Source organism: Cervus elaphus, chromosome 17 (assembly GCF_910594005.1).
Source record: "Cervus elaphus chromosome 17, mCerEla1.1, whole genome shotgun sequence".
Classification (NCBI taxonomy): Eukaryota; Metazoa; Chordata; class Mammalia; order Artiodactyla; family Cervidae; genus Cervus; species Cervus elaphus.
In genome coordinates this window covers 45,347,473-45,635,830 of record NC_057831.1, presented here as the reverse complement: position 1 = coordinate 45,635,830, position 288,358 = coordinate 45,347,473, and the positions used below count along the sequence as shown (strand labels likewise).

The 288,358-nt window shown below is 44.3% G+C and overlaps 1 protein-coding gene, 1 long non-coding RNA gene and 1 pseudogene across 3 annotated transcripts; 2 read left to right on the top strand and 1 right to left on the bottom strand.

Annotated features, from left to right (window-relative positions):
* Nucleotides 1-13,208: 13,208 nt before the first annotated feature.
* Nucleotides 13,209-13,285, top strand: LOC122673671 (annotated as a pseudogene).
* Nucleotides 13,286-95,300: 82,015 nt separating this feature from the next.
* LOC122673444 lies at nucleotides 95,301-107,939 on the bottom strand. Its single transcript, XR_006334681.1, has 3 exons — nucleotides 107,728-107,939; nucleotides 96,713-96,769; nucleotides 95,301-95,962 (listed from the first exon to the last, which is right to left on the bottom strand). It is a non-coding gene; the product is annotated as an uncharacterized LOC122673444 (long non-coding RNA).
* A 47,248-nt stretch (nucleotides 107,940-155,187) lies between these two features.
* On the top strand, nucleotides 155,188-263,805 carry SEL1L3 (SEL1L family member 3). 2 transcript variants are annotated; one of them, XM_043871296.1, is made up of 24 exons: nucleotides 155,188-155,516; nucleotides 172,303-172,873; nucleotides 187,155-187,281; nucleotides 189,183-189,304; nucleotides 189,660-189,775; nucleotides 192,186-192,244; nucleotides 200,068-200,200; nucleotides 202,073-202,205; nucleotides 203,921-204,061; nucleotides 215,818-216,029; nucleotides 217,609-217,788; nucleotides 226,289-226,408; nucleotides 228,284-228,424; nucleotides 232,333-232,395; nucleotides 235,435-235,611; nucleotides 238,306-238,433; nucleotides 239,558-239,641; nucleotides 247,616-247,706; nucleotides 247,839-247,923; nucleotides 249,015-249,124; nucleotides 253,363-253,490; nucleotides 254,327-254,429; nucleotides 254,513-254,585; nucleotides 262,679-263,805. In XM_043871296.1, the coding sequence occupies exons 1-24, from the start codon at nucleotides 155,352-155,354 to the stop codon at nucleotides 262,807-262,809; spliced, it is 3,393 nt and encodes a 1,130-aa protein (XP_043727231.1). In that variant the 5' UTR covers nucleotides 155,188-155,351; the 3' UTR covers nucleotides 262,810-263,805. The 2 variants fall into 2 exon arrangements, with proteins under 2 accessions (XP_043727231.1, XP_043727232.1); XM_043871297.1 differs by lacking the exon at nucleotides 262,679-263,805 and adding an exon at nucleotides 256,498-256,776.
* The last annotated feature ends 24,553 nt before the right edge of the window (nucleotides 263,806-288,358 follow it).

Genomic DNA, 288,358 nt, shown 5'->3' with positions numbered 1-288,358 from the left:
ATGTATTTATTTCCTCTATTAGTTTTGCCTTTTCCAGAATGCCATATAATGGGATTATACAGCATGGAGCCTTTGGAGTCTGCTTCTTCCACTTGGTCCGACCTTCACCTCATCACTGATGACCTTGGGGCCCCATCACTCTTTGTTGTGGGCCATCCTGTACACAGTAGGGTGTTTAGCAGCATTCCTGGCCTCCACCGATTAGACGCCAATAGCATCACACCCCCCCACCACAACTGTCATATCAAAAATGTCTTCAGATATTGCCAGATGTCCCCTGGTCGGGGGGAAGGTCAAAATCATCCCTGGTTGAGAACCACCAATCTAGAATAATGCATTTGAGAGCACATGTGTTGTTGCATACAAGGTTTACTATACCATGACAGGCTTCTCTGTCCATGGGATTTCCCAGGCAGGAATACTGAAGTGGGTTGCCATTTACTCCTCCAGGGGATCTTTTCGACCCAGGGATTGAACCCGTTTCCTGCGGCTCTTGCATTGGCAGGTGGATTCTCTACCACTGAGCTACCTGGGAAGCCCTTTTACTTAAAGAATTATAACTATTGATACTACCACATACTGTCCGTGCAAAATAGGACCATGCAGAAGGAAGTCAAAAGAATGAATGGACACAGACCCAAACTATGGTTGGACGAGACCTCTCTGAGAAGAGGAATGAGACTGTATGGAGACAGAAGTTTCTTTTCCTCTGAAAGCATTTCTTCCTCTAAACAGACACTTGAATTGTGGTAGTCCACTGGTCTCAATCCTAATGGGGCAGTGTTGGCCAAGATATCCACTGCTACTGAACTTCCCAGGACTCAGCCACAGTGAAGAATCAACAACAGGAAAGAGGGCAGGACGAGTGGCTGTGAGGGGCGCTGCCCCCACCCACAGGCAAGTTGAGCAAATCTGTCCATCTCTAGGTATCTCGCATATCAAACAAGGATTATGGCACCAGTAGGACGGTTAGCACTGCAATGAGGAAGTGCTGGGAGGTGAAGAAAGTCAGCAAGTTCCCTGTTCTGTGAGCGGCTGGGCTGCATGGACATCTCACCACACTGGTTTCCACTGTTTGCTTGTTGGCTGACTCGTGCATACTTCATGCTGTCTGTCCACTAATGGCCTGCACCCACTTAATTGCGTGTGACCACACATCTGTGCTGGTGAGCGGCTGTCAATGCACTTAAGGGGTAGGGGAGGGGTTTCGACAGGGAAATGTTCTCCAAAATCCTGGAGGGGGGACTGGGGAGGACAAAATGCCCTGGGCTTGGCCAGATACAGTGCCCTGGGGGTCTGTGCTGATTGGATAGGGGCACAGAGGTTTCTGTTTAGAAGAAAAACACTTCTAGGGAAAACAGGCATAGATTTGGCCTTTGCATTTTCTTCTGGAGAATGCTGTTTATAATAATAACCATCGCAGGATTGGGCAAAGCTGCATTTGTTGATTGAGTAAGTAAATAAGTGAATACATTTAGTAAACATCTGGCCCAAGGCGAAACTGGGAAATAGATAAAGCTGGTCGTGGGTGCTTCCAGATTCTATGTTCAACTCTTTACTTGCTTTTTAATAAATTCAACAAACATTGAATGAGTAACTCCTAGGCTCCAGGCCCTGTGCTGTGGGGTAAGAGGGCAGAAGTGTATATGTTTAAAGTCATCCTTGCAATTTTATCTGTCAATCATACCTTGGTGAAGCTGGAAGAAACCGAGTGCTGGAATGATAAAACACAGTCTTTACCCTCAAGCAGCTCACCACTGTGTCCTGTGACAGATGGAGACAGCTGGGGACAGCTGGATCTCTGTATGATGAGTGAACAATGGAGGCAGGGAGGCAGCCACCATCATGCTTGCTTTGTCGTGCCACATGGGCGAGACTTTTAGTTCTCAGGTGCTAGATCCCAGATGAATTCATTCAACATCTAGTATATGTAGGACACTGTTCTTTAACTGGATAGATAGCAATGGACTGAAAAAGAATAAAAATAAAATCTCTGTCCTCGGGGGTCTCGTGGGGTAAGGCCCACAATACAAAATTAATTAGGTAAATTATACAGTAGATCATATAGAGAAATATAAGGCAAGCAAGACAAACTGGGCACAGGGCTGCACTTTCATGGGGTAGTCAGGGAAGGCCTCTTATTTGAACAAATACCAGAAAGAGCTGAAAGGTCAGTTATCTCCAGAAGGAACATGCCAAGCAGAGGAATTGGCAACTTCAAAGGTCCTGGGGTAGAAGCGTAGCATTTGAGGGATCATGAACAGTAGGGCCAGGTTAAGTGTAGAGCAAGCTGAGAGGAAAGCAGGAGGCAAGGTCCAGTTGTGGGGCCAGATGTGGAGAACTTGGCAGGTTACGGTGAACACTTCGGTTTTTAATCTATGTGTGATGGTATATGCTATGGTCTGAATATCTGTGTCCACCCCTGCATCCTCCCATCCCCTGTCCCTGCCACCAAGCTATTCAGACCCATATTGACACTAAGATTCTGCAGGGTTGGCCAGCCTGGGTGGTGAGTCTCATGTTGGCATCACCCAAACTCTCAGCTAAAATGCATCTTTGTGTGCACATGGAAAATTCTTTTCCCAAGGCTGTGCCCAGCGCCAAAGTTTGTGTTCTCAACCACAATGCTAAATGACCTTCAGATCCCTGGTCTCTATCACCTCCAAGGTTAACCCTCCAGTACAGCCATCTTACAACAATAGTTAGCAGTCCTTGGGAAACAAGAGAGGAGCATACAATAGCACAGTGGGTATCATGATTTTCAGATACTCCAGAAACTCAGCCTTGGGACCATTCAGCATGAAATGGGACTCTTTGGCCCTCAAAGGTACTAGAAACCTTGGAAATAAATAACCACTTGTTCAAATCTCTTAGGGAAAATTAAAAATGGTGCCAAGACAAGAAATAAAGGGCCATTTATATATATGGAGAGGCAACATGGTAGGAGAAGGGCATGGGCTTTGGTGTCAGATAGACATGACTTACCATCCTGACCTTACTGCTTATTTTCTGTGAAAGCTGGGGCCAAAGACAAAAGCTCCACGCACCTCAATTTTCTCACTTGGAGATGAAATTAGGACCTGCTTGCAGGGTTGCCGCAGGAGAGATGTAATTAAGTACAGAGTATGTGACACATTAGAGGTGCTTAATGAAGAAAAATTTTACTATTCCTCAAGCACTCTTGTAGAAGCTGGGGTTATACAAAGTGAGCACATGGTTGTGCATGTGTGTGCATGTGTGCACATGTGTGTGTGCACGTATGGTCCCAGCTCAAACCTCTTCGGATTCATCCATGTTTGCCTGGCTGTGTCTGATAAAAGCATGGGTGAAGTTCCAGGAGCAGATCTGTGAAAAGATATTTGGATAGAAAGAGAATATGGGGATGGTTTGGTCAGATGTTCCTAGGTTGGGCCAGGGAGAGTCAGCCTCGGACAGTGTTGCCTGACCTGGTCCCAGAGATGTGAGTTTGAGGAGGGGCTGCAGGAAGATGACGGTTGAGTTACTTTTATGAGATTCTAAGGCCCCCTGATGTTGCTCACCCCCAGGGTGCATCATTGACACCTGTTCGGCTCTCTCCTCCTCCATCATGTGTATAACCAATTCCATTTGTTGTGGAAAATAAAGGTGGTGTGTCTGTTTTCCTGCTTGGACTCTGTAGTTACACTGCCATCTTTGCCAGAGGCAGGGATAGCCTAAGGAATCTCAGGTTGTATGTATTTGAATATATATATATAAATATGGAGGAAGAGGATGTAAGAAAATTTCATGAGATGCTAAAAATGACCCTCACTTGAGTTATTCGATTCTTACTAACAATCCAAGCATCTCCCTACACCAACATCCCCAGGAAATGGCAGACTTGTTCCCAAAACCCAGCAAGATCCTTCTCTGATCTTTCTTTCCTCAGCTTGAGCTCATCTGGACTCTGACTCGCATGGTTTGCATCCCACTGAGGTTAGGGTGTTCGATTCCATTTCAGATTTACTTCCTTCTTGTGGGTAGACAGTTACAGTAATGGCTCCCAGCAGAGCCAGGGCTCCCTCCCTCTATCCACACCCTGGGGCTGTCCCCTCCCACATGGACTCAGAGCTTGGCCACGAGACTTGCCTTTGCTAATGGGACAGCAAATGTAACACAAGCAGAGACTGGAAAATGGTTGTGAGTTGTCTTTCCCTCTCTCCGACTGCTTTTGGAACCATGTAAAGAGGCAGAGACTGGTTTCTGGAGACACACAGCCTGCCGACAACCAGCCTCCAGGCCTAGAAAAGTGAGTAAGGCCACCCAGCCCCATTTTGAGCTGCCAAACAACTGCAGTCAGATAACCCTAGGCGAAGTGAACAGAAGAACCACTCCGATGAGCCCAACCAAACTGCTGACCCCCAACCAGAACCATGAGTGCATAAAATGGTGGTTGTTTTCAGCCACTATGTTTGGGGGTGGAATGTTATGCAGCAGAGGCTAACACACACAGTTTTCTCTCTACCTTTTGTCCTTTTCTACCAGGTGGCTTAGATGGTAAAGAATCTGCCTGCAGTGTGGGAGACTTGGGTTCGATCCCTGGGTCTGGAAGACCCCCTGGAGGAGCGCATGCAACCCACTCCAGTATTCTTGCCTGGAGAATTCCATGGACAGAGGCTACAATCCACGGTCTTTCAAAGAGTTGGACACAACCGAGCAACTAACACTTTCACTTCTTTTACCAGCTTGCTATCACGTTCACCCCATTAACCACTCCTTCTGCAGGACACTGACCTCTGCCCCTCACAGGCACCTAAGCTGTTTCCTCACCAAAGGAAAACTTGTCCTGTGCCCAGAAGCGTGGGTTCCATCAACAAAGATCCAACGACTGTCCCTGTATGGCTTCCCCCGAAGAGTTAAGCCCTGACTTCATTGCATGCAAAGTTTCCTTTTTTTTTTTTTGGAAAAAAATGTGGTTTTGCTTCCAAATGATGTTCCAAATGTCTCTGGCTCACCAAGAAGTAATCCCTCAGCTGGAAAACGCAGCAACACTGCTATTTTAGTATGGCATCAGGCCTCTGGCTTCTTGATTCTGCCAGGGCTGCCGATGCTTCTGAGATGGAAAACTAAATCAACGGCCTAAGATACAGAGACTTGTCCCAAAGGGATATTTCAGAAAGGAGAGGCCCTCTGCTTTCTTTCCATTTCTGCTTCTTTCTATCCAACTCCTCACTCCTCCAGCTAAAGAGGGGTCTTCTTCCTCTGGGGCAACTGAACTTCTAACCTGCTTAAGTGGAGGCCCATCTGTTGTCCCTGACCCTTTGGCTTCTCCCCACACTCGTCCTAATTGTTCTCTGATGAAGGGTGAACGTAAGCCTATGTAACACTCCAAAAATGCACGGCTGGCTGACCAAACATTAACAAGAGAGACAGCTATGAGAAAACAATATGCCTGTTTGCTCAACCTCCCTTTCTGCAGGCAGACTACTTCTGGAAACTTTCCCATCTCCAAGGGAAGAGGTGCTTTGCTAATCCTGCCAAGTGTCAAATTGTATGGCGTTTGAACAGATTTCTCCGGCTAGCGCTGTTTATCAGAGTGTCCCTTGGTGGAAACTCCTGTGAATGCTGTGCAGAAAGTGTCTCCCCTGGACCCAGTAAAGGCGGCAGTTTAAGGAGGGGTCACGTCTTACGAAAATAGTTGCCTTTTCTAAAGCACTGCTCTTCCCTGAAAGAGATTAGCTGGGCAAAGATCACGGAGGAGAAGCAGTAGCTCAGAGGCCACCTCAGGTACTGAGGATGACTCACAGACCACAGAGAAAGGGACTGGGGCTTGGAGTAAAACCGACAGGATGGGGCCCAGCCTAGTGGTCTAAACGTCAGCTGTGACCACCTCTCGGGAAATGCACATGGGATCCAAGGTTCCTAGGCCTTACTAATCTGGGTCAGAGAAGGCTCACAGTGACAGTAATGGACCTGGCACTCCTTGCTTTTCTCTCTTTCCACTCAAAATTTCTAGGAGCACTCTCTTCTGTTTCGCATCCTTAGGGAAGACTTCCTCCCTCCCACCAAGATTATTCCTGGAACTTGCTTATCTATCTCTCCCTCCTTTGTGCCCTACTTTGTCCTGGAACTTTCCCATAGAGGACTTCTACACACTTGATTGTGTTTACTTGTTTGCAGGGTTCATGCCTTCTAATGGACTCAGGCCTCCTGCAGAAAGGGGACATGTTGTATTTACTCCGTATCCCCGGCTGCCAACCCAGTATGTGCGCTGAGTAGGCACGCAGTACTGGCTGGATTAGTGATCCTTCTCATTTCCCATTGAACATGGAGAAGGCGGCATGCCCAAGGTCACCCAGCGACTGAGTGCCTGAGTCTGGATGTGGACCCTGGTTTGTCCTAATCTAAATTTGTGATATGCCAATTCTGCACCTGGCCTCCCCAGTTGGTGACCCCTGCCCACCACACCCACCCACACACACATACATACCCAGACACACAGAGGTAACAGGAGAGCATGGGCAGATTTACAGGGTATCAGAGATGAAGCTGATTTAAGTCATCAAGGAAACCAACTCAATTATTTAAGAACTGAGGAAACTGAACTAAAGAAATCAAATTATTTGTGTGAGTTGATATGCTTTGACCTATTTTAGGTCAAATTAAAAATGAAATTAAAAGACACTTGCTCCTTGGAAAAAAAGTTATGACCAACCTAGACAACATATTAAAAAGCAGAGACATTACTTTGCTAACAAAGGTCCGTCTAGTCAAAGCTATGGTTTTTCCAGTGGTCATGTATGGATGTGAGAGTTGGACTATAAGGAAAGCTGAGTGCCGAAGAATTGATGATTTTGACTGTGGTGTTGGAGAAGATTCTTGAGAGTCCCTTGGACTGCAGGGAGATCCAACCAGTCAATCCTAAAGGAAATCAGTCCTGAATATTCATTGGAAGGACTGATGCTAAAGCTGAAACTCCAATACTTTGGCCACCTGATGTGAAGAGCTGACTCATTTGAAAAGACCCTGATGCTGGGAAAGATTGAAGGTGGGAGGAGAAGGGGACGACAGAGGAAGAGATGGTTGGATGGCATCACTGACTCAATGGACATGAGTTTGAGTAGACTCCGGGAGTTGGTGATGGACAGGGAGGCCTGGCGTGCTGCAGTCCATGGGGTCGCAAAGAGTCCTGCCTTCACAGAGATTTCAGTGAGGTTGGGAGGGAAATACAAACATAGTCATGAATATGGGGCAGGACATGACAGTTTTGAAGTGGTTCAGGCCCTCAAGCTGGGAGAACTCGCATTGGCTTGGTAGAGTCAGGAGAGGTTTCACACAGGAAATGGTATTGAGTTGGGCCCTGGAAAAGGGCTAGATGATGGACAGCTAAGGCAGGGGCCCAGCATGCTCAGTGGCACAGAGGAGGGAAAGTACATCCTGTGTATAGAGGATGAGATGGTTGGATGGCATCACGGACTCGACGGACATGAGTTTGAGCAAGCTCCAGGAGTTGGTGACGGACAGGGAAGCCTGGCGTGCTGCAGTCCATGGGGTCGCAAAGAGTCGGACGCAACTGAGCGACTGAATTGAAGAGCAAAAGGAAAGCTAAGTGATTGGGACCCAATGAAAATAGAGTTCTTTAGGCTACAAGAGAGGGGAAGAGGGATATCATTTTAAGGCACTAATATGCTTTTCTCTTCTGTTTCCCACTCTCCCAGATTCACCCTAGATATCCATCTGCCTGCAGGAGAAGGGATGACTATGTGGGGAGGGGGAGGAGCAGGAGGAGGGGCAGAGGAGGCAGGGGTGGGGAGGAAAGTCTGTGTGCAGATTCTTACTGATGACAGAAGGAATTCCAGAGAGAGACCCAGGTACTGTTCAGCTTTGGTCGTTCAATATAGGATTATGCAGAAATTCCAGTCCTAGGAGCCAGACCATTATCTCAAGAAGGGATTTTCCAGATTCTTTTCCCACCTCTCTTAGGACATCAAGAGAAAGTCTACTATATATAAGATAGATAACCAACAAGGACCTACTGTATAGCACAGGGAACTCTACCCAATATTCTGTGACAACTTACATGGGAAAATAATCTAAAAACGAATGAATATATGCATAATTGAAAAAAAAAAAGAGAGGAAGCCTGAAGCTTGGTGTTCTCTTATATACACAGTAAGATGCCAACGCCAGTCATTTAGGCCTCATGGGAGTCAGAAAGGAGGAAACAGAAGTATTGGAAAAGCCCACCCTTTTTCTCTACCTGAGTATCTTTAAAAAAGAGGAGGAAGTAATCAGACCAAGAATAGCCGGCCTGCCCTGCTATAACAGAACTGCCCTGCCCATCCCCACCTCTGGGTCTGCAGAAGGAGGGTGTTGGAGGCGTGAGGGTCACCCTGGGGACTCTGGGAGGAAGTCATTGCCTGTGCTGCCCTTTTAGAATGCAGGGCACAGTCACAGAAAAGGAACTCTGGTTGGAAAGCCTGGGCGAGGCCTGATATTCAGCTTCCCTGGGCTACCCTCAGGCTCATAGGGGTCAGATGCTGAGTTGGAAGCCAGTGGGCCCACTGAGGGGGCCTACGGTTTGGAGACAAAGGGACCTCCCAGCTAACAGAGTGGCAAGCCCATGGCGCTGCAGTTCAACTGAGACCAAGACACTAAATCCTCAGTGGGAGCATTTCCTCAGCTGGAAGAATGGGCCACGTTTTGAGTACTGGAGGCCTGGAGGTCAAATATGACCCAGGAAGGAAAAAAAGAATGCCTCCCCAAAGACCAATGGATGGCACACATCCATGGCCTTCATGAGACCCAAGAACTCCAACTGCCCCTGGTGCCATGGAAAGGGGAGAAAGCCCCTCACTCCATAAGCCTGGGCCTCTAGCTGTGGGCAGACAGGAGGAGCAGGGGCTCCTGGAGACAGAAGTGTTTTTCCTTAAGACCAAACATTATCCACAGGGCTTCAAGTATCAGTTCAAAGTCTAACTGGGTTGACATTTAGTTTATCCTTCCCAGCCCACTAACTAGTGGGTGTGGCTCAGAGGAAAAAGACCAGATTAGTTCTAAGCAAAGTAATGCTACTCTGTTTTCGCTTCACATTGGATATGTGGTGTGAGTTATATTTGTGCAACCGGCTACTCTTGAGTCTCAGGACATCAGGGCTAGGCTGGGCTCCCCAGCCTGGGGAGCAGACAGTCAGCCTGCAAGGCTGCCCCCAGGCTGCTCTTACATGCTGGGCTCCCCTGGGGCCTTCCTAACAGGACTGCAGGCCAACCAGGCCCCTCATACATAATGGGGGGTGGGGGAGGGAGTTGCCTTCTGGAGAGGGGCCCAAGCAAGTGGTGGGGTCTCTGCTCTGTAAGGTGAGAATCAGGAGTGGGGCTGGTCTGAGGTGAGGGGAGGAGGGAGTTATGCACTAGTGGGAGCGAATAAGGAGAAGAAAACAGAAAGAAAGAAAGATGCAGGAAAGAGCCTTAGAAAGATAAGTGCGGGCTTGAAAATGGTTATTGTTGTTCAGTTGCTCAGTTGTGTCTGACTCTTTGCGACCCCATGGACTGCAACACACCAGGCTTCCCTGTCCTTCACCATCTCCTGGAGCCTGCTCAAACTCATGTCCACTGAGTCAGTGATGCCATCCAACCATCTCATCTGACAACGGTGAGAGGACCCAAGGCTGGGCTGGGGTCTTTGCCACACGCCTCCACCGTGGGACTGGGAAGCCGGAGCGCCCTGAGAGCCCAGTGGGGATGGATGGCGGGGAGGCTAGGAGACGGTGTGGAGGCTCTCCAGTCTGAGCTTCCTGGGCAGAGAAGGGCAGGGAGGGAGACGGAGGAGAAGGTGTACACTAGTGACCCTAATTACTGAGCAGACTCAGGAGGACAGCTTCTGGAGGTTGCCCCCAGAGGGCAGAGGCCCAGGAGGGAATGCCCGGACCCGTGGTCGGGGTTGGGAGGCGCAGCAGTCGCAGCAGGCCAGCTAGGGGGTTGAGGGGGGCCCGGCCTGGTCCGTGGAGCCTCCCCCCGCCACCTGTGGGGGGCAGCCGCTCGCCTTCCCCGCCCGCAGGCCGCGGAGAGCGGCTTTCGCGGGGCGCTGCTGCCCCCTCCCGGCTCGCTCGCCGGCCCTGGGCGTCCTGGAGCTGCTTCCCCGCCGGGAACCTGGGGCCGGGGGATCGGGGAGGGATGGAGCGGGGACCGCGGGCTGCTTCCCTCCCGGGTGTCCGACTCCGCTGCTCGCTCTCCGCGCCTCTGCCTTCTGTCCGTCCTCCGTCTCGGGCCGCATCCACGCGTCTGCTCTGGCGGATCCAGTGTCTTGACCCTCACGCGGTGGAGCTTGGAGATGAGGGTGCCGCCGCGGGCTCAGCGGGGCGTACCAGGCCTGGCTGGCCGTTGAGTCTCTGGTGCTCCCTGAAGATGCTTGTCAAAGCGCCGGCGGCTCTGGTCCTCCCACAAGAGGAGTTCGGGTCACTAGTGTCCGCCTTCGCCTCCGTCCCCTCCCCGCTCTCTCTGCCCTCCTCTGACCGCTGCTCAGACTGGAGATTCTCTGCGCCATCTCCCAGCCTAGCCCTGCCGGGCACTCGGCTTCCCAGCACCACGGTGGGCCGTTTTCCACGATCGGGGGCGGGGGGTGGTGGGGGGCGTGCGGGAAAGACCCCGGCCCAGCCTTGGACCCTCTCAGTGACATCGAGCCCGCACCTCTCATCTTCCTAAGGCTCTTTCTAGCATCTCACTTTCCTTACATCTTCTCTTTATCAGTTCCCACTACTGACCACATAACTCTCTCCTCATCTTCACACAAACGGTCTCCTGATCCTTAATTCTCAGTTTACCGCTCCACTACCCACGCTCTGCCTGCCAGCCCAATCAGAACCCTGAGTTCTGACTCCACGATGGCCCTCAGTTAACCCAGTGATCACTTTGCTGCTCAACCCCAAGCCCGCTTCTCAGACTTTGTTTGATGTTTCTGCTGCCCATCTCAGGTGGCACTAGCGGTAAAGAACCCGCCTGTCAATGCAGGAGCTGTAAGAGATGCGGGTTCGACCCCTAGGTGGGGAAGAGTCCCTGGAGAAGGAAATGGCAACCCACTCCAGTATTCTAGCTTAGAGAATGCCATGGACTTGAGGAGCCTGGCAGACTATAGTCCACAGGGCTACACGGAGTCAGATACGACTGGAGCAACTTAGCACACGCAGCTGCCTTTAAGCCTATTGACACTTCTTTCTGCAAATATTCTCTCCCTTCAATTTTCTGGGCCACTCCCTCTGCTTTTCCTATGACCTTGAACCCGGTCCGCCTCAGTTTCCTTGATGACTCCTTGTCCACCAGCACTAGCCACAGGGCTCCCTCTTGACCTTCTCTTTCCATTCTACCCACTCACCTGCGGGCTGTGGTCTCATCCATCTCTGCCCCGTCTCCATCTGCACACCAGTCTGCCTCCAGCTCAGATCCTCACCTGGCTATATACCTGCCCATTCAGGGGAACACAGGTCATCTCCAGGTGGACGGCCAGAGCGACCACCAGCTCTGCAGATGTGAAACTGGAATCATTATCTTTCTCCCCAGATTGGTTCTTCCACAGAAGTCTGGGAGACATTTTAAATTCCTTTATCTTACTCACCTCTCCTACCATCCAACTGGTCTCAGCATTAGGTTGATTCCATCTTATTCTATGTTATTGCCTAGAATCCATCTTTCACTCCCATCGTCTCAGCAACAATTTACTGGTGCCAGGTACTGCTCTAAGCACTGTGCATGCATGTCCTCATTGAATTATCTGAACAATCTCATAGAAATAGGAGAGGACTGAGGCATTGAGAAGTCATTTGTTCACGGTCATATAGCTAATAAGTAGCAAAGCCCAGAGGGGACCCCAAGTCTTGCTGACAGGAGAGCTGTTTGTTTTTTTGAGCACTGATGTGCAGCCTTATTTCAGGATGCTACCATCCCTTGCAGAGATTCTCACATTGACTCTCTTACTAATTTTCCTGACTTCATCCTTTCGCCTCCTTTAAGTGTAGCTATCTAAAACTGAATTGCTTCCCAAAAGTAAAATTCAATACTGAGACTCTCCTCAAATTTGTTCAGTTGCACCTGCCACTCTTAAACTGAAATTTATACTCTGGAGCTTCCTCCTACCCTTCTACCCAATTCTTTCTTACTTATCCTTTGTAATCTGCAAAAAATTGTCCCTGGGATTTCCAAGAGTGTATCAGGTAATTTATTAGGATTGAATTCAGCTATATGTAACAAACAACCCAATTAATGGCTTAAATGAGATAGTTTTAATTCCTTCCTCTTAAAGAGCTTGGAGTTGACAGTTCAAGTTTGTTATGCTGGCTCTAGTTTATCGCCAACAACCCAGGATAGTTGTGTCTTTCTGTTCTACCATTCTTAACATTTGTTTCCAGCTTTAAGCAACCTCATGGCTGCAAGATGGCTGCTGCAGCTCTAGCTATCACAATGATATTACTAGCAGCAGGAAGGAAGAAGTATCAAAAATCAAAGTGTGGCCTCCCAGGTGGCTAGACTATTTTAATAAGCTTTCCCAGAAGTTCTAACCAATGACTTCTGCTTATCCATCTTCAGTGTCTCCAAAGAGAAATTGGAGAATCTAGTTTTTGAGTTGGGTACATTGGAAACCCTAAGGCCCAGTTAGTGAGAAAGAAGAGGAAAATGGGATAGATGGGATAGACAGCTAGATGGCTCTCCCAGATTTTCTTCCTCCACATTCCCCTGGCATTCCTGCTTGCATCTGCTATCACTCTTTCCACATTTCCATGTAGATATCTGCCTATTGATTTGCTTCTCATAACAGTCTGAAAACTCAGTTCAGAGGATGGCATCTTGCATACAGCAGATGCTCAGTATAGATTTGATGTTGATGACCCTTGATATTTAAAGAGATCATAGAACCCTAGAATACAGACCCAGTTGTGAAGTTCATCACTGTACCATAGTCATATAAGAGAATACCCTCATTCTTAGGAAATGCATGTTGGAGTATTTAAGGATGATGGTTGTGCTGTCTATAATATACTCTTAAATGACTCAGCAATAATAATATGTACTATATTTAGATATAGTATCATGTGTGTATATGCAATGTATTGACTAATAGATAGGTAGATAGTAGAGAAAACAAATTGGCAAAAGTTCAACAAATGGCAAATCCTACTAGAGACTTATGGGAGTTCTTTATTCTATTCTTGTAAATTTTCTATAGAATTCTTTTTATAAAAACGAGAAGTTGAAAGGGTCACAAAGACTATATTTTCAGGGATCATTTCTACAATTTATTACTAGAGAAGTTTCTCTTAACATGTGAAGCACCACCCAGTATCATCTTGCAAATTAAAAAAAAAAAAAGAAAAAAAGAGGAAAACAGAACTCCGAAATTTGAGACCATATAAAAAGAGGACCTTGTAAATTGTTTAGTCTGTTCTCCCAGAAAGGTGACAGTCCTTTTCTGAGTCACAGGCTCCCTGGGTCTTCCTCAGCCGTAATAAGAGTTAATTGACTTCTTACAGTCCCTTCCTGAAATCACTTCTCCATGAGCTTTGCACCTGCTATTCCCTCAGCCTGGAATGTTCCTTCTTCCCCTTGCTGCCTAATACCTTCTATTCATCCTTCAGGCCTCTGGTCAAGTACTACTTCCTCAGAGAAGCCTTCCCTGACTCTCCTGATTGTGTCAGATTCCCTTGTTACAGGTTTCCTGACAACATGTATTTCTCTGCATCTGCTCAGCAGAGGTATTGGTTTCTTCAATGCCTGTCTCCTCTGCCCAGGGACCATTTGTGACAGGTCACTATCACAGGTGCGTGCTCACTGTGCACCAGGCTACCTTCTAAACACTTATATAGAGTCAGTGTCCACTGCAAGTCCCAAATCCACATGGCCAGGTCGATCAGATCCCTCTCTGATGCTTGTGACTTATATTTCATGCTGCAAATTTGTGATATTTGCTCAGATGATACACAGGCATCTAAAACTTTGCACATTCAATGTTGAACTCATTTTCCTCACAGGGCCTCTCCTTCCCCTCCTCTTCTGTTTCTATTTCAAGAAACAGAAAGAAAAGAAAAACAAAAAAGAAAGAGCAGTACTATCCACCCAGCTGCTCCCAGTCCCTCCCAAAATACACACACACACACACACACACACACACACGCCCCTACTGGGCACATCTTAGATTCCCTTTCTCCTGCTCTCAAAGCTGTTCTATCACCAAGTTCTGTTCCTTCACCTCTAAAGCATCTTCTCTCCTCTGCTCTGATTCCTCTTATTCAGATTGCCATTTATCATCTCCGCAGTGGAATTCCATCAGAACTTTCTGTCTCTTTTATTTACCCCACAGCTAAACCCATCCTCCACACCTCAGCTAGAAGTACCTTCTAAGTCATCCTGTTCACCATGCCACTCTCTTGCTGAAAAATCAGCCTGTGACATGGTGAGCTAAACTAACTTGGAAACTCTCATATAAACACCTAGCAATTTAAATACATAACTGAGTTCATAGGAAAGAAAGATGAATGCCCTCCTATCAAAAACCAAAAGAGACAGTGAAACCCAGGGTGGCTTGCACATAAGTTGATGCCATGGCAGTCCTGGGAGTGATCATTAGACCTTGAACGGAACCAAGTGGTGAGGGGCTGTATTTTATCAAGAGATGCAACAGAGTGAAACTTTGACCTCCATATTTGGCTAATATCTGCTCCTCAACTCTGGCTTTAGCTTTGGCTTTTGGAAAGTCAAATGTTCAAATACCTGCCTCATCCTTGAACTTGTGCATCATCAGTAACCATGTAATTGTATCCATTTACTCACTGATTTCACCAGTTTTTCCACTTGTATCCTTTCTGTTTTCCAGGATCCAATCCAGGATACCATATTGCATTTAGATTTACTCTATTTTTAGTTACATATTCTTTAATCACCTCTTCTGTGATGATTTCATGATATCATTTTCCATAGATAGACTAGAAAGATAATACATTTTCCTCTCTAACATGATTAATCAAATTTGTTTTCTATTATTGCTAGTTTAAATTTTTTCTTTTAGCTTTACAACTCTTTTTGGTAGTGTCACATAAACATTTAGGATTGTGGTCAACTTTGGGGAAACCACTACAAAATTTCTTTCACATATAAGTTGTAAGTATATACTATGTAATTGTATACATTGTGTTCTCAAATATCTTTATAATGGAAAAAAACTTCTATGTTGATTAAATACTGAATAAGAATGAATCCTCCATTTATAGTTTTACATTTCTGATATTAGAAGAATTTGCTACAGGCTGGAACATTATATATATAACTATACATCTTAAACCTTGTTTCTCAACCACCACATATTTTTAGTGCCAGGCATTGTAGGGTTTTTTACATCTCCATCCAACCTCTGACACTATGTGCCAGGCAAGGCAGCATGTGGATGGTAGGAGTGTTTTTGGAAGCTATTCCAAAATCTGTACACCCTGCAATAACTAAATTACACATGGAAATGACTGCAAACCACCTAATATATCCATGAAACCCAAAATAAATGTAGGCCAACTCATCTTCTTCCTACCCAAACCCCAAAAGGCCCATGGTCATTCCAATGCCACCACCATGAGAAGAAGTTAGAAAAAATGATAGTTAATTAATAAAAACTGTTATTTTTCTGGATTTTATACTGTTTGTTTTAGGTGTCAGTTTTTAAGACTTTGTTGAGATTTCTTTTCTCATTGTCAATATTTACTTTCATTCTTAGTCTTATTTTTATAGCTGTGTTGTTTCTTTTAAAGAAGACTCCAAACTGCATAAGCTTCAGGCCCCAAGAAAACTGGATCTGCCCTTGACTGAGTGAGTTCACCAGTCACAATTGTCAGGGAAGAGCTACTAAAAGACAGTCTTCGAGAAGGGAATTGAACTCAGAAGGAAGAGGTAGGATTCAGAGGCAATGAAGCAATTAAGTACATGTTAGTTGAATAATAACAACAACAATAGTATTAAGCCGTTCCTCATCACTCCAGTATACTACATAAATGCTGTGAGGTGGCTGCCAAGGTCCCATAAGATGGAGTCTTGTTCTTTTTTTCAGGCATCATTCTCACTCACCACTGACTAGAGAACAGTCTCGATTCTGTTCTGCCCTGGGACCTCTAGGCATTCTCACATTCTGTTCCTTCTCCCTGGAATACTCTTCCCCTCCCTTCTTAAGAAAGGGTCACCTGAGCCTACCAGCCTCGATGAGGGGCCCCTCTGGCCTGCTGCCACTCTGCCCTACATTGACTCCTTACCTGACTGTGTCTCCTGCTAGACTGGGTCCCCCGAGGCAGAGCCAGAGCCTGGTTTGCCCTCTGCTGAACCCCAGCCTTAAGCACAGAGCCCCGTGGGCCAGCTGTAAATATCTGCTACGTAAATGGATAAACAGCGAACTGCGAGTGAAACCAAACTTTCTGCTTCTCAGCCCTTGTCCTTTCAGCTAGCGCTAACGGGCCTTCATGGTAGCCCACTTGCCTGCCTTAGTAAACACAGTTGAGTGAGAACAGTCCCGTCTCATTCTGATGACTGTCCTTCCTCGTGTCAGCTGAGGGCACAGCAGATGCTGTAAGCATGGCCAGCCCCGCTTCCGTATCCTCTCCGCCGACCCCGGAAGTGGCCTCCCAAGAGTTCCATGCTGGCCTGGGGTTCCATGTCTCTCTCTGCCTAAGGACATCCTCTAGCTGTGGGGGTGTTCGTGGAAGCGCCAGGGAAGGAGCATGCCAAGAACAGAACCAACCATCAAGGGCCACTTCCTGGCCCATCAGCGGGACAATCGGGGTCCTGTTCCGCATCGTCTCTCCCAGGGTGCCCTGCAGGACCGGCCTCCAGCTGCCGAGAGTCACCTCTCCTCTCCCTCACATGCTCACCTCCCTGCTGAACTGCTGCACACAGATGTCCTAAGACCCTTGTTCCAGCACCACCTGTTGTGGCCCAGCAGAGAAGCAGCAGCAGGTGCAGGAGATAGAGCAGAATATGGTTGGCTCCAGGATATAGCTCTAAAAATGTTTGAAAAGAAATTCCTGAAATGTGTGAATGTCAATAGAACACATGTTTCTCCAAAAGGCTTGGGGAGGTTTCAAACTTCAAACACTGAAGGAGGAGAGTCTTAGAAGCAGAAGAGTTTATAGACCCATTGACAGGGAGCGTGTACACTCAGTCACTCAGTCGTTCAGTCATGTCTGACTCTCTTGTGACCCCATGGACTGTAGCCTCCAGGCTCCTCTGTCCATGGAATTCTCCAGGCAAGAATACTGGAGTGGTTTGCCATTTCCTACTCCCGGGGATCTTCCCAACCCAGGGATCGAACTTGCATCTTCTGCGTCGGCAGGCAGATTCTCTACCACTGAGCCACCTGGGAAGCCCTATTCAGAGGGAGAGGAGCATTGAAAAAGCAAACCTTAGTTAAGAGACATTTCATTGCAGTGACTCAGGATAAAGTGCTTCTCTGGCCAGCACGTTGGCCGGTCTCCTCCATTTTAACATGGATAAGTCGAGCAGGGGAGACTCACTGTCGGAGTCTTAGGCTGGGACCCAGCTTCCAAGGAATTTAGGAAACCTGCTCCTGCCACCTTCATAAACTCTAAGTATTTGAAAACAACCAGGACCACTAGGGCTGTCTCTGTTGTCTGACTCATCCCACGGAGGCAGGGCTCCTGGAAAGAAGACTCAAGAAGGGACCCTAGAGTGGTCCTTGCCATTGCCTAGTTATATCTTGCTCCTCCAGGAGAGGAAAGGCTACTGCCTAGTGCTTCCCAAGTCTCTTCCCAATGCCCTGGGCTCCGGGTCAACTGGCCAGGAGTCAGCCAACTCTGGGAGTCACTCCCCTTAGACAGAAAAGCCCAACCAGGTGCTTGGCAGCTTCCCAGATTATAAATATCTTTGCATTTCACCGGAGGCAGCGGACTCCAACCTGCAACGATGAAAGCGGAAAGTCTTAAAAGCTGAATGGTTTTTAGACAGATACAGAGAGTGTGGAAGGAAAAGTCCATCTCTGGGCCTGGTTATCTGGAAAGAAGGAGGCAGACTCATGAAGAGGTTTCCAGAGAGGACTAAGTGTGCAGATGGTAAAACCATCAGTGGAGGCTGTGCCCGGGATCTGCACAATGGGTGCCCTGTATGCCGTTTGGGGACTTCTGTGTTTAAATGTTTGTGATCCCTGTCCCCCCTGCAACCTCAGGCTGGGGTCTGCTAAGAAAAACAACCTGGCTCGCAACGGCATTCTTCCAGCTCCACTTGAAAGTTTAAAAAACCCTTGGATAGGAAAATAACCTCAGGGAGCCAAGGCTTTCTGCACTTGGCGAAGCCCTGGACCCAAAATACACATAAGAACACTTCGCTTTGAAAGGCCTGCAGTATTCCTATCTGAGTCATCTGAAAACAAATAAAAAGAGACCTAAACAAACAAACCTAATTGTGCCCAGAAACACGGCCAGGTTTCCAGCCTGGCTCCCCCTCTGTTTTCATTAGTCAGAAGCCAATATATGCAGCTTTCCTGGTATCCAGAACAAGCAAAATATTAAAAACAAATTGCCGAGGTTTCTCCCCTTCCCTCATGGTGCAGTGCTCAGGCCAAGTTCCTGACTTCTCTCTGCCTTGGTTTTTGAACCTCTTTCCGTCAGTCTTGACGGACAGCTGCCTGCTTACCAGGCTGCCTGTTGTTGACCAGCAACCCTGATTGACGGTGACATTCATAAACGTCAGCCATTATTGGACATTCGGATGAAATTTAGAGAGACATCCAGGTCTTGAGACAATATCGTTTTTACTAAAAGTCAAAGCAACTTGTTTGAAAAGCAAGCCTGCCAACCCAGATTCACTTAGGACAGACTTATCCATTGCTCTTGCCTGCTCCCTACCCCTTGCCTTCCTTTTCCGCTCTTCTACTTATTTCACCACTGAGTGGGCATTCCATTGTAATGGATATCTCTTGGTTTTGCCCAGTCATTGTCCTTTCTGGTAATATCACCCATTTTTTCTTTGGAGAGTCAGTGCTCCCCCAAATTTGAGTCCCTGTAGTTTTGGTGGGGTGGGGGGCTTTCCTCACTGACCTTGCTTCAGGAGTTTGTGATCAGGGACTGGCCAATCAGTGTCATCAAAATTCATGCAGGGATGGACACATCCCTTTAGGCTGTTGAGACAGAAGGCTGGAACTTTTGCAAAGACTATTGGGACAGAAGCACACTTATTTCTCCAGCGTTTTTAAACTGGCAGAATTAAGTCTAAAGCTGCTGGTGGTCACAATGACACCATGTGGGAAGAACTGGTCCAACCAGAAAAGCAGAGCTGAGTGATCCAGAGGGAACAAAACTTGCACATCATTTGAGCACCTGGATCCAGCCATGACTGAAGACTAATCCACTATGGACTTTTCTGTTATATGAACAACCTCATTTTCAATTGGGCTGTTAAATCTTGCACCTGAAAGAAACCTCAAACACACACGTGCACACACACCCCTTTCAAATGCTGTGTGAAATTAAAATTTTGCATCTTCCAAGTGGACTGTTAACACTCATCTTTTTGTTTCAGGAGGCAACATTCTTAAGAGGAAGATTTGTTCCCCATGAATTTCAGTTTCAGCTAAATGTGGCAGAGAAGTCTAAGAGACAATTTACTTTAGCCCTGAGTCCTATGAGAAAAATTGCCTTCATCTCTCAGTGTAGTAAGAGATGAATGAATTCTTTCACCTAACTCATTTTTGACACAAAGAATCAAATAATGTAGCAATTACTAAGGAATTTCTTTGCAGTCCTTGGCTTGTTCTGATGACCAATTCCAGGCATCTTATTCTGTGAGGCCAGGGGGACATCTAAGTGCCAAGATTAGTCTAGATCCAAAGCATGTGAAAAACAACAATAAATCCCTGCCAAACAAAAACCAAGGTAAGCAATGGCACATAGACAATTTGCGGGTAGCAATTGAAAGTATAGGACCAATAAGCTTTTTCCATGTTTCTTATGACATGAAAAGGGGGAACTCGGGCCTCTTACCCCCTCTTGATAACTATCCAGAAAAGAAAGTCGTGTTAACTCCTTTAGTCTAAATCTCCAATTAAGAGTGAATGGGGTGGAGGATAGTATAAAGGGATATAACCTGGATCTGTGGAACTGGGCTAAGTGATCGGAAGAAAGAACACATTTTGCAATTATTAGTTTTGAAATTACTAGCTATCCCTCTTGAAGGAATTTCATCAGAGCTTGGTTCAGACGTCACGTCCTCAAGGAAGCCTTCCTTCTTGTTTTCATTAGAAACTATCACTCCTTCCTGTTGCTCTTGCACAAAATTCAGAATATTTGATATTAGAAATAGTTGTAGTAAGGTGGTGAAAATTTTTCCTCACAAAAGTGTCCTTGGTGAGAACATCAGAATAAATAATTTGGTAAGTTTTTTGGGATGAGGAAAAGGATAAGATCTCAAAGTGCATTGTTGAGAAGCCCAAGATGGTTCCTACCCAGACTTCTAAGCTGGGTGCGTCTAACTTGCAAACAGAAGAAGAGGAAATATTTTGATGTGGGGGAGTTGAAAGAGAGCTGGTAACTTTGCATTTCAAAGAGGTGGTAGAGAATCTGGGAATTGGGGATAGTTGCTAGTGAGGCTGGGGGCTGCTCTAAGAAAGGTTTTGGGCTGTGGGGGGATAAAACCCTCCTGGAGGTAAGCAACAGAAGAGGAGCTTTGATGAAAAGAAACATCCAGATGGAAGTTTAAGCTGATGACTGTAATGGGTACCAGATGTCCCTTTTCTTGCTTCCTCAGTGACTATGTGTGTGCTTCATCGCACAGTCGTGTCTGACTCTGCAGCCCCACGTGTTGCAGCCTGCTAGGCTCCTCTATTCGTGAGATTTTCCCAGCAAGAATGTTGGAGGGGTTGTCATTTCCTCCTCCAGGAGAGATCCCCAACCCAGGGATCAAACTCACATCTCCTGGGTCTCCTGCATTGACAAGCAGGTGGATTCTTTACCACTGAGCCACCCGGGAAGCCGTTTCCTAGGAAAGCCTCCAGTAAAATCTCCGCTGCTCACAAACACATTTGCCTGATGTGGAACTCTGAAGGAAAAGAATTTCTGTGTGCAGGTTGACACAGGCAAAAGCAGAGAAAACACATGCAGACAGACATAAATCTGAAGTTCAAGCTGACTTCTGGATTCCATTTACCTGCATGCCTCTCCCAGTGGATAATAAAGCTCTGGGGGAGGAAGGGGATTGGCATTTGCACCCATTTAAAAAATTTTCACCAAGATAAATTGATGACCTAACCTCTAAGGAGATATCTGCAACAAAATTTATGGCCTGTGTGTCAAAGAAATTGTTGTCATTGACTAAACTCCTGGGGCTCAAAATATATTGTGATCATTATCGTTCTGAGTACACTAGTATTAAGGAAAAGACCAAGGAGTTTCTGGTTCCTGGAGCCGGAGTGCCAACGGGGCTTTTATCTTATACCTTTTCTTCAAATTATACACAGGTATAGTAAGGTGAACTTTATTGGTATTTTCTCCCACACTGGTGCTGAACTGGCCTTGTCTAGCCTTGACCAACAGGACATTAGCAAACAGAGGCATGAGAAGTAAAGTGATGCTCTGTCTCCTGAAGCTCCAAGAATGCCGTGACTGTCACCATATGAGCCAGCCTGGGCTAGCTGCTGGATGATGAAGGATGCAGATCCCCAACAAGCCACCCCTACCACCCTGAATGACATCAAGTCAATGGCCAGACATCTGAGGAGGCCATCCTAGGCCATCCAGCCCCAGCAAAGCCAGTCCAGACCAGAAGAATGCCCAGCTATCCTGCATAGTTGCCAGAAAGCTTAAATGTTGTGCTTTCAACCACTAAGTTTTGGGGATCATTCATTACCTACTGGAAACTGACTAATAGGCCTTTATCCCATTTTACTGGTTAGGACATCAGGCTTAGGGTGACTGAGAAAATTGCTTCAAGTCAAACCTCTAGTTAAATAATGGAGCTGGGATTTGAACCTACATCAGTCTTATGTTAGCCTGTTCCATGTAGTTCTACAGCCTCTGTTTATCAGAAGGAGCTTAGTTTCAAGCCCAAGATAAGAGCCTCTTCTCCAGCACGGGGGGGACAGTGATTAGAAGGGGTCTGATGGCAGTACTGACTTGAGACTGAAGGGCTGAGTGTTAACCTATAGAATCCTACCTCGTGTGGTTTTCAAACTAGTCTGCATGTGAGAATCATTGAGAAGTTTTTAAAAATCCTGATGCTCAGATCAAATAAGTCAGACTCTCTGATGATTAGAGTCAGAATTTTTAACCCCCTATTAACTCTAAAGCAAAGCCAAGGTTGACAATCAGTGTCTTCAACTGCCCTGAAAAGAAAGAGTGGAGGTTGAAGAAAATTGGTGCTATTTAACATAGAAACGTCTCCAAGGAAGTAAGGTTGGGGCCTCCTGAGAAAGAGAGATCAGGAATAATGGCATAATTGATTCAACAAACATAAAATATGCACCAGACACTGTGTTACTATTCCCTACCTTCAAGGATCGCAGATGTGACAGTTACATAGATGCGTCATCACAGTCACATGACAATAAATATCATACTTAAATTAATATGATCTAGATCAGAGTAGTATCTTTAGAAGAGGTGCTTACTCTTTTCAGTTGGGTCTCAGAAAAGATGACCCTGGCGCTGAGACTGATGGAGGGGAGGAGATCTCTACTCATTAGTACTGCCACCAATGGACCGGGCAATCAGGTCCAGACTGGTTGGCCCTAAAAGCTGGGAAGATGCAAAGGGGAAATCAAACACTTAGAGGACAAGCCAGAGTATGTAAAATGAGAATCATACCCCCTAAGGCCCCATCCAAGCATTGATCTTATGTGTCTCTCAATGGATTGTGGTGACTAACTGGCCCCAGTAGAGAATCACCTGGTCATTACAATGGGGATAGTACTTGGACCCCTGTTCCTGGGAATTCCAAGTCCTGTGCACATATGCTAAGTCACTTCAGTCACGTCTGACTCTTTGTAACCCCATGGATTGTAGCCCACCAGACTCATCTGTCCATGGAATTCTCCAGGCAAGAATACTGGAGTGGGTTACCATTTCCTCCTTCTGGGGATCTTCCCGACCCAGGGATTGAACCTACATCTCCTGTGGCTCCTGCATTGCAGGCAGATTGTTTACCACTGAACCACCTAGTCCACCCCGCTCCTCTGTCCATAGAATTCTCCTGGCCAGAATACTGGAATGGGTTGCCATTCCCTTCTCCAAGGGCTCTTCTGGACCCAGGGATTGAGCCCAGGTCTCCCACAATGTAGGCAGATTCTTTACCATCTGAGCCACCAGGGAAGCCCTCCAAATCCTGACCCCATGGCAATAGATGCAGAGCGCTCTGGTTCTTCATCGTCAATGTGTGGTCACGTTGATGCAGCACTGGCATTACCCAGGGCTTCCTAGAACTGCAGAAACTTGGGATCCACCCAAGCTTACTGAAACAGAATCACGTTTTAACAGGAGCCCTGATTAATTCCAAGGCACACTAAAGTTTAAGGAGCACTGTTCCAGTGCCCTCTAGCACCCATGTATTGAATACATTCCCACTCAGCACACGATCCAAACCCAGGGCACCCCTTGCATATTGAGCTAAGCCAGCCCTGGTTTGGATGATAGCAACCAACAGGAGCTGTCAGCTAGGCTGTGGCAGGGACACGTTAGAGGACATAAACATATGCATGGAGCAAGACACAAGGTCAAGAGCAAGGAGCTAGCAGCAGGAACAAGTGTACTTTGAGGTTAAGAGTAGAGCTTCCGCCCTTCCTCCATCCCATCCCAACGATGTTTCCAAACCATAAATGTTGGCACAGTCAGCAAAACTGCAACTATGGACCTGCCTTCAGCCACCATTCCCTCCCACTATTGTCAGATTCAAGGATTTATGGGTTTAAAAACAAATGCGGGCTGCCAGAGCCTCGCTCTGCCGGGTCTCAGGTGTTCGAAGCGTCCTGGAAGGCCCATGGCCACCCATACAAGAGCTTCAGGAAGCTCTGCTTAAAGCCGGGCGAGGGCAGAGCCTTCACTTGCTAAGCAGACAGACCAAGGTCCATGGGCACATGTGGATGGTCCTGCCTGCTAAACACTTCTCTCTGCTCTTTGCTTCAGAATCCCCGGCAAGTTGCATTCCTGACCGGAGATGTCAGGGGGACCTCATATGAACTGCCAGTTGCCAACTCGCCTCTGAGGTTGGAGGAAATGGCTGGGAGGCTGCCTCCCCTTCCAGCCTGGAACCGGGCCGTGTGCTATCCCATTGCTCACTCATGGGCCATCCACTTGGCTCTAGTTCCGCTTTGGCAAATCTTGCTCCTGGCAGGCTGGATTCACAGGAACTCTGTCATTTCTGAGTGTGTGTCAGGCTGTATGGAGGGAGAATGGTTTTGCCAAAGGGGAAGTCAAGGCCAGGGGGATGGCCCTGCATGAGGAAGGGAAGGAGACCCAGTTCACAGCAGTTTTTAGGGGGCTTGGGGTCAAAATTTCTGTCCTTGAAATCATCCTCATGAGATACTGGGAGATGTCAGTTCTTGAGATGGATCTTGAGATGGACTGTGGGGTCAATGTGACCTCCAAAACCAATCATAAGTATTTTGCTCAGTCACATAAGCTTATTGACAATCCAACCCAGTACCACCTCTTCCAGGAAGGCCTCTTTGGTTCCCCCCATCAGCTTCTCTGCTGGTGGGCTATGGCTGAAACCCCTAGAGTTTAAGGGGACAATTTCTCTGCTAAATGTTTCCCACCACTAAATTCTTCCTGTAAAGTTTTGTTGAAGTTTAGGACAACAGAGTCACAAATCAGAGAGGGCTTTATGACTACTGCTTCATCTCGGCATCCCCCACCTACTTGGCAGCACTCCAGGTGACCTGGGACCATGGCACCACTGTTCCCGAAGTGGTGCCATGAACCTCCCCCAGAATGGCACTTCCTGGTGTCTTCTCCCATCACAGTACAGGTCTAACTGCGCTTTGGCCCCTAAGAGAAAAGGAAAGCTTCCCAGTGCCTACACTAAGACTCTCCTTTTCCTGACCCAGAATGACTGGTAATGGGAGTGTCTATTGCCAGTAGGAGAAAGCCCATTGGTCAACTGTCCCATTGATTCATTCATCCATTGACCAACCGACCTAGTGCTTGGACGAGAAATCCCATCCAACCCATTGGGCTGCAACCCTGTCCCCCTGTCTCACATAAGACACAGTCAGTACATTTTAACAGCCTGGACTTTTCTGTCTTAAGTGATACCCCCTGGGAGCCTGACGTCTTGGTCACAGTTTTTCCTCTGGCTTTAGGAGCAGAGAAGATCAGGGTTTCTGTCTTCTAGCCAGTTCTGCCCTCCCAGTCTCCTATGATCAAAGGTAGGACAAGGGGACACACAACTCCCAAAGACAAGGAGTACTTTTCAATTGTGCTCCTGCATAAAGACTGAGGAAGGAAATTTTCTCTTACTCAGCAAGGATACAAAGCTGGGAGCATAATATTATTATTGCAATTGTTATTGTTACAAAATAAATAGAACACAACTTCTCAGTCTGCTGAAAAGTTACTTCATGCTGTTGGGGTCCCCTGCACCCCCTCTAGTGGTGGGTAAGCACTGGCCTTAGGACTAAGGTTTCCCTTCAAGTGGGCCCTCCCTAAAGGAGCAGAGAATGTGCCCCACCAACAGTGTTTCCTCTATTTTACAACCACCTCCAGCCTGGCGCGGCTCCCAGCTGCAATACTTGTAATTGTTACAAATATGTAACAAATATTTACTCTGTGCCAGGCGTGGAGTTGAGTGCTTTTCATGTAAGACCTTGTTTCATTCTCATAGAAATCCTGGGAAGTGGCTCCTATTGTTATTTTCAATGAAAAGATAAGGAAACAGGCTCAGAGAAATTAGATATAGTGTCCAAAGTCCCATAATGAGTGGCTGAGGCAGATTCAAACCCTTGTCAGACTCCAAGCCCATTCTCACAGCCATCACACAATATAATCTCCAAAATGGAATGTCACCAGGAGAACCTCATGCCCTAGAATTTCCGGGCCCACATCCACGTCAAATATCCTATGCTTTGTTCTCATAAAAACACTTGAGTTTGTCAGATATGTCTTGATCTGGGTTTTGCAATATGCTCACTCTAACTGCTTCTGATCTAAACTTGCCTCAACAAAAGCCTCTACGGGGTGTTTTTGGAAAATACAGTTTCCAGCATCTTACCCCACACCTACTAAGTCAGAATCTCCAGGAGGCAAGTGAAGACATCTGTATTTCTAAAACAAATTCCCAAAGTGATACTTATGATCATGTAAGTGTAAGAAACTATCTCCAAACTGTACATTTAGTTCTGCCAGAAGCCGAGATGGAGGGAGGGGAATAAAAGATGGGTAAGTGACAGTCCTTGCCATCAGGGAGCGTGTAATCTCATTAGGAGGAAAGGCAGATGGATTCAGACCCACCATATGCACAATTAGACCATAACTGTGTGATTCTGATTATGGAACAACTATTATTCAGGAAAAAGGTACACTGTAGATTGGGAGACTCAAAGAATCAGGGAGGGCTGCATGGAGGTGGTGGAACATAAGGTGGGCTTTGTAGGATTGAAAGTGGGAAGAAGAAGAAAGGAGATATTGTAGACAGGGAGAGCATCAAGTACAGAAGCCTTGAGAGGAGATCGAGTTTGGCATTTTTTATAAGGAATGGAGTAGGTCAGCCAACCAGTCGGGGTGGGAGGAGGGTAGAGAAAGAAAGCTCAGGAAGAAAGCTAGCCTGAAGAGGGGCTGTCTCTATGGGTAGCTCTAGGGAACTATGGTGGGTTTTGGAGTGAATGTGTGTGTCCGTGCGCAGTCAGTTTTATCAGACTCTGCGATCCCATGGACTGCAGCCTGCCAGGCTTCTCTCTCCCTGGAATTTTCCAGGCAAGAATATTCAAGTGAGTTGCCATTTCCCACTGCAGGGGCTCTTCCCGACCCAGGGATGGAACCCACATCTCCTGTGTCTCCTGCATTGGCAGGCGGGTTCTTTACCACTGCGGCACCCGGGAAGCCCTCTGGAGAGAGTGCTTGCATGATAAAAGGGGTGATTAAGTAAGGTAGAGTCCCCTGTACCCCAGCTCCTTGAACTGTGACCGCAGATAAGAGGTAGCATCTCTGGCTCCAAAAAACACCCAGGGGTCCCTGACAGCTGGGCCCCTGGTGCCTCATGCAGAGCTTTGAGAGCAGGGCCCCTGAACCTCCAAGAGCTGTCTTCAAGAGAGGCGTCAGGCTGAGAGGCAGGCATTCAGGGAATGGGGCGGTGACGCTGTGTGTACCTACGGCCTGTGTGGAGAGGTGAGGAGGGAGACAGTGTTGACACGTGTGTATCAATACAGGGAAAAGGCTTCAGACAAAGCCTGTAAGTACTGGAAATTCTGCTTAAGCTACTCGAGCAATCTGATGTGCCTCTAAATTATTTTAGCATCAAAGCCTGATCGACCATATGGGAAGAAAAAATTGCCAAAAAAAGAGAGGCTTATTCTGAGAGAAACCAGGAGCCTGGTCTGATTGCCCTGACACAGAGCAGACATGAGCCAAGGCTTTCCAGAGAAAAAGTGGGATATTCAGAGGAACCAGCCTCACTGGTTGCCACGTTACATGCCGAACGAGCTGTCCTGGAAATTAGAGACTGAGTTGGTTGAGACTCTGGGTTTAAGTGACAGGAACCCAAGTTCAAAGGAGTTGAAGCAAAAGGGAAATGGACTGGCCCAAGTGCTGGAATCATGTAGTTATTTGGCTTCAGGCACGGCTGAATCCGGGGCACTCCTGTGATATAATCAGGGCTGTCTTTGGCAGCTCTAAGCTTTGTTTTCCTCTGTGAGGGCTCATTTTCTGGCACGGTTTTCCACGTCATAGAAAATACGTGGATAGATACCCATCTGCTCCAGCCAAGGTCCTTCAGAAGGAGGGAGACCATCTCTCTCCTAGAACCCATATTGATCCAATCTGATTGGTCAGCTTGAGTTTTGTGTCCACTCAGGTGGTGGGAGACTCCTGGCCCTTGACTGACAGCCCTTCAGAACCCCAAAGAGCTGAAAGGAGGGGAAGTCCCCCAGAGGAAGCTGTGTGGGGCAGGAGAAAAAGAGTCAGATATTCATGACAGAGCTTTAGGAGTTCATGGTCTAGGGAGGATGGTTCTGGAAGCTCCCAGGGTCACAGGCATGGAAGAAGACAGTGAGGTGTCAAGGCAGAGGGATGGCTGGGGCAGACACGTTAGAAGGCCCTGATCCAAAATCCTAAGTGTTCTCAACACAAGAAAAAAATTTTTTTCTATTTCTTTTATTTTGTATCTACATGAGATGACAGATGTTCACTGAACATATTGTGGAAATCATTTCATGATGTAAGGTAGTCAGGTCATTATGTTGTAACCATAAGTGTATGGGAGTCTTGCATGGCCATTATGTCTCAGTAACACTGGAAGAAAAAGAAGATTCCCACCAGTTTGACACATTCAAATACTTTTCTCCCCTTCTCTCCCTCCCTCCCTTCTTCTTTTTTTTTTTTTATATTTATATTATTTATTTTTTTTTAAAGTTCTATTTTATTTTATTTATTTATTTATTTTTTTATTATTATTTTTTTTTTCCAGTGGGTTTTGTCATACATTGATATGAATCAGCCATGGATTTACATGTATTCCCAATCCCGATCCCCCCTCCCACCTCCCTCTCCACCCGATTCCTCTGGGTCTTCCCAGTGCACCAGGCCGGAGCACTTGTCTCATGCATCCCACCTGGGCTGGTGATCTGTTTCACCATAGATAGTATACATGCTGTTCTTTTGGAATATCCCACCCTCACATTCTCCCACAAAGTTCAAAAGTCTGTTCTGTATTTCTGTGTCTCTTTTTCTGTTTTGCATATAGGGTTATCGTTATCACCTTTCTAAATTCCATATATATGTGTTAGTATGCTGTAATGGTCTTTATCTTTCTGGCTTACTTCACTCTGTATAATGGGCTCCAGCTTCATCCATCTCATTAGGACTGGTTCAAATGAATTCTTTTTAATGGCTGAGTAATATTCCATGGTGTATATGTACCACAGCTTCCTTATCCATTCATCTGCTGATGGGCATCTAGGTTGCTTCCATGTCCTGGCTATTATAAACAGTGCTGCGATGAACATTGGGGTGCACGTGTCTCTTTCAGATCTGGTTTCCTCAGTGTGTATGCCCAGAAGTGGGATTGCTGGGTCATATGGCAGTTCTATTTCCAGTTTTTTAAGAAATCTCCACACTGTTTTCCATAGTGGCTGTACTAGTTTGCATTCCCACCAACAGTGTAAGAGGGTTCCCTTTTCTCCACACCCTCTCCAGCATTTATTGCTTGTAGACTTTTGGATAGCAGCCATCCTGACTGGCGTGTAGTGGTACTTCATTGTGGTTTTGATTTGCATTTCTCTAATAATGAGTGATGTTGAGCATCTTTTCATGTGTTTGTTAGCCATCTGTATGTCTTCTTTAGAGAAATGTCTGTTTAGTTCTTTGGCCCATTTTTTGATTGGGTCATTTATTCTTCTGGAATTGAGCTGCAGGAGTTGCTTGTATATTTTTGAGATTAATCCTTTGTCCGTTTCTTCATTTGCTATTATTTTCTCCCAATCTGAGGGCTGTCTTTTCACCTTACTTATAGTTTCCTTTGTAGTGCAAAAGCTTTTAAGTTTCATTAGGTCCCATTTGTTTAGTTTTGCTTTTATTTCCAATATTCTGGGAGGTGGGTCATAGAGGATCTTGCTGTGATTTATGTCGGAGAGTGTTTTGCCTATGTTCTCCTCTAGGAGTTTTATAGTTTCTGGTCTTACATTTAGATCTTTAATCCATTTTGAGTTTATTTTTGTGTATGGTGTTAGAAAGTGTTCTAGTTTCATTCTTTTACAAGTGGTTGACCAGTTTTCCCAGCACCACTTGTTAAAGAGGTTGTCTTTTTTCCATTGTATATCCTTGCCTCCTTTGTCAAAGATAAGGTGTCCATAGGTTCGTGGATTTATCTCTGGGCTTTCTATTCTGTTCCATTGATCTATATTTCTGTCTTTGTGCCAGTACCATACTGTCTTGATGACTGTGGCTTTGTAGTAGAGTCTGAAGTCAGGCAGGTTGATTCCTCCAGTTCCATTCTTCTTTCTCAAGATTACTTTGGCTATTCGAGGTTTTTTGTATTTCCATACAAATTGTGAAATTCTTTGGTCTAGTTCTGTGAAAAATACCGTTGGTAGCTTGATAGGGATTGCATTGAATCTATAGACTGCTTTGGGTAGAATAGCCATTTTGACAATATTGATTCTTCCAATCCATGAACACGGTATGTTTCTCCATCTGTTTGTGTCCTCTTTGATTTCTTTCATCAGTGTTTTATAGTTTTCTATGTATAGGTCCTTTGTTTCTTTAGGTAGATATACTCCTAAGTATTTTATTCTTTTTGTTGCAATGGTGAATGGTATTGTTTCCTTAATTTCTCTTTCTGTTTTTTCATTGTTAGTATATAGGAATGCAAGGGATTTCTGTGTGTTACCTCCCTTCTTCTTCTCCCTTCCTTTATTGCGTTCTCTTTCCCTTTCTTCCTCCACCCCTCCCCCTCTCTTATTCTTTCTTTCCTTCCTTCCTTCTTTCTCCTGTGCCCGCCTAGTGCAAGCTGACCTACTGTATAGCACAATACTCTGTAAAAACCTAAATGGGAAAGGAATTTGGAAGAAAATAGTCACAGGTTTGTGTACACCTGAATCACTTTGCCACACACCTGAAACTAACACAATCTAGTTAATCAGCTATACTCCAATATAAAATAAACATTTAAGAAAATTAAAAAAAAATTTTTTTTAAAGTGTGGGACCGAGGGACACTTAAAAGGCTAGATCACTTATTCTCCCAGGCCACAAAATGAAAGAGAATCAGTTCCCCTTCTCTCCCTAATAAATTGCTGGGCACAATTGAAAGATGGTCCTGATTCCCCAAGAGCACAGGGCGCTACACTCCCAGAAGCCAGTAGCCTTGATGGAGGTGAGTGCATAGTAGGTCGCTTCAGTTGTGCCCAACTCTTTTGATACCCTATGGACTGTAGCCAAGCTCAATGGGAGCAGGCTTCTGAGCACTGTCCGCTCTGCCCCGTGCTTTGGATGGTGGTCACATTTATCTTCCAAAGGGGTCCCACTGATTAGAAATGTAGGTAATTGCTACTCCCCTCCTTTCTCATTCACTCTGGGGCTTCCCAAGTGGCACTAGTGGGTAAGGAACTCACCTGCCAATGCAGGAGACATAAGAGACGTGGGTTCAATCCCTGGGTCAGGAAGATCCCCTGGAGAAGGAAATGGCAACCCACTCCAGTATTCCTGCCTGGAGAATTCCATGGACAGAGGAGCCTGGTGGGCTACAGTCCATGGGGTTGCAGAGAGTTGGACATGACTAAGTGACTTTGCACACATGCGCTCCTCTCCCTTCTCATTCACTCTGGGGTCTAGTGGAGGACTTCTGTCTCAGACGGTGGAGTTCCAGGTGACACTGCGGAGTGGTGAGGATGCTCTGGGCTGGTTGGTCCTGGGTGGCACTCACGCATTCATGCATTGGTCATTTACAGAGCCCCTGGGACAGGTGAGAAACAGCACCAAGCTCAGAAGCTGCAGGGACAGTAAGACAAGTCCTTTGTCCTTGAAGAGCTGTTTGCTGGGGACACAGATGAGTGTGGTAGATTTAAAGGGCTTTTGCTACTGAAGCTCCCCATTCAGCTGCTTCTTCCTTGTCTCAGCCTGTAGACGGTTAATCACAGACCCCCATCTCTCCCTTCCACCATCGCTGACTCAGGCTCAGGCACATGAAGCAACCCTATATAAAATCCTTTATTGGCATTTTCCCAACTGGAGCCTACTAGCACCATATTCTTTTCTCTTTGTTTTTCATGGTGATGTGAGGGTGTGACCCTGGGTGGTATGAATGGGAATATTTTTTTCCAGTTAAAATTCTGAATTGATTATTGGTGTATATAAAAACAATCATTTTTTAAAATATTGACTACATGCAGCAGCCTTGTTAAACTCATTTATTCATTCTAATAATTTGACAGTGGATTTTCTTGGGGTTTTCCTTGGGATTTCTTTACAGATGATTGGTCTACTTGCAAATAAAGGCTTTTGTCTTTTTCCTCCCAATTTGTATACTGCTTATTTATCTTTCTAGTCATTGCCTTAGCAAGGAGCTCCAGTAAAATACTGAAGAGTTGGTTGGAAGTGAACATTCTTGTCTTGTTCCTGATTTTACTGGAATGTTTCTAAAGTTTCACAATAAATACCAAGCAGTCATTTTTTTTTAAAGGGAAATCTTCAATATATATTATCAGTTGAAACTTGTATATATGGCTTATAAATTTTCTATACCAACGCTAGCATACTAAACACATTGTTATGGCACCTTCCTAAGCCTATGTGTATGTGGTTGCATATGTCTTTGAATATCTATGGAAGGATCCAGAAGAGATTGGGAACATGAATGTCTTTCAGGGAAGAGAACTGAGTAACTGATGGGACATTAGTTTCAACTGTCACTTTATCTGTTAGCTCTAAGTATCGCTCATCTGTATTCTTAAGTTTTGATATGTAATACTTTTAATGTTTTTCCATTCAAACTATTTTCTGTTCCATGTTGGCTTCCTTTCTCTTATTTAGAGTGCATTGCTTAGCTTCTGGACTTTTGGAAGTTTGACATTCCATTTAATCACATTTTGGACAGAGGATGTGTACCATATTTTTAAATTTCTTCTAAAATACTGTGATCTAATATATGACTAGTTTCTAAGTATTCCACATATACTTGAAAATAATGTATTCTTTACTCCATGGGTACAGCATTTTATACAGATTTAAAAGCACAAAATTCTTTTTGTTTAAATTTAAATGTTTTTTGTTGGCTGTATGTAACAGTCTTTATGAGATCAGATAAAATTTTCCACTATGACCTATGATAATAGGCATTTCCAATATTTCTGGTAAATGTGACTAGTTTTGCTTTTTATATTTTGAGATTTTATTGGTAAGGCCATACAAGTTTATGACTTCCATATATTCTTAAAGGTTCATTTCTTTCAATATTATCTCACACACTTCTTTTGCACTACTAATGCTTTTTTCTTTAAATCCTATTTTGTCTGATGTAAGTATTATAATATTAGCTTTCTTCCTGCTAGTATTTGCATGGCATATCTTTATCCATCGTTATTGCACTCTTTCTACGTGACCTTGTCAGTATGCCCCAGAATTTTAAAAAATTCAATCTGATGATCCCTACCTCTTCATCAGTGAATTTATTCCATTTACCTTTACCAGAATTCCTGATGTATTTGAAGATATTTCTACCACTTTATTTTGTACTTTCTATGTGCCATTTTTTTTAATTGTTTCCCTTTATTCCTTCCATTCATTCTGCTGCATTGATTTAGTTTCCTATATTCCCTCTTTCCCCTTTCTGTTGGTGAAGAAGCTATAGGCTCTTTTATTATTACCTTTATAATTAAAAAGTCCAAAGTCATTCAGTATTTCTATTCTCCTTTATAAAGCATGAAAAGAAACAAGTTTAACTAGTTTTTTGTTACTTATCACAATAATTTTGCTGAAGTTTTATCTCTTCTTTAAAAGAGCAGTATTTTTATATAGCTAGTAGTACTCTATTGTTTATTTGAATGTTGCTAAGAGACCAGCTCTTAAAAGTTCTCATCACAAGAAAAACATTGGAACTATGTGTGGTGACAGATATTAACTAGACTCACGGTGGTGGTTCAGCCACTGGTGTGTCCGACTCTTGTAACCCCATGGACTGTGATCTTCCAGGCTCTTCTGTCCATGGGATTCTCCAGGCAAGAATACTGGAGTGGGTTGCCATTTCCTTCTCCAGGGGATCTTCCAGACCCAGGAATTGAACCGGGGTTTCCTGCATTGCAGGTAGATTCTTTACCAACTAAGCTACAAGGGAAGTCCAGCTAGACTCATAGTGGTGACCACTTGGAAGTATATACACATACTGAATCATGTTGTACACCTGAAACTAAATGATGTCTTATGTCAATTATATCTCATAAAGAAGAAGAAAGAAGAAAATTCAATATTTTTGCTTCTTATGGTTGTTTAGCAACATAGAAGGTCAATTCATTATTGTTTCTTGACTCTCATACCTTCCTTCCCCTTGAGTTATTTTTTGTCATTGAAAATATACATTAAAATTTTAATGACGGTCTATGAGTAATATATGTCTTTAAGCTTTGTGTGCTGAAACAATTCCTCAGGTAGCTGGGGTTAAAATTTGAGACTGTCATTTATTCATCCTCATTATCTTGAATATATTTCTCTGCAGGGAGAAGCAGTGTAGACCAATGGTGATGAGCATTTGGAACCAGATCCACTTAATTTGGGTACCAACTCCTCCTCTTACTGACTGTAATAACTTGGACAGGAGCGACAAAAACTTCCCTTTGGTCAGTTGCCTCAGCTATAAAAAAGAGGGTGATAGAGGCTTCCCTGGTGGCTCAGTGGTAAAGAATCCGCCTGCCATGCAGGCGACATGGGTCTGATCCCTGATCCAAGAAGATCCCACATACCGCGGAGCAACTAAGCCCATGTGCTACAACTACCGAGCCCATGATCTACGACCTGAGAGCCGCAACCCCTGAGCCCATGTGCCGCAACTACTGCAGCCTGCGTGTCCTAGAGCCTGTGCTCTGCAACAAGAGAAACCACCTCAACGATAAACAGCTGGAGAGCAGCCCCACTTGCTGCAACTAGAGAAAAATCCACACAGCAACAGAGGCCCAGCACAGCCAGGGAAAAGTGAATAAATAAAAATAATAAATTTAAAAAAAGAAGATGATGCTGAGAATCCTATCTCAGAGAATTCTTGTTAGGATTAAATTAGTTAACTAACAAAATATTCAGTGTGGTGCCTGGCATATAGTGTCATTCAAACGCTAAATATTATCATCATTAAACAACCTTCTCTTCCCTTTTCTGTTGTCAGTGAGACAGTAGCTGTCAGTCTAGTTGTGATTCCTTTCTAGGAAATCTAATTCACCTCTCTGAAAATCTCTTTAAGATTTTTGATCTTGGGTGTTCTGCAGCTTCACTTAGAACGCACTTTGAGTCTGGGAAGGGGGGCCAGTCTTTCTACCATTCTGAATCTTTATTTTCTTTATTGTTTTTTCTCTACTATCTCTCTCTGCAACTTCTATATGCTTTACGTGGTAGCCTCTCAAACTACCCTCCGTATTCCTTAACTGTTCTTACATACTTTCAAACTTTTGTCTCTTTGTGCCATGTTTTGGGTGAACTCCCTGGTATTTATGTTTCAGTTCTTTTCATGACTATATCAGGTTTAGCATATATCCAGTCTACTAGTTTTTTTTTTTTTTTTTAAATTTCAGGGCAGGGACTGCATTTTGTATTTCCAAGATTCCAAATTAATTCTTTTCCATATCCATCTTTTTTAAAAGTTCCTTTCTGCCTACTTGTATTTCACAATTAAAAAAAAATCTTATTTCTCTCATTTAAAAAAAAAATTGGCCCACAGCATGTGGGATCTCAGTTCCCTGACCAGGGGTGGAACCCACGCCCCCTGCACTGGGAGGATAGCATCTTGATCACTGGACTGCCAGGGAAGTCCTTGTGTTTTAATTCTTATATATTTCATACTATTCATTCATTTTCTTATCTAAAGGCCTTAAACATCTTGAGTTAATATCTCATTTTAGATTGTTTTGCTATCTTAGTTTCACCTGAAGTGAACAATTTATTAATATTGATTTGTCAGTTATTATCTGAAAAGATAGATTTCTCTATGTCTTTTGGATTTTTGGTTTGGTTGGGTCGTTTTAAGCATGAGCTTTTTCTCTCTTCTCCTTCTTCTTTTCTCTCGAACCCTCCATTCCCTTTCAAGTTTCACAGGTTCTTCTACCAGCCCTCTGCCTTCCTTAGCCTTATTTTGATGATGGAGCTCTTACTAGTGGGCAGTGTGTGGCTCACTCAGTGAACAGGTGGTTAAATTCAGGTCCTGGTTCCCGCGTTGTCCTGGTCACTGCTCACCTAGACATTCAACCTCACAAATGCTGTAACCTTGAGTCGTGTCCGACTCTGTGCGACCCCATAGACGGCAGCCCACCAGGCTCTGCTGTCCCTGGGATTCTCCAGGTAAGAACACTGGAGTGGGTTGCCATTTCCTTCTCCAATGCATGAAAGTGAAAAGTGAAAGTGAAGTCGCTCAGTTGTGTCCGATTTTTCATGACCCCAGGGACTGCAGCCTACCAGGCTCCTCTGTCCATGGGACTTTCCAGGCAAGAGTACTGGAGTGGGTTGCCAGCACTGGTTAGGAGAAGCTTTATCAGTCTCTCATCCTAAGCAGAGAAACCACCAGTCCTACCTCCAGCCTTAAGTCCAACCCTGGCCCCTGCCTCACCTGGAACAAGTTTGGTCCCTGTTTCCTGGGAGTCAGACCAGCTTCGTTACACACAGGAGCCAGAACCTGCCCGTCTCAGCCTGCTTCTGCCCCAGCCCAGGGCTCAGCATCCCTCACTGCTGTGGGAGTCTCTGCTCTTTCTGATCTACAAAGATGGTTGTCGAGGCTGTGAGCTCAGTTGTGCCTTTTTGTATCTTCAGGTTTTCTAAGTTTTATTTATAACTTCTATGCATTTATAGCAGAATGGGTGCCACAAATGGTTATTTACACAACACCATCTTGACCAAAAGTGTTTTCTAGTATATTTTTAACAATGAAAAATTGCTACTATATTATGATAGATACATAGGGGAAAGGCCACACCCACTGGCTTTCATAATATGGAAATCACTTTTGACCTTGGGCAATACCCTTTCCTCCTTATGGAGGCTGTGGGTTGAGGAAGGGTAAGAACTGGAGACACCACGAGTGGGCAACCTTTCCAAAGACATTTCTCTGGGAAAGAGGAGAAAGAAATAATGGGACATTTTTGTTTGGTTTAATCAGAGTGATTTCAATGTGTGCAGTCATAGAATAAAAATAGGAAGTCAGGAGTGCACTGGGGAGGTGGTGTAGCTTGGAGAGGAGGAGCATAATCTCCTGAGTTTGTCAGACATAGGCATGAGTCGGAGCTCTGCTCACTGTAGACTTAATGTACTCCTTCTGTAAAAGAGGATAACAATAGGCTCCACTTCATGACGCTATTGAGAGGTTTAAATAAGACATCGCATGTGATGACTTCAGTAAGTGGCCTCCCAGGTGCCTCAATGGGTAAAGAGTCTGTGATGCAGGAGACTCAGAAGACGCAGATTCCATCCCCAAGTTGGGAAGATCCCCTGGAGGAGGGCATGGCAACCCACTCTAGTACTTTTGCCTGGAGAATCCCACGGACAGAGGAACCTCGTGGGCTACAGTCCATGGGGTGGCAGAGTTGAACATGACGGACAGTACATTGAGTACACAGCAACTGTTGACCATGGTTATGACTGATGGTGTGATGGTTCATTTTCTGGGTGTCAACTTGGCCAGGCCATGGTACCCAGACATCTGGTTAAACAGTAGTCCAGATGGTACTGTGAAGACATTTTTCACAAGAGATGAATACTTGGGTCAGTGGACTTTGAGTAAAGATTGCTCCTTGTAACATATGTGGGCTTCATCCAATCAGCTGAAGGTTTTAAGGGGGAAAGACCCAGATTCCCCAACAAACAGATGTCTTCAGACTTGAGCTGCAACATCAACTCATCCCTGGGCCTCTATCCTACCTGTCCACTCTGCAGAATTCAGATTTGCAACCTTCATGATCATTGAGTCAATTCCTTAATATAAGCTTCTCTACAGATACCTAGATGCTTCCCAGGCGGCTCAGTGGTAAAGAATCCACCTGCCAATACAGGACACTTGGGTTTGATCCCTGGGTTAGGAAGATCCCCTGGGGAAGAAAATGGCAACCCACTCTAGTGTTCTTGCCTGGGAAATCCCATGGATAGAAGGGCCTGGCAGGCTACAGTCCTTGGCATTGCAAGGAGTCAGACACGACTTAGAGACTAAACAACAACAACAACAATACATATACAAATACAGATACACATACACATATAGGACAGATATAGATACAAGTATAGATACACACATACACAGCCTATTGGCAGTTCTCTTTCTCTGGAGAACTCTGACTGATACAGAAGATATAGGAGGGAGAAGAGAGAGAATCGTAAACAGTAGCTGACTTCCACATGTCTCAACTGGGGGAGGCCATGTGCCATAACTACTGCACCCACCTGCCACAACTAGAGAAGCCCCTGCACAGTGAGGAGGGCTCAGCGCAGCCAAAAAAGATAGTACTGGCTTTCCTGAGGAGCTAGAGCGTTCATACCCTAGACAGAAAGAGGAGGTGCTTAGGTGCAGCCCTGTGATGATGGAGGGGAAGCCAGGGGTTGGGGATCGAGGAGTAGGGGTGTCCCCTCTAAGGGCTATTCTCACTGGGAAGTAAGGAGTGAGATCCCAGCCAAGCCTACAAGCTATGGGGAGGTGGCAGGTAAAGAATGGTGGGAAACCAGGGGCGCTGGTGCCCACGTAACTCCCTGGAAGCAAGGAAGCCCGCCAAGGTCGCGGAACACCATCTGTGCTGTGCCACCCATGGAACCGGGGTGGGGGAGGCGGGCTTGGCGCGGGAGGAGACAGCAGCCGCTAAATCAGGGTTGGTCTCTAAATGGGGAGAGTGACACGTCTGTGAGCACATGGTGAGAGTGTGGGCAGGGAGCGGAGGCAGGGCGCTGTCTTCTGGTTGCCGGTTCCTCCAATGCCTGCCTATGCCTTCCTACAGAAGGGGAGCTGGAGAGAGGAGCCCCCCTCCCCCCAGGGATGACCCTGTGGTTATTCTTGGCTTATGCACCACATTTATCTTCCAGCTGTTTCCCTCACATGCAACCTGGGAAAGCTGTCAGTAGTTTTCTTTTAATAACACACGAGCTGAGGGGTGGAGAGCCAGTGCTTTCCAGAAGAGCCCCGGGTAGTGGTGAAATGTCTCGAGGAAGAAATCAGAGCTGCAAAACACAGGTGAGCCTGAGCTTGAACAGGATCATGGGGACCCCCTGGTCATAACCATGGGGAACTCCGGGTGGAGCCAGACCACTGTGCAGGTATCATATTCAGGGCATTCACATCACTAGATGTCACTTTTTATCCACAAACTTATGAGATCTTGGAACCCGAGGTGGTTGTATGACCCCTTACTGTGGACCATCTAAGTTTTTTTCGGAAGTTTTTGCCACAATAAATAATTCTGCAATCAGTCTTCTTGTCATTAGAGCTTCATACACATTCTGACTTATTGCCTTTTGTAAAAAATGAACATGAGAAAAGGCAGAATAAGCTGTGACAAGGGAAGCCTCTGGGTAATGAAACGAGTCTCAGCCAGAACTCTGGGTTGCAAGCAATAGAAACTCAAGTCAAGCCAATTTCAGCAGAAATTGGAACTCAAGGTGGTCTTACAGTTGAACTCCACAAACTGGGAGTTCCTGGAATGGAGTTGGTTTCAGGTATGATTGGTTAGAGACTCAGTAATATTCCCTCTCTGTGTGTCTCTGGGTCCATTTCTCGATCTGCTTATCTTGGGATATTGGGCTTGTACCTATTGCAGAAGATAAACTACATTCTTGTGACTTTGGAGGGTACTGAGGGGAGAGTACAATAACAGACAGGCTCAGGTTTCCATCATCCACTCTCAGTGAAAACTAACTCCCATCTCCCAATGCCAGACATAAAATCCCAGGAGTCTGATCCTACAAGAGTGGCATTTCCACTCCATGAGCCCATCACAACATATCCTTTCTCTGATAAGTGGGTCCTGTGATCAGTAGGTACAATGCCTACTATACAGTGAGTGCTAAATTAATTTTTTAAAAGTGGCTGTTGATGGAAGCAACTCAACTGTCTATTGCTAGATGACTAGATAAACAAAATGTGGTGTATACACACAGTGGAATACTACTCAGCCATAAAAAGGAAAGGAAATTTTATCCAGGCTACATGAATGAACTTTGAAGACATTATGCTAAGTGAAATAAGTCAGTCACAAAGGGCAAACATTGTATGATTGGTCTTACATGAGATGCCTAGAGTAGTCAAATTCATAGAGACAGAAAGCAGATGGTATTCGCCAGGGGCAGGGAGGGAGGGAGGAATGGGGAATTAGTGTTTATGGTACAGAATTTCAGTCAGAGAAGATGAGAAAGTTCTGGAAATGGATGGTGGTGACGGTTTCACAATGGGAATGTACTTCATGCCACTGAAGTGTACACTTAAAAATGGTTAAAATAGCAAATTTGTTATGTATATTTTACCACAACTCTTAAAAAAAAGCTGTTAAGTAATTTCATACTGTCTAGAACCATAGCCTCCAGCTGACTCCACCTTCCATTTCATGCCTCTTGGAGATGCTGGCACAGTGCAAATGACAGGCTATGATCATGAAAGAAAATGAATTTAACTGATCTGAAATCCTGGCCTGCACCCTCGGATCCACAAATGTTCATCAAGCACCAGCCCTGAGTTGGGCCTGGCTGAGGGCCATGGTTTGGGTGTAGAGGAGAAAGGAAGAAGCACAGAAGTCCAATCACAGGTGCCAGCCTCCAAGGCCCTTCTAATTCTCATCGAACTGGGGCAACATAAGGCAGCACACGGTAAGGGTCTCCCGATGGTAACGGGGAGTGGGCAGTGCCTCCAAGGCCGTGGTTCCTTCTTCAGTAACATCCCAAAGGGCTGTCAGGGAGACCGTGGCTTCACCTGCCCTGGCCTGCTTCCTTGCTCCCCCACTGCGCCACCTAGAGGCCTGGAGGCCCCACCCCGACTGAACGGACAGCAGAGGGGGAAAAGGAGATTCTCTGAGAATTTTAGCAAAGGACCTCAAGAGAGGACACGTTGGGGTGACTGGGTGAGACTCGGGCTGGGGTGAAGACACCCGCAAAGAGGAGCCCACGGAGAGCGTAGGTCTTCAGAAGCATCTGCAGAATGAAATCATGGCTCAAAGAAGAACTAAGATGAGAGGAGGTAGAGAGGGACATAGACAAACAGGCAGAGAGAGAGACGCTGTTCCCTTCCAGCCTCCACTCATCTTCATCCTTCAGGAGGCCCATGCCCTGCCTGCCCTGGACCTGCCGAGCTCTCTCCCCATGTCCTCGCACACCCTGCCCTTATCTCAGCCCAAGTGCACACAGGCCCAGGCTGGGCCCCGGGAAGCCGACTCTGTGAGAGAGCTAAGTGGATGCCATGCTCACAAGGACCACCCTGGAGCTGGACCCCATGGATGGGAAGGGAAGGAAGCAGGAGAGGACAGAGGAGGAGGCCAAGCTGGGACACAGGCCCACAGCCTCAGCCAACCCCCACGGGCTGGTGTGCTGGGCTGCCAGAACAGAACAGACTGGGTGGCTTAAACAACAGAAATTGCTTCTTCACAATTCTGCAGGCTAGAAGTCTGAGACCAATGTCAGCAGATTTGGTTTCTTCTGAGGCCTCTCTCCTTGGCTTGTAGATTGCTGACTTCCTCTAGGGTCGTCACAGTCTTCCTTCTGTGTGTGTCTATGTCCTAATCTCCTCATTTTATAAGGACATCTGCTATACTGGGTAAGGACCCGCCATGAAGTCTTCTTAAATGACCTGTCTGGACATTCTGATAGGTCCATTCTGGGGGTTAAGTCTTCAACATATGAATAGGAAGGGGGCACAATTTGGCCATAATACCATGGGAAGCTCTGGCGTTAGAAGGCCCCTGCAAAATTGTCCCAGTTGGGCCCATATATCCACATCTCTGTGGATCAGCACTGGCTGGGGCTCCCTGGGAAGGCCTGACTTAGGACGAGGCCACCTTGCAGCTGAGTCAGTCCCCAAGGGGTCTGACAGTTGAAGATGGCCTGCCAACCACGGATCCACAGCTGGGGCAGCAGGTCCTTCATTGAATGAGGCTCTGGGCAACGCATCACAGGGTCTGGTTCTCACGGCCACACAAACCTTAAGAGAAGGTTGTCACGAGGGTTAAGTAAGACAGTACTGTTTAGCTCCCGAGGGCAGGGACTGTGGGCTGACCACTGCGTGCCCCCACCCGTGAGGGACACCCATGTCGGTTGGTTAACCCAGCACTCACATGTAATTCTCTGCTGCCTCACCCACCTCCACCTCAGAGACAGGAAACGCCCACATCTCATATTCTCAGCCTTTCCTCCAGAGCAGATGTCTGCTGACCGGGTTCTGAGACAGCATGTGACGACAGGGCTGCATGTGGCTGGTGCTGCCACCCCCATGCAGATATGGCACAGGATCCGAGGTGGCCTCCTGCGCAGCAAGGGGACCGCAGAGAGGTAAGGATGTAGACCAGGACTGGCAGCTGCAGGCCTCTAGACTTCCTGTTGGGTGAAAAGAATGAAGTCTTTGCATTTAAAACATGATGCAGTGAGTTGAATGGTGTCCCCTCCAAAGAATCAGCCTTATCCTGGAGCCTGTGAATGTAACGTTATTTAGAAAACAGATCTTTGCATTTGTAATTACGTTCAAGGTCTTGAGATGAGATCATCCCGGATTCAGGTGAGCCCTAAATCCAACAGGGACAAGTGTCCCTGTTAAAAAGGAAATAAAAGGGGAGAAGACACAGAGGAGAAGGTGACATGAAGACGGAGGTGGAGACGAGTGATCCATCTATAGGCTGAAGAACTCCAGTGACCGCCAGCAGCTCCCAGAAGCCAGGAGAAGGGCATGAGAAGGATTCTCCCTCAGAGGCTCCAGAAGGCACCGACTCTGCTGACACGTTGACCTCAGACTTGTGGCCTCCAGAACTACGAGGGAATAAATTTCTATTGTTTTCATCCACCAAGTTTGTCCTGGCAGCCACAGGAAACTAATACACACTGTTTTTTATTTGCAGCCTGTCTTAGTCCATCTAGGCGACTATAACAAAACTACCAGAGACTGAGTGGCTTGCAAACAGCAAAAATCTATTTCTCAGTTTGGAGCCTGAAAGTGCCAAGATCAGGGTGCCAGCATTGTCAGGCTCTGGTGAAGGCTTTCTTGGTGGAGGCTGATAACTTCTTTTTGTAAACTTATATCTGGAAGACGCTAGGGAGCTCTGCAGGGTCCCGATCATGAGGGATCCACTCTCGTGACCTAAGCACTTCCTGAAGACCTCCCCTCCTCGTACCATCACACTGGGCCATATGAGTTCAACACGTGAACTTGGAGTGGCTGTGGAGGACACGAATACCATTCCACATGTGGCACTGGGCCTAGAGGTAATGGGACTTCACTGGTGGCTCAGTGGTAAAGAATCCAGCTGCAATGGAAGAGATGCAGGAGATACAGGTTCAATCCCTGGGTTGGGAAGATCCCCTGGAGGAGGGAATGGCAACCCACTCCAATATTCTTGCTGGGAAAATCCCATGGACAGAGGAGTCTGGTGGATTACAGTCCACCGTCATTGTGAAAAGAACTGGACGTGACCGAGTGACTGAGAAGCAGGTGGAGGTAACGGCTGTCACTGCAGGGTTTTAATCCAGCAGGAACATGAGAGAAATGGTGCTTTAGGAAAATGGATCTGTTGTTAATACTGACTCTAGACCTGCTGGAACTACAGGGCATAGCTAAACACTCCACATACATCTTCAGAAGGACAAGCAACTGTCCAAATGAACCACCCTCGACAGTGACTGAGCCATGATTAGTGCACATCTTCCAGCTGGAGAAGTCTCAGAGATTTCAGTTACAAAGGCAGTCATTTAACAGTGACACAGTGGGGTATTCCAGGAATCACTCAGTGAAATCATACAAAGCTGCCAATTACCTGTCCTCCCTCGACGACCTTGGTCCTTTGAGTCTACCTCTCCTAAACACCAGCCCAGAGACTCCCAGTTTCCCTTGGATGGTTCCAGAGTGACTTCTCACATGCTCTTGGCTCTGACTCCATCTCAAGGTCTGCCTGTGGCCCCTTGACAACAGATTCTGGCACTTCTCACTTGTTTCAAGCACATAGAATCAACCCAAGCTCCCAGCCATAAGTAAAAGTGACTTCTAGCTCCACGGGCCAGATTCCTTGCTACTGTCTTAAGAGGCAGAATTTGGAGGAACGACCAAGCCCAGGCTTGGCTTCAATCCTGCCTCTGCCATGGAAAGTTCTTTCATTCCTCTGAACCTCAGTTTCCTGAGCTGATGACAATGCCTGGCTCTCAGGGCAGCGGTGGGGGTCAGAGGAGAGGTTCAGTTAGTGACGTAAGGCATGGACTCCACCCTTACAGAGTTTACCATGTAACGGAAGAACAGACCCAACTTCCTTCTACTTCTGGAAAGTTAAAATTCAGTCAAGTGAATGTTGCCAAGTGCCTGTAGTCCACATTCCATTGACAAACACTTCAAAGTAACCCCACTTTCAGGCTGACCCTAAAGATGCCAGCCTGGGTTTCAATACATTCACACAGCAGTTACTCACAGCCATCTAACCTTGTTTCTGAATTCTATACATACCTGTGATTCCAGTCATCCAAATGCAAGTAGACAGAGGGCTGGAGCTGTCTTGTACTTCCTTGGATAAAATGTGGTGGACACACACCATGGGGATGTGTGCCGTATTTAGAAGCCACAAACTAGATGCACATACATGGAACATGCACAGATCTTAAGAAAAGAGAAAGATGAGATGGAATGCTTTCTCTGTGCCAGGCACCCTCTAAGTACTTAACATAGATGCACTCATTTAGTCCTCACAAATCCTGTTTTATATATGTATGTATATATATAGGGATTACTCCCTGTGTACAAAGGAAGAAACAAAGATACAGAGAAATTCAGTAACTTGCCCAGGTCATATAACAAGCAAAAGGAGACTCAGCTAAGATTTTACCCAGGCAGCCTACACACTTCACCTTAATATGTACTAGTGAAACACAGTAGGAAGGTCTTTCATCCTCATTCCCCATCTTTCATCCTCATTCCCCACATTCTGCTCAGAAACTGCCGGTGTGATCTCACTGCATCTCTGTCCTCCTGTCCTTCTCTGTACCACATGAAAGTCAAAGTATTAGTTGCTCAGTCATATCCGACTCTTGCGACCCCGAGGACTGTAACCCACCAGGCTCCTCCATCCACGGAATTCTCCAGGCAAGAATACTGGAGTGGGTAGCTGTTCCCTTCTCCCGGGATCTCCTCAACCCAGCCATCATAGCCAGGTCTCCCAAATTGCAGGCAGATGTTTTACCGTTTGAGCCACTAAAAAAACTACAAGTCCCAGGTTTCCTTGCTTCCGGCTTCCAAGTTGGTTGAGGCAACAGGAAGCTCTGGCAGAAGATTGGGAGATGGGAGGAAGGGAAAGCCGTAGTGTTTCTCCTGTTTCCTGCGGTATCTCCTACAGCCCCAGGACCTTTTCTGTGGCTCTGGTTCCTTCCAGATGGTTTTTCACCCAGTTGTTCACGTCCCACCAGGGAGTCCCCACTTTGGAGCCCCAGCCCCAAGCCCTAGCTCTGGAGGCCTCACTCGTCCCATTGTCCCACCAGGGTGGTGATGGTGGTTTCCCGCGGTGGGTGATCTCATCTTCATGTCTATCTCCTCCATGATCCCATCCCTTGTCTAACCGACCCCCTATATTAAATTCCCTCTGTTTGAAAGACCTAAGAGGTTTCTGATTTTCTTGCTAGATCCTAACTAATAAATCATTTATGCGAATTAAAAATATATGCATGTGGTGGTAGAAGGACTTGCCTGTGTGTTAAGATGACTGGGACAGAAGCCAGAAACTGCCAACCCAATGTGAAACCTTGAGCCCTTTGTCTATTCTCCTCCGGCTCTGGATTTATAACCCACAATGCTGGTGTCGGATTAGAGGTATGTGTGTAAGTACGTGTGTGTGTGTGCTAAGTCGCTTCAGTCATGTCCGACTCTGTGCAACCCTATGGACAGCAGCCTGCCACGCTCCTCTGTCCATGGGATTCTCCAGGCAAGAATACTGGAGTGGGTTGCCATGCCCTCCTTCAGGGAATCCTTCAGGATCGAACCTGCATCTCTTGCATCTCCTGCATTGGCAGGCGGGTTCTTTACCACTAGTATTGCCATCTGTACTAGTGTGTAAGTACAGTCTTACACAAATGCATATTATACATTTGTGTATACATGTCATACATGTCCAAGAATATATTCCCCCCCCCCCCCATGGATAATGTAACTGCAAAGGTGTCTATGAAACATACATGGCAGGTGCCCTTGGAATGGAAGAGGATGGAAAAGCCTAAAAAGAGAAACAGCAAGTTCTGGTACTTACCAAGAATGCTAATATGACATAACTACTACCCAAACATGAGGAATCGAACAACTAATTCTTTTTGCCCATGGAGACACCTCCCAAGTTTGGGAAAATAACGTTTGACCTCAGACACACCACCGGTGCTATGCACAAACTGGGAGGTGAGCCTTTCTTCGCCCTTCCCCATCCTGTGAGTGGTGACTCCCATGTGCCGTGTGACCTCTGCCTGCTCAGAGCCCTCTAATTAAGCGGGGGAAGAAGCAAAAACAAATATTAGGAGACAACAAGCAGGTTCTCCAAAAATAGAGGAGTAACATTTTTCAGGGTAGATCTCTGATAGCGGCTGAGAAGCTAAAGGCAAGATCAAAACGTTTCAGTGAGAGCAAGAAACGACTGGAAGGCAACGCACGACTTTCCAAAGTAATGGTTTTTAACCTTCCGACCAGCCCACGTGCTGCCTCGCAGGACTAGACACATCACCGATCACCTTACACATCCAGGTCCAGAAGCCGAGGCAGGCGGTTCTGGGCTTGCATTCCCGGTCAGACCTCCCGCTGTGGACCAGGCGCCTCTCTTTCCGACCCGACCGCGCCTGGGGGCCGCTGCTCAGCCCTGGAAGGCTGCTGGCGCCATCTAGTGCTCAAACGTAGAACCGGCTCAGCGCCTACTCCTGAGCCGACATCGCAAGCCACCGGAGCTCTGGGCTTTCCACCCCCCATCTGCCTTTTCAAAAACTTCACAGCTTGCCAATTTGCAAATATTGGGAAATCACTGTGCCTTGAAATCTTCAAGGAGTAAACCTCCTGAGCCGCTTGCCGGTAGAGCCCGTGAAGCCTGCCAGACAATTACCTAAGCCCCAAGGAGCTCCTGGCAAATTGGACCTTCTGGGCATTTAAAACCCACCATCCACATGGGCGGAATCATAGGAAACTTGGCATCCAGATTTTATCCTCAGCTTCTCTCAGGGGCTACCTGAGCTTTTCCTAAGAGAAAAATCTCTCCCCTGAGGTGTGAGGACATCTGCTTTTCAGAATTCCCCACCGCCACTATCTCCAAATAACAATTTCAAAACCAGTTGTTGGCTCACATTTAAAATTTCCAACCACATTTTCTTTTCTCCCCAGAGGGGAGGAGAGGGTAGCTGTTTCAGGGTTCATTAAGCCCGAATTTCTTCACCAGGATTTTGGGAGTAAACGGTTTAGCTGTTCTGCTCCCCCTTTGTATTAAGACACTGTGCAATCAGAACCCAATCTTGAAAAAGATGAATTTTCAGCTGCAACTGCTGGAAAGGGGCCTTGATTTATTCATAATTAGCTGATGTTACCATTCAACAGGAAAGAATGATAATAACACGAGAAATAAACTTGAGCCCTGAGTTAGGGGGGCCAGATTTGGGAGCCCACAGTTGGTTTTTTTGTTGCTGTTATTGTTGTTCTGAAATAGCCGAGGAAGAAACCACACTCCCCGTGGTGGCCTGGAATAAATTTATAAATATCAAAACACTTATTTTGACACTCTGCTTCCAGGGAAAGACATAGGATTTGGGAGGGTCTTTTTCATCAAAGACTATTGCTATTACGACCATCCAAAATTTGTCAGCAACGTCTTTCCCCAATAACCTGGCCAGGGTTTTCATTCTGAGCTGCAACACTCATGACTCTCCTCCCCCACCCCCCGCACCATCCCAGGCAAAGGGAGGTGCAGGTAAGATAGAAGTGGGGGAGACTTTCCTCCCCCCTTTTCCAGCGTCAGGCTCACACCGGAGGTGCTGGAAGGAGTTGCCTTTTGTCTTTCAGTGTAGGCTGGATTTTGACAGGCCCCTTTCCTTTCCTGTCAGCTTCGGAATTCAGGCAATTTCATGGCTTCTTTTCTGCCGCTGAGATGGGTTTGTGGCAGCAGGACTGTTAGATGCAGCCTGGGGCTGAGGAGCAGCTCAATGACTGAGCGGCCTGCCTTTGCCGGCAGCCCGGACCCGCTCTGGAGGTTGTGCCGGCAGCTCAGGGATGGCTGGGAGTTAACAAGTGATGGGAGCAGCCCAAAGGGGGACAGTGCACCCTGGTTAATTACCCAGCGCAGCTGGACGGCCGAGAGCTGTCTGCAGACTTACTTTCAATGAATCGGACGATAATAAAGTAGAGTTCATTCATCCATTTAGCAAGTATTTATTGAGAGCTGCATGAAGCTTGGCTGGAAGTAATTAGCCAATTAAACAGAACTGTGCTGAAGGGGAGGAGCCGTCCAGACAGAGAGCCAAGTCCGCTGTTGAGGCCGTTTGCTTGGCCTGTTTGGGGAAGAGCCAGATGGTGGGTAGAGGTGGAGGCAGCGAGGGAGGTACAGAGGAGTGGGTGACCAGGCTGCAGGCTGGAGCCTGGCTGGGAGGCCATGTCATAGAACGCTGTTGAGGCCATGGTGGGGACTTGGGATTTTAGTCTAGGTAGGATAGGAAGATCAGGACTTGCTTCAAGTCCCACAGGGGCCTTACAGTGCCTTAGCCTCTAGGTCAACAGCCACCTGTTGGGAAGAACCGACTCACTGGAAAAGACTCTGATGCTGGAAAAGATTGAAGGCAAAAGGAGACAGGAGAGGATGAGATGGTTAGATAGCATCCCAGACTAAATGGGCATGAATCTGAGCAAACTCAGGCAGATAGTGAAGGACAGAGGAGCCTGGCATGCTGCAGGTCATGAGGATGCAACGAGTCAGGCGTGACTTAGTGGCTGAACAGCAATGAGATCGAAAGCCCCCCCTTAGCATGGTGCCCAAGCATCCCTGCTCGGGGCTCTCCTCTTCCCCACCCACCCCATCTCCACCCACACCAGCCCTCGAGCTCCTGTGGCCACATCCCTGCCTCTTCCTGGCACATCCAGCATATCCTTCAAGACCCAGCATATCCACCACTGCCCCCACCAGTCTTCCTGGGCTTCCTCTGACTGTGACTCCTGGCTTTGCATCATGGACACACTCCTGTTATACAGGGTCAATGCTGTCCCTTTACGGGGGCTCCTGTCCTCCCAGCCTGGGGGCCTAGAGGGAGGAGTGGGCACTGGGTCTGGGTCAGAGCAAGCGGAGTAGGTAGATGGGTGAGCAAATGAATGAGTGAAGGAAGAGTTAGCTCATTAGCTCCCTACCTGCCACACAGTAACAAGGAGTGGACCAGAGCTGGGCTAGCTGCCAGCTACATGGGTTTACATCCAACCTGCACCAATTACTCCTTTGGGGACTCTGGGCCAATAGCTGTGCCTGCACTTTCTCAGGTATAAAACAGAGACAATAATGATGCCACCTCCTGCCCCGTAGAGTTGTTGAGAGGAGCAAATAAATTGATGATTAAAAATACTTAGGATGGTGCTTAGCACACAGTGATCACCTGAAAGGTGCTAGTATTATAGGGGCAGCTATTGTGGCAACTCTGGGAGTTGGTGATGGGAAAACCTGGCATGCTGCAGTCCATGGGTTTGCAAAGAGTTGGACGTGACTGAGCGACTGAACTGAATTATTCAGCAGTGGTGGGGCGCTTCAGGAGGCCAGGAGAAGGTGGTGAGCTCTTCTGCCTTCTTCCCAGCTTTGTGGGGGGCAGTTCTGAACCACAGGTACACTTCCTAAAAACTGTGTGTCAGAGGCACTAGAGGGAACCTTATGTTCATTAATCTCCCTATAACACCAAAGTCAAAATCGCTTTGCATTCCCAAATTCCTCCTTACCTTGCTGGGACCAAGTGCTATGCCCTTTTCCTAAAGCAGATTTAGGGAGGTAGGGGTAGGGTAGTATAAAGAAATTGGGCTTACACCTTGGGTTGGTTTTCCTCACTCTGCCACCTGTCAGCTAAATGCCAAGGGAAAGAGATTTCTCCTCTGAGCCCTAATTTCCTTGGCTTTAGAAAAAGCCTTCCCTGGTGGCTCAGTGCTAAATAATCTGTCTGCCATTGCAGGAGACACAGGTTCCATCCCTGATGCAGGAAGATCCCACATGCTGCAGAGCAACTAAGCCCATGTCCCACAGCTATTGAGCCTGGGAGCTGCAATTACTGTGCCCATGTGCTGAAACTACTGAAGCCTGTGTGCCCTAGAGCCTGCGCTCTGCAATCAGAGAAGCCTGTGCATTGCACCTAGAGAGTAGCCCCTGTTCTCTGCAAGTAGAGAAAAGCCCATACAGTGATGAAACCCGGCATAGCCCCAAATAATAAATAAATAGATAGATAAATTAAACAAAAAAAGAAAAAGGCTGATGTCCTGAGACCTACCTCTGTGGGCTGTGGTGCGGGCTGGCCAGTGGCTCCGTGTGAGCTTGCAGTCCGGCTCTGACGGCTCACATTCTGCTCAGTGTTAGCTCTGGACCTGGGTGAGTTGCCCAATTTCTGGGCCTCAGTTTCCTCAACTAAAAACTGGGATGATGATGATGGTTCTTACCCTGTCATGGAAGATCTCTCAAATCCATTTAAGTCCTAAGCCCCAGTACATCAGAATATGACTGGATTGGGAGACAGGGCCTTTAAAGAGGTAATTAAGGTAAAATGAGGTCACTGGGGGTCGGCACTTGTCCAACACGACTTGTGTCCTTATAGGAAGAGGAGATGAGTGACAGATGAATGGATAAGGAAGTTGTGGTACATGTACATAATGGAATATTACTCAGATATGAAAAGGAATGCATTTGAGTCCGTTCTAATGAGGAGGATGAACCTAGAGCCTATGATACAGAGTGAAGTAAGTCAGAAAGAGAAAGGTAAACCCTGTATATTAACGCATAGATATGGAATCTAAAAATATGGCACTGATGATCCCACGTGCAGGGCAGCAAGGGAGACACAGACGTAAAGAACAGACTTTTGGACGCAGTGGGAGAAGGAGAAGGTGGGATGATTTGAGAGAATAGTGTTGAAACATACATACTACCTTATGTAAAATAGATCGCCAGTGGGAGTTTGCTCTATGACTCCGGGAACCCAAAGCTGGTGCTCTGTGACAATCTAGAGGGATGGAGGGGGAGAAATGTGGGAGGGGCTACAAGAGGGAGGAGGAGGAGGCCATACTTGTGGCCGATTCATGTTGATGCATGGCAAAAGCCATCACCATCTTGTAAATATCCCACAATTGAAAATAAAACATAATTTAAAAAAAAAAAAAAAAGAAGAGGAGATGAGGACACAGACACACAGAGGGAAGGCCGTGTGAAGACATAAGGAGAAGCTGACTGCAAGCAAAGCCGAGAGGGCCCAGAGGAAACCCACCCTGATGGCACCTTGATGTTGGGCTTCCAGCCTCCTGAACCATGAGAAAACACACTTCTGTTGTTTACAGTGCGAGTCCGTGGTACTTTGTCATGGTGGCTGCAGCAGATTCAGATACCTCGGGAGGGACTGTGTGAGGATTAAATGAAATGACTGAGGCGCATCAAGTGTTTGAAGAGGGCCGGGCAGGCAGCAAGGGCTCCACACACGTGCTCCCTCTAGGATAGGTCCTGCGCATGCAGGGCTCAGAGAGAGGTGTCAAGTCAGAAGGGGGCCTCATCTCTTAGCTGTCTTCAGACCCCCTAGCCCTTTCAGGACTGCCTGCAGCCCACATGCTTCAGGCATCACCGGGTGTGGGTGAGATACTCAGCCAGAGGTGAAGCCGGTATCCTGTCTTCTGTCTTCTCGGGGAAGGCGGCCTTGCCGGCTGATCAGCAGTAAGAGAGAGAAGGGAACCATAGAAGAAATAAATCCTCATGACAAGGACCAGAGAGGAAAAAAGCAGCATGACAGAGACATGGGAGTCCAGAACGGGGCTGAATCACTTTGCTATACACCTGAAACTAACACAACATTGTAAATCAACTATATTTCAATTAAAAAAAATTTTTTTAAAATCTGTGGTGGGAAGAAGCTGGGGAGGTGGGGGGGAAAAAAGGCCAGCAGCAGGTAAGGAGTCAAGAACCGCCACCCCACCCCTCCCCCCTACTTCGTCCTTTTTTAAGGGCATGGACAGGGGCACAGAAGCCTGGGTTTGTTCTCCAAATGGGCCTCAACTTCCTTATCAATGAAATGGGGGTGGGGATGGTTAATTGTAGTGTCCTCCTGTGAGGATAAAAGAGTTTATATAGGAAGATTGCTTGGTGCAGCACCGAAGCGTAGAAAGAGCTACCTTGTATCATTGTTATTCTCCAGCAAGGATAACAAGCAGCATTTACTGCGCACGAACGATGTGCCAGGCATCTAAAAATTTTACTTGGAACATTTCATTTAGTCTTCAGAGCCACATTTGGAGGCTGGAATTGTCATAGTTTCCATTGTACAAGCGGGGACCTGAGGTCTGTGAACACTGTGTTCGAGGTCACATAGCTGAGGACGTGGCCAAGCCAGGACACTGCCCGGGACAGCTGGACCCGGGAGGGGCTCCGGGAGTGAGAGTGAGCCCAGGCTGATGGTGTCCTGGCCCACCTCCGTCCATGCCTTCATGCAGTGATCTCACAGCCCTCGCCAGACAATGCCACCCCCAGGTCCCCAGCCCGCTCGGCATCTGCCGGAGAATGCAGTCCTCGCCTTCAGATTCCCAGGAGGAAGCAAAGCTGAACTTTTTAATTTCTAGCAGGTTCCGAGGCTTTGTGTCTGCTTTGTTGGCCTCTGCTGAAGCGACAGACGTGTTTTCCTGTTGTACTGCCGAGCGGGCAAAGCCCGGAGAAGCAGAACAGAAGGTGTTTCCTCCTCATAGTCACTGGGAAGAGAACCCAGAGCTTCAGAGGTTTCCTTATTATAATCTGGTGTTGCGCCATTTCTGTCCATCTAGAGGAGGAGGGTGTCTGTGTGGAGCTGTCCTGTCTTTGCAGGCAGCTGAAAAGGATGCCATGGAACGGGTGGGCAGGCAGGCCTGGCAGAGGAACCTGGGGGCAAGTCAGGGCAACTGGTGGCTGGCAAGACTCGCTCAACATCTGTCTTCCTGACAGCTCCAACTGCCAGACTCTCCAGGGCCTTTCTGGTTGGTTCTAAGAATCAAGGCCCTCCCTGGCCACTTCTGCGTTAAAGGCCGACACTGTCTCTGAGGCTCCCTCTCCACTTTCTTTGTGCTGTATCAGTTAGGATTACTTCTGGTTGGAAGCAACAGAGATCTGGAAGAAAAACAAAAACCCCAGAAGCTTACATAAGACAGCTGTTTATTTCTTCCTTACATAAAAACTGGGAAGTCAGAAGTCTAGGGCTGGTGTGGTACTTGGTTATGCCTCCGGGGACTCAGTTCCTTCCAGTTCATTCCTCTAACTTCCCGGGGTCAGTATTGCCCTCCGGGTACAGGATTGCAACTAGAGCTCCAGACATCACACCTGTGTTCCTGGTAGGTGGGTGGAGGAAAGCATAGAGAAAAAGGTGCTCACATATCTTTTAAGGGAAGTTCCTAAAAGCCATATGACACTTTTGCTTAAATTGGCCAAAATTTAATCATATGGCTACATGAAGCTGCAAAGCAGACAAGGAAATGTAATCTTTATTTGGGATGATCAGGGCCCACCTAAAAATTGTGGGATCTATTATTATGGAAGAAGGGAAATGAATGTAATTTCATGGGGCTACCTACCAATCTCAACCACAACTCCCCACAGCTAAACTGTCCAGTGGAAGAGAAATTAGTTTTCTATAATGTGTGGAACATGACAGACTTCCCCATAAGCTAAGTCACTTGGTCATTGAGAGGCAGATAAATGTGTGGCTTCTAATCCTGACTTGGCCATGTGCCTTGGACAAGCAATTAAGCCTCCTTTTTCTAATAAACAAAAACAAAGGTTCTGATCCCTGGGCGATAGGCTTGTCATGAGGATTAAACAAGGAGGTCGGTAAATTTCCTGGCACACGATATGTGTCCCTGGCTTTGCCAAGCTGCTAAACCTCTCTGGGCCTTAGACACCTTGTCTATAAAATAAATCTGTTTTATATGGTTGTGACGAGGATTCAATGAGATAAGGAATTAAAGCATTTACAGCAATGCGTCACTCTTAAGAAAAAACAGCAGTTGGTGAATGGTATTATTTAGACCTCTAAAAATTCCTGCAAGATGTCAAAATATGATTTTTAAAAAGTTAAAAACACAGCTCTTTTTAAAAAAATGGCCCTCATAAAATATAAAATGAGTACAAGTCTTACTGAAGATTTATTAAATACTGAGGGAAACAGAAGGATGGAAAAGCTGATTAATGGACTATTTGATGTACTAACAGGCAAGAGGGGAAAGGCAAAAGAATGTTAGAATAAGATTCATAGGTTAGGCAGGAAACTGGTTAATATTCTACGTGGCAATAAAGTTATCTTTTCTAACAGGAAGAAAGCACCTCCATCTTTACAGGGCAAAATCAGCAAGTTAACATGTAACATTCAGTGCATGGGCTCTGACCAATAATAAACAATAAAGTCAACATGGGTAGGTTCTCCTAGAGAATTAAATAACCCTTGGTAAGCCTGACTGCGTCAGCATGCCGTTGAAAGGACATGCAGTCATTTTCTTGCTTTATTTCCACATTTTGGAAATGTTTTCTTAGAGGTAATTCTCAATTATTGAAAAGAGATTTGCTGATTCTTTATTGGGCACCTGGAGAAGGACAAGAAAATGACCCTGCCGTCTAGGTCCATCGTGTGTATGTGTGTGTGTGTGTGTGTGTGTGTGTGTATGTGTGTGTGTGTGGTGGGGTGGGAGCTGAGGAAGGCAGGAAGGAGAGTGAGCTTGACTCTACTGTGTGAATGCAGTGTTCACCGGCCATCCAATGCTGGGAAGAAGTCCAGGAAGGAGGAAAGATGAGGAGTCAGGTGGAAAAAGGGAAGAGGAACTTTCCAGGCCAAAGAAATGCCCAGAGTTGGGGTGGGAACTGACTGGCACGCGGAGGAAGCCGCAGGCAGCTCGATCTGGCCGCAGCAGAAAACTGGTGTTTTTACAGATGAGAGGTTAATGAACTTGTTCGAAGTCCCATGGGCAGTACGCGGAAGAACTGGGCTTGTACAGAGTTCCCTCTCTCTGACCACATCACCTCTCCTCTCATTGCTCTTTAAAATCTGCCCTTGAGGGACTGAGGTCTTCGCTCAGTCATTTGCACTTCTTTGTGCTTTGAAACCAGCCTGCTGCTTCTCCTGGGGCTGCCTGAATGTTAGGCCTTGTCCTTCTGAAGTGAAATGGGAGGCCTTGACCTGGGTTAAAGGAATTCCTGGCATCCAGATGCTGGAGGGGAGGGAACGCCCCCCTCCCTGGGCCTGCAGCACCCCCTGAGGGGCCGGCGAGGCTGCTCAGCAAAGAGTCATCACACAGGGAGACCACCTGTCTTATCACCCAGACGTCACTTTCTCTTATAAGCGATTTAGGTTTGATGGGAAAACTGCCTCTGGGCCCAAAGACGGAGACAACAGGATCCTCTGGCATATTCAGACTTAGAAAATCGGAGGTGGTTTAGCTGCCTGGGAAGCAGTTATTTCTAGACTCGCCCTGGCCTCTGTGGAAACTGAGGACATGGGTGGAACTGGGCAGGGCGGAGGGGAGCAGCCCGACGCCGCAACGCTCATCATTCCACCCTTTAAATAGTTTCTGCACGAGGTCCCTGATGCACAGCGCTTGGAGGAATACACGTTTCACATCACCTGGCGTTTGAGTAATTCATGAGCGGATACAACCACCCTGCCTCTCTCCCTTCCAGGCCAACCTTGTTCAAATGAGATCTCCTGACTTTGCAAAGGAGTCTTGCTATCACCACCCCACTGCTCACACAGCCCATTCCTTCTGCTCCTCTGAGCTAGAAGGTGCCTCTTCTTCCCCCCACCTTCGAAAATGCTTGAAGGTCCAGCTCTCTTCCAGTCACAGTCTTCCTTAGCATCTCACCTCTGAGAAGCCAGAATGGCGTGGTTTCTGTCTGTCCAGGAGCCTTTCCCCTATCCATTGACTTGACAGATATTGATCAAGGATCTTGTTTTCTGCCAGACGTTGTGACTCTAGTAATGAATCAGACGGCCATAGTTTTCTGCTTTCTTGGAGCTTAGATTCTAGTGGAAAAACTGTTCTTCTTCTATTCCAATCAGGTAAATAAGGAAAAACTGCCACTTCACATTAAGCTATTCATCTATTCAGGTAAGTATTATGGAGTCCTGTTATGTGCCAGGCACTATTGTAGGCACTAGGGTGGAGATGGGAAACAAAATAGACAAAGCCCTTGCCCTCTCTGAGTTTACAGTCTAAAGCAGGCAGGATAGACCATAAACAAATAAGTATGTGAGACCATCAGAAATTTAGGTAAAGAGATAAAAGGGGGTGGTAGGGTGGATGGCACCATTTAGATACAGTGGCTGGGGAAGCTTCAAGGGGCAGTGGCATTTGAGCAAAGACCTGAAGGAAGCAAGGGCCAAGGGAATGGGAATTCATAACATGACTATGGGGCTTCCAAGAGGTGAGCACAAGTCTTGGTATTGATCCTCTCAGCCATTCTCCAAGATGGGTCAGGCAGTTTCTCTGATCTTGTCTTACGGATGGAGAAAGAGGGTTTCAGGGAAATTATCTTACATGAAGGAGAGGAGCATGAAGCCAGGGTGTCCAGTTTGGGGCCACAGCTTCCCTTTGTAGAAGGCTTTGGTCTCAGTGGGTCCAAAGTTCTTAACACAATGGGACTTAGACTTCCTCTCCTGCCTCATTGTATGCTGAGGACAGTGCTGCTCAGGGTCAGGGTGAAATGCTGAGCTCTGCCCTCTCGTGTGGGCTCAGGACTGCTCTCAGGACCTGTGTGTGACTTCGGACAGGCTGTTTAACCTCTCTGGTCATCTGTATGGTGGAAATAGTCATGGAACCTGCTTCATAGAGTCCAGGTGGGGCTTACACAGTGAGCGAGTCAGCACACAGGACATGCTATCGAAGGGTCCCCCGCAGTATATTCACCAACTGAGCTTGGGGTGATGTTGTGGGTTGAATTGTCTCCTACCCAAAAGACATGCTGAAGTGCTCACTTCCAGAACCTGTAAACGGGATCTTACTTGGAAATAGGGTCTTTGCAGATATAATCAAGTGGAGGGTTGAACCTAATCCCTGATGACTGATGTCCACGTAAGGAGAGAAGACATGCAGACAGAGACAAACAGCAGCGACCCATGTGACCATGAGGCAGAGATTGGAGTGGTATGTTTATAAGCCAAGGGACACCCAGGATTGCTGACTGCCAGAAGCTAAGAGGAAGGCATGGACGAGAATCTCCGCTAGAGACTTCAGAGAGAGCAAGGCCTTGCTGACGCCTTGATTTTGGACTTTTGGCCTCTAGAACTGCCGCTGAGTAAGCTTCTGTTATTTTAAGCCACCAAGCTGGTGGTACTTGATTATAGTAGCCACAGAAAGCTAATGCAGTTTAGCACATAAAACTAAAACTGCTTTCAAAGATTTAAACATGTGTTCATTTGTCCAGTCCTTTAAGTTAGTTCAGGGGTCTGGTGTACATTGTCACTCGTGTGCATCCTTTATAAGTAGTTGTAGTTTTGTGTGCTTTACTGGATAAGACTGTACAGAGTACAGTATCTTTAGTGCAAGCCCAGGATGTCTGGAAGCAAGCATAAAAGCAGCAGTGATATAGCTGGTACTAATGTACTTTTCAAAGTACTGTACTTTAAGATTAAAATTTTTTTTTAACTTTTTGCATTTGTTTTCTATGTCTCATTGTGTGAAAAGTACTATAAACCTATTATAGTACAATACTATATAGCCGATTATCAACTATATTTGGGTAACTAGGCTTTGCTGGACTTAAGAACAAATTGGACTCAGGAATGCTCTCTCAGAACAGAACTCAATCGTATGTAGGGGGCCTACAGGGGCTGTCACAGACTTTTTTGGCTCAGAGAAAAAGTTCTCTAGCTTTTTTGGACAGTATGCCCACACTCATGAAGCTATCTGTTTAAATAAGGATGAAACATCGGAAGCACAGGCCTTCACTAGAGCTTACCGGAAACCCAGATTGTAAAATGTGAAGGAGAAAGAATTGAAACGCTCTGGCCAGGGTTCGGGCCAACATTCCAGAGGACTGATTCAAGGCAGGGAACAGATCCCTGGGCCTCCAGCAGGCTCCAAGCTCTCAGCAAAAATATCAACACAGGCTAAAATGAAATAGCATGGGTGGGTACAGAATCAGTTCCCAGTGGAGATTTAGAGTTAGAGCATCTTAGAGGTGAGAGGGACCTTAAAAGTCAGCCTGTTGGAAGCAAGGCCTTTGGAGGCAGGCAGTTTGGGTTCCAGTCGACTTCCCTGACCCTGGGGAGTGACAACTCCAAGCTCTGTGATCCTTGGACTTCTTTCCTTCTGCAAAACAGGGACCAGGCCCTAAAGATGCTTATTAAGTGCTTGGCGCAGCGCCTGACTCATCACAACTACTGAGAGAGTGGCAACTCTTGTTATTAGGATTGGTATTATTTAATCCAGCACCCCAGTGAGGCTGGGTTCCCCTTGACGAACGGCCCTCTTGCGTTTTTTCAAACATCTCCAGCCCCTGCCTCTCTGAATAACTCGGTCAGAACCTTCTTTCTACAGTAAGATAGTTCCTTGTATGGAAGATCTGTTTGGTTGAGCGGTGCTCCATATTTATAGACAGGCAGTGTTGTCAACTGGCTAGGGGTTTGGGCCCTGGGGCATATTTTTTATTTATTCATAGCTGCACTTCTTTTTATTTGTTTATTTATGGCTACGCTGGGTCTTCGTTGCTGCCCACGGGCTTTCTCTAGTTGCAGTGAATGAGGGCTACTCTCTAGTTGCAGTGTGCGGGCTTCTCATTGCGGTGGCTTTTGTTGCAGAACACAGGCCCTAGAGCACAGGCTCAACAGCTTTGATGCACGGGCTTAGTAGCTCCACAGCATGTGGGATCTTCCCGGACCAGGGATCAAACCCGTGTCTCCTGCGCTGGCAGGTGGATTGTTCACCATTGGATTCCAGGGAAGTCTCTGGGCCACATTCTAATCCCAGCTCTCCCATTTAAAAACTTTACGTCCTTGAGCAAATTACTCAACTCTCATGGTCACAATGGTTAAGGAACCATTTCCATTATGGTTACTTAATGGTTTTATCAATATATTCATTTCAGTGCCTGGGCTTTCTCATCTGGGAGATGATAGTGATGATGATGATAGCACCTCCCCTCTACAGCTGTCATAAGATTAAATTGGGTAACATACGGAAGGTGCTTAGTTAGAAGAGAGCCTGACATATATCAAGTGTTCAATAATTAACTGTTTTTGATGTAGGTTCCATCCCTCAGTTTAATCCTGTCACCCCCCAGTTTGTTTTTAATCTTAATAAACTGCAGCTCAATCAACCCAGTGACCCATCAAAACACCAGTCTCACTGGAATCATTGTGCAGGGCCCTACATTTGGTTTTATACTCGGCAGTCTTTGTGAAATTCTTTTTTTTTTTTTTTTTGAGTAAGGGGTCCCACAGTTTTATTTTGCACTGGGGGTCCCACAAATTACATAGCTTGTCCTGCCTGGAAAATTGGGCCTGCTGGTTTCTTGGCTTCATGCATAAGCAGAGCTGGGAGGGTGGCCCTCGGCCGAGCCTGCTCCTTCTCCCGGTGGTGCATGTAGCAGGCTTGGTGAGTCTGGGGCTTGGCTGTCCAGTGCACACTCATTCTTTTCTCTTCTTTCACCCCTCATCTCCCTGTCCCTTAGTTTCACCTTGCTCTCCAACTCTCCCTGCCTCTGCTTGGCTGCCAAGCTCAGGACCATTATCCCCTCCAGCAGCATCTCTCCTTCCTTTCCCAGCAGTGACGGTGGAAGCACTCTGCATTTGCGAGTTTGCAGGGATGAACGTGGATACCCTCTTTAGCAGCGTGGAAATCACAGTGGTCTGTCTAAACCCAAAGAAATTACAGAGTAAGAATTCTATTTTCCTAGCCCAGAGATGGGAGTCAGCAGTCAGCAGAGAGTTCCTGATGGTGAGGATGCTTGAGAGAAGGGTTGGTGGAACTTGGGCTTTGCTCCCAATCAAGAAAATCAGGAATGATCCACAATCATTATTAAACTGGAGAGTTTGCACACCTGTCATTTCCCCAGGGTCAGTCATTGTCTTACTCCTCTGGTTTCTAAGGCAGTAAGAAAACTGAGTGTGTTTTCCCCAAACAAGGCAGCCAGCAGGAATTTTTTGGTCCTGCTTGCCACATAAAATCTGCAGGGCAAGCGAGTGGATTGAAGATGAAACAGGGCAACATGTGCTTTAAGATGCAGAAAGAGAGCTAAAGGGGTCTATGCTTGGAGGAGGCTCACGTCTACCAAATGTTCCCCCTGGAAGAGAGACCCCAGCTAGACAGTGGATGAATGCAGCCTGCATGTCTGAGGCAGAGCGGTGGGAGGGAAGGAAGTGCTTGGCTGCCAGATTTCGAGGGGCACCTCCTCTCCCTGGGGGAGCCCTGAGGCTGGGGCTCAGGCTCAGGAAAAAGGGGAAAATAAGGCCTCCTGGGTATTCCATTCTTGCTGCTTCAGTGAAAAGCCCCAGGGCTCTGTAGTCAGGCGGGAGCCCAGGACTCCTCAGAATGGCAGACGGGGAGCTGGGATAATCCTTCTCCAGTTTCACACCGAGTGAGCTGGCTTTCAGCTGGAAGATCTGCTCCCTGAGGCAAATTCTCCCATCATGCAGGGGCAAAGCGTCCCCTAGATTCCCCTGGTAACCAGAAACTCCCAACGCAGCCTGGGGGTCCACCCTGAGGGTGTCTCTGAAGGACAGAGCATCGGGGAGGGCAGAGGTGTTCAGGACTCTCGGGGTTACTCTAACTAACCCCTGCAGTCTGCCCTGTGACTCAACCTGCAGACCTGAATCAGGTCTTAGTGATTTAGTGACAATCTGCAAAGCTGTCACCTCCTTCTCTGCTGCTTCTCCAGAGCCCAGACACCTCCCCAGCACAGGCCCTAGAGACAGGAAGGCCTGATGATGCTGCAAAGTTTACTCAGCTCCAAGGCATGCCGCCACAGCCAGCCAGCGGGGCAGCTGTTCTAATCACGCCACACTCAGGGATGTGAAACCAGGGCTTGGTCCAGGAGGAGGCTGGGGCAGTAGCCACATCCCCCAGGGTTGATTCTAGGGCAGGGGCTTTAGGTTTGCAAGTTCCATCTGGGGCTTGGGAATGCCATGGGACCTTGCCTTGAAGGGTACATGGGCCCAAGGGGAGAGCCCCCAGCTGGCGACAGGCGTTGGAGTCTCAGAAAGTGGAGACTGGGCTTGGCCACAAGTACACAAGCGTGAGTCCTCACCTTGCCACCTGCTCCCTGGCTGAGTATGAGCACGTCACTTCCCCCCTCTCTGCCTGGTTCCTCCTTTCTGCTCGTGGGGGCTGGAGCAACCTCCTAAGGGAGCTTCTACCCCTTTCTGCTCGTGGGGGCTGGAGCAACCTCCTAAGGGAGCTTCTACCCCTTTCTGCTCGTGGGGGCTGGAGCAACCTCCTAAGGGAGCTTCTACCCCTTTCTGCTCGTGGGGGCTGGAGCAACCTCCTAAGGGAGCTTCTATTTCTGAGTTTTTGATGATTCGTGTTTACAGTGTCCTCAGCTGGCTTTGCAGAGAGTATGTGGGGAATGAAGAAACTGTGGAGGGCTGACTGGTGATTTCCCCAGAGAGTCTACAGCCCTGGGGGATGCTCCTGCTGTGGTAGACAGCCCAGGCCCCACATGGCAGCCGTCAGCGTAGGTTTAGCTGAAATTTTGCAGCAGGAAGCAGGGTGAGCTCATTAGGTTCACGTGTGTAAATCGGTGCCTTTCACAGCTGAGTGTCCTGGGAAGGGGTGGGCTGAGAATTCAGCCCCTCAGGGCGGGAGGCCTGGTGTCTGAAGGCCAGGCTGACCTAAAATGAGGCCGTTCGGACATATTTAATGGCACGGAAAAATGTTCAGTGATAAGGTGGAAAAAAAGCAGGTAGAAAAAGCAGCATATGTAGGACAGTTTTCTTATTATGGGAAGAAATATTTCCCTCTAAAAGTAGAGACACATGCACAGAAGGGAAGGCCCTAAAATGCAAGGAGTGATTATCTCAGAGTGTTGGGATTTCCTGTGGCTTTTATTTTCTTCCTTCGTGCTTTTCTTTATTTTCCAAGCTCTTTTGTAACCATTAAAACAGAAAACTTTTTTTTTCATAGAAAGCTAGGGGTATTAAACTTGTCAAAATAAATTGGCCTCATGTCCACAGCCTTTTGGGCTTCCCAGGTGGCACTAGGGGTAAAGAACTAGCCTGCCAATGCAGAAGACAAGAGACAAAAGTTTGATCCCTGGGTGAGGAAGATCCCCTGGAAGACGGTATGTCAACCCACTGCTGTATTCTTGCCTGGGGAATGCCATGGACAGAGGAGCCTGGCCAGGCTACAGAACCATAGCGTCACAAGGAGTCAGACATGACTGAAGTGACTTAGCACATACACACACACAGACTTTTCCCAGAAAAGATCTTTCCCACAGCCTGACTGAGGGCCAGTTCCTAGGTGGCCACGTCTTAATTTATACAAACCTGTGGTAGCTTCAGAATGTCAGCATAGGAGTGACTTAGTGGAACACTCTGATTGGGAAGGAGAAGTTGAAGTTACATTTAAAACAAAATTGAGAGGGGCTTCCCTGGCAGTCCAGTGGTTAAGACTGTGTCCCACTGCTGGGACATGGGTTCGATCCCTGGTCAGGGAACTAAGATCCGTATGCCGAGCTGCATGGCCTTGATTAACTAATTAAAAAGTAAACAAAATAAAATTAAGAAGGAATTCCCTGGCGGTCCAGTGGTTAGGACTCCACTCTTCCATGATCAGGGGCAAGGGTTTGATCCCTGATTGGGGAACTAAGATCTCCATATGCCAGGGAGTGTGGCCAAAATAAAAGAAAAAAGGAAAAAAAGTACAGGAAAACTGAGAAAGCATCATTTGTCCATATAAAAGTTTCCTACACAATCTCCCTCCTCTGGGACAGCTGATTGGACTAGCCATGATCAGCTGACCTGAGTGCAGCCAATCCACGGGCTGGCTAGTGTCCTATGCAACAAAGACGAGCTGGGCCCTCAAATTCTTTCCTGTGGGATTTGAACTGAGAAATCAGAAGAATGAAGCAGTTAGCAGTGGGAATAGCAAACGAATCGAGATATAAAGACACAGCATATGGTAGCTCGAGGTAAAGGTGGTGCAAGTTATGAAAAGTAGAAATAATTCTGAAAATACACAAGCAAAAGACATGAAAGAGCAGAGCTGTGAAGTTTTTTTAAAAGGTTCCAGAGATTAGAAGAAAGGATAAACCAAATGGTAGCAAGAGGACAGAGAGAAAGTTCCAGAGAACAAGGTTGCCAGGTTTCTTAGTTTGGGTTCCCTCAGAAGCAGACTCTGAGACAAGAATCTGAATGCAAATTTGCACTCCCAACATTTAGGCAGCAGTCCTAGGAAGCTCCAGGAGAGGCGTGGGGAAGAGATTCAGGAAAGGAAAGCTAGACAGGAAAAGGTGCATGGACGTGGGTGATGGAGCTTATCCAGGGGAGGGAGATGGAAGATGTACACCTCAGACATATCCCCAGCCAGGAGGAAAGGGGGTTGGGGTGTCTCCCCATCAACTCCTCGGAGCCACTGGTTGAGAACTGAGCCCAGAGAGTTTGATTTTCTAGCACTCTGACCTGCTGTTTGTGAAAAGAGCTGCTGTTCATGGCTCCAGAACGAATTCTCTAGGCACAAACTGGCACTCTCAAAGGTCTGGGGGCTCTGGGCAGGGCCCAGGGGTGTCTTACTTCACCAAGAGAGGAGCAACAGTCAGGCAGATAAAAGCTGCAGCCTGTATGAGAGAGAAGATGAGGGAATAGTCAGTCCCCGGAGCTCTGAGTTTTTTATAACTGCCTGGTTCTTGAGCTTCAGTCAATAAGCCCCTGAGGCTTGAGCTGCCTGGAGTAAGCCTGACTGAGACACTGAGAGGGAATACAGAAGGAGGCATGTCCCTTCTCCAGGACTCCATGCCCTCCTCGGCCTCTTACAAGGAAAGGCCTGTCCTATATTGTCTTATATTTAGATGATAAACACAGAAACATAGAAAATCATAGAAAACATAGAAAATTAAGTTGCCTTGGATTGATTCTTAGTGTTTAGTAGACATGACAAGATCTCATAGTATAGCTTGGGGTGGACACAGACACTCCAAATTCCCTTACGACATGGCAAGGGTTAAAATAGAGCTGTGTTCTCAATGGTGGGGAACAGCCAAGCATAGAAAGTGAATTCTGCTTATGGGAATTAAACAAGGCTCACAGAGAAAGTGCCTTTTGGACTGGATCTTGAAGAATGAATAGAAATTCACCGGGGGATAGAGGAAGGGAGATAGAGGAAGGAGATAGAGGATAGAGGAAGTTTAGCACAAAATTCCCTGGTGGCTCAAACAATAAGAATCTATCTGCAATGCAGGAGACTGGGGTTTGATCCCTGGGTTGGAAAGATTCTCTGAAGAAGGGAGCGGCTACCCACTCCAGTATTCTTGCCTGGAGAATCCCATGAAGCAGAGGAGCCTGGCGGGCTATGACCCATGGGGTCACAAAGAGTCAGACATGACTGGACCGCTAAGTACACATGCATGCATGATCAAGCAGAAGCCCTGAGCTAGGGAAGAGCCCAGGTGGTTTGGAGAATGAAAACAATAAAAGCTAAATGAGAGGAAAAACTAGAAAGGCCCCTAGACTGATTTGAAGGGCTTTACATGTCAGGCTGAGTTTTTATTTTATTCAGTGCCCACTGGGGACTCACAGAAAGTTGTCTGTGGGAAATATTATAATACGGAAGCTCTCGGACAGTAATAATCATCAGACTACTTTCCCACCCGAGAGCCAGATAAATCAGGGCAGTGGGTAAATATGAGAGCCAAGAATATCTTCTACTGTTTACTAATGTTAGAAGATAAACTGAGGCATATTAAAGATACTTAGAGTTTATTTGCACAAAAATCAATTTGAATTGGGCAGTATCCCATCTCGTAGATAGAAAGGAGCTCTGAAGCACTATACAAAAATGAAAGACTTTTAGAGGCAGAAAGGAATGGGAACAACACAATTACACTTGGCAAACAAGGAAATAGGAGGTATGGCTGACCACTTGGCAGAATCCAAGGGGGTAAACCTGTGTGCCGGAGATGGGGGTACTGAAGAGGATCCAGTGCAATCCCAGAACAGAAAGATCCTGCTCTGGGATGAAGGTCACTGGGAATGCAAGAAGGGAGGCTGTGGTTGTGTGTTAAAATGGAAGATATCTTTGAAAGAGTAAGGAGCAATTAGAACTGCCAGGTTTAACTTTTGGCAACAACATCCAGTGTGGATATGAGATATAAATTCTAGAAAAAATTAATCAGAGAGGTCCAGGCAACCACCCCAAATTCCACTTCCAGAGTAGACATAAGGTATAAATTCTAGAAGAAATTAATCAGAGACACCGAAGAAACCACCTTCAACCTTTCCTCCAGTGGAGACATGAGATGTAAATTCTAGAAAATAAATTACTCTGTGAGGCCCTGGATTCAAGGACACGCAGAGAGGAGGGTGAGTGTGGCTGAGATGCTAAAAACAGGGACAAAGTGAAATCCGAATGGTGATATCCTCAGCCCTCTTTCTTGTTCATCTTCAGAACAGGTCTACAGATACTGACTAGGAATTCTCTAGGAAATAATCAGGTATCCCCTTAAACCACCCATGAGTTGAACCCACCAATAGACAAGCACCCTTGCCTCACTTCAGAGATTCTAATTAGTTTTGAGCTTCCAATCAGCTTTGAGATTTTCAGTCTTAAATAAAAACAAGCAGTCAAGTATCATCAGAATGTTTAGAGGAAAAAGTAAAAAAAGAAGCTCTAGGAAATGAAAAATATGAAAGCCAAAATATAAAACTAATCTTTAAAATTGTAAGAGAAGGTGAAATACGTTTATCAGAAAGTAGGAAAAAGGCAAGAAGATAAGTTGAATAAAAAAGTTTTAAAAATTAGGAAACTCACCCAGAAGGATCATCTTCCAAAGAATGAGAATTCCAGATCAAGAGGAAATAGTTAATACAATATAGCGACGATTACTAAAGAAATTATACAAGAAGTTTCCCAAATGGAAGTGCATTCCCTAAACTAATATGCTTCCTGATTAAAAAGACCCTTGGAATGCCCAACACAGTGAATAAAAATGCATCTTTTTGAAATGGCGAGACACTGGAAAAACACTAAAACCTTCTTGAGAGATGAAGGGGGGAAAAGTCATACCCCAAAAATAAGGACTAAAGATAGCATTGGACAGCAACACTAGAAACTTAAATACAGTAGAGCATGTCTTCAGAATTGTGAGGAAAAAAAATAATTTGCAATCTAGATTTCTGTACCTAGCCGAACCATTATGTGTGGACATGTGTACATAAAGACAGTTTCAAACATCCAAAGTCTCAAAAAATTTATCTCAGTGTATCTTGTATCAGGAAATTACTGGAAGATATTTCTTAGTTGAAATGAGGAAGTAAAAAAAGAGGAAAATCAGGAAATGAGATTCACAGGAGAGAGTGAAAAGGAACTGATGGAAGGGTGGTGCAGAAAGATCCTAGATTTACAGTTGGGTAGTTGGAAAATAGAGAATATTTGAAGAGACTGAATGTTTGTCCCCTCAAAATTCGTCTGTTGGAATCCTAAGCCCCACTCTAATGGCATTTGGAGGTAGAGCCCCTGCAAAGTGATCAAGTCATGAGAGTGAAGCCCCATGAGTGGGGTCAGTGCCCTTTTAAGGAAACATGAGTGTTTACTTTCTTCTCGCTGTTTTCTGTAATAGGTAGATACAAGAAGACCGCCATCTGCAAACTAGGAAGAAAGATCTCAGCAGACCTACATCTGCTGGCACCCTGATCATGGACTTCCCAGCCGCCAGAGCTACGATAAATGTCCATTGTTTAAGCCACCACTTATGTGTGTGTGCCCAGCTGTTCAGTCATGTCCTGCCCTTTACCACCCCATGGACTGTAGCCTGCCAGGCTCCTCTATCCACGGAATTTTTCAGGCAAGAATACTGGAGTGGGTTGCCATATCCTACTCCAGGGGATCTTCCCAACCCAGGGATTGAACCCAAGTATCTTTCGTCACCCGCATTGGCAGGCAGATTTTTTTACCATTGTGCTACCTGGGAAGCCCTATTAAGCCACCAAGTTTATGGTAATATGTTATAGCAGCCCAACCTAAGACTGGTGGGAAATGACAAATTGTCTGATCACTATAACCAAGTAGAAGATTGTGTGCAAAGAACATTGTACAGAGCTAAGATATGATGTGGGAAACTTAGTCATATGTTCAAAGAAAAGTGATCAAATGATACAATTAACTACAGAAAAAGTAAAAGTTACATAAAAGTGAATATATGCTTCCCTGGTAGCTCAGACAGTAAAGCGTCTGCCTACAATGCAAGAGACCTGGATTCGATCCCTGGGTTGGGAAGATCCCCTGGAAAAGGAAATGGCAACCCACTCCAGTATTCATGCCTGGAAAATCCCATGGACTGAGGAGCCTGGTGGGCTACAGGCTCCTTAGTCTTATGTTCAAAGAAAAGTGATCAAATGATACAATTAACTACAGAAAAATTAAAACTTACATAAAAGTGACTATATGATCTGAAACACTGGATATCTCTGCAGTGGGTAAGATTGATATAAAAATAATAAGATGAGTGAATGAACACTCTGGAGATGGAGAAAATAGAGAATGCAGTGCAGAGGATGAAACTGTTAAAAAAATAATATGAGAAAATTTGCCCAAACAGAAAGACATGTTTCTCGATTGCAGGAAAACCTTGAGTATTGAAAACACCAAATATTGGTTTGACCAAAGATTGTGTTAAAACTATATTTGGGAAATGGATGAAGGGATGGATTTTTAAAACCTCATGTACCAAAATAGGAAGCCAAGAAGAAAAGTTTTTAAATGTTTGAATTAAGAAATGGCAGTCTATGGAATCTGATTGTTGCTTAGCCACCCAGTTGTATCCAACTCTTTTGAGACCCCATGGACTGTAGCCCACCATGGTCCTCTGTCCATGAGATTTCCCAGGCCAGAATACTGGAGTGGGTTTCTGTTTCCTTCCCCAGAGGATCTTCCCAACCCAGGGATCAAACTTGTGTCTCCTGCATTGGCAGGCAGATTCTTTACCACTGAGCTACCTGAGAAGCCCATGGAAGTTTTACCTGAAAAAAACCTAGAATGGTTGACTTTCTGAAGGAAAGTAGGGATGGAGGTGAACAAGACATTACTGTGTTTTAGTATTTTTTAGTTTTCATTGACTTTTTAAACTTTGATGTGATACTTTAATTAAAAATATATTTTAAAGCAGCAGTCCCTAAATTTTTTGGCACCAGGAATGAGTTTCATGGAAGACAATTTTTCCATGGACTGGGACAGGAAGCAGGGGAGAGTTTGGTATGATTCAAGTGTGTTACATTTAATGTGCACTTTATATCTATTATTATTACATCAGCTCCACCTCAGATCTACAGGCATTAGATCCTGGAGGTTGGGAGCCCCTGTTTTCAAGTATAACAATAATATTATTATTTTTTGCTGTGCTGCAGTATAGTAGCCCAGGGCTTCAATAGAGGTTCTGTGTGCTGCCATGGGAAATTCAAGGGAAAGGGGGTGTGCTCTCAAGACTGGTAGGGCAGAAAGGCAGCTGATGTATAGTGGATGGAGAGGCTGATAGTGTGAGATGAACTCCAGCACAATAGTAAGAAGGTGATAATTCTCTGGGCACAGCTGGTGAGGCCAGTTTTCAGATGGTTTGCAATGACCATGGGAGAGAGGTCGGAAGAGGAATCCATCTTGTAGGTTTAAGTCAGTGTCTCTCAAACTGTAACATGCAAATAATGTTACACGGGGATCTTATTAATTATTAAATTCAGATTTTGTTCAATAGGATTCTGCATTTTGAACAAGCTTCCAGGTGGTGTCAAGGCTGCTGAAGTCACCTTGAGTAGCAAGACTTCAGGCTGAAGGGTCTGAGCGGGGAGGAAGGATATGGCCTGGGGTCTTGATGGGCTGGGGGAGGGAGGAACAGGTCAGAGGGAGCCACAGCTGAGTTCATGGGACAAAGATCCTAGACTTGCGGGGCTAAGACCAGACAAACTGGATATTGGAGAGGGTTGGGGAATGAGTTACACATCAAAGACAAACCCACGTCCTATGGGGTTACCTCTGGCCAGGCCTGACAAAGTGTTTTGTTCTGGGCAAAACTGCCCCAGATACGGGCCAAATGAAGAGATGCTGGGAGTACCTCGGCCAACTGACCTTATCCGCCCCTTACTGCCCACATCAAGGAATGAGACATACTTGATCTCTACTGGAGCCCTGATCCAGAGGTGGCATGAGGGCGAGTTCTCATTCTGGAGTTCCATACCCCTCAAATCTACCCCCCAACTCTTCAAACCCCGACCTAGGCTTGGTCTCCTATCTTCCTCCCCCATCCCTTCAACAATGGCTCCTGCGGGCAAAAATGGGCTCCCTCCTGCCTCTCCCACAGAAACAGAGAAAGGTGTCTGAAAGGTGGTAATTCTGCTACTCTAAGACTATTTAAAATAACAAATGAAGGGACTTCCCTGGTGGTCCAGTGGCTAAGACTTTGCCTCCCCAATGCAGGGAGTTTGTGTTTGATCCCTGGTCAGGGAGTTAAGATCCCACATGCTTCATGGCCAAAAATCAAACCATAAAGTAGAAGCAATATTGAAACAAATTTAATAAAGGCTTGAAAAAACGAATGGTCCACATTAAAATAATAGACCGATGAAAACAATGACGAAGGCTCTCATTTAAAAGAGTGTTTCCGATGTGCAATCACGTGCTAAAGCACTTTATGTTTGTCGACTTATTTATTTCTCATGTCTTATTACTGTTTTACAGATGAGGAGACTGAGGAAAAGAGAAGTAATTTGCTCAAGGATACACAGAAAGTGGAACTGGCATTCTGGTTCCAGCATGTATTCTTCCAAGAGGTTATGTGTGCCTCTTGCAAAGAGCTTCCTTGATGGCTCAGATAGTAAAAATCTGCCTGCAATGCAAGAGACCTGGGTTTGATTCCTGGAGAAGGGAATGACTACCCACTTCAGTATTCTTGCCTGATGAATTCTATGGACAGAGGAGCCTGGCAGGCTACAGTTCATGTATTGCTAAGAGTTGGACACGACTAAGTGAGTATCACTTTCTGCAAATAGTAAAATTGCATCATATGTAATGTTCATACCTCGGTGGTCAAAGAGAAGAGAAACAAAGAGAGAACAACAATTTAAATGTGTAGACAATTGCCTGTCTTTCTTCTCAGTTAGCCTTGCCCCAGAGAGAACTAAAACTATGAGACATAAATCTGGAGATCTGTTGGTCCATCTCAATTCCTTCTGCTTCTTAGACTAATGGTGAAAACACCTCAGTGCCCTGAATTTCATTCTAGTTTAAAGACGTATTTTTTTTCATGCAGCACAAATCTTCAGATGTGAGCCAACTGTTTCATCCTGTGTTCCACTGGAGAAATAGCTATCTGTTCTCACCCTGGAAGAAAAATTGGTGCATGGGACTCAATGAAAGATACTAAGGATGCTACTCCACTATAAAATTATTTCTACTGTTATTCTTTGTAACTGTGTAGTATTTCAGGTCTGTATTAAATTATATGGGCTAACCTGGGCATCTAATAATCATTTGAAGCATCATCCTGTGTTCCCTTACCTCTCTGCTTTTCCCTGGCTGATCTCTCTTCCTGGCTTGCTCTGATTGCTTCTTTCACTGGCAAATGTCTACTTGTCTTTCAAAATCCATCTCAGGCAGGCACCACCCCTCCTGGAAGGCTTATTTATCCACTCTGGTTGGATTGAACATCCTGCTGTATACCGCATAGAGTGCATCACTTTGTGGGGTCACCGTCCCCTAACTTGTCTGGTTCCTTCCCTGTTAGGGTTGATTCCTTGAGGGAAGGATGGTGAGTTTATCTCCATAATCCCTGATGACTAGCCTGTGCCTGCTTCCTAATAGACTTTGAACAAGCATTTACTGAACGGATATGAGTGTTGGAGCACATGCTGCTCTCTATATGAGATGATGTTCCCTTCTCTAATATATACATTCTCTCTCTCTTTCTCTCTGCAGTCTGAATTGTATTCATCTTTGGTCTTCAGTTAAAGCCTCTGCTCCAGATCCTGCAGCTACGTACACCGACACACCCATACTTCTGCTTCTCCAAGACTCATCAGTCAAGTTATTGCTTTCTTAGCATTTGTCTTTCTGGCCTGACAGTCAGCCCCACAGGGACAAAGCTTCATCTGCTGCCCCTTCCAGCGCTGATCACAACATTAGGCACCCAGTAGGCTTCCAATCACTGTTGGTTTAATAAATGAGCAAACAAAGGAGCCAGTGAGCAATTATATTTTTGAGTCTCCAAAATCAAAACTTCCATTTGTGGCCAAATACTGGGATTACTACCCAGAGCTAGGACGAGTGAGGGAAAAGGGCAAGGGCACTGGATTTGGGAAGGAGCTCACTTCTGATGCCAGCCTGGTGGCTCCTGGCATGGTGGGCCTGGGGGCCTTGCCTGCCCCGCCCCCACCCCACCCGGTGCCTTCCTGGTAAAACTCAGGCCTTGAGAGGAGCTGACAACAGAAATCTAATATACACATATCAAGCAAACTGCTGGAATTGAATTGCTCTTATAATAAAATCACAAGAAGGGGAGAGCTGAAATTTCCTGGCATCAGGAATTCCAATATTACTGGAATTCTGTTTCTCTTCTTCACTTTCCTTTGTTCCTATGTATTATTCTCTCAGAATATCTTATACATATAGAATCTCCTCTTGGTTCTGTTTCTCCAGAGAACATTGACTCATACAGTGCTGATAGAACTTTCTGGAGACAATGGATTCATACTCCCTCCTCCTTGGCTACCCTTCCCTGCCTCATTGTGCGTTTGGTGTGGGGAGACCAAGGAAGGCAGTTTCCCAGGCCTCACTGTGCTCCTTGGCACTTCTTTCTGTATCTCTCTGATCAGGGCAGAAGGGGCCCTCAGTCCCGAAAAGGGGTGCAGAGTCTGCAGCTCCCAGATCATCTGCTCCAAATCAGGCAGGGGGCTACCCGGCTGGGAGGGAAATTGAAGCTGAGCTGAAATGGAACAGCTGGGCCTCTTTCAAAGGCACAGCCCATTGGGGACAAGCAGAGCAGTTTAGCCTCCCTTAGCAACCCACCCGGAACCTGCCAGAGTGATGCTGCCCTTTAAAGACCTCAAGGGCTTGAGGAGAAGACAGAGCCTCCAACACACAACACAGCCGTCCGTCCCCTCCTTTCTTTGCATCGTCACTTGCCGGGCTATTTCCAGATGATGTTAGAGAGAAAAATAAAGCCCCTGCCTCAGAGAGTGGATGGGACCATCAGAGCTCTCTGTGGCCAGAACACAGCATCTGCTACTATGACTATCACTGCAGAGGGAGAGTCGGTCTGCACAGGGGAGAGACAGACAGACAGGTGGTTCTTTCTGCCTCCAAAATGCTGCAGTTCTCCAACCTCAGTGTGCATGAGAATCACCTGGAGGACTCACTGAAACAGCTCACCAGGTCCCAGCCCCAGAGTTTGTGATGCAATAGGGCAGGGCCTGAGAATCTGCATTCTCAACAAGTTTCTAGGTGCTGCTGCTGGCCCGGGGGCCACACCCTGAGAACCCCTGGCCTCACATAGCCTGACTGCACTTGAGAATCACTGGGGCACTTTATACATGCCTGGCTGCCACCAGGACTCTGACTGAAGCGGTTTGGGGTGTGGCCTAAGCATTTGCATCTTTTATGCTTCCCACCTTTTCTGCATCAGTACCCCGGTTCTGATGGCTGTGTTGAGGCAATGGCTGTGCACTCAATGTCTCAGTTAGGAGACTGAGAGATCTGCCAGCTGAGCCTCGCATTTCCCCACTGGGCAGGGATCTGATCCAGCTCCCACAGTCGGCTGAGAATTGTCCACTCCTGGTGCCTTCTCTCAGCCTCACCTCACTTTCTCCATGTGACATCGCCCACTGCCCATGTCAGGGTCCTGTGAGGTCCCCAACCAAGTTCTCGGCCCCAAGACCCAGGCCAAGGCTGACTGAGCTAGCAGGTCCTGCTGACAGACCTCTGTCTCTGGGTCTGAATCTCTCTGTGTGGGGCTTCTAGGGCCAGGAGCCCCACCACCAACCCCTGGGTCCCCGTAGACTCTAGGATCTGACCAGACGTGGGCCCAGCTGTCCTAATGCTGGCCCATGTGGGGGCTCACCCCCTGGACTTGCCCCAGTGGCCTGCTCCCTCTGGGCATAGCTCATGCATCTGGCCTCCTGCTTCCTCTGTGAATCCTGTGATGTTCTAGGCATTAATTTGAAACAGCAGCAAGCTCTTGAGAGGTAAAGCCTTACATTTAAATTTCAGAGGGACCCTCCTTACCCTTTGATGTTCATGGCACAAGCAGATCTTCAAAGGCTATGATATTTACCTCAGCACCTCAGCTCCCTAAAAGAAAAAATGCTTCATTGTTGAAATGCATCATTTCTAATTGGAGCCTTTGCCAGGCTGAGGACTCTGGGGGATGTGCCCCTCCCCCCTCCTACTTCTACCCTCCCCACCCAGGAAACTGAGACCCTGGTTTATCGCTCCTCATCCCCACTTCGCACCTTCAGTCCCCCTACTCCTTGCCCCTAAGCGCTCCTTCTTGAGGCCCACTCACTCGGAGGACACAGTTAGGATCCCAGGAAATAGTCGACGTCCAGGGGCCTTCTGGGATAGAGGTGGGTGGGGTGATTTTTTTCTTTTAAATTCTTTTCAACGTATTTCCAAGTCTCATCAGGGACATTTCCTCCACTCCCTAGGGCACCTCCTGGCCTGGGTCATCTCCTCCTTTTTTTTTTTAATGTTTATTTATCTGGGTGCTCAAGGTGTTAGTTGTGGCACACAAACTCTTAATTGCAGCTTGTGGGATATAGCTCCCTGACCAAGGATTGAACTTGGGTCCCCTGCATTGCAAGCGCAGTCTTAGCCCCTGGACCATCAGGGCAGTCCTCATCTTCTTCTGTATGTCAGGATTGATAGGGTATACTCCATCCCCAAGTCTCACAGGCTTACCCCAGGAAAGGATTTCTTTTTACTTAGGCTAAATCTGATGCAGGCTGGGCATTCCTCTTTCATCTTGAAGCTGCACTGTCTTGAAATTGTGGCTTCCACAGTCTCTCTGTGTGAGAGGGAGAGAGAGGTGGAGGAGTCCCACTGGCTCCTAACTGCTTGGGCCAGAATGTGACACGTCCTCTCTGCTGCCAGTCCACTGGCCCAAAGTCGTCAGGAGACCCTGAGCTGCTCCATAGGGAGCACGTGAAATTTGGGGTGAGCTCCAGCTGTGATATCCTCCCTTCCCAGCTGATGTGGCTCAGGGGAACAAACACCACTTTCAATATGTTGCCCTGGATCCCCAATAAGAAACAGTCTTTGTGGGGTGTGTGTGTGTCTGTGTACTCACTCCGACTTTTTGCAACCCTATAGGCTGTAGCCTACCAGGCTCCTCTGTCCATGGAATTCTCCAGGTAAGAATACTGAAGTGGATTGCCATTTCCTCCTCCAGGGGATCTTCCTGACCCCAGGACTGAGCCCTCATTTCTTGCATCTCCTGCATTGCAGGTGGACTCTTTACTACCGATGCCACCTGGGAAGCCCCTTTGTTGGGTAGAGGGGTTGTTAATTCTGTATTTACCCTAGATCCATCTCCTATCCTTCTAGGACCTGGGATCTGCTGGATTCCTCTGTCCTTTGACTTACAGTTGGGTTCAGTCAGGGGAAAATGAGTGCTGGGAAATCACCAACAGGAATGGGAAATCAGCAGCAGAGGAATGGGAAATTACCAGCAGAGAATGGGAAGCTGGAGGAGAGGGAGGCAGAAGGCGCTGCTCCTTCACCCGCTCCCTGCCAGCCTTGATTTGGCAGCACTGCTCTCTCCCCACGGCTACAGCACCTGTAAGGCGGCCTCAGTCCCTCCACACTCATATTCACAACCCCCCTCTCCCCTCTTCCAGCATCCTGCTCTTGCTGGTCTCTGGGAGTTTCATAATCCTCTATTGGTTCCCTTCACTCTGCTCAAGCCTCTGAAAATAACATCTCTGTCTTCATTAACCTCTTTTCAACTTCTATTTGAATTAACCATCTTCCCACTTGGAAAGGAGCAACCGAGCAGGACCAACTCCTGGCCCCAGCCAGGGACAATATCTACTAACCTGTGGGGGCCAGTGATGATGGGCCAGGCACCCCACTAAGGTCCTAAGCTCTTTTCCTGGGTTGATAGATATAATCCTCATGCTAACCCTTTGAGACAGATTATATTGTTTCCTCAATTTTCAGATAAAGAAACCAAGAAACAAAGAGGAAAAGTAACTTGCCTAAAATCACATAGCACTTGAATTTGAACCTAAGCAGTCCTTGCTCCTGACATCTACTCTACCATGCCACACTTCAGCCCACTGGTTAAAGAATAGGCTCTGGTACATGTTGGAACAGTGGACCACCCCCCCTTCTCTTCCCGTGACTCATATAGGTAGGGGTCTGTGGGCTTGCCAAGTGTTCCTTTGGCCTTTGACTCCTGGTTTCATTGATTACTCTGGTTCCCAGACCCTTAAACTTCTAGGCTTCAGGGAAGCTGCAGTTGTATGGTCTCTGGACCTCTATCCAGTATGAGGGCTCTGCTCTCTTATGGTTAAATAATGCATTTTTAAACTCCCTAGTTCAGCAAAGTGTTGCCCTTTGTTATTGGTTGAATTGTGTTTCCTGAAAAGATTTGTTGAAGCCCGAACCCCAGTACCTCAGAACATGCGGATTATTTGGGGACATAGGGAGGCTACTGATGTAATTACTTAAGATGAGGTCATACTGAAGTAGGGAGGGCCCTTAACCCAGTATGACTGGTATCTGGATAAGAAGAGAGAAATTAGGACACAGACATGAACAGGGTGCATACCATGGGGAGACAGAGGCACGTGCTGGAGTGATGTGTCCACAAGCCAAGGAATGCCGAGGATTGCCCACAGCCCCCAGAAGCTAGCGAAAACCATGGGATGGACGCCCCCTCACCGCTCTGGAAGGAACCCACTCTGCCAACATCTTGCTTTTGACCATCTAACCTCCAGAACTGTGAGACAGCACATCTTCATTGTTTTAAGCCTCTCGGTTTGTGGTACTTGCTATGGCAACCCTAGGAAAGGAACAGCCCCTTTAATCACCACGGTTACCACCTGTATTCCCACCCCTCTCTTAGCAGTGCTCCAGCTCCACTGGCCTCCTTGCTGTGGTCAGGGGACGCCAGGCAAGATCCTGCCTTCGGGTTTTGCACTTACTGTGCACTCTTCCTGGAGTGATTTCCCTTAGATGTTCACAGGACGCCTTCCTTCATAATACATTTGTGTGTGTGTGTGTGTGCATGCGTGTGTGCACACTCGTATTCAGTCATGTCAGACTCTTTGGGCATTAGCCAGCCAGTCTCCTCTGTCAATGGGGTTTTTAAGGCAAGAACACTGGAGTGGGTTGCCACTTCCTTCTCCAGGGGATCTTTCTGATTCAGAATCACACCTGTGTCTCCTGTACGAAAGGCAGATTCTTTACCTGCTGAGCTAACCGGGAAGCCCATAGGAGATGGAAGGTTTTAAAGACCACCAGCCACACTTCAGTCACTCAGAGCCTCTTGGAAAACACCAAAATTTGCCAACATTATAAAAAGCAATACCTAAAATCTTAACAAATATTCACTATAAGAAGGCAAACCTACTTCAAAGATAGCTCTGAGGAGCAGACATTCTAGAGCTAAACTGAATCGGCTTTCTCACCTTCACTCTCCTGAATCAGCTATTCTACTGCTTCATGTAGAAACTGACTGCCTAAATGAAACTTTATAACAAGCTGTCAGAAAAGTCTTTGGCCTCCAAAATCTGTAGAGAGCCAATAAAAAATTGCTTTGGTACACTTGGAAAACAAAAACCTTCAAGAAACTGACAGACTTGTTAAGAGCTACAGCAAGAGAGGAGGATTGAAGATAAGGGATCAAGTCAAGAAAAAGAAACTGACATCAGGGAAATGCACAATGAAACCATCTCATACCCACGAGTATGGCTACTAGAAAAAATAGACAATGACAATGGTTGGCAGGCTGTGAAGAAATTTGATCCCTGTGCACTGTTGATAAGAATGTAAGATGGGATAGCTGCTATGAAAAACAGTATGGAAGCTTCTCAAAACATTAAAAAGAATGACCATAAAATTCAGCAATTCTAAAAAAAAAAAAATCAGCAATTCTACTTCTGGGTATATACCAAAAAGAATTTAAAGAGGACCTTGAGGAGATAACTGTAACATGCATTTATAAGCAGCAGCATTCACAATAGCTAAAAGCAACCCAAATGCCTATCAAAAGATAAATGGATAAATAAAATGGGATATAGACATGCAACAGAATATCATTCAGCTTTAAAAAGGAAGGAAATTCTGAAATAAGCATAGATGAACCTTGAAGGTATTATGCTAAGTAAGTCACAAAAAGACAAATACTCTATGATTCCACTTAAAAGAGTTACCTAGAGAAATCAAATTCATGGAGACAGAGAGCAGAACTTCCCTAGGGGCTGGGGAAGGAGAGAACGGGGAGTTACTGCTTAATGTACACAATTTTGCAGTGGGAATGTAAATAGATGGAGCCACTATGGAGAACAGTATGGAAGTTCCTCAAAAAACTAAATACACAGTGACCATAAGATCCAACAACCTTACTCCTAGGCATATATCCAGACAAAATGATCATTTATAAGGTACATACACCCTCTATGTTCATAGCAGCCTTATTCACAATAAAGACATGAAGGCAACCTAAATGCCCATTGGCAGATGAATGGACACACACACACATACAATGGAATGAGATGGCTGGATAGCATCACCAACTCAATGGACATGAACTTGGGCAAACTCTGGGAGATAGAGAGGGACAGGGAGGCCTGGAAGGCTGCAGTCCACGGGGTTGCAAAGAGTCAGACACAACTTAGCGACTAAACAACAACACACAAAGGAATACGACTCAGCCATAAAAAGAATGAAATAATGCCATCTGCAGCAACATGGATGGAACAAGAGATTATCATACTAAATGAAATAAGTCAGGAAGAGAAAGACCAATACCATATGGTATTGCATATATGTGGAATCTGAAATATGACACAAATGAATTTATTTATGAAACAGATTCACAGACATAGAGAACAGACTTGTGTTTGCCAAGCTGGAGGAAGGATGGGGAAGGGATGGATTGGGGCTTTTGGATCAGTGGATGAAAATTAGTATATATAGGATAGACAATAAGGTCCTACTGTATAGCACAGGAAACTATATTCAATATCCTGTGATAACCAACACAACATTGTAAAGCAATTTTCCTCTAATTAAAAAAATTTTTTTAATAGAACCTAAAAAATATCCTGTGATAAACCATAATGGAAAAGAGTATGAAAAAGAGTATCTGTGTGTGTGTATACACACACACACACACACACACACACACACACACACACATACATAACTGAAACAATTTGCTGTACATCAGAACCTATCACAACATTGTAAATTACCTATAGGTCAATAAAAAATAAGTTTTAAAAATGTACACAGTTCCCGTTTGCAAAATAAAGAGTTCTTGAATTTGGTTGCAGAGCAATGTAGATGTATTAACAACTGAATTTTACACTTAAAAATCGTTGACATAGTAAATTTTATGTTATGTACATTTTACCAAAACTAAGTAAAATTGTTTTTAATTAAAAGAGGAAAGAGGAGGAAAAGGGGAAGAGGAAAGAGAAGAGGAAGAAGAAATGAGACTGAAGAGTGTGAGGGGGAGGGGGAGGAAAACCCATGTCCCGTTCCGCTGTGGTCAGCAAGCTGCGTCTGCCTGCCGTGTAAATGGTATCGCCCAGGCCATATCTTTTTTTTTTTTTTTTTCATTTATTTTTCCTAATTGGAGGCTAATCACTTCACAATACTGTAGTGGTTCCCGTCATACATTGACATGAATCAGCCATGGATTTTCATGTATTCCCCATCCCGATCCCCCCTCCCACTTCCCTCTCTACCCGATCCCTCTGGGTCTTCCCAGTGCACCAGGCCCGAGCACTTGTCTCATGCATCCAACCTGGCTGGTGATCTGTTTCACCCTAGATAATATACATGTTTCGATGCTGTTCTCTCGAAACATCCCACCCTCGCCTTCTCCCACAGAGTCCAAAAGTCTGTTCTGTACATCTGTGTCTCTTTTTCTGTTTTGCATATAGGGTTATCATTACCATCTTTCTAAATTCCATATATATATGTGTTAGTATACTGTAATGGTCTTTATCTTTCTGGCTTACTTCACTCTGTATAATGGGCTCCAGTTTCATCCATCTCATTAGAACTGGTTCAAATGAATTCTTTTTAATGGCTGAGTAATATTCCATGGTGTATATGTACCATAGTTTCCTTATCCATTCGTCTGCTGATGGGCATCTAGGTTGCTTCCATGTCCTGGCTATTATAAACAGTGCTGCGATGAACATTGGGGTGCACGCCCAGGCCATTTCTTTGGCACGTTCTATGGGAAGTGTTTCTTGAGAAGGAGAGGCATAAATGAAGCATCCCCTCAAAGCTAAAATCCCTCAATGGTTAAGACCTACTCTAGACTAGAAATGTCCTGCTTGAAATAGAGGAATAAATGCATCTCTTTGTTGGTTGCTTTTACTTCACATTTTACTTTCAAATAGGCGATACATACATGCATACTACAAAATCCAAAAAGTACAGGAGGTACATGGTGTACAAGTCAATTTCCCTTCTTTCCTGGCCCAGCCACCAGTTTCTTTTCTTGGGAGCAACAACGGTTGATTTCCTCTGTGTCATTCTGGAAGGTAGATTTACCTCTGCCCTCTCTCCATTTTTTTTTAAGAACTCAAATGATAGCATTCTAAGCCCATTATTCAGTCTCTTGTGTTATATATATATATATATATATATAATTTTTATATATAAAAATTTTATCCTGGTGATCATTTCATCCCATATATGGAGATATGGAGATGTGCCTCCTTCTTCTCCTTGCCGCTCCCTTCTTCTCCTCCTTTCTTTTTAAAGTAATATGTCTCATTAACTGACATGGGCGGGACCACGGGGAGCCTGTGACATCTGATCCCCACCTTGAGAATGACCAGCTTTGGAAAGTCACCCCTACTTCCTCCTCCCATTGTACTAGGAGGAGACTAGTACAATGGAGTCCCACACACTCATCACTCAGATGCAATGATTATCAAAATTCTGTGACATGTACTTTATCTCGATCCATCTAAAAGTTCTTTGTTTTTTGTTCTAGCTGATGTAGTCCAAACCAAAACTGGCATTGGGTCATATCACCCCTACATTTTTCAATGTGCAGTTCTAAAACATGTCAATTCTGTCTCACATAACCACAAAGTTATGATTGCACCAAACAAAATTTACAAGAATTCTCTGATATTGCCTTATACCCAGTTCCCAGCAAATTTCCCCATTTATCCTGGCAAATTTCCCCATTTATTTAGTGTCCCCTAAATAGTTGGTTTCTTAAAAAAAATTCTTTCATTTGATGTCTTTTCATTTTCTTTTAATCTCTCCCTCCCCCCATTCTCTTTTAACCATAAATACTCCTGCCACCATCTTTATTTCCCACCACTAACTTGTAGAAAGTGGGTCAGTTTTCCTGAAACATGACCCACATTCGGGTTTGTTTCTTTGCTTCTTGTAGTGCCATTTGCGTGATTTTACTTATTCTCCATGATTCCTGTGAATGGAAATGGGCTCTAGAGGCGCAACTGGCATTTGTGGCAGGGACCTGTCCTGGAGGTACCATGTGCTATTACATATTATATCACATTGGGAAACACACAATGTCTTCCTTTCAGTGACACAAAGATTAATCATTGATTTAGATAGTGACAGCCTGATCCCTCTGTGGTCAAGTTCCCCATCAATCTTTTATCTAACGAGTTTATGCATTGATGACCATTGTCTGAATCAATGATTTCCCCAGGAGTTACGAAATGATGATTTTCTAAGTCTCTCATTCCTTCCACATTTATCAGGCATGTTTTTAAAGAGCCGGAGAACCTACCTTATCCACAAGTCTTCCTCTGAATTACTTAAGGTTGTTTAAACTCAAAATCACTCCTAAGAGACTGTTTCTCTACCACTGAGGACAATTTGAAGACTGTGTGTTTGACTCAAAAAGCAAGAATGAATAGAGAATTCTCAAAATTATTTCTCTGGGGTGGCGTTGTTAGGATAAGCACATAGCTACCCCAGGTGTCTGATCATTTGGGCATATAACTTCTGAAAGTAAAATGGAAATCAATTGCATTATTTTTTTTTCAATTGCATTATTTAACTACCACACCCTCACAGGTGCGTGCATGCGCGCGCACACACACACACAAATATTGTAAACAGATCAAGAATTAAATCCTAATGCAGGATTTACTGTATGCAGTGCTTTTTTTTTTTCAAAAACTTATGTTTCTGCCCCTGGAGCACCCACCACCCACCATGAGTGAGGCCAGGTTGGGAATGGAAACATGACATCTTGCCTAGAGTTCTAGGAAGAGCTTGATCAGGAACAAGACACCCCGAAGCAGTCTTCTTTCTTCAAAAATGAATCTAAAAACAAGTATTTGAGGAAATCCATATTTTAACAATAGATTGTTCATCACCTTGCCTGAGTTTTGTCAGACCGAGGCTGTGAGTCTTCCCTTCCTATCAGCAAGCACACGGTTGAGAGTAATTGGCCCAAGGATCACCTCTGGCTGAAAGGAGACAGGTTTCAGAACGCCCCTGCCATGGTTGCCCTCACTTCCATTTGTCTACTTGACACTTCTTTCCTCATCTCTGAGCTGCTGGCTTGGGATTAGCCCAACTGAAAGGAAGGTGGCATTTCATTTTTACTCAGGTTAAAAAAAAAAAAATCCATCTCAGAAACAAATCAATTCTAAATCCAACTAAATCAGAGATTGTGAGATTTGGAAAGGGATGTGTGGAAACACTGAAGCCATCGGATTCAGAGTTTTTTAGCTAAAAATCACCTTAGAGAGCTTATAATTAATTTTCTATTTACAGATGTGGACATTGAGGCTCAGCGGAGTGGTGGGACTCACCCAGGATCCTGTGGCAAAGTTAAGGCCAGAAACCAGATTTTCCCACTAAATCATGGACTTCCCCTCCCCACATTTTCCACATTAGGAGAAAGAGGCCTGGAGGGGGTCATGTCACTTGCCTAAGGTTAAAGAGTTAGGCATTAATTGCCTACTACATGCCAGGTACATGCTGGTGTGTAACCATGCCACACTCTATTCCTTGGATGCCATGCAGCTGTTTCCTACAGAGAAGCTCATTTACTGTCCTAAATAGTCAGCATTCTGTCATTGCAGCTAATTCATCTCCTAATGGGCAAAATACATTTACTGTGCTTTTCAAGGAAAATGTTGGCTCCATCAAAGTATTCCTCAGATGAAACAACAATTCCACATTCTCCACAGTAAGCCATCATCTTCCTGCATGAAGTGAGGAGTATGAAAATGGGAGTTAGAGGTGCCACATAGTCTGGAAGTGAAAGTGAAAGTGTTACAATAAGTAGTGCTAGACTCTTTTCAACACCATGGACAGTAGCCTGCCAGGCTCCTCTGTCCATGGAATTCCCCAGGTAAGAATACTGGAGTGGGTATTCTTCTCTAGGGGATCTTCCCGACATAGACATCAAACCCAGCTCTCCTGAACTGCAGGTGGATTCTTTACCATCTGAACCACCAGGGAAGCCATTGGTAAAAGGATGGTTTCTCTCAGGCTATCAGAAGGTTGAGTGCAGTTCTTGGATTTTCATTGCTACCTTGATGGAACTCCATCTCTAACCCATTCCAAGAAGTCTTGGGATCCACCAGGTAAAAAACTTCCTTTAGTCTTCTGGTTCTAAAATTCTTCAGTTCAGTTCAGTTCTGTCGCTCAGTTGTATCTGACTCTTTGCACCCCCATGAGCTGCAGCACACCAGGCCTCCCTGTCCATGGCATATTGGGCACCTACTAACCTGGGGAGTTCATCTTTCAATGTCCTATCTTTTTGCCTTTTCATACTGTCCATGGGGTTCTCGAGGCAAAAACACTGAAGTGTTTTGCCATTTCCTTCTCCAGTGGACCACATTCTGTCATACCTCTCCACCATGACCCATCCATCTTGGGTGGCCCCACACAGCATGGCTTAGTTTCATTGAGTTAGACAAGGCTGTGGTCTGTGTGATCAGATTGGCTAGTTGTTTGTGATCATAAATTCTGTGATCTTCCTCAGAGGTAAATATTTGAGGTTTCCTCAATGGCAACCCACTCTTGTACCCTTGCCTGGAAAATCCCATGAACACAGGAGCCTGGTAGGCTACAGTCTATGGGGTCGCAAAGAGTTGGACACGACTGAGTGACTTCACTTCACTTCCCTTCTACTGATCACTGGAGTTACTTCTCCACTGATCTGCAGTAGCACATTGAGCACCTACCAATCTGGGGGGTTCATCTTTCAGAGTCCTATCTTTTTGCCCTTTTATACTGTTCATGGGGTTCTCAAGGCAAGAATACTGAAGTGGTTTGCCATTCCCTTCTCCAGTGGACCACGTTTTGTCAGAATGCTCCACCATGACCCATCTGTCTTGGGTGACCCTACAAGGCATGGCTCATAGTTTCATTGAGTTAGACAAGGCTGTGGTCCACGTGATCAGGTTGGTTAGTTTCTTGTGATTGTGGTTTTCATTCTGTCTGCCCTCTGATGGAGAAGGATAAGAGGCTTATAGAAGCTTCCATGGGAGAGACTAACTGAGGGGGAAACTGGGTCTTGTTCTGATGGGCGGGGCCATGCTCAGTAAATCTTTAATCCAATTTTCTGTTGAAGGGTGGGGCTGTGTTCCCTCCCTGTTGTTTGACCTGAGGCCAAACTATGGTGGAGGTAATGAAGACAATGGGGACCTCCTTCAAAAGGTCCCATGCACTCAGTGCCCCCCACCCCGCAGCAGGCCACCGCCGACCCACACCTCCACCAGAGACTCCAGGACATTCCCGGGCAAGTCTGGGTCAGTCTCTTGTGGGGTCACTGCTCCTTTCTTCTGGGTCCAAGGTTGTGTTTGTGCCCTCCAAGAGTCTGTTTCTCCAGTCCTGTGTAAGTTCAGTGGCTTTATGTTGGGGTTAATGGCGACCTCCTCCAAGAGGGCTTATGCCATACCCAGGTATACTGCATCCAGAGCCCCTGCCCCTGCAGCAGTCCACTGCTGACCCGTACCTCCGCAGGAGACACTCAAGCACAGTTCTGTCTCAGTCTCTGTGGGGTCTCTAGGTCCTGGTGTGCACAAGGTTTGTTTGAGCCCTCTAAGCATCTCTGGTGGGTATGGGGAGATCAGTGAAAAAATAACTCCAGAAGGAATAAAGAGATGTAGCCAAAGAAAAACAATACCCTATTGTGGATATGGAAGTCCGTATTGTGGACTAGTGATGGAAGTAAAGTCTGATGCTGGAAAGAGCAATATTGCATAGAAACCTGGACTGTTAGGTCCATGAATCAAGTAAATTGGAAGTGGTCAAACAGGAGATGGCAAGAGTGAACATTAACATTTTAGGAATCAGTGAACAAAAATGGACTGGAATGGGTGAATTTAACTCAGATGACCATTATAGCTACTATGGTGGTCAGGAATCCCTTAGAAGAAATGGAGTAGCCACATAGTCAACAAAAGAGTCTGAAATGCAGTATTTGGATGCAATCTCAAAAATGATGGAATGATCTCTGCTCATTTCCAAGGCAAACCATTCAATATCACAGTAATCCAAGTCTATGCCCTGACCAGTAATGCTGAAAAAGTTGAAGTTGAATGGGTCTGTGAAAACCTACAAAGTCTTCTAGAACTAACACCCCAAAAAGATGTCTTTTTCATTACAGGGAACTGGAATGCAAAAGTAGGGAGTCAAGAAATACCTAGAGCAACAGGCAAATATGGACTTGGAGTACAAAATGAAGCAGGGAAAAATTTAACAGTTTTGCCAAGAGAACGCACTGGTCATAGCAAACACCCTCTTCCAACAACACAAGAGAAGAGTCTACACATGGACATCACCAGATGGTCAATACTGAAATCAGATTGGTTATATTCTTTGCACCAAAGATGGAGAAACTCTATACAGTCAGCAAAAACAAGACTGGGAGCTGACTGTGACTCAGATCATGAACTCCTTATTGCAAAATTCAGACTTAAATTGAAAAGAGTAGGGAAAACCACTAGACCATTCAGGTATGACCTAAATCAAATCCCTTAGGAGTATACAGTGGAAGTGACAAATAGATTCAAGGGATTAGGTTTGATAGACAGAGTGCCTGAAGAACTATGAATGGAGGTTCCTGACATTATACAGGAAGCAGTGATCAAGACCATCCCCAAGAAAAAGAAATGCAAAAAGGCAAAATGGTTGTTTGAGGAGACCTTACAAATAACTGATAAGAGAAGAGAAGCAAAAGGCAAAGGAGAAAAGGAAAGAAATACCCATTTGAATGCAGAGTTCCAAAGAATAGCAAGGAGAGATAAGAAAGCCTTCCTCAATGATCAATGCAAAGAAATAGATGAAAACAATAGAATGGGAAAGACTAGAGATCTCTTCAAGAAAATTAGAGATACCAAGGGAACTTTTCATGCAAAAATGGGCACAATAAAGGACAGAAATGGTATGGACCTAACAGAAGCAGAAGATATTAAGAAGAGGTGGCAAGAATAAACAGAAGAGCTATACAAAAAAGATCTTCACAACCCAGATAATCACGATGGTGTGATCACTCACTTAGAGCAAGACATCCTGGAGTACAAAGTCAAGTGGGCTTTAGGAAGCATCACTAAGAACAAAGCTAGTGAAGGTGATGGAATTCCAGTTGAGCTATTTCAAATCCTAAAAGATGATGCTGTGAAAGTGCTGCACTCAATACTCCAGCAAATTTGGAAAACTCAACAGTGGCCACAGAACTGGAAAATGTTAGTTTTCATTCCAATCCCAAAGAAAGGCAATGCCAAAGAATGTTCAAACTACTGTACAATTGCACTCATCTCACATGCTAGCAAAGTAATACTCAAAATTCTTCAAGCCAGGCTTCAACAGTATATGAACCATGAACTTACAGATGTTCAAGCTGGATTTAGAAAAGGCAGAGGAACCAGAGATCAAATTGCCAACATCTGCTGGACCATTGAAAAAGCAAAAGAGTTTCAGAAAAACATCTACTTCTGCTTTATTAACTGTCAAAGCCTTTGACTGTGTGGATCACAACAAACTGTGGAAAATTCTGAAAGAGATGGGAATATCAGATCACCTGACCTGCCTCTTGAGAAATCTGTATGTAGGTCAAGAAGCAACAGTTACAACTGGACATGGAAAAACAGACTGGTTCCAAATAGGAAAAGGAATACATCAAGGGTGTATATTGTCACCTTGCTTATTTAACTTATATGCAGAATACATCATGAGAAATGTTGGACTGGATGAAGCATAAGCTGGAATCAAGATTACTGGGAGAAATATCAATAACCTCAGATATGCAGATGGCACCACACTTACAGAAAGCAAAGAAGAACTAAAGAGCCTCTTGATGAAAGTGAAAGAGGAGAGTGAAAATTTGGCTTAAAGCTCAACATTCAGAAAACTAAGATCATGGCATCCAGTCCCATCACTTCATGGCAAATAGATGGGGAAACAATGGAAACAGTGGCAGACTTTATTTTCTTGGGCTCCAAAATCACTGCAAATGATGACTGCAGCCATGAAATTAAAAGATGCTTGCTTTTTGGAAGAAAAGCCATGACCAACCTAGACAACATATTAAAAAGCAGAGACATCACTTTGCCAACAAAGACCCGTCTAGTCAAAGCTATGGTTTTTCCAGTAGTCATCTATGGATGTGACAGTTGGAGTATAAAGAAAGCTGGGCGCCAAAGAATTGATGCTTTTTTTTTTCTTTTAATTGATGCTATTGAACTGTGGTGTTGGTGAAGAGTCTTGAGAGTCCCTTGGACTACAAGGAGATCCAACCAGTCCATCCTAAAAGAGATCAGTGAATATTCATTGGAAGGACTGATGCTGAAGCTGAAACTCCATTACTTTGGCCACCTGATGCGAGAAATTGACTCACTTGAAAAGACCCTGATGCTGGGAAAGATTGAAGGTGGGAGGAGAAGGGGACAACAGAGGATGAGATGGTTGGATGGCATCACCAACTCAATGGAATGAGTTTGAGTAAGCTCCAGGAATTGGTGATGGACAAGGAAGCCTGTTGTGCTACAATCCATGGGGTGGCAAAGAGTTGGACACGACTGAGCGAGAGAACTGAACTAACTGAACTACTGGTCACTTCCAAAGGCTGTTTTTAAGAAAGAGGCTTGCAACCTTAATACTTTGAACCAGGAAATGGGCTTAGGTTCCTTTAGGCTAAAGGCAGATGCTGAAATGAAGATTTAAAGACATGTCATTAATTTGGGAGATGATATGAGAAGAGAGAAGTAGGACAGAAGGGAGAAGGATACCAGCTAAGGGGCGTAAGTGTGTCGACCGCTACTGTGTACGTCTGGGGCTCAGCCCCATAGCAGGGCAAGAGCCCTGGGTTGTTTCTCCACCCACTCCATCCCCTGCTGCTGGGGTCTGTTCACCGGGGTCAACTCGCTAGCAGTTCTGACTTGCCCTGTGAATGTACAGAGACCCAGTCTCTGGCTGGCTCAAACAACAGGAATTAATTTTCTCAAAGTTCTGGAGGCTAGAAGTCCAAGTTCACAGTGACGGGCAGAGTTTGTTTCTGCTGATGCCTCTCTTTTTGACTTACAGGTGGTTTTCTTCTCCCTGCATCCTCACTTGGTCTCTCCTCGATGTGGGTCTATGTCTTAACCTCTTCTTATTATTAGGAAGCCAGTCATATTGGATTGGATTTCCACACGGCTCAATGGTAAAACATCTGCCTGCGAAGGCAGGGAACGCAGGTTTGATCCCTGCGGTCGGGAAGATCCCCTGCAGTAGGAAATGGCAACCCATCCCAGTATTCTTGCTGGGAAGCTCCATGGGCAGTGGATCCAGGTGGGCTATATCCTCCATGGGGTCACAAGAGTTGACCATGATTGGACACACACTCACGCATGCATGTTGAATCAGGGCCCACCCATATGACCTCATTTTCTCTTAATCATCTCTCTGAAGACCTTGTCTCCCATGCAGTCACATCCTAAGATGCTGAGGGTGAGGACTTCAACCTATGAATTTCGAGGGGACAAAACTGAGCCCATGACACCTGTTAGTTGGTGTAATCATGTTAAGTCTTCTAGAGAATAGAGATGTAACCACCCTCCTTGTCTTCCCACACCTCTACTGGAAACACACCCTGGAGGCCAGGGCCTGGGGGACTGGCTATGCTGCATCCTCTGACACTGACTCCCTGCAACAACTCTCATCATCACTGAAAACAACTGTGTTTCGCATGAGCTGGTGCAAATATTAATGGGGAGCCCCAACGGGCCGAGGAATCACATGTTGAGTCAGTGAAGAACAGGAGTCACCCTCTGGGATTCTCAATCTGCTGCCTAACAACAAATTGTTCTCCAAAGCTGCAGACCAAACGTTCGAAAGGCAGGAACTGGCAAAAACCAAGTCCTGCTCCCTTCATTGCGAAAACCAAATAATGGTTTTGTGCTTGGGCATTTTATGTCTGTAATATGAGTCCACATCAAATGGGAGCCACAAATAAAAATAAAAAATAGCCATTTTAGAAAGCAGATTTTGCTTATTCCACAAGATAAATCACCAGAGCTGCCGTTTTCCTGGTAATTTCAAAATCAGACATGGGTTATATTTTTTCTGAAAACAATTGTCTTCATTTGAACTTCTCTGAGGGAGTGTGTCCCTTTGGTTTTTCACTCAACTTAGCAAGGGCAGTGAGCTCCGCGCCCCCTGCACGTGTTTACCCTGTATTCCAGCACCACATTTATGGGGCTTAAGTGGCTCCAATGTATTCCAGGGCACATGTGCTTAGCAGGGAAGTTCAGAAGTTAGCAATTCACAGTTGCCCAAATTGATTTCACTTCTGCCTTAAGTAAACCTGCTTCCTCTGATACAAACAAGTGTTTGTTTTGTTTTTTTTTCTCCTCCTCTTGCAAGTCAGTGTATGCTATTACACTTTGATTGAAAGGTTGAAAATAAAGGTTGAAAATAAAGGGGTTATTTTAGAAAAGAAGAAAAACAAGTTAAAAATCAGCCTGAGGTTCAGAATACTGCTGTGGGTTACTGTGCCTTCTTTGAAGAAACTAAATAACTTTGCTAAATTATAAGACATTTCAGCCCTACCTAATTTGCTCACATGGCACAATTTTTAGTGTGAAAATTTTGTTACGGTAAAATTCTCAGCCAGCAGGAACATCTAGAAACCTCATCTATCCAGAACAATGCAGAAACAGAAAGCAAATACCATTTTTAAAAAAAAAGAAGAAAGAAAGAAAAGAAAAAAAACACTTCAGGGAGCCAAAATGTCACAAAGCCCTTGCACTTTATTCTCACCAGTGCTTCTAAATCCACATTAAAGACATTTACTTTCATTCAATGCCAAATTCCAGAATTTTGGCTAATGCTTCCCAACCTCACTGCACACTAGAAGCAGTAAATCTGAGATGAAGCCAGAGCCTGCTCCTTATAACTGTGAGGCAGGGCAGAGATAAGAAAAAGAGAAAAGCCAGAAATCTCACAAGCACAGTAGGTCTGACCCACCCCCAATAGTCCCTTAGGGACAACTGTATAATAATAATAAGCCCAAGTCATAAAGAAGGGCTGAATTATGTTCAACATCCTTTATGTAAGGTGAAAATAACATGTGGAATACATTTTAGAAAAAATGATTAAAATAAAAAGTTTAGATGCCTTGTCAAGACTCTCTTGGTTGTATGTGACAAAACCCAATCTAAATTGGTGCAGAAAGGAAATTTATTAACATTATTTATTAATCCAAAATAGCCTTGCTTCAGACACAAATGAACCCAAGGGATGTGAACAACATCAATACCTGGCTTCCATCTCCTGTTGTTTTGTTTTTAAATTTTTGGGCTGTGCTGTGTAGGATGTGGGGTCTTAGTTCCCTGACCAGGATCGAACCCAAGCCCCCTGCATTGGAAGGTCAGGATCTTAGCCATTGGACTACTGGGAGGTCCCTTCTGTTGTTTCCTTCCAGGATGTTAGTCTCAGACCAGCTCTGCCCTAGTGGTGGCAAGATGGCTGCAAAATCTGGTGAATAAGAGACCCTCCTCTAGTTTGAGCACAGAAGCCAACAGGCAAGACTAACTCTAGCTAGACCTGCCTTACCTGGTTTGTGCTCCACATTCATCCAAGATCCAGTTTCTGCTGGCCAGGAGCTTTCACAGAGGTTCTGACTGGCCAAATTTGGGCCACATGCCTGCTCCTGTTCATGGGGTGATGTCAACTCTACCCAAAGCAGGGAGACAGAGTGGGAGAAAGATGAACAAAAGACTCAGAGGTGGGAGTAGATGACCCCACGAAAGAGACAGAGTAAGATGTTAGAGAGAGCAAGAGCAGCTAATGTCAACCAGGAGAGAAAACCTGTAACCCTTAGGATATCCAGCATGGCTCTTTCTTGAGGATGCTGGATATAATTACTCTTTACATTCAGAAATGAGTGTCAGTCACTGATTTTTATAGTTCAAGATATGATCATGACAGTAGGAAATGATTGTGACTCGAGTTTTCAATTACATGACCAAATTCTCTTTTTTGCACTATTTGGAGTTTGATTTTCTGTCACTTGCCACCAAAAAGCTCTGGACAACGCATCTCCGCCCCCCACCCCCCAACACTTTTTTTTGGCATTTATTTTAATCATGTATGGTGAGATACAGAAACCCAGGCAGATACTGTCGTGCACGGTGGCCTGAGTCTTGTAAGGAGCCGTGACACTTCATTTCTCTGCATAGTATTCAGAAGATCAGAGTTTGGGAACCACTTAGCGGAAGCGGAGGAGTGAAACCCCGCCCCCTTCCGCTGCTGCCAATCTGCTGGGGGATTTTAGCAGAGGGCGACTTCCCGCCACTGCCTGGCTTACCTGCCCCAGGAAAGAGGGCAGTGGAGTTAATGTCCGCCTTCAGACCACATTCAGGGGAGCAGTGCAGCGGGGCCCTCAGTGCTCCTGCTGCCTTCCCACACACGGGGGCTGCCAATGAGCTGTGTATTTTGTCATCAACGGGCAGAATAAACTGTAGAGGGCCTTCTGCACTCAGCAGGTGTGAGGGGAGTCTGGGAGATTGAAATCACTGCCGCGGAGACCCGCCCAGGGCTAAGAAACAGGGATGTTTCATCTGCTGATGCTGCAGAACCCCGGGTCACGGGCAGCTGAGCCCAGGAACCCAGATCTGAGGACACCTCAGACCCATCCTCCTGTCAGTGCTTTTCAAACTACCTGGGGTGAAGCCCAGTTGTTTGTCTAACCACCAATCCACCGAGCACCTATAACATATAATAAAAGTAATTTTATTAAAAAATTTTAAAAAGCAAAAAAGTACAAAAGGAAAGCCCAACCTTTTGGAAAATTGAAGTATAGTTGATTTACAATATTGTGTTAGTTTCAGGTGTAAGCAAAGTGATTCAGTTATACACACATATATGTATCTATATACTCTTTGAATTCTTATCCATTGTAGGATATAAGATACAGTGAATCCTCGTTAAGAAAAGCCCAATTTTAAAAAATCGGATTCAAAAGATAAAACCTGCTATTGACGCTTCTCACTGTTGTTTCTGCACTTTGTTCACATGTACAGGTAACTGCCTCACAGTGCGCTGGGGAAAGCTCTCTTGCTTTGTTTGAAAGTTTTCAGGCCACTTCCTGCTTCCAGTATGTGTCTGAAAATTAAGTAAAGCTTGTCAGTGGACATTGGAGAGTGTTCACCACATGGTTGTAAACACCATTCCCTTCATTTGTTCCCTCACTCATTCTTTCCGTTTCTCATTCAATCTATCCAAAATGCTGTTCCCACTGGGCTCCTCCCACAGCCCTGCATCCCAGTCTAACCCGCTCTCAAATGCATGCTTAGCTTTGCTGACTCTGCACCTCTCTCACCATGTGTGTGAATCCCAGGCATTTTTCACAGCTCTCTTGAAATGTCAGCTATTCCATCAATGACAGTTGTCATTATTCTGACCTCTGCCAGTTCCCAGTATTCACTAGGTACCTCACATACGGTATTCCTAATATCCCCAACAACAACAAAGGGGAAGTTGTATCATCTTTCCTGAAACCTGTGCTCCTCCTCCTGGACAATGTGGTTTTCTGGAAAGTTTCCTGCACGACATACATTTAGAAAAGTATGTGAAATTATGCAGCTCAAGGAAGTATTAAAAATCTCACTACACCCATGTAACTTACACCCAAATAAAAAAATATATATATAGAACATAGCGCCTTGAAGACCTCCTGTATCTCTTTCCAGTCACCCCACTTCTTCCTAAGAGCAGTCTCTACCCTGAATCCCAATTCCATGGCTTAATTTACCCTGTTTCTATTCTTTATCTAAATGGAATCTCAAAGTACTCTTGTAGCTTGCTTTTGTTCATTCTGCATCGCTTGCGAGATTCATTGCATTGTTGTTCATTCTCATTGCTGTATTGTATTCTATTGTGTGAATGTATCAGTTTACTCTTTGTACTGTGTGATGGGCATTTGGGGTTTCCAGAGCTGCTGCGTTTATAGTCCATGCCTATTGGTGGCTTTACAGATGCATTTCTACTGCACAAATAGTAGAACTGCAGGGACATGGGGTTTGCATGTGCCCAATGTCAGTAGATACCCTGAACCTTGTTTAAGGCACTTTTAATATTCCACATTATTTTATCTGTGAATTTACATCATTTTTCCTTAACAGATTATAAGTGTTTTCAATTAAATAAACACTGTGCTCCGGCTCATTTTAAAATGACCAATCTAGCATACAATATAAAATGGAAAACGAAGTGAGAAAGCAGAAATGAAAATAAGTTCAGAGGAAAAAAGAATAAAGGGAATGTAATGGCTCGAATACATTCCACAAGGTACTTTTCAACAAGTTGAACCACAAATGTGGTGGAGCCTCCTATCAACCAATACAAAGAGGGAAACAAGTTACAGAAATCAATGTGCACAGGATAAATGTACCAACTGCTCAGCAGTGTGGCTATTTCTGGTGCTGAGATTTTTAAAAAGTCAATCAGAGTCTTCCTCAAGAGGATACTGTCTGGCATTGAAAATGAAGGATCCAACAACTTCAATTGACAACAACAAAGGAAATTTTATGTTTCTCCCCTCCGGTTATAATCTCCCTCAACGGGCAACTCCAGGAGAACTAATGCAACCAGATACATATTTCTCCAAAGGTGTAAGACCAAGAAAAAAAATAAACTAGACTCAAAGTGTGGTTCAGGTACCTGGAGGGGTCCCTAGGATCTTTCTAGGGGTATTGCACAGTCAAAAATATTTTTACAATCCTACCAAAGGCTTTTTGCCTTTTTTACTCTCATGAGGGTGTAGTTTTCCAGGTCATGTAACATGGGATGCAGCAATAGATCAGATGCAGAAGTAGATAAGAGAATCTAAAATCTTCTATTAAGCCAGACATTAAAGAAATTTGCAAATTAATTTTGGAAAATAAAATTTTTCCACACAAAAATGTCATATACTTTAGGTCTTCTATGGATATTTTTAAATATTAAAAAAAATTGTTTTAATTTCTAACACATTAAGCATCAATCCACTTAAGAAAAAACATTTGGGAGTTCTCAAAAATTTTTGAGTGATAAAGGGTCATGAGACTATTTGGCGAATGTCCCCAAAAGTCACGAGGCCCAGAAGATAACTGGTAAAAAATGTTCTGTGATCAAATACACTTGGGAAATGTCATGTCTCTCTTGGAAATTGTGAAATGAGAAGCAAATGAACTTAATGGCTCTGCTTCCTAACTGTATGTGACTGTGACCGAGATCCCCTCTTTCGAGTGCTCTCCTTGTTATCCTGAAGGCACACCTGGAGAGCCATGGATGAACTACCAGGCCCTCATTCAACCCTCATTAAGTAGCATCTCTTACAACTTGGGGTTCTGTCAAGTGTGGGCAGCACAGTCTGACACGACACCTCTGACACCATCAAGAGTGATCCTTTTATAAACATCGAGGCAGCTGAGCAGGGCAGAAAGACTCTTTATCTCTGCAGAGGTAGACCAAGGGCAGGGTCAAGGCCAGGACAAAGAGCCCACTCAGACTAAACTGAGTCTGTTCCAGCCGACAGACCATCGAGGCCCCTCTCGTCTATGACGCTCAGACGCAGTCATTTCAGTTGGATGTCTTCCAAAGCAGATGGTACAGACATTGGCCTCAGTTACAGAGAAATCTCAATTAGGCACCCATTGGATGCTTGACTCTTAGATCACACCTCCTGGTGCCCCCTCCAAAGAAAAGAGTGATTAAATGTACCCCGAATGAGTCAACTTCTTTTATTGGGTTGTTAACTATGAGTCAATTAAATGTTAAGGAATGCTGACCAGAAACGATGACTTTGGAACTATCAATCTTATTTCTTTCTGACAGTAATTAACATAATTATGCCAGTTTTCTATTAGGCCTACTCCCAGTTCACAATAATAAAATTATGTCATCAGGCAGCTCATCTAAAAGAGAGCATACAGCAATGTGCAAGGCACTCTGGAGAATCAAAAAATGAAAAAGATGTGTCTTTTTGAAAGCACAGAATCCAGGTAACAGGTCAGAAAGAGACCAGAGAAGGAAAAAAGTATTCTCATGCTCATCTCTGCAGCACCTGGCGAGGTATCTGGTAGAGAACTGCATTCAATGAACATTTGTCTCAACATATTTGCTATTTACCTGTAAGATTTTTACTTGACAAACACCACATAATCAAATGTCTGGTCAAATATAATCCAGTCAAACAGTACTTCTTGGTATAAAAATGAGCCTATAAAAAAGGATTTCCAAAAAACTTACACCATTATGAAGTAAGAGAAATCATTTTAATATATACATTTTCACTTCAGTCAATTCAACAATGATTTCTAATAGGCATGCAGACCCATTTAGTTTGCTTCAAATTTATTTCTCAACATGCAGCAACCTTCCTAATGAGATAGTTGAGCTGAACTACTTATTCCTAAAGAGTACAATGTACCTTGTCCTCAGAGTTTTATCAACGTTAACATTTTCAAAGAGCCCTATGAGGCTGCTCAATATGGTAGTTTTCCCCTGAAATTTCCTATTTGGAGGATGGCAAAACAGTCTAGGATCTTTCCCAGTCTACTGGTTGCTTGTATTCATATCACAGCATGGCTGGCTAAGAGGTAGAGACTGAATAATATGTAGATAGCCTTCAAGCCCAGCTGAGTGAGACAGCTTCGTTTTTAGAAAGGAAACCAAATCATGAAAACCCTCCTAATAGTATGATTTGTTCCAGGGTTCTTTTAAGAAGGGACGTAATCCTCATGCACAGGACTCTTTGTGGCCTTCTAGAGTTTTCTGCTCCAGCCAGTGTTCTCTAGCCAGGTGACTTATTGCGCTTGCTGCAGAACTGAAAGCATGACGTCTCTGTCTACTTGCATCATTAGAGGTGGTGTTCGTCTTCTCATTTCCGGCCAAATGGATCCGACCACACTTTCAACCCTATAGAAAGAAACATGAATTAAAAACAGGATTCGTTTTTAAATTTCCTACCACTTCCCTCGACCCCAAACAAAGAAGATGACATCAGAATGGAGTTGTGCAATTTCCACGGAGTTTGAGGTAGTCTGGGCAAGCTGCTGGAAACCTAGAATGGAACGGCTGGGCAGCCCTGGCAGCCAAGAGATTTTTAAATGGCTCAGAATCTGCCCCACAGTAGGGAGATATGTATCTGGCCTAGTTAAAAAATAAATTAAAAAAAGACTGCTGCCACAAGAGTTTTGGCTAATAAGCTAGAAACCTCTCATTCTCAGCCAACTTGGATTGTCTCAAAGTAACTAACCATTCAGCCATAAAGGGAACTTCTGAGCTTCTGTATAAAGCAGAATCCTGCATCAATTAAAATAGCTCACAAGTAAACAGTATTTTCCCATGAGGGTTGTGTTTAAATAGGTGCTGGGTAAATAAGTCTGCAAAATAGCTATTTATGCTTCATAGTTAATTGCACACTTGTTACATGTTTATGCCCACTTATCAAACTCAAGAGAAACATGCAAACTTGCAAAAACTATTCCGGAGTGAAATATTAAGAGGAAGTCTTAGGGTGGCAACCTCTAAAATGGCAACTGCTGAAAAATAACAACACAATCACAATCTAGCCTCAAAGTAAAAAAGATTTCTCTGCAAAGCACATACCTCCCCCCAACAACGCAGCAGTTCACATGAGATTTTTGTCTTGATTTTTAAGTTTACCTGGTGGCTGCACGTCTTCTTGAACAATACCAGCTCGATTAATGGCTTGTTCCTTCTCTGAGAAACACAACAGAAAAATTACTCTTTAGAGAGGGGGTGGGGGGCAGAGTGGAACTCTTTGTATGTACATGGGACAATAAGAGAACAGTATATCTGAGTGCTATTAAATTCAGAGCTGCCATTGCCCAGAGCTTTTAGGTAATGGAAGTTGGATCCTATCAAGCAAAAAGACTGGATATTTTCAGTGAAAGAAAGCAAGCCATACTTCAGAAGAAAAACTCCCAATGAACATCTTTTCTCAGTGATCTCAGCAGTTTGGAAAGGCAACAAAAACAACAGAAAAAGAACAATTTTGAAAGAACTAGTGGGTGTGATGCGATGAGGGCAGGGCTGTTGAATTGATGGAACAAGTACAATTAACAAGGAAACGATGCAGTTTATGTGTCTAAAATGTACTCCACTGAAGGCCTAGACCCAGAGCTAAATATGCTATGTTTTTGATAGGAAATAGAGCAGAAAATTAATCTTTGGGTGGGTGGCTTTGGTTTGGATAATTGAAGCTTCCCTAATTGACTGCAGGTGCTTCACCAATTAGTAAGCGCGTTCTAGCGACAGCAGCTTAGCCGATCTCTTTGGAGATGTCCCACAGGCGAGGGCCAAGAGAAACTGGGCATTTTATGTCTGTGGGCTTCGGGCACTCTGACACATCTTTCTAAGTGGTTTCAAATAAACCCAAGGGCTGTAAAAACAAAGACTTATTATTTTAAGTATCTTGACAAATCGTGGCTTTTCAGCAGAAAGACTTGGAGCCAAAGGATGTTTACTACTATATTACAGTAATTAAGTGCTGTAATCAAACCTCTGTTTTAATCAGGCTAAAAGTCTTTCTTTTAAATCCGTATTTAACTCTTCTTTAATATTAGGCCATTTTCTTTATTCTGGCCTCTGGATTCTCATAAAGTTACAAGAAACAGGGCTTTGCCAAATCAAATATTCATCGAACTTGCTTCTCTGGTGATACGACGGAAAGTCAATCCTAAGGGACCTATCTGAGGTTTTATCAATGCTAAGTTTTGCTTTGGCAACTGAAACACTGGGCAGTAGGGATCATCTGAATCTTGACATCCAATTCTAAGTGAGACAGAGAAGATACAGCACAAAGAAGCCCCTTACAGGCAACAGTGACAGTTTCACCGGGCCTCTCTGAAATAGCAGGTAAATGACAACCAAGTCCCTATGGACCAAGAGATGCCAAAGGATGTCTTCCATTTAGAGCGGGTGATAATGGAGCCTCTAAGGTGTCAGACTTTCTAAAATAACTCAACACAAAAGACGATCTTATTTCCTAAGAAGTTGAATTCCTGTAGGATTGAGCCCCACCACGCTGTCACCATGTAAGTCTCCAAGTATGGATGTGTCTCAAACATGCTCTTAGAAAATGCCAACTAGGAGAAGACCACACTGTCATCAACAGTGCCAGGACCAAAAATAGATATCATTTTTCATACCTAAAAGGTCCATTCTCCAGTATTACGGAAGCAGGAAGAGATGAGTTTAAAAAACACTTGATTGCCAGAAAGCATTCTAGATGTCCAGATTTAAGAGAATCAGATAGCCTGGTGTACCAAACACATGCTACAAGAGGCAGGTTGTACAAAGCCAAAGAAACTGGCAGCCTGCCAAGCATCAAAGGAAGCTGACTTCTGGTGGCAACAGAATGCCTAATTGTGTCCTCACCTCTTATAATGCAATAGAGAACCAAGAGAAGAGAAAGGAATCCCTGTCTTTACACTTCCTTGCTAATTGCTAATGAGGTTGGAGAGAGGCTGAGGATTTATTTTAAATAGACCATAATCTCTTTATAATCCTTGTCCTTATGCAACCACCTCTTTTTTTTGGCTTGGACGGGCAATTTAAACTGATTTGCAGAACTAGTTCTTACAGAGTGAAAACTGGTATTAGCATCCTATCTACATCCCCTGGTTCTTTTATCCATTAATGTTCTGTAAGTGCTTGAAGACCAAAACAGTCTTATATAAATTCACAATATGACACAAAGACACTTTATTTGTGAATGTGGGATATGCTAAAGGGAAACAAACTGGCCCCTCGGGCCTTAGCAAATACGTCTTGATGAAGCTGACAGTAGGTGTCTATTCTGCTGTCATTAGAGAAACAGCAGATGTCTCTGGGCCTCAGGAAAAGGGCAACACAGAAGTCAGGGGTTTAACTATGTGGGCAAATCAGGATAAACTAATTACTGACTTTTCGGTAGTGAGCATATTTCTATCAGGAGTGAAATGATTAAAATGCAATACACAGCACTGGGCTGGGAGCATTGCAGTGTCAGTTAGACAAGCCCCCTCTCCAATGTCTCAGCAAGTCCAACTCTGCCCCCTGGTGCTAAGGCAGCGAGCTGATTTGCAGTTTAATCGAGGATCCTTAGCTATATTATTCAAAACTTAGTAATACATGCAGATGGGCTCATTTTTGTACAGTAGCAAAAAAGTCTTAAACCCATCTTTTAAGACTTTTTTAAGTCTTAAACCCATCCTTATATTAAATGTCCATACTGTGAAATCTGTGTGACTCACTACTTTATTTAACATTTACAGCAAATGGACGCAGCACACCCATGCACCAGCCCCCTCAGCGGTCTTGTTCGGGACGGTGTTCTTGGGGAGCACTAGCAGACAGAAACGTAAAAGCAGGTGCAGAATCTCAGCTCGGGACCCTCTGCAGCGAGACCACCACCTCAAGAACACCCCTTCCATCTCCTCCTGCCAATGAACCAGTTAAAGTACAAGCAACTCACCATCTGAGCTAATTGGCCAGATGTCAGCATCTGAATATGGACTGTATATTACATAATAGCATTGTGTCAATATTAAATTTCCTGGATTGGATAACTGTGATTATGTAAGAGAATGTCCCTGTGCTCAGGAAATACATACTGAAGTGTTTAGGTATCAAAGCTCACAAGGCCTGCAACCTAACTTTCAAATCGTTCAGCAAAATAATAGTAACAGTAATATGTATATAATATGTGAACATACACATATCTCTATGTATGCATGTGTGTATAGATGTGTCACATACATGTCAGAAGAGAAAGCAAATGTGGCAAAATGTTAACAACTGGTAAATCTAGGTGAAGAACACAAAGATTCATTGTACTATCCTTAGATTTTCTCAGTTGCATTTTTTAACAACAAAAAAACACAACTGCAAAACAAATAAGCAAGTCCAACACTGACTATTTCATGATGATTAAGTCAAAGTCTCTTTTAAAAATAGCAAATATAAAATGAAAAAGTACTTTTCTAGTGCTCCCATTTTGCTGCAGTCTGCGGGGTGACCCCGGCTGGATGTGTATGCCATGGGAGTGAGTCTGAGCCGGTGGCTGAGGGCATCAAGCGGCCACTGGAAGCACGGGCTCCTCCCAATGCTGGGAACACCTCTGTTTCTCACCAGGGTGTGTGATGGAATCCAGACAGCTTTGTAAGGCCTGTTAGAAAAAAAGACTTTAGTCTGCAATTCATTTTACTCAAGGTGAAAGGAATAAAAAGCATATTCTGAGCACTTGCCATGGAATAGGGAAAATGCCCTTTTAAGGTAAGAGGTATTCCTCATCAAGTGACTTCTCACAGGCCTGCTCCGACTACCACACACTGTGGATGGGGGCACAGAGAGAGAGGAAGAATTGTGGTGTCATGGCTCTTCCACCTTGGCTTTGCTGGCAGGCCCTCCTCTGTCCTAAATGCAGGTGGAACTGGGCTTCATGAAGCAGCAGACAAGGCTGGGGAGTTCGGGTCTAGTATTTACCCAGCAATGAATGTGCTAAGTGACCCTGAGCAAGTCACCTAAACATGGGGGCTGAATGAGCACAAGGTTCCTGGCAAAACCCTACGGTTTTACACTTCTCCACATCTAACTAAAATTAGTTAAAAATGTACAGGATCACAGGAAATGATCTTATTTTGTCTCATTTCATAGGTTGCCCTGAAATGCTGTTATTTTTAAAAGGCCACATTCAGGATCCCTGGTTGGTTCTAAGACAAAATGCAATTAAGCTTCAAGCTGTATCACTTGTGCGCTTCCCTAAACATGGGCTCTATCCCACAAACCACATTGGGCTGAGAGCTAAAAAGTAACATCCGGACTCCCCCGCAGAAGGACTGCAGAACTAACTGAATACTCCTGGTTTCGGACTGACAACTGCCATCTCCCCTGGGCTCATTTCAGTATCAGGTATCACGAGTCTGACCTTGTATGCTACCTAACACTTGGTAAAGTCTGGCTGAGTTAGTTAAAGAGCTGAAGGTCACACTGAATGTCAAGATGAAATTCAATATGGCAGTCTTATAACGGTGGCCTGTCTGCTTTTAAAGCAGAAGATCCTGGCTTTATTTTACATAAGGGGCCTTCTGCCTCTTTTCTACCGCCTTGAGGCTTATTCCAGCAGGGGCCCGGAAACCCACCTACCCCCTACCCAGGCCAGCCAGCATCTGTCAACTTGGCCCAGCTGAAAGCTCCTGCAGTGACTCGGCTCTTGGGCCCTACATGGCCTGCGCTCCTTGCCAGCCTCTGGCTCCCCTTGTCAAGGACTGGGCGTCTGCCCAGGCCTTCCAAGGACCGTGGGCTTCTCCTTGGTCTGCCCAGAATTCTGGGGACCACAAAGGTATGAAGCAAGCTCAGAAGAAAAAGAGCCAATGAGAGAGGCTGAGAAGGAGTGGATGAAAGGCAGGAACAAAAGAGGAAAGCCAGGAGTGCTGGTGGAGGCAGACCACCAGGCCCGAGGAGGAACGCGTCCCCAGGAGGGAGAGCCTGGCTGGGGGTCGCGCCTCTCACGTGCAGTCACCCGACCTCCTGCGTCACAAAGAGAATAGGAGCCAAGGTGACCAGGAAGGACCCACAACCTCCCAAAGTCACACCGCCGTCTAGCTGTATCCATGCCCGCCCTTCCTCCTCTGCTGGTGGAAGAAGTGTCCCGCCCTGGGTCCAAGGCTGCTCCTCCTCCATCTGATGTTGAGATTCCCCCACCTCCTCCAGCAGCCTTCTTTATCCAGAGACCCTCTTGGCTCCCCAATGCCACAAAACAGAACCACCGCTCCCCTAGCGCCCTCGACCAGCTGCAAATACAATTCCTCATTCTCCTCTTCAGATAGCCCAACGTCTTCACATAGTCAACCTAATACACTATTTACTCTTCATCCACTGCAATCTGCCTTCTGCTCACTGTCAAACCACTGAAAGCACTCTTAACAAAACAGCCACTGAGCTTCACCTTCTTTTTGCTAAATCCAACGGACATTTTCAGTTTTTATCTTCCTTACTGTCTCTAGGCAGCCGAGCCCTGCTGATCACACCCTTTGCCATGAAAAGCTACCTTCCTGGGGCTTATGACTGCAGCCTCTGCCAGTTCTAATGCTCGCACTCTGGCCACTCCTTGTCAGTCTCCTTAGGAGGCCCCTCCTCCTCTGACCACTTGCTCTTCAGACCCTCAAGTGCCGGTGTTCACCTGCCCTCTGTCCTGGACCAGCTTGTCGCTTTCAGTCTCGGAATGCTGCCTGGAGCCCCACCTGCTGCAGTGCCTCCGCTTCCCATCTGATGCTGAAGGGGTGCCATCTCTAGCTCCAGCTCAGATCCTGTGGCTCGGCTCCAGATTGGCATGTCCCACCTCCTAGGGGAAATCTCCAGGAGCACATCCAGGTACCTAACACTCAGTACATCCCAAACTGAACCAGCCTGTCCCCTCATCCCCTAAACAGACTTCATGTATTCCTTAATGCCTAGCACCACACCTCTTCAACTGCTGGAGCCAGAAAGCTGGGGGCCAGTCTCCTTCCTCTCCCTTGCTTGCCCTTGAGCTAATCAGTCACAAATCCCTGTAGAGGATTTATTTCTTAAACCTGGCTCCTGAATTTGGTCCTTCTGCCCAGTCTCATAACCACTGGCACTCTGGTGCAGGCTACCGTCATCTCTCCTGAAGTCACAGGAAGCACAGCCTGCCTGGGTGTTGGCCTTCTTACCTTCAACCTTGGCCATTCCCGCCCCTTCGTCACATACAGTCAGAGATGCCTGGAAAGGCTGAATCTGATCACCTTGCTCTCCTGATTAGAACATTTCAATGATTTTCCACCAGCTGGACTCTGAGGACAGCAGAGGGTTATTCAAGTGTTTTAAAATAAGCAAGTGAGATGATCAAATTCCAAGAGCAAATGGCACAACAATAGGCTTTTCAACAGGCACAGTGGAAAACCGGGGTTCTATACATTTTCTGACACACACCCCTGTATTTTCCCAGTTACAAATTCTCACCAAAGAAACACAAAGATGTATTTCAGAATGAAGAAAACTGAAACTAGAAAAGGTGTGAGACAGAAAGATCAGCGAATAAAGAATGTGGGTCAAGAGAAACAATCAGTGACTGTGTAAAATGCTGATGGTCCTAAGTGGTCTAGAGAAACAATCAGTGATTGTGTAAAACACTGATGGTCCTAAGTGGTCTGGGGAGCAAGTTTCTTGTGTTTACAAGGCAGGAGGGGTGGGGAGTGTGGGACAAGAGCTAAGGCCTTCTAAGGTCTTTGTTTATTTCATAGCAGGTAAAGATACTGACTGGCTCTAAATTGTCAAAACAAAAGAAGAAAAACAGAATGTAAAACTTTCAAACGAGTAGAGGGCAAGAAAATTAAATAAAGAAGCCTTGAAGCAGAAAAGGAGAGGAAAAAAAAAAAAGTAGAGACAAGATTAAATAGAAAACATAAGATAGGGAAAATAATCCAACATTTTAAAGATTATCAGACTGAATTTTTTAAAAAAAATCCCAGTTTGGGTTGCTTATAAGACTTAAGGACAAATAAAGGCTAAATATAAGAGAATATGTATACCAGGAAAACACTAAACCAAAGAAAGCTGGTAACTATGATGATATTAGATAAGACAGAATTGGGGAGGCATGTTAGGGGATAAACAGGACTCTTACATAATGATAATTGAAAAAAAAATTCTTCAGAACATTCTAGATTGTGAGCAACAACTAATATGGCCTCAAAATATATAAGTAATAGAATTAAGAATGATTTGGAACCATCATACACAAAACTCTGTGCCCCCAAAGAAGAGAACATACCTCATTCCAAGCATACAGGGAACATTCACAAAAACTGGCCTGTACCAAGTCACAAAGCAAGTCCTGACCGGCATCAAAGAATCAAAATCACATGGTCTGAATTCTCTGACCACAAATGCAAAAGTAGATAAGCAACAACAACGTAGCCAGGAAGACCAGCGTGGCTGCAGGGTAGAGAACGGGGTGGTCGTGGTGCTGGTGGGGCAGGGAGACCAACTCAGGGCACCAGGAGTGTGTGGCGGGAGAGGGGTCGGACGCGGGTGGGGACAGCGGCATGAGAGAAGAGCTCTGCCTGACCTGTCCGGTCTCATATGTCCAGCACCTAACACAGTGCCAGGCACACTGCTGCTAAAATACAGGTTTTTAAAAATAAAAAGGCTAAATAAATGCTAACTGAATGTGCTGAAACGAATCGAAGCCCCGTCCTCACAGCATATCTCCATGACCTGGTCACAAATGCCTCACCTGGGTCTGAGCATCTGCTTAAATCTCCTTGTCTCACTTCCCTGCCCCTGTAGCTCCTTATTTTTGAAATCTTTTTATGGGATTCCTAACGTAAAATATGAGCTTCCCTGGTGGCTCAGCGGCAAAGAATCCATCTGTGAATGCAGGAGGACACAGTTTTGATCCCTGGGTCAGGAAGATCCCCTGGAGAAGGAAATGGAAACCCACTCCAGTATTCTTGCCTGGAAAATTCCATGAACAGAGGAGCCTGGTGGGCTACAGTCCATGGGTTGCAAAGAGTTGGACACAACTGAGCAACCACACAACTGAGCAACCAAAACAAAAAGAAAAAATAAGCATTTCTACACCTTTTATCTCATTTAATTCACTCCAAAACATGTAAATTCAGTCCTGCAAACTTCACTGTTACAGATGGGGAAACAGGCCAGGCTCAGAGAGGTACCTAGTAGCTCATCTTAAGATCCTCTTCTAGGAAGGGAATTAGACCCTCATCTGACTTTCTCCCTCTCTATCTTCTTAGAGAGGCAGTCTGGTGCCCTGGTGTAATAGTGCACTGGTTCAAATCTGGGACTCGCTGGTTGTGGGTTCTTGTACAAGTTAACTGTTTTATACCCCAGTCTGTCCATGTATAAAGTGGGGATGATGATCACATGGCAACTACCATAAAAGGTTGCTGTTTGCACCAAATGGGTTAATATATAAAAAGTGCTTGGAAGAGTATCAGACATATAATCCGTTTTCAATACATATTAGCTATACAGTATCATTTACCTGTTTAAGGACTCAGTTATAACTCAGATAAGAGTGTCCAAATTAATTAAAATTGAACCAGAAACGTAGGCAGGTGTTGACTGCCTTACATTTAAAAATGCTGATATTGTAGCCACACACTCAGTGTTCACTTAAAAGGCCTAATTTGTCTTAAAGTGACTCAGATAACCATAGACTATGGACCTGTAAGACTGTTGTTGCGAGACACAGCACAAACCCACACCCTGAACCAGAGGCGGGTTTCCCAATCTTGGCATATTTGCATGTTGGGCTGGGTAATTCTTCATTATGGGTGGCTGTCCCGCGTGTTGCACAAACTTTAGGAGCCTGGCTTCTACGCGCTAGATGCCAGTGGCACATTCACCCACTCCACCCTACCCCACAGCACCCATTTTGTGAGCCAAATGTCCCCGTGAGACAAAAATCACCCCTAGTTGAAAAACCACTGCTCGAGTCGTCCTAGACTGAAACTTTTCTGGGGGATCCAAAGCAGACCCTCTTGACCCAAGTTCAACTCTAGAGTCTATCATAAAACAGAGTGAAGCAGGATTCTGCCAGGAGGGATAACACAGATTATGCAAGGCTTCACTCAACCCCATTTTTATTTACCCCATGCATGGCACACAGAGACAGGCTGGAAGGCAGAATGCAGACCATTTCAATCCCGGGTGATAAAAAAGAAGCTGCAAGGAAATCTGAGTGTGTGCTTAAAACGCTCTGTCTCAGAAACCAAATGTTGTAGCCTTTGTAATGGGCAGAGCATTTACACGGAGCTTTCGGCTTTAGATCGCCAAGCTTTCAGCCTCCGCTAATATTCTCAAGGGGCATGGCTGGCCTTCTTCCATCTTCAAGATGATTCAGGTTTCCTGGAGAACAAAATGAGCCTCTAATGCCTGATATTTTCTCTCTGACAGATGGTTTCAGATGTACCAAAGTGCTAATCCTTGCTGAGGTATAGGTCTCAAGGAAGGAGAGTTTGGCTTTTAGAATGATAGGACTTGAATGATTAAGGAAGAAAATTACTCCCAGGATATTCGCCATTGTCATGTGAGCAGCCGGCTTAAAACGAAGGAAGACAGCAGAATGTGAAAAAAAGATTTGAGGAGAAAGGAGAGGAAAAACTCAAAAATCCAGGTTAACAGTTTAGGTTTGAAACATGTCCGCTCAATGACATCTTTGGGAGTGGAAATGAAGTGCCATAAAAACACCTTCAAGCTCAGGATAATGAGGGGCCATCCCTCCCCAGCTTCATCACCATTCCCAGCTTCAGGGTGTGGAAGAAGGCCCGGAAACGAAGGCGGAAGTTGGAATATTAGTCTTGCCACTTACTAGCTGTGTGTCCTTGGGCATGTAATACAACCTCTCTGAGACTCCCCATCCATAAAACACTTGATAATAACCTGCCTCAAAATGAGGCTGCATAAATTAAATGATCCAGTATTAGTCGCTCAGTCGTATCCGACTCTTAGTGACCCCATGGACTGGGGCTCCCCAGATCCTTCTGCACCTGGGATTCTCAAGACAAATACTGAAGCGGGTTGCCATTTCCTTCTCCAGGAGATCTTGGCAACGTGCTTAATGAAGACACATTAAAAAGCCTCCAGTGAATACCAGTATGAACTAGTATTTAGTGTTGACCTACTATGTCAACTGCTTTTATTACCACCTTTGAGTCTCACCAGATGACAGTTTTAAAGATATTACACAGACACAAGAGACGCAGGTTCGACCCCTGGATTGGGTAGATCCCAGAAGGAAATGGCAACCCACTCCAGTATTCTTGCTTGGAAAATTCCATGGTCAGGGTGGCCTGGCGGGCTACAGTCCATGGGATCGCAAAGAGTTGGACACGACTGAGCGACCCTGCACGCACGCACGCACACACACACACACACAGTTAACTACTACTGAGGATGGTGAAGGTCTCAGAGGTTTGAGTCACTTTGTTAGGGGAAGCACACTGATTGAAACCGCCCACCCTGGCCAGGCACCATAGTAACCATTTGCATGAGTTGTTTTATGGCAGGAGATCCTGATAAGGAATACAGACCTAATAGGCCACCACCAGCTGGAAGAGTTCGGGAAAGATCGGAAGAGTTCGGGAAAGATCGAGAGGAGACACTCACTACCTGTCCGTCCACTTCCCAGAATCCCTCTTGCTAGCATCCATCTTGGCTGAGCGATGCGTGCGCCACCAGGAAAGACTGTGAATTAGAATGATTGGCCAAAGACCACCTGGAAACTAATCCCATCACCATAAAACCCAAGACTGTGAGCCACGAGGCAGAGCAGTTCTCCTGGGTTGCCTTACCCTCCTGCTCTCCACCCGGGTGCCCTTTCCCAATAAAATCTCTTGCTTTGTCAGCATGTGTCTCCTCGGACAATTCATTTCCGAGTGTTAGACAAGAGCCCAGTTTCGGGCCCTGGAAGGGGTCCCCCTTCCTGCAACAACTTGACCCCGGTCACGAAACTGCACACAGCCAGAGTCGAACCCGGGTCTCGCTGACTCGTGAACCAGCCTCTGTCCATGGCCCCACGTGGGGATGATGAGGGAAAGCGGGAGAGTTACTAGGGCCAGGCGGCCGCGTGGGGTCAGATATCACTGTCAGCGGGCTCGGGACGCCGCGTGGGGTCAGAGGTCACTCACTGTACTCCTCCAGCCGCATTAAGGGCCGGAAGTAGATGGGGTAGAAGGCGGCGCCGATCAGGGAGATGAAGCCACCGAAAATCAGAGCAGTGCGCAGGTTCCGGGACATGGCTCCAGCCGGGGTTACCCGGATTCTCCGAGTGCCCCGGACTCTCCAAACCCGGCTCCCGCCGGCTGGGCCGTGACCCCGCTCGGAAGAGGAGGAACAGCTTTCGCTTCCGGGCCTTGGGGGCGAGGCTAGAAGTTGGGGCGGGGCCGAGGTAGAGCGAGGCGGGAGCAGGGGTGGAATCAGAGGCGGGGCCTGGGGTGGGTGGGGCTAGGGCGACGTGGGGCGGGGCCTCAGGCATGGCGCACCGCCTCCCCGGTTGTCCCGGCGTCGCTTAGTGCCCAGCGAGAGCCAGCAGCTAAGAGTGGAGGTTTAATTGCTCATTGCTCTCGGTTCCCAGTCCCTCCCCCAGCCGCAACCCGCCTAGCCTAGTTTTTGTCTCAGCTGCCCCACCCACCGCTCTTCTGACCTTGTTTACCACTCCCTCCTTTACCAACCACGTTTCTTGGTTCTTTCCCCGCAACTGATTTTCCTGACTACAGTAGGAGGTGGAGGATCTCTATAGTTGGTTGATTTAATCCTCATATATTTTACTAAGTCACTTAAGTCGTGTCTGACTCTGTGCGACCCTATGGACTGTAACCTGCCAGGTTCCTCTGTCCATGGGATTCTCCAGACAAGAAGACTAGAGTGGATTGCCGTTTCCTTCTCCATATCTTTTACAGGTGAGGGAATCTTGGCTTGGCTGCGCGGATTTGGACAAGTCACTTGGCCTAAAGGGCGATTTGAGGGGATTAGAGACAAAAGTGCAAAATGCCTGGCCAAGAAGGCCTGCAAGGGAATCTGAAGTCGGAGCCACAGGAGCTTCAGAACCAAGATTAACCTGGGAGGAATGTTATTTCAACGTTCAAGCTACAAAGCAGATCTTTTCCGACTGATTTTCCGCGCCCTCCTCTCTCCTTCCCCTTGCTGGATGTCAGGCTTATGGATGAGGATAGAGAGTGAATAGAGTTCAGCACAGGGCCGGGAGCCAGCAGCCAGTCCCACTGCAGGGACCCTGGGGCTCTGCCTTGTTCCCTGAGCAGGGAGCCACTGAGGACAGACATCTGCTTCCTCTTCCTGTGCTTGCCATTCTCCAGGCTTCTGTGTCTGCTCTGCTGGCACAGGACCCACCCAGGGGTACTGGCAGCTGAGACTAAGATTCCTCGGGCCTTCACTCAATCCTTTATTTTAAAAAAGAATGATACCAGCTACTGGGGGCTTTGGAGCAAAGAAAATCCCAGCAAATCTTGACCCCAGCATCATTATTAGTTGAGGAAATTATCTACGATCCTTCAGAAATGGTGTAGAGGGCACAGGTTTCCTCTGTTTTGGTAGTTTTGTAGTTAAATCAAGCTACTATTTACTTCCATACTTCCAGAAGCATGTATACCAGGTGTTTGATCTGTCAGCAGACTGTATGGACAGTCTTCTATGCCTCATGCATCAAGCAAAGTGCTTCGGGAGGCACAAAGATGAATAAGACGTGACCCTTGTTCCCCAGGATCCTGCCAAGTGGATGAAGAGAAAGGACATATACATAACAAGATAACTGATGACCCAACTCAGCCCGTTGCTGGTGAGTGATAAGGTCCTGTGGGCTACAGGAATTCACAGGAGGAAGACAGATGACTGTAGATTGAGACAGCTGGTCCTGGGGAGCTTGCAGGAGCTTTTTAGGATGAAGACAAAAGACTTCATGGCAAAGAGGGAAGCTGCAATGCATGCTTTATATCACGTGATATAAAAACCCCAGGTATAGGACTTCCTTGAGGGTCCAGTGGTTGAGAATCTGCCTGCCAGTGCAGGGGACACAGGTTTGATCTCTGGTCCTGGGAGATCCCACATGCTGCGGAGCAACTATGCCTGTGCACCACAACTACTGAAACCCGTGCTGTAGAGTTGGTGTTCTGCAACAAGAGAAACCAGGACAGTGACAAGCCAGCGCACCACAATGAAGAGTAGCCCCCCGCTTCCTGCAACTGGAGAAAGTCTGCAGGCAGTAAAGACGACCCAGTGAACCAAAAAAAAAATCCCAGTTATAGTGCACATTTTAGCCTCCCAGCATCCACTTCTCTTTCTGTTAATAGTACCCCAAGTATCTTTTGGCAGACCACTCTTCTCCCATTCTCGATCTGTGAGGTAAACTAGGGCTTCTCCCCCTAATTCCAACCCTTACTCTTTCCCAGCTCCGAATGTTAGCCATACAACCAAGCCTGACCAGGCTCTCTTACTTATCATAGGGATTGATTGGCACTGGACTCAGGTCTGATTATCCAATGTGGCTGCATCCCCCCAGCCAAATGACACACATAGAGCCAACCATAGTCAATCCCAGCTGCTGGGAGGCTGGATTTGAACTTGAAGGCATGAGACCCTGGGGCTGCTGGGGACCACTGTTTGGAGACTGAGGATGAGGACAGTACAGCAGAAGAGCTGAGAGTTGGGGAGAAATCAGATGCTGACACTACATTTGAGCGCCTGAAGCCAATTGTGCCCCCAAACAGATTTCTCAGTAACATGAGCCAATAAAGTCCCCTCTTCACTGAAGCCACTTTGAGTTGGCTTCTGTCTTTTAAAACAGAAGGAGTTCCAGATGAAATCACCATGGGTGTGATTTCATTTGCTCAACACCTCCACAAGCTCCAAATCAAGGATTACCCTATTATTTAGATCACAACACTGAGAACCAGAGACCTCACACCACTGACTGAGCCAGGGCCAGGGCTGAACTCTCAGAATTCCTAATCGGATAGGCTCTTCCGTGACATCCTACTGTCTTTGTGAGCAGACTTGGCAGATGGTTGACCGAGTCCTATCCACGGAGTGTGTTAAAGCCAGTGCAGAGGGTGCCAGGATGTCCTTGTGAGGTACCAGTGGCGCCTCCAAGGCAGGAACAGGACCAACATGGGACAGATGAGCCACCCCCCTCCCCAAGGCAGTGTGGCAAGTAACTGGTGGTTCCACTGCCCCCTCTTGTTGAACCAGAGGTATCAGCCTGGTGAACAGCCAGCCTATAATCTATACAAATGTCACGTACAGATTGACATGTACCAATGACAGGATAAATGATATATTAGCATCATTATATTGTCACTTGCCTGCCACCGACTCCTACCAGATACAACTCTGATCCCAAAGTTCTTCCTCTTTCTGAGAATCCCATTGATCTACAGATTCAATCAGCAAACACTTATTTTGAGCCTATTCCAGGCAAAGCCCTGTGCTGGTTGATCAGGAACACAAAAAGGAAGCAGTCAGATCAGTCTTTGCATATCTGACCGAGGTTCACCAAGCCAGATGCTGGTGGATGCATCAGTGAATTGAGAGGAGAATCTGTTGTCCTCATGGTGGCTACAGTCTGGCAGAGGGACGAGCTGTGGGCTGTGGACAGTAATTCCTTTTTGGACACTCAGCCTCTCCTAATGATGCCTCCTGGTTCTTTTCTGAGGATGACCTTTCATCTTGGCATTCTTGGTTGGACTGTAAATCCAGGCACCCTGTGCTTTCCTAGCAGTACTGATACCAAGGCTGTAGAACACTTCCCCTGTGCCAGTCACTATGATAGGTTTACACCATCAGTACTCACCAACCCCCATAGATAGGTATCCCCATTGCAGGGGCCGAATCTGGAGCAATGGAAAAAGGACTAGCTCAAGGTCACATGGCTAGTAAGTGGCAGAACCTGGATACAAATCCATGCTGTCTGGCTGCAGAGACCGGCCCTTACCACCCCTCTAAACTGCCTTGCAAAGTCAGTGAGCTCATGTTGTCTGAGTATGGGTTGCTCCAACCAGGCCCAGTTGTTCTTTTTCTCCTAGAAATAAGAATCATGAGGATGATGACACAAGGACAGACAGCACTGTTGCAGTGGATTTCTTCCATTGCTAATGCTGTTGTAGGATTATGACATATCTCCCACTTGCCTGGGGTCCTAGGTGTGCACTTGCCTCATTGTCCCGTCTTGCAGCCTGATCTCAACTGTTTGTTGTATTCTACAGGTCACCCCATATGCTTCCAGTAAACTCCCTTTGGATTTCAGTTAGTCAGAGTCAGTTTCAGCTGCATGCCACTAGGAGCCCTAATAGATAAAGAAATGCCCACAATTACCTCCAACACACAGCAGAGATGAAGGGCTTGGGGCTTCACAGCTGTGCTAATGTTTGTGAATGCCAAAGGAAGTTCGGGTCTGGGAAGGTATTCACACAAAGGGAGAGAGAGCTCAAGGGATGAAGGGAGACGGGATGCAAATCAAATATGTCAGGAGTCCTAGGGTGCATGTTTTCATCTCAATCACCGAGAGAAAAAAAAAGTCTGCTTGGGCTCCTATGCGGCACTTCCTCTGTCTTGCCTTGCGTGTGAAGATTGAATGCTTGCAGGAAGCAGACCACCAGTGGTTTCTCGCACGGAGTTCAGACAGACATCAAAGTTAATCCGCTCTCTGATCTGAGCAAAATGTGACCAGGGTTTCCTGGGACAGCAGCTCTACTAATTGTGGCACTGCAGCCCAGCTGCTGTAGTTTTAGACTATTGTGGATTCCCAAGAAGTAGCATCACCTTCTGCCGGAAAACAGTCAGACTAGAAGCCTGGGGTTTGGAGAGGAGTGAGATCTAACACAGGACCCTCTGGACTTGTTCTTTTGAGAACATGAGAGGAAGCTGGGGAAATGCTTCCCTGTTTTTCTTGAGCTCTGTGGCTCTCTCAGTCCCTACCTGTCTGTATAAATATTTCCAATTTAGATCACTTGTCAAGTTTTTCTGCTTTGATGTGTTCTTTATGTCTAAGAATTGAATTGAATTGAAAGTCACTCAGTCATGTCCAACTCTTTGTGACCCCGTGGTCTATATGGTCCATGGAATTCTCCAGGCCAGAATACTGGAGTTGGTAGCCTTTCCCTTCTCCAGGGGATCTTCCCAAACCAGGGATCAAGCCCAGGTCTCCTGCACTGCAGGTGGATTCTATAGCAGCTGAGCCACAAGTGAAGCCCTTACATCTAAGAGATTTCCCCAAAATATCCACCTTGGCTTCTTTCTCTCTTGCCACACTATCCACCTTACAGTTATAACTAGTGCCTTTATGACTTCCAGGTGTCTAGACCCAGCCTCATGTGCCTGATGGCCAGCTTCAGGTTCAAGACCCACTCACTCCTGCTTCCCCCGCCCATCACTTTCATAGCACTGGCTTGGTTTGAGGCCTCATCTGCTGACCTTGGCTACGGCCGTCCAACTTGTCTTGAATGTGTCACCCTCTTCAGCCACCAACTGTCTCATTTGTGGGACAGCCAAAGTCATCTTCTGAAACCATAGATCTGGTCAATCAATTCTGCTCTTCTCAGAAGCCTTCAGTGTCTCTCTAAAGGGTAAATTCTTCATCCAGGACCCCAGGCTCTGGTCAACAGGCCATTAAAGCACTTCAGGCTCCATGTGTTTCTGCTGCATGAAAAAACAGTGCTCTTCGTCTTGGCTGCCATGCTCTGTGCCGGTGGCCATGGTTGATTGAATCAGCAGGGTTGAAAAGCCCAGACCATAGTCAAAGACCCCAAACCTCTGTCTAAATGGGGAATGGGCTGACCCAGTCAGCCTCTCTGCCCCTGGAATTTCAGCTGGTAGGTTAGGGAGAGTTGGAGCTCAGCAGAGGAAGTAGAAGTTGAACAGATGAGCAGGAGGAGGTGGTAGCAGCATGCGGGGAGCTCTGAGTAAGCCAGGGTGATGAGTTAGTAGAAGCTGTCAGAAAAAGCTGGGTTGAGTAGATGGGGGAGGAATTGCCTGGGAGTAACAGGAAGCAGGGCACGATGGAGGAGAGTGAAAACCAAGATTCACAAATCCTGCTGCTGAGAAGTAACGAGATACCTTAAGCTCGAGGGCTGCTGGGGATTCATGTATTCATTCATTGATTTCTACTAGTTTTATGGAGCACCTGTTATATGCCAGACACTATTCTAAGAGGATGAGATGGTTGGATGGCATCAGCGACTCAATGGATATGAGTTTGAGCAAGTTCTGGGAGATGGTAAAGGACAGGGAAGCCTGGTGTGCTGCAGTCCATGGGGTCGCAAAGAGTCAGACACGACTGAGTGACTGAACAGCAATAACAAATTTTAAGCATTAGACAAAGTCCTTGCCTTCGTGGTGCTTGTATTCTAGTTGGGGAGGTAAATAATAAATAGACAAAAATAAATGGGGACAATTTGGCAATTTCTGACAAAACTAAACATACTCTTCCCATACAACACCAAAGGAGCCAAAAACACGGGTCCTCTTAAAAGCCTGCATGTGGATGTTTGTAGCAGCTTTGTTCAAAATTGCTGAAATGTGGAAGCAACCACTGTGTCCTTCAGTATGTAAATGGATAAATTATCTGTGGTACAGACAATGGAATATTATTCAGCACTAAAAAGAATTAGCTATGAAGGAAAAGACTTGGAGTAGCCTTAAATGCATATTACTAAGTGAAAGAAGCCACTCTGAAGTCTATATACTATATGACTTTCTAGAAAAGGCAAAACTATGGAGATGGTAAAAAGATCAGTGTTTGCCAGGGTTAGGGAACAGGGAGAGATGAATAAGCAGAGCCCAGAGGATTTTAAGGACAGTGAAAATACTTTTATGCTCCTGTAATAATGGATTCCTGTAATTATATATTTGTCCCAATGCATAGAGTACACAGCGCCAAGAATGAATCATAACAGTGAGCTATGGACTTTGGATGATAATTATGTGTCAGTGTAGGTTTATGGTTTGTAACACACATTCCACTCTGGATGGTGATAGTGGGGGAGGCTGTGTGTCTTTTGAGAGTAAAGGGCATAGGGGAACTGTCTATACTCTGCTCAGTTTTGCTGGGAACCTAAAACTGCTCTGGAAAAATAAAGTCTATTTTAAAAAACCCCTCCCCCCACCCTTAGAAGAGGTTTAGTAAGCTGTTTTAATTTTTCCAGAATCTATAGAGAAAAGAAACAGACTTTGAAGGGGGAAAAAAAATCCATGTTATAACGAAAACCTGGGGGTGGGGGTGGAGATTATTCCAGATGAAAAGAAAATAAAGGGATATTTGATAGATGGACAAAGTAAGAAGTGCTGGGAAGAAAAACTGAGCCAGCAGGGGGGCTGGGGTTTGGGGTTGGAGGTGGGGGTGGGGGGGCAACTATTCTTACTTGGGTGTTAAGAAAGGCCTCTCTGAGAAGGCGGCAGACATCTGAGTGAAGGGAAGGGGGAGCCCTGTGACTATCTGGAGGAGGAACCATCCAAGTGGAGGGTCCTGGGTGCAAAAGTGGTGAGCGCACGGGGCGCTTGCTGTTCCAAGGACAGAAAGGAGGTCTGTGTGGCTGGAGCGGAGTGAACCGAGGGGACGCGGAGGCGGCTCAGGCAGGAGCATGGTGCCCAGGGGCATCAGAGGCCGCGCGGAGGACTCAGGATATTACCGTGTGAGATGCGGCGCGCCATGCGCCATCCCCAGCAACCCTCCAGTGCTGCCATCTCGGGGAAGGCCAGTTGCTCTATGGTTTTCATTCTTTGCACGGACGCCTTCCTTACCCATGGGGCCCCCTTGTTTCCCACAAAGCCCTTTTACTCAGAAGAGCAGAAATCAGTTTTCCTTCCTGGAAGCCAAGTGATCCCCTGCCCATTATTTGACCCCAACGACCTTCTGGGTTTCTCTTTCCCATCTCTCCCAGCACCTACCTCCAGCAGCCTGATCTGTTTGCCAGGTGCTAAATGCTGCCGCCTTTGCCTGCCAGGAGCCTTTGCTCTTAGTCTTCCCTGTGTCTGGGTGATTTTCTTCTCAGAGCTTCTTGTCACAGTCCTTCTCTTCCAGAACATTCTCAGACCTCTCTTCTTTTAGGAAAGCTTCTAGATCACTTGACTTTAAATGAACTGGTCTCTCCAAAACTCCCATTTGAATGAATTTTGGCTTCATAACTAGCTACCCCAAACTTAGCATTTAAATATTAAAATGATGTTTTACCATCTCTTGAAATGCTGTGGCTTTACTAAACCTTATTCTGTATCACAGGGGTGTCTGGGCACTGGTACAACTGAAGTCGATGAGGGGCCTAGCTGGGCTGGACCATCTAAGATGGCTCACTCCCATGGCTGACAGCTGATGCTCAGTGAGGGCCAATGGGAGCACCCATAGGTGGCATTTCCCAGCATGGAGATTCTGTCCTGAGAGGGATCATCCCAAGGAAATCAGGAGGGAGCCACAGACTTTTGATGATTTAAGACTTGGAAGGCATACCTGGAGTCATTTTAGCAAAGATCATGGATGGACTAGATTCAAGGGGGTTGGAGCATGGGATGGGGGGCTAGACCTCAGTTCTGCAGTTAACTTTAATCCACCACAGCTCTCTTGGTGCTTTACCCACATACTGATTAGGATGTTTATCTCCTTTTGTCTGTATTATAATCATTTGTGTTTTATCTCACATACTAGATTTTAAGTTTCTAATGAAAAAGGCAGAAGAACCAGAGATCAAATTGCCAACATCCATTGGATCATAGAAAAAGCAAGAGAATTCCAGAAAAACATCTACTTCTGCTTTGTTGACTATGCTTGAGCCTTTGACTGTGTGGATCAAAACAAACTGTGGAACATTCTTAAAGAGATGGGAATACCAGACGACCTTACTGCCTCCTTAGAAATCTGTATGCAGGTCAAGAAGCAACAGTTAGAACTGGACATGGAACAACAGACTGGTTTCAAATTGGGAAAGGAGTATGTCAAGGCTGCTTGTTTATTTTACTTACATGCAGAGTGCATCATGAGAAATGCCCGGCTGGATGAAGCACAAGCGGGAATCAAGATTGCCAGGATTTCTCCTGGCAATATCAGTAACCTCAGATATGCAGATGATACTACCCTTATGGCAGAAAGCAAAGAAGAACTAAAGAGCCTCTTGATGAAAGTGAAAGAGGAGAGTGAAAAAGTTGGGTTAAAACTCAACATTCAGAAAACTAAGATCATGGCATCCCGTCCCATCACTTCATGGCAAATAGATGGGGAAACAATGGAAACAGTGAGAGACTATTTTCTTGGGCTCCAAAATCACTGCAGATGGTGACTGCAGCCATGAAATTAAAAGACACTTGCTCCTTGAAAAGCTATGACTAACCTAGGCAGCATACTAAAACACAGAGACATTACTTTGCCAGCAAAGGTCCATCTAGTCAAAGCTTTGGTTTTTCCAGTAGTCGTGTATGGATGTGAGAGTTGGACTATAAAGAAAGCTGGGTGCTGAAGAATTGATGCTTTTGAACTGTGGTGTTGGATAAGACTCTTGAGAGTCCCTTAGACTGCAAGAAGATCAAACCGGTCAATTCTAAAGGAAATCAGTCCTGAATATTCATCGGAAGGACTGATGCTGAAGCTGAAACTCCAATTCTTTGGCCACCTGATGTGAAGAACTGACTCACTGGAAAAGACCCTGATGCTGGGAAAGATTGAAGGCGGGGGAGAAGGGGACAACAGGGGATAAGATGGTTGGATGGCATCACCAACTTGATGGACATGAGTTTAAGCAAGCTCCAGGAGTTGGTGATGGACAGGGAAGCCTGGTGTGCTGCAATCCACGGGGTGGCAAAGAGTCAGACATGACTGAGTGACTGAACTGAATGAAAGATTATATCTTCTTTAAAAACTTTATTTATTTGTGCCAAGTCTTAGTTGCAGCATGTGGGATCTAGTTTCCTGGTAAGGGATAGAACTTGGACCCCCTGTATTGGGAGTGTGGTGTCTTAGTCACTGGTCCAGCAGGGAAGTCCTGAGATTACATCCTATTTAACTGAATTCTACCAGTGTAATAACCACAGTAACAACAACAAACATTTAGTGCCTGCTTGCTGTACGTTTGAGCTCATCTAATCTCCAGCCAGACTTTATCCCCATTTTACAGATGGGGAAACTGAGGCATAGAGAAATTCAGTCTTGCCCAAACCTACATAATTGGCAGGTGGCTGAGTCAGGATTTGAACCCACTAAAGAATCTGTGTTCCCATTCTCTCTTCTATTGTCATCTTACAATCTTGGTACCAACAAAATGTATTCAAGCCAATCCCTATTGGCATAACCAAAGTGTCACTGGGCAGAAGAACAAAAGTGAAGAAGAAGAAACAGCAATACAGAAAGGGAAAGGTGGCATGGAATTGTCATCAAGTGCTCCAAGTGGCTCCAGGGGTCCAGCGCTGAGCATCCTTTGCAGTCTGCTAGATGGAATACAGAGTGTATGGGAGTTCAGCAATTAGTAGAGTATTTGGTCTGAGTGCCTGATACAATTTTCCTCCCAAATCCCAATTTTCTATCTGCCAAGATAGGTGATGGAGGTTTATGGTTCATGTTCGAGCACATCTGCCTAGGCCAGGGACCTACAACTCTGAATTTCTGGCCTGCTCCCTTCCAGCTAAAAGTGAATCTAGATTTACTTCCCATCAGCAACAAGCACCATCTCTATGCCCTGTGAGATCCTAGTTTTGGAAGATTCGGCTTTTATCCTAGGGCTATCAATCTATGTGTAGAAGTCCTTATTCTGTGGAAGAAGAGAGACTGAAACAAAAAATAAGTGGAAACTTCTTATCCAGGCAGATGACAAATAAAGTTTCAGTGTTTTTTATATTAAACCACCTTTTATACCTCTGTTCTTTTATGAATATAAGAGTATGGATGGGCTAAAAGTAAAAAATACAGACTAAGTTCCTGTCTTGGTGCATTCAGGCTGCTCTAGCAAAATGCCATAGACCAGGCAGTTCGTAAACAACATTTATTTCTCACATGTCTGGAGACTAGGATCATCACCCAAGATCATGGTGCCAGCATGGCTGATATGGGTCTTAATTTTGTATAAGTTGGGTCCTTCTCATCATGTGGTGGAAGGGGGAGGGATCTCTCTGAATTCCCCTCCTTTTAAGGCACTTATCCCATTCATGAAGGGTGCACCTTCATGTCTTAAGAACCTCTCAAAAGCACCACCTCCTTAGCCACTAGAAGGATAAAAGGGTAGATCAGCTTATAAAAATACTTGTTAAGACCCTAGAAAGTCTTAACTGAAATGATGAAACTCTGCCAAACCACAGAGAAAATTCATTCTGAAAATACCAACAGGTTGTGTAGTCAAGTCAATCAAAAATTGGCTCTATCAGAGGCAATATGCTCTAACATGGACTGCTGGTCCTACTGAATATTTTTGTTCCCTTGACCCCTGCCACTCATCCCCATAACCATTCTTCACCTATCAGTTCAGTTCAGTTCAGTTTCTCAGTCGTGTCTGACTCTTTGTGACCCCATGGAGTGTAGCCCACCAGACTCCTCCTCTGTCCATGGAATTCTCCAGGCAAGAATACTGGAGTGAGTAGCCATTCTCTTCTTCAGGAGATCTTCCTGACTCTGGGATTGAACCCAGGTCTCCTGCATTGCAGGCAGATTCTTTACTGTCTGAGCCACCAGGAAAGCCCAGATTGTATGACCTCTTGCTGAAATACCTCCAAGTCTTCCTAATCACTTAGAATAATAGCCAAACATCTTACTATGTCCTTAGAAGATTCTAGATCACTTGTCCCTGCCTACCTCTTCCAACCTCATCTCCCTCCATTCACATTCCATTCATCTTCTTGCTCTCTTTTCTACAGTGCCCTCAACCCACCTGTTAATACATTCCCCACAGCCCCTTATTCTAGAATGGAAGCACCATGAGGGCAGAGATGTTATCTACTTTCCCACTGTGTCTGTAGCACCTTTCAGGATACTTGGCGCATAGTAATTGCTCAATAAGTAATTGTTGAATGACTTAAGATACCTGTTTTCTTATATTCTCCAGTCTTTGTAGAGAAACTATTATACAGGGAAGATGCTTGGGAAGTTTAACCTCTCTTGGGGAAGCAGGGAAAGCTTTGCTTCTCATTAATTATTTAATTACCTTCAAAGCTTGGGATTTCAGGAAGATTAAAAATCTTCCCTATTCCTGTTGTCACAGCTACATGCTCTCAAGGCTAATCACAGCACCTGTGACTCTTACATCGCTTGCTGGTCTCTGGTCTCCCCAAAGGATTAGTACAGCAAGAAAGTATCTGCAGACTGTTACTATTGGCATCTTTTGAGAGTTTAATTAATGGAGTATTTTTTTCCTTTCCTATTCATGGTCAGGATTTTGATTAACTTCTAAGTGGGAGCTTTGTCATGTAGAGGAGCCTGGAGGAGGATGCTTAGGGCTGATGAGAGATGCTAAGGCTGCCCTTAGCTGGTAAAGGAATCAGTGTGTTCCAGCAGCCTCCCCCATATCCGTGTGGTCCACACCCCATATGGGAAGATGGGCATGTACTGTGATTGTTGGCTGCGGTGGGTGGTTGGACTCACTGGGACTTCTTTGCTGACCAGGCATTTCTATCTGTCTACAGCATCTTTGTGGACATGGGGGTCCCCACGTTTTCAGCAATTGAGGCCAGCAGGCAGCAGCTCACTCTGTTACTTTGTCATGGGCAACTTCGTCTCAGGGTTTGGGCCTCCATCCAGGCTGCCTCAGCACTTCTGACTAGCAAGTTCTGGAAATAGTTCATCCACAGAGCTGGCTGGCAGGCGAAGGCTTCTCCTTGGAGCGTGGGGGTAAATCTGACCACTCCCGCTCTGGCTCCAGGCACACCCATTGCTTCTACTTCTCCCTAATCTGAAGCTTTCACAGTCAACTGGGAGCTTGGGAAAGTTCTGCATTTAGGTGCATCTTTGTAGAGAGATGGAGCTGGGTTTCAATCTTACCAATGTATTTAAATCTTCTAAGCCTCAATTTCTTCATCTGCAAAATGGAGATGATAACTCTATCGTGCCTCACAATTTTTTTTTGAGCACTTTAAATGAGACACTGCATGCAACTTTAGAACAGTAAATGTCAGCTAATATTATTTGCATTCAAGCCTGTGGGTGAGGGCTTTCTTGGTGGCTCAGCTTCCTTGATACCCTAGCATGTCTGCCAAGGCAGGTGACAAAAGAAACATGCATTCAATCTCTGGGTTGGGAAAATCCCCTGGAAAAGGAAATGGCAACCTGCTTCAGTATTTTTGACTGGAAAATTCCGTGGACAGAGGAGCCTGGCAGGTTGCAGTCCATGGGGTTGCAAAGAGTGGGACATAACTGAGGCACACGCCCCCGGCCCCCCCCCCCCCACCGCACAGTGTGTGGCACCTTGACAAGTTAATTCAACTCTCTGGGCCTCAGTTTCCTTATCTATAAAATGAGGCCAGTGTGATTGTGTGATGGTGAAATAAGAATGCAAGATAAAATGTCCATTTATTGATAAATTGCTAAACTGGACAAATTCTAGTTAATTTCATCAGTGACTTATCTCCATCTACCCTGGCTATTAAGTTGACTTTCTCAACAACGCCCTAAACATGGACATCCTGTCTGTCTTACTCATTTAAAAAAATGTATCAGTAGGAATATAAAATGGGGAGGACTGTATGCAAACACTGCTGAGAAGTGAAAAAAAAAAGAAAAGAAAAAAGCAAATAACATTTAAGTGATTATTGCATGAGCGACTGGACTATCGTCCCTCGGGGGGAAATATTTCCCACTTTGCTTAGAGCAGCAAAAAGAGGGGACAAAAATTTGATGGCTATTTCAAATCTGTCTCCCCCAGGGAAATTAAACCTGAGTTATGGGGTATTTTTCATAAAGCAAAGTCTATTATAAAACTAACAAGCTAAAAATAAAACAAAAAAACATTGTCAGGAGAACTTAAGTGGATTTGGACAGGTTGTCCTGAGTGATGGCTGTTTGGGTCCACTGGCACGCCTGCCACAGAGTGTCATTTTACTCCATCCTCATCCCGGGGGAACCTGAGTGTATCCATTGGGGTTGCCTCACCTGCCCGTGGTCCTGTCTCCCTTGCAGGGACATCCAGTGCTAATAGCTGATGCACTGATAGACCCTCCCAGGCTATGCCACTCCCAGCAGCCATCCTCATCCCCAGCAGTAACGGATGTGCTATGAGGACTACAAAGGCAGTATTTTTATTTTATTTTTTATATTTTGGGGTTGGGTTCTTAGGATGAACTAACATATATGCAACTTTTAATCATCTTCAAATCCCTAAATGATAATGCTTGGTTTTATTTTTTATTAAAAAATGTTTGTTTTTGTCTCATCATGAGGTATGTGGTATCTTAGTTCCCCGATCAGATTGAACCCATGCCCCCTGCAATGGAAGCACCGAGTTCTAACTGGATCACCAGGGAAATCTCAAAGGCAGTATTTCTATATTGAAGCTGCAAGTTATTATATATAAGCTATGGTTTCTTTCTTTTTTTTTTTCCAAAACTTACGTTGGGTCCTTTTCCAGAAGACTGATGGCTTTTAGCCTCATTTAAAATGTTCTGTTCTAAGGGCTATAAGGATCAGGGACATTTCTTATTTAAATCTTTCCAGCACCTCTTTCTGTAACAGAACCTTCTTTTCTGTAGGGAATCCACTTCAGCTGCCCAGTCTGGGTACCCCATGCCCTTGGCCATAACGACCGGTTTGGACAGGTCCGTGATCCAAATCAAGCAAATCGAGATCTTCTTTGTATCTTTTCTGATGCTTCCATCAGGAAAGCTGTGTCTTTTCCTGGGGGTTGTTAGGTTTGGAGGATTTCAGTCTGAGGCTTTGATACCTACAGTTAGAGAAACAGGAGATCCCTGATAGCATTATTTGCACTCTGGATCAAGCCTTGCCTGAAACCAGAATGGTAGGGCATTATGTGAGCTAATAAACACCTTCCATGTTGCTTTTTAAAAAATAATCACTTTATTTTTTAATATTTATTTATTTGGTTATACTGGGTCTTAATTGTAGCTTGTGAGATCTTAGTTCCCCATTAGGGGTTGAACCCAGGCCCGCTTCATTGGAAGCTGAGAGTCTTAGCCACTGGACCACAAGGGAAGTCCCCATGGTCATTTCTGAATGGAGTTTCTGCCAATCTATTTTCTGAAAGTGTTTGTATTTTCTTTTTAATTTCCAAAGCATACTGAAAATTACAGTTAGATTAGCCTGTATATTAGGCTTTAAAAATATCTTGAAGAATTGATATAATGGAATGAATGTATTGTAAAGAAATGTGAACTAGAGGGTAGCATGTAGGGTGAAGTTTTGGATTTCCTCTAAAAATAGTGTCTCCTATTTACTGAACACTTACAATGTACCAGCTGTTTCATATACTCTATGTCTTGGCTTCTTACCACTTTCTTGCATGTTATATTATACTCATTTTAGAAAGGAGAAAATCGAAGCTTAGAGGAACTAAGAAACACGCCAAAGACCATCCAGGTAGAATGTAATGGAGCCAGGATTTTACATGCAGAATTTGGGCCAGATTACCCATATCATACAGATCAAGCAAAGATTACTGCTGATTCAGTCCGTCAGCACTTATCAGATATTAGGTATTTGCTGGGAGGTCCTAGGCACTGGGGATATGAAATCAATGAGATAGTGTACATCCTTCCACTATTCACAGTCCAGTGGGGGGAACTTCATTAGGGTCCTCGTTGGTTTGAACTGTATCCCCCCAAAAGATATTTTGAAGCTCTAACTCCCCAGTATTTGTGAATGTGACCCTCTTTGGGAACAGGGTCTGTGCAGATGTAATCAAGTTAAAATGAGTTCATTATTAAGGGCAGGCCCTCATCTGTTTTGACTGGTGTCCTTAAAAGAAGGAAATTTAGACTCAGAGCCACAAAAGGAGAAGGCCACGTGAAGACAGAGGCAGAGGTTGGAGCGATTCCTCTAAAAGCCGAGGAATAGCAAGGATTGCCTGCGGTCACTAGGAGCCAGGAAAGAGGCTTGGAACAGATTCTCCCTGCAAGCTCTCAGAAAGAACTGACATTGCCAACACCTTGATTTAGGATTTCTAGCTTCTAGGATGGGCTTTTCTCATAGCTCAGTTGGTAAAGAATCTGCCTGCAGTGCAGGAGACCTGGGTTTGATTCCTGAGTTGGGAAGATCCCCTGGAGAAGGAAATGGCAACCCACTCCAGTATTCTTACCTGGAGAATCCCATGGACAGAAGAACATGGCAGGCTACAGTCCATGGGGTCGCAAGAGTCCAACACAACTTAGCAACTAAACCACCACCAGAAGCAGCCTCCAGCAGGCTGAGACAAGAATTTTCCATTGTTTCAAACCACTCAGGTTTTAGTTTTTGGTATTTTGTTATGGCGGCCATAAGAAACAAATGCAGTCATCAGGGTTCTCCTCCGGTAACCTACATTGATTTGAATCTTGCCTCAGATTGCTCCCAGGTGGTGCAGTGATAAAGAACCCGCCTGCCAATGCAGTAGACACAGGAGGCGTAGGTTTGATCTCTGTGTCAGGAAGATCCCTTGGAGGAGGGAAATGGCAACCAATTCCAGTATTTTTGCCTATAAAGTCCCATGGACAGCGGAGCCTGGTGGGTCGAAAAGAGTTGAACATGGCTGAGCGACTGAGCGAGCACATACATACACGTTCACACAAGATTGCTCTGCCCATGCCCCCCACCCCAGTGGCCTTCCAGAAACAAGCCTCTGCAGACAGGTGTCCCATCCTCTCCTTCCATCACATCTTGAAGGTGGGCTCCTCTTATCCATAGCTCCCCGCCCTCTTTGCCACCACTGTGTAAAGCCACCAGGTTCGGGAGGTCCCAGCACAAGGACCCACCCTGTATGACAGCTCTTCCCTCCATGGCCCTCTGAACCCTCTGAACACACTCTGAACTCAATGGCTGCCCAGGGGCCCACTGCTTTGGACAGGCAGGAGCCTGGAGGCAGTGGACAGCTCATACCAGGGCGTTGCCCTTCCTTTATATTCCAAGGCTGTTCCGTTTCCAGGATACGGGTTTCATGATTTCTCCTTTATGATTAATGTTGAAGCCATTCCTTGATGTACTGTCTTAATAACTTGGTGAAGGCACACAGCCTTCGGTTGGCAAATGTGACAGTGCTTTTATCTGACCAGCCCTCACCCCCGCCCATTCCTGCGAGTCAGGTAGGCAGCACCAATGTGAAAGAAGACAAAAGACAAGGGGAAATAAAGTCTAAATTAATCAGTGATTTGCCTAGGGTAGTGATGAGCTACAACTTGGACTTGCTGCCTAGAATTTTAAACAATGATCCAACTTCCTCGAGTTGCCAACTTTCTCTCAATGCCCACAGAACTCTTCTAATAAAACGCATTCACCTGCTGATGTGTATAGCAGGCCAAATGCCAACTCATTAAAAATGGTGATGCTCCTAGTAGCTAGAGCTTTCCCTGTGGGTGAACTTAAACTTTCCATACTCCTGAAGAAAGGGGCAACAGCGGTCAGTCACAAGTACTTCCAAATGGGTGTTCTGTCACTAGACCTTTAACACCTCAAGGCCAAGGCCCTATCTTGCTTTTTTTTGTTGTACCTTTAAGAACGTCTAACAGAGTGAATGCTTCTGACCTGCTGGTAGGCTCAGTACAGAGATTTAATCTGGGCCACGGTATGTTTTTGAGGGAGTATGGTGGTTAAGAATTTGGACTCTGGGGTTTGGGAGTCAGATTGCCTGTATTAGAATGTTAGCTGGCTGTGTGATTTGGGGAAGGTTTGTTAACCTCTCTGAACTTCAGCCTCTCATCTGTTAAATAAGCTGTTAGAATGTGTCAATGAGATATGTACCTAAAGTGCTTAGCATTCAAGAAAATGACAGCCATTATTGCTATTATTAACTGGTGATTGGCAGAGCTGGGACTCACCCAGGCCTGTCTGGTCCCTTGTCCCCGTGGTTGCCCATCTGGGGAACTCAGTGTGACTTCCACTGGATTGCTCATCACCAAAGGGTGAGTAGTCACACAGATAGGGAGCCATCATCATTGCTTATTTCCCTCCACAGATGGCCGGGCACCTAAGCCTCCCAACTCACAGCCAAGGACCCCCATATTCCCATTTCCAGTTGGTGATCCAGAAATCGAGGGAATATCCTTGCCTCTTTGGGGGAAAGTAGAATCTTTCCAGGCTCCTTTTAGGTCTCTCTCTCTCCCCAGTGCATGCTCAGTCACTTCAGTCATGTCCGACTCTGCGACCCTGTGGACGGTAGCCCACCAGGCTCCTCTATATCCATGGGATTCTCCAGGCAATAATACTGGAGTGGGTTGCCATGCCCTCCTCCAAGGGATCTTCCTGACCCAGGGATCCAACCCATGTCTCCTTTCCTGCACTGCTGGCAGATTCTTTACCGCTGAGTCACCGGGGAAGCCTCTCTATCCCCCAGGGCTTGTCAAAGGTCCATGGGAAGAGACAGGAACTCACAAAAAAAGGACTGTTTTAAGGTTCTGCTTAGCCTCCTGCCTGCCCCAGATGTGCCTGAGGTCTCTCAGATATGGAAGCAAGGTTCCCAGTTATCCATCTGTATTAACCTCTTGGGACTTCCATAACAAAGTACCCAAAGCTAGATGGCTTAAAACAGAAATGTATTGTCTCACAGTTCTGAAGGCTGGAGTCCAACATCGACGTGCTTGGCAGAGCCATGCTCTCTGTCACAGCTGCAGGGCAAACTCCTTCCTCTCGCCTCTTGGATCTCCTGGCCTTTGCCAGCACTCCTTGGCCTCTCTTGCCTTATAAATGCATCACCTCAGTCATGTGATTTTTTTCCCTAGGTGTCCTCACGTGGTCTTTCCTCTGTGCATATCTGGCCATCTGTCCAAATTTCCCTTTATACAAGGACATCAGTTATATTGGATCAAGGCCCACCTCAATGACCCATTTGAACTGAATTACCTGTCAAGCCCCTGTTCCAAATAATATCTCATTCCTCAGGATTGGGAGTTAGGACTTCAGTGTATCTTTTTGGGGGAGATGCAATTCAATTCCTAACACCATCTGTGATGGTTAATTTTATGTGTCAACTTGGTTAGGCCACGGTACCCAGATATTTGATCCAACGTTATTGTAGATGTTTCTGAGAAGTTGTTTTTCCAGATGAGATTAACACTTAGATCAGGAGATTTCTAGTAAAACAGATTACCCTCCATCTGATCAGTTGAAGCCTTAATAGAAACAGACTGATCTCTCTGGAAGAAGAGGATATTCTGCCAGCAGACCACCTTTGGACTCCAGCTGAAATCCTCCCAGATCTCTAGCCTTCCAGCCCACCCTGAAAATTTTGGACTGGCTGAGCCTCCATGATCTTGTGAGTGAATTCCTTAGGACAAATTCTCTCTCTTGCCACCCCACCCCCCATATAGATATAAATAGTTATGCACGGTCTGTTTCTTTGAAGAGCCCTGACTAACCCACCATCCTAGGATCCCTGTCCCCGACACCCTCCTCCTCAGGCCACAGCGTCTTGGCAGGGCTGGCAATGCCTCACCTAGAGAGAGCTGAATGCCCGAGGCTGCCTTTCAACCCACTTCACTGTAAACAAACTATCACTAAACCACTGAACAAGCATTTCTGAGCCTTCAAGTTGTATTATTCCCTCGGCAAAGGAAGGTTGAACGTTCAGTCCCAGTGTGAATTGCCATGGGAGATGATGGGGAAGAAATGAGAAGAAATTCCTTTGCTTCCAAGTTAATACAGTTCTGGAAGCTACTGTTCTGTATGGAGAGTCAGAGCGGAACTGTTCTTTTAGAACATTGCACAAAATGTTAAAAACATAGTTCATGGTCTGGTGACCTATTGTTGTCTAGCAAACTATTTTACAATTGAGTGGCTTAAAATTGTACTTATTTGATTTGTTCAGGACTCTGAGGGTCAGCAGTTCATGCTGGCCTCAACTAGCTGGTTCTTCTGCTCCATCTCTTCCGGAGTCACTGAGGCACCTTCTGGCACCTGGAAGCATGACTAAGTTTAGGCTGCTGTAACAAAAATATCATAGACGTGGTGGCTTACACAACCACTGGGAAGTTCGGGATGAAGGGGCCAGCTGATTCAGTCCCTGGTGAGACCTCCCTTCCTGGTCTGCAGGGGATGTTGTGTCCCTGCCTTCTCTCATGATAGAGACAGAGATCATCTCTCCCATGTCTCTTCTTATAAGGGCTGAATGAGTGCTTGGTTGTGGTCCCACTCTTTGGACCCCATGGACTGTAGCCTGCCAGGTTCCTCTGTCCATGGGATTTCCCAGGCAAGAATACTGGAGCAGTTTGCCATTTCCTACTCCAAGGGATCTTCCCTACCCAGGGATTGAACCCGCATCTATTGTCTCTCCCGCATTGGCAGGCAGATTCTTTACCACTGTGCCACAGGGGGAGCCCTCTTATAACAGTACTAAAACCATTCATGAGGGCTCCACCCTCATGACCTAATTACTTTTGAAAGGTCCCACTGGCAAATACCATCACACTGGGGATTAGGGCTTCACCCTGTGAATTTGGAAGGACATAACCATTCACTCCATAGCACTGGAACTAGATGGTCCAAGATGACCTCACTCACACATCTGATAATTGGTACTGGTTGTTGACTGTATACTCAAAGTTCTCATCTTCAGGATGGCTAATTGGGGCTTCCTTACCTGGTGACACCCTGTGTTTTAAGAAGGTCAAAGCAGAAGCTGCAAGGCCCTTTAAGACTTAGGCTCAGGAGTCACCAAAACATCACTTCCATTGTATTCTTTTGGTCAAAGCAAGTTACAAAGCTTTCCTATGTTTAAGGCAAGGAGGAATAGACCCCACCTTCATAAAATAGACAGGAAGTGGTTCAAAGTGACATTATAAAGGAATGTGCATGCAGTGATATGAGAATTTATTGTGACAGTTTTGCAGATGATCTACCACATTCACTGAGCAAATTAAACTAGTGAATATACAGGATGAGTTCTGCCTGGATACATCAGTGGAGGTGACAGCGTGATACCAATCAGAGCCAGAGATCAGAGGGGCATCTCAGACGTGTGAGGGTATGGCTGTTTATTACGCCATTTGACTGAGAACCTGGCAGGGAAAGGTTTAGGACTCCGTCTGATTCCAAGTCTACTCTATAAATTTTTTCCTGTGAAATTAGATATTTGCCTCATCTCTGTTACAGCACAGCCAGAGGCATCTGGTGGGGCCTACTAACGTATGTTCTTAGATTTTCCTTGGCAGAAATTAATTTTTTTTTCCTTAGGAATTTTTTTTTTCTTTCCCTAAGGCTGAGTCTTTGGGTTAATATCAGGGATCCACAATTCATAAATTTGTTCCTCGTGGTTCATTGTTTCAAAATGAGACTTTTAATAGATTCTGAAGACTTAATAAGAGTGCTGCCTAGGCACATAATGAAGTCACTGTGCATGAGGCTGACAGGTAGTAATTTATTATTATCCTTGTCCCTGATAAGAGTCATACCATGCATGGTGGGTGCCTAATAAAGATTAGCTGTAACAATAAAAGCAACGGAAGAAAGTTTGTCCCTTTATGTTTCAACCAACTATTCACAACACATTCTCCTTTTACCACCCTATTTTCAGTGAATTTTATCAGTTCTATAAAGAGGGGAGTTGGAGCTGTGTGTCTTTATTACTGTTAGTTTAAATGTCCTAATTTACCCTGTCATCATGTTTCACTTAGCATAGCAAGTCACAATATTTTTCTGTCCCTGCAGTGAAAGACTGCAGTAAGTTGATCTTGCTAACAAGAGATAATTATTAGCTTTCTCGGGAATGTTACTGTATATGCATTGCTAAGCATTCCAGGAGGATTAATATTTCTGTGAATTTTGGACAAGACGAGGTAGTGGCCTAGAGAGACAGGGCTGGTTGAATATTCGTCCTTGCTCCGTTTGCCTCTCCATCACTGGTAATTTGTTAAAGCTGCTTGTGTTCCATCTGAGGTCACGTGGAGAATTAATGCACCTCTACTGACTAATACACCCAATTCCAAAGAGAGAACGAGGTAAGTCAGAACCTTGGATGATCCTGGCAGTCACAAGGTTTGCATTCAAGAGCAACTTCTTCGCAGGGTGATGCTTTTCTGAAAAGTCGGCAGTAAAATGGCAGTTTGAAATCACGGTTCATTGATGTTCAAGGGTTTCTTCCTCAGATGAGCAGAGCTGTTCTGGCACTTGGAATTGCAAAGGTTTTTTTTTTCTTCCCTTTTGCTTATTTGTTTATTTTTGTTATTATTGGGAGCAGACAGGGAAGGCAAGGGGATTTAGAATTCAGCAGAGGATCACCGAGAGTCAGAGGCTGGTAGGGCTGGGAAATCTTTGATTGTCAGGCTCAGAATCTGAAAGAAACAAACCTTCTGAAACATCTGGGCCTAGTCATACCTCAGTTAGACTAGACACCCTAACCAGACTGCATATACCTGTAAGTATTGAAGGCATTGAATTCTTTTAATATGTTCCCAGTGAATTCTTCTATTTAGGAAGACTTTAGAAAAACCACAAGCAGGCAAGTGCTGACATATTAACTCGAAGTGGGAATTTAACTGTCATTAGTAAACCTTTATGCAGTATCTAGTTTATTCATTCATCAGTTCATTTCGTCAACCAACAAACATTAATAATTATTGAAAGTCTCATGTGGGCCGGATGCATGGTGGGCTTTGGGAATACCGAAGGGGGTTGTGGTCTAGAGCGGGAGAAAGACAAGGAGGCAGGTAGTTTCAATACAACAGGATTTATGGGAGGGAGGGGTGGTCAGCCCAAAGGGCTTTGTGGACATGCACGGATGTCTCAGGCCTAACAGAAGGGGGTCTGGGTGAGTCCCTCTGGAGGAAGTGACTTCTCAGGTGAGGCAGAAGGTGTGATGAGAGGTGAGGCAGGAGGGTTAAACAGCACCAGGTCTGTGGGATATAGACCCATGGGGTGGAGTTTGGCAGATGGGAGTCACGGCCAATTTTAAGAAAGGAAATGACCAGATCAGGCTGAGGTTTTAAAGACTACTTTGCTTGCAGTGGGGAGGGTGGCATAGAGAGGTGTCCTAGGCTGGGATGCCAAGAAGTTGAGCCTGAGACTGGCTTTCTGGGCAAGCAGTTTCTGGAAGAAGTGGGAAGCATGTGTGTAGGAATCATGAATAGGGCAGGCAGAGATAGGTCTAGCCCCAGTCTGATCCCAGATGGAGCTCTGGGTGTGGGGGCCTTGTGCCTTGTTATCAGGCTGTCCCCAGAAAAGAGGCAAAACCTCCACTCATTTCCCACAAAAATGCTTGGTGCATTTCTCCCAGGGCAAGTCTCTGAGAAGGGAGCAGCTGTGAGCTGTTAGTAGCCCCTGGTCAGGGGGACATGGGTGGGGTACCAAGAGCATCTACTCCCAGAGGGAGGGAAGAGCCATGTAGGGGGTCTTGACCTCTTCCAAGGGGGGAGATTGCAGTTTGTTGTTGCTGGAAATGAAAGGGCAAATCGGTTTCTCTAATGGAAAATGCATTAGGCTGTCTAGAAAGAGCAGCTAAGCGAAGGGTGAGAACAACGGGAGATTACCAGCGGTTTGGCTGAGGGTGAGTCCAAAGAGGTGGGTCATCAACCACAAAGAAAAGAAGCCCACAGTCCCAAATTAATCAGATAAAAGGGAGTGGGATTGAAGTAGCATTGCAGTAAGTGTCAGGTAAGGCAGGGACTGGGCTATGCCAACATCTTAAAAAGAAATAATTCTCTCCCGTTTCTAACTGAGGTGCTCAAGGTAATTTGCAAATATTTTCAGGCAAGTTTTCACCAGGCTGAACTGCAGGCAGAGCTCCCACTGACTTCACAGAGTGCTCCCGGGGGACAGGCAGCAAGGTGAGGCTTCGGTTCTGGGTAATTAAGACTTACGGCACCCTCGTTAGTGAAGAAATCCCGGTGCACAGCATTGAAATGCAGTGGGCTTTGCAGCCCTATGGCCCCTCGGCGGCCTTGGCCGTCAGAAGCCCACTGAAGCCATCATTAATTTTTCTATCCTTCACTTTCTGAAATCAAAGGATAACATCACTTTGATTAAGAGGAACAGTCACGTTACAGACAATCAGTGGAGGCAGTTTGCATTGGTCAGTGTCCTTAGAATCGCTTACTGATGGTGGCCTTGGGGCTCCCACAGGGAATATGAATTCTGTGAGATAGGCTGAAAGCCCACAGTCACCTTCTGAACAGGCGAAATTCTCTCCAGAACCCACCTGCACCGCTTCCTTAGTTACACTATTCTTTTCTGCATCTCTTCCTATCACCATCTCTGAGACACAAAGGTGGTCATTGGTGGTCAATCCCAGACAGTAAGAAATGTCTCTAGAACACTCTGATCCCTCCTCTGGATCAGGGTGGAGGAGAGATGGGTAAATGAATGAGAGGTGTCAGTGGAGCTTCATCTCATGCAAGATGCTGTGCTGGAAGCTAGGAAAGGTACAAAGAATTCTGAACACATTCCTGACCCTCAAAGAGTTTACAATCTTGCAGAAGACGTACATCTCTTCCAGCCAGGGTTAGCAGCACAACTTTGAAGTCAGACAGCGACAGCCTGGGTTTGCATCCTGGCTCTACCACACTGGCTATGTGACCTTAGGCAAATTATACAACCTCTAAAACCTCAAGTTTTCAAATCTGTAAGATGGGGATAACAATAGTACCTACCTCATAGGGTCATTGTGAGGAGTAAACATATTAACAAGAAGGCTTAAACCATGGTCATTACTCAATAAATGTGACCAAGCAACAATCATTTGTAGAGTATTTGCTGTGCTGAGTGTTTTATATATGCTCTATTTCATCTAGTCTGCAAACAATATGTGAGATGGGCACCAATGTTATCCTTGTTTTATCAATAAGGAAGTGGAGTCTCAGAGAAGTTAAGTGATTTTTTATACAAAGCCACAGAGCTAGGAAATAATGGAACTGGGGTTTGTACCCAGAGCCCAGGTTCCCTATAAGAAAATCCTCAAGGGCTTTAGGTATGCAGAGAACAGAGCTCCCAGGGAGATGAGGCAGTCAAGGAAGTTTTCTGCTGAGTCTTCCATTCATGGGAGGAGCTTTTTTTATTTCTTCAGCCAATATTTGTTGAACATATACTATGATTGGGCACAGAGCTGGGGACCTTATGAGTAATGCATGGTTTCTATTAACAATTTGAAGTGGAGGAAGTAAACCATTGAATGCTACGTGGCAGGGAGGGACCTCTGTAAAGAGTCACTCTGAGCAGGACCTTGAGGGGGAAGTTGGATGGAAAGATATGGAAGAAGGGAGAGAAACGGGATGAGCAAAGTTCAGAGGGATGAAACAGCTCCAGGAAACCCCAAGTATTTACATGTCTGAAGCCAAAGGTGAACGTGGATAGGAAGATAAGAAATAATTATCATAACCAACATCCTCTGAATACCCATAGCGTGTTAAGTACTCTCTGCTATCTCTTATTCTTTCCCTGAAGTAGGCAAACTACGGGCCAAATCTAGTCTACCACCTATTTTTGTTTTTAGCCTAAGAGCTAAGCTAAGCATGATTTTTCACAGACGAACATTTGCAAAAGATTTTGATGATAGGAAATACTAAGACTGAACCTAATTAACCAAAGTATTATCTTTTCCCCCAAAAGAATTCCATTGTTCTCATTAGCAGACCTGTATTATTATTTTAAAAAGCCTTCAATCCTCAATTATTATTATATTTTGAATTTTATCAGTAAAATATGTTGTGGAAATTTATTCTCTCTCTAGTTACGTAAGTACCCATATCATAGCCTTAATTTTGCATCTTGACCTACAAAGCTGGAAATGCTACCTGGCCCTTTATGGGCCCTTTATACCTGCCAACCTTGTCCTTTCCAAATGCCCATGAGGCATCATTCTAATTTAAGGAGGTCTAGGGAAGAAGCTGAGGACCTGAGCCATAGCAACGTGACAAGGAATGAAGAGAAAGCTGCTGGGACTCGGAGACGAGCAGGAAGGGAGGGAGGCTCCCCTGGCTGTCCTGATGTGTGTGGACCTGGGCTCTGGCCTGGGGCACAATGAGAGTAAGGCTTGTTTCCCAGAAAAGAATTCCTGGCCAGGGGCAGTGTGTTTCTCCCTTGGATAACCAGGTATATTCCCAGTGCTGCAGGAGATGCCAGGGGGAGTGCAGGTCTGGTGGACCAAAGGTGGGACAGACAGGTGGAGCTGGAGACAGCACGGGGGATAACTATGTGGAGATGTCCAGGAGGAGGGTGGGTCTTCAGAGCCAAGGACAGAGTTTAGAGTCATTAGGAATGGGGGCTGAAACCTCGGAGAATCAGAATTCGTGTACCAAGGGAAGAAATTATTCCCTCTGTCAACAGGAGTTGAACAGTTCACCTTTTCAGAATGAGAGCAGGGATAGAACACTTACTCATCTTTGAAGCTCTTAGGGGGTGGGAAGGAGGGGAGTGGGACCAAGTTGGATTCAGTAGATCTGGAAAAAGGAATCAGAGCTATTTTTGGAAAGGGTTATCCATGTCAGTATAATGTATTTCTTCACACACACACACACACATGCACACACGCACTCCCAAGGATCATGAAGGATATATTTTTAAAACTCCAGTGTGTGCATTAATTCACACAGAATTATCTGATTAGCTTCAGAGGCTGCTGACTTGAAGATCTCCAAGTAAAAGCACAGGGGAAAACACTGGTTGTGATTGAGAATGAAAGGGGAATTTCCTTCTAGAGAAGTTTCAGGAAAACAAAGGATAGAAGCTGCTCCTGGTTACACAATTCCAACCTGGGAAAGTAAAAATCTTTGATTATCTATTTATGCCCTGCCAAACTCAGAGCCCAGAGGATATCAGACAAGCCTAAAAGAAACTGATTTCCAGCACTTCTCCTTTTCCTTGTTCTTGTTCATGGTCTCTGTAACCTTGAGGAACTAGCCTGCATGGGCTTCCTGCTGGCGTGGGGCTCCAGGCAGGGCCAGTTCTTTATGGGAAACGGGGGTGCTAGTGAGGGAGAGACTGGGAGGAAGAGAGAGAGGTGACGATGCCACCACCTAACTGGGAGGAGGATGAGTCAACTTGCCAGCTGAGGGGCTCGATTCTCTTAGACCTACTGTTTCCCCAAGAACTCTCAGGGCAAGTAAGGGGGAAAGTGTGAGGCTGTCCAAAAGCTTACAGGGAGCAAGAGCAAGGGTTTATCGAGGTTTGGGGTGTGCCTAGTCTGAAATTTTTGCCTCGGTTTTCCTTGGGGTCAGTCCTGGACCCCAAAGTTCTTGTGTGTAAGTTATAAAAATATGACCCATTTTCCCTGGCTCCCCTCTTCCCCCACCCCCCCGGGCAGCCCGAGGCTAGGACTAAAGGTTGAGCAGAGTGAGCAGCCTCCCACTTGCCCCCTTCAGGGAGCCTGGGGGCAGAGCACACCTGCATATCTGACCCCTGCCTCCGTACCCCCACCCCCAACCCCCCTACCCCAGGCGTGTGTGCCCCATTCGTTGTTGTTTAGTCACTAAGTCGTGTCCAACTCTTTCTGCAACCCCATGGATGTAGCCTGACCAGACTCCTCTCTCCATGGCATTTCCCAGGCAAGAATACTGGAGTAGGTTGCCATCTCCTTCTCCAGTGGTTCTTCCAGACCCTGGGATTGAACCTAGGTCTCCTGTATAGCAAGCAGTTTTGTTTTTTTTTTTCCCACTGAGCCACCTGGGGAGCCTGCCCTATACATTAATTTGCAGAAAAAGCAACATCTGGAAAATGGGTGTTGCAGAAAGCTGGATGACCTGGTGGGGGGGAGGTGTTAAATTAAGTACTTAATGTATGTCCATCTCAAATACTGATCTTTTCCTTGGGCAAATAATGTAACAGTAGACCCGGGAACACCTGGCATTTCATGGGCTCTATTCTCCCCTGGATTTAATTCTGCGAGAGATCATTCAGGAGGCACTCTGAAAAACTACAGCCACACTTTTGAGTTGCTAGGGTTCGACTGAAGAAGTGATCATTCTAGTGTTCTAAATGGAACCGGAGAGCAAGACAACAAGATCTGGGAAAGCCATTAATAAAAGAAAAAGCAACACATTCCCATATCTAACACAGGAATGAGATTTTCATGAGCTATCTTCCAAAAAGAAAAATGCATGTGCAGAAATAACATGGATAAACCCAAACCACTATCCCTCCTGATTTGAAGGGAACATATAATGTTGGAGAGATTTCTGTATTTACCTCTGAACCTGATTTTCATGTCATTCTGTCATTGATGAACAGTTCCCAAGTGCCTTGTCAAAAAGGATTGCTTATTAAGCCACTGAAAGTATAAAAATAACAGACAGTGTAAACCGTGAATCATTTCACAAACCTCTGGTGGCCCAGACTGGATCTGGCACTGAGTTAAACACTTGTGCAAACATGAACTCAGCCCCTTTCCACGGCAGATCCAGTGCTATCTCCAGGTAAAGGATGATTCACAAGGCACTGCCATGTCTGAGCGTGTTCACAACCCAGGGGGGAAGGCGCGAACAGGTTTTAAAAATACTGTACAAGATGAGTTTAAACCATTAGACATCAATTGGAAGGGATCACTCTGAAGCTGCCCTGAAGTATAGATTATATACAGAGTGTGCTGGGGACACAGAAGAGGTGAAAATTAACCCAACCCAGGGCTGCCAGGGAAACATCAAGACAGAGACATTTGAACGGTGTCTTGAAGGATGAATAAGAGTTTGAAAACAGCGTGGGGAGTCTTCTCTGCTGGGTGATAGTGTGGGCAAAGGTTTGGAGACATGACTCTGCACAGCTAACCAGGGAACAGGAAGAGGTTTGCATGGCTGATGATGTGTGTGAAGCTGGAAAAGAGGGCAGGGTGGCTGGGCCGGCTCTGTGTGGATATGAACCCTGGAGATTTTTCAGGCTGAGAAAGGCAGAAGCAGATTGGTGTTTTAAACAGTCTTTGATCTGCAGAGCAGAGCCTCTCAGTGAGATCCACCTTAAGGGTGATACATGGTGCTGTTTTTTTTTGTGTGTGTGTGTGTGTGTTTTTTACTGATTCAGAAAATTAATCCACTTCCTAAAATTCTTTGCTTATTCTCAGGGAGTGTTTACCCTAGGACAGAGGTCTGCAGACTATGACCCACTGGCCATATCTGGTCTCCCACCTGTTTTATCAATAAAGAACACAGTCTTTTCATTTCTTTGTGCTCTCCACTGTGGCTTTCTCATTGTGGCTGATCTCAAAGCGGAGTTGAGTAGTTGCAATATAGACTGTATGACTTGCAAGGTCTGAGATATTCATGATTTGATGATTTATAGAAAAAGTGTGTTGACCCTTGCCCTTTGGTTCTCCGAAGTTTATGCCAATTTTCCCATCAGACTAGAAACTTTGGAGATCATCTTGAAGGTTTGTCTCATTACCTTGTGTACGGCTCACCTTTGCCTTTAACAAGTGGCCAAACTCAATTGTGCTGTTTAAGTCGGTAGCAGGAAACAGAGTGAAAAGTGTCACGTACAAAGGAGGTTGAACACCAAGAACCAGGCAAGTCTGGTCAAACCACTTCATTTCTTCTCAGCAGGAGTCCCCGAGCATGAGATGAGCAGCCTGCCAAGTATTGATTGCATCAGAGTTCAAAAACCTTCCACCATATAGGTAGGATGGAACTGATTAGGTGGTTGTGTTGATGGCCAGATAATGGCCCACACAATGTACAGATGAATGGGCTGACATCAATCTGGGAGGTCTCTAACAAGTTCTCACAAGACTCCGGACTTAACTCCTGCCCTGCTCAGCATTTTTATTGGCACAAATAATTCAGAAGTCATGCTATCAATGTGAAGTTTGCCCATAGCTGGGGGATAGGGGATAGCTAGTAATGGGCATTGATCTGTCAGCATCACTGTTTCAGAAAGTTCTTGATAAGCTAAAGTGGTACTTTACTAAGGGATAAATGTGAGACTCCTGAACGTCCACCCCTAACATTCCTGGGCCCTGGGGCGAAAGTACAAATGCAGACCAGCATTCCATACAGCCAAAGACTTTGAAGTTATAAATCAGTCTAACAAACTTTCAGACAAAGTGTGTTTTTTCTTCCAACCTTGACGCCACCTGGATGCCTAGATTCAAATTCAATTTCTCTGAGTCCTCAGAGTGTTAATGCTGGAAGACAGGCAGCATGGGAAACAGTCCTAGTTCCCTGGGTTTCAGCTTTCTGGGAGATGAACCCATCTTTCTATTTTCTGACCTTACTTGGACTCCTCAGCAACTTCTTTCCAGCAACTTGTTTCCTCTTTACTGTCTCATTGCTTGTATCTGTCATTTGGTACCATTTATCTGGCTCTATCCTCTGACTTTTATACTTAAACCCAATTCCTCTTGCACTGTGGGTTAATTTGTTTCCAGTCTCTTCAGGTAACCCTGGTCTAGGACTTACATTTGGCAATCCCCAGGAAATCGTGTCCCTGATGGACTCCCCTCCAGAGCTAGGAAACAACCTGGCCAACTCCCATCCACTTCCTAGCTCCCAGGTCTTCCATGATAACCCCTCTGCCTTGCCAATACCTCTTGAACTTAATCACAAAGGATGAACACATACTTCAGCAAATTTGGGGTAGGGAGGGTGGGAGGTAGTCCCACCCATAAGCAACATAACGTCTCCGAAAGCTAGTGTTTTTATTTTCAAAGGGTCACACGTTTTAAGAAAAAAAATTAATCTTTAGAATATGATTAAATATGTATAACATACATTCTAGAAAGTACACAAAGCATAAACAGCATAATGAATTATCACAGGGCTTATGACCACTGGTAAACAAATGCCCCATAAGACGTCACCCTTTTGTACTACACTCTCTTCTCCCTGAAGGAAAGCAGCCACTATTGTCCACTTTGCCTATTTTGAGATTTTATGTAAATGGAATCATGCACTATTTATTCCTTTGTGTATGGCTTCTTTCACTCAATATGTTTGTGAGATTTGGCTGTGATGCCACGTGTGGTTGTAGTTCACCCATTTTCATTGCCATGTGTGCATTATGCGAGGACTCCATGATCTGCTTATGGGCTTCCCCGGTGGCTCAGATGGTAAAGAATCTGCAGGAGACCTGGGTTCGATCCCTGGGTCAGGAAGATCCCCTGGAGAAGGAAATGGCAACATACTCTAGTACTCTTGCCTGGAAAATCCCATGGACAGAGGAACCTGGTAGGCTACAGTCCATGGGGTCGCAAAGAGTTGGACACAACTGAGCGACTTTACTTTCACTATCATATCTAGAAGTAAACCTCTAGATCATAGGTTTTGCATATTTCAGCTTAACTGAAACTCCCTAATAGTTTTCCAAAGTGACTGAACCCATTTGTGCACCCACTGTCAGTCTGCGAAAGTTCTTGTGGCTCCACATTTTCTTAAGTTTTTAAAAAAATTATCCCCCATGATATAGCCATGTTTGTTTCCATGTTGAAAAAATATTATACATTTTTTTCCAGAAAGGGAATATTGACCTTTCTGGAAGATGTACCAAGTTTATCCTGTGGCTTTACGCATCCCAAAGTGGAGGAGCTTAACCAGACTGACCTCTTAGAGGTTCTTTAACCAGAGTCATTACCTTCTAGCCTTTCACAAACTTTTTTATTCAGAACCCAGCTTCCCTCCTTTGTCTGTAAGGAGGACCCACTGCTGACCTTCAATTTATTTTTCCAACTGAATAATCTTATTTTGATCACATGTTCATCTCTCTGTCACTTAGATTTGCCTCCAAGTCCTTTCAAGGAAACGGACCATATACTCCTTTAATATATACCTCCATCACCTGCAGGAATTCTTGGGACCCCGTGGGGAGCCATCAGTATTTGCTAATGGACTGCCTGGCTTAGTGTAGCTTAAATTCCATCTTTATTTTTATATGATAGTTTAAGTGATTTAATGAGTGGCTGTCACTGACAAGGCATTTGGGGACTGTGCATAAAATGACACAATAATATAAAAATAAAGCTTTGCTCAGAGACTAATACACAGAACTGCTTTCCATGTACACATCACTCTTTATCCTAGAGGAAACAGTTCTTTCTTTGGTCAAGTGCAGTCTGTTTTCATTGATAAAAACAAGCAAGTCCTCATTCCCCTCTTGCCTGGTTTGAATGCTTACAAAATCAGAAATCATATATAATATTCATTTCAGCAATGAATATGCAGAAAGTGCTGCAACTCTTTATTTAGGGATTTTAAACATTGCAGTCATGTTCATCATGGTGACTGTGGGCTTTATATCTAAGTCAGAATCATTTCTCAATTTCGTATTTAAATATCTCAAATGGTGCTCTTGGCTTCTTGGGTACTTCACAACATACAACTAAAGAAGGAAGTTTAGCCACGCCAAAACCAGAGAAAAAAAGCAAAGGAATGGTGCAGCTGTGACTATTTCACGTTTAGGAAGCAGCAGGATCAGGGAAGAGAAGAAGAGAATTCTAGGGGAGCCAAATTTGCAATGAGAATCTGGATGTTGGCTTCATCCTAAAGCACAGTGTGGGAGTTGTTCTCTAACTTAATGATGCTCTGAGTGAGGTATACAATTTTTTTCTCAGTTGTTTTGTAGGCAAGGTTTCTCTTCTGCTCCTTTTAATAATCTAAATGCCAAATACTGACAATCCGAATGGTTACCTGGACCTAAGCACACACACAGTTTCACACCTATATCTTGGCTGGTGATTTTACATTTTAGAATAGTTTCATTCATTCAATCATGTTGTTTCATTCATTTTATGTTTAATGTCTAATTAAATGGTCAAATAACAAATACTTACCCAGCATCTGTGATATGGTAAGTATCGTGCTTGTTGTTCAGATTACAATAATGTGTCCTAGCCAGATATTATTCAAATAATTACACAAATGATTGTAAATCTGCATCAGTGTGAATGCTCTGAAGGAAGAGCAAGATGGAGATGAGTATTTGAGGGCTTTGATTCAGGGAGGTCTGGGAAGTGTTCTTAAGGAAGTGATGGGCTGAGCTGATGTCTGTTAAACCAGCAAGTGAATTAATTAGGTAAAGTGGAGGGAGTGGAGGGGAGCTTGAGGAAATGGAAATGGGTTGTGCAAAGGCCCTGCGGTGGGACAGTGCCTTATGTGAAGGTTAGGTCTGCTTGGCAGGAGTAGAGAGAATAAAGGCAGTGGGCAGGACCTTGCAGGCACTAAAGGAGCTTTGTCTTTATCTTAAAAGCAAAGTTGACATACGGGGAAGAATAGGTGGAGGGCAGGAAGAGATCCAATGGCACAGTGTAAGTTGTGGGACTCAGAGGTGTGCAAGGAAGAGGGTTTCAGAACCTCTTGTTCTTGCCTTACACAGCTCCAGGGTGTTTACTTGACTCAATTGCAGATGTCCCCTGATAGCTGTCAGGCAGGCTGCTCTCCCAGGCCTGAGTGGGTAATAGGGAGGATGCTAAGGGGTGGTGGCGGGCCACGCTCCAGTGGTCCGGATCTGCTCTCTCCTCTGTGCAAAAGGAGCCATTTGCAGGACGCCTGTGCTTTCTGCTGGGAGACCCAAACGTATTGAGCTGTAAGAGTCTGACAGGGAAGCCTGGTTTCAACTTTAACAGAACACAGTGCACCCAACCGACTGACATAATCTCTCCCCAGAAAGGTAACGTGTGGCCTTTGTGTGCTGGAGCTTCCATTTACAACCTAGATTAAATATAGACAAATGCAGAATATAAACGTTCTTGACTCCATTTATAATGCAAATCATAAAGTACATCGCAAATGGCATTTTCAGACTCCAGGTATTCAACATTTGGAGATGTAAATGATCTGAAAAAATATTTTTGGTTCAAGCTATTCTAATGTGGAGCCTGCTAAAACAATAACAACAATAAGAATTAGAGCAGAGTTCTGGGCGGGGACAGAAGGGGAGGGGCACCTATTTCCTGAATGTTGGATGTGATGGTCATAGAGTAGAGTTTCTCAACCTCGGCACTGTTGACATTTGGGGCTGGGTCATTCTTTGTTGTGGGGCTTGTCCTATGCATTGGGTGAATAACATATTTAACATCATCCTGCCCTCCCCTCATTCGATGCCGATAGCGCAACATCCCCTCTCCTGGTTGTGATCAGCAAAAATGTTTCATTGCCAAATGTCCCCTGGAGGAAAAAGTTCACCCCCCACTTTTGAAACCCTGTACTAGAGGATCCATAATTAATATACATGGTGTAGAGACTATTGTGAAATAAAAGTATGCATTGCCAACAATCTGAAGATTGTTCCATGTAACAATGTTTGAATTTTTCTATGGAATGTGGCCAGAGGCTTTTCAACCTGAAATCAGTTTTACTTCTCAAACTATTTAGACACACAGCACGTGTGTGAAAATGACTACTTGAAACTCCCAGCTAAGGGGCAAACCCCTTTCTCTTCACTGAGGGAAGTTGAACTTTTGATTCTGCAAGTCCACTTTTTAATTTTAAGTTGGGAGTGCAAAGACGGTTTTGCCATTTCTTCCTTCGCTGAAGAACAGCAGCACTGAAAAATAACTGGTTGTTCATGTTCTGTGCTCTTAAGCCTTTAAATATTTCTCAGTTTGGGTGGGAAATGGGAGGATATTAAATGCTGTAATACAATCATTTGGATGCTTACCCATAGTCTGGAGGAACTGGAAAATCTTTGGGAAATTTCCCAAGAGGGTGAGGTGCCCTGACTGGGGTCCAGTGCTCCCCGTCCTCTGCTGGGACAGGCATTGGTGTCCAGCGGGGGCTGCTGCAGCCAGGCAGGCTGAAGATATTTGGCTTTCAGCTTCTTTACTGTGCTGTAAGTGAGTGACCTTGGAAATTGGCTCAATCTCCTTGGACCTCCACTGTCTTTTTCCCTGAGAATAAAAATAAAAGCAGTGACTGAATCCTTCATCTTAGTGTGGTGAGGTTTAATGAGATCACAGTTGGGGGATCTGGCGTTATCATTTAAGGAGTGTTGCTTCTCACCTTGATGCTGCCAGGGCTTTCCCCTTGTTTTGCCTATTTTTGTTAAATTGGCTAGGTAGGCAGATGTTTCTTCTGTATAATTGGAGATGCAAGATTTAGAAATGTCAGGGAAGTACCTGTCAACCATCCTAACTTTAAATCTGGTGAGTTGAGATTAGGTATAGACAAATTTAAATGAATTTTGTGTATATATAAAATATATAAACTTATATATACAAAATAAATTTAATCTTATTTTGTATAATAAGATTAAATAAGTTTAATCTGAATCTCTAATATATAGTTGTTTGCTTTCTATATGTAATATATAAAATAGATTCAAACTATAGATATAGCAAATATCCTTGAATAGAGTCCTCATGTAAATGATAATAAAATGTTACCTAAAATATTAATAGTGCCTTAATAATATAGCTTGTGTGTGTGTGTACCCAGTTGCTTCAGCTGTGTCTGATTCTTTGCGATCCTATGGATTGTAGCCCGACAGTCTCCTCGGTCCGTGAGGATTCTCCAGGCAAGAATACTGGAGTGGGTAGCTATTTCCTTCTCCAGGGGATCTTACCAACCCACGGATGGAACCCAGGTCTCCTGCAGTGCAGGCGGATTCTTTGCTGACTGAACCACCAGGGAAGCCCAATAGGCAGCCTTTGTGTTTATCTGGGGGAAGGAGAATTTATCTACAGTCCCTGAAAGAATACAGGGACAGGGCTTGTTTGGTTTTGTTTTGTGGTCTGTGCTGCTGGAAGGAGGAAGGTTAGGTAGGAAGATGCTGGTCCATTTATGTGAAGGCTGAAAACTGCTCCCTGACTAAGGCTGAACTTCACCAGGTAAACTGGGATGAGTCCACGGGGAAAGCAAGCAATAAAATGAGACCGACATCTTTGAAACCGGAGATGATGTTGGAATATTTCAGTAGTAATAGCGTGGGATGTTGGTCTATGGGAAAAGGTGGGAGGCAGAGACCTCTGAGGTTTCGTTCCTGATGCTCAGACGTGTGTGTCCTGAATAGTAAGACTTTGATCCCTGTCCAAAATGATACAAATAACCCCACATCTGTGTAGTTTGCAAAGCACTTCTCAGCCACCATGTCCTTTAATCCTAGGAACAGTCCTGAGGGTGGCTGGCATCTTTTTCAATGGGTAAAGCCTGCTCAGGAAGGTGAAGGGACTTGCTCAAAGGTCCTTGATTGGGAGTTGGTGGAGAACCAATTCTATCCCACATACCAAGGAAGACAAATCCCTGTTTGTTTGTTTTTTAAAGGTAAAATAAAAATTGAAAGCAGTCAGGATTCCAGATGGAGTTGGGGATCCATAGAACGATTTTTAAAAAGTGTCTGTCTTCCCCTGCAACTCACCACCCTTTCCTTTTTATTTGAATTTCCTGCCAATGGACTGGTAAGGTCATCTTCCATTCTAAGGAGGTAAGAAACCCTGTCTTCTTGTTCATTACCATCTCTCTCCCACACTGAGACTTCCTGTAGGCTAATTGGCCAAATCTCAACATTAGCTGCTGGGCTGTGTGTCCCTGGGCGATAGGTAAGTGAACGATTACATGTTGTGGTTTTAATCACTTTGATCTCTCTAAGGACCATGCCTGTTCTTCTGTGTGTATGGGTTCCGGCTTATCAGTTGTAAGATTCAGTGAACTGAAGTCTGTTCCTGTAATTGACCAAGAGGTCTTAGCCCATGGAGGCACATGGCTACCCTGCTCATTCTGCAGCCACGCTCACTACAGCCACACATCTGCCACTTCCACGTCTCGGTGTTTTTTCATTTCCTGTGATTTTTGTTTGGTTTTGCCCTCTGATGATTTGGCAAATACATTTATACTTCCCACAGAGATATTTAAACCATTTGTGTTAAAGGTATTTTTTTTTTTAATATGTGTCTTGTCAACAGTGCAGTGAAGATACAATTTTATAAACTGAAAATATGTTCAAACACAACCTAGTAAATGTTATGGCTCATCATTTGGTGTTTGGCCTTTGCAGTTTCATTTTATTTAATGCCATATTTGATGTTCTTGATTTGAAATACTTCATTTTATTTTCGTCTTGAAGGCAGTATTTTTTTTAATGTTTCCCATTTGACTTTCTTCTAATAACAGCCTCTCTCAAAACATACTGGATTTCTATAGTAATTCACCTCTCTTTATGTGTTTGTCTGTCCTTCTAGCATCATTTATCTACATTAAAAAGACAAAAAAAAAAAACTTCTTACGCTAGAAGGTGCTAAGACAAACCACCAGAGTATCAGCCCCTAGAAGAAGCCTTGTGTGCTGTGGTCTCTTCTAGGTGCCATGTAGGTTTGCCTTTTCAAAGCGACACATCTGGTTATCACTCACCAACCTGCTCGGCTCTTCCTGGAATATTTTCACTGCCTTTCCACTTCACTCAGATTTGAGAGAGTTAATTATTTAATACGTTTGCAAAGCACATTGGGTTCCCTAGAGAAAGTGTGCCACGTAAATATATATAAATGAATAATTAATTTAAGTGTAAGCAGATTACTTGGTGATTTCTTCCTTAACTGCCCCATTTTCCTAATGAGGTGTTTTGAAGTTCCAGTCTGGGTTTGGTTTCTCAACCCTCCTCCTTCCCCACACTTTTTCTTTCTTCCTCTTCTTAATTCCTTCTGTGTTTTAATTCTTTTTCCCCCTGCCAGTTCTATCAGTGCCTACCAGATTGTGGGCACTCAGTCAATCACAATGATTTAGTGCCAGACCTATAGGTAAAAGCCTTCATTAACTTCAGTGGGCATCATAAGCTTCTCAGAACTCTAGGGCGAGATTAATAATTAGATAATGATTCTAAGGCCCTGAGAAAATGAGAAAGCAGGCGCCTGAGATGCTGAGCACGGTATAGCGATCAGTAGTTGAGAAAACCTTGTTTACTGACCCCTTTTCCCTGATCCATGTCAAGTAAAACAAGAAATCCCTGATACTCTAAAAATTAATATAAATCAAATCAAATCCCTCCTACAACCTCTCTTCCTCTCAGGGGCCAGAACAAACAGAGGAGATTGCAATTTAAGAGCATGCTTTGGCAGTTCGTTGGATTCTCTTTGAGAGAACAGTGGACTGATTTAGATGGAGTCTGAAGGGGCGACATAATTGCTTATTGAATGTTGATGTCCAAATCCTAGTTATTCCTTTACAGAGATTAAAAGGAATTAGGGAACAGTTCACGTCCATCCTGCTAAACCTGACCCAGTTTATTTACACTGTAATCTTACTTCAGAGCATGAGAGGTAAAATGAGCTCCTCTTATCAATTAATAGCTGAAGAAAAATTTAGATTTCAAGTTCAATGTAAGAGCTATTTATTCCAAAGCACTACAGAAATGAAGAGGTGTTCTTTGTTATGTTGGGGGTGGGGATGGGGGGGGAGGTGGGTGAGGAAGTGCTGAAGACAATTTTTTTCTTTCCCTCTTGAGAGTTTGAATTACTGTGCAATCTTGGATTTTCTAGTGACCTGTGTTAAAGCCCTGGGGCAAAAGCAGACCTATAATGGATCTATTTCTGAATTGTTCAGCAGTATTGGAGTTTAAAACAGCAGCCATGGTACATGCATATAATGAGGCCAGTGCCTCCTTTTGCATCCGGGAGGGCACTGGTCACAGCCCTGCACGGCCTCCCAAAGTACAGGGCAGACCCAGCTTTTCCTCAGCCCTCTTCTAGAATCTCTGAAGGCAGCCAGCCACATCCTCAGCAGACACAGAAGTTACTTTCGGGATATAAGATAAGAGACCTGCAGAAGACTGCACCCATCCCCAAATCTCCCCACACTGCTTGGTCCCACCCCCATTCTACGGCCAGAAATTCCCTTCTCTGGGTGAAAGCATTGTTCCACATTCAAATACCTCTGGGAAGCATAACGCATTCTCTTTACCAGTCATTAATAATTTAGTGTTCATTCGACAAACATTTGTTGTTTGCTGAATTTATTCATAACATGAATTAATCAGAGTCAGGGAGGGAGAAGATGTGGCAGAGCCCAAGGCTGCCTTTCTTCGGGTGGCAAGATCCCTCGGAACCTCAGTGGGCACCCCTGGAAAACCAGAAAACCAGGAACATGGATCAGGAGACCTCCCAAGCACTTCCAGGGCCAGTATTGTCTGTCTCTCAGCCAGCTGTGGGAACCAGCACACACCACACAGGTGGCGAATGGCTGGAGCAAGCCCGAGACGCAAGGGCATGAGTGTAGAAATTCACCAGACGCTCAGGGTCTCAGATTTGCTCTGTGTTAACCTAAAACTATCCACAAGGAGCTTCAGCATAAGGACTCTGATGTCCCATTGTGAAGACAAACGAGGGGGAAGAATATAGAAAATGAGGTTCAGGACCCAAAAGACAAGTATCACTACCTTTACAGGACTACATGGGCTAAGTTCAGGTCCCAAGTGACTGAGGTCACTTCCAATACCCCATGTGCTGACCCAGACTCCCCATAATGTCCTGGGCATTGATTGCCTGCTGGTCCCAAGTGTCAAGGTCATACCGGAGAGATTGGAAACCACTTACTCACACTCATCTGAGGCGATTTATAGCCATAAACTTGGAAGGTCACTTAATGAAGAAAAGCTTTAATAAGCACCAGTAAGGCATTAAACATTGTACCATTCAGAAGATGGAAATGGCTCCTGACCTTCCAGAGCATGGTTTTAAAGGACACAAGACATGAGCCCTGGTATATATTTTATGTGTCTTTTGTGTCTGTTTTGGGGGGTCAGCACCAGGGAAGCACTGCATTCTAGGTAATTAGGAGCCACAAGTCTAAACTTCAATTCTGGGCTCAATAGTAATTTTTCCTGAAGGTTTGAATAAATCATTCAATCTGCTTCTGTTTCAACTGTTTCTGGCATTTCTATTTTAATCATTAATTTTGGCTGCTCAGGACCCCGGAGTTACCAAGCCTGTTTGTGACTCAGTGTGGGATTGGAATGAGGGAGGAGGCAGAAGATGCACTGGGAACCAAACAGGAGGAAACGGTCTTGAGTTCCATTCTGAAAGATTTGGGCCAAATGCAAGGGGCATCTTCTCCTTAATGACACCTGCAATCCTTTGGTTCACTCTAGCAAGGCAGATTATAGAATCTGAGCAATTGTAATTTTGGTAAAAATAAGAGAGATTGTCATGTAAGTGGGGTAGTTTAATTTTCATTCTGATTTGTCTGCCAGGAGATGGGTCAGATCAACTATCCACTCAAGTGAATCATAGTACCTCAAGACAAGAAGTGCGTATAATCCACCCTGCTCCCCTTTCTGCTTTGAATGCCAGGAAGCTCAAAGCCAACTACACAGTTCAGTTAAAATATTAAAAATTAGCCAAGGGAACTGTTTTAGTTATCTATTGCTGTGAACAGACAACCCCCAAACTCAGGGTCTCAGTTTATTTCTATCTGTCCTGGTTCAGTGGGTTGACAGGATTCTGCTGGGCAGCGCTTGTTTGGGGGACGCTAATGCAGTTTCAGCATGATGGTGGCTGGGGCTGAGGTCATCTAAAGGCTGAACTAGGATAAACACGCAAGATGCTTTGCTCATTCACACATGTGTCTCCTGGGCTGAGATGGCCGGAATGGCTGGAGGCTAGCTACCTGTCTCCCTCCAGATGGCTAGCTTGGACTTTCTCACTTCATGCCAGTGGTCACAGTTCACATATGGCCACTGACTTCCCCCAGGGGTCATATTCCTCCCCTGCAAGCTTATAATGGGAGATGTGGTCCATGGGTGGGATCATCTTTGGAGACATGCTACCACAGCTATTTATTAACCTTTTATTATTTTTCATGGTCTTATAGGGGATGTCTTTTTTTCTGAGCTTTTTTTTGAAGTAGCCAAGCATGAATAATATCCAAAGGCTGCATTACTCTTTTCTAGGGCTTGATAATGGACAATGCACCTACTTGTGCTACCTTACCCGGCCTTTGCAACACCATGAAGATGGGCAGATCCACTGATTTCATGCTTATTTTTACAGACATGGAGACAGTTTAGAAAAAGATGAGTCATTTGCCCAGGGTCACACAGCTGGAGGTGGTGGGACAGCACAACTGGACAACGGTGTCTGAGATGGCAGTCCATGTCCTCAAGCACCGGGTGGAGCCCTGATACCTAAGTGTAAAACCCAGGAGTGACTCCCTGACACGCCGCACAACACCTGCTGCCTCTCCAACACCCACTCCCAGCAGGAGTTCAGTGATGTGGTGTGAGCATGAGTCCTTGGGCAAAACTGAATCCAACCTGGCTCTGCTGCTTCCCAGCTGTGGACCTGGGATCTTTTAAACGACTCAGTTTCTTTGTCTGTAAAATGAGGTTGCTGATGATGATGCTGCTTATCCCCTCTCAGGGCTCTCATGAGGATTAAATGAATTAATGCATCAAAGTCATGCTTGATAAGAACTTTAAAAAGAAATTTCTCAGTGAAAAGCTATAGAGATAAGTAGCTATTAAGAGGACTCTTGTCTAGCTTTCCTTCCTTTATGCTTTTATTGATTTTATATGGACCTTACTAAGCTTCCAGGATGGTATTGACATTTTACACTTTACTGGATACTGCATATTACCGGATAGATGAAAAGTCCTAAGTCAATGTTAATGACTGCCTGAGTATCACAAATGCAGTTGCAGGATGTAGTTATAAAATATCGTCAAGACTTGTCGACATAAGCCACTTCCCCATGCTCTTGCAAGCACTCATGTGCCCTCTTTAATTATTTACACTGACATTCTCTCCCTCCGTGCCTAGTGGCTTCCTCCTCTCACTCTCCATCCCGAGTGGATCTGCACATTCACACCCAACTTCTCTCCACTCTGCTCCTTTTCCTCACACACATTCTTCTCAACACGTGCAACCAAAGACATCCTTCCACCTGTGGACATGTGCTCTTGACCTTCTGCATCTCAGAGCATCTTCCTCCCTCAGATCCACCGTGTACAAACATTTCTTGCTCACTGAGCCTGAAACATCTCCCTCCATCTCAGATTCCCCCAAGGATCTGGAGAAGTTTTTCAGCTGTGCCCTGTAGGGGCAAGATGCAGATCTATGCATGAGTAAGGAGGTTCTGGCTGCACCTTCCCGGGGATGCTCAGCTCACAGAGCTCTTCATCAGTGGCCAGAGAGTGGATTTCCCTGCTGCTCACCTGGACACTGCACAGACATCCTGGGAGCAGACCAGGGATGACAGCTAGTGCTTAAGGGGACAAGTGTTCCCAACATGGGAGGAAGGATGCTTGGCTAAGCGAAGCTGCCTACTTTTTCCCAGCTCAGAGTTGGGGGGAGCATTGAGCTGAATATGCACCTATTCAGAAGGGCAAAGAGCCAAAAATAACTAGGAGCAACAGCATTTCATCTGACAGTCCCAGAAATAGAGCTCATTTCAGAGCTACAGACAGAATGATTCCGAGACCTTCAGCATCCCCACAGAAATACACTGGGAAAGTCTGAGGTGACACCAAGAGCTTCTATTGCCTCTTCACGACATCTTCTCAGAGCGAGGGCTCTGGGGCCCAAAGGAAGAGTCTGCAGAGTCAGAGACTTGAGGCTTGAAGGACAAGGTCTGGCAACCAAGACATGAGGATGGTACCTGGTGTGATGTTCTAAGGAAGGCAGAAATAGGAAGTAATCAGTCCATATACAGATAGAACAGAGATAGGACTGGGATGGAGGGAAGGTAAAGACTAGGTGTCAAAAGAAAAATGAAGTACTGAGCATTTAAAAACGCCGTGCAGAATTTAGCTGGATCCTGAATGCCGTCCTTGGCAGAAAGAAATCCCATAGTCTCCCAGTTGGAATGGGAGTGTATCTTCTTACAGCCTTCTCTTCTATTTTTGTTTTCTGCTCTTCTATTTTGATGTAAAAGGCAAATGTCATAGTTCATTCGTCTTGATTCCAAATATCTGAAATTGCAGAAAGGAATCAAGGATGAAAGAAAGGAGAAGGCGGGAATATTCCAGAGACCTCTGACTGCAGTGGGGGACGGGGGTTGGGGGCGGGAACTGTTTCTAACAGAAGAAAATCAGGGAGAGAGGAACAAATAAAAAAGGAAAAGGAGGAAGGAAGATAAGGAAGACAGGAGAGGGAAGAGAGAAGAAAAATGAAAAAGGAAGACAGTGGATTTGATTTTATTCAAGGAATTTGTCTAGGAACTTTCTATACAAAGCATGAGAGGGTACTCAGAGCTGATTAAGACCCAACCCCTGCTTTCAAGGAGCTCACAGTCCCTCTAAGGAGGAGAACTGGACAACAAACTAACTACAGTATAAAACAGGGTTAAAGGGCTGTAGGCAAGGCTCAGTGGGAACAGAGAGAAACGACCAGTTGATTTTTTCATAGGTATATAATTTTATTTAGCAGCATTTTAAAATTGAAATATAGTTGATTTACAGTAGTGTGTTAGTTTTAGGTATACACAAAGTGATTCAGTTTTATATATATATATTTTTTTTTTCAGATTATTTTCCATTATAGTTTATTGTATGTGTGTGTTTATGTGTGTGTGAAAGTCACTCGGTCATGTCTGACTCTTTGCAATCCCATGGATTGTAGCCCTTTAATCTACAGGTTCCTCTGTCCATGGAATTCTCCAAGCAAGAATATTGGAGTGGGTAGCCATTCCCTTCTCCAGGGAATCTTCCCAGCCCAGGGTCTCCTGCACTGCAGGCAGATTCTTTACTATCTGAACTACAAGATTAAAGTTTTGACTTGAGGTCATGAGGGAGCTCCCTGGAGCTGGTGGCATCTGCCTGGGCCTTAGGAGCAGGTAGAAGGAATATTCCTGCTTCCTATGTAGCACTCTCCCCAGCCTACGTCTGTAACCCCAGGTCTCTGAAAGAACAGAACTCTTGACCCTACACATCTTTAGTATTTAGAAATGTGACTTCCAAGTGCCCAACAATGGTTATCACTGATCTGAAGGTAAGTTTCTACTTGTCCACAGCAAAATGAGGCTGAGACGAATTAGGATTTTTTCATAAGTAAATTATATTTAAAGGACTGCCTTTTATTATGAGGCTAGTTCCTTTCTAATTTTTGCTAGCAAAAATGCCCTGTCTTGTTAATGAAATAATCCTGACAGAAGATTGTGTGTGTGGGGGGGTGGGGGTTGTATTTTGTTTGGTGGTTTGGCTTAAATGTTTTTACTTGGTAAGTTAATAGTTGGTCAAATGGCATTGCTCTCTGAGATTTTTCTGATCTCCAACCATTCCGGCCTGGAGTAGGAAATGGCAACCCACTACAGTATTCTTGCCTGGAAAATTCCATGGACAGAGGAGCCTGGTGGGCTACAGTCCTTGGGGTCGCAAAGAGTGGGACATGACTGAGTGCACCACGTTCGTGCGTGCACACACAGACACACACACACACACACACCCATTCCAGAGTCAGAAATACTGGCCTCGGATGTTACACAGCATCCACCCAGGCAAGCAGATCCTCCCCAGTCCTTTTCCCTCCAGGACTCTGGGTGCTCCTCCATAGATAAGGGAGGCTGCCATCTTCCTTCCAGACTCTGTTGCCTTTCTCCTCTTCCCACATTCAGGTATGGAATCGTTCACCTTCCACCGTCTCCTTAGAGAGGACGTGATGAACTGACTTATGCTTTAGCAGTAATGAGAGATATCACATTAATACACTTTCTCCAGGGGCCTTCACATTTTAGTGGAGTATTAAAACTTAATTCAAACCAATGAATTGTAATGGTGGAATTTTAAGCCCTTCCACAGGGGCAATGGAAAAGAGGCTATTTTTAAATAAAGAGACTTCTTCTGAAACCAGACCACACCCTTCAAATTAATGACACAAACGTTTAGACAGAAGGCAAGGGCAATGGCGGATTTTGTCTTCTGGATCAAAATGTCATAGTTCACTGTGAATAGAAATCCTGACCTTCTCTTTCTCTGCCCCTCTGCAGTACAGAATTAATCAGTCGATCCCATCACCCCCAGCCCTGGACCACAGAGCAACTTGAAAGTCACTTCCAGAGGATCAAATTGTGTTTGGGTCAGTTTTCGGCCTGCCTACTTCTCCTCAGGATTGCCAGTACCTGGGGTGGAGCCAGACACACAGTAGGAAGGCAGTAGAAGATAACTAAGTGAGACATGGCCTACATCAGGTTAATAAGAGCCCAGTTCCCTAGGGGGTGCCTCCACATTGGCTAGAGTTAGGTAAATTCAAACCCTTAAAACTCACAAGACTTGAAAGCTCTCATTCCATGTATCCTGATTATGAACAACCCAAGAATTCAGTTCCCCAAAGACCAGTCTAAACCATGTATAATGAAGGAGGAGTGAAAATCCAGAGGAAGGTCCTAGAAGATAGATGGGACCCCCCAGAAACACTATGAGGTCCAGTTCTCTAGAACTGGAACAGATTGTCTTCCACAAGCATTGAAAAGTACCGATGAACCTATTTTCAGGGCAGCGATGGTGATGCAGACATAGAGACTAGTGGACACAGTGGGGGGAGGAGAGGGTGGGATGAACTGAAAAAAACAGCATGGAAACACATGTATTACTATATGTGAAACAGACAGCCAGTGGGAATTTGCTGTGTGACACAGGTTTAAGCTCAACCTAGTGCTCCGTGACAACCTAGAAGGGTGGAATGGGGTGGAAGATGGGAGGGAGGTTCAAGAGGGAGGGGATACATGCACACCTGTGGCTGACCCATGGTGATATATGGCAGAAAACAACACAATACTGTAAAGCAATTATCCTCCAATTAAAAAAAATAAAAAAAACTATAGTCTACTATACTGATAGAAAAAAATATGTATATAATCTAGGACAAAGCCACCAAATCTTTTATCCCTTTGGACACTTGATAGAACAAATGGTTTTCTACATCACACGGGAGAATTTTAAGAGCTTTGGGTCTGTGGAAGTGGGACAAGGTATAAAATAAAGAAATCCTCAAACGCTTTAATGTGGCTGCTTCTGGATGAAGGGGGAGCAGAGTGACCCTTTCCTATCAGCCAGTGGTTCCGGAAATGGGGTCTCTGGACTGGCAGCAGCATCACCTCCCAGCTTGTGAGCAAGTCCCACCCAGGACCAGCTGAACCCCAAATTCTAGCTGACTTGTCCAGCAATGTGGGTTCTAACAAACCCTCCTAGTGACTGTGAGGCAGACTGAAGTTTGAGAACTGGTGACATAAGACTTTACTTGGCAGTGAGTGACTTGGAGCCAAGAGCCTGACCCAGGGCCACAAACCTAGGTGACCTAAAAAAGGTAAGGAATGACTCAGCTGAGTTGCTGAGTGTGGCCAGGGCTGCACAAGAGATGGCTGAGGGCATATCCAGGCATAGGGGATTTCAAAGTTGGTCCTACCCTGCCCTGGGCATCCTCTCTTCAGCACCAACCCTCTCCTGATGCCCGTCAGGACTTGACCTGCTATGGTGTCCTCAGGCTCCCAATCTATTATTAGTTCCAATCCGCTCAAATCCACCAGTGCCAAAGGGAAGCTTTAGAGAACTTTCGAAGGCTGGTTAACTGTTTCACAGCAGCCGCGGGCCCAAGCAATTCTCTGAGCCGTTAGACACAGCCACACGCTTCCCAGAGCGCCAGGGCTGGCGCGAGCTGGGGACCCCTTAGTCCAGCCTGGCCCCTTGGCCGGACGGCAGAACTCAGGTCGGCGAGCAGCCATCCCAACCTAAGTCCCCCAAGGCCGAGGTTGTGCTGGATTTTTTTTTTTTTTAAGCTGTTTGTGCACTTCAAGAGCCTCGCCCCTTTCACTTGGGGCTTGAGCACAATTGCACTGGCCTAATTAACTCCTCTTCTTTTCGGTCCAAAGTGGAAGCCGCGGCACAGGGATGCAAATCAAATCCAAACCCGCTTTGAGCGCCGATACTCTGGACAATTAAAACAAAGAGCTCGGCGGCGGCGGTGGCGGTGCCGGCCGGGCACAAAACCCTCGGGAAGCATCCAGAACGCGCCGCGAACCAGCTGGCAGGGTGGGGCACAACCCGGGCTAAAACTGTGCGGGCAGGGAGGCGGCCCCGCCCCTGCAGGTGGACAGGTGGAGGTTGGCAGGGGTCAAAATCCATCCTCAAAGAAGGAAGCTGGGCCGCTGCGAGGCGCGACTCCAGGGGGCACACTCGCCCTGCGCCGGGCGGGAATGGCGCCCTCGCCAAAAAAGCCACCAAACAAAAACCCACTGCACGGGCGGGAACTGGGCTGCGCGACCCGCCGGAGGAGTGGGTGGGAGACACGGGATGCGCAGGAGAGAGAGAGAATGAGAAGAAGAGGAAGGGGAGAGAGGAAGCGGATTGGGAGAGAAGGGAGAAAGTGGGGGGAAAGGGGGGTTAGGAAGAGAGAGAAGAGAGTGAGAGAATTGGGGAGAGGGAAAAATGGGAAACGGAGGGAGGGGAGAGGGATCGCGGAGAGAGAGTGCGGAAGGCGGGCGGGCGGGGGGGGTGGTTGGGGAGGAAAGGAAAGAAAGGCAAAGCGGAGCGGGCCGGGAACTGGGGGCGGCGGCCAGGGGGCGGGGCGGGGGTCGGTCCCCACCTGCGGGGGCGCGGGCTGCCCCCCGGGGTGGATGCCCGGGGGCCGCAGGGAGCGGCCGGGAGGCGGGCTGGGCCGGGAGCGCAGGGGAGGGAGGGAACGTGGACTGAGAGGCGGGGAGGAGCCGGCGCTCGGCTGGGGCTGCGGGGGCGGCGACGGCGGGAGCGGCAGTGGAGGCGGCGGCGGGTCCGGCGGCAGGTGGCCCCGCGCGCGGCGGCCGCCCGGCCGGGGGCGGGCGGGAAGGTGGCGCCTCGGGCGGGGGCCGGTCCCTGCACCAGGTGACCTGTTCCGGCCCGGATCTGGGCGGCCTGGCCATGCAGCTGCGCGGCGCGGGGCGCGGGTGGCTACGGCGGCGGCAGCAGCAACCCTCGCCGCCCGCGGTCGGCCCCCGGGCCGCAGCTATGGCACCCCCGAGGGGCGGCGTCCCCCCGGGCCTCGGCGGGCGCCCTGCCTGCGTGCTGCTCCTGCTCTGCTACCTGGTGAGCGCCGGACCCTGCCCGGGTCCTCCCCTCCGCGCGGGGCCCCGGGGACGCGGGTGGGGGCGACCGGGGACCTCCGCCTCGCGGGCGGGTACGGCGCGGCTAGTTTTGTCTCTACCTCGCCGCCGCACCCCGGGCGCTCCCGGCACCTGGGATGGGTACCCGGGGCGTGGAGAGGGGTGCGTGGACCGGACTTGCGGCGCTGCACTCTCGCCGGGATCCGTTTCTCTCCTTCTGAGACCCGCTCTAGACCCGAGTCAGGTTCCTCTGGAGACCCGCTCCTGTTCCCCACTTCACCTGGGAGCCTCGCTCCCCGCGTTTCCTCCCTCCCTGCAGCGCGCGGCTCTCCCGCCCCCTCCCCGCCAGTCCTGGGCTTCCCTAACAGTCTTCTCGCGGCTCCTTTCCTTCCCGGACCCAACTTTGCCTCTTGCTCTCCGCCAAAGCCACCCGCCTCGACCCTCCTTTTAGTTTCCACCCGGTCCTCATGGCCCGGACCGTTTTGTGCGGACGCACCGGGCGAGGAGCCTAGTATTTCCAGCGCTCTTCAACTCCTCCATGGTCACTTCAGCCAAGTTGCGGATGCCAGAAAGAAATCTAGTTCTTTGTAACACGCTTAGCGCCAGAGTGGAGACTTCAGCTGCGTCTTGAGCATAATTTCAGAGAACACGCTTGGCTCATGCATGTTCCGTTTACAATTTGCACACTTCTTGGCTTCGGCTTTAGTCATCAACTAAATGGCGGTAACCTATTATTCAAAACCAACTCATTTAAAATACCAGAGTAATTTAGACCTCAGAACAAGGTGGGGAAATATTCCTCAATTCCTTCGGTAGCTTGCTTTCTTCTGCTCTGAATTCTCCTAAACAATAGTAAATTTGCAGGAGGGGACACCCTTTCTGTCCAGCCAGCCTACCTTATGTTCTGGGATCCTGCAGAAATCTTGGGTTATCTCGCCATATATTACTGTAAATAAATGAAATGGAAAATGCTGAATCATGAAACTGATGTAATAGGAAATTCACAGAATACTAAAAAGAAAAAAAAAATGAGCAGTGTCATTGTCCAGAATTATTTTCATTTATGTGGCATTGTCATTATTCGGAGACTTTTCTTTTTGGAGGATAAGACTGCTTAAGAACTGGCAGGAATTAGAATTTGATTCCAGGGAAACTTGCCACCCAGCCCGTTTCTTTTGATACACTTTACTTCTTGGATGTTTCACTACCTGAAGCAAGAGGATGTAAGAATGCAAGTTGTAATTCTGCTTTAGTATCTACCTGTTGAGCAGCCCATGTTTTCCCTCATATTATAAAATAAGCCAGTACCAGGTTTTGTGGTTGGCTTTAGTTCATGTTTTTATAAGAAGTTGTCAGTTGACATGAATGATTTTTTTTCACCCAGGAGATATTATTATTTAATATTTATGCCACAGGGTTATAGCACACAGGCTTATAAATAAAACTGCCATAACAAATGACAGGGTTTCAGTTTAAACAGATGATTCCTGTCCACAATGCACTGCTTACCCACAGAGGCAGAAATGATGTAGTAGAGCACCATGTGAAACATTAGTGTACGAGTGATCAGGAAAGTTCCACGTGGAAATCCCAAGACCTGGCAAGGAGAGACTGCTTCTTGACAGTTAGAAGAAATAAAAAAAAAAAATAAGAGCAATAAAAGCCTAAGTGGTCCACAGGAACAGAGACAGATGATGGAGCAAGTGTAAAAGTTCTCTGGACCAAGGGGGATTTGATAGAACCCATCACAGAGAGGAGAAAAATGATGTTATGAACAGACTGTGGTGAGTTAGTGAAGTGGTAAGGTAGGGCTCCAAAAAGAAAGATTATAGAAAATACTGTAAGGTGGAAAATAACTGGAGCATGGATGAATGTCTTGGCAGACAAAGAAGGAATGAATTTTGGAATTATCTTGGAAAGGGAAATGTCAGTGCTTCCTGACTGTGTGTGCTTCCTTCAGATGAGCTTCAGATATGTTACTGTAAAAGAAAAATGACTTGAATAAACAAGAAAGCCATTTTGCAATTGAATGAGAAAGTTTTGCAAAATCCAGAGAAGCAAAAGTATGACTTGGCAGGTGGGCTTAACCTTTTGTTTTAAAGGTCTAGCCTTTGGCTAGAGATTTTGCTCTAGAGGTTTGTACTACCAGAGAAACTGGTGAAAGGTAACCCCTCTTGACCTTGGAGAAATTCAATTGCAAATTGGGGAAAATGTAAAACAGCTGCATGAAAAACATGAAACAACTGAGAAAATGCATAATTGTGTGCATCTTGTATATCTAGGGATACTTCCTAGAGAAAGTGATTGGTCAGGACAGAGAGGTGGACAGGTGGAGGGTAGAGAGCAGAATAGCTAAGCAGAACCTCAGAAATATGTAGACACTGGAGGAAGAAAGCTATCCCATAATTTGGAAACCTAAATAATAATAATAATAATAATAATAATAATACCACTACTAGTAGTTTGCATTGTGATAGGTTATTTATATGCATTATCCAAAATTAATCTTAACAATAACCTTGTGAGGTAGGAGCTAGTATGATCCCTATTTAGATGAGTTAACTGGGGCTCAGAGAGAGATCATATTAGTTGCCCTGGGACACACAGGTGGTCCAAGGTGGAAACCCAAGTCTGTCTCCTTTCAGAGCCCCAGTTCTAGCCATTGGCTTCTAGCTTATTGCCTTCTGGATTTTGCTGCTTGTAACCCATTCCCCTCATTCATAGATGTATGGCCCATTAGCAAAGTCCTCAAAATTAGCAGCTACTGTGAAATGGGCCAGGATGTGAGGTCATGTCTAAAGTAGCTTAAAATATACAAAGCAGGAAGCCCAGCCACAGAGTAGAAGCAGAATGCTAAAGAGAGAAAAAAAAAAAAAAAGGTAAAGTCAGGAGATATTTGCCATCGCAGTGGAGAGGTAAAGGATGGAGTCCTTGTACAGTCCAGAGGCAGCTGGCCCAGTTCAGCCCTTGAGACTGTATGGACATGTGTCCATGAGTGTAGCCAGGTGTGGCTTGGAGTATATTCCAAAGACAAACTGTCGGTGATCTGGGGACCGATTCCTCTTTTGTGTCATCCTTACCTACGTGCTTGTTCAAAAGGGCTGAAGGTTCAGAGTGGCTTTCTAAACAGATGCCTTTAAGCTCCTGCCCTCATGGGGGACATGCTTCCTGGAGCCAGGGTCCTGAGGTGATGGGCGCATTTCTCTTCCACTGGCTGGGACAGAATAACCTTCAGGAGCAGCCCAAGAACAGTACTGTGACTGTAGCTAGGATACTGCCAAAGCATGAATAATTGTGATGAGGCCTGAAAGATAAGTCACGGAACGATGCCAAGCAGATTTCTGAAAAGATGATCCCTGGTTCCAGCAGCTGCCAAAAAAATTCTGAGGTCGCCAAAGGTCAAGATGCAGAGAGCCTCCTCAGAGAGGATGGGGACCTTGAAAACAAAAGGTAATGGAAACCGCTTCCACTAGGGTCACGGGTGCTGACTGGTGTGGTCCATGGAGGTCTTGCTCAGCCTCACAGACCCCCTTGCCAGTCTCAGTCGTCATTAACTCTTACCAGACGTGACTAGAATGACCTGAGGCTGCCCAGCCCCGTCTGTGACAATGGCACTTGTAGAAGGCAGTTCTGTCTGTTCCGAACTCTAGTCTCGAATGTATAGTTGTTTTTCTTAAATGGGAAAACAAATCTCACACCGGCTGGTGTTGGTGTCAGCTGTAGAGCTGAAATATTCCGAGTGGACATTTGCACTTGTGAGACAACCAGAGGACAAAGAAACAAAAGGGCGTTAGTGTCACAGACGTACGTGGGGCTCATTAGCAGACGGTGACTGTGACAGAGTCGGTACAAAATTCTCTGTAAGCGGCCACAGACCATCAGCTATCCCTTTAGAAGTATTCATTAATTCCTTGCTTTGTGTAACACAGGACCTAGAAAGTTCAAAACAAGGTGTAGAGGCCCTCGATTATCCAGTTTGTGCAAGTAATTATGGATGTCTGAAATGCACAGACTGTCCTCAAACTTCACATCAGCCAATAGCTTCCGCGTGCATCCCGACCACAGCCCCTAAAAACTCCCAAATGGTGGTGTTTGCCTCCTGCTTTCTCTTCCTGCTGGTTGCCTGTTGGCAACAGTGTAGGAGCCACTAGTTGGCTGAAAGAAGCAGCTGGAAGGAAAGTAGAAGAGAAGGTATAAAAAACCCAGGCAGTTTATGGAGAAGATGGATAGACTGGAGTAGACCATAAATAGCCTGAAGCAAATTCAGTTACCCTGTTTTTTGCTCATCCCATTCCCTGGGGAAAGGGACGGAGGGGCAGCAGGGCATGCAGGATGTGAGGAACTGCTGAGGAGTTTCTACTTTGGCGGCTTAGTATTGGTTTCCTAGCTTCACCTGAAGAAGGGCTGATGCAGACTGGGGAGTCGGCTCAGTGCAGCGTGTGTGTTTGTGAGTAAGATAATGTCTCCCCTCCCCAGACGTAATGCATGCATGGTGATCTGATGGCATTTTAGCCTCTCACCCCCGACTTTTAAGATGAGAGTGAGCCAAGTCCCAAGACTATCCCACCTGTAACCAGAAGGTGGTGACAGGCATAGAAGTAAGTGAGCATATTAAGGGCATGCTTTTGGGTGTTTCTGTGCAGCAGGAGGCACAGGCTTTGGAGTCAGCAGCTATGGATTTGAATTTTGGTTCTGCTTTTCAGTAGCTGGTTGCTCTTGGGCGAGTTATTTACCCTGTCCGAATCCATTCTGTTTCCTCTGCTGTTAACTGAAATGCTGTGTCCCTCATGGAGCTGCTGTGAGGTTAGAGGGGAGACGTTCTGTGCAGCTCAGTGTGAGAGGATGAGGTTAGAAGTAAATGAGAAGACTTAACTGCATTTGTCCCACTGTCCAGCACATGGCAGGTACTCAATGGAGTGAAACTGAACCAACTTTGGTTACCCTCCTGTAATGTGTATTAGAAAGAAATAGCGTATCAAACAATTTTAGATGGGAGAGAGGAGTATTGGATCAGCAAGGGGTATTGATCATTATTGTGATGGCATTTCTCTAGCCAGCTCTCAGTTTGGGGAAGGCACATGGGTCGGCCGGGAAATGTTTCCCTAGGCTCGCCTTAACCTTGAAGTCCACGTTGACGTCATTGTTCACTCTGCTTCATGGCATGCTTTGTTGACATAAACAGAATTTTTGCTTATTTCTTGTTGGCAGAAGTCAACAAGGGCCTTCTAAGTCAATGCAGTTGCCTTTTTGACCTATGGAAAGTTTGATCCAGCCAGTTTGGAGAGAGGGTGCTCAAGAGCCAAGGTTTTCCTACGTGCCCATGGGGTAGAATGAACAGGGATGAGAAAAACGGTCAAGTGTTGTTTACAATCAGATATATTCAAGTGCACGTGTAAGTGTAAATGAATTTTCCATAGCGAGGTGTAAAGTGACGAGAGTTAAGATTTTCTAATCTCTCTGCCCCTTCCTTAACTAATAAGTGGATCATATAGAGAGAAGAGCCAAGTTTTCTCAGCTCTTTGGAACAAGCGAAGGTTATTTGAATAGAGTTTCCTCTTACTGATTTTTTTTTTTTTGGCTTTAATGTCTTTTTATTTATTTATTTATTTTTAATTTTTTTATTAGTTGGAGGCTAATTACTTCACAACATTTCAGTGGGTTTTGTCATACATTGATATGAATCAGCCATAGATTTACACTTATTCCCCATCCCGATCCCCCCTCCCACCTCCCTCTCCACCCGATTCCTCTGGGTCTTCCCAGTGTACCAGGCCCGAGCACTTGTCTCATGCCTCCCACCTGGGCTGGTGATCTGTTTCACCATAGATAGTATACATGCTGTTCTTTTGAAACATCCCACCCTCACCTTCTCCCACAGAGTTCAAAAGTCTGTTCTGTATTTCTGTGTCTCTTTTTCTGTTTTGCATATAGGGTTTCCTCTTACTGATTTTTAAAGGAATGAAATGCACTCATCCTTAAAAAAGTTTAGGTGGCTTTGATAGATTTTTTTTTTGTTCATCCAAAAGATACATGAGTTCATCTGTTTTTTGATTCTCAGGCTGAATGGAATGCAGTTAGATTTCCAATATGGGGTCTTTTATTAGGAACACACATGAATGACCCATTTCTTTCTTTCTTTTTTAAAAATTACAAAACACACATAATTAGACAAAGACAAAGGAATCTATGTTTTGTGACTCTGTGGACTGTTGTCAAGTTTGACTTTGATTAGGGCTTCCTTCTGGTATAAACAGATGTTTCAGGGCTTGAGCCGAGTTCCATTGTGTGCGGGTGGAACATGGATGTGGCTGCTTAAATGATCATTTGAGGAGCACAGCTATGTCCTTTACACCCCAGCTATGTTGCTCGTGAGCTGCAAGGCATTTGGCCTTGTTTTTAAGACATGATCTCCCCCAAGCTGGCATAGAAATGCAGATATATGACGTTACCGCAGTGTTTTTTTCATTATCCCATTAACATGGATGAACTTGCCAGATGAGCAGGAGTCCAACAGAGGGTAGAGGGACAGGAAATGTAAAATTTTTTAATTTCTATTTTTGGTGTGTAGAAATGGAAAAGTTCTAGATTGTAGGGCAATTGTCTGAAAGACCTGGGAGAAGTCCATGCCAAAGGAACACGATGTGCTGGAGTGCCACCTCCTCTGACCTCACTCACAATCCCGGTCAGCTCTAACACCCAGGGGCCCGGTGAGATGCCAGAGGTTAAGGGCTCTTTGGAAGGAGATTAATAGGGCTGGATGGAAAACACGGAAGGAAGTGCCAATGCACCTCCATGACCAAAGAACTTGTGGATGTCAGGAAAGGGTGGTGGGAACTCAAGATCGGATCTAGTCCTTTGATGCCTCCGGGACTGTGGGGCAGTTGATCCAAGTTGGACCATTGAGGCTTCTGGCAAAAATGCCCATGTCTGGTACTTTATTTCAGCAAGAAATACTTAGCCAAACTCTATATGTGCCGAGCTCTGTCTTAGAAGCCGGAGACATAACAATGAATAAGACATGGACTCTGACTTTATAATATCTAAACAAAGGAATGTTTTGGGTAATTTTTAGCTTATGTTAATGCAACCTGGCATGTGAAAATACCTATGAAGGTTGGACACGTGTCATGCCCGTAGCTGAAACTCTTCAAGTTAATTGCCTTATTCTCCTGGCAGAAAATAGCTCATAACCACACACATGACTTGAACCAGGAAATCAGCTTCAGCTTAATCAATATTTAGAGTGTGATGTGTCACTAATCGGTGTTGGTTTTGTACATAATAGAGGTAGCCACGACTCATGGCCTAGCAGCTGCCCACTGGGTCTGTTCCAACACACAAGATGCCAGGTGCCTACGTCACATAGGTGCCCACAAGACCGAAGATTGTAACACTTTCTTGGGGGATTTAAACCATGGTCTTCAAACCACTTACAGTGACTGTGAGGTCCTCTTTGAGGCCAGCACACCCCCATCATATTAAGAACATCTCCCCATCGCTGACGTTGCTCTTCTCTTGTTTCCCAGATGATACTCATACTTCTCAAATCATCTGTGTCAGTCCATGAAATTCTATCTTTTCCCAGCCTAGCTCCAACTTCTTATCTTAGATTTTTAGTGAAAGAAACATTAGCAAGATGTCAACATGCCCACAAGAGACCCTTGGCAAAATAACAAATCAAGCCTCATCAATCACACGTATAGGAAATGATGCCTGATTGGGTTATTCATCTCATCTCTCCTATGTGATTATTCCTTTAAAAAGTGTGTCTCTGTGTTCTTTAAAACTCTAACACTTTAAGTGGTCTTTGTTGATTATTATATGATCTTGTCATCTTTCCAAATGGCTGTAATTCAAAATAATGACATGAGAACACATTTTCATAAAAATGACAAAATAATATCTAATGATACAAAAACTCTATCTAGTAAAGGCTTGACAATCTACAACAGTGATCTGCAAGCTGTGGCCCCTGGGCCAATCCTGCCTGCTGCCTTTTTCTGTAAACAAGATTGCAGTGGACGACAGCCGTGCTCACGGGCTTGTGTGTTGTCAGTGGCTGCTTTCTTGATACGGCACCAGATGAACATTGAATGGCAGAGAAACCCTAAATAATTACCACATGGTCCTTTTTTACAGGAAGTGTCTCTGACCTCAAAGCTAGAGTAGCACTATTGGGTAGAAATATCACGTGAGCCACAAATCCGAGCCCACATATATAATCACATTTTATTAATGCATTTTATTTGACTCACTTATTACAACATGAAATCAGTATAAAAATTATCAGTGAGATGTTTTTCATCCTTTTTTGTCTTCAGTCTTTGAAATCCATTGTGTCTTTTACACTTATAGCACATCTCAGTTTGAGTGCTTAGAATGACTTGTGGCTACTATCTCAGATAGCATACGTTCAGAACCTGTCAACCTGGATATACTTTTACTTCGCTTGAGACTCTGAAGCCATTGAGAATAAAATGATCTTCAAATGAGTATATGGAGGTTTCCTTAAAAACAGAATTTCAAGGGAAGGTCATTGAGAGAATACCCCATACCTTTTTCATTCTCCTCTGTCACCACCCATCTCCACAATGAGGAGCCTGGGGTGTGGAAAGTTGAGGGTTACCAAGGAAAAGTGAAACTATATTTAACCCAATACTGCAGTTACTAACACAGAAAAGTGGGCTGGGGGCATTTTTAGCAATAAGATGTAAACTAATGAACATTATTATTAACTGCACTTCCCAAATGAAATGTAAGGAAATCAGACAGCTCTGTTGAAAAGAGGTTTTTACTGGAGTTCCTAGCATCAGCAATAAAAATGCTATTTAAAAAATCTACCATTTGACCCAGCAATCCCACTACTGGGCATATACCCTGAGAATACCGTAATTGAAAGAGGTGCATGTGCCCCAATGTTTGTTGCAGTACTTTTTACAATAACTAGGACATGGAAGTAGCCTAAATGTCCATCAACAGATGAATGGATATGGAAATTGTGGTACATATATACAATGGAATGTTACTCAGCTTTAACAAAGAATGCATTTGAGTCAGTCCTAATGAGGTGGATGAACCTAGAGCCTATTGTACAGAGTGATGTAAGTCAGGAAGAGAAAGACAAATATTGTAGTTTAATGCATGTGGACGGCATCTAGAAAGATGGTACTGATGAACCTATTTGCCAGGCAGCAGTGGAGATGCAGGCATAGAGAACAGACTTGTGGACATAGCGAAGGAGGGAGAGGATGGGATGAATTGAGAGAGTAGCATGGAAACATGTACATTACCATATGTAAAATAGATAGCCAGTGGGAACTTGCCCTGTGACACAGGGAGGTCAACCCAGTGCTCTGTGACAACCTAGAGGAGTGGGATTGGGTGGGAGGCGGGAGGGAGGTTCCAGAGGGAGGGGTTATATGTACACTTGGGGCTGACTCGTATTGATGTATGGTAGAAACCAGCACAATATTGTAAAGCAATACCTTCCAATAAAAATTTTTTTAAGAAGTGATTAAAAAAAAAATTGAAGTGGAGAACGGGGCCTGGGTTAGGTGTTAAAGTATATGTAAAAAAGAATGAGGAAGAGGTTTGAAGTCATTCTCTGAGAAGGGACACAATTATATTTAACAAGCCACAGCATATCCTGGACTCTGCTCCCTATTGTATCATTAAATAAGGAAATGTCTCCTTCCAGGGAGCTGAGGAAGGGAAGCCCCAGGGATTGGGGGAGTGGGCATTTGGACTGGGGAGTGTTATTCACCCATGCTTACCCCTCTGGTCCAGCTTCCATCAGCACCGGCCACCTCTGGCTTCAGCTAGACTCTGCTGTGGGCTTAACAGCTCGATTCAGATCTTAACAAGGGGGCCACATCTTGGCACATCTGGCCAAGTGAATAAACCCTCACTTGTTTAAATGCTGGCTGTATCTCCCTTCGTACAAAAGCAGAATTCAGCCTGGAGTTCTCAGGGAGCAGTGAAATGGCAAGTCTCTGGTCTCGTGGTGCGTCTGTGCCGTGGAGAACCTTGGGTGGGTGTGAAGAGAAGGAGCCGCTGAGTGTCTGGGCTCACTCGGCTAAGCCTCCAGTTGTGGGATGTTGGAGAACGTCCCCTCTGGCTTGCCGTTTCCTTGTCTGAAAAATGGGGTGAGCTGATTTATCGCCAAGGATTCATCTGCTCTAATATTCTCTACTTATAAGATGATTTTAATTTTTATTCCCCCTCTTGTAATTTGGAGGTCTACATGGTAACATAAAATGGTTAAACTTACCCTGCGGGGGGCAGGGGGCAGTTTACACTGTACCCACCTCTTGAGGTGTTTCTTCCCCCAGGTTCCCCATGACTAATCAAAAGGCGTGGCCGGTTCTTCTAACCTTCCTCTGCCTTTTTGAAGAAGCTGCATTTCCCATTTTCATCTTTTAGAACGGTTGTTTTTCTCCCCCACCCCTAAACCTCGACTTTTAGGGGAGAAATATTCATGTAACACAAATTTCGAAAGATAAGTAAAGACCAACCGTGCAGGTCTCACTCTTGCCCTCTCTCCTGGTCACCTGGTCCTTCTCCCCCTGAGCAACCGGTGCTGTGTGTGCTGAAACAAAAGTGTATATATTTTTTTCTTTCTTTAAAAGCCAAGTTGCACTTCTGAATTTGCTTAAAAACAAACAAACAGACAACTGGACATCATCCCATTATCTGCGGGAAATCTTCCTGATTTGAATAGCTGTTTAGTACTCCAGGAGCCGATGAACTATCATTTATAAAACCAGCTTTCTCTTGGTGGACATTAAGGTTTTCCGTCTTTTGCAGTTACAAATAGTGCTACAGTGAAAAGTCATACCTACATCAGTTTGCACAAATTTGAGTATATATATTTGTAGAAGCAAATCCTAGAAGAATTTGGGGGTCAGAGCGTAGGGACATTTACTCTTTTGATAGTGCCTGATTTCCATCTGTGGAGTTCATGCCCACAGCAATACATAAGGGCAGGCGTCCCCACTTTGACCAGTACAATGTACTATTGGGCTTTTTGATCTCTGTGAACCTAGGTTCAAAATGGCATTTCAGTGTAGTCTTTTTTTAATTTTTAAGAAATATTTTAAAAAAATTATTTATTTTTTAATTGAGGGATAATTGCCTTACAGAATTTTGTGGATTTCTGTCAAATAGCAACATGAATTAAGCGTAGGCATATGTATGTTCCGTCACTCCTGAACCTCCCTCCCATGTCCCTCCCCATCCCACCCGCCTAGGTTATTACAGAGCCCCTGTTTGGGTTCCCTGAGTCATAGAGCAAATTCCCATTGGCTATGTATTTTACATGTGGTAATGTTAGTTTCCATGTTACTCTCCATATATCTCACCCTCTCCTCATGCCCCCATGTCCATAAGTCTGTTCTCTATGTCTGTTTCTCCATTGTCAGTGTAGTTTTAATTTCCCTTTTGCTTGCTATACGTGAGAATTTCCTTATCAATGAACAATGTCATTTGCTCATTTTTCTTGATTGCTAGCCTTGTTTCTACTCGACTGTCAGTGCTCTAAAATAGAAACACTGCCCCCCTTTTTTATTTGCACACATTTGAGGATGAACATTCACATATTCACAGATTCACAGAGATCAAAAAGCCTAATAGTGCATTGTACTGGTCGAAGTGGGGACGCCTGCCCTTATGTATTGCTGTGGGCATTATCTCCATGGATGGAAATCAGGCACTATCAAAAGCGTAAATGCCCTTACCCTCTGACCCCCAAATTCTTCTAGGATTTGCCTTTACAAATATATATATATACTCCAACCTTTATCGATTCTTTACTGTCAGTAGAGTACAAGTCCACCTTCCTTGGGCTGAAACTCGGTGTCCTCCAGAGCTGGGGTTCTGCTTTTCTTTTCACCCTCATATTGCCATGTCCTTTTGTGTTTTTACCCTATTTTGTTCTCGGACTAAATCCAGCTGCTTGCTGGACCCCCGGATGGCCACGTTTCCTGGCTTCATGCCTCTTCTTAAGCTGTTCACAACACTTGCAGTGTTCTGCCTTTGCCTCCCTACCTAAAGAACTCTTCAAAGCCCTGTTGAAATGCCATTTCCTCCACAAAACCTGTCCCAGAGCCCCCAGTCAAGATGACTCGTTTGGTGCCGAGGCCCCTTAGGGCTTTGCTTTCAGGGTGACTGGCGCGCTGCCCACGTTCTGTCCCGTGTCCCCGCTATTTGCAAATCTAGTTCCCTGATCCCAGACTCTGTGTGCTGTCCACCTTTGCCCCTCCTGCAGAACTGAAGAAAGGGCTCCCTGTTCCTTCCTTCTCTGGAGAAGACTACAGTGACCTTTTTCTTCAAGATTGTGGTGAGAATATTCATAGCAAAACATTTACTATTTTAGCCATTTAAAAATGTACAGTTCAGTGCCAGTAAGTGTATTCACATAGTTGTGTGGCCATCACGACCATCCGTCTCCAGAACTCTTCTCAGCTTGCAGAACTGAAACTGTGTGCTCACTGAAGCACAATTCCCCGTTTCCCTTCCCCGTCAACCCTCGTAAACAAATATCTACTTCCTATCCGTGTGACTCTCACTTCTCTTGGTAACTCATGTAAGTGGAATCAAGCAGTATTCATTCTTTGATGACTGGCTTATTTAGCATAATGTCCTCAAAGTTTATCTATATTGTAGCCTGTGTCAAAATTCCCTTCCTTTTTAAGGCTGAATAATGTTCCATAGTATGTCTCTACCACATTTTGTTTATCTGTCCATCCATCAATGAACATTTGGGTTGTTTCTACCTTTTGAAAATGTTAGTTGCTCACTAACTCTTTGTGATCCCATTGGACTATAGCCGGCCAGGCTTCTCTGTCCATGGGATTTCCCAGGCAAGAATACTGGAGTGAGTTGCCATTTCCTTCTCCAGGAGATCTTCCTAACCCAGGGACCAAAACTGGGTCTCCTGCATTGCAGGCAGATTCTTTACCATCTGAGCTCAGAATACCTACCTTTTTGGTGTTATGAATGATGCTGCTGTGAAGCTTGTTGTAAGTCTACAAACATATCTTTTCCAGTCCCTGCTTTCAACTCAGGTATAGACCCAGAAGTGGCATTGTTCAATTACATGGTAATTCTGTTCTTTCTTCTTTTAGAGACTGCAGTACCGGTGCAGCAGTGGGTGCACCATTTTACATTCCCACCAGTAATGCACAAGCGTTCTGATTTCTCTACATGCTCTCCAAAATTTGGTCCTTTCTATTTTTTATTTTTTAATAATAACCATTCCAATGGGAGTAAAGGGGTCCACAGTAACCTTTTTGCTATTGTGTTTTGGACCGGGAGCTGACTGTGGCTCAGATCATGAACTCCTTGTTGCAAAATTGAGACTTAAATTGAAGAAAGTAGGAAAAACCACTAGACCATTCAGGTATGACCTAAATCAAATCCCGAACGATTATACAGTGGAAGTGACAAATAGATTCAAGGGATTAGATATGATAGAGTGCCTGAAGAACTATGGATGGAGGTTTGTGACATTATACAGGAGGCAGTGATCAAGACTATTCCCAATAAAAAGAAATGCAAAAAGGCAAAATGGTTGTCTGAGGAGGCCTTACAAATACCTGAGAAAAGAAGGGAAGCTAAAGGCAAAGGAGAAAAGGAAAAATATACCCATTTGAATTCAGAGTTCCAAAGAATAGTAAGGAGAGATAAGAAAGCCTTCCTCAGTGATCAATGCAAAGAAATAGAGGAAAACAAGATAATGGAAAGACTAGAGATCTCTTCAAGAAAATTAGAGATACCAAGGGAGCATACATGCAAAGATGGGCACAATAAAGGATAGAAATGGTATAGACCTAACAGAAGCAGAAGATATTAAGAGGTGGCAAGAATACACAGAAGAACAATACCAAAAATATATCTTTATGACCCAGATAATCACGACGGTGTGATCACTCACCTAGAGCCAGGCATCCTGGAATTCAAAGTCAAGTGGGCCTTAGGAAGCATCACTACGAACAAAGCTAGTGGAGGTGATGGAATCCCAGTGGAGCTATTTCAAATCCTAAAAGATGATGCTGTGAAAGTGCTACACTCAGTATGCCATCACATTTGGAAAACTCAGCAGTGACCACAGGATTGGAAAAGGTCAGTTTTCATTCCAATCCCAAAGAAAGGCAATGCCAAAGAATGTTCAAACTACTACATAATTGCATTCATCTCACATGCTGGCAAAGTAATGATCAAAATTCTCCAAGCCAGGCTTCAACAGTACATGAACCATGAACTTTCAGATGTTCAGGCTGGATTTAGAAAAGCCAGAAGAACCAGAGATCAAAATGCCAACATCCGTCAGATCATTGAAAAAGCAAGAGGGTTTCAGAAAAACATCTACTTCTCTTTATTGATTAGAATAGTCTTTGACTGTATGAGTCACAACAAACTGTGAAAAACTCTTCAAGAGATGGGAATACCAGACCACCTGACCTGCCTCCTGAGAAATCTGTATGCAGGTCAAGAAGCAATAGTTACAACCAGACATGGAACAACAGACTGGTTCCAAATGGAAAGGAGTACGTAAAGGCTATATATTGTCATCCTGCTTATTTAACTTATATGCAGAGTACATCATGAGAAACGCTGGGCTGGATGAAGCACCAGCTGAAATCTAGATTGCCAGGAGAAATATCAATAACCTCAGATATGTAGATGACACCACCCTTATGGCAGAAATCAAAGAAGAACTAAAGAGCTTCTTGATGAAAGTGAAAGAGGAGAGTGAAAAAGCTGGCTTAAAACTCAGCATTCAGAAAACTAAGATCATGGCATGTGGTCCCACCATTTCCTGGCAAATAGATGGGAAAACAATGGAAACAGTGAGAGATTTTATTTTCTTGGGCTCCAAAATCACTGTAGATGGTGACTGCAGCCATGACATTAAAAGACGCTTGCTCCTTGGAAGAAAAGCTATGACCAACCTAGAGAGCATTTTAAGAAGCAGAGATACTACTTTGCCAATAAAAGTCTGTCTAGTCAAAGCTATGGTTTTTCCAGTAGTCATGTATGAATGTGAGAGTTGGACTATAAAGAAAGCTGAGCACCGAAGAATTGATGCTTTTGAACTGTGGTGTTGGAGAAGACTCTTGAGAGTCCCTTGGACTGCAAGGAGATCCAACCAGTCTATCCTAACAGAAATCAGTCCTGGATATTCCCTGGAAGGACTGATGCTGAAGATGAAGCTCCAATACTTTGGTGACCTGATGCAAAGAACTGACTCATTAGAAAAGACCCTGATGCTGGGAAAGACTGAAGGCAGGAGGAGAAGGAGAATGCAGAGGATGAGATGTTGGATGGCATCACCAACTTGATGGATGTGAGTTTGAGCAAGCTGCAGGAGTTGGTGATGGACAGGGAAGCCTGGTGCACTACAGTCCATGGAATTGCAAAGAGTTGGACATGACTGAGTGACTGAACTAAACTGAATTGACTGTGTTTTGGATGTCTAAATCAGAAAGTCTCATTTAGAGAAGAACTCTTAGCATCCATCCATCTGTGCCTCCTAGTCAAAAAGCATTGCCTTGATTTCATGACCAAACTTTCCAGATTTTTTTCTGGAAGGAATGCCCACAGGAGAGGGCCTCATCATTGAAACAAGTAGATAAACCCACAGCTAGAATCTTTCTTGGCACATGTTGCGCCATCCATGGTGAAAAAAAAAATCAGACTACACAGTCTGCGGTCCGAGCCTGCCTATGTGTGATTTGGAGCAATAGAAACTTCCTGCTGGCTCATTCGTAATGTAGGCTTGTCCTGGCTCAGAACTTACAGAGAAAAGGGGGCCAGGTTGGCATCCCTGATATGTGTTCTCTCGAGCGCCACTTTGAACTCTTCTCCCATCCTCTCATTTGGCTGCTTTTGACTACCATTTGAAGTCAGGACAATAGTTTGAAAATGTCTGCAGCTGGATTGCCTCTTTTTCACTCTAAGGCATGTTCACTGCTGCTGTTCAGGATTTGCCCTGAACTAGCTCCTGCATTTGGAAACCAACTCTGGAATGATTGCCATGTAGCTTTGAAAGTCCCATTTTGATCAGCAGATGCTACTCAGTCTGGGGAGAGAGTTTAATGTGGCCTAATCTTCATTTGTGTGTATGTTGGTTTTTCTCTAATTGTTTGGTAGTGCTTTCGACATCCTTTATCTTCCACTTTCATTGCTTGATGTAAATGGATATTTTTTTTCTTCCAGGAATATAATGATTCATGTAGCTGTTAATATGGGCGGTGGGATGAATTGGGAGATTTGGACTGACATATGTCCACTGCTGATACTATGCATAAAGTAGGTAACTAATGAGAACAGTGTCTAGAACAGGGAGCTCTACTCAGCTCTCTGTGCTGACTTAAATGGGAAGTAAATGCAAAAAGAGGGATATATGTATACATATAGCCAATTCACTTTGCTGTAGAGTAGAAATGAACACAGAATTGTAAAACAAATGTGCGTGAATGCCAAGTCGATTCAGTCAAGTCCAACTCTTTGCGATCCTATAGACTATAGCCCACCAGTCTCCTCTATCCATGGGATTCTCCAGGCAAGAATATTGGAGTGAGTTGCCATGCCCTCCTCCAGGGGATCTTCCCGACCCAGGGACGGAACCTGTGTCTCTTATGTCTCTTTCATTGACATGCAGGTTCTTTACCATTAGTGCCACCCGAGAAGCCCTGTAAAGCAATTAAAATGAAAATTAACAAGAATATGATTGTTTTTAAACTTACTTCTCTTTTTTTTCTTCTCAGAATGTTGTACCGACTTTGGGCAGGCAGACTTCCCTGACAACGTCGGTGATACCCAGAACGGAGCAAAGTGTGGCTTACAAAGACTTTATTTATTTCACCATCTTCGAAGGGAATGTTCGCAATGTGTCTGAAGTCTCGGTGGAGTATTTATGCTCTCAGCCTTGTGTTGTCAATTTGGAAGCAGTTGTTTCATCTGAGTTCAGAAGTAGCATTCCCGTGTACAAAAAAAGGTGGAAGAATGAGAAACATCTTCACACCAGCAGAACACAAATTGTACATGTGAAATTCCCGAGCATCATGGTTTACAGAGATGATTATTTCATCAGACACTCCATTTCAGTATCTGTAGTGATACTACGCGCCTGGATTACTCACCAATACAGCGGTGGGGACTTGAATGTTAAATGGGAGGAAAATTTGCTACATGCTGTAGCAAAGAATTACACACTGTTGAAGACTGTCCCGCCTTTTGAACGCCCTTTCAAAGATCATCAAGTGTGCCTTGAGTGGAACATGAATTATATTTGGAACCTTCGAGCAAACAAGATTCCCCAGTGTCCTCTCGAGAATGGTAGGTCATTTGCCTTGCTAGGAACCTAATGCTCATTTCTTCAGACAGCCTGGATGGGAGGAGGAGGAGTGTATGAGAAAATTCTTATCTTAGAAATGGGGGACACGAGGCAAACTGAGTCTGTAATTTTGGACTTTGGGGAGAAAAGGGAGAAAATGAAAAGGTGTGAGAAGAGAAAGAGTAGGAGAGAACAGGATTGAAGATGGAGGTGAGAGGACAGAGGGTCATGGAAGGGTGCTTTGAGAGGCTTGGATCTACTTTACGTTAAAGAGGAACATTAGTACCACTGAAATAAGGATCTGGAAAATCTTCCTCCTCATCTCCCTCAAAAAGCCCTCAAGTGTTGGTTTTGGTGTAGCATTAGCTTTTCAGCCAAGTACCTGAGTTCAACTCCTGGCTTTGCCACTTTCTGCCAGTGTAACTTTGGAACTTTCAGAACCTCAGTTTTCTTATCTGTAAAATGGGATAATAAATAACAATTCCCTCAGGGCAGTGTGGTGAGAATTAAAAGAGATGTGCTTAACACATAATCAACACTCAGTAAAAAGTAGTAGACATAATGATAGAATGCAAACTGTATATTTTAACCCAAATGTCACAGGGTCACAGCCACTGAAGGATCAATGGAGGAGGCTCCTATGCCTTTTTTCAGCCTTCTTTAAGCACTGGGGTTGGAGGTCACTGGCTATGTGCATTTGGAAGAAGAGGGCTATGGTTCTCTCCTTTGTTGCAGGGGGCACCTTGCTGTGTGGATGTGGAGTGCCTGCCGGCTCTCTCCCCGTCCTGCAACGGGGAGCCTATCCAGGCATGTTCCCAGGCACTCACCCCGAGCCTGGTCGTGTTTGTTAAAGTGGGACCCTATGATCATCTGTAACAGAATCACCCAGGGCTTTTGTTGCAAATGCAGATTCCCAGTCCTCATCTATTTCCTGCTTAGACAGGATCTGTAGGGTGTCCGACCCTGGAATTCACATTTTAAATACATTTCCATGACTCTGACGCACCTTAAAGCTTAAGAATCCTGGGAGCGAGGATAGAGCTGGTGGGACTTTGGGTTGAAGTGGCTGGACCCCCAGGCAGACCTGGAGGGTGGAGGAAATCCAATGGCAGTGAATATTTCCTGGGGTCACTTCCAAACAACCCTGCATATAATGAAAATAGAATGGACCAGAATAACCATGTGGTATATAGTTGGTCAGAGGCCACTTGCTGTAGAACCAACACATTTGGCATTTAAAAATACTCTTTATTTTGAAATAAATAGAGATTTGCAGGAAGTTGCAAAAATGGGAGCGAGTCCTTGTTTATTTCCCCCAGCTCCCCCTAACTGACATCTTCCCTAACTAGAGTCCAATATCAAAACCAGGAAACTGACGCTGATCTAATACCCCTAACTAGACTGCAGACCTTCTTCAGAGTACACCCGTTTTTACAAGCACTTTTGTGTGTGCATAGTTCTAGACAATTTCATCCTACATTTTATTTTATAGTCCTCTTCTGTGCCTGGTTTATGTTTGAGCAGTGCTTTAAATGTAGAAAAATCTAGAAGAAGGATCCCTTTTCTGTCTTTCTGTGTGTGTGTGTAAGTGTGCACATTGAGGGTAGGGTGGGATGGGCAGTTAAGCCTCTGAAATAGCCAAGCTGCATGCATTTTGATGATCCGTGTGCATCCCTCTTCCAGGCAGGGCCCCATGCTAGCATCTGTCTGGAATGCCTTCCGCGGGGATACCTAATTTGTTAAGGAGAAGGCAGCACGGGGCACAGGCAGCCACAGTTTTGCTTTGCCTCCGATTGATTTTGTTAGGGCTTAATGATTCCATTTCATGTTTGGCAAATCACATATTTCTCATTGAAGAATGAATCTCAAGCTGGAAGTTTTCAAATGAAGTCATTTATGAACCGGCTGAGTTCTTAGGGTGCCCGAACATACCCTTAAAATGCGAAACGTCTTTTCTTTCTTTTGTTGTTCCTTCTCAGTAGTCACTGGGTTCAGGAACAGCACAGTGGGTTTTTTTTCTCCCCACCTCCTTCAGACCATTACTTTTGGGGCGAGAACCAGTCTAATAAAGGCATAATGCGGAAGGAAACCTTTTATAAGAGTCAAAGTCACTGATAATGGGGGGGGCTCCATCCACCCGCAAAACCAGCTATTTGCTGGGCTGAGGTTTGTTCACCAGGAAAGGGGAGCACTTCCCCGCCCTGTCTTAAAAAGGAAATCAAAAGAGAGTCTGCCACAAGGCCCGTGGAAAGTGTCCACGACCTTTGTTCTTGATATCAGCGGCGCAATGGAAGGGGGCCAGGCCTCTGGCTGGTTCCCAGCAGGGGCTTCTTTATTCTGCTCTTGAAGAACGAGAGTCAAGTCGGAACAACAAGGTGGCATTAGGGCGCCGCGGGGGTGCTTTCATGCCTGGCCCCATGGCAGTCTGCCGCCAGCCCTGGTGTGGAGTGGGGGGGACCTGTTCTGTATCAAGTGCCTGCTGCCCTACAGGAGCTCTGCGTCTGAACTAAGTGCCCCCTGACTCGCTTGCATTTTCTTTGCTCTTTATGAAGAGAGAGCCCAGTCTCGGCGCACACACGTTCCGTCTGTGTGGTTGGAGCGCCCCTCCACCTAAAGCCTTCAGTTAGGCTTCCGGGGCCAGAGCTGTGCGCCCTGATGCGCTTTGCAGCTCATCTCCCGTGCTGGGATTGTGCCAGGCCGGCCGGTGGGCTGGTTTTGGGTGGAGGTGCAGCCGGCTTCCGCCCAGCCCTGCTGGGTCAGCCTACCCCGGATCAGAAGCTGGCAGCCTTTCAGGACACGTTTGTGCCAAGGCTCGGCCACGTGCCTTGCCAGTGCACCTGTTCCTGCCGTCAGCCAATAGATCCACCCTGCCCGGCCCGCTGATTGTCTGTTCCCTCGGGGGGAGGACACCGGGCATTATCTGCTGCCCTGTCACACGTGTGCCTGACTCACACATGAGCTCACCCAGAGAAAGAAATCAACCGCTCGGGCTGGTGGCTCCAGGGGCGCACCTGGACTGCGCGTTCTGTTGTGAGAGGTCAGCTGGCCCTGGGGCCTCCGTCTTCAGCCCCGACCGCGTATTCAATCGCTGTTCACCCCGTGTCTGCTGTCATCCTGGTCTAAGCCACCATTGTCCCTGTCTGGATTCTGGCCGCAGTCTGCAGATGGCCTCCCCACTGGCCCTCGTCCCCCTACGCAGCGGCCCCTGATGGAGGAGGGAAGGATCACCCACGTCCCTGAGCATGGCCAGTGGAATCTGCCCCTGTCCCCTTAACCGGCCTCATCTCCTGCCGCGCTCTGCCTTGCCCGCCTGTTCCAGCCATGCAGGCCTGCTCGCTTCTCCCTTGATGTACCAAGTTCATTCCCGCTTTGAGACATTTGCATCACTGTCCCCTCCCCCTAACATGCTCCTCCCCCAGATCGCTGTGTGACTTGCTCTCTTACCTCCTGGCAACCTCTGCACGAATGTCATCTTCCTGGGGACAGCTCCCGGGACCACCTTATCTAAGACGGCAGCCCTGCCCGGGTGCGCCCGCCACACCGGTATCCACCGTTTATTTCCTTCATGACCTTAGCACCCCCAGGCCTTGTAATTCAATGTACTGACTGGTTTATTTGCCTGGGGAGTGTCTCTGTACTAGCGCACAGGCTCCACCAGGCCTGGTTTATTTGGTTCTGGTGCCTGATGTGACACCCCGTACATAGCAGGCACGTGACAACTGCTTGCTGATTGAAGGATGAGGGCTCTTAGCCAAGAGGCAAGGACCCTGTCTCTCTTAGCTTATGTGTGGCCATCACACTGTGACAGCCTTCTCACATGGCCATGCTAGGGAGCGTGTGGGGCGGGGTCAGCCGGGTGCCTTCCCTCGGGCCTGTGCACACTGGGGCTTCCTGGGTGGAGGCCGTTTCCGCTGTGCTGCTTAAGGCTCCAGTGATTCTCCTTTGCAACTACACCTGAGCCCACCTTCACCCTGCACCTGCCCTCTAGTTCGAGTCTGTGATCCCTCATCTGTAATGCCTTGGCTAATGCATCTCTTTTTACTGGAAGCTGCCACCCCGCCCCTGCCCCCCAACACTCTCCCAGCCCCACGCCACCTTTCATGTTTTCCTAGCAAAATCATAGTCATATTTCAGTAGTCCGCTCAAATTTTCTACTTCCCCACAAGGGTTTCTCTTTTCTTTTCTTTCCTTTTTTGATCCTCAAATCAGAAACTAACTTTCTGCCCTCCAGCTTCCTCTAGTTCTCTCTTGGTACTCACCAGCCCTTATGATGTGTATCATGTTCAATTCCATAAAGACTGATTGAACACCTATCCTGCGCCAATTTCTTTACTAAGTCTGGAGATTCAAAGATGCAGACGTGGTCCTTCTCTTTAAGTTGGTTATCCAGAAGTAAACACAGCTCCCAATAGTAACAGTCACTTTCCCTTACTCAGTGTGTGCCAGGAGCTGTGCTAAGGGCTTGTGCAAGTATCTAATTTAATACCAGTGCACTACTGTCATTATTTATAGAGGAGGAAACTGACTCAGAGAACTAGAGTAATTTGTCTAAAGTCACACAGCTAATGATGGAGCTAGGACTTGAACTCAAGTAGTTTGTTTCCCAAAAACCATACTTAACTACTAAGCTATATTGCCAGGGGATGTTGTGAAACTATTTAAGTCACTTATTCATAGAAAAAAGTTACTGAGCAATCTGCATCTTAGGTACTTTGCAAGGGTTCTTCACAGAGGAAGTGACATTTGAACAGAATTTTTAAGAAGGAGTAGAGTTTCCATAGTCAGAAAAAGAATATAGGAAAGAACCCACCTGCCGGTGCAGGAGACATAAGAGGCACAGGTTCGATCCCTGAGTCAAGAAGATCCCCTGGAGGAGGGCGTGGCAACCCACTCCAGCATTCTTGCCTGGAGAATCCCATGGACAGAGGACCCTGGCGGGCTACAGTCCATGGGGTCACAGAGTCAGACACGAATGAAATAACTTAGCATGCACACACGCACATCCAGGCAGAAGGGAAAAAAAGAGAAGGGAATGCAGTCTGATGCGGGAATGGGGACGAGCCTGCAACCCTTGGAATGAGGGATGGCAAATGGGTTTCGTCTTGCTTGCCAGCTCAGAGCAATGGGGGTGGCTACCTAGAGCACAGTGCTGAGAAGGATTCAGAGGCTGAGTCTGTGCTTAGTTAGAGACGCCGTGTGGATTGAGTACCAGTGCCTGCCACAGGGGGAAGTGTGGAGTAGCCACACTTGAGCTTTTGTTCAGGTAGAGTCTCAAGTATGAGGTGGGCAGTTCAGAAAAGACTGGAAAGGCAAGTTGGGGCAACACTTTGGAGTTCCTTAAATGCCTTGCTCAGATGTAGCAAGCATTTTGTTCTGCTTCCACCTGATGCGTGCTCAGTCCAACTCTGTGACCCCGTGGACTGTAGCCAACCAGACTCCTCTGTCCATGGCATCTCCAGGCAAGAATACTGGAGTGGACCGTCCTGCCTGCCTCCAGGAATCTCTTATGTCTCCTGCACTGGTACTTCCACCTAGATGAAGATTTTTCTGACTTTCCCTCTTAGGTCAGAAACTGGCCGTCTCCTTCTTCTCCACTCTCTTTTCCTGTCACTAAAAATTCATTCTCATTTTCAGACCCAATGGATTATAAGTAAGATTTCCTTATAACAAAATTTGTTTACAACAAAATCATGGAAGACTAAGTCAAATTTTGGAGACAGACTTTATGTGTCTCTGTGAAATTATCAGTTTATTCAGTGGAACAATTCAAGTTAATGATATGATGATGCTTTTTGTAATTATAAGAACTACAAATGTGACACTCTTAGAAACAAAAGAGACTTCTTTCTTTCCCCCAGGTAATCACTGTAGACTTGGGTTTTTCAGTAATACCATTAATGAATGCCTAGCGTCTGCATTGCCCGTTATGATTTTCAAGTCACTTTTTCCATGCACAGTGTCTCATTTAACTCTCATAAGAGCCCTGGGGGAGGACAGTATTCTCATTCTCTTTTTACAGAGGAGACAATTGAGGCTCCAGGAACTTGTTTAATGGAGTCCAAGTTCTTGGTTCTTTCAACTTTGCTAAGCTGCTTCTCTGACATGTGCTAACACAATTCCAACTCAGGTTCTAAATGAGAAGGAATACACTTTTTTCTAAGTTGAAATTTTACTGACATGAATCACCCTGTTTTCCTCACCCACTGGACTTTGCCTCTTTGAAGTGGATTGAACCGCCGGGGCGCCCAGGGCAGGCAGGCCTTTGCATGTGGCAGGCTCCTTCTCCCTGCCTGCTGGAAATGCCCAGAGATGTTGTTCTTTTCTCTTGTAGCCAACAAAGTAATATATGTACCTGGTTAAAAAATTCAGAGAGTGTTAAAGGGTTTGGAAAAGTGAAAAGTGAAGTCGCTCAGTCGTGTCCGACTCTTTATGACCCCATGGACTGCAGCCTCCCAGGCTCCACCGTCCATGGGATCTCCAGGCAAGAGTACTGGAGTGGGTTGCCATTTCCTTCTCTAGGGGATCTTCCCGACTCAGGGATTGAGCCTGGGTCTCCTGCGTTGCAGGCGGACGCTTTTCCCTCTAAGCCACCAGGGAAGCAAAATTCCTACCTGCCCCACTCTTTTGGTCCTATTTCTTAGAGGCAAACTCAATAACACTAGATTCTGTGTTTCCTTCCAGGGAAGTTCTCTGCCCATATAATCGTTAGGCTGATAGACCCTTCTCTTCATACTCACGTGGGAAGATACTAAAGATTCTGCTTTGTGCCCATTAACAATATGGCAGAAATTTTTTCTATGTCAGTACAGGAAACACAACCACATTCTTTGCAATAGCTCCCTAGCATTGCATTGCCTGACAGTCCATAATTTATTTGCCCTGTCCTCTGCTGATGGTCATGCAGGTCATCTCTAGTCTTTTACTGTTAGCAACAAGGTTTCTGTAAGCACCTTTGTACATGTATCTTTGTGCACACAAATAAATATGTTTGGAGGGTAAATTTCTGGGAGTGGAATTTATTTATACTTAAGACTCCTAGTGTTGAATATCTTTTTTTTTTTTCATTTATTTTTAAGTTGGAGGCTAATTACTTTACAATATTGTAGTGTTTTTTGCCATACATTGACATGAATCAGCCATGGATTTACATGTGTTCCCCATCCCGATCCCCCCTCCCGCCTCCCCCCCCATCCCATCCCTCTGGGTCTTCCCAGTGCACCAGGCCTGAGCACTTGTCTCATGCATCCAACCTGGGCTGGTGATCTGTTTCAATGCTATTCTCTCAGAACATCCCACCCTCGCCTTCTCCCACAGAGTCCAAAAGTCTGTTCTGTACATCTGTGTCTCTTTTTCTGTTTTGCATATAGGGTTATCGTTACCACTTTTTAAAATTCCATATATATGCGTTGGTATACTGTATTGGTCTTTATCTTTCTGCCTTACTTCACTCTGTATAATGGGCTCCAGTTTCATCCATCTCATTAGAACTGATTCAAATGAATTCTTTTTAATGGCTGAGTAATATTCCATTGTGTATATGTACCATAGCTTCCTTATCCATTCATCTGCTGATGGGCATCTAGGTTGCTTCCATGTCTCCTAGTGTTGAATATCTTATAGGCTTCCTTTGTCACTCACTTCATTGCCTAGTACCCTTTGCAGGAAGAAATTCCAACCTAAATCATACTTGCTAGAAAGTAGAATTTTTTGTTCCCAGGCTTTGGCTTTAAGGACAATAAAACTCCCAATCACCACTGCCTGTTTAGTGTCCTGTATTTGGAAAGTAGATTGAATTATCATCATTCTAACTTTACTTCTCTAGGTTGGAAAATCTTAGCTTATTTTCCTCCAAGTTCCCCTTACAGACTTTTAGCCTCAGGAACATCTCCTGGAGAAGGAAATGGCAACCCACTCCAGTATTCTTGCCTGGAAAATCGCAGGGATAGAGGGATCTGGTGGGCTATAGTCCATGGGGTTGCAAAGAGTCAGACACGTCTGAGCAACTAAACAACAAAACAATGAATTCTTTGCCTCAAGACTATCTCTAAAGAAAAGTGAAAGTGAAAGTCACTCAGTGGTGTCCGACTCTTTGCCACCCCATGGACTGTAGCCTGCCAGGCTCCTCTGTCCATGGAATTCTCCAGGCCAGAATAGTGAAGTGGGTAGCCGTTCTCTTCTCCAGGGGATCTTCCCAACCCAGGGATCAAACCCAGGTCTCTCTCTCCCATTGCAGGCAATTTGTTATTGTCTGTGCCAGAACTTTCCCACAAAAGGACTGAGGATATCAGCTGCATCACTGTGGTGTATTTGAAGCTCATCCTGAATAGGGCTTTGTTATGTAGAAACAGGAACTTCCCCAAAGCAGGTGTCCCTGTCAGGGCTCAGAGCATTCTGTTTAACTAGAGAATGGGCTGTGTAACCCCCCAGCCATCCCACTTAGAGTGATAACAGTTCAATTCAGTCACTCAGCTGTGTCCAACTCTTTACATCCCCATGGACTGCAACACACCAGGCTTCCCTGTCCATCACCAACTCCTGGAGCTTGCTCAAACTCATGTCCATCAAGTCGGTGATGCCATCCAACATCTCATCCTCTGCATTCCCCTTCTCCTCCTGCCTTCAGTCTTTCCCAGCATCAGGATCTTTTCCAATGAGTCAGTTCTTTGCATCAGGTGGCCAAAATATTGGAGCTTCGTCTTCAGCATCAGTCCTTCCAATGAATATTCAGGACTGATTTCCTTTAGGACGGACTAGTTTGATCTCCTTGCTGTCCAAGGGACGCTCAAGAATCTTCTCCAATGCCAGTTCAAAAGCATCAATTCTTTAGCACTCAGCTTTCTTTATAGTCCAACTCTCACATCCATACATGACTACTGGATAAATCATAGCTTTGACTATATGGACCTTTGTCAGCAAAGTATATGGATCTTTGTTAGCAAAGTAATGTCTCTGCTTTTAAATACGCTGTCTAGGTTGGTCATAGCTTTTCTTCCAAGGAGCAAGCCTCTTTTAATGTCATGGCTGCAGTCACCATCTACAGTGATTTTGGAGCCCAAGAAAATAAAGTCTCTCACTGTTTCCATTGTTTCCCCATCTATTTGCCATGAAGTGATGGGACCAGATGCCATGATCTTAGTTTTCTGAATGTTGAGTTTTAAGCCAACTTTTTCACTCTCCTCTTTCACTTTCATCAAGAAGCTCTTTAGTTCTTCTTTGCTTTCTGCCATAAGGATGGTGTCATCTGCATATCTGAGGTTATTGATATTTCTCTCAGCAATTTTGATTCCAGCTGGTGCTTCATCCAGCCCGGCATTTCACATGATGTACTCTGCATAAAAGTTAAATAAGCAGGGTGATAACATACAGCCTTCACGTACTCCTTTCCCAATTTGGAACCAATCCGTTGTTCCATGTCTGGTTTAACTGTTGCTTCTTGACCTGCATACAGATTTCTCAGGAGGCAGATCAGGTTGTCTGGTATTCCCATCTCTTGAAAAGTTTTCCACAGTTTGTTGTGATCCACACAGTCAAAGGCTTTGGCGTAATCAATAAAGCAGTATATGTTTTTCTGGAATTCTCTTGCTTTTTCAATGATCCAATGGATATTGGCAATTTGATCTCTGGTTCCTCTGGCTTTTCTAAATCCAGCCTAAACATCTGGAAGTTCATGGTTCACGTACTGTTGAAGTCTGGCCTGGAGAATTTTGAGCATTACTTTGCCAGCGTGTGAGATGAGTGCAATTGTACGGTAGTTTGAACATTCTTTGGCATTGCCTTTCTTTGGAATTAGAATGAAAGCTGAATTTATCCAGTCCTGTGGCCACTGCTGAGTTTTCCAAATGTGATGGCATATTGAGTGCAGCACTTTCACAGCATCATCTTTTAGGATTTGAAATAGCTCAATTGGAATCACCTCCACTAGCTTTGTTTGTAGTGATGCTTCCTAAGGCCCACTTGACTTCACATTCCAGGATGTCTGGCTCTAGGTGAGTAACCACACCATCATGATTATCTGGGTCATGAAGATATCTTTTTTGTATAGTTCTTCTGTGTATTCTTGCCACCTCTTCTTAATATCTTCTGCTTCTGTTAGGTCCATACCATTTCTGTCCTTTTTTGTGCTCATCTTTTTTTTTTTTAATATCACTCAGGGTGATATATATTTTTTAAAATATCACTCAGGGTGATATTCAAAACATTTAAGAAATAGTACGGGGTGGTGGGCCCAGGAAGGCTCCTGCAGGCACTGGCCCTGGTGCTGAAACAGGATGTGCTGAATATCCTTGCTGAGCCAGATTCTACTCTGAAGGAGAAGCCAGAGTGGGTATTGTGTGTGTGTTGGGGCACATCATCTCAACAATATGGACATATTTCAGTATTTTAACAACCAGTATAGCCGCACATGGGCATGCCAGCTGAACATCAGCCTAGTTCTCTATGGAAGGACTTGTGAGATGTGATGTGGTTTAATAACGAGCACATTGGTTTGCAGTGGGAGACCAGGTTTGAGTCATATCTGGGTCTCGTATTAGTTATATGACCTTTAACAAGACGTGAACACTTCTCTTGTCTCCAAATGAAGGAGTTTCACCATGTTGAATCTAATGCTTCTTCTTGCTCTAAAATTTGAGGAAACAAAGCAATAAAAGTGGCCAAAGGAGTGGGTTCCAAACCTGAACTGTTTCTATTGCATTTTGTGTTTATGTCACAATGATGCCTCTTCCCCATGTAACTTTCTCATTCAAGATTAGCCAAAGAAATGGATTTGGGGGAAGGATCTGAAAAAATAGACATTTAATTTTTGACTTGAGGAGCATGGGGAACATTGTAGAATTATGGAACATGTTGGGTGAAAGAGTCATAGATTCAGATCCTGATTTGGCCACAGCTGTGTTCACTTGTTCATTCATCCATCCACTCCCTAAATGTTTTTTGAGCCTCTATCATGTTTTGGCCACTGTTCTGGCTCTGAGGATGGATTAAACAATGAAGTAAAGTCCTTGCTGTCTTGGAGCTTACATTCTATGTAAGCAATTAATTTAACCTCTTTGAGCCCATGTTTTGAACTCAAGTTTTCCTACCTGTAAATCCTTCAATAGGCAATGGCATTGTTACTGCTATTTCCCGTTTAATGCCTATGACAATCATCACAAATCAATTAAAACACTCCAAGCAGCCAGTCAGTTACTGGAGGATGTTGCTTATCCTGGGCTAATATTTTATGTTGATGCATTTTCTGTAGATGAATTCTCAAGTCTTTCCCTACTCCAAAGTTTTTCATTCTTACTTAGTTGTGTCTGACTCTTTGTGACCCCGTGGGCTATAGCCCACCAGGCTCCTCTGTCCATGGAATTTTACAGGCAAGAATACTGGGGTGGGTAGCCATGCTTTTCTCCAGGGGAATCTTCCCAACCCAGGGATCAAACCTGGATCTCCCGCATTGCAGGCAGATTCTTTACTGACTGAGCCACCAGGGAAGCCCAGTTTTTCATTCTTATTCATTATTTCTAATGAAATGGGAAGACAATATTGTACTGAGGGAAACTAATAGAACTCCAAATCATAGAACTATTATTAAAGCTACAGATTTTACAAGAAAACCATCATCACTTTGGTTTTGTTGGACACAAAAGATATGTGTTATTGTAAAATTATTTTAGATCTTTGGGTCTTAGATTTTGCCTCCACAGTCTTTTGCTGCAAGTTCTCCTATTCAACTAGCTTTACTTTGATCCCTGGATAAAGGAAAGGCTCATCAACATTCACTTTTGACTCCTTTTGCTTTGGAAACCTCCTTTATGAAACCTCCTTTTACTGTAGTCAGGTGGGGCAGAATCAAATCCTGCTCATTCTGATAAATTTTTCTACTGTATACTAGATAACTCAACAGCAATCACCAGCAGAAGGCTTCCCAGGAGGCTAACGTGGCCAACTGGTCTCCTATGTTTTGCTCACCTCAGTGGAAGCCAGCCAAGTTTGGGCTGATATCAACCTCTTGGTCAGTTTTTTCCCCTGGATTCTGAAGACACCCTTGTAGTATTTCCATTTCTAATCTTCTTTCCCGGCTCCCATAACTGACCAGCATGTCCAACGTGCCCACATCGAGCTCAAATTGCAAAGAAAAAAGTTTGAAGTATTTCTGTTGGAATTAATAACTCCACCCTTTGGGGTTTCTAAATGTATCTCTGAGACTATGAAAACATCACTCTTATGATTTCCAAGTTATAATGAACTAGAGGTACCTCTTTATATAGTGAAGCATTTTTCCCCAATGAGGAATGAGAGCTGGGGTGTCCTCTATCCCAGGCTGAGGCTCCCATAATTTTTGCCAATACTGTCATTTGGTAACTTGCCCAGAAGTCAACTCTTCCCTCTCTAAGAAGACCAGGAAAACAGATTATTGCCTCCATTTAAATAGACCTTTAGACCAAGGAGCATTTTAAGAAAGAGAAAAGATGATCTTTATTTCTAGGTTGAACTCAGTGAATTAATTTTTCTTTGAAGTGGAGTGGAGTATGGGAAATAAAAAATCCATACTAACCTTGTAGACCTTAAATACAGATGAAATAACTCAGTTTTCCCTGTAAGATTTGTTACAGATACTCCTCTTTTCTAGAGCCACAGAACTCTCCCATATGTGCAAAGTAAAGTGGAAGACTCTCTAGTTTTTTTGTTTTTTGATTCTTTTTTAAAAATTAGTTATTTTTAATTGAAGGTTAATTGCTTTACAGTATTGTGTTTTCTACCAAACATCAATATGAAACATCCATAGGTTACTCATGTCCCCTCCCACTTGAACATCCTTCTCACCTCTCTCTCCATCCCACCCCTCTAGTTTGTTACCAAAGACTCTAGTTTTAAAGGGTATGGTGTTTTGCCTTAACAAAAGAAACCATTCATTATACACAATTCCACTCGTTACACAACAATTTCAATATTTAATAGAAGATTATTTAACTTAATTTCAATATGCAGTCATTAAAAGAAAAGAAATAGAAGCACTAGAGAGAAGTAGTAGCATATATATCACCAAATTGGGCCGAAACCTATATCCAGACTTGAACAGTGCTGGGAAGTCCTGAATGACAGCCATCTGCAGCCCTAGTTGGGAAAAGGGTCCTGGGCCGCATGTTCACTCCGCAGGTAAGAATTCAAATTGCAGTTTTCGCGGTTCTCACTTACAGTCTCAGGCTGCAAACTGATATCATCATTGGTTTGCATGCAAAAATGCAGCTCTGGTTTTTCTTTAACTTTTACAATGCCCTTTGTTTCACCTTGTGAGTCAGAAGGCTTCTTAGATCCCAAGTGAAAAAGTGAAAGTTGCTCAGTCGTGTCCGACTCTTTGCAACCCCATAGACTACACAGTCCATGGAATTCTCCAGGCCAGAATACTAGAGCGGGCAGCCATTCCCTTCTCCAAGGGATCTTCCCAACCCAGGGATCGAACCCAGGTCTCCTGCATTGCAGGCAAATTCTTTACCAGCTGAGCCACAAGAGAAGCCCTAGGAGGCTCAAGAAATTCCAGGACCCACTCCCTTTCTTATCTAAAGTGCAACTTGACTTGCTGAAAAACTATACATATATATATATATATACATATTTAACAGTAGTATTGACCATAGTAAATGCTACTTAAGTGTTAACTGTTAGTATTACTGGAAAAAATCCTGATGCTGGGAGGGACTGGGGGCAGGAGGAGAAGGGGACGACAGAGGATAAGATGGCTGGATGGCATCACCGACTCGATGGGCATGAGTTTGAGTAAACTCTGGGAGCTGGTGATGGACAGGGAGGCCTGGCGTGCTGCGATTCATGGGGTCGCAAAGAGTCGGACATGACTGAGCGACTGAACTGAACTGAACTGAACGGTTAGTATTATTACACAATTTCAAAATGCTTTTCGTAGCATAGACAGGCGGGATGTAAGGTGGTTAAGCACATAGAATCTAAGCTGGAAACTTGAAATTTCATTCTACTACTTATTAGCTCTGTTACCTTAGGCAAGTTACTTTATCTCTCTATACTTCAGGCTTCCCCTCTGTAGAGTGGGACTAATGAAGACTCCCCTTTGTAGGGTTGTATGGACATGAATTGAGATAGTTCTGCAGAGTGCTTCTTGGGTGCCTGGCATATATTCAGTGTGCTGTAAATGTTTGCTGATACTTTCAGACAATTCACTTAAATGTTTGATGGGAGCTAGGCATTAGGTTCCAGAAAGAATGTGATGTTGAAAGCCGTGTTTTTCTGGAAATAATTAAAAGGCAGCTGTCTTGCTGTTTACAGATGTGGTTACCCTCCTGGGATTTCTCTATGCCTCCAGTGGAGAAAACACAGGCATTGTGAAGAAGTTCCTGAGATTTCAGAATCGAGAGCTGGAGGCCACTCGACGCCAGCGGATAGATTACCCAGTGTAAGAAGGGGCTGGTGATGGGGGGCCAGTGCGGCCATAGTGTTCTTTTTATCTGAGGACCAGGGCAGGCTGATCTGACTCACACACTTAGTCACTCAATCATGTCTGACTCTTTGTGACCCCAAGGACGGTGACCCACCAGGATCCTCTGTCCATGGGATTTTTCAGGCAAGAAATACTGGAGTGGGTTGCCATTTCCTTCTCTAGGGGATCTACCCGACCCAGGTATTGAACCTGCATCTCCTGTGTCTTCTGCATTGCAGGCAGATTTTTTACCCACTGAACCATCCGGGAAGTCTAGAGCAGGCTAGTGGACCCACTTAGGAGGACCTACCTCTGTATTTACGCTTTGAGGAAATGATGAGATCTACATAGCTTAGGCAGAATTGTGGACCCAGAAAGTTCAGTGCATTTGGAAATCATTCTCTCACTTAGCAATCCTCAGTTTGCCTGGGAGTGACTGGTATGCCAGTCCTGGGAATGACCTAAGTAAGGCGTCAGGTGTTGGAGCCTGAGGCTTTGCAAGGTGTCAGATGCAGCCAGCCACGGCCCTGCCAGATTGCAACCTTTGCTTTGCTTTTTCTGCCTTGGAAGATTGGATGAGCTGCTTGAAATCTCACAACTTCTGATCTCCTCCATTGATTTCAGCAAAACCCAGATATATATATTTTTTTCTTCTGCTGAATTGAAGATGCTGAAAATGGCTCGTGGTTCACCTCAGACCGGATGGATTCAGCAGAGTGATTTAATTCTTCCCATGCTGCTGGCTGTAGAAAGATCTTGAGTCACTTTACTAAGCGTATGTTCTTGCTAAGCTTCCTTGTAATAACTTATCTTCATGAGCTTGCTCAGCTGGGTGGGTCAGGAGGGAGCTGTGTGGCACCATCTGTTTCTATATCTTATCACTGATTTGGAGGCCAGATTATAAAGCCCAGAATATTCTAATATTCTAAGGTCTTGTTGGGATGAATCCCCAAAGAACCTGGGGCCACTGCCACTTTAACCCAAACTGTGAATTGGTTTTTGGGAAAATGGAGAGCATTCTCTGTACTGGTTTTGACCTTGATTCATGTTTAACTCACAAAACACAATTGCTCTCAGCTCATCTTTAAACTGCTGGCCACTAGCACAATGCGTGACATCAAGCAAGTGTTCAAACAGCAAATATTTGTTGAATGATTGGTGGATCACAAAGCTTGGCTAAAATATTTCCTCTTGAAGTTGACTACTGTTATTTTACCCTCACTTGGCAAATCACAGATGGACAGTGTATTTTTTTTTCAACTAAAATAGCCTTTGTCCAGAAATGGAACAATTAGAGTAGTTGCTCCATATCGGTCAGCCAGAACTGTGATACCAAACAACCTCATGTGTGCATTAAAATAGTATCTCTGGGTCCTATTAGCATATGGCAATGCCATTTGCAGATTATGACATGTTTCTGCCTTAGGGCTTTTATCTTTGAAAGAAACGAAATTGCTCAAAAAGCCCTAATTATGTTTTTTTTTTTTTAATCATTGAAATTAGAATAGCTTCTCTTATCAAATCACCTCTTATTAAAACCCAGATTTTTAGTCTGTGTCTGGCTTTATAAGCCTTAATCAAGTATTCAAATGGCAGGTCCGTGTGATTCTCAAAAAGGCATAGGAAGAGTTTTTGGTGCAAGGTACAATGTCTGCTAGTTTTGTACAGTGACGCTTACCTCCTGTCTTTTGCAGTTACTATAACTACCTCCTTTGTTTCTAAAATCAAGCTTTGCAAGCGGATCTCCCAAGATGAGCACAAAGGCAAATTCATCCCTTCAATGGAAAAAAAGCAATTTACTTGGTCATTGTTAACTATAATTACCTGTTCTTGGATGATATCAATCTGCAGAATTTTTTTTCTCCTCACTCTTGCAGGTTTACTGTTTCATTGTGGCTTTATTTACTCCATTATTGCAAGGCCAATCTCTGTGGGATTCTGTACTTTGTTGATTCTAATGAGATGTACGGCACACCTTCTATATTTCTTACTGAAGAGGGTAAGTATGAAATAGAATCTTTAGAAAGATAGTGTGGTTTTCTTACACTCTGTCTTTTGGCCGATATGTCTTTCTAGAATAAGGAATGTTGTCATTGTGGCAATGCAGTAAGAATGATGGTTTCCAAATATGGACTTCAAGTTCAACTTTTTCTGGAAGCTTAAAACAAACATTTTCAATACAGACGAATGCACTTAGGTGTTTTTTGTTGTTTTGTTTCATTTTGCTTTTATTTAAAGGAAGAAGGAATATGATCTAGTCATAGCTTTTTTGGAAAATCACTGAAAAGATATAGCCACTTGCTTCACTTCTAAGTATTCTTTGTCATTTTCACAAACTTTTGTTTTCTCTTTAGGCTACTTGCATATTCAAATGCATCTTGTCAAAGGAGAAGACCTTGCTGTAAAAACGAAATTCACCATACCTTTGAAGGAGTGGTTTCGCCTGGATATCTCTTTTAATGGTGGCCAGGTACCAAGAGCATGTTCCATCATGAATCATATCAGCACCGTCGCTTAACTTAAGCATCGCTGTAAAGTCAGGGAGCTAGGAAATCTGCAAAAACAAATTTGTGGTAACTGATAAACTTTTACAACCATAACACTTTTTTTAAATAAAAATTTTATAGTTGGAAGCTTAAATCATAAGCATTCTATCCCATTTAACTAACTTTTAAAGTGCTTTTTTTGACTATATTGTGAATGAGTAAATAATACATCTAACTATAAAACCACAATTGTGTAAGCAATTCAAGCCTTTTTTCCTAGCAAGATAGGCTTTGAGGAGATAAATGGTAAAACAGCCTTGGCCATATTTATATAGTGTTATCAAATCTACAACTTTTTTATAGGAAATATATTGGTTAACTCAGCCAAGAAATGGTTTGACTGTTTTTGGCAGTGAAAACAATTGCTTGTGTTTGACATTAAACAAATAATAACCAACAAACCTGAGTGATAATTCTGGTGAGGCAGACGTTCTTTATCTACTTTGTACTACAAAACACTGCACATAACAGTTTCAAGCACTTATAACACAGATTTTATGGATTATGGCAAACCTCTTGTTATTACTGAAGATAATTCCATTCCTTTATATTGTTATATATGATATTGGTGTACTGCCTTTTTTCTGGTTACTTTCTTATCAGCTTTTCTTACTGATTTGTGATTTTCTGATAACCAAACTGGAAAAGACGTTTTGTTTGTCTTCTGTGTTAGAGCATACACAGACCTCCCTTGGTGGTTGGGTTTAGCACATTTCCTTTTTCTGAAGAGAAGAGAAATTGGGTCAGTCCTTGTAGCTTAACTGAGAAGAGTCTGTGAGATACTAGCTGGCATTTTTTGTATGTTTGCTTCCTTAATGTTGTTAGATATTGACATTGCTGCGGGCCGAGTTTTAGCATCTCATTTGCATGAAGATTATGATGGCATTATAGCTTGGTTGCCGCTTTCTCTTAAGGTCAGCTCGGTACCTTATAGCACTTAGGTATCAAATCATCAGAGCAAATCACAGACCTTATTTTATACCTGCTGTATGCCAGGCACTATGATCAAGGAGCTTAGAGGCTATTTATGAAAGTCACATAGAGCAGGTAAAGGGTGTCATGAGGTGAGCCTAATTGCCAAATGATTCATAGTCATTTGAGGAAGAGAGACATCCAACTTCATGCTGGGATGCTCAGGGAAGGTTTCCTAAAGAAGGTTCCTACGGATGGGGAACAGTTTAAGTGGAGAAACAAAGAGAGGATATTTTAGCCCATCATTGAATGCTCACTTCCAATTTCTTCTTGCCATGCAGCATGGCGTCATTGAAGTTTTTTAAACAGAGGAGTAAATCAAAGTAATCCTTTAACTAATGGCAGAGTATATGATTGGGTAAAGCAGGAGAGAAGAGTTAGGAAAACCAGATGGAGTAGAAAGAAAAAAAAAAAAAGCTAGATTTTTTTTTTTTAGTAGACATTCACCATTTGCCATTTCTTCTTTGCATCCCATCTGCTCTCCCTGATACCCATAGGTTCCAAAATGATACTTAATTGTTTTTCTACAGAAAATCCAGCTCTATGGTAAGACCATTATATTCATTACTTTGACTAAATGGACACTTTGGCCTAAAGTAAATGATTGGTTTAGAAAAACAATTGGTCTGAGTCATTTTTTTCTCTGAAACAACATGGTGTCTATGGCTGAATTGGACTGCTTTATCTGGCTTAGCTTTTCTTTCAGAGACATGGTGTTGGAGCTACATGTTTGAGAATCTAGTTAAGCCAGAATGTGTTTTCTGAACGCTTGCTCTGTGATAGCACTGCGGAGTCAAAGAGCCCCCTAACCTTAAGGGCTTATGTTGTAGTCCAGACACGAGAAGAATGCATGACAGCTAACAACATTCACGATGAAAACATTGTCACCACTGAAGTGATGGTGACGATTCTTAGTGCTGAGGGAGAGCAAGTGGGAAGCTGTAGTGTATGAAGAATGTTCATTCCCAGACTTGTTTTTCCTGCTAAGGCTCTCCTGGAATCACAAGTCCAGGTCAAGGACTCCTCGTAGTCTCTTACACCTTTCTTTGTCTTTCTATGCAACAAGCTTTCAAGCACGAATTCACCGAAAGAATCTCTTGACCCAAAGTTTGGAAGTGTCTGCAACCCCCTGGGGGAAACTGCGTTAGAGATATTTTTATCATCTCAAGTCATTTGGAGAAATTAAATTTCTTAAGTCTCAAAATATACATAGGGTTAGTAAACTGCTATTTTGTTTTTTTGCAGAAACTGATCAAACAAAAGACCATGAAGCATATTTTATGAGTAACTCATCCCCAGGACTGTATGTATGGTGTGGGGTCTAGAGGCATTACTAATCCTTGTGTATTTCTCCCAACATAGATAGTAGTAACCACCAGCAGTGGGCAGGATTTGAAAGACTACCATAATCAGACCATTAGGTAAGTGTGGCTTTTCATTTGTGTCAAAATTTTCTGGATGAGGGTGAAGGAACCTTCCTGTGTTAGCCCAGCACCCTAATGTTATTCCTACCCCATCTGATTCAGCTTTTCCAAGCATGGATTGTAACTAGTCTGCCTTGAAGTTAATCTTTGTACTTTTTTTTTTTTCTTTTTTAAATGCCCACAAACTCTCCTTGTTTTCTCCACAACCTTCTTTCTTTTTTTTCCCCTAGCAAGAGAAACTAGTTCTGTCTCCAGATCTCATTGTAAATTCTTCCTTTCATAGCTCTGCATAATTCGTGTTCTTTGAAAATTATCGTTCACAAAGGATTCTAGAAAGCAAATCAAAGTATTAATGTTGCTTATTGGGAGGGGTTGATAACTTTGACTTAGTGTAAAACATAAAAGCAGACAGCCTTCGTATTTATGTTTATAATCAAAATTTGAAATGTATGTAACTATTGATATTGGGCTAACTTTTCATCTTTACATAATCATTCTCTACAAGAGTTACAGAAACTGAGAATTGGGTCTTTTTCCTTGTATGTCATAATTTTAACTTGCTTCTGCATCCCGGATTCAGAGTGGGTTTTATAGTGGTAGAGCCATGGGGAATGTATTCTTTGGAACTCAGGATACCTCATCATGGCACCGTGAAAGGAAGAATTTACAATGAGATCTGGAGACAGAAATAGTTTGTTCAGTTGCTCAGTCATGTCCAACTCTTTTGCGACCCCATGGACTGTATCCCACCAGGCTTCTTTGTCCATGGGATTTTTCAGGCAAGAATACTGGAATGGGTTGCCATGCCCTCCTTCATGGGATCTTCCCGATCCAGAGATTGAACCTACATCTCCTGCACTGGCAGGCGGATTCTTTACCACTAAGCCTCCTGGGAAGCCCCTGTATATGTGTGTGTGTGTGTGTGTGTGTGTGTGTGTAAAACAGAAACAAAAATTAGTAGCTTTGTATTTTGTATGTATAATTTTAAAAAACTTACCAGAGGAATTCCCTGGCACTCCATTGGTTAGGACTCTGGACTTCCTCTGCACCAGAGGAAGAATCAGTCCCTACACCAGGCACAGAATCAGTCCCTCATCTGGGAATTAAAATCCCGCATGCTGTGTTGTATGCCCAAAAGAAAAAAAAAAGAAAATCAGGACTGTTGGGCACTTTGGCTGAGGGGTGGCAAAGTGGTTCATTCCTCCATCCTTTAGTCATTTCACAACACCAAGCCTAAAACTGTCTCTCCAAACAGGCTCTGTTCACTCAGAGTCCCTGAGCAGTCCACATTTTCTTGGAAACCAATGATTAAAGAAAGGAAAGCAAAGAGCGGTGATGACAGCAGAATAGGGATCATACACTCTACTTTCCTCCCCCACCATTTCGCTTTACATTTATTTTTTTTTTTCTTTTTTTTTTTAATTTTATTATTATTTTTTTTTCCAGTGGGTTTTGTCATACATTGATATGAACCAGCCATGGATTTACATGTATTCCTCAAACAGTTATTTCAGGCCCTGGGCACAGAGAACAATTCTTACGTCCATGACCAGATTAATGGATTAGAGTTACCGAGAGAGGCTAAAGCGGTGGTATTCCTTAACTTACAAGGAGAAAGTCAGGGGTGACTGGATGGCAGTATTGAAGCACAGAGGCTGAGATCTTAGGACAGAGCAGAAGTCCCAAGGGCACCCGGTGGATTTAGACCAGTCAGGAAGAATTCAATAGACAGGAGTTTTGTTATATAATGGGTGACCACGGGCTCTTCTATGAAGACTTTGAGAATAGGAAAGTCAGGGAGTTTACTCTGGAGAGACAGATGATGTGTGGCCCCTTTGGAAATCTCTTCAAGCGCCCTGTTCTGCCCCAAAAATGGTTTTTAAAAGTTATTTATGTACTTATGTATTTTTGGCTGTGCTGGGTCCTCGTTGCTGTGTGGACTTTCTCTACTTACAGCGAGTGGGGGCTACTCTCTAGCTGCAGCGCTCGGGCATCTCATCTCGGTGGCCACTCTTGTTGTGGAACACAGGCTTTAGGACGCACGGGTTCAAAAACTGGTGCACAGTTGCCTGTGGCATGTGGAATCTTCCTGGACCTGGGAGCAAGCCTGTGTCCTTTGTGTTGGCAGTTGCATTCTTAACCACTGGACCACCAGGGAAGTCCTGACCCAGAAATTAAGAGTTTGCATTTCAGGATGTAGAGTCTAAAATAATACCTGCCCTTTCTCCCCTGACACCCATTTCCAACCTCAGACACTTTTGACAACCAATTGAATTTCATAAGCTTTTTTTTTTTTTCATTTTCTATGTCAAGGCTTCCTTTCTTAAATCCCCAAACTGTAGCTGCTGACATGAGTGGATGAATCACAGTAAGATCCTGAGCTAGGACTGGGGTAAGGAGAGGAGGGCACGTTCCACGTAAAATTTAAGGAGGCCCCCCCAAAACTTAGTGATTATGTTATTTTGCCAAGGCTGCCAGAACACAGTACCACAAACTGAATGACTTGTGCTAAGTCACTTCAGTCATGTCCGACTCTTTGCAACCCCCTGGACTGTAGCCTGCCAGGGTCCTCTGTCCATGGGATTCTCCAGGCAAGAATACTGGAGTGGGTTGGCATGCTCTCCTCCAGGGGATCTTCCCATCCCAGGGATGGAACCTGTGTCTCTTATGTCTCCTGCAATGGCAGGAGGGTTCTTTACCTCTAGCATCACCTCTTTAAGCAAGAGAAATTTATTGCCTCTCAGTTATAGAGGTTGGAGGGCCAAGATCTAGGTGTTGGCAGAGCCACGCTCTTTCTGCAGGCTCTAGGGAAAGCGCTGTTCTAAGCTTCTCTCCAGCTTCTAATAGTTCCTTGGCTTGTGGCAGCATAACTCCAATCCTCCCATGACATTTTCCCTGTGTGTCTGTCTTTGTCCAAATTTCCACTTTTTCTAAGGTTTACCAATCATACTGGATTAAAGTCCACCCTATTCTAGCACGATCTCATCTTAGCTAACTGTATCTGCAATGACCATATATCCAAATAAGGGCCTATCCATACTGGGGGTTCAGATTCAACATATGCATTTTACAGAGGGCACAATTCAACTCGTAACAATCTTCATAATAAATAACATTTAACACAGTGTTTTAAAAATCAGGATTAATGTAAAGAATCCTTGATGCACAAAGTAACAGAATTTTCTTTAATATTTATTTGGCTGTGCTGAGTCTTAGTTGTGGCATGTGGGATCTTTTTAGTTGCTACATGTGAGATCTAGTTCCCTGACCAGGGATTGAACCCAGGCCCTCCATGATGGAAATACAGAGTCTTAGCCACTGGGCCACCAAGAACATTCACAAAATAACAAAATTTTAGGTAAAGACAGAACCAGTATGATCACATAGGATTCCAGAGTTCAAGACTGATGTTCAGGTACATACCAACTCAACATCCCAGTGAAAGCTTTGAAATGGTTCCTTACTTGGGCATACTGGCAGTATCCAGGCCCAAGACTGCCCTTCACCACCATCTCAGCTGCTCATCCTGTACCCCTGGGGTACCCCCACTACCACCACCATCAATAGAACAACTAAAGAGTTAATCCTGGGTCCACCTGGAATTCCTGTGGTTAGATATTTTTGAAATATCATTTACCAGAGAGATTTCAGAATGGGCCAAGTCAGTACGCTTTACACATCAAATATTTCAGGTGTTTATAGGTGTTCCAAGGAAAGTCTCCTAATCCTCCTTTTATTTGTTCTCATAATGTAAACATAATGATAGCTGTTATCCTACAAAAGTGGTATAGGAAGATCAGTAATTAAGTGCTGAGAAGTACAGTCCTGCCCTGCATGAAAAGCTGCAGTGACAATTGCAGACCTGTCTTCTGTTGAATTCATTCATCCATCCATTTATCTATCCAGTATATATTCATTCATCCAACATATTTACCACATGCCTGACACAGTGCTGGATTCTGGGAATAAAACAATGAACAAGAATACAATCCATCCCTGCCTTTGTGGAGCCAAAAATTCTAGCGCAGGGAAGACAGATTTTAAACAATTATATTTGAAGTGACACTTAAGATGAGAATTACTTTAATGGGTAAGAGGCTCATTTGAGGCTCTAAGTTCCCCTGCTATGGAACCCTTGAGCCAAAGCTGTTCCCTAATTTTGAGTGAAGCCTATTTAACGATGGAGGCAATCCGTTCCCACTGCCGGTTCCTTCACAGTAATAAACCAGGGCACTCTCCTATGTCCAGATAAGAGTAAAGATAGCTTGCCAGCGCGTCTGATGCTTGCGTGCAGAAAGGACAGGCTTGGGCTTTCGAACCATCTAGCTCAGCTTTTATGTCAGCAAAATTGATGACCATCAAACAATGCACAGTGCAAGGAATTTCTTACAATCTCGATGCAGCCACTGAGAATGTTACAGAAGAAAAATGTGGAGGGAGATGGAACTGAAAGGATCTATTAGTTGTATTATAATAATGACAAAAAATTACAAGCTAGTACCATAGGGATAAAGTAATTTATTGATCAATTGAGAATTCAGTTAAAGCAAAGATCCATAAAAATATTCCATAAGCATTTTATTTTAATTGAAACAATGGATATGTACATTCATTTGCCAGTCTTTCTAGTTACAGCCTTGCCTTTGAGTATGGATCTACTGATTGGAGTTTCTTGTGATCTTTCTGGCATAAACGGTACCCAATTTCTGTTTCTTCCAAATGAAAAGAAAACAAAGACACTTGTGAAACCATCGAAGCCCAAGATTCATCAAGATTTCTTCAGTTTCTTTTCTCAGCCTTTTCCAGCTGTCCTAATTCCATAAGAGCTTTTTTAGTAACCATTCTTTACTGAGTCTACCCAAAATATTCAACTTAGTTTTTAAAGAATGAACATCTCTTTCTTCTCCATGCTTTTGGGATTACATAAGATTTAATTACATTGTAGGGTTACAATGACCAAACAGGTTTAGGAACAAACACATCTTATTCTTGGTAAGCACGAAAAAAGTGAAAGTGAGTGAGAGGTTTCCCTGTTGGCTTGGACGGTGAAGAATCTACTTGCCCTGCAGGAGACAAGGGTTTGGTCCCTGGGTCAGGAACAAGGAGACAAGGGTTTGATCTGCTTGCAGTGCGGGAGACAAGGATTTGATCCCTGGAGGAGGAAATGGCAACCCACTCCAGTTTTCTTGGCTGGGAAACCCCATGGACAGAGGGGCCTGGTGGGCTACAGTTCATGGGGTCCCAGAGTCTGACATGACTGAGTGACTGTCACTTTTTCATTTCTTACTCTTGGTAAGCATACAACTCAACAAATGGCAGCAAAAGTACTAGAGTGGACTAAGTTAATAATAATAACTGTAGTTAACGGTTATGGCGCCTACTATGTGCCAGGCATCATTATAAATGCTTTGTCTAAATGCTAATTTCTCCCAGTGACCTTGTGCGTGCGTGCATGCCAAGTCACTTCAGCTGTGTCTGACTCTGTGCAACCCTATGGACTGGAGCCCGCCAGGCTCCTGTGTCCATGGGGATTCTCCAGGTAAGAATACTGGTGTGGGTTGCCATGCCTTCCTCCAGGGGATCTTCCTGACCCAACACTGAACCCACATGTCTTATGTCTCCTGCATTGGCACATTCTTTACCACTAGTGCCACCTGTAGATAGGTACTAATATTGTCTTCATTTAAAAATGAGAATATGAGGGTTCCAGAGAGTAACCTCAGCTGGCTAGTATCCATTATGTTGCAGGGATGGGCCATGAGGTGAGCAGGTGAGCTGGTTAAGCAGAGTTCTGTCATGGAAGCTTCTACTTCAGAAGTGTTGCTTCGTGTCCATCAAGTGCTGGTATTACCTCCTCATGAGGGTAGTTGGAATGTTCAAATCTTTCAAGGGTCTTAAGAAGCAGAATCAGTTCACCACTCTCATAATAACTTTGTGGTCCTGCTTTTAAAAAAGAAGAAGAAGAGACCATCATCTTTTCAGGACCCTTCAATCCTAAGATTCTGGAAAAAGAAATAGCAGGCAGTAAAGCATTTCTTTTCCACATTAGTTGCCTTTGCAGAAAGCTGATTTCCAAGGGTTCCCTCTGGCCTCCATAGGGTGATGCTGTCAGTGCCCATTTCTTCACCTTTGTGTCTTCCTTCCAGCCAGGAGTACCTGCTCAGGGTCGGGTTTCTGGCTGACAGTCCGCCCATCCTCTCTCCTGGGATGACCCCGGGTGGCCTGGCTTCTGTCCCAGCCACTGGTGGCCGCTCTGTCCTGTCTGCTTCACCCTGGCCCCTTGCTCCTGGCAGCCTGCCTGACGAGCTGTGTCCTTCCCTTCTGCCATCTGCCCTCCCTGGCGCCTTCGTCTCTGCCTGGCTTCTCACTTGATGCCTGCCTTGACCCCCCCTTGCTGTTCACATATGCTCCTATGGCACCTTGTCCACCCACGCCTATTTTACTTTCTCAGTTGGTAGTAAATGCGCATGGTAGAAAAACCAAAACTATATGAAAAGGTCTATAGTTAGATGTTTTGCTTCTGTCTCTGCCCCCATCCACTCCATCCCCTAACCCTCATGCCAGGGGGAAATACTTTTTATTAGTTTCTTATATATCTCTCTCCAGAGTTTTTGTAAATGCAGATACAAAACAATCCATTCTTCTCTTTCTTGGACAAAATGTATATGTGTTATTCTGCTCTTAACGTTTTTATCTTTTTCACTTAACAGTGTATTTTAAATATTTCTCCAGAGCTTTTTGTTCTTTTTTAAACTATGTAATAGAAGAGCTCATGCCTAAGACCCATTGAATGGTGTGGGTACCAGTCCTTACTGACAGACACCTGGACTTTTCCAGTCTTTGGTGGATGTAAACAATGCTGCCAGAAACAGCTTTATGCATTTTATTCATGTCAACCCATTTTCCTCCTCCATTTTCCTTCCTGATCCTTTGAGCCTTTCAAGACAAAGGGGACTTCCAATACGTCATCTGTGCTGACCTCTCATCTTTGGCCAAGTCCTTTGACCTTGCTATGGCCTCCTTCTCCTAACTCTGAATTTGACCTTGTTTCTTATCTAATAGGTTGTGTTTTTATTTTTCCCACATTCACCTTCTTCACCTCAACAAATTTTCTTTTTTTCTTTTAGAGTAAAATATTTCTATTTAAGATTAGCAATTGCGCATAAATCCAGTGATTCTAAACAGTTTCACCAATATCAATAGTTGGCATGTATTGGATATCTGTGGTGGGCAAGGCACTTTGCTATTAATAGATGCTGTATGTTTTCAGTAAAGAATTTGCCTGCTATTCAGGAGACCTGGATTCGATCCCTGGGTCAGGAAGATTCTCTGAAGAAGGGAATGACTACCTACTCCAGTATTCTTGCCTGGAGAATTCCCTGGACAGAGGAGTCTGGTGGGCTACAGTCCGTGGGGTTGAAAAGAGTCATATATGACTGAGTAACTAACACTTTTTCTTTCACTTTCATTGAATATTTATGGTGGGCAAGGCACTTAGCTATTAATAGATGCTGTATGTTATGTCTTTGCATCTACTTAATCCTTTTACCAACCCAGTAAGAGAGGAATTATCATTTTTACTAATGAGAAGCCTCAATCTCAGAGAGGTTAAGCAACTGATCCAAGGTCACACAGCTGGTAAACAGCAGAGTTGGGATCTTAGCTCAAGCCTGCCTGACCCCACCATCATCTCATCTTCTCGAATCCAGAGTAAAGGGTTTGTGGAAATTTGGGGTTTTAAATCAAGGAGGGTTAATCAAAGAGTCTTTTAAAAAATCTGTTCAAACCCAGAGCTCTCTTAATCCTTTGTACTTTTCTAGCTTCCGTGAGGATTTTCATTATAATGACACCTCTGGGTACTTCATTATTGGAGGGAGCAGGTACGTGGCCGGCATTGAAGGGTTTTTTGGACCCCTGAAGTACTATCGCCTCCACGCTCTGCACCCTGCACGGGTAAGCCCGGGGGACCAAGGCGTATTCGGGTGCTTATGGGTGATGGGCGGGTAGCTCAGGAACATGGAACTCAGTCCAGTGCAAACAAAAGATTTATCCATGCCAGACCTCGCATCGGCTCTGTCACCAAACATAATTAATATTGAGGCTTTTCCCCCCTGCAAACGCAATAATAGATTTTTGTTAACGTTTGGTTCATTTAGTACTCATAAAATGGAAACCATTTACTTCCTCTGTTTTAATAACTAGTAGCTTAATTATAGAGTCGATTTTTATCAGGCTGTTGCCGATCCAGTGATTAAGCTAATGAAAGGAGAGAAGCTTAGTTATTTGGTAAAACTTCTTTTATATGCTATTATTTAAAGTATCAGAAGAGGAGACACTCCAGGAAATTAGACTCTTGGTTCTGCATACTGCTTTCTCCAGAAACAGGCCTTCAGCTCATACTGGGTGGGGTGAACTGCAGTTGCAGAGATCATAGAGGGCCCTGTAGTCAGAATTGAATTCTCAAGTCCAAAACCCACCCACGAATAGAATGGAATTGTCCAAGTCTCCAGGCCAGCTCCAGCAGGGCTAGCAGCTAGAGGAGGGCTGTCCCACATGGGAACCTTCACCCTGGTTGCTTTTTGTGCTTTGGTAAGGAGATCGCTGGATACCTGAAAAGGGAATATTTTTTTTTTCATTCTCATGACCTTGTGGAGTTTGTTCTGGGAAAATCAGGAGTTACTAGGTAAAATCAGTTAGGAAAAATGGGGCACCTTATCGCCCATGGGCAATAGGTCATCTTAGAGCCTCTGCTGAGAAATCTCTAGAAGAGGAAAAAAGTGAAATTCATTTGTTCATTTATGCAACCAGTACTTATTAAGCACCTACTATGTGCCAGGCTCTATGCAAGATGCTGAGGCATCCAAGATGAATTAAATTGGTGAATTTCAAACTTTTTTTTGAAGGTGATCTACAATTAAGAAAAATCCGTTTTAAAAGCATGAGCAGTACATACATATTCATACATATACAGTACCTATATATTATATATATATATATATATATGCATGTACATACACACACATAAATGTATAAACACAAAACTGAAAGAAGAATTTTACTAAGAACACAGACCCTTGTTATGTTCAGTGTATTCTGATATTTTGTGTTCTGCTTCATAAAAAACAAAATCACTGCTGGTTACAAACCACTGAAATAATGTCATGACCCTCCGATAATGGATCACAATCTGCATTTTGAAAACCACTGAGTTGAGATAAGACCTCTGGTCTTGAGGAGCTCCCTGCCTGGGTTTTAAACAGTTAAGTCATGAAAGTATGGGGTCTATGCTTTCATTTAGACATGAACACAGTGTTTGGGAGTACTGAGACAGGCTCATCTGCTTGGGTACTCGTGTGAAAGTGGGTGGGCTGCTAGGGAGGCAGCCCTGAAGTGATGACCTTGGATCTAATTCTTAGAAGTTGAGCAGGAGCCTTCCAAGCTTAAGAAAAGGAGAGGAGGGCTGCCAGGAGCAGGTGCATCATGGTTAGACTTGGTGACCTTTGGGAACTCTGGGGAGATGAATGTGATCTCTGGGGACAGAATGCAGCAGTGGGGAAGAAGAGAGCATGGAGATCTGGTCTCTGGGAAATCCTAACATTTAAGAAGCTCTGCAGACGAGAAGATGCTACAAAAAAGAAGCTAGAGGGAAGCGATCAGAGCTGGCATGCCCTTCAATTCCTGGTAGCACCCTTTTGAGAATCCAGAGAGGACAATCTGTGTACAAACAAGCCAACTTGGGGCTATCACTGGGAGAAGGAAATCCAGCATAGGTATCCATGGGCGTTTGATGACAGTTGTTCCTTACGTTTTCTTGCCCTCTTGTAGATTTTCAATCCCCTCCTTGAGAAGCAACTTTCTGAACAAATCAAGTTATATTACGAAAGGTGTGCTGAAGTTCAAGAAATAGTGTCTGTGTACACATCCACGGTGCAGCAGGGGGACAGGGGACAAGAAGCGTGTAAGTATTGAACTTAAGGAGAGCAAGTTTTGGCTCTGGGCATTTGTATCAACATGTTTGGGTTCTTTCTGTGAGTGTGTTAGTCACTCAGTCATGTCTGACTTTTTGCGACCCTATGGATTGGGGCCTGCCAGGGATTTTCCAGGCAAGAATACTGGAGTGGGTTGCCATTCCCTTCTCCAGGGTATCTTCCTGACCCAGGGATCGAACCCAGGTCTCCCTCATTACAGGTGGATTCTTCACCATCTGAGCCTGAGAAGGCTTCTTCCTCAGCAGGCTGAAATAGAACACATGTGACTTGATCAGTGGGGACAAGTATGACTTCACATAGATTGATGCAAATGAAAGTGTGCCTTCTACCTAGATCCCAACAGGACCAACACTCAGCAGGAACCCAAGGCTGCCTCATAGCTTCAAGCAGCTGTAATTTAGTTTAAGAATATAAATGAGAGTGTTTTGAGCCTCAAATTGTATTATTCCCATCCATAATGCGATCTTAGGCCAGTCTAAGAAAATAAAAATGAATTGGAAAATAAATTAATCATTAGAAATGTTTCCCCATCGGTGCACTTTTGTCTTGGGCCATTAATATCTGAATATTAGCTTTCAGAAATGTTGAACAATGGCTTTGTTGTTAGGGGCTGGGTTTAATTTTTTTAAATCCTTGAAATTGACTCATTCTGGAAGACATTGGTAATTTTTCAACAGAAGGAATGAATTTCAAATAGAGTGTTTTCATGCTTGCCCATATTTGCATGGACATCCTTTCATTCATATGGAGGGTGTACCTGTTATAAAACTCATCTCGTCTTCCAACGTTCCAGCTTGGACCTAGCACTTACAAATTTCTCTGTCTGTAGATCTTCTTGCATAGTATGGTGGCACTAGAGTTAGTCACATATGTTCCTTCTGGAAGAGAAATTCCTGTGGGACCTTTGCCATCAGCAAAAGCAAATTGAGTATTTCAGTCCTGCCAAGATATCGCACCATCCCCACAGCTGAACTTCCCATTTCAGGCCATGGAGGGATAGATGCCTCTTGCACAATACCCCATTCTGATAGGGTTCACATAAAATGGTCCTGGGAAGTGATTAGAGATGATGATAGGTAAGTGTGGAAAGGCAGCACTTCTGCAATTTAATTTAAGAATAGGCCATACTAGTCCCCCAGCTGCCGCTTTCACCGCTGAATCATCCAGAAAATATGATGCTGTCAGAAGAGGGGGAAGATATATAGAATAGTAATATCCCAAACAGGAAAGAAACTGATTTTGATAGCTGATGTAATTTCAGGAGAGATACCCGGAGTCAGAAGGCCGGTCTTGCATGCTGATCTGTGTGGTGGCATTGGGAGGACTTTTCTAACGTCTTCTGCTGCCTCGATTCCCTGGGGTCCCTGGGCTTTGCTCCTCGGTTCACACTGCCAACAAAATGGCCTAGATACTGGCCTCTTGGGGACCCGTCCGAGGCCAGCTGCTGATTCTGTAGAATTATTCAACAGCTATCAGCAACTTTGGCACATTTCCCTTGGACGAGGCTTTGAATTTGTGACCTCGAGGCAGAGGCATCGTAGCCAATTTCAAATCCCTGATGTATCCAAACCAACGTCCAGGAAGCTTTAAGTCTGACGCCTTATTCCTGGTTCATCTTAGAGGAAGGGATTTAGGGAGGCAAGCCCTTCCCTCTAACAGTACCTGGGGCTTCCCTTTCCTGTAGGCAACCTCCGAAATTCCTACCTGGACCTGAAACTCAGATATGGGCGGCCCTCGACGTGCAGAGCCTTCCCCTGGGAGAAGGAGCTAAGAGCCAAGCATCGAAGTTTGTTCCAGGCTTTGTTGGAGCTGAGTTCGGTGACAGGTAATTGAGTCCATGCCTTGTCTTTGGACATGGGTTAGAAAGGTCTCTGCTTTTCTGCTTTCCCTCACCTTCTTTAGTGATTTATACCTTGAAGTTATTTTTAACACTAGTGTTCTAGCTTAATTTCAAATTTAAATTCTGCCCTTGTATGTCCACCACTCTCGATATACCTGTGCACATTTGTGACACTAAATAGAAAAACTTAAATTTAGGAATCACTTGAGCAAGTCTTCATGCAAAGCCAAGGCCAAAAGCAAACAGCCGACTGCCAGACCTGACCCCCAAATGTGGTTGCTCTGGCATACACATTGTTGTCAGTTTTTTAAAAAATTAGTGACCAGTGTCTAAAAACATATAAAAGTACAAATTTCTAGCCTTTGTCAAAATATCCAAAGATCTGGCGATGCTGGGCCTCAGTTCCTGAGTGGCAGCGAGCTCAGAGGTGAGTGGTTGGCACAGACGGGTTTTGTCCATCTGCAGCCCCTCCTGCTCTAGGTGAGCACTTCCTGTTGCCTCCATCATGGATCTCACCCCTGACTTGAAGTATTTTCAAGCAGCATTTCAGGAGTCTGTGTATATTTCCCACATGTGGCCAGCTTAGGTCCATTGCCATTATGGTTTGCATAGTAATTAAGTACACACTGTTAGACTCTGAGGGATCTGGAAACAGTGCCTGTTGGGAAGAGGAGAGAAGCTGGAGGTGTTCAGCCTGGGGAAGGGAATGATAAGGAGGATGATGAGAATTATTTTAGTGACTATGAGAGCCTGTGGTGTTCCTGGGCATCTGATCAGACCCTTGAGTCAAGGCAATGCAGAAACTGATTTCTGCTTCGCTTAAGAACTTTCTAAAAATGGGAGCGTCCAGTGGAATAGATTCTCTTTGCAGATAGTGACTCACCCTCACCCCATCTTGAAAGAATTCAAACCAGAAAAGATATTTCATCTTTGGTTCATTTGATATTTGCTGAGTGACTGCTCAGTTACTTGGCTAGACTGCGGAGTTAAGTAAAATAATTCAAGGTTTCTGCCTGTGAGGGACAGACTTGAAAGCAAAGAAAAATCGTCATGTATTTAAAAAAATAAAAGCTATGGGAGTAATTGACAACTGCACAAAGGGAGTGGTCAGTTCTACTTAGAAGTCTAGGGTATTCAGGGTAGGCTTCCTGGAGGAAGTGACCCTGGGGTTGATTTTCTCCTAATTTTATTTATTAATGTTTATTTTCGGCTGTGCTGGGTCCTCCTTGCTGCACAAGCTTTTCTCTAGTTGTGGTGATTGGGGGCTACTCTCTAGATGTGGTGCACAGGCTTCTCCTTAGCAGTGGCTTCTCGTTGCAGAGCATGGGCTCTAGAGCACAGAGGCTTCAGTAGTTGTGGTGCGTAGGCTAAGTTGCTCCGAGGCTTGTGGAATCTTCCTGGACCAGGGATCAAACCCATGTCTCCTGCATTGTCAGGTGGATTCTTTACTACTGAGCCACCAGGGAAGCCCCTGGTTCCAACTTTAACTTAGTCCTTACTAGCTGTGTGATCTTAGGCAAGCCACTTTATTTATCTGAGACTTACGTTTCCTCATCTGCAAAATGGGGATGACAAACAGGAGTCTGTCTCCCCTAGTGTTGATTTAAATGAATTTATACTTAGAGTATTGGCACTTAGTAAACCCCATGTAAACAGCATTTCTCAATCTTGGCCCTGCTCACGTTCAGGACTGGATAATTCTTTGTTGTGAAGGGTCTGTCCTGTGCTTTGTAGGATGACTAGCTGCATTTCTGATCTCCACCCACTGGGTATCAGTGGCACTCTGTCTCCTCCCATGCCCCCACATCCACTCAAGTGTAACAACCAAAAATGTCTCTAGACGTTGCCAAGTGTCCCCCAGGAGGCCAAGCTGCCCCCAGCTGAGAATCACTGTTGTTGTGTACATGTTAATCTGTTATTACCTGGTCTTCATGGGTCTTCTGGGAGATGGTGGAGTTGCCCCCCAAGTTGGGTGAATAGAAGAAGGAGAAACATGTTGGAAGGTGTAGGCTAAACAGGCAAAGACAACATCCACCTGAAAACTAGTCTCGTGAGATTTCGGATATGTTTAAATATAGTTTTGCTGATTGGGAGCAGGAATGAATCATTTTTCACAAAACATTCTTTTTAAAGCAAATACTCTCAATAAAGAATGTTTTTGTGTTATTTTTACAGCTCAGAAGTTTCATTTAAAGAATGTGGAATGATTTTGTTCTCCGTGGAGGCCTAGAAAGGGAGCTCATTAAAAACCCAAATCATGAGCCCCCGAACGTTGAGACTTGATGGGCTGTGGTGCTGGGGGACTGTCACATGGCAGCAGAGAAATGCATGCAGCTGCCCCATCCCTGGGGGGAGAGGGGGCGCAGAGCTGGGTTTGCCGCTTCGAGGCTCACTGCTGGTGCCCAGCCAGCCAGGTGAGTCCCGCCGGTGCCAAGTCTGCGTACATCAGCAGCAATGAACGTACCCTGAGGGGCCTCTGCCTCCCCAGGCACGGGGCCACCTGCATCCCGCCTCTCCCTGCCACTTCCTGAGGCCCAGGAGCAGGTGGGACAGGGATGGGGGCAGACAGCGTAGGCAAGTCTCCAGAACCAACCTCAGACCCCCATTCTGTCAGCCCCTGTACGTCTAGTTTATGTTGTCCCATCTGCGGGAACTGGGAGCTTTCTGCAGAGGTAGAGCCTACACTCCTCATTAAAATTCATCTCTGCCTGGCACACTGCCCTTACTTGGGGCAATCATCGTTAACCAGATATTCTGCCTGCCTAATCCTAGAGAGAGACTGGTGTCACACATCATGCCCAGTTTCTAACAATCCTGAGACAATGAAGGAAATTTGATTTTGTAAGTTGAGGGTAAAAAAAGATAATTAAAGATTACTTACACACCTTTACTCTGGCCCTATAGAAAGAAGAGTAGTCAGACTGGTGTGACTATGTTTCTCTTCCCACTTCCTCACATACCTTTTCTTCCAAGTTTATCCTGCGGTGGGTGTCTAGCTGGCTTTGGAGTGCTTTGGATAACTCTAGTCGATAGGAACTGTGTTTGTATTGTGTTTTCTGCTGTCAGCCTGAGCTGTTTCGTCCTGTTGACTGATAGACTTTTCTAGAATATCCTCATCAGATTACATTTCTCGTATCTGAGATAAGCTACAGGAACAGACTCAAAGATCAGATGTTGGCTGCTCAAAATTCTTGATGTAGAAACAGAGTAGGTGCAGGGGCACAGATAAAGGAATGCAACTGTGGGAATAAGTTAAGTCACTTGTATCACAACCTTCCATTCATTCATTCCCTAGACAAGTGGACCCCATGAGCCAGGATAGAACAAAGATGGGGCCATGTTTTGAGTGAGAGTGACTTAGGTTAAATGCAAAGAAAAACATCAGCTCCCATAGTTCCCACAAATAGAATTAATTGGTGGAATTATTTTTTTCCTGGCATTAAAAAATACATATGACAGCAACAGACAATGGCTTGCAATTTCTCGTTCTTTGTGACAGACTCACCACTTTCTTGGCAGCATCGCCTCACACGCACCGCCAACTGCACTGCCAGGCTGTTGTACGTGCACACTTCAGATGTGAGTGTATCCCCACGCACCGGCACCATGTGATTTTAGATGGATCATCGCTTCAAAGGAGCCATGGGCACAGTGCATGGGGTACAGAGCTAATTGTGCTTCCTCACAATCAGTTGGAGTGTCCTCTGCTTTCTGCCCGGGGAGCTCAGGCGTGGTCACCACCTCCTACTTGTTCCCCAAAGATTGAGCTCTCTTTTCTACTAGAGAAGAGAAAATCAAGTATTTACACTATCACTCTTTAAGGACTGTAATTTAAAAAATTTTTTGTGGTAAAATGCACATAATTTAAAATTCCACATCGTCACCCTTTATAAGTGTAAGGGCTTCCCTCGTAGCTAAGTTGGTAGAGAATCTGTCTGCAATGCAGGAGATCCAGGTTTGATCCCTGGGTTGGGAAGATCCCCTGGAGAAGGAAATGGCAACCCACTCCAGTATTCTTGCCTGGAGAATCCCGTGGACAGAGGAGCCTGGCAGGCTACAGTCCGGTAGGGTCACAAGAGTTGGACACGACTTAGTGACTAAACCGCCACCACCATCAGTAGTGTTAAGTACGTTCACATTGTGGCACAAAAGATTCTAGAACTTTCTCATCTTGCAAAACTGAAACTCTGTACTCATTTAGAGGGATTTTCCTGGTAGCTCAGACGGTAAAGAATCTGCCTGCAATGCAGGACACCCGGGTTTGATCCCTGGGTTGGGAAGATTCCCCTGGAGAAGGGAATGGCAGCCCACTCCAGTGCTCCTGTCTGGAGAATTCCATGGACAAAGGACTGTCGGGCTACAGCCCATGGGTTCGCAAAGAGTCAGACATGACTGAGTGACTACCACCGCTAGTATCCGCCTTTAGACCACAGTTCCCCACGCCGCCCCCTGGTGGCCACCATTCTACTTTCTTTGCCTATGCATGTGATTCTTTGAGAGACCACATATGAGTGGAATCATAGAGTATTTGTCCTTGTGTGACTGGCTTATCTCACTTAACATAAAGTCCTCAAAGTTTGCCCATGCTGGAGCCTCTCTCAGAATATCCTTCCTGTTTAAGGCTGAATAATATTCTATTGCATGTCTAGATCACATTTTGTTTATTCATTCATCTGTGGATGGACACTTGGGTTGCCTCCCCCTCCCCAGGTGCACTATTTTGAATAGTGCTTCTTTGAAAGTAATGTACAAGTATCTCTTGAGGACTTGGCTTTCAATTCTTTAGGCTGTATACTGAAAGGTGGGCTTGCTGGATCACATGATGATTTTACATTTAATCTCGTGAGGAACCATTATCCCGTTTTCCATACGGGCTGCACCATCTTACATTCCTGTCAACAGTGTACGAGGGTTCCAATTTCTCCACATTCTCACCAACACTTGTGATTCTCTGGGGTTTTGATGGTAGCCATTTTCAGAGGTGTGAGGTATAATTTGTAATTTATTTGCTAGGGTAAGTCTAGTTTCATAGGAATGAAGAATGCAATACTCTCATAAAGGGACAGTGTCTATAAAAGAGATTCATGGACAGATAGGTAACTTACGGACCTAAGAGACAGAGTCGCCCGCGTAAAGCTCATCTCATCTGCCTTGAGACACACGTCCTTGGTCCTCTGTGTCTCCATTACTTGCTTGACTGCAAGCTTGTCCAGGGTGTTTCAAGAGGTGTCAGTATCCCACTGACACTTCCAATTACTTCGCAGTGTCTGCACTAATGCTGGACATAGGTTAGCTGCTGAGTTATCAATCCTTCTTCCATATGACCTGATAGAGTGCATTTCCGCACCACTCCCCACAAAGAACACATCTCAGTCACCTGTGCACCTCAGCTTGCCTGCCTTGCAAGAAGCCTTCAAGTTCCAAGTCAGCCTCTTCACATCATCGTTCCTGTCCCCTTAGGCAGTCAGCTCCATCTCCCCCACACTCCTTTCGATTGTGTAGGTGTCCCCTTATCAGTACCCATCTTACCAAGTTACAATATTGACTTGCCTGTCTAGTTCCACAGCAGCGCTCAGATGTCTTCAAATCTAGGCTTTCTTTGAAGACCCTCAGTATTTGTTGAGTCACTAAACATACTCCAAATTAACAAGTGATCTCGTTATAAGTACTAAAAACATCTTTTGGGGGTGTGAGAGAACAGGGAGTTTGACTTCCAGGAGATGCAAGTTCAAAGCCAAGCCGTTATAGCAATCCAGGCTGATGGAGTCTATGGCCTATTTGCCTTTTCTCTACATTTTTCTGTTTTCTCTCACACATTTTTAGTCTGCTTCTCCCTCAGGAGGTGACATCCTGGCTCTGAAAACACTGTCCTGTTTCCCAGGTCAGGCAGAATGATGTCTTCCAACTCTTGCCTGTTAGCAAAAGTAGACCAGAATCCTTCTTAGAATATGCACACGCATGACAAAAGAATACCCGAAATGCAGCCCTTAGGGTTTTCGCCTCCATATATCTGTAACCTCGTTGCTGAGGTGTTACAGGTGCCTGGATATGAAACTGCCCGAAGGTTCATGCAGACCCAACCTGGCACCCATGTCCTGAGAACCTCCAAACATGGCGCTGGGCCCTGGGGCGACCGTGATGAGAAGCGTAGACCGACCCACACACTACGGTCTGCCAAGTGCCAGGGGGTGCGGAGCTGGGAGTCTTCTTGCATGGTGACAGCTGATGTGCTAACCTGATGGAAAATGCAGCTGTCCCCACTGGTAGTTCCCGCTCTGGAGCAGCCCAGGACTCATTCCTCTCCTCCCGGAGTCAGCATGCCTTTGAGTTAGAGATGGCAGTGCTCCTGGGGCACCCAGCTGCGATGCATACAGATGTAGCAGCCAACCTTCCCGCCTCCCGGCGTTCCTGGGCCCCTGCTCTGCATCCTCATTTCCTCGTGTGGCCCGGGAATGCTACTGTGCCACTCTGTCCTGAAGTCCAGGCTCTGGGGGACATCCGACCGAGACCCCACGTTCAAGACTTCAGGGGGACCATTCTAATTGGCCAGCCTCTGTGCTGTTTCCTGGGGAAGCTCCAATTCTCTGGGAAAATGGCTCTTTTCAGAGCATAGAATCGCCTATTAGCTGTTTCTGACGCTAGGCTGGTAGTATTTCAGTATGCACACCTTTTCATCCTTGAAGAGGTATGCTGGCTGCTTCTTTCACTCTCCTCTGACACCTTTCTTGACAAAATGGAACCCTTTGAATTCAGAAACCCTTTGAATGGGCTCTGGAATCAGGGAAGAGAGATGGTGGGGACTGGCTGGTAAGAGGCTGCTGGAATGGCAGAGCCAGGTGTGGGCTCTGAGTCAGAGAACTGCTCGTGGTAGGAAGGAGCAAGGAAGGACACAAAGGCCTAGGTGCAGGGGGACTCCCCGGCAGGGAGGGCCAGGTAAGCGAGACAGGTGAGCGGCCAGCACGCCCTCCAGACAGGTGCCCCGAGGCCAGCACTGTTGACTCCCTTTCTTCTTTTCATGCCAGACTGGGCGTCCTGAGCCCGTGAGAGCTGGTGACTGTGGCTACAGAGAGGCTGAGTTCTGCCTCAGGGGTCCTCAGTGGTCCTCAGGGGGAGGCCAGGTCTGAGGCTGGGCTCCCGTCCTAGGGCTGAGGCCATCTGCATTGTTTCTGCAGGACTCTGCCTGGCTCCTGCCCCAGGCTTCAGAGAGTGGAATGCAGGAGAGGAGGTTCCTCTTCGCAATATGCAGAGGGGTGCTGGCTGCACTAGTTTCACTCAAGCTTGTTCCTGAAAGTCAAAGTGTTAGTCATCAGTTATGTCTGACTCTTTGCGACCCCATGGACTGTAGCCCCTCAGACTCCTCTGTCCGCGGGGATTCTCCAGGCAAGAATACTGGAGTGGGTTGCCATTCCCTTCTGCAGGGGATCTTCTCAACCCAGGGATCAAACCCGCATTTCCCACCTTGTGGACAGATTCCTTACTGTCTGAGCTACCAGGGAAGCCCCCCAACTCTTCATATTTTTGCAGTGTTTATTTGGAGACTAAAATGCAGAGCATGAAAAGGGTAGAAACACAATGGTGTTATTTAGCAATGCCAGGATACTCTGGAATTTAAGAGCTGTGTTTGCTGTTTTTCTTTAAAGGGCCCCTATCTTATTTTTTTAATTCAAGGAAGTATACATTATAGTTTTAAAAAAATACACACAGAGAAGGAGATAAAAAGAAGGAGGGAGTGGGGAGAAGAGGAGGGAGGAAGAGAAACGACATGTATAAAGCCAGAAAATCTACACAGGACAGAAAAGTACAAATAGTTTATTTCAGAGAGAGAAATAAGCCACCACTTTGAGTCTCAGGAACCCTGTGGGGCTCATCAAATGCAAATGCAAATGAGAGATGCGCTATTTAAAAAAAAAAATTAGTAAAACTTAGTGAAGATCTTTCCTTTTCTGGTTAAATGATATTTTCTTCTTTCATGTTTTTTTCCCCCTTTTCAAACTTCTCTGGATACATTATACCTTTCGGAAGGTTGAAACCAAAAATGACTTTCTTAATGTGTCTTTTTCCCCTCACAAGGAATAAACAAGCCTGCCTTTTTCTCCCAAATCCTCCATCAGATGTGGCTTCAGCTCCTTCAGTAGGCGGCTACCTTCTCGTTTTCTGCTTTTTGCCTCTTTTAATGATGAGCGCACAAATGGTGACCTTGTGGTATTGCTGGAAAAAAGAAAAAAAGAGCAAAATAAACAATACTGTGCTCCTGGGACGAGAGTGAGAGTTAATTAATGTTGGTGGTGCCTTTTGTTTCCTTAGCCTCTCGTGTAGGAAGGAAGAAAAATGGGAAAATGTCTCCATTTCTATTTTGTTTGTTTGTTTTTCATTACCCCATTAATCTCCATAAACAAAACATGTTTTTTAGTTACAGACCCACTAGAAAAAAAATGCATATGCTAAACCAGATGGGTGAAATTAACAGTCTCATTAAATGTATTTTTAGATAGCCAGTTTTACAATATCACCAGTGACATCAGAGCTTTGATTTTGTGCCACATTTGAAACGCAAACTTTAAAAAAATGTGCAAAATGAGCAGTTTTCCTTTAGCAGTATTATTTTATTATTATATCCACAAGGGCAGAAAACTGTCTAGATTCTTTTGTAGAGAAAGTACCGATTGGTAATGTTTGGGGGAGAGTTAAGAATTTTAATAGCTAAAAGAAATAATGAAGGCTTTTCCACCTGCCTTCGTTTCAGCCTGCAAATTTGTGTGCGTGTGTGCATTTGCTGAGGATTTGAACTTTGTGAAGGTTCTCTCTCCTGATTGTTATTCTCCAGCAATCTGTGCTTCTGGGACAATCCTGCTAATGATTTCTGGGGTTCTGTGCCAGATGTCAGCAGGGCAAGTGTTTCATTTGGAGCTTCATTTAGTTTGGAGTCTCTTCTCTCCTTTGAGTCCCCAAAGCCCATGTCCGTGGGTACTCAGGCAAAACTCATCATCTTAGTTATGTGTTTGGCAAAGCAGGTAAGGCCAGAATGAATCGTTAACAAAATGGTAATATTGCTTTGCTCTGAGTGTGCACAAAGGGGCATTGGAGATGAGTATGTATTTAAAAGTAAATATAAGAACAAGTAGGAGTAGGGTTTATTTTGCAACTCCATCTGAGTGCTGCAGTATACACTGAATCACTGCAATAGGTTCTCACCCTGTCTAATGGTTGGATGGGATGGAATTCTCTCAACTCTGCAGAGAGAAAATTCAAAAGAAGAGCCCCAGACTCCTGATGGAAAAGGGTGTTATTATTCAGATCCATCCCAACAGATGAGCAGAGGAAAATGTTCAAGGATGTTCATTGGCATGTTGTTGGTTATAGCCAAACCACTGGAAGCAACCCAAGAGGCTAAAAATAGAGAACTGGTTGGACAAATAGCACTGCTATAGAATGCAATACTATTAAAAGTTTAGGAAGAATAAGCTTCTGACTGCTGTGGACAGGTATTTGTGGTATGCTGTTAATTTAAAAAAGAAAGTTGACAGATAAGCATAGGGAACTAGACTCAATATCTTGTAATAATCTATCATGGAAAAGAATCAGAACAAGAATATGTATGAGTCATTTTGTTCTACAGCTGATACTAACACAATGTTAAACTAATTTCAATAAAAAATATTCATAAGGGAAAAAAGTTGAGAGTTTGAATCTATAGGAACTTTTTGGAAAGAAAATATGTATGTATGTAGGCAGATAGATGTGTAATGAATTGTTATCTATGCTGAGGAAAAGTCTAGAAGTACATACAGCGAACTTTCAATAGTTTTCCTTTACAATTAAAGAATGACTGGGAGAGAGGGGACTTTTTATTTTATATAAACCTACATTGTTTGAGTCTCTCTCTTTTTTAATAACAAGCAGCTAATTCTTTAGAAATTAAAAAAAATACAGAAGGATGAGCAAAGTACATTTGTTCAGTGAGGTGGTTCTTTCAGCATTCATCTCTTGGGAGGGAGAGAGTAAAAGCTGATCCAAGGTGCTGCCTCTGAACAAGCTAAAGAGGGTGAGGGTGAGGAGTTTCAGGAGCCAGGAGATAGGACTACCTTAGCGCTGAGTGGAGGTGGTGGGTGGGTACCGTTCCCACAGCTTAGCAAGTGAAGGCACATGCCTCGCTGACAGGAGTGGTCAGCTCCCTAGGCGCTCAAAGGGATAGGCACCAGCTCATAATCAATGGCGTGGGCCTCACAGTTTCATCTGTTGGATTCCGCTGGCTTCTGTGATGCCAAGGCAGAGGCATCAACCTCTGCCAATGAACTGCCCTTCAGTCCGATCTCAAATCCTCCAGCGAGAGGTTTCCCGCAGTGGAAACTTATCTCTGTTCATGCCTTTTGTGAATTTTTTGTGAAAGTCGCTCAGCCGTGTCTGACTCTTTGCAACCCCATGGACTATACAGTCCATGGAATTCTCCAGGCCAGAATACTGGAGTGGGTGGCCTTTCCCTTCTCCAGGGGATCTTCCCAACCCAGGGGTCAAATCCAGGTCTCCCGCATTGCTTTGATGGCATGCTGGTAGAATGAGTCTCTCGTTGCCTCCTGGCAGTTGTAACATTTTAATGTGGGATAGATTGAAGAAGAGCAAAGAAAAATGTTGGACGTAATTCTTAGGGGAGAAAATTTTCGTTTTAAATAAGTTGACTGCATCTCTTTAAATGGAAGTAGTACCTGTGCAATCCTATGTGACGTTTTGTAACATAGCATCTAGTATATACACAGAGTAGAACTGTAAACATTCACTGGCTGATTAATAAATGAGAGATGAATAATGTAGATAGACTTTAAAGGACTGTGACAGATTATAAGGCCTTATAACTTGCCCGTTTGGACTTAGTTTATCAATTTACGGGAGGATTAGGTGAAAGGAAGTGCCATAGTTTAAAGCAATTGTATAGAGAGGTCTCTATCCATGGCAGTAAGGTACTTATTAAGACACCTGGTTGCCTATTATCAGGAAGAAGCTGGCGCGCAGCAAATAGGAATCTTTTTCTGTGACCTGCCAAGCTGGATTCTAGGCTTGACTCAGCCACTTGCCAGCTTTTGTAACTTTAGACAAGTTAGTTGACTTCTCCAGACTTCAGCCTCCTCATCTGAAAAATTAAGACCCTAATAATAGTACCTACCTCCTAAAATTGTTTGGATTACATGACATAATTTGCATAAGGCACTCAACCCAGTATTGGGCATTTCATAAGCCTTCAATAAAAGCTGACGTCCTTTTTGTTGTATTTAGAAACCCGCAAGGAAGACCGGAGGCAAAAGATGATAAGAAGGGACCTCAAAATAAGGTTATTGTGCTCAACTTTTTACAGCAGCACCTAGGATCTATTTCTGAGATAAAACACACTTTCCTTCAGAGTCTTAGAGGGAAAAAAAGTCTCTCTGGCAGTTTTGGTGGTTCTAACTTGGTGTGCGTTACACTGAGTAGATGATTCTCTTGAGGCATTCTCTCAGCTATAGAAAGCACATCCTTTCCCCCAGGATACTAGACTGTCATCTAGTGCCAAAGGAAAAGCTATTTACAGAATGACACCCTGGCATCCCCAACAGGTTTGATTTACTTCCCCGGAAGGTGGTATATTTCAAGGCACTGCAGGACCAGCAATATTAATAACTCAGGTGATTTAATTGGCTCTTCCCAGTTCTTTTTAAAGCCATGTCAATCCCATGGTAGTTAATTGTGTGTGCTGCGAATTGTGTTATTTACAGTGCCAAGGAACCAAAATGAATCTGTATTAGACTTCGGTGGGCGGATATTCGAGAAGGCTGTAAAGAGACTCTCCAGTGTTGATGGCCTTCACCAAATTAGCTCCATCGTCCCTTTTCTGATGGATGCCAGCTGCTGTGGATACCATAAAGCATCCTACTACCTCGCAGTCTTTTATGAAACTGGATTAACTGTACCTCGGGATCAGCTGCAGGTAGAGTATTTCATGTGTCCCAGGAATATCCATCACCTAGATTGTATTTGCAGAGTGGGGCCCTTGTGCCCCAGGTGGAACTGGACATATTCATGCTCCCTGGAGTCCTTTAAAATCTTTACACTCAAGAAAAACAGCTTAGGGCTGTGTTAAATACAGAATCCCCTGCTGGCGGTGAGTGAAAAAGTGCACTTTATCCATTTCTGGACACAGCATGGGGATACGATTGGTATACTAAGGAATAGTTTGTGCAGGGCTTATCAAAATCCTAGTCCTTCAAGAACAGGTGCTTCATACCCAATTCTTTTTTGTTGTTGTTGTTACCCAATTCTTGTAACTATTCTAGCTGTGGGCCCGTCATCCCATATGACTTTTTAGCTTAGTGGAATCATTTAGACCTCTAAGCAAAGGATTGTCACATTCAGCCTTCTACCATTAAAACAGGAGAAGGGAAAGGCATCCACTCCAGTATTCTTGCCTGGAGAATTCCATGGATGGAGGAGCCTGGAGGGCTACAGTCTATGGGATGGCAAAGATTCAGACACGACTGAGCTAATTGGACACTGTTAAAACAAAAGTCATACTAGACTGTTTTGTTTATGGTGTTGAATCCAAATTTCTTATGCAACTTGCTTAACATTTGGAATTGCATTTTTATAAGTGCTGCTAAATAATCCCTGATCACACAGTTTTTGTATTTGCACCCGGGATTTTTTATCCTGGATTTGCAGAGACTCAGACCGTTTAGACCCTCCTAGGTGGCTCCATATTCCTTTCACTTGATTTCTTTGTGTGTGTCTCTGGCTGTAGCTGCTGCTGCTGCTAAGTCACTTCAGTCATGTCCTGGCTGTAGCAGCTCATGACTGATGGCATGCTTTCCTAAGTCCCTGGGGCAGTAACCACCGAGGTGGAATAGAGTAGAAGACTTGAGCCCTGTTTCTGCCACAAAACGGCTGGTTGACCAAAGATATGTGACTTCAACTCTCTGAGCCTCTATTTCCTCAATTCTCAAATGAGGTGGTTGGACCAGTCGACCTCTAAGGACCCTTCCCAACACTAACATTCTGAGAATGTGAGGTTGGAACGTCGCCCACCATTCAGATCATCTGACCATAGATGACGTAGCTGAAGTGGGCCAGCGTCCTTAGAACAGTTGGCGATACCCAAAGACATGCTGTGAGATAAGTCAGGGGAAGACCCCATCTTCACTGAGAGAAGAACAAAGGAATTTTCAGCTATTAGACATTGAGGACAGATAATCACAAGAAAGCTTTTATATGACTTTTCTGAAGTTTTTCATGTTTTTGTTTTGTTTTGTTTTTTGGCCACGCAGTGTGGCCCGCGGGATCTTAGTTCCCCAACCAGGGACAGAGCCCATGCGCCCTGCATTGGGAGTACAGAGTCTTAACCACTGGACCACCAGGGAAGTCCTATCTAAAGTTTTTTTAAAAGGTGTATTAACTTGTTTCCAGCATGACTAAGCTCATAGAATAGGGGTGGGTCCAGATGACCTTCCTATGTTAGAATTTTACCGCCCTTTTCTGTAATCTTGTGAACACTGTCTGTTTCTTCCTAACAGGGCATGTTGTATAGTTTGGTTGGAGGCCAGGGCAGTGAGAGACTGTCTTCGATGAATCTTGGGTACAAACATTACCAGGGTATTGATAACTACCCCTTGGACTGGGAGTTGTCCTATGCCTACTACAGCAACGTCGCGACCAAGACACCCCTTGACCAGCACACGCTTCAAGGAGATCAGGTACAAGAGAGAAACGGGTGGGAGTGGTTATGGCCCTGCTTACTAGGGCTTCCTGAACAATTTTATACAGTGTCTGCCTCTGTGGCTGGTTTATTCACTGGCCTTCAGAGTGCAAGCGTAATCCCATGCAGAGAGAAGCCCTCGTATATTCTCCAATTCATATTTCCTCACTGTGCTCTCAGGCTGAACGCAGGGACCATCCTACATCTGGGCATGAAGAGTTTTTCATGAGTGGGAAGACTGGTATGGGGAGGGGAGATACAGCCCGGGACAGACTTTGATTTTGAAAACCATGTGTACCAGAAACAGAGACATTTTGTCTTTGTTCCAAAATCATGTGACTTGGCAGGATCTAGAGATGTCAGGGGAGATTGAGTCAAATTAAGCGGGGCGCAGTAAGCCAAGGGCTGCTGTCAACACATCACAAGCAGCAGGGTTGCAGAGTCTACATATAAGAAAGCTCCATCCCGTCCTATGTTCCTGCTGCCCAGCACCTCGAGAAGCGTCTGCCCATCACATGAGCCACAGGGCTGCAGGTGACTGACAGCAGGCAGTCCATCCTGGTTTAAGGACTGGATGAGGGGCACTGACTCTAGCCTCTTATTTTGCAGGCTCACGTATCTTTTTGACTCGTTAGGCAAAGAAATCAGTGGCTAATATCTGCCTTCAAAACATGATGTGTTACACTGGACCAATTGATGGTTTGTTTTAGGAACCATGAATAAAAGGCTATAGGTAAAGATGATGCATGCATGCACTGTCTATTCAGTTGTGTCCGACTCTGCGACCTTATGGACTATAGCCCGCCAGGCTCCTTTGTCCATGGGATTCTCCAGGCAAGAGTATTGCAGTGGGTTGCCATGCCCTCCTCCAGGGGATCTTCTCAATCCAGGGATCAAACCCATGTCTCTTGACATCTCCTGCATTGGCAGGCAGGTTCTTTACCACTAGTGCCACCGGGGAAACCCAAGTAAAGGTGACAGTGTAAGAATAAAAAGAAAGCTGCCTTTAAATGACATAGATTTGCATCCAGCAGGAGTAAATTGTGATGTGGTTGACCTCTTGGCTTGTATTTTTCATAGCACTTGAGCTAGTTAAGTTGAGAAGTGCAAAGTAGACTGTACCAGGAGTTGACAATGTTTTTCCATATAAGGCCAGATAGTAAATATTTTAAACTCTGATTTTATAGTCACTATTTCAGCTACTCAGCTTCTGCCAAAGATAGTATATAAACCACTGGGGTGCCTGGGTTTGTGCAACCAAGGACAGTAGATTGCTGCATGGTCAGATGTGGCTCTGGTTGAAGCCATAAGCTCTTGATTTTCACCTTATGCTTGGTGAGCCTGGGGGATGGGTCAAGCTTGTGGAATCTTAGACAGAGCAGGCTAACTGGGAACAAGACCACTTACTGTTCCCCGTGCTGCTCCTCCATCACATTTAGAAACCCCTAGTGCAGAAAACGTGCACTTTGATGATTGGGAATGAATGGTTTCCAGAAAAGAAACCTACAGTGGCCACTGTACAGTTATGAAATAAGTGACTCAAAGATACATGTTGTCAGTGAACATTAAACATGAATCAAGCTATAAAGTACCCAAAGGCTATCTGTATAGACATTCTAATTCCTTTAGAAGATAATGATTTCTCCTGAATAAACTTACACACTCATCATTATCATCTATATTCTCTCAGCATACATAGGCTATGGGCAAAATTTGACCTCAGTTTGACAGGAATTTTTTAATTTATTCATTTATAAAGTTTTTAAAGAATTATTCTGGAAACACATGCATAAAAAATTAGACCACCGAATAATATTGTTATTGTTCTGCTAAGCTTGAATGTGTTAATAATATCCTGTACGTATATACTTTTAGGAATTCTAATGCAGCATAAATGAGCAAGGGGAGATGGTATGTTGCTAACAAGCTCCTTTTCTTTTGAAGATTTGGCCCATGAAGTGTTATGATTATGAAAGAAAATGTTTAATTGGTCAGAACCAGAGAAGATGAATAGAGAAGATCCATCTTGCAGCTGGAAAGTCGTATGATTAAGAATCACAGATACGAATTATACAGTTAGTTGTATCATAGCTCATTTTCTTAAGAGTGTGTAATTAATGGCTTCTTGAGAATTTTAGCAGGTGTCATATGTTGATTTAAATACCCTTTTGTTGAGAGATCTATTAATTCACCAGCAGCACATAACAAGGGGCTTCTCAGGTGGCAGAGTGGTAAAGGATCCTTGTGCTGATGCTAGGAGACACAGGGGACAAGGTTTCAATCCCTGGGTTGGGAAGATCCCCTGGAGAAGGAAATGGCAACCCACTCCAGGATCCTTGCCTGGAAAACTCCATGGACAGAGGAGCCTGGCAGGCCACAGTCCGTTGGGCCACAGAAAGTCAGACATGACCGAGCACACCCACACACAGCACATTAAAAATGAAGAGATCTGGAAAGCCAGACCTCTAACAAACCAAACATCCATCAGTAACTTCTTTCTTGATTCTTGTTTCATTTTTTATGTAACTTATGGTTCCCCTCACTTCTATATTAGTAATCTCTTTTCATGTCACTTCTGTATGATTTAGGGGGACTCTACTTCAGGTCAAAGAGAAAGAAGATACTAGCTGTTTTTGTGGCTTAATCACAAATGAGTTCCTATCATCCTTTTCGCCCTTCAGAATTTGCTCTTCTGAAAGGTTTGGTCCTCAGACTTTTGTGTCTACACCTTCTAGAGGGCCAGGGGTCTCACACATCCCTCCCTCCACATACTGATGATTCAGAAATCTGACTCTCAGGCTGAGCTCTTTCTTACAAACCCCCATTTTTGCAGATGCAGATATCACAAAGGCAACACACTCTTTCCTCCTCTCCATTCCCCACAAACTCCTCAACCCATGACACCCCTATCCTTGCCAGGAACTGGGGAGTCATCTTCAATCCCCCCATCATCCTAGCTGGGGTTATAATCCCCAGCAGCTTTACACGCCAACTTCTCTCTGCTCCCACTCCCATCCAATATACAGCCATAGCCTACAACTGTCCTTTACATCTCTCCGCTGAGCGACTCTGATGGCCTCCTTTTATGGTCTGAGTATGACATGAATTGACCCCTAAGTCCATAGTTTGAAGCCCTCACCCCCGGGACCTCAGAAAAGGGCCCTAAATTAAGGAGACAGAACCTTTGAAGAGAGGAATGCGTTCAATCATGAGGTGACCCTCCTCCAGCGTGACTGGCATCCTTACAAGAAGAGGAGGTTAGGATGAAGCAGAGGGATGACCGTGTGAGGACACAAGTTAAGGAAAAGGGCCTTCAGAAGGAACTAAACCAGGACGTCCATGGCAGACTCTGAGCTTCCAATGCAGAGGGCACGGGTCTGATGCCTGGCCCGGGAACTAAGATCCCGCATGCCACGTGGCCAAAACAAACAGAAGAACTAAACCTGCCAGCCTCTTGATCTTGGACTGCCAGCCTCCAGAAGCCTGAGGAAGTTAATTTCTGTGGCTTAAGCTGTTCCGTCTGTGGCTTTTTGTTATGGCAGCAGCTCTGGCAAATAAATTTACCCCGTAAGTGGCCTTTCTGTCACCAGTTTTGTCCCTTTCCATGTGCTCCCCACGGAGGCCAGAGAGGGCTGACGACAGGGGAAGTTCTCAACCTGGCTGCACCTCAGAGTCTCATGGGGGATCAGAGAACACCTCTGAGCTGGCTCCATCCCACATCTCATCATATTGACAGGGCGGGGTCCAGGCGTATAGTATGGGTATATATGTCTATGTGCATGTGTATATTTAAAACTTCTTCAGATGGTAGTAATGTGCAATCAGTGCTGAGAAATACTGACCCAAAGCACCAGCTCATCACTTGGCACAGGAGTCGTTCCTTGATCAGGTTTCTCTCTGCTTCTCCAGTCTCAGCTCTCAACAGTCCCTGCTTGGCCTGCCCACCCTGGAGATGCCAAGCTTTGGGTCACATCAGGCTGTCCATACCTCCTGATCCTGCTGGGTTTCCTCTGCCTGGCTTGCTTTCTCTATGCCCACCCCTCCTTTCCCCGTCTGCTGACCCCTCCTCCTCCTGGAACACTGGGCTCAGACATCACCTCCTCCTTGGATGTCCCCTTTGCCGCGCACCTGGGCACCCAGGCACATCCTTGCCCTTGCTCGATGATGCTGGGTGCTGTGTACAGGGTCTGAGGACTGGCTATACTAGTAGACTGGGAGCCCCCCAAGACAAACACTTTGTCTGTTAACGTTGGTGATCACAATGCCCAGCCCTGTGCTTGAAATTTAGGTGGCACTCACTGTTGACTGACAGGATAGGATGCAGAGCAGCCAGAAATGGACACAAAGTGATCGCAGTGTTTTGTTGACTCTCTGATCCTTTCTCATGTGACCAGTGATCATTGTTGACAGCAAGCACCTAGGCACTTGGCTTTCAACTCTGCCTCCCTTGCAGTCAACACCCCTTCACCCTATTTGGGGAATCTTGGGTACTTGCTTCTGTGTCTGCATCTTTACACCTGATATTCTTCCATTCTTACTTTAAAAATCCTTAAAATGTTAAATTTCAACAAAGAAAACTTAGATCCCCGCATTGAGAGCCAAACATTGTAGCTGATTTTAAACACCCTAAGATCTGGGTTTCTCACATTGCCTCCTCCAGACCCTGAAGGAAGTGGTGGTTTAGGTGTAGACTCAAATTGCCCTGCTGCTGAGTCCCCGGGAGTGCTGGCTAAACCATTCTATTTCACGACTTCAGAGAAATGGGGGGCCACTAAGAACCTTTGCTCTCCAGGTTCAAAGTCCACTAAGTCCTTCACCCTCTTCACCCCTTCCTGCTCTCTGTTCCATCCTGCCTGTCCTGTGATTGATGGCAGACAGCTGGCATGATGTAGCCTGCAGGTGAGCAGAGAGAAAGGTGGCAAAGCGTATGAAGAGTCTGGGGACAGTGTGGAGACTTCTCTGATGCTGGGTCCAGGGACGTCTGAGGTTTGCAGAGTCTCTGGACACCAGACCTCCTCTCACCTGGTCAGCAGGTCTTAACCCTGCAGTATATGCTATGAACTGCTCATCCTGGAGACCTTGATTTTATAACACAGCAACAAAAAGAACCCTTCTCCCCCAGAAGTCGCAGAAGATCCCAGAACTGGTCAGTCTGGGACTCTGGACTCCTGCCAGCATCTCCCCAGCTCTGCCCCTAACCCTCACCCCCACCGGTCTTTCTCCACACCATAGCTTCTTCCAGGATTGGTCACTTTCCCATCTGAAGCATTATTATGTGTTCTCAAAATGTCTGGTGGATGAACAGTCTGACACTGCTCCCTTTTAGGGATTGTTCCTTCATCAGATGTCTTTGTGGATGGTTGACTTTCACGGAGGCCCTGGGTGTGTGGCCCTGACTGCTGCTGGTTGCCACTGTGGGGACCCCAGAGCTGTAAAGATGCAACTACCAGCCGGGGTGCGGCAGGCAATTGTGCAGCTTCAACGCCAGTTTGCCTGGATTCAGGTCCCAGGGCTGCTGTTCATAGGGTGTGAAATCTTGGGTAATTCCACTCACTTCTCTGTCTCTGCACATTTTTTCCCCAGTAAAGACTGCCATGTCACTCTCCACCTCACAGAGTTGATAGAATGAATAAATTAATCCATATGATGTGTGCTGAGTGGAGCCCAACACACAGCATGATGCTCTCAAATGTTTCCAGCCCTGACACTCCCTCCTCAGATCTGTCCCTTCCATCTTCAAAAGCATCAAACTCTCAGAAATTCACCCCCACAACGTAAGGCTCTGAGCTGTACAAAACTGCAAACACCAACAGGGGGTCTAATATTCTAAACTGCTGTCGGCCTTTTACGTGTTAGAATGAGTTCAGGACCTAAAACATGAGTTACCATTCTGGAGAGCTTCCCATATGCCAGATGCTCCGCTAAGATCTTCACAAACAATCTCATTTAATCCTCCTGCAACTTTGTGAGGTCAGTACAGGTATTGTTCCCATTTTACAAATGGGGCAACTGAGACTCGGAGAAGCCAAAGAACTTGCCCAAAGTCAAACAACAAGCAAGTAGTAGAGCCTAGATTTTAACTCTTTTTGTACACTCTCTAAGTGTTTGTAACTCTTTTGCACTATTAAAAATAATGGCTAGTAGGTAGAGTGCTTTTGATATAGCAGATACCATGCTACACTTCATTTTTATCGATGCAGAAGCGAAGACTCAGATAAAGTTAGTGGCCCAAGGCCTACAGTGGCGAGTTAGAATTCATATCCCCTTGGGGTGATTTGAAAGCTCTGATGTCACCACCATGACACTATTAGATGGAATTCGTTATGTATAAGGGGAGATGGTGAACCAGACCCCCATCTGCTTCCTCCCAGATGCATAAGTCCTTTGCAGGGTGGTGAACTTTCTCACAGCCAGCTGTCCTGGGTCTGATTCATTAGTTTGAAGAACTTAGGTAAGTTGCTTAACCTTTCTGGGCCTCATTTTCCACATGTGTGAAATGGGGATATTGATAGTGACTGTCTTATGAGTTTGCAAAGATTCAGTGAGTCAGTCTGGACCAAGCAATCGGTCCCCACACACAGTCCTTGTTGGTGATTATGGTATGTTATCACTGCCAGAGAGTGGCAGAAACACCTAAGAGTATAAATTCTTGCAGCATAGAAACTTTGTCTTCCTGGGCTATGTCTTTCATTCAAGTACTATGACAAAGTTAAGAAGGAAAAAGCAAAAGAAGAAAAAGAAGAAAATTAATCCCAAATCAAATACCCAACTCCCTAGTTGACCAAAAAAACCTCATAGCTGAGAATTCTATTATTTGAGCAGCCTGAGCTTCTACCCAATTCCAGGCTCATCGCAGATGACAGAGTATCCCCTGGAGTTTGAGCTGAAGCGCCTACTTATTGGCCTTGCAGTTAGCGAAGGATGAGATAGAGACCAGTGCCCAGACAGGATTCCAGAGCCTTCCCACTAGAGGGCGACATTGTCGGGGAGCCTGTCAGAAACTCTCTTTGGAGACAGGTCAACCTGGCTTCCAAGGCCCAATCTACAATGTGACCTTGTGTTCACGGTTTCACCCTGTGAGCCTCAGTTCTTTGCCTATAAATTGAGGACAGTGATATTTGGGCCTCAGTCCTGCAATGAGGATTAAGTGAAAAAAATGTTTGTTAAACACCCTGTACATGGTTTCAATCAAAGGTGGTGGCATCATTATTCTGGTTGTTGATATTTGCTGGGTGGTGTGTCAAGGTTAGACATCCAACAGGAATTGATACCTGTTGTGTTCTGAGTCCTAGCTCCATCCCCAAGTCTGCCCTCTACTGCCCCTGAGAGGGACCTCTGGTTGCATGGGGCTGCAGGCTAGAGCTTGTGAATCTGAGTCCTTCTCTCTTTTTAATTTTATATTGGAGTATAGTTGATTAACAATGTTGTGATAGTTTCAGGTGAAGAACAAAGGGACTCAGCCACACGTATACGTGTACCTGCTCCCCTCCAAACTCCTCTCCCATCCAGGCTGCCACATAACATTGAGCAGAGTTCTCTATGCCATACAGTAGGACCTTGTTGGTTATCCATTTTAAATACAGCCGTGTGTACATGTCTAACTCCTTCCCTTCACTGACAGAGGATCAGAAGGGAAATCAGGCCGAGCTCCTTGTTCTCTAAAGCTTCTTTCTCCCAGCCTCATCCAGAACCAATTTTTTCACCATCTGCTTGTGGCCTTGAAGCCCTTCCCAGGCCCTCTGGCACTAGATAGAGTCCATCATATATTAAATATAAGGGGAGACTGTGAAACAACAAGACTGTTTTTTTGGATAAAGAGCCAAAATTTATACATAAAAATGAGCCTTCTTTTCTTCAAAGGAGGCAGATACCTGGGAGGCTGTTTGCAAATTGGAAGCATTTTGTGAACTTTCCCCTTGGGTTCCTCCTTAGAACCTCTGGTGCATCCTTGCGCATGTACTCAGAGTTAATATGCCCTTTTCTTTTCAGAGCAGATTTCATTTTTGGAAATAGCCAAAAGATATTGGAGGCTGAGCCTGCTAAATAAAAAGGGTTAGTCATGCAGGATGATAGTAAAACATAATAATAAGGTTATGCTTAGAATTTATTGATTTACCTTTTTTGATGCCTTGTGTAATCTGGCCCTAAAACTGATGGCACAGAGATGGACTTCTGAGCTAGCTTGAGCAAAGGAAGAGAAAGCGGAGTGAATTTCATCTTCCCAAGGCAAATGCTTTGATAGGAACAAAAGTGCCCATTTAGATGCAAGGCGTGTGATCCATTCATTTAAAAAGAATGTGATCTTATGGCATTGTGGACACACCTCATATTTCCATTATTTGTGAGTTTTTATTGGAATAATTGCTGGTTTAAGAATAATGGCATGTCTTTTGCATGCCCAAATTATTTGGATATTTTCATTCTCCCTTCTCCCCTTCCTTTCTTCCCCCCTCCCTCCCTCCCTCCCTCCCTTCTTATATTCCTTCCTTCCCTTTTAGGCATATGTTGAAACAATTAGACTAAAAGATGATGAAATACTCAAGGTACAAACCAAAGAAGATGGAGATGTCTTTATGTGGCTGAAGCATGAAGCTACTCGAGGCAATGCGGCAGCTCAGGTAACAATGTGGTCCACTGTCTCGGAAACTTCCTCAGCCCTGATGGACCAGGTTACGCTGTGATAACAAGATATCCCAAGCCTAGTGACTTAACACAACACCAGTGTATTGCTGTTCACACTACTGGGGGTGCTGGCAGGGGCTGTGCTCGCATAGTTCTTCAGGAGCCCAAGCTAACAGAGGCGTCACCAAAATGTCTTTCCAAAGCCATTGCCTCAGGGCCACCCTGTGACATATCACAGCGGCTCCTGACGCTTCTGCTCAGATGGGGCACTTCTCGCATTTCATCGGCCAGAGCAAGTCAGTTGATCATTCTTTTTAAATAATTTTATTTGTTTATTTATTTCTGGTTTTGTTGGGTCTTTGTTGCTGCATGGGCTTTTCTCTAGTTGCCGAGAGTGAGGGCTACTCTCCAGTTGCGGTGTGCGTGCTTCTTATTGCCGTGGCTTCTCTTGTTGCAGAGCTTGGGCTCTAGGGCACGCCGGCTTCAATAGTTATGGTGCAGGGGCTTTGTTACTTCATGGCAGGTGGGATCTTACTGGCTCAGGGATCGAACCTGTGTCTCCTGCATTGGCAGGCAGATTCTTTACCACTGAGCCACCAGGGAAGCCCAGTTGGTCACTCTTGACATTGAGTGTAGTCAGACCTGCACCCATTGGAGAGAGAGTCACAGGGTTTATGATCAGTCCCCAAACTCCACCAGACATTCTAGTGCCTCAGATATATAGATATAATGATATAAATCATTTATATCGGGCAGTTCTTCAGGGTCTTTGTTTACCGTTGGCCAATTAGCTGGTTTCTTTTTTCGTACTTGACCTACCCTAGGACCCTCCCCTGTGTGTGTGACTGTTTCCAAGATGGATTGAGGCCGATGGGCTGGCCTTGGCATCACATATTATGGGGTGGTGCTTCCTCCTTTTTATCCCCAAGGAGCTTTCTGCACATGTGCAGTGTCTCTCTTGCCCCAAGAATGGGAAATACATGACCTCATGATCCTTTCCTCAAACAGGGTTTAGCCCCTCTCTTCCTGCCTTGTCTGTTATCTTAAGGTGTCCTCAGGAGACAAAGCCTGGCTATTTACCCTGTTTCTGTTATTTCTGTTTCAATATGCAAGCAGGAGGCTGGTTGTAAATATCTAACCAGCAGCCCACCTACCTCCTGTCTCAGGAAATGCAAACAGGAGGCCCGTTGTAAACGCCTAGCCTGGAGCCCATCTATCTCCTGCCTCATAGGGAGATGCCCTGATTGCCACAGATGTGCACAGGCATGCATGCCTTACACTGGGCCCAGAAGACAGACAGTGACTCCCAAAGGAGAGGGCGTTTCAAGAGAGGAGACGGTGTGGTTGTTGATCCATCAGCTCTGATGTGGGTATAGTACATTCATTCACATACACACACCCACATCCCCCTGACACACATCATTTGTGTTAATAACTTGTATTTAACCCATTACACCTTCAGGGCTCTGGTCCCCAGTAGAAAGATAGCATGTGTCTACCTAAGTCTTGGTTCTCAATATAAAAACATTTTAAACTAGGTTTGCCTTACCCTCTTTTAAAGTCACGTATGTTAAGTATTAGGGCTTTCCAGGTGGCTCAGTGGGTAAAGAATCCTCCTGTGATGCAGGAGACACAGGTTCAATCCCTGAGTCAGGAGGATTCCCTGGAGGAGGGCATGGCAACCCACTCCAGTATTTTTGCCTGGAGAATCCCATGGACAGAGGAGCCTGGTGGACTACAGTCCATGGGGTCGTGAAGAGTTGGACACAACTGAGCCACTACCCACGCGCATGTGCACATGTGCGCACACACACACGTATGTTAAGCATTTCACAGGAAAGTCACTGTTTTAAATTGCCACTGTCTTAAAGCAACGGTTGGCCCAGATGCTGTTCTGGGGCCAACAAGGCGTGGCCAAGAACCCGGAAGCGGCTATCGAGTGGTATGCCAAGGGTGCCCTGGAGACTGAGGACCCCGCGTTAATATACGACTACGCCATTGTGTTATTCAAGGTAAGAATCACTCGATTTGTGCTGAGGTTGCAAAATTCCTATCAGATTTCCTGAGCAGTTTCATGTAGGCGTGCAGGCAACCGGGGAGCCTGTAACCCAAGAGCCTCGGAATCTGCTTCTGTCAGGCTGGATGGAAAGGGGTATTTGCTGAAAAGGCAGAGTCAGAAGCAGTTCTCTGGTCTTGTTTGTAATCATTAGTCTTAGGTTTGGCACCTGGATTCTCTTGGCTTTTGCAAACACTGTGGCATTCTGGAGGAGACACTCTTATTTTATGGATTGGTACATAGCTGGCAGCCCCCAAAGGTGCTGCAAGTTCTCTTATCAGGCAGAGCTATTGTTGAATTACAGCTGAGATGAAGTGCATGTTTGGCTGGATCCCAACAGTCTCTCTGATCAAAACAAAGATCTTGGTTTTAAGCCAACAGGAGAGCAGGGGAATGGGTGAGAAGACCATTAGCCCAGGAGGCAGAAGGTGGAGTTCAAATCCCTCCTCTGCAACCAGCAGCTGCATCCTTGGACTTATCTGACCTCATGGGACACTGGTAATGACCACAGGTTGAGTGAAAGAACCTAAAGAAGGGACTCCAAGAACTGCAAAATGCTTTACAGAGTAACAGTAGTTTACTTCAATTGATGCAGTGCTTATTACCTGATGTACATTCAGTCTTCGAGACAACCTTGCAAAGATAGCTACCATGGTATATGATGATCTCTGTTTATGTGTGTGCTAAGAGAAGCTAAGAAAGGATTTGTAACTTACCCAAGGGTTTCCCAGATGGTGCTAGTGGTAAAGAACCGGCCTGCCAATGCAGGAGACTTAAGAGACATGGGTTCAACCCCTGGATTGGGAAGATCTCCTGGAGAAGGGCATGGGAACCCACTCCAGTATTCTTGCCTAAGGAGCCCCATAGACAGAGGAGCCTGGCAGGCTACAGTCCGTGGGGTTGCAAAGAGTTGGACACTACTGAAGCAACATAGCATGCATGTACACGTACAAGGTTGTACAACTGGTACATTTCAGACTTGGGATTGGGATCCAGACAGTCTGGCTTCAAAGTCTGTGCTCTTCACCGCTGAACACAGAGACATCGATTCACCCACCTTGGAAAAATAGAAAGCTGTTGGCTCTACTAAGGAAAACCTCGGTGGCTTTGTCCAGGCCCAAAGGAGGCAGCTGCCCACAGACAGCAAGTATCTTCAAACAAGGACGTGGATGCACATGGCCGGGCTCATCTCCAGAACCACAGTTGTGGTCGCTCACAGATTACGCCTCTACGACTCTAGCTGCGACTCTAGCCCTCCAAGCCTTAAAACCTATTGGTTGTTACGGTTTCCAAGTTTAGAGCCCAGACTTTTTCTTTGTAGTTGTTAAATCAACATAGAAGTGGTTTGACTCTTAGCCATATGCCAATGTATTTGTGTATTTATGTAATACATGCCCATTCAGGGCTGACAAAACGCCAGGCTCTGCGCTAGATGGAGGGACATATGGTTGCGTGAGCCACGTTTCTGACCTCTGGGGCCTCAGACACAGTCCTCTGGGGAAGACAGGACTGAGACAGGTACAGAGGAGAGACACCGGTCCACCAGAGATGGGGCTGGTTATTGCCTGGAGTGCGGAGAAGATAAAGGCATGACTCAGGCATTATTTCTGCCTACCAGGAGCTTGAAATCTAGAGGCAGAGCCAAAGATATAAATATATGGCATGGGAGGTGACAAAATGTTTCTTCAGGGTCTGGTTTCTGACAACTGAAAGTTTTTTTGGTTTTCCTACATTCTAAGTTATCTCTGAGTGGGAGGAAGAAAACCCATTATCAACATCTCGAGAAAGATTTTTACCTCTGGCCAAAGGTGTCTTTAAGTGTTTTCAGTGTAAAAAAAAACCCATGCAAAAAATGAACCTTCCAAACAGGAAGAAGGGCAGTGTGCACGTGGCTTATTGTTTTGTGTGGATATTTGGCTTACTGTATTCAAAAATGGTGCCACAATGATGGTTGTAGTTTTTCCAAGATGGTCGAGTCAGTCCCATTTTATATACACCTGAGGATGGAGCTTGGACTTTGACTCCAGCAACTGTCCTCCATGAGTTCATCCAGTGAATAGTCACCGAGCATTTGCTATGCATCAGGACTTCGTATTTTTCTTTTAACAGCTTCCAGTGCTACTCAGACTTCTGCAGAGTATATAGTCTTTGTGCAAGAAATCATCCCACTTCTGATTACATAATTACACTGGGAAATCCCTGGTCTAGAAATGAGAGTATCTTGAGGTCTGTTTGCAGATCTAACTAAGAGGCTTTGGGTTAGTCAGCCCCTGTGGGCCCCCGTTTTATTCCTTCCAAACAAAGAGGCTGGAGAAGATAAACTTTGAGTGCATCCAGGTTCTAACATTCTGTCATCCTGATTGTTCTGATGCTTTCTGCAAAGTACAAAAAGGTTATCTTATTGCCCCGTCTAGTTACTGCAAATAGCCTTCACGTCCTTTTCTCTTTCCTCTTCTTCTAATTAAACGAAGTAATGGTCCACTTCTGAAAAATAGTTTCATCTTGCATCCTGCTTCAGCTCATCGGTTTTTATTAAATAGGTAAGTTAAAGTCGAGTAGAAACTCAATGTATGTAATTTAACCTTTATTTGGATCCACCGTTTTACTTTGGGTCCTGGAACTCTAAGGACAGATTCTGCAGCATGTTGTTTTTGTATTCTGTAAGGAGACTGTGAATCATTTTACTTTCTCAGCATGGAAATGACAGTATACAGGAGAAAACACAGCGTGGCAGTTATAAACCTGAGCTCTGGAGCCTGGGTTCAAACCCTGCCTCTGTTCCGCATTCACTGTGTGCTTCTGGGTTGGTTCCTCAGATGAGAGTAATAGCAGCGCCATGGCTAGGGTCGGAAGGATTAGATATGGCAGGAGAGCTCCTGGCCCAGGGTAATTAATGCAGGGATGTTTGCTAGTGCTGTCTTCATTACTCGAGCTGAGTATTTAAATAGAGTTAATAGCTGTAGTCATTGTGAAGCCCTCTGACATTATATCACATGTGACCCTGTCAAGTGCTGAGTCTGAGACCAGGAGGACTCCATGGGGTGTGGGGGTCAAAGGCTCTAAGTGAGCTTGGAAGCATCAGGGTTTTCATCCAGCTCCTCTCACCTGCCATCTTCATGGTCAAAGCCATGTCGAGAGAGCCCTCAGCGACTCCTCCTGTCCCGCCCTTGGGCCCACCATTTTCCCGCGCAGTCCCGCAGACACCCCAGAGTGGTCCCATGAAGTTCTGCTCTTATGACAAGAACCCCAAAGCCATTTCTCTCGCGATCCACAAACCGCGTCTGCTGGAAAAACTTGATTTTGCTGGAGGAAGCTTGTCGGTTGTCAGTGTCTGAAGGAACTGATTCTAAGGGATCCGATCTCTTTCACCGCTGACCTTCCAGCCTTTTCTGAAGCCACAAAGATCCACCTTGGGGACTCCCACGTGGAACTGGGATAACCGAGTTGTCCCAGCCTGATAAGTCTTGACTGTCCGACACAGATCAGGTGCTTTATCTGACTCACATGTTAGGTAATCTCCAGAAAAACACAAGCAGAATGACCAAACTCATTTAACCTTATTCATGGCTTCTCCCAACCGCACCAGTGGATTGACGAGAGTGTGATTCACTTGATGATCAAATGGGGAATTTTGTATGATGCTAAACAGGAAGGGGGAGGTTTGTTGTCACTGTTCTGCAAATATACTCAAAATTATGATGATGATGTAATAGCTCTGCATATGGAAATCTTCAAGATTAGGTTTTTCTTTGGGAAGGCCTGGGCTTTAAGGATCTTCTGTTGAACACTGGCAAATCAGTGTGATGGTTTTGTGTGCATTCTGTGTTTATTTTTTTTTTATCATTGCTCTTTTTTGTTGTTTAGGGTCAAGGAGTGAAAAAGAACAGACGGCTTGCCTTAGAGCTGATGAAGAAAGCAGCTTCCAAGGTAACACTTGTGCATATTGTCAGAGGGAAGCCTTTGCCTACACACACCCACCCATGTGTTCACAAGTCTAGGAGAGTGAATGGCTAGCCTTCCGAGGAAGATAGAAATGCAGTGGGGAGGGAGGGGTCGCTAGCATTGCAGCGATTAGTCATTTTTGAGCTACAACACATACATAGAAACCTGCACAATGGGGATGGCAAACTTCAAAAGGCGAACTCACTTTCCAGTCAATAGAATTCAGACGATGTTTGAAGGCTAAAATTATAATCAGGGGCTGCCCTAATAACAAGCAGCAGCAGGGGCTCCTTGAAACTGAATGGATATAAATGCCAATGAATTAGGAAAACCAAAAGCCTGATTCCTCTGAATCTTGAATCCTCTGGGTTAACTCTGTCATGCCCAGTGCTCATTTCCTTCTCTGTGCTTTAATAAAAGGACTGTTTATCAAGTTTATTGCTGGGTTTAGAAATTATTTTCTTTTTGTCACTATTTATTCTTCAAAGTAACCTTCAAGCCAACGAGTTTCAGTATTGCAGTGCAGAATGGAGGTTGTAATATTGCTTGTGAGGGGATACACCCACACACATACACACAAGCAGGGATGCACAACATATCCCTATGTGCAAACACACCCCCGCAATGCATGCACACTCATATGCACACTCACATATGCATGCATACATATTTGTAAATAAATGGGTTGGTAGAAACCACTGTAACTCTACAACCTAGATAGAGTCCTTTATAGCCCTTCAGGCTCTTGAATGTACCTTCATCCCAAGACTGCTAATATTTGCCCTAACTACAAAGATTCCTAAAGTAACCATGCCGATTTTCCTTCCTCGCACACTTTTTTTAGGAAGCTTAGAGAGTCTATTTTTCCTGTAGACTAGGAAGTTGGAGCATGTAGTCAGAGAGTCAAGAGGCTTTTTCTCCACCTGTGTGGTCTCAAGAGGGCACGTCACCCAGGAGACAGAATGGGCTGAAACACACGCAAGCTCCCAACCCTGACACAGACTATAGTGCAGAAATAAAAAAGCTGCTTAATGTTGGTCATTGAGGGCATAGTTCTAGAGCACCCTAAAGTGGGGCTTCCTGGCAGGTGTGAAATTTGCATCTCTTTAGCATGCTAGTGGTGAGTTGTCATCTAAGGTGCTTTATTCGGAGCGTGCTTTTAGCAGAGCTGAGATGAATATTAGAGGAAATGCAGTTTTATAGCCTGGAGTACTCGCATTCTTAAGAGTGTTACATGATTCTCACTCATTCATTTGGCAAGGAGTTATTAAGCCCTTACTCTTTGTCAGGCACCATGGTGAAGCACAGAGTTTGATGTCTGGAATTAGCTAAAAGTCACTTGAAGGTAAATCTGCAGATACAGCTGGAAATGTCCAGAATAAGGTGTGAGCATGAAGAAATAAACAAGATTTCTTGTGCGGCTCCCGACCTGGGTCCCAATACAATTTCTAAAGAAATTTCTGCTGATGTTTTGAGTGATGACAGGTACCTTTGAATAAACCTATGCATATGGAGGTGAGCAGTACAGAAACCATTTTGATGTAAATTCCATAGGCTTATTCCAAAGCTAGTTCTTGCCACTTTATAATATGGCGTGGTCTGTCACTTCACGGAAATACATTCATCCTGCAACTTCTCAGGAGGCTGCCTTGCATCTGGTACCACCCGAGGCTCAGGAAGAATGTTTCTATGACTGATCCACAGCACTGATACTGTGCCAAGCGTCAGCTATCTTGAGGGCCTGTGACTCTGAGCACTACTCTCCATGTAGGATTTGGATTCTGTTTTGGGTGTCATTGGCATTCAAGGGATGGCTCTCATCCATTGGTTCATTTCTCAAGTATTTATTGAGCACTTACTGTATGCAAGTATTAACACAGGTGCTTGGAATACAAAATAAAGATCCTTGCCTTCATAGAGCATCTAATTCCAATGGGTTTTGGCAGTTTCTTTCTCCTGGTCTTCCTGGCACCTGGAGTCCAGTGTAAAAACTAAAAGGGTTTTGGGAGCCCTCGCAGACGAAAAGGCTGCAGGCTGGGATCTTGGCATCCATAGTTGAGGGACACCTGTTCTTCACTTCTCAAAAGGGGAGGGGAAAGAGATTTTGTTCCACACTTGGACTCTTAACCTGTCTCACAGATGCAAGGGCACTCACCCTTTGCCTCTCTAATCCTTTTTTCACCTGCTTGTCCATGGTCTTGTTGATCTGGCAGGAAAGCAGGAATGAGAGACCCGAATGTCCAGGTTTGCACACTCACACCCCTGCAGGGTTCCTAAGCCTTCGACAGCCAGGCTGGAGGCTACCGTGTAGAAGCAGGTGGGAGCACCTGGAGAGGGCGGAAGCGGGCCCCTGAGAGCATGAATCAGCAAGAACAAGGAGACTTGACCCTAGACTCACAAGAACCAGCCCTTCTGTGGTCCAATCCCAGGTATAGACACACCTCTGAAGCCACCTCCCTTCTCTACCCCCTCCCCTCTGCCTCAGGCCCAGCCACACTCCACCTGTCTGCTAAGCAGACCCATAGCCCCTGAGCTTTACAAGTAGACCATTGCGGCTTCTTCCCTCAGATGATGTGTTGGTATCCAGTGCAGAGTAATCAATAGACGGCTGGCAGGTCACCTAGAAATCAGCCCAGCCAGAGCAGGTTCCGGCCTCCTGTCGCAGTTGAGTGCTTGTGAATTTCAAGGGCGTTGCTGATACTCAGGGCAACACAAGGCCTTCTGTAGACAAGGGCATTGCTAAACAGTCCACGGGGGCCGAGTGATGATTCGAGGCCAGCATCATGGCTGAGGTGGAAGGCAGAAATCCCGACAGCAGGCTGGTGAAGTCCTCCTGGGAAGACTTTGAGGTGGCCTCATGTTTTCTAGCACTTAGCATTTCTTTAATGCCATCTGGCCCCAAAAAGAGACAGGAAAGGTTTTTGTCAGACTCTGGCAGAATGCTTTCACAACAACTGATTCTCTTTAGAGAAATTTTCATTTAAAAAAAAAAAGTCATTTCTTTCTTGTTGTTCTAAAATCTAGGGGTTGCATCAGGCAGTCAACGGCCTGGGATGGTATTACCACAAATTCAAGAAAAATTATGCCAAAGCAGCTAAGTACTGGTTAAAAGCGGAAGAAATGGGGAACCCAGATGCCTCATACAATCTTGGAGTCCTGTACTTGGATGGCATTTTCCCAGGAGTTCCTGGAAGGAATCAGGTAAGCCTTGTGACCAGCTGGTCAGACACTTGGTCAGGAAGCAGGTGTACTGTGTGCCCAGCCCAGTACAGACACCACCCGAGATACAGATCATGAGCTCAAGGAACTCAAGGGCCCAGTTAAGAAGACAAGAGCGTGCAGAGCAAAAACCGGCATTAGCCAAAGGCCAAGTGTGTTCTAATCGCTGTGACCCAAGCAGTTCTGGAAAGGGGAAATGGGGAAAGCCAAAGCAGTCAGGAAGGCTTCATGGAGGAGGAGGCTTGCGCTGGGGAGAGGAGTGGGAGATGAGGCGAGATGAGAATAAGAGAGATGGTGCAGAGATTGATTGCTGATCTTACTGGAAGCAAAGAGGGCTGTGTCCAAAAAGGATTGCCAGGTATGAGATCGGATTTAATAAAAATAATGTAAATAGTAATGGCAGTCTTCAGTGTTTGCTGAACACTTCCTCTGGGCCATATACTCTTAGATACTTTCTGCGTGCCATCCCATGTCATCCTAACTATACTCTTGGAATGCAAATGTTACTACATCCATTTAACAGAATAAGCGACCAAGGCTCTGAAAGGTTTCATAACTTGCTCAGACGTCAGACACTTAAGTGGAGTTGGACCTGGTTCCCGTGTGAAATGGAAGCCCCTTGTTATTGATAATAATGTTAATGGTGGTAATAACAATCTGAACAGCATTACACTCAACGAATTAACTGAACACCCACCCTCTGCCAGGAACTCTTCTGGGCAGTGGTGGATACGGCAGCAGACAGAACAGTCTCTGCTTTGGGGAAGCTTATATTTCAGTGGGACAGAAAGATGATAAGCAAAGGTAGAGCATGAGGGAAAGTGAAGGGAAGTGATATGGGGAGAAATAAAGCCGGATGAGGAGGACCCAGAAGGTAGAGACTAGGGGATGCTATATTATAAGCGAGATCAGAGAAGGTCTTTCTGATAATGTGACCTTGTACAGACTCCTAAAGGAGTCTTGTGAATATCTGGCAGAACATTCCAGAAAGAGGGAAGAACATTCCAGAAAGAGGGATCAGCAGGAGAACAACAGGGAGATGAAACTGGCGGGAGCTGAGAGCAAAAGAGGTGGCAGAAGAGGTAAAGTCAAGGAGGCAGGTGCCCAGGCAGCTGCTCTGAGCAAGATGGGACAGCTCTGAACAGGGCAGGGATATGCTGTGTTGGAAAAGGCTCCTCCAGGGTCCAGATGGAGATGGGCTTGAGGAAGAGAAGAGCAAGAGCAGGGGGTTGATGCAACAAGGACCTACTGTAGAACACACGGAACTCTGTACTCTGTCTTATTATGTGGCGGTCCGGATGGGAGGGGAGTTGGGAGGAGAATGGAAACACGCATATGTGCGGCTGAATCCCTTTGCCGTCCACCTGAGACTATCACAACATACTTAATCGGCTATCCTCCAATACAACATTAAAAGTTTAGGAAAGAAGAAGCAGGGGATTAATGCATTGAATCCAAATGAGAATGGATGGGCAGTATCAGAAAGAGGGCTGAGATGTGACTAGATTCTGGATCTGTTTTGAAGGTCAAGAGGACAGAATTTGATGGTGATTGGATGTGAGGTGTGAAGCGGGGAGAGGAGTCAGGCTGACTCCAGAGGGTTTGGCATTTATTGAGATGGGAAGAAAGGTAGTATTCAGACAGATGGGCAAGACGTAGCAGCAGATTTGGGGGTGGGAAATGAGAGAATTATTTTTGGTAAAACATCATACCAAGCCTCAAATATCTATTATCTTATTTAATCTTCATGACAAATTTTCATGATAGCTACTATCAGAAGCCACATGTTTCCTCTGTAGAAACTGACATGTAGAAACTTAGTTGGAAAGTTTAACTGACATGCTCATAGTTACGCAGTTAGTAAGGAGCAGAGCTGGGATTTGAACCCAGGCCTGTTTGACTCCAAGCTCAGTTCAGTTCAGTCGCCCAGTCATGTCCGACTCTTTGCGACCCCACGGACTGCAGCACACCGGGCTTCCCTGTCCATCACCAACTCCTGGAACTTACTCAAACTCATTCCGTCGAGTTGGTGATGCCATCCAACCATCTCATGGCATCATCGACTCCAAAGCCTTCGCTTAAAAATGGCAGTTAACTGCCTGGGGAAAAATAATGATAATCAGTGGCGCATCTACCCATTTAAGCATTTGTTTTCTCTTTTCCCTCTACCTCTCTTTGACTACATAGGAGGCTGAGTATTTTTATGCATTGCAAATGTCTGTTAGCCCTCCCACACATCTGCTAGAATGGATTTTTTCATTGTCATTTTCTAATTTTCACTTTCCTACCGGAACTGCAGTTTTTGCATCTGAGTTTGAAAAAAGGTATTAAGTGAGGTTAGGAAAGCAAATGCCTGAAGTTTCACCAGGTGTGACCTCTGCTGCGGTCTTCTGTCTGGCTGGCAGGGGGTTTATGTGAGGATACCTGGTGATAATGACATTCATACTGTTATCTTATTTATTGGGTAAACTTAACAGAATAGCTGCAGTCAAGGTTATCCTGTCGAGAAGCTTCTGTGATTGTCTTCCTGGAACTTGACTTGGTTTCTTAAAGATATCAGACGTTATAAGACTATGATTAAGTCACGTGTAACCTACCCCACGACCTTAGCTCTGATGAAGCCTCCCCAGGAGGACGTCTCACTAATGACACTGACGTTTGCTCATCTCTTTCCAGACATTAGCTGGTGAATATTTCCATAAGGCTGCACAAGGCGGACACATGGAAGGAACTTTGTGGTGTTCTCTGTACTATGTCACGGGCAACCTGGAGACGTTCCCACGAGATCCCGAGAAGGCTGTTGTGTAAGAACCTATCAGATGCTGCTTGTCAAGGGAAAGCCGTATACTGTGTTCACCACGTCTGAGAAAATAGAGTTCTTTTTTCTTTTTTTTTCATTTTTAAAATGTAACTTTTATCAGTTACATACACACAAAAAGAGTCAAATTAAAAAGAATTTAAATTTAAAAAGAATAATAATTTGACAAGAAAAATAGGAAGTCTCTATCCCCCACCCACATACCATTTCCTGCTGCCTAGAATAAATCACTTTTTCTGTTTTATTAATAATTATTTCTCTTTTTATTTGCCTCTATGTCTAAATAACATGCTTAAACCACTATTTCTTATTATACTCACTACAGACTTTGTCTAATGATGTGTCACTGGGAAAAGACAAATTTATACATAGTTCTTTCACTCTGCCACTTCTAACTGCCCTGCATGGTCACACTTCCTACCTTCTCCCATCTTCCCCACGAGTACATCATCATTTTGCTTGGATTGGTATCAGGGTTCATATTATTGGATTTGCCAAAAAAGTTCTTTTGGCCAACCCAGTATTTTTACCATTTAATGCTGCTCATAGCTGACCATGTAGTGTGCTGTGACTACTCTTTCTTGCATAACTTTTTGTTTTCTATGGAATACTACTAATAATTATTATTTATTTGCTTATCTCTCTGTGTACTTTTCATTTCCTATGTACTTGATATTCACATTCTCCTTGTGTTGTTTAAATCTCCTCTCAGTATGTCTACACCTATCAGGTAACTCTGTTCATTTAATCTTCTTGGCAACATCTCTTCTCTTTGTTCAGGGAGAGCTGTTTTCCTGCCGTTGACTTGTTAGAATTCCTGGTTAACGTTATCTTTTTCCATATTGGTAGACTCTTTTCATTAAGCACTTTTCACATTTTTGTTTCAAAAAATGACAACTCTTAAGCATCCATTATAAAGGGCACTGAACTCAAGTGCTCCCGAAGTATATCTCTCTCTCCCTTCTTAACATTCAGTTCCAACTTGTGGCTCCATAACAATTCTAAGAAGCAAAATATTCCCCAAGTGAGATTTATTGAAATCACATGAAGTAAAAAGAAATTATTTAATTTGCCACAGTTTGGATATTTTCTCCTCTGTTTCCTTTATAGATGGGCAAAGCACATAGCTGAGAAAAATGGCTACTTGGGTCATGTCATTCGCAAAGGCCTCAATGCCTACCTGGAGGGCTCGTGGTAAGTTCGTCTGAACTTTCTCAGTCCTCACCTTTCAATCTGTCAGTGTATTCTTAGGAGATGGAGTCTTAAAATGCAACTGAAAAAGCAATTCGCAGGGAAATCACAGCCTCCTGGTAATGATATTCAGAGAATCACCGACTGATTGGCTGTTGATTAGAAAACATAGCATTTCCATGTTTAATTATACGCAAAAATTAGTTCTCTAGGGGGAGCGTCCACACTCATCAAGTTGAGAGACACATGAATGCGTTGACTTTTCTTCCCTTCAGCTCGTTCTGCTTGGTTTCAGAGTCTGGAGACAGCATAGGGGATCCCTGCTGACCCTCTGCCTCTCACTGGCACGTCACAGGAAGTCCAGGATTTCTATCTTGTTCGTGGGAAGGAGCGAAAGCAGTGTGTTTAGGGCTTAGGCTACATTTTCTCTAGGATTGCTGGAAGTCACTCAGCAGACCTCAAGTATCACAGCCAAATAGACTCCCCCTCTCTAAGTATCTTCTGATGGAGTTAGCAAATCTCCCCCTGTATGAAGAAATGGGGTGAAACCCCACACATGAGGACCAATAAATACCCCATTTCCAGTTACTTAATTTTACAAATATAAGGGCACTCCTCTCCAAGATCTACCTGAGTCCATCTCTCTGTTCTCTGTTTTCAGGCCTCATGGTCCATCTTACTTTTCTCTGGGCTACATTTGTGTGCTTGTTTATTGCCTAAATGATCTGGATATTTCCTTAATAACTAAAAGGCAAATGCCAATCAGCACACATCCTATTGGTCCACCACCTCAAAGACATTAGAGCAGCCCTATCATTGATTGTGCTCTGATCTGAACTTTAATTAAAAATTAAAATATAAGTCCCAAAGAAGGCCGTTTCCTTCTTTGGTTCATGGATGCTCAGGTAATCCACAGATAGCATCACAGTGAATGAGAATCTCAAATTAGAAAAATGCAGGTGAAATGGGCCACGTGAAAAAAAGCACTGAATAAAACTGTGTATTAGTATCATCTTGTAGATGTTTATCATCTGTGGCTTCACTTTGCATAATGAGAAAGAAATTTTTTTAATGAAATGATCTTTTCCCAATTGATACACCTTACTATTTGTGTGCTGTTTATCATTTTTCCCAAGTAAACTTCAATTTATAGAACTTTCCAGTTTGACCTTAGCTCATTTCTGCTTCTCACCCTCCACATTTCCCATTCTTTGCTCCTGACAACTTCTTAGGGAAACTAAGCATTCAAACATCAAAATGTTTCTATGTGGGGTTTTCCCAAAGGAAGAGCACATATGTAAACACCCCCAGCACGCGCGCGCGCACACACACACACACACACACACACACATAAACCCCAAGATGTCTCACACTTTTTCCCATAAAGAGGGTATCTGCTAATAGCTTAGCTTTCTTGCCGACTTTTGAATTTAACATCACAAAACACTTCAGGGAGCACATTTAAAAATTTTCTGTGAAGGTCAAGAGGGATTAAGCTGTAGTGGCCTGCTTTCCTTCTTAGAATATTCAGCCGCATTACATGATTGATTTGGGAGCAGTGGGGGGGCGGTGGGGGTGGATTAAGTGTGCTCTCCACGGTTAGTGAGTTTGGGTTCTGTTCAGCAGATTTTCCTGAGTACATTTAGATGCAGGGTGCCATAGCTGCAGGGGATGTCACAGGTAAGACTGGGGGCAGCTCACTGCCTCATCTCTTCCTGGTGCTAAACTGCCTGCAGTTTCTCAGGTGGCCCATATTCTCTCTGACCTCTGGGCCTTTGCACTTGCTGTTCCCTCTGCCCAGAAGTCCTGCCTAACCCTTAGTCCCTTGGTCCTTGCATGGGTCATCATGGCTCTTTACTTGTTGATCGCCCTGTGATGTGTATCCCAGTGCCTAGCACCTAATGGCTTCTAGGAAGTACTCAATAACTACTGAGAGAATGATTTAAGACAAGTAGACAGAACAACCATCACTGAAGAGCCATGAGCAATATATGAAGAGCATCAGGGATTCGGAGGAAGAAAAGATGGAGCCTGGTTGGGGCACTTAGTTCAGCCTTTATAAAGGAAGTAACACTACATGGCCTTGAGGGATGGGTGGAATTTCCACCTGGTCATAGTACTTCTCTGGGCTTCCCTGGTGGCTCAGATGGTAACGAATCTGCCTGCAGTGCAGGAGACCTGGATTCGATTCCTGGGTGGGAAGATCCCCTGGAGAAGGGAATGGCAACCCACTCCAGTATTGCCTGGAGATTTCTGTGGACAGAGGAGCCTGGTGGATTACGGTCCTTGGGGTCGCAAAGAGTTGGACATGACTGAGCGACTAACACTTTCACAGTAATGAACAGGATCACAGAAAGCAAAGAAACAGGAAAATTCTGGATGTGTCTAGAAATTTTTAAGCCACCCAGTTTGCCTTGAGGGTAAAATTCGTAAAAGGAAGTGGTATATGACAAGACCAAAGAGGTGCTGTGTTATGGGATTTTGAATAGCAGTTATATAGTTTTTATTTAGTTTGTCAAGTAGTGGGGAGCCAATAAGGGTTTGGGGAGAGGGTAGTGATGTGACAGAGGTGGGTTCTGAGATGCTTAAACAAACAGCTGCAAATTATGGTGAAGAGAAGGGAGAGCCTGAATGGGGGAGTTAGTTCAGAATCCAGGTTAAAGGAGCTGAGCTTTTGAGCTGGAGCTGCGGCCTGAGCCAGGTAACTTGTTTCCACTTCTTTTATCACTCAATAATTGTTGCATACCAATAATATGTAATATGTATGTAAGTTCCAAAGTGAAAGTCACTCAGTCGTGTCCGACTCTTTGCTACCCCATGGTCTATATGGTCCATGGAATTCTCTAGGCCAGAATACTAGGGTGGGTAGCCTTTTCCTTCTCCAGGGGATCTTCCCAACACAGGGATCAAACCCAGGTCTCCCACATTGCAGGCAGATTCTTTACCAGATGAGCCACAAGGGAAGTCCAAGTTGTAAAGCATAACAATAAAATGAACATCTGTAACCCTACCATCCTGTTTAAGAAAATAGACAATTGAAACCCCCTGCATGTTCTTCCCAGATGAAACCCACCCCAGTCCTCAGGATCTAGAACTAACCATTTCGTGAGTCTTTTGTCCCTTTGCCCCTTGCTTGCTTTATAGTTTTGCTATATATGGATATAATCCTGAGCAATAGATCTGACTTGTTTCTGAGCTTCATATCATTAGAGCCATATCATATGTAATTCTTCATAAATAAACATCATGCTTATTTAACCTGATATTTCTGGGATGCATATCTTTAGATACATGTAGGTCATTTACTTTCACTGCTGTCATATACTGCAACTTACTTACCAGTTCTCATATTAACACATATTTGGGTTCTTTCCCTAAAGAACAATGTAGCCATGCACATTTTTTATGTATATCCTAGTACATGTAGGAAGAATTTATCTAAAAATACACGCTTCGGAGTAAGGTCACACAGGCTAGCCATGTGTTCAACTTTACAAGACAACGTCAACTGTTTTCCAAAATATTTTACCCATTTACACTCCTGTCAACCCCATATAAATTTCTGTTTCTTCATATCTTTGTGAATTCTGATGCTGATGCTAAGTATTATTAAAGATATGGCTTCATCTGGACTTGAGATCTTTTCCTACTAACAGGAAGAAAAACCTAGTACCCATTACAGTGGGAGTATCTTTGTCAAAGTATATTTGAGACAAAGAGCTTTTCTCTTTTCCTTCTCTCTGAGCTTCCAGATGCCTCAGGGGTTAAGCAGGAAATGTATGACCATTGGCCTCCTCACACCACAACGTGGCATTTTTGGGGTCCCATCTATTTTGCTGTAATAGAACTAAATCATCCATCAATGTCCCAAGTTCACCTCTTTTTTCATTTTTTTGTGAGTGCATTTATTCTGGGCATTATTTTCAAATCACATGTGTCAGTTTGATGAGCTTGTGCTTTTCTGTGTTGTTCTGAGATTTATATGGGATAGTTTAAAAGCGGAGCATGATTGAGAAAAGGGCATTTTGCTGCTTAGGCAAAATACGGAAGATAATGCTGTCATGCCCGAGGCTATCCTTGGACACCAGGAGAAGTCAGCTAAGGAGAGCTCACCTGTCATGTTTCATTTCTTTCCCGCAGACCCTGCTGTGTGTTTTATCTGTGAGCTATGTGTTTTATTGTCCTTTGTCTTAACTATACCCCCCAAACACTTAACCCAGGAGGTTAGCCAGATTCTAGTAAGCTTGAGGCAAGACAAGCAAGCATGCAAGATTCCTGTTGAAAGAGATGCGTCTTTTTGCCTTGGAGCAGGGTCCTAAATTCCGCTGAGACCCCAGGATTTTTTTTTCATATATATATATATATATATATATATACACACACACTTCCAGTTTGGACTGCTTCAGGCATTGGCAGAAAAGAATCCAGAGAAAATAATTGGATTGTTTGAGAAACTGCTCAGAGAAACTCAAATTCACAGTTCACAGCAAGCAGCCAAAGGACTGATTATTAAGATGTATCATTATAAAAGTTCTATAAATGGATGTGCCGTGTCTGAAGTGGGAGGGTAGCAAATGTGCCCCTACACTCGCTCTTTGATCCGCTTCTCTCTGCACCCCCACCCCAGTCTCCATCAGAATGACTGCATGGGTGACTAGTTCACTTTAGCACGTTGGAAATAAAGTTGGACACCCTGGACAGCTTCCTAAAGCTTGAGGAAGTTCACGGAAGGATAGTACAGATTTCTGGCTTGTCTCTGGGCCCCCTACACAGAGAAAATACTGAGTAAATGTTTATCCTGTGAATAGAAGGATAGAAATATCTGTAATTAACACTTTCAGGCAATCTCAGTTGAGACACAAGTAAGAGCAAAGTCCTGGGAAGCTGAATGTAGATAGGGTTTCTGCAGAGGTGTCCTGACTGAAGTCGTCATAAGTTGAGAAAATCTGGTCTTCAGTGTTCTGACACTTGTCTAGAGTTCACTCTTCAATATGTGAAAATGGATGGTGGTGGTTTTGGATTCCATGGCTTCTGTAAAATGGAAGACAGAGGTGGATTTCTGTTTAGTACTTTTACTTTTTTTTTTTTTCATGCCCCTGGGTGTGTGGGATCTTGGTTTCCTGACCAGAGACTGAATCTGCACCCCCTACAGTGGAAACACAGAGTGTTAACCACTGGATCTCCAGGAAGTCAAAGTTTTTAGACTTCTTTTTGATGATTTCAGTGCTTCCTCGAAGTATACGCTTGAGAATTCTGTGAAATTTCCTCCTGGCATCTACTGACACAATAATTGGTCAGTGGAAGATTGTTGTTGTTGTTTAGTTGATAAAGTCACGTCTGACTCTTTGCAACCCCGTGGATTGTAGCCACCAGGCTCCTCTGTCCATGGGATTTCTCAGGCAAGAATACTGGAGTGGGTTGCCATTTCCTTCTCCAGGGGATCTTCCAGACCCAGGGACCAAACCTGCATCTCCTGCATTGGCAGGCGGATTCTTTACCACTGAGCCACCTGGAAAGTCCCAGTCAGTGGAAGTCTTCCTATAAAATGTGTTCCTCTCTTCTCTATCCCACCACCCAAGTAACTTTAGAGACAAGGTATTGTCTTTATAAAATTTATCCTAGTTACTTTGTTTTTATAGGAAATGTCAACCTGTGTCCCCTGCTCCCAAATTCTAACAGTCTGCCCAACCACTGTCTGAGAAAAACTCATTTTCTTAGATTGCAGTAATATGAGCCCTGTTCCATGAAGGCAGGGAGCCCATGTGACGTCTGACCTTGGGCTGACAACCCTACTCCATCTACTTCCCTCATCCATCCCTGGGGGAAACTGAGGCACTGACGCAAACCTGAGTGTTGGAGATGATAAGACCTTTGGGATGGGACCTTATTGTAGGATGGGACTTGCTGCTCAACCTTCCTCGAGGGTCCTCCATCTAGGGTCCACTCTGAGGATTCTTGTCACCAAACACGATTCAAGGCCATGTAAGAAAACGCCTGGGGCTTTTTGTGTTGTTGCAGCCGCAGTTGTGGGCTTGTCACGTGGCTTGTCTACACTCCTTACATGGCTGCTTAGCCAGCCTTATCTCTTGAGCGTGAGTCATGCCTAATTGGTCAGCTGCCTTGGGTATCTCGGAGGCCAGAAATCAGCACACTCAGCAGCCATGACCTGGGATGTCTGATTGAAGGTCTGCCTGTCCTAATTTGACCCCCAATCATCTCTCTCTGTCCCCATGGGAAGGCCTGCCAGGAGCTGCTTTAGCCATGTAGAAAAGATGACCTCCTGGGACTTTCTCGGGGGTCCAGTGATTAACACTTTGCACTTCCATTGGATCCCAGGTTGGGGAACTAAGATCCTGCATGCCATGAGGTGTAGCCAACAAAAGAAAAAAATGACTCTGCCTCCAGCCCCCTCCCCGCCCTTTCTTAAACAGTTCTGAGATGGAGCTAAAGTTAACAAAGTGTTCTTAATGTCAGCCACTGAAAATGGAAAATAAGCTTTAGAAACAACCATGTATAGTTAAAATTTTAACTTATGAAAAGGGTAACACAAAAGAAAATGGAGGAAATCAGATAAGTTAAAAAAAAAAGTCACTTGCAGTCTCAGCACCTAGAGATAAGTACTGTTGGCGTTTTGGTAGATCATTTTAAGTAGTTGTTTTTTCTCTGCATATGTATGTCCATGTGTGTACTCAGTTTTACATTTGTTTTGCAAAAATGAGATTGCACTGTTTTTTATCCTGCTTTTCTCACGCAATGGAAAATTTGGCATAGACACCTTTCTACGATTTCGAATGCTCTTCTTCAACATCACTTTAATGATCTCCTCTGAAAGTGGCTGCACCATGGGTTAACTGAACTAGTCACTGATTTTCAGATATTTGTGGGGTTTTTGATGTTGTCATCATTCGTATACACAGATCTGACATGAGCTCTATTGTCACAGTCTTTGCATATGTTTCTGATTTTTTTTATTTATTATTTTTTCTTTTTTAAAATTAATTTATTTTTTATTGAAGCACAATTGCTTTACAGAATTTTGCTGTTTTCTGTCAAACTTCAACATGAATCTGCCATAGGGATACATATATCCCCTCCCTTTTGAAGCTCCCTCCCATCTCCCTCCCCATCCCACACCTCTAGGTTGATACAGAGCCCCTGTTTGAGTTTCCTGAGCCTTACAGCAAATTACCGTTGGCTCTCTATTTTGCATATGGTTCTTGGAATAAACCTTCATGAGGCAGAATTGTTGGGCCAGGTGGTATGTACATTTGTAAGGCTCTCACATTTAACAATTGCATTAATTGGCTTCCCACTAGCAGTAGTTAGAGAAATATGTCCATTTTCCCCAAGCCTTTGCTGTTACCCAGATTATGAATCGGGTGCCAGTCTTTCAACAGATGACAAGTGGTCTCATTGTTTTGCAATTATTCAATTACCAGTGGTCTTGAATACTTTTTTTTTTTAATGTGTTTTTGACCATTGGTATCAAGCCCCTTGTAAACTGCCTCTCCTTTGCCAAACTTATGATGTACCACAAAAGCTCAGCTTTAATTAAGCTTGTTCAGAGTCCTAAGCCTCATAAAGCCCTTCACAAAACAGGACTCGAAAGCACAGAGCTTTTTCTTAATACCACTTATCTCCTCTAAGCGAGGGTGGAGGATGGAGGATTTCAAGGACCCAAAGCTGATAGACAGCTCCCCAGGCAGCACTCAACGAGTCGTTCGGCCAGTAGAGGTCGCTGTTGTATCAACCAGCTCCCCAACCTTATCTGTGAGTTCAGCCTTTTAAGACAGAAAATAAATCAGTGCATGCAGTATTTTTAACAACAGTATTTATTTAAAAAAAAAAAAAAACTCATGATTTTGTGCTTTTAAAAAAACTGCTTATTTTTTGCCCTCTTATGTGTGAATATAAAGCTCTCTGTGAATATTAGTAAGAGCCACTATATGAAATTTATTATTAATCATCTATTTTTAGGCACGAAGCTTTGCTGTATTATGTTTTAGCAGCAGAAACTGGAATTGAAGTGTCACAGACAAATTTAGCACACATCTGTGAGGAGAGGCCAGTAAGTAAATGTATTCTCCTCAGACTAGAAGCTCTAAGGTTAAGGATAATGAATTGGGTTTTATGGAGGCAAAACCAGTCACTTGGCCAAAATATTAATGAGTTAACTTTTTCTCCCCCTTCGTTCCCTTAGGACCTGGCCAAGAGATACTTGGGTGTTAATTGTGTGTGGAGATACTATAATTTCTCTGTTTTTCAAATCGATGCTCCTTCATTTGGTATGTATAGAGAAACGGGTGCTAAATTGAAGCTTTGGAGGCTTTTAATCTTTAGTAACAGGGAACATCTAACAGCTTTGTGTGAAGTGTGATATTTCTAAACAATTAAGAAAGAGAGTGAAAAATCTCAGCTATTAAGATCTTGCCTAAACTCGGCTCTCAATCTCAAGCAGTGCATTTCTCTTCATCCCTCGTCTACTGAATGCTTAGATCCACCATTTTCTAAGGAATCAGTGAGAATTCATAATAGAAAGCTATTCTGGAGAGTCCCTGGGCCACTTACCCTTTTGCCCTCAGATGGATTCCCTGTCTACCTGGTTATGCTCTGTGTGATAGGAGGCTGACCCTCAGGAACTACAGTTCCCAGACCCCTTTGCATCTGATTAGTTTCAGCCAATGGGAGGGGCAGGCAGGAAATTTCAGGGTGGGAGAGGTGAGAAGCCCAAACATTTCTCCACTTCTGTGTCTGCTTTGGGCTGTATCTCTGTCAATGGCTGCATTTCCATGGTTCCAGCTCCTGCCTGGCAGTCCATCCTCTGTGGTCTCAGCTGGCCCCAGGTTCTGGGAAGGCTGTAGCTTCCTGCATTCCTAATCTCTGGGTTGCCTACTCTTTCCCATTTGCCCTTTCAGCTCTTCCAACACCCGTAGCCAGCTGCAAAATCCCAGTTTTGAATAGTCCAATGTGGATTGTTTTTCTGATTGGACATTGAGAGAGACATACACTCTTAAAATTTTTCCTTAGAGAAAAAATAAAACATATGGCTTAAACAGAGTAAAGACATGCTCATCAATCATCAAACCCAGGCAGTGAAACCTTGATACCCCAAACATCCTTGGCTGATTGGACTGATTTTCACTGGGTAGTCTCCATGTAGGAGAGCTACCCAGCCAAGCAAGAAAATGTGTCCAGAAATGGAGGTGCTCAGTGAAAAAACCATTTTCCCCCTCCTAACAGCAACGAAACCTAAAGATGTATCTGTATTCAGATTCTGGTGGAAAAAATTTGAAGTAATGCAAATGAGTCATTCTTCTAAAATATCGCTCTGAAATCAAACCATTTGACAAATGGACCTGTAATTCTTGTCCTGAAGCATATTTGAAAATGGGAGATCTTTACTACTATGGCCACGAAAACCAGTCACAAGACCTTGAGCTATCTGTGCAGATGTACGCCCAAGCAGCGCTGGATGGAGACTCACAGGTAAATAGCAACAGAAATGAGCTTCTGGTGGTGCTGGTTCCTGAGGCTGAAAATCCACTTCTCATTCATTTTCACGAGCCCCTCACAACCTCTCTGAGGCCACTAACCAGCATGGTGAACTTTTATCAAGCACTTACTATGTTTCCCATGCCATTCTCATAGCAATCTTGTGGGAATGGGGGTCAGTGGACCTATTTATATTAAAGAATGCCAAGATTGTGACTAGGTGATAAGATGCTCAAGGCTAAACAACCAGGCAGTAGATGAAGCAGTCAGAGTCTAAACCCAGGTCTCCTGACTCCAAACCCAGGAGTCTTTCTATCAGATTCCATCAAACTAACTCACCAGGTAGAAACTCAAGCAACTGCAAGTGGTCAAAATGGGAAGGAGTTTACTTGTATAGCTGAGTCAGTGCTTTAGTGATAGGACTTTATTCTCAGTGATCTTTTTTTTGGGGGGGGGGAGGGGGGACTTCTTATTTTGGAATATTTGTAGAGTTATAGAAAGGTCACATAACCATAATACCATTATCAAACTATGAAATTAGTGTTGACTCAGTACCAGTAACTACACGGCAGAAGTTATTTGGATCTCACTACTTTTTCCACTGATGTTACTTTTGTGTTCCAGGATCCCACGCTGCATTTAGTTGTCATATTTCTTTAGAGTTCTTCCATCTGGGACCATTCCTATCTTTGCTTGTCTTTCATCACCTTGGTACATTTGAAGGTTGCTGGTCAGATATTTTGTAGAATGTCCCTTGATTTGTGTCTGTCTCCTGTTGTCTCATGAATATATAGAGTTTATGCACTGGGGCAAGGATAGCCCAGATGTGATGTGTCCTTCTCGGTGTATCCCATGAGGCATGCGTGATGTCTTATTACTGGGGAAGTTGATCTCATTCACTCAGTGAAGGCAGTTTCTGCTGGGTTTCTTCCCTGTAATGTTAATATTTTTTTCTCTTTCTAATTTATAGATATTTTGGGAAGGTAATTTGAGACCATGCAAATATTCTGTTTCTCCTCAAACTTCTGCCCACTGATTTTAGTATCCTTCAGTAAATCTTGCCTGTAACAACCAACTGTGGTGTGCTGATGATAATTTTCTGTTTCTCTCATCCCTTCTATATTTGCTAATCAAAATGCTCTTGTAAGGACCTTAGGGCCATTTCGTGATGGAAGTTAGAATAGCTGTTACTGTCTTATGCCACAGATTTCCAGTGTTGTGATTTGTGATCTGATCACAGAGCAAAAGTTGGGAACATTCCTATCTCAGTCTCTTTTTTTGGGCCATGCCACTCAGCTTTTGAGATCTTAGTTTCTAAGTTCCCTGATCAAGGATTGAATCTGGGCCCTTGGCAGTGACAGCACAGAGCCCCAGCTATTGGACTGCCAGAGAATTCCCATCTCAGTCTTTTTTTTTTTTTAAAAAAAGGAGGTACTATGTTCTTTTTACCCATATCTCTGTCACTTCAGTTATTTGGACATAGAAAGTCACTGAAGTACTGAGTCTTGATTTTCTCATGTGTGAACTGAGGATAAAAAGAGCATCCAAATCATAGGTTGCAAAGATTAAATGAGATGCTAGATGTAAAATGCTGAGCCCATCTCTGAGTATGCTCAGTGGACATGATCTAGCCTATATTATTGTTATTTTTTCTGGAATAAAGTAGATTTTGGTGCTAAAAGGATTTGCTCTAGAGCCAAACTCCCCTAAATGACATCTGTTGTTACTCAAAATCAGGCCTGGACCTAAATTTTTTTTTTTTTTTTTCAATTCTGAGTTTTTGTTTTTCAAAAGGTAATGATATAAAAACAGTAAAGAATCATTTTTAAAGAGAAAAATATTAAACAATACATCCACAATTCCATGTCAGGGGGCTTTATTCCTTTGGTCTTTTTTCTTTTTTTTTCAATTCCTTCAGTTTTCATGCCTTTCTGAGTCCTGGCTGCAGGCCAGTGGGTCTCTGTAATGGTAACTAGAGCACATGGGCCACTTGAAAAATCTGCTCCTTCTCACATATTGCAGGAATATGTGCATCCTATTGACTAATCTCTGTAATTACTACTCTTACTGTAATTATTACTACTGCCCCATATTCTGTTAAGCTGATAGAATGTAATTTATTAAGTTTTATCTTTTCATGGACATTTATTATATCTTGTTCACTCACTTATTGATTGATTTGACACATGTTTATGTAGTCCTGCCGTGTCTTAGACGCTGCTTAGTGGTGGGGGCACCACATTAAAAAATAGACAATATTTTTGTCTACTAAGGAAGTCTATTAAGGAAGATGTGAGGGTCATTTCCTATTGCGTTGCAATTATAGTAAGTACTATGATGAACATGTTCTTATTTCTACCTTTTACCTCCATTTGATTAATTTCTTTATAATCTGAGAAATGCTATTACTAAGTCAAACAGTCTAAATTGTTTTATGGCTCATAATAATAGTATATTGCCGATTTGCTTTCTGCAGTTGTTTCCCAATTAATATTTCACCAAGCAGTACTTAAGTATAAGAAATAACAGAAATCACATCAGCACTGGATGTTTTCATGGCTTAGTTTTGCTAATTGAATAATACAAGTTGATCCTTCCTTATTGTTTTAAATTGTCTGTATTTGACCACTGCTGGGGATGGACACTTTTACATATACTTGTCTATGATCATTTATTTACTCTTCATATTTTCTTATGTGAATTCTCTGTTCTTACTCTTTGTCTGCTTATCTATTGGAGCTTTTATATTTTTCAATTTAAATTATAATTAGTTCTTTATACATTTGGCCAATAGATAGTGAATTTTAAGCTATTACATTGCATATAAATATTTCCCTAGTCTGTTTTCTCATTTATTTTAACCATGTTATTTTTCCATTGTTCAGAGACTTTAAAATTTTATAAAGTCATTTTATTCTTTTCTTCTAATACCTCATTTTAAGAGGAGCTCTCTTTCAAAAAGTGAAGAAATTGTCTGTTTTCTGCTTGTGTGTGTGTGTAAAATCTAAAGATACCTAATACCTATAACTATTAAGAAGTTATTTGTCAGCATAGTGGAGCTTAACATTTGGAACTATGAATTCTGTCTGCTTGTATTTGAATCCCCTTTCCAGCTATATGACATAGGGCAAATTCCTTAACCTTCCTGTGCCTCAGCTTCCTAGTAATAGTAGTATACAGGGTAATAGAGCCTTTCTTGATTTGTTGTTATGAGGATTGAGTTAATATATAAAACAGAACAAAGCCTCATATACAACAGCACTCAGAAAATGCTGGCTCTGTTATTTTTATGATCATCACATAGCATGCTTATGAGACTCTTGCTGTTTACAAACCAAGGGTTGGTGATTTTTTTTTTTTAGAATCAACTAAATGAAAGAAAAGGGAGGATATAAGTCATTAAAGCATGACTTAATTCTTTGAAGGGCAGCAACTCATTGGAATCTGTAAAGCCCTAATGATAAGTAATGCATCATTATTTATTTCTTGGTCTGGCCACGTGCTCAGTTCATGATGGATGGTGCATCTCCTCCAGGTACTATAATAGTTGTCATTCTTTATGAAGCATCTCAACCATCAGGCTCTTAACTGTGTGATTTTATTGCACCTGCACAGCCTAATATGGTCGTTCCTACCTCTGTGGGTCAAGAAGAAGATGTTTAACAAGGAAAAGGTAGGGAAGCATGCCAGAGTAGAGGGTTTGTGCCAAGAGGAATCAGAAGAGGAGATTTTCCTCACTAGCCTAGGAGAGATGAGTCAAACACTCATACATGACTATGTGCGTCGGAGACCCTCTCCACTTAGAACATCAGCCATGAGCAGCACCCACAGCCAGTTTGTTCGATTTCTGACATGCTGATGGTGACCCAGGGTAGTAATGTAATGACGGACATTGCCTTTGACTCAGTGTTCTGGTTTTGTTGATAACTCAAGGGCATGTTTTCCAGCAAGTTCTATCTTGAGAGAGTGAGCAGGAAAGGACAGATTGCCCCGGTTGACTGGCTTCTGAGCAGATGGGACACTGCAGCCTCTGAAAGCCTCCTGGTTCTCCTGCAAATAAGTTTCTCAGATGCATATATTTAGGGAAGCAATTCATCAATGAAGACGACAAAGCCATCTGGCTCTAAAGACTGAGGAAAAATCCAGAGGTTGTAAAAGTTTATATTCTGATGAGTGTACGTCTAAGTTTTATTATAAGGAAAGAATGAGTTTGGTTTGTGGCTTGCTTTCAGGGATTTTTTAACCTGGCCCTGCTAATAGAGGAAGGTGCTATAATCCCACATCATATTCTGGATTTCTTGGAAATTGACCCAACAATCCATTCTAATAACATCTCCATCCTCCGGGAACTGTACGAAAGGTGAGTTCAGAGCCTCTTCAATACTATGACTGCTGGAGGAACCCAAGTGGGTAGTGTTTGCTTTTTGGCTAAAGTTATCCTTATTCTTATTTTCTAAAGTATTAGTGTTAGTTGCTCAGTCGTGTCCAACTCTTTGCGACCCCATGGACTTTAGCCCACCAGGCTCCTCTGTCCATGGAATTCTCCAGGCAAGAATGCTGGAGTGGGTAGCCATTTCCTTCTCCGGAGGATCTTCCTGACCCAGGGATTGAACCCTAGTCTCCTGCATTGCAGGCAGATTCTTTATTGCCTGAGCCACCAGGGACGTGCCCCTTATTTTCTAATGTCAGCGGTTATAGAGGGCCCAGGATTTGCTTCGATTAGAGAACACACAGCTGGACCCAAACTTAATTCCCCTTTCTAGTATCTGAGGACGGAGATACAGAATGTGCTTGATCTGAAGTTAAAATGCTGACCCAGGTTTTCCATGAGAGTGGAAAAAATAAAGTGTCCAATTAGATGATGCTCTTCTGCAGATAGAGAGGTATCCCTGTGTCTGGACTTTGGACAGACACTCAGACAAAAGTGTTGCTTGGCAGTCTCCATGCTGCAAAGTCTTCCTTGAAATGTCTTTTTATAAGTGATAAGACTGACCTTTCCTGAGATTGTTGCCTGGGTGTCTAGTATTTCTATGTAGGCTCAAACTCCTCAGAACTGCTTTATTTCTTTTTCCTCTCATCTTACATGTGCTCATTTGACCCAAAACAGAAGGACATGGGTTTGAGGATCTGCAAATATTGGCAATGCTACCAGCGTCTTCCAACACTGTCAGGATGCCCTGTGCTATTTGTCTGCAGGTGCTGGAGCCATAGCAATGAGGAGTCCTTCAGCCCCTGCTCCCTGGCCTGGCTTTACCTTAACCTCCGGCTGATCTGGGGCGCTGTTCTGCACTCTGCGCTGGTAAGAAACCGTCTCCCCCGAGCCCTGCCCTCCTGGTCCCTGCCTTCTATCAGTCATCTGACGTCTGCTTTGGATGTTTGCAGATCTACTTCCTGGGAACCTTCCTGCTGTCCGTATTGATCGCCTGGAGTGTGCAATATTTCCAGTCTGTCTCAGGTAAAGATTTACAAAAAGCTGGGGCCATATATAAAAAAGTAGTGACTCTTTTTCCCTACTAGATAAATGACACTTTCCCTCCTTGGCCATGCTGTTGCCTTTTGTTAGGAGGGTCATTCACGGAGTGATGGTTACCCCTAGGGCTATATGGTAATCTCTGGCTGATGGAAGGCTCCAAGTATTGTTATATTTTTCAAAGTAAGCAAGGATTTAAAAACCAAAAAAATAAGGTGCTTAAGAAATTGAACAAAAATGTCTACTCCCATTCAAAATATACCTGCTACCAAAAAAACTATGGACTTCCCAGGTGGCACAGTGGTAAAGAATCCACCCACCAATTCAGGGAGATGTGGGTTCGGTCCCTGGGTCAGGAAGATCTCCTGGAGGAGGAAATGGCACCCCACTCCGGTAATCTTGCTTGGAAAATTCCAGGGACAGAGGAGCCTGGTGAGCTACAGTCCCTGGGGTCACAAAGAGTCAGACATGACTAAGCAATTGAGCACACATGCACACACATCAAAACTACACTTTGTGTGTCTTCAAACTCAGTTCCAAGGCTCCCTCTGGCACAAAGTCTTCCTATTTATCCCAGTCATGCATGCAGGATGATAAAGAAGTCCTTGTGATGAATAAAATGCCCAGTCACTTAGATTCACAGGGAGGGGCAGAGAGGGATAATGAAGCCAGCATTTTGCCTAGTGTGGTTTCCACTAGTCAGTAGTTCTTTTCTGAACTAGGGTGGGGCAGTCCTTCTAGCTGGGTTTAGAGTCCAGGCTTATCGCCTCATTAGCTGTGTGACTTATGGACAGTTATTTCACCTTCCTGATCCTCTAATTTCTCATCAATAAAATAAAGTTATAACAGTAGCTGCTTCTCAGGGCTGTTAGGAGGGCTCAGTGAAAAAAAAATACTCATGGCACTAAAATGACAACTTGTAGTTCGATGTTAGCTGTTATGTTTATTTGATATATAAAACCCTCTTGATAAAGTTAGCTGTTGTGTCTGTCTTTCCTATGAGACCATAAGCTGAGTCAGAGGAAGGCCTTGGTCTCATCATTTATGACCGCACACTTAGTAGGTTCTCAAATTTGCGAATGCCTCTCGGTGGAGACTTCCAATTCCCCACCACCTGGGAAGCTACAGCAGGACAGAATTACGCACGAAGACCGACAGGGACATTTACAAATGGATACATTAGGACTGGACATGGCGTTTGAGCATCGGCCAGCTGTTGTTTGTGTAGCAGATAATGAAAAGCAAAAGGAGTGCATTTTAGCACATATTCGATGGTGAGATGGAAGTCACTGTTCTGAGAGGCTAATACGGAGTCATTTTCCCTGATTTACCTGAGGAGGTTAATAAGGAACCATCAAAAACCCTTCCAGGTTTGATGCCCTGTAGCGTGCCGGCTGATAAATTTTCCTCATGCAAATTCTGTCCCGTCCCTAACTTTGTTGCCAGGTAGAGCACATTTATTTTGCATCTTGTCAGTGTTTTCCATTTCAAATTATCTTTGTCATTTTTACTCTGTAGAAATATTGTTATGATTATTACAAATGCAATTCCGTTAGAGGAGCTGAAAATTGTCTTTATGATTTTATGCCAGCTGGTAGCCATGAAAATTCATGGGCTGGTAGAATGGCTTTTATCAGAAGTCGTCTTTTTTTCCTTTCTCCATAGCTCCATTATCAGTCCCTCCACATTTCCATCTCCCTGTCCCTCCTGCCTTTTAATATGTTTTCCCCTTCCCATGTATCCTTTTCTCTTTCATTCTCTTTTTTCCTTCTCTTTTTTCAAACTCTTTCACTTGCTTCTTTATAGATATACCTCTTCCCTTTGGTGAGCACTGGAGAAGTCTGAATATATATATGTATATATAAAATAATTTAATTCTATGCCCTTAATTTTACAGATGGTAAAATGGAGGCTACAAGAATGACGTGGTTTGCCCAAAATCACAAAGTAAAATCCAAGAAAGGATGTGGGGCAGCCGATGTCTGAGCTTTTTCACACTCACAATTCTTTACAGTAGGGGCTACCATCTGCCTCTGACCCATTGTCATCTTACAGAAGATGTATTTTTTAACACATCTTCTGATACCCTGAAATGAAGGACAAGTAACCTGCGTATATACTTATTTTTAAAAAATACTCTAAACAGCAATATAAAGAAGAAATAAAAAAGAAAGCAATTATAATAAAATAACACATATTTCAATATGTATATCCCAGCCTCGTGCTTCTTAATTTCAATGTGCACAGAAATCAGGCAGGGTTCTGGTTAAATGTAGATTCTAGGTCAGTCAGTCTGGAGGTGGCCTCTGAGATCCTACATTTCACACAGGGTTTTAGGTTGCATCCACAGAGCTATTCTATGGATCGTACTTGGAGTCATAAGGGCCTAGAGGTAAAAAAAAAAACACACAAAAACTCTAGGTATTTCCAAAACATGCCCCCATGGTGGTATCTACCAGCCCTGTTAGGACTAGCATTGAATTAAAATATGTAGTAAATTATTTTCATATTTTTTAAGTCTTCAACATAAGTGCAAATTTGTCCCTAGTTTTGAAATAAGAGGGTATTCCATCAGTGATTGGGCAGTGGGGCAAGAGGGGATTGGAGCACAGAGGAGAGAGGCACTGCAGAGGGGTCCTGAGAGGGCAAAGTTTCTGGCCCAGGCATCTCCTGGATGAGCCACGGTCCGAGGTCCATGAGCCGCCCCACCTAATGGGATGGATGGAGCAGATGCAGGTGGTACCCCTGACCATGGTGTAGCTGGTGCAGGAATGCGGCCCGGATGCTGACTGCCAGAGTACAGAGAGACAGGATTTGTGGGCTCAGAGCCTCCCTTAAGGCTCTGGGTGGGAGGACTGTGCCGTAAGTTAGGGATCTTTGTCATTTTGTGATTTGCATTTTTTACTGTCAGTTGTTTTTAAAAACTAATGATTTATGGCCAAAGCTTTAAATTGAACTGTCCATCCATTTTGCGTTCAGCTCCAGCTACCTTCATTTTCCTCCCGAGTTTATTCGCTTTGTGATATATAGTCAACATTTCATTGTTTTTGCCACATTAAATTGTCCTGCATTCAGAAGGCTAGCGGTGTGGGACAGTAGCTGAAAGCACAGGCTGCTGAGATTCCAGCCTGCCGCTAGTTGTGTGACCTCTGGCAAGGGAGGGACCCTCTCTGTTCCTTGGTTTCCCATTCTCTAAAACAGCGGAAGACCATCTTATTTATAAAGCAGAAATAGAGACACAGACATAGAGAACACACATACTGATACCAAAAGGGGAAGGGGTTGGGGGAGGATGGGATGACCTGGGAGATTGGGATTGACATATTCACTACTGGTACTATGGATAAAAAAGATAACTAAAAAGAACCTACTGTGTAGCTCAGGGAACTTGACTCAGTGCTCTGTGGGGACCTAAATGAGAAGAAAATCCAAAACAGAGGGGATGTCTGTATTCATATAGCTGATTCACTTTGTTATGCCGTAGCAACTAGCACAACATTGTAAGGCAACTATACTCCAAATTTTTTTTTTTTTAAGAAAAGAAAGAAAAATAAATAAAACAGCAAAAATAGTAGTACACCTACCTCGTATTATAGTTGAGAAAGCCAAATGAAAGAACATAGGGTTCTTTAGGACTCAAGAAATGTTAGCTGGTAGCTTCCTAAGGAGTAATGGTCTCTGGGGCATTGTCCTTTCAATTAAAGCAAAGAGCTTGTTTGCCTCAGTCAGTAGCACAACACTACCAGAGTCTAGCATGCTTTTCTTTGCTGTTAGACTCTTTCTAAGACATAAAACTCTTTTTCAAAAACCAGCTGAACAAAGATACCGATTAGTCTAGCAAGCATACCAGAATAAGTCTACAAAAAATACTGTGTACGCACAAAAGATCTTTTCTTTCCTTTGAGGAAAATTGTTTTTGATTTCTAGTTTGCGTTCCCCCAGTTGGCTCAATCTTTCTGGAAGCTGATGCCTCCCAGGGACGTGCTAAGGTCCATGGGTCTTGGGTGGCACTAACCATTCAGATGATCACCAGTGTGATAGCAGAATGAATACACACTGACCCGGGCCTACAGCTTCCTTCCGGGTCCTTCAGCTTTGCAGCTTCTGACTCATCAATGAGTCAATGACTCATCAATGAGTCCCAAAGCTGATCACCATTAGCCTTTCTTCCCCCAACTCTTCCTTTCTCAGATTGCTGCAGGGCAAGATGAGAACTCGCCGAGCCTCACCCCCAGCCAAGCTCAGCCTCTTTCTCACACTCCAAAAACCTCCTTTCCCCACCTCATTACCTCTCTAAAGCACTTTTCCTCTTCCTTCCCTGTCAAAGATGCCAAGCATAATTGCCTTAATTGACTCAAGCTTTGGGGGAAAAAATCCCAAAGTGCATCTGGAAGCATCTCCATTTCTCTTGTCACACATCTCCCCTGAGACCAAAAAAGTGTGGAGCCGGGCTGCCTAGCAGAAAGTAAAAGGGAAAATAGAGGGAGACAATGTAATGACCAGTTCAGAGAAAGTCCTGCCTTCCTCGGACTAGTGTAAACTTTATGTCTAAACATAATACACAGGAGAGAGCAAGATCTGCGGAACTACCAGCTCCAGGCCTGACGCAAGGTCTCCTTTGGAACCAATGTCAGCCAATTCCAAACATTCATAATTTAAGCCAACTCATCCTTTTCCCCTAAGTAGTTAACTTAGTGGTCTTTTAAAAAGAATAAGATGATACGAACAAGATTAATTAAACCTTTTCCTACTCTTTCCCTGTCCTCTACATTTCCAGTTAATGAGGTTTCTTCTAAAATTACAGTAAAATGTCACAAAGTGGTGCTCATGAAAAAAGCAGTAGCTTTAAAGTCAGAGTGATTTAATGGTGAGATTTTACTTTTCTCCTATCTCATTACCCTTGGTGCCCTACTGGTATCTTTACTCATGAGAAATGTTTAAACGACATAGATCTTCTACGTGGGCTGGGCCCTGCTAGAGCCAGAGGCCCAAATGAAGTAGATTTGATCTTCAGATTTTCAGAGTTTCCCTCCCTCACCTCCTTACCCCCACCTACCTCCCCTGTCTTTGTAAATATTCAGTTATCTCCCAATTCACCCAATATATTCTCTACTACTTTTCTTTCCTTTGTGCTCACATCTGGTGAGCTGGCAAGCAGATATTTTTCCTACAATGGTCCACAACAGAGGTTGGCGAACTTTTTCTGAAAAGGGCCAGATAATAAACAGCTGGGCCTTTGAGGGCCATCTCTGTCACAACTATTCAACGTTCATTATAGTTCGAAAGCATCCATTGGCAATACTGGAAAACAAATGATGTGGCCGGTCTTCAATAAAATGCTACTGTGGACGTGAAGATTTAAATCTCATATACTTCTCACATGTCACAAAATAGTACTCTTGATTTTTATTCAACCATTTTAAAATGCAAAAGCCATTCTTGGATTGCAAACTATACAAAAACAGGCAGCAAGTCACATTAGGTCCATGGACTGCAGTCTGCCAATTCAGGGCCAACTCTTGATTTTTCTCACTAATGTATAGGAAATGGTCCCCCAAGCAGCAAATAATCCAAAAATCACTTCTATTTGGCTCTGGAATGCACTCTGAAATTTTTTTAAGCAGCCTGCTGATTTTTCTGGTTTCCTTGATTCTAGTCCAGTAATCAAATTAGAATGGATTCCAGGTGAGTGGAGACAAAAAGGCCATTCTAAAATTATGACCCACTATGGGGGGGCGGGGCTTGTCCAATGATTGCAAACCCTTGATGAAAATGGAAGAGTTCTTACATGGATAATAGCAAATTTACTGCTGAAACATTGAGCATTTTTATTACGTTCTAACAAGATTTCAGTGGTGGCAATGCTAATTATGCATTCTTTCTACATTTGCACATTGGCACTTTTTTGTTTTAATCAGAAAACTGATTGCTGATTTATCTTGTTACCATGGTGATTGAAACATTTCCCTGAGCTTGAAATGGAAAAATAGGTGACTTCGTACTTCATTAACTTCCTCAGAGAACCTTCAGAAGGATAAATCTTTGGGCCTGAGAAGGTCTTGGACACCATGTGATCCAAGCCCCTCAATTTACAGATGAGAAGACCGAGGCCTATGAGATTCAAGCATCATCTTAGGACTGAAATATCTGCCATTCAGTATCTACCCCAAAGTCACCTACTAGTGATTGATAAGTGTGATTTGCCTAGAACAGGTCTCCTGATTCCAGTAAATGGTCTTTCTACCTAATCACCGGGTCTCACAGTCCCGGCCATGGTTAGATCACCTGCCAGAGTGATGCCTCTGACCTAGAAGTGTCACATCATTACGTAACACCTGGGCACCACCCCCGACCACCCCCCCACCACCACCAGCACTGTTTTGTTCTCTCAGAACAGTCTCTGGATTCACAAGGTCTTCTGTAGATATTGGAGGGGGTTCGTTGAAGAATTCCTTTACATATTCAGAAAGGTCAGAGGCTTTGGAGCCCATTCCTGCTTTATTTAGAATAGCCTCTCAGAGGTGGAAATCTTGAAGAGTTTGTCCAGAAGTCAGATGATCAACATCTGGTGGCATCTTCTGCAAGTTGGTACATTTCAGGATGGACATTTGGGAACCTTTAAAAATGATCCCACCTATTGACTCAAGACTCAAGGACTGCAGAACTTAAAAGCACTGCTTAAAGGCAAACTAGCAATTGTTCCCACAAAGCATGGCCACTGTACTAGCCATATGTCATGCTACCCCCATTTGACAGAGAAACTGCAGCTCAGAGAGGGAAAGTAACTTGCCCAAGATCACGCAGCAACTGGGAACTGGCAGGACTATGTGACTCCTAGGTTTTCTGGCTTCAAAGTTTTAGCTATTTTCATAAGCTCCTGGGGTCTAAAAGTGAGCCATAAGCATCCCAGAAACAAATGCTTTCATCAGTCCTGCCAGCCAGGCCCCAGAAATTGATAAATCAGCATATTGCCACCGTAAGCCAGGTCACTAGTAGTAATGGCTAACATCTATTGAGTATGTAGACAAACCAAACACTGTTCTAAGAATGGTATATACATTAATTCATTTAATCCTTATGACAATAAGGTATAGATATTCTTATTTTGCCCATTTTTTTTAGAGGCAGAAGGAGAGTAGGTAACTTGTCCAAGGTTACATCACTGATTAAAGGCAGGGCAGCCAGGTCCCAGAGCCCAGGCTTATGGATGGACCAGAATATATCTCAGCCTCAGTGCCTAAAGCAGGGGTGTCAGCCTCAGCACTTGTGATGTTTGGAGCTGAACCACTCCTTGTTGATGGGAGTGGGGGAGGCTGGCATAGGCATTTTATGATGCATCCCTGGCTTCTACCCACTAAAATGCCAGTAGCACCTCACTCTCCAGTTGTGACAACCAGGAATGCCAGCTGTCTCCTGGAATCAAAATCACCCCCACTTGAGAACTATTGACATAGAGTATAAAACTTTATAAGCCTCCCTAATCTTTATGGTGGTCCAAGCTTCTTCCTAAAGGTAGATTGATAAATAATTAAGCCTGGTAATTATGTTTTCCAAAGTTTATATACATGTACCTAAATAATTCAATTTAAATCAAATTTGGTATATCACCCAAATGGAATCAGAGTATGAATGAAACCAACACTCTTTTCTGATTGATTGCTATAATCCATAGCTTGCATTGCACCAACACCAAGTGGAAAAAAAAAAAAGAGAGAGATGACCATAGAAAACATAGACCAAGAGTTGTTCCTCCCTCCCTTCCTTCCTTCCCTCCCTCCATCTTCTTCCCTTTCTTTTCCTCTTTTTCTTTCTTTCTTAATATTTACCTGGAATTCACAGCATAATTTTAGGACTTAGACTCCCAGAGATCTTTGCATATCTATTCCAATTGCCATTTTATAGGAGGAAACACCAAAGTCCAAAGAACCTAGATAATGGGTCCAAAGTTGCTCATCTGTTTATAGTGTCAAGGACACTAGACGAGAAGCACCTCTTCTGGCTTGCTAGAGTCCAGGTGTGGTTGTGTGTCCTGTACATGCTGTTTTGAGGATTCAGCACATGTGCACGTGTCTCTGCAGCCAGCAACTCCCACCTGACACCAGCCCGGGCCTCCGCAGACCCCACTGCAAGTCCAGCTGTGACTCCAACGGCAGACGCCTCCGCTCAGGACCAGCCCACCGTCATCAACAATCCAGAGCCACGTGGGTGAACTGTGCAATCCAGGTCTCTCCAGATGAGAGAGAATCCTTTCAGCAACTGGTATTGGAGAGCTGCGGCTGGGGCATTGTACACCTTAAATGTCTTCTCAACTGGATGCGAATTTTGCACTTGGTGTCTTTTTTTCTTTTAAATCAAAGAAATACCCAGAGCAGACAGTGGTTATACCAAAGGTTATCAGACAAATACAAGGAGCATCCTGATCACAGCGGGGTGCTGGGGAGGTTAACTGGGTTATTCTGGATGTCCACACCTAATGATTGTGTGAACAGGGAGTCAGAGTTTGCCTTGTGGTGTATCCAAATCCTTATACCCTGAGGTGCATTTTAAGAATCTTAGCCCCTTGTTCATTCCATTTTATTAAAACAACAAAAAATTGTGACTTCTCTACCAGTTGGATAATATTTGGTATGCGTGTTTGCCACTGCCCCGCTCCTGAAAGTCCCAAGGACAGATTTCCATTTGACATCTGAGACCCAGCATTTCTGAGGCACCTTGAAATGAATAGGTTAAGGCTGGAAACACAGGAAGGGCAATGGCTTTGTAAATGGGTTTACATTTTTCTCCTTGAATTTTTCTAGGGTCATAATGCTTCCAAATCAGTTAATGACACTGTTGGCTGCCGTTTACTTTTCAATTGCAATCCATAAAATAACATTTAGAAAATTCTTAGTATTTAAGTGTAGTCTTTTCCATGAACTACCCATTAGAATAGACTGGCAGCAGTGGAAAACGCAAGAAACAAACCTTTAGCTCATAGTCTCATTCCCCACCCCTTATGCCTGCCTGCATCTGAGTAGGGGTGTGTGTGTGTGTGTGTGTGTGTGTGTCTGAGAGAGAGAGAGAGAGAAGAAGAGAAAGAACCAACTGCCCACACTGTATGCTGCTAAGGTAGTAAATAAATCAGTAATGCAATATTGTGGGTCCAAACTACTCTTTGCACTACTTTATTTACAGTAGTAAATAAAAATTATTTTTATACCATTGACTCCTAGGAAGTGGCTGCTTTTTATTTTTCTTTTTTGTACTTAACTGTTGTCATCGTACAAAGTCCTAAAGTCCATGCATTCACCTCAAAGAGCCAAAAAGAAAAAGTCCCCTTATGAGAGGGATTATTGCTGGTAACCATTAACGTCTGTGGATAGAGAGGTGGCAGGAGTCTCCTCTCCAGGGAGCCTGAGCTCAGAGGCTGTGATACTGTGATGTTCACACAGTATCAGCCATTGTCTCAGGGCTCTGGCTGTCGTGAAGCTGGGTTTCTATCAGTTCTCGGCTAAGTCTGTAGCCCATCTTCTTACTCCTCTGTGTACTGTTCTTGTTTTAGCAAAGACTGGCCTTCCTCCTTGTGAAAACACTAGGCTTTGGAGTCAGACAGCCCTGGATACAAATCCTGGTTCTGCTGCTTACTAGCTCTGTAATCTGGGGTTAGTGATTAACCTCTCCGAGTCCCTGATTACTGTTTTACAAAATATTGGCCATATAACCCACCTCTTGGGCTTTTCATGAGGCTTAAGTGGGATAACAGGGCTTCCCAGGTGGCGCTAGTGATAAAGAACCCGCCTGCTAGTGCAGAAGACTCACGTTTGACCCCTGGGTGGGGAAGATCCCCTGGAGAAGGAAATGCAACCCATTCCAGTATTCTTGCCTGGAGAATCCCACGGACAGAGGAGCCTGGTGGGCTACAGAACATAGGGTTGCAAAGAGACAGCAGACACAACTGAAATGACTCAGCACACATGCAATCAAGTAGGATAACGTGTAAAACTCTCAGGACAGTGCCCTCAACATGGTTGGTTGTTATTTTTATTAGAAAGAGAAGTTGAGGGGTCAGATCAAGGGCTCTTTGGTCCACCTAGATGCTCGTCATGGCAAACATGCCTATTCTTCAGCTGCTGGGAACACAGGCCACTGACAGTTCACAGCTGCAGTCCTCACTGGGAATTGCCATCAGTGACCGGGATCTCCCCAAGGTGAGATCTTTCCAAATGCAACTCAGGGCCAATGACTTGTTAATGTCAGGAGGGAGGTTTTCACAATCTCAGCACTGCTGACATGCGGGGTCAGGTGGTTCTTTTTGTGGGGCGGTGGAGGGGGGTTGCCTGTCTTGGGCATAAGGATGTACATTAGCAGCATCACTGGTCTCTACCCATTAGAAGCCAGTGGTGCATGCACCCCCCACCCCCAACACAGACACCCCCTCGTAGGCCAGTGGTGACAGCCAAAAAGGTTCTGACATTGCCAAACATTCCTTGGAGGGTCAAAAATCATCGCCCCTCCTTCACCTTGACAATGATTGATGTAGGAAAACAAAGGCTCCTTGCCTCAATTTGGAACAGTCCTTGAAGGGCCACCCCAGCTGCAGAACACCACCTTGGTGGCATCCTCATTCTAGCTCAAATTCTCCCTCTGCCCCATTCAGCCCTGCTTGTTTTCACACTGGATTTCCTGCCATCTCCTGTAAAGGCTCCTATAAACCTTCCTACACAACCCCGCACTAAGAATCTGTTTCCAAGAAACACAGTTATGTTAGTCTTCTAGAGCTGCCATGTCAAAGGAGCACAGACTGGGTGACTTTAACAACGGAATTTATTTTCTTGCCGTATGGAGACTGGAAATCCAAATCAAGATGTCAGCAGGGCTGGGTTCTTCTGAGGCCTCTCCATGGCAGGTAGGTGGCATGTCTTCTAATGGTATCTCTTTATAGTCTTCCTCCTGTGAGTGTCTGTTCCCTAATCTCCTCCTCTTACAAGGACACCAGTCCTATTGGATCAGGGCCCATCCTAATGACCTCATTTTACCTTAAATATCTCTTTAAAAACCCTATCTCCAAATGTGATCACATTCTGTGGTACTGGGGGTTAAGACTTTAATACATGAGTTTTAGGAGGGCACAATTCAGTCCATAATACCAACCAAAAACACCCTGGGAGGTTGAATCAGGTCCAGAATATGGACTCTTGGGAGCTGTCCTGATCTGAGACAGTTACCCAAACCTGCTCTTCTCAGCTGATTCTGGAAAGAACAGGAGTGGTTCCAGAGCCAAAACACTTCAATCACTTCAGTTGAAGCTGGTAGAAAGAGAGTAAAAATGTTAGTCACTCAGTTCTGCCAACTCTTTGAGACCCCGTGGACTGTAGCCCACCAGGCTTTTCTGTCCATGGAATTCTCCAGACAAGAACACTGGAATGAGTAGCCATTCCCTTCTCTGGGGGATCTTCCTGACCCAGGGATTGAACCTGGGTCTTTTGCATTGGAGGCTGGATTCTTTACCATCTGAGCTACCAGGGAAGCTAGTAGGTCTTCCATCAATTCCTGTTCCAGCTTAGACTCCTCTTCTCTTGGGAGTTCTCAGACAGTATGATATAGGTCCAGCTTTGATCTCCATCTTATCTCCTTATGTTCTAAACTCAGTTCCCGTAAGTCTGATGTACGTGTTGGCTGGAATAGAACCCTGCACAGTGAAGGCAACAGGGCCAGGGGTTGAGGGTGGCGGGTGGGGAGAAAAAAAGGAATGGGAGGATGGGGTCCAGAGGTGATACTCAGTTACTTCCCTATTGTCCCCTCTCCTTGGGACATTCTTAGACCAGAGGGTGAAGTTCAGTAGATTGTGAAACAGATCTAGCACACAGATGTGATTTATTTGGTCCACCAACTACTTTTAAAAATTCAATTATGTTGTTATCTTAAAAGATTTTTGGCTTTTCCTAGAAAAATCTACAGATGTGAAAAAACTGGACTTTCATTGCTATATGGTAAGAACTGGCTGAAGCTGAGAACGTCTGCTCCTTTTAGATAGATCTTGTGCTTTCTGGTTTGCCCCCATCTCCACCATTCCCTGCTGTTTAAACTTAACCTATGTAGGTATTTCAATTTATGACCCATGCTTTGGACTTGCTCTTCATTCTTAATGACTTTATTTTGGCAAGTTTGAGACAGACCTCCAAATTTATCTACAGCTTAATCACTGCAAAGCCCCTGGGGAGCTGGGGGAATGGTAGTCTTTCTGCGGTGTTATAGAGGGAGAGGCCAAATTGTGAGTCAATTTGAAGTCCCAGTAAAGTGTTCAAAATGTTGCAGTATAAAATGTCAGTTAAAAATAAAGCAGTATTTTCCGGAATTCCCTGACAGTCCAGTGATTAAGATTCCATTCTTTCACTGCTGAGGGTGCAGATTCAACCCCTGGTCTGGGAACTAGGATCCCACAGTCCTCGCAATGAGGCCAAAAAAATTTTCTAAAGATTAGTATTTTCCTACACCAACAAATAACTAAATGATAAAATATTAAAGAATTATATTTATTAAAAACAAATATTTAATAAAATAATAAATATTGTAAATTAAATTAAATAGTTCATTTACAATAGCAATACAGTTATAAAAAGGATAAACATGTCTAGTAATTAACAATGAATTTAATAGATCTTTACCAAGGGAAAAAAATTTAATTTAAAAGTATATATTGCTTTATTAATAAAGCAATTGCTTTAAGAGAATATATTGCTTTATATATTGCTTTATTTTCTCTAAATAAAGCAATATACCAAGTTCATAGGTGGGATAACAACATAAAAATACGTCAATTTCCTCATAGTTGATATATAAATTCACTGAAATTTTAATCTAAGTCCTGATTTTGTGAGAAACTGGCAAACTGACTTTAAAATGTATATGAAAGAATAAAAATCCATGCATAACTAACTAAAAAAAGAAAAGTAAAGTGCATTGACCTGCCAAATATCATTATACAACAAAATCGTAATAGCAGAAATAGTAGGTGATGATGGAGGAACAGACAAACAATCCAGGTGAAAAAATGGGGATCACAGGAACCGACCAGATTTATATGGAGATTTGATGTGTGATAAAATATTATCACAACTCAGTGGGACTAAGAGTGGAATATTTAATAAATAGAGTTAAGAAATTGGCCAATCATATGCAGAAAAATAAGACTGAAACTGTACCTCATGTCCTTTATTTTTAAAATTCAAAATAAATTAAAAATTTAACATGAAAAGTAGAACCACAAGGCTAGTAGGAGAAATTGTAGGAGAATATTTTACACATTTTAATGAGGAAAGATTTTTTAAAGCAATATATAGATTTCCCATCTTCAAAAATGAAGGATTTTTATTCAGAAAAGTCTACCACAGCCAAAGTTGGTGGATTGGTGACAGGCTGGGAGAAGGCGTTTGTAACATCCAACGCTGCAAAGGATCAATATATAGGTTGCAGTAGGAATGTATGTTAATTAACCACCACAATAAACAGAAAACCCAGTAGAAAAAATATTCAAAACCTATGATCAGGTAATTCATAAATGAAGAAAATTTAATGACTTATAAATAAAGAGCTGCACAATCTAGCTTGAAGTCAAAGAAATACAAATTAAAATTAAAGGGTATAACTTCATAGCCATCATATTTGCAAGACTGAGAAAGACATGCATATGGGAAAATAGTAACTCTCATTCTTAGTCACTAGGAGGGCAAACTGGCAAGCAATATGGCAGTAATGGTGAGATTAAATATCTACAGACTCAGCACACCCACCTGAGTATGGACTCCACAAACTGCACAGGTCCCATGGGGAATATATATGAAGGAGGATGTTCTTCACAGCAGTACTGAGAGAGCAAGGTGATAGAGCAGCCTGGATGTCCATCAGCTGGAGAATGGATATGATGGATGGATGAAGTGTAAAACAACACACAGTATCTGATAATATAAAATACCTAGGGATAAATTTAACAAAATTTTATGAAGTCTGTATTCTGAAAACTAACAGCATTACTTAAAATTAAACAAAGAGAAAAATTAAACAAACCTAAATAAAATGGAGATATATACCATGTTTATAGATTAATAGACTTAATATTTTCAAGATATCAATCCTTTTTGAATTGGTTTATAGATTCAATGCAATAACAATCAAAATCTCAACAGGATACTTTGGTAGAAATTGCCAAACTGATTCTAAAATTTTTATGGAAATGCAAAGACCTGGAATAAATAAAGCAATATAAAATAAAAAATGTGAGAAAAAATATAAGAACAAAACTGGAGGACTGACACTGCTTGATTTTAAGACTTATCATAAAGCTACAGTTATTAAGACAGTGAGTGCCAGTATGACATAAAAATAGGCAAATAAATGGTAAAGAATAGAGATTCCAGAAATTCCCACACATATACAGTCAAATGATTTTCAATAAAGTTGCCAAAAAAAAAAAAAATTATCTGCCTTGGAGAAAGAAAGATGTTTTTGTAAAAACAACTTAATAGCCATAAGCAAAAACAAAACAAAACAAAAAATTTGATTCTTCCCTTACACCATATATAAAAATTAAAATTGGTCATAAAATGTACACACTAAAATTATAAAACTTGTGGAAGAAAGTGCTAGTATCCTTGAATTTGGCAAAGATTTTCTTATATAGGACACAAAAAAATGTGAATCATAAATTTAAAAAATCAGTAAATTGAACTTGACCAAAATAAGGAACTCTTGCTCCTCAAAAGACACTTACCCAAATGAAAAGGCAAGTCACAAACTGAGAGAATATATCTGCAAAAAAATGTATATGACAGAGGACTTGAATAAACCACACATAAAGAATCCTTGCAACCCAATAATAAAAGACCAGAAACTCAATGCAAAAAAAGGAGAAACAAACTGAACAAAATAACCTCCTCATGAAGCTAACTATAGGGATGGCAAATAAGCACACTGAAAATATACTTTAATGTCATTAGTCCTGATGGAAGGGCAAATTAAAACCTCATTGAAATACCACTGCATATTCATTAGATTGGTAAAATTCAAAAGATTGATTATATTAAGTATTGGCAAGGACATGAAGCAAATGAAACTCTCACTGACTGCTCACACGTGCATGCTCAATCAGTCATGTCTGACTCTACGCCCTAGGACTCCCCTGTGTTTAAGTTTGAGGGTCTGTCCTCCTGGGGACTTGTTTGAGTTGCTAAGTCATGTCTGACTCTTGCAACCCCATGGACTGTAGCCCCCTCGGCTCCTTTGTCCATGGGATTTTTCAGGCAAGAATACTGAAATAGGGATTATTTACCACTGAGCTACTTGGGAAGCCCCTCATTTACTGCTCATGGGAACGTTGTTGCTATTCAGTCGTGTCCGACTCTTTGCCACCACATGGACTGCAGCACTCCAGGCTTCCCTGTCCTTCATCTCCTGGAGCTTGCTCAAACTCATGTCCACTGAGTCGGTGATGCCATCCAACCTTCTTGTCCTCTGTTGCCCCCTTCTCCTCCTGCCTTCAATCTTTCCCAGCAGCAGGGTCTTTTCTAATGAGTCAGCTCTTCGCATCAGGTGGCAAAAAGTACTGGAATGTAATATGGGAATGCAAAATGATAGAATCACTTTAGGAACAAAGTTTAAGGAATTCCTTAAAAAGTTAATAGTACACTTCCTAATTTAGTGTTGCTAGATAAAAGACACAAAGTTAAATTTGAATTTCACATAAACAGTGAAAAAATTTTAAGTATGTCCCAAATGGGACATATATATACTAAAGAATTGCTTGTTTATCTAAAATTCAAGTTTAATTGGGGTTTATGTATTTTTGTTTACTAAATCTGGCAACTCTATTTCCCATGCAACATAGCCATTCCATTCCTAGGTATTTACCCAAGAAAACATGAAAATACATGTCCACTTGTACACCAGTGTTCATAGTGGCTTCCTTTGTAATAGCCCTAAACTAGAAACAACCTAAATATCTATGAGCAAAAGGATAGATAAACAATCTATGGTATAGTCATAAAATGGATTACTAACCAGTAATAAAAAGGAATGAACTATTGATTCACACACAAAAAGACATGGATAAATATTAAAGTAATTATGCTTAGTGAGAGAAGCCAGACCCTCCCCCCAAAAAGAGTACATATCAAGTTATTCTTCACATAAATTTCTAGACAATGCCAACTAATCTATAGTGACAGAAAGATTATCATTGACTGCCTAGGGCATGTAAAGATTGGGATGAAATTAGGAGGGAAGATGCTTTTTGAACTTCTCAGAGTGATAGATAATTCCTTATCTTGATTATGACGATGGTTTCACTTTGTTTACTTGTTTCAAAACTCATCAAGTTTTATTCTTTAAATACATGCAGTATACTGTAGGTCAATTATACCTTAGAGAAGCTGTAAAATTTTATTTCTAATTTTATTTTATTCTGATAATATAGTATGTGAAACTCTAGTAGTTAAAACAAGCATTCTACTTACTTATAAGACAAATACAAGAAGTTAAATAAAACCACAAGTGATACGGTGAAATTTGAGTTAATATTCACAAATATTAAACCAGTGTATTTTAACTTTCCCTAATTCATGTTCCTTTGCAGTCTTCTCTCTCACAGAGAGTCCTGAAGTTTATAACCAGAAGGTAGAAGAAAGCCAAAGTATTTGGTTTCAGATTAACAGAATAATGGACTAGCAAATTAAGCCTGGAAGAGATGAGTTTCCTACATTCTTTATTATATCAAGGGATAGGTTTGAAAGACTAGTTCACAGATTTTTCTATCAGTAGTGTAGAGACAGTGTCTCTTCCATTTGTGACAAATACATGCTATGGTTGAAAGAATATAATAAAGTAAGTAAGAGAAAAATCCACTCTTTCTAGCCCAAAGAGTGGTGGGGGAAAAATAAAACAAAAAATAGAGCCTAGAGGAGGAAGACAGATGCCACAGTTCTCCTTTTTTACATCTTCTCAAGTCTCCAGGGGGATTCTTATGTGGCTAAATTGTAAAGAATCTGCCTGCAATGCAGGAGATACAGTTTCAGTCCCTGGGTCAGGAAGATTCCCCGGAGAAAGAAATGGAAGCCCACTCCAGTATTCTAGCCTGGGAAATCCCATGGACAGAGGAACATGGTGGGTTACAATCCATGGGGTTACAGAAGAGTCAGACATGACTTAACAAGTTCCCAGGAGGACTGACCCTCAAACTTAAAACACAGGAGAGTCCTAGGGCATAGAAAGATCTGTTCTGCTTCCGTTGGAAAGCACCATGATCCCCTGCCCAAACCTGGGCCACAACCAGTGCCTCTGTTTGCTGTGGCCAATGAGGAGGAGCCTGAGTTTGGCTTCTCTGAGTCTTGCCAGCTTTCTTTGTGGTTAGCAGGTGTCCAGAAACTTTTACATGCCCCAAGGGGGACATGTGGAGAGTCACTGAGGGTGCTGGCTGTCAAGACTCTAGCAGGCGCTGCAGCTATGAAAAACTTTAAACACCAATGAGAGCCAGAAGTGAAGCCCATTAAGAAGAAGATGTTGGAGGGATGTCTGGAAGCAGTGCTTAAGACAAGGGAGGAGACTGCAAGTTTACTGAAGCAGGTATTAACTTCAGAGCTTGGCCGAATGACTAGACGGTGTGAAGATATCTTACATATTATTACAAGCATCTCACTGTGAGAGGAAAATCAAAATAGAGTTAGTATTGCTAAGAGAGCTCTCTAAAATGGTGCTGGGAGGTTATTAAGGAAGTGTGACTTAGACACATCAGCCTGGATGAAATCTAACATTTTGACCTGATGAAGTAACCCAGAAAAACTGTCAGAAACTCAAGATGCTTATCACATCTTTACCCTAAGATAACTCATGACAGTCACCATATGTTTCAGACCCCTACCCTAAAACAATTTGTGATTGCCTAAGGCAAATATTTTCAGACCCAGGTACAGAGTCAGTCGCAATTCATACTAGGCAACTTTTAAAAACTGTGGCTTTTCATTTTTCTAAGTCCCTCTTTCTCATCCTCGGAACACTTCTTCAGGCTCCCCAAATCTGGGTCTCCTAAATTTTAATTCTTAAGACCCTAAATAAGCTCTTCTTATTTGCAGTCTCCTGAATTATTTTTTTGACACTGTAAATTCCCATACTGATACCATCTTACAGAGGAATAATGTGTATGTGGGTGGGGGAAGAGAGATTCTGAGAGAGTAGGCAATTTGCCTAAATAAACTAAACTACCTAATGGCATGATATTAGTTTATTTCACTGGAATAAATAGTTTTCTGACCCTACTTCTCTAACCACCCCTACCAATATTTGAAGGACCTACACTCAAAAGGAAATCTAGGTTACAGACGAAATGAAAAATATATATCCAAAGCACATGAATGCAGTAAATTTGTAAACCATTACCAAGATAAGACAAGAGATGTTTTAAGGCATTCAGTGCTCAAGGGCAATAGTGGTAGCCCATAAATGAAAGATAGTCTCAGAGGTGGGGCTGACTCATGCAGGATGGGCAGAATTGGGGTCAAGCAGATAGGATGGGACGCATCAGATGAGAGGAATCTCAGGAACAAGGACCTGGAGGTGAGGGTGGGCCATGGAACAGACAGCTTCTGCCAGGCCGATGGTGTCCCTGTGGGGTAGCACCACCTGGGAACCCAGCAATGAGTAAGCTCAGACAAGGCAGGCCCTGAACTTGCAAGTCCAGGCCTGGACTTGCCTTCTGGAGACTTTGCAAAGAGAAAACCAGAGGAGACTTCCCTCGTGGTCCAGTGATGAATGCATCACAGCAGTTCAATCTGGTCGGGAAGCTAAGATCCCACATGCTGAGTGGTGTGGCCAAAAAAAAAAAAAAAACCCCAAAATGCAGAGAATGTTAGTTGGCTCCTCAACAGGCAAAGAAACTCAAAGTGGCTACCTGATGGCTCTTGGTGTTTGCAGAGCAGCAAAGGGCTTCAACACATCACTTAGACCAAAATGATTCTTAGAGGCACTAGAGACAAGGAAACCAAGCCTAGCTGGCCCTGGCTAGCTGCCACACTGTAAGGAGAGCTCTTATTTTTTGTTTCTATTCTCTCCACAAAGAAAATGTACTGGGTTGGTTTTTGGGAACCAGCCTGTCTCACATGTAATGCCATCTCCTGTGGCTGAATCACTTAGCTTGACAGGACTCCTTGCTGAGAGGTCACAGAACAGAAAAGGGCATTGGTCCCACTCTCATCCATTGCTGGCAGGAATGCACAATGGTTCACCACTTCAGAAGACAGTGGGGCAGTTTCTTACAAAATTGAACATAGTCTTAACATGTAATCCAGCCATGGCACTCCTTCCTATTTAGCCAGATGAACTGAAAACTTCTGTCCACACAAAACCTTGCATACAAATATTTAATACAACTTTTTTCATAATTGCCGAAACTTGGAAACAACAAAGATGCCCTTCAGTAGGTACATGGATAAACTATGGTCCATCCAGATAATGGAATATTACTCAGAGCTAAAAAGAAAGAAGTTAGAAAGCCATGAGCAGATATGGAAAAAACTTCAATGCATATTACTAAGTGAAAGAAGCCTGTCTGGAAAGGCTACATACTGTATGATTCCAATTCATGGCATTCTGGAAAAGGCAAAACTAGGGAGACAGTAAAAAGATCAGAGAGGGGTAGGGAGAGATGACTAGGGGAAGCAGAGAGGGTAGTGAAAACCCTCTGAATGATGTTAATACCATAATGATGGGTACATGTCATTATGCACTTGCCAGAATTCATCAGATGTTCAACACCAGGATTAAACCGTAATGAAAACTATGGACTTCTGGTGATTATGATGTGCCAGTGTAGGTTGGTCACTTATAACAAATGTATGCCTCTGGTGGGAGATGCTGATAACAGGAAAGGCTATGAATGTGTGGGATTCTGGAAGTATATGGGCAATTTCTGTACCTTCCCTACAATTCTGCTGTGAACCTGAAACTGATCTAAAAAAATAAAGTCTTAATAATTTATTTTAAAGCTAACAGAGATCAGTAACTGTTTTAAATGAATAATGTTAACATTTGAAGAAGAGACACAAATGTAAGAAAAACAGTACTCAGTAGGACTTTAGGGCCTTCCTAGGTGACAATAGTGGTAAAGAACCTGTCTGCCTACAGGAGACATAAGAGACTCGGGTTCAAACCCTGGGTCAGGAAGATCCCCTGGAGGAAGAAATGGCAATCCTCTCCAGTATTCTTGCCTGGAGAGGAGCCTGGCGGGCTACAGTCCACAGGGTCACAAAGAGCTGGACACAACTGAAGTGACTTAGCACAAGCATGAACAAGACTTTAGAAATTACGGTAATTCCAAGAGTCCTTATAATTTCATCCCCAAAATGATGTCCCCTAGAGCTCACAGGTGTGCAAATGCCCAGAGCAAAGACACCTGGCCTGAACTACTTGCTATGTAGCCCTGAGCGACCAGCAGGCCATTTGGGCCCACTTTATTGGTCTAAGTGTCATCTCATCTCTGAGCTGTCTGCAGGGTCTGATGTAAAATGATTGGGCTTCCCACCCACCTACACACACCTGATGGTTAGATGGCATCACTGATTCGATGGACATGAGTTTGAGCAAGCTCTGGGAGTTGGTGATGGACAGGGAAGCCTAGTATGCTTCAGTCTATGGGGTCGCAAAGAGTTGGATACGACTGAGTGACCGAACTGAACTGAACTGAACTTAAATGAACTAAACATTGGGCCCGGAGACTTCTGACTTCTCTCTTTTTCATTCCAGCTGCTCCATAATCCAGCTCAGGTTTCTTCTCTTCCAGGAAGTAGAAAAGAATCAACACTTCTTGGCTACCTACCACTCACCTGGTATTTTCCATGTATTATTTCTATAAGTAGGATCTCATGGTCAAAAGATACTCCCTCTCTCAAGAAGCCATTTGCAGACTAGTATTTGCATGGAACCTGGAATATCTTCTGGGAACAAATCTTGATATGCCGTTGATGCCTGTGACTTGGACATGCCTAACAGACTCGAGGGCTGTGGGTGGGGAAGCCCTTACAGAAGCCAGCAGGGAAATTGACTCTAGTAACCCAGTCTTGGCAACAGGCCCTCAGGGCTGCTGGGGAAAACTAGACTGGTTAACAGATAATCTCTGCTCAGCCCTGACATTCTAGGAATATTTCACATTTGAAAGAGCTGTCTCACAAAATTCTGACTCTCTGGGGTCCTAGCAGGCTGTGGAGTTCACTAATGGAGTGTAAGTGAGCGAGAGAGTGTTTTTGGTCTTTATTCTCCCTATCAGAGCCATGACCCTAAGTTATGAATCCAGCTTAAAGTGCTGCTGAAGCACATCACTCTGTACTCTATAGATGTTTGTTAAGTAAACGAACCAAGCCATCCTGCATCATGAAGCTCAGATCCTTTGCTGTTTTTTGGTGAGTCTCTACGACAGTTTCACCAAATGACCAGCCTGAGCCAGTAAATAATGAGGAACGTGAGTTTTGAGTGGTACCCTTGTAGAATTGTGGGGGTCAGAAGCTGGTGAGTGAAGGGTCACACCCCAATGCTAAGGAACACCAGGACTACTTACGGACCTGTTTTCAGGAAGTAAATGTCCTCATGAGTGGGTCAGATATCAATATTAACATGACCTCAGTTGTATCCTTAGGATGAGATCTTAAGTTCGTATTTCACTTAATTCTCATGATACCACTGCAATTGGAGGAGGGCATGGCAACCTACTCCAGTATTCCTGCCTGGAGAATCCCATTGACAGAGGAACCTGGTGGGATATTATACACAGGGTCACATAGGGTTGGACACAGCTAAAGCTACTTAGCATACACCACTGCAAATAACATACACATTTCCCCCATTTCACTGATTAATAAACTATTATTATAATCATATTGAGATTATAATATGATTGTATTACATATCTCATCTATCCATTAGGAGATTTTCTCAGTGGCACACGGCCATACGCATTTATTTCTCACTCAGGCACCTGTGGGTTGGCTGTAGTTCAGCTCGTCTAGGCTGGGCTTCGTTCCAAACTGTAGGGGGTCCAAGCATGCCTTGTGTATCTTTTTGTCTTCTGGGGTCAGCAGGCAGCTGGGGCATGTTGAATGGGATTAGAATATGCAACCCCAAAATATGCTGCTTTGGCATAAGGATTATTGAGAATCTGCAGATGCAGGAAAAGCCCTTCTGTTTTCTGCCCCAAAGCAGGGCACAAATTTCCCTTTGTAATGATGTCCCCTCCTCTCTCCCATACCAGGAAGAAGAGAGCAACTCTTATCACTAGAGATGGAGAGTTAGCACTGAGATGAGTCTGCATTAAAGAATCTTTCTAAAATAACTCTTCTTCATTAGTTTCCCCATATATTTCCTAGTTACTTCCCACAATACATCATCCCTCAAATCCCAAACCCCCTTTCCTTTGTTAAAATGGTATATAAGCTCCTGGGTCTAGCCATTTCTTTGTGTTTCTCTTTTTCTGTAAATTCTCATATGTGTAAAATATTAATTTAAAAAGTGTATGTCTTTTCCCTTGTTGTCATTTATTGCTTTCATCTGCAGGTCCCCATTGAAAGAACTGAAGAAGGTATAGGTGAAGTTTATCTTCACCAAAAATTTCAGGACAAAAGGTTCAAAACCCAATCAGGCAAGCATCTTAAAGCCTTCATTCACATCAGCTCCACTAAGGTCCTGTTGGCTAAAGCAAGTCATATGGGTAACCACATGAATCAGGAAGATTATGCCTCCTGTAGATGTGGGAGGGGGCTTGCTTCCAACTTCCATTTGTCTGATACCAAAACTGGAGCTTCTTTTTTGCAGCCTTCATTGATTGCTCCCTCCTATAAATTCCCCCAGGCTTGTTGTCTTTACCACTCAGTGAAGCTTGTTGTTTTCATCACTCAATTACATACTTCTGTCACATTGTTCAGGCCTTTGTTCTTTGGTATTTGCTCTGTTTCCGCTGTGGGATCATTTAGTTATTAAAGCAGGGGCTTCAGGGTCACTCCTGGCACCTCTACAATGATGGCACAGAGAAGGAGAATGGTAAAGAATTGTTGAAGTACTAGTCAGGTATATTTTTCCTATTTTCCTACCAGGAAGCCTGAAATAAGTGCCACTGTGGGTATCCTGCCAGATTACATGAGGACAAGCCCCAAAGAACTGAACATATAGACTGCGGCTGCTCGGTGCTGAAAGATTTCGACAGCTCTTCATTATTTCGGAGGATCTTCCACCAGCAAGTACAGCTGATTTAATCAGCACAGTGTCCTCCTTGCAGACTTAATTAGCAGCTCTTGTCAAAACTTAGCTTCCTGTTAAAAACAGACTTAAAAAAAAAATTATCCCAAGCTTTTCTCCTTATTTTCAGTTACATTTCATCCAGACGTGACACCAAAATCTCACTTTCTTTTTTAAAGTTGAGCTATAATTGACATATAACATCGTGAAGTTTAAGGTGTACAGTATGTTGATTTGATACAATTATGTATTGCTATATTATTACTAACATAGCGTTAGCTAACACCTCCATCACACCACATAATTTTCATATCTTTTTTTCTGGTGAGAACATCGAAGCTCTACTTTCTTACTAACTTTCAAATACAATATTGTTGAAAATTAAAAATAGAACTACCATGTGATCCAGCAAACCCACTTCTGGTTATATAGCAAAAGGAAATGAAAATAGGGGCTTGAAAAGATGTCTGCAACTCTTATGTTTATTGTTGCATTATTCACAATAGTCAAGATATGAAAACAACCTAGGTGTCCATTGATGGGTGAATAAAGAAGACATAGTATAGATATATAATGGAATATTATTCAGCCACGAGAAAGAAGGAAATCTGTCTGTGCCAATTTGGGTGGAACTTGAGGGCATTATGTTAACAAGTCAGACAGAGAGAAACCAATACTGTAAGATCTCACTTCTATGTGGAATCTAAAAGAACCAAACAAATAGGAAGAAGAGTGGTGATTACCCAGGATGCAGGTGGGGGAACTGGGGAGATACAGGTCAAAGGGTGCAAACTGGCAGTTAGAAGAGGAATAAACTCTGGAGATATAGTGCACAAAATCTCACTTTCTAGAGTTAAGAAATGAAGATTCAGAGTGATTCAAGAATGCCCTTCCCCTAGTCAATCAGAGATGATGGTAATACTGGTTAACATTTACTAAGCAGGATTATGTACCAGGATTATGCATTCATAACCTTATTCAATATTTATCTTACCCCATCTCATAACTGTTAAAATTATTCCCATTTTGCAGCTGGGGAAAATGAGATTTAAAGAGATTATGAGACTTTTCCAGGGTCATCGTGTTTAGGAATGATAGAGATGGGACATCAACCCTAACCAAAGAAAAATCTGTGCTCTTTAGTGCTCTAAATCTCTATTGTGTTCTTTTTTTTTTTATTGTGTTCTTTTTTATATTTTATTTTAATGAACTATTTCAAACATTGTAAAAAAATAATGGTCAGGTACTCACCAACCAGTTTTATAAAATGCTTGTTTAAGACTCTGTACTCCTACTGCAGAGGGCCCAGTTTCCATCCCTGGTCGGGGAGCTAAGGCCCAGCCAAAGATCCTGCATGCAGGGATAAAAGTTTTTTGAATAAATGAAACAACATGCAGACGCAGAAACCTTCCCACAGGTACCCCTCCTTCCCCCTGTGCCCTCCCTGTATGCCTAGTGTTAAGGTGCTTCAGATGTGTCCGACTCTTTGCTGCCCCATAGACTGTAGCCCACCAGGCTCCTCTGTCCATGGGATTCTCCAGGCAAAAACACTGGAGTGGGTTGCCATGCCCTCCTCCAGGGGATCTTTCTGACCCAGGGATGGAATCTGCATCTTCTATATTGGCAGGCAAATTCTTTACCACTAGTGCCTCCTGGGAAGCCCTCTATGCCCAGGGGGATCCACTATTTGAATTTAGAATTTCTCATTTCAGTGTACTTTTAAGACTTTTTCTGTGTATTTAAATAAGGACAAACATTATATAGAATCGTTTTGAATGTTTTAAAATTGTATTTAAATAGTATCCTATTAAAATTTGCTTTTCATTCCACCCTGTGTGTTTGCTATATATGTTGATATATATACAGGAACATTAAAACAGGACTACTGGTATGTAATATTTCATTTTGCTACTATTAGTTATCCATTTTCCTGTTTTTTTTTAATACTAACAGTATGTCAATGGCTGTTTTCTGAACATATTTCTTCATAAACGTGTGCTAGAAGTTTTTGATAATACATAACAAAAAGTTCAATTACTGTGTCAAAAGATATGCATATTTTCTACTTTATAGCTATGTAGCTGGCTAATGTGTTAATATCCATTTACACTCCCACCAGCAGATCTGAGAGTTGTGCATATCTTGTATCCTTACCAACATTTGAAATGGTCAAAGTTTTTAATATTTTCCAATCACGTGATAGTCAATGGTAGTTTATTTTAGATACTCTGAAACCTCTAAGGCCAGGAGGGAAGGAGCCACCTACAGAACACATGCTCTGTGACACAGATTGGGTCACGTATTTTCAATCTTACTTAGGGCTCACAGCAATCCTGCACAGCGGGAATTATGATTTTTGTTTTCAAAATGCAGAATCCAAGACTCAGAAAGATGAGTAATTTGCCCGAGATGCAGGCTGGATGCATCCTGTGATGTCAGTGTGTGCCTGCCCGTCTGTAGACCCTGTGTTGTGTGGTTGCTCTCCTCTTGTATTCCAGAGCCAGTAGAGTCACTCTCTTGCATGACTTTTCAGGAGTACCAGGCTTAGCAACCCCCAACCAATGCTAGTCCTATACTGCCAAGTATGAGTACAAATAGCATAAATGAGAAAATGTCTCAACTTTATTTTTTCATTGCTTTTGTACTTGTCTTCCAATTTTTTTTCATGATTCGGTATTAGTGTGTATTGCAAAATGATCACCATAATGAGCATAATTAGCAATCATCTCCATACATAATTACAAAAACATTTTCCTTGTGACAAGGACTTACTCAGAAGTTTTAAAAAATACAATATGATATTACTATCATCACTGCTATCCAGTACATTCCTTTGACTTATTTATCACTGTAATTTTGTACCTTTCGACCTCCTTAATGCATTTCACAGTACTCCCATGTCCTGATTCTGAAACCTTCAGTCTGTTCTCTTTATCTATGAATTTGGTTTTTTGTTTGTTTCTTAAGTTCCACAGATTAAGTGAGATCACATGGTATTTTGTCTTTCTCTGTCTAATTTCACTTGTTTCAGCATAGTGCCCTCAGGTCAATCCATGTTGTTGTAAATGACCAGATTCCATTCTTTTTTATGGATGAATAACATTTCATATATATACCACAATTTCTTCTCTTCATCCATTAAAATCAAGGTGTGTGATGTCTCCAGCTTTGTTCTTTATTCTCAAGATGGCTTTGACTATTCAGGGTCTATTGTAGTTCCGTACACATTTTAGGACTATTTGCTCTAGCTCTGTGAAAAATGCCATGGGAATCTTGAAAGTAATTGCATCGACTCTGCAGATTGAATAGTATGGACATTTTAATAATATTAATTCTTCCAATTACTGAGCATGGAATATCTTTCCATTTACTTGTGTCTTCTTCCAATTTCTTTCATCGATGAGTTATAGTTTTCAAGAGAAGAAACATTTACCTGAGGAGACAAATCCAAAAATCATTGCTAACACTGATGTCAAAGATCTCACTGCTTGTGTTTCCTACTAAGCGTTTTATGATTTCAGGCCTTAATTTAAGTCTTTAGTCCATTTTAAGCTTGTTTTTTGTATTAGAGATGGTATAAGAAATTGGTCTAGTTTCATTCTTTTACATATGGCTGTCTAGTTTTCCTAGCACCATTTATTGAAGAAACTGTTTATTTCTGTGTAAATGTCCTGGGTATTTTGATAGGGATTATACTTAATCTGTAGATTGCTTTGGGTAATATGAACATTTTAATATGAGCGTGAAATATCTTTCCATTTATTTGGGCTGTCTTCAATTCCTTTCACTGATGTCTTATAGTTTTTGAGGAGTACAGATCTTTCACCTCCTTGGTTAAATGAATTCTTTGGTATTTTATTCTTTTTTGAAACAGTTGTAAAACATATTTCCTTAATTTTTCTTTCTAATAGTTTATTATTGGTGTATATAAACAAAATGGATTTTTTTTCTACAATGTTACTGAACGTTTGTTAGTTCTAAGTGTTTTTTGATGAAGTTATTAGAGTTTTCTATATATAATACCATGTCACTTGCAAATAATGACAGTTTTACTTCTTCCTTTCCAATGTGCATGCTTTTTTTTCCCCCTTATTCTTGTCTGACTGTTGTGGCTAGGTCTTTCAATACTATGTTGAATAAAATTGGTGACAGTGGGCATCCTTGTCTTGTTTCTGACCTTAGAGGAAAAGGTTTCAACTTTTCACCATTCAGTATGAATGCTAGCTCTGAGCTTGTCATATATCACCTTTATTACATGGAGCTATGTTCCCACCATACCAACTTTGTCCATTTTTTTTTCATAAATGGATGTTGAATTTTGTCAAATGCTTATCCTGCATCTATTGTAATGCATTGTTTGAATAAATGAATGAGAAGTGTGGAGGTTATAGTTAGACCTCCCTCCTGACTCTTGGGAAGACCTCTGAAGGAGTCAAGGAGCTCTGTCAATCAACTAACAAATATGTAATGAATCGGAATTGTGTGCAAGGCAGTAAGTCCTTCCCACCCTTCTTAGGCTGGTCAGTACCTGCTCTGTAGCTACTCAGGGATCTGCCAATCACAGGGGCCTGATCACAGAGGAGCCAGGGGTCTGAGATAAAGAGGAAAGAGGATCCCCAAAAGATCACAACCACGACACACTCTGCTCTCAACTACTCAGGTTGGTCAGTGAGAGGGACTAAATATATGTTTAAAATTGCAAATCTCATTTTCTGGAAAGCAAATTCTATGGAATCACTCAAGTTTTATGTTCTTCTCCAAACACAGCTGAGATTCTGGTGTTATTTTAATTTTTGTCTAAATAACATTTTTTTTTTTTTTACCAATTACAAAAGTTACAAGTAAATTATAGAAAAATCTGGAGAATATGGAAAATCCCCCACATCTCCATAATTCCTATAGCCAAGGTCTCCTGTTGCTAGTAGGGTTTATATTTTCAGCTTTTGGACCTAGAGATAATAGATGGACAGATAGTACTGCTTTGTCATCTTTTTGACTTATAGTTTGTAATCTCGTAAACTTTTAGCTCTTGTTTTCACTTAACAGCTTTCTATGTCAAAAAATGAGTTGGCCTCTGGGGGTGAGAGTACATTTGAGGGCTCAGCTGCTGGCTTGCCCAGCTGGCCTGCAGCTCTGCAACCCTTGGTAACCAGACACTCCTGCTCATGTTGCTCTTGCCCTGTAAATTCTAGAGATTCAGAACCTAGAACTAGCTAGAATCTAGAACCTGGCTAACCTTCAGGAAGAACTGATAGGTTCAGGTTAGCAACAACTATGAAGATCTCTTGGGGAGCTGTGTGAGGGAAAAAGGAAGATGAAACTGTCTCTTGAAGTTGTCAACTTTAGATAAAGGAATCAAATGATTCTCAAACAGGTGCTTTGTTTGATCAGTTTTATTGTGCTCAGTCATGTCCAACTCTTTCTGACCCGATGGACTGTAGCCCACCAGGCCCTTCTGTCCATAAACTTTTGCAGGCGAGAATACTGGAGGCTTCCTTGGTGGCCCCGATGGTAAAGATTCTGCCTGCAACGCAGGACACTGAGGTTCAGTCCCTGTGTCAGGAAGATCCCCTGGAGAAGGGAATGGCTAACCACTCCAGTATTCTTGCCTGGAGAATCCCACGGACAGAGGAGCCTGGCAGGCTACAGTTTTAAGGGTCACTAACAGTTGGACACAACTGAATGACTAACACATACAATACTAGAGTGGGTTGCCAATATTGACTGACAGGGGGGATTCTTTACCACTGCACCACCAGAGAAGCCCTTGAGCAGTTTAAATGTACATAGATAAGAGAAACTAGATTAGTTTAGATGAATTGGGGGTTTTTCTTGGCTTTTTATTTTTTCACTCTTTAAAATTACGATTGACCTTTGTTTTCAATATTTCAGTCCTTAAAAGAGAGCGTGTGGCCTTTGAGATCATGTGATCTGAGCTAAAATCCTGGCTTTAATACTTCTTAGAGATCTGCCTGGGTCAAGAGACTTAACTTCTTTGTGCCTCAGTTTTCACATCTGTAAAATGAGACTCAGAATATCTGCTTCTCAGGCTATGGCAAGCACTAAATGAGAAATAAAGGTTGTGCATTTGTCTGTGTGTCTAGTATATGGTAAATACTTAGAAAACAGTAATCCTCTTTCCCTGTTCTCTTAGTTCAAAGCAAGTCAGTTGTAGTTTCTATACTATAAATGTGGAGTCCTTCCTAAGTGCTTTATTTACAATTTCAAGTTCATTGACTCTCTCAGATTAGTATAAGCTTTTATTTCAGTTAATAATTCACTGCAATAGAATGTGAATACTTCTTGAAAACTGTAAAATACTGTATTATAATTACCAGTTTGAATAATGTTGGGAATATTAGAGAAGCAAGTAGAGGAAATAAATGACTCAAGTGAAGGAAATCACGTAGCCTCCCTTGTACAAAGGTGAGCCTGGCCTGTCGATATGTCAGTTGCACTGAGTTCTAAATTGGGGATCTGGATATAACCATTTGGATGGTTTACATCATTCATTCTTTCCATTGCACTGGAGAAATCAAATCAATTTGGAAAGGTAACTCGACTCATGCTTGATGAATTCATAAATGTCGAGCAGCCCCTCTACTGACACGCAGGGCTGCAGCTCTGGAAGTATTTTACAGTTTACAGTATTTTACTGTAAAACAGTATTTTATAGTTTTTCCCAGTCCTTTTTTTGACATGCTAAGCAACCTGTCCTGATAGCTCCCCTGGTCTCATTCCCACGCCAGGGCTTGAGATGCCTGCTCTTCTTAACTGTCTTCATGCCTGTTCCACAGAAATTCAGATCACAAGGGGAAGAAAATAATTCAATGGGAAAAGAAGCCTCTCTTTAACAATTGGTACTGCGACAACTGAATTTCCACATGCAAAAGAATTAATTTCAACACCTACCTCACATTATATGGAAAAACTAACTCAAAATGGATAATGGTCTAAATGTAACAGCTAAAACTGTAAAACTCTTAGTAGAAATCTGGAGTAAATCTTCACAAATATAGATTTGGCAATAGATTTTTAGATGTGATGACAAGCCAAGAACAATGACAATGAAAGCAGATAAATTGGACTTCATCAAAATTAAAAACTTTTGTGTGTCTAACATCATCAGGAAAGTGAAAAGACGACTTATGAATGGGAGAAAATATTTGCAACTCATACATCTAATAAGGGTTTGGTATTCATTTATATAAATAATAACTCAATAAAAAGACAAACAACTCAATTAAAAAAATATGCAAAGTACTTGAACAGAATTTTTTTCCCCCAGAGAAGATATACAAAGAGCTTACAGAGCACATGAAAAGGCATCAACATTCTTCTTCATAAGGGAAATGCAAGTCAAAGCCACAATGAGTTACCACTTTACTTACACTCACTGGAAGTTTTTTTAAAAACGGAAAGTAACAGAGACAGCAAGTATGTGGAAGAATTGGAACCCTCATACACTTGTTGGTTGGAATGTAAGATAACACAGTGCTATAGAGAACAGTTTGATAGTTCCTCCAAATTTAAACGTAGAATCACCACATGATTCCACAATTCCACCCCTTAGCATATAACTAAAAAATTAAAAGCAAAGATTCAAATGAATAAATGTACAAGCATGTTCATAGCAACAGGACTTACAATAACCAAGAGGTGGAACCAGTCCAAATGTCCATCAAGGATTGAGTGAATAAGCAAATCATGGTACCCAAAATGAAGAATTGTTAAGCCATAAAAAGGCATTGATACATGCTACGATGTCCATGAACCTTGAAAACATGATGCTTTATGAAAAAAGCCAGAAACAACAAAGTTGCATATTATAGGATCCATTTATATAAATATTCAGAATAGATAAATCCATAGAGAGAGAACACAGCTAGGCGGTAGCCAGGGCCTAGGGGAGAATGAAAATATTTTGGAATGTACTAAATGCAACTGAATTGTTCATTTTAAAATGCTTAATTTTGTGTTATAGGAATTTGTCCTCAACAAATTATTATTTTAAATCATGAGAGGTCCAAAGCCATTCTTTAACAGACAATCCAGCAGGAGTAGATAGGTGAGGCTGCTCTCTAGGGGATGAGAGTATTTCTCTTCATTTGTAAAATAAGGATGACAGTAGTTCCTGCTTCACAGACCTGGTGGGGGAATAAATGAGCTAGTCCTCGTAAAGTACTGAGAACAGAGCTGGGCTCATGGAAAATACTCCATACATTTTTTTTTTTTACCACTATTATTAATAACTCTTGCTCAAGGAACCCACTAGAAAGCTTCCTCAAAAGTCTTAACCATTTCTTCCTTCATTTATATTAAAATTGTAAAAATAAATAAACTGTTCTGCATTTGAAAAAAAGGTGGGGCGGAACTGACCTGAGTAACCTGGGTAACTAGCATCAGTGGAAACCATGGGCAGGTGCTGGGCAAATACTACCACATTTGTTCTTCCATCTTCTGGGTAGATATACAATTTCCACCCTGAGCTGGGGAAACTGGGACTCAAAGAGATTGGGAAATTTGACCAATACCTCAACGATGGTCAGTTGGAGATCCAGAGTTCAAAGCCAGCCTGGCATTGACCTAAATGTACAGTCTTCTTCTGGGTCAAGCCCATTGGAGGGGAGCAGGATGAGAGGTGAAGGAAGATGAGGAAGAATGAACCTTGGGGCAAAGGGTAAGCCTTCCTGGGGTCCGGGGTGCACACCTTGCCGACTGGTATTCCCAACACCACTGATTTTCTAATTGGCCTCAGCAACATCCTCAATTTCTTTCATGATACATTAATCATAAGCGCCAGACTGGGACCAGCCTGATGTGGCCTCACCTCGCTACATTAACTTGCTGATTTGAAAGGAGTTCTCAAATATTGGGCAGGACAGATGCACAGAAAATTTGAGACCTGTCCTCCACTTCCACCTCACCCCTGCCCCATGCCCATCACCTCACCCAGGGTGTGAGGGGTCAAGACATACGTGTCTGTCCGGGTCACCTCTTAGTAGGATGATACCTGGTCCCTGACCTCAGCCAACCCCCAAAATCCCAATGGATCCAGAGTTGCCCAGGTAATCAATCAGCAATATAAAACTGGTCAGGGCGTGGAAGAATGACCTCAGCTGATCAGCACACACTTTAGTTGCTTGGGCCCAGAGTCAACCAAAAGGGAGGCAGGGGCATTGCTCCCTTGATGAAAGACTGAGCTGGGGGTGGGAGAAACTACAGATCCACATTTTGATATTGAAACATACTAGGCAGCCTGTGATGACTCAGGGTTGGTGGCGGCCGACCCTTACCATGGGCTGTCTGGATGCCTGGGACACTGACACTCATCTCATCCTTGGCACTCACCTCCCCTGGGTCACGGTAACCCTAGACCTCCCCTGGGCTCCCCCTCTTCCTTTTACTCCCTTCCGTTGCAGGGTACCTGGAAGGCTGCGCTAGAGCTTGCTTGCATTTTACTCACAGCTGGAGAGTTTGGTCCTCTGCATAGAGGATTACTCAATTAGAGGAAAACAAAGTAGGGTGTAAACCCACATTTGGAACTAGGACACAGGATTTGAGGGAGCACTTGCATGATCCTGAGAGGCAGCGCCTCCTTCAATTTTGTGCCCCTGTTGCCTCTCTCACCTCATCCCAGTCTCGTCCCAGTTGATCCCTCATCCCAGGGATTGAACCCAGGTCTCCCATGTTGCAAGCAAATACTTTACCATCTGAGGTATTCCTTGGTACCTCAGATGGTAAAGAATTTGCCTACAGTGCAGGAGACCTGTCTTCAATTCCTGGGTTGGGAAGATCCCCTGGAGAAGGGAATGGCAATCCACGCCAGTATTCTTGCCTGGAGAATCCCATGGACAGAAGAGCTTGGTAGGCTACAGTCCCTGGGGTTGCAAAGAGTCGGACATGACTGAGTGACTAACACTTTCACGTTTCACTTTACCATCTGAGCCACCAGGGAAACCCTACAGAATGGAAGGGGATATAATACTAATGCCAGATCCTCACTGAACTTCTACTATGTACCAAGCAATATAGGAAATCCTTGATACTCAGTAGCTCACATAATCCCCAAAGCAATCCTATATAAACACATCATCCCTATTTGATAGATGGAGAAACTGGGACCCTGAAGATGAAGGGATTTGCTTAGGATCTTATCATTCCCTATGTGGAGGCATACAGATACAACCAGCATTGAGATGGTTTGGAGACCATGACAAAGCACAGAAGTGAGAGATAAAGTTGGTATAAACTGCAAGGGCAGTGGGAAGCAGACAGGGCACAGGATTTGATCAGTTATCAGAAAGTGGAAATTGACAAGTTGCTCAGCCTGATTGTGGCAGGCGAAGCGGAGGAAGGAAACAAAGATCGCTCTGACAATTCTAACAGTCACGGCTTTTTGGGGCAGTAGAAGCTGACATCACAAAAAAAGGCTCATTTCTGCTGAAATAAATAGTTCTATGTGATTTATGTGGAAGTCCCAGTTAGTGAACGAAGGGATGAGAACCAGGAAGTAT

Bases quoted from the DNA above. Each gene is read 5' to 3' on its own strand.
- SEL1L3 (XM_043871296.1), top strand. From the start codon at position 155,352: ATGCAGCTGCGCGGCGCGGGGCGCGGGTGGCTACGGCGGCGGCAGCAG. The intron at 217,789-226,288 runs GTACAAGAGAGA...CTTCCCTTTTAG, and splicing joins ACACGCTTCAAGGAGATCAG to GCATATGTTGAAACAATTAG. The intron at 247,707-247,838 runs GTAAGTAAATGT...TCGTTCCCTTAG, and splicing joins ACATCTGTGAGGAGAGGCCA to GACCTGGCCAAGAGATACTT.